The sequence below is a fragment of the Hippocampus bargibanti genome, linkage group LG13, assembly GCF_051943395.1.
Source record: "Hippocampus bargibanti isolate YZ-2025 linkage group LG13, ASM5194339v1, whole genome shotgun sequence".
Lineage (NCBI taxonomy): Eukaryota > Metazoa > Chordata > Actinopteri > Syngnathiformes > Syngnathidae > Hippocampus > Hippocampus bargibanti.
Genome location: NC_142746.1, coordinates 2,354,960 through 2,582,459, shown reverse-complemented (window position 1 = coordinate 2,582,459; position 227,500 = coordinate 2,354,960). Strand labels below are relative to the sequence as shown.

At 43.6% G+C, this 227,500-nt stretch overlaps 8 protein-coding genes and 1 pseudogene across 16 annotated transcripts in view; 3 read left to right on the top strand and 6 right to left on the bottom strand.

Annotated features, from left to right (window-relative positions):
- The window catches only part of LOC148888948 (ubiquitin carboxyl-terminal hydrolase 54-like), a 35,023-nt gene extending 10,266 nt beyond the window's left edge, over positions 1 to 24,757 (bottom strand). Inside the window, exon 1 of the mRNA XM_089012183.1 lies at positions 24,272 to 24,757. The gene's annotated coding sequence lies outside the window, so the exon portion shown is untranslated. The remainder of the gene's footprint in view (positions 1 to 24,271) is intronic.
- Positions 24,119 to 51,752, bottom strand: LOC148888947 (uncharacterized; annotated as a pseudogene).
- Positions 51,753 to 57,992: 6,240 nt separating this feature from the next.
- On the bottom strand, positions 57,993 to 63,638 carry prorsd1 (prolyl-tRNA synthetase domain containing 1). Its single transcript, XM_089012629.1, has 4 exons — positions 63,552 to 63,638; positions 61,431 to 61,553; positions 61,200 to 61,289; positions 57,993 to 60,098 (listed from the first exon to the last, which is right to left on the bottom strand). The coding sequence occupies exons 1-4, from the start codon at positions 63,630 to 63,632 to the stop codon at positions 59,886 to 59,888; spliced, it is 507 nt and encodes a 168-aa protein (XP_088868755.1). The 5' UTR covers positions 63,633 to 63,638; the 3' UTR covers positions 57,993 to 59,885.
- A 7,431-nt stretch (positions 63,639 to 71,069) lies between these two features.
- On the top strand, positions 71,070 to 92,395 carry LOC148888945 (melanopsin-A-like). The gene is made up of 11 exons (XM_089011542.1): positions 71,070 to 71,294; positions 78,847 to 78,989; positions 80,503 to 80,636; positions 80,729 to 80,932; positions 83,723 to 83,894; positions 83,966 to 84,145; positions 85,306 to 85,413; positions 88,794 to 88,983; positions 90,178 to 90,321; positions 90,405 to 90,464; positions 90,921 to 92,395. Exons 1-11 carry the CDS (start codon positions 71,136 to 71,138, stop codon positions 91,083 to 91,085), a joined length of 1,659 nt encoding a protein of 552 aa, XP_088867668.1. The 5' UTR covers positions 71,070 to 71,135; the 3' UTR covers positions 91,086 to 92,395.
- Positions 92,396 to 92,576: 181 nt separating this feature from the next.
- On the top strand, positions 92,577 to 149,663 carry LOC148888944 (LIM domain-binding protein 3-like). Of its 7 annotated transcripts, XM_089012181.1 has the most exons (14): positions 104,235 to 104,516; positions 113,580 to 113,731; positions 118,325 to 118,394; positions 124,214 to 124,236; positions 131,535 to 131,714; positions 133,142 to 133,308; positions 133,404 to 133,440; positions 134,991 to 135,041; positions 136,731 to 136,936; positions 138,751 to 139,105; positions 139,996 to 140,176; positions 142,224 to 142,344; positions 142,412 to 142,527; positions 147,407 to 149,662. In XM_089012181.1, exons 1-14 carry the CDS (start codon positions 104,421 to 104,423, stop codon positions 147,494 to 147,496), a joined length of 1,845 nt encoding a protein of 614 aa, XP_088868307.1. In that variant the 5' UTR covers positions 104,235 to 104,420; the 3' UTR covers positions 147,497 to 149,662. The 7 variants fall into 7 exon arrangements, with proteins under 7 accessions (XP_088868302.1, XP_088868307.1, XP_088868300.1 ...); XM_089012176.1 differs by lacking the exons at positions 104,235 to 104,516; positions 124,214 to 124,236; positions 131,535 to 131,714 and adding exons at positions 92,577 to 92,708; positions 119,993 to 120,150 and having other exon boundaries at positions 147,407 to 149,663; XM_089012174.1 differs by lacking the exons at positions 124,214 to 124,236; positions 131,535 to 131,714 and adding an exon at positions 119,993 to 120,150.
- Positions 149,664 to 151,670: 2,007 nt separating this feature from the next.
- On the bottom strand, positions 151,671 to 154,873 carry LOC148888943 (uncharacterized). The gene is made up of 5 exons (XM_089012185.1): positions 154,633 to 154,873; positions 153,466 to 153,507; positions 152,944 to 153,071; positions 152,149 to 152,205; positions 151,671 to 152,063 (listed from the first exon to the last, which is right to left on the bottom strand). The coding sequence occupies exons 1-4, from the start codon at positions 154,751 to 154,753 to the stop codon at positions 152,149 to 152,151; spliced, it is 348 nt and encodes a 115-aa protein (XP_088868311.1). The 5' UTR covers positions 154,754 to 154,873; the 3' UTR covers positions 151,671 to 152,063.
- A 5,350-nt stretch (positions 154,874 to 160,223) lies between these two features.
- Positions 160,224 to 163,642, bottom strand: LOC148888942 (cytochrome c). Its single transcript, XM_089012173.1, has 3 exons — positions 163,485 to 163,642; positions 162,477 to 162,652; positions 160,224 to 161,149 (listed from the first exon to the last, which is right to left on the bottom strand). The coding sequence occupies exons 2-3, from the start codon at positions 162,643 to 162,645 to the stop codon at positions 161,004 to 161,006; spliced, it is 315 nt and encodes a 104-aa protein (XP_088868299.1). The 5' UTR covers positions 162,646 to 162,652; positions 163,485 to 163,642; the 3' UTR covers positions 160,224 to 161,003.
- A 3,654-nt stretch (positions 163,643 to 167,296) lies between these two features.
- rbm45 (RNA binding motif protein 45) lies at positions 167,297 to 192,294 on the top strand. 3 transcript variants are annotated; one of them, XM_089012100.1, is made up of 10 exons: positions 167,297 to 167,606; positions 167,676 to 167,798; positions 170,768 to 170,894; positions 170,975 to 171,292; positions 172,098 to 172,227; positions 172,306 to 172,411; positions 173,863 to 174,017; positions 175,801 to 175,876; positions 175,967 to 176,106; positions 192,018 to 192,294. In XM_089012100.1, exons 1-9 carry the CDS (start codon positions 167,325 to 167,327, stop codon positions 176,081 to 176,083), a joined length of 1,434 nt encoding a protein of 477 aa, XP_088868226.1. In that variant the 5' UTR covers positions 167,297 to 167,324; the 3' UTR covers positions 176,084 to 176,106; positions 192,018 to 192,294. The 3 variants fall into 3 exon arrangements, with proteins under 3 accessions (XP_088868226.1, XP_088868225.1, XP_088868224.1); XM_089012099.1 differs by lacking the exon at positions 192,018 to 192,294 and adding an exon at positions 188,191 to 188,342; XM_089012098.1 differs by lacking the exon at positions 192,018 to 192,294 and adding an exon at positions 176,421 to 176,777 and having other exon boundaries at positions 167,298 to 167,606.
- zc3h15 (zinc finger CCCH-type containing 15) lies at positions 178,045 to 182,686 on the bottom strand. The gene is made up of 10 exons (XM_089012101.1): positions 182,460 to 182,686; positions 180,651 to 180,752; positions 180,459 to 180,570; positions 180,236 to 180,388; positions 180,073 to 180,164; positions 179,770 to 179,955; positions 179,628 to 179,708; positions 179,362 to 179,547; positions 178,631 to 178,757; positions 178,045 to 178,558 (listed from the first exon to the last, which is right to left on the bottom strand). The coding sequence occupies exons 1-10, from the start codon at positions 182,532 to 182,534 to the stop codon at positions 178,377 to 178,379; spliced, it is 1,296 nt and encodes a 431-aa protein (XP_088868227.1). The 5' UTR covers positions 182,535 to 182,686; the 3' UTR covers positions 178,045 to 178,376.
- Positions 192,295 to 227,500: the final 35,206 nt, after the last annotated feature.

Below are 227,500 nucleotides of genomic sequence, written 5' to 3'. Positions count from 1 at the left end.
CAAGCTACAACACAGGGTCCCCTTCACGCGTTTGTTGATACAAAACCTTTGCGTAGTTCACCTGATAATTAGTTATCATTTTCATTAGCATTGCTCTTAAGCATAGAATAATAAAACCAATGACTAAGAAAATAAGTACAATCACGATCGCGACAGGCATAAACAGTCTAAGCGGGTGATCAGGCCGTCGATCCTTGGCCATAGCATCTCTGAGATCCGGTTGGTGAACGACCTTGCAATGACTTTGGTGCACCCAGGTGGCTCTTTCGCCGATTTTGATGGCAGTTGGCGTGGTGATCAGCACGGTGAATGGCCCCTCCCACTTCGGCGCCGACCACGTCTTTCGCTTGATCGTCTTGATCAGGACCTCGTCTCCTGGTCTTAGCCTCTCCTGTGGGAGCAAAGAGGACTGTGGCAGTTCACATGTGGAATGTACTTCTCTTGTGAACATTTCGCACAGCCACTTTGATAATAGGGCAACTCGATCTGATTCATTTTCTGCCCAAAGTTCACCTTCCCATAATGGGAGGATGAATGGTCTGCCATGCAATATCTCGAATGGTGTTAAGCCATTATTAGTGGCTGTTATTCTCATGTATAATTTCACCTGAAACAGACATTCAGGCCATGGTTTGCCTGTTGTTTCCATCATTTTTCTGAGTTTATTTTAAATTGTCCCACTTGCTAAATGAATCAATTAGCATTAAACAGTGTTTATAAGGCCCACTTGTGCTTAGTTCAATGAAATCTATATGGATCACTTCAAAGGGTGTGACCCCTGTGGAAATTTTCCTCTTTTTAGACACATGTTATCTTGTGGGTTGTGTTTACAGCAAATGAAACAACTTCGACAAAAGTTTTTTGCATATAAGTTGAAACCTATGCCTAAATGGAATATCTTTCCTGCTATAAACCCCATCCCTCCTGTTGATACATGTGACCTACCATGGCTTAAACGAGCAACCATGGGGAACATGTATCTCGGTAAACATGGCTTGTCGTCGATTTCATACAGTCCGTCAACAAGTTTAGCACCATCGGCCAATCACAGATCTTTTTTTTTTTTAGATTTCGTGGCTAACGCTTGCATATCTTTTAATTCTGTCAAGGCTTTGTTGCCTTCTTCAGTCCACTGAATAGTCGTTCAGTGACATTTCGTCTTAATAAATGAGTGTCCATAATGGTTGGGTGACTTGTGCATAATGCGGAATTCAAGTTCTGCAGTAAAATGTCATCATCTGTTTTTTCGTCTTCGGTCTGGGCACCTGCAAACTTGCCTGTTTTTTTATGTCCTAGAGATACAACTTCCTTTTGGCAAAACTGTAACTTATTCAAAGTAGCTTTGTTACCTGTACTTTCTAGATTTCGGAACAAAGCGATTGATAGTCTTGTTTTCGTCTGGGCTTGTATCCTTCTTCTGTTGGTATCAAGGCTATTTGCAGTTTCTGTAAATGATCTCTTCCGAACAAATTAATAGGACAATCTCCACTCAAGACCATAGTGACTTTGTATGGTGTTAATCCCTCATCTAAAATTTTAATTGTCTTAGATATTGGTAATTTTATAACTCTCCCATCTGCTGAAATTTGTTGTCGGCTCGGAGTGACACCTGGGATGGTGTCTTTTCACCCTGATCTGCATGCACCACTATCACAAACTGATAACTGATGACTGTCGTCATCAGTTAAGTAGTGGGGGTCCTCGCGTCAATCTCGTTGAGCTTTTTCCTGCTGCTCACCTTCCGGGACGAGCGGACGCTGGCGCGCTTTGGCTGCCGCTGCTTTCCCGCGTAATGTTTTTTACCTGTTTTTTACCTTCTTTTAGCCTTTTAAACCTCTTTTTAGCTTTTTTATGGTTCACGAACCTCTGGAATTACCAGACAGTCACCAAACGAACGTTGGCTATCGATCCATCTCATGATTCCGGTCGCTTATCCGGATCACTGACGAAGCCGCGTTATCATCTCCACCCACCTGTTCCCGCTGTCGAGGGCTACCTGGCCGCTGCCTCCCTCTTCGTGTTGCTGGTGAATATCATGGCGCTTCTCCATCGACCTGTTGGGCGGCTACAGTACTCGGCGGCGGAGCTGCTGAAGTTCCGCTCCCGATGGACGAGCGTGCCACCGGCGATTCTCCGGTTTCCGGAAATCGCTCGTCGCCCTTCACGGAGGTATATCCACCGCGGATCACGTCGAGGCTTTCACCTCGATGGCTCCAAGGATATCACCTCCCTGTGGTCATCCGTCCGCCAGCCGCGCAGAGGGAGTAGCCGCACGATCGACCACCGTATGTTAGCCGGCCTGGCTAGGTCGGCTAATGCGCCTCGTCGTGGGGACGCCACCAGCGTCAACTTCGGCCTCCTCAACGTCCGCTCGCTTACGGGAAAGGGGTGTCTTATCCAAGACATTCTAATTGACCGTAAGCTTGACTTTTTTTGTATAACTGAGACTTGGCAAACGGCGGGAGACTTCTCCGAGCTCAATGGCGCAACTCCACCAGGCTTTGTTTACATTGCTAAGCCCCGCCTCTCAGGCCGCGGAGGTGGACTTGCAATACTTTACCGCAAGAACTGGAGAATCCTTCAAGTTTCTATCCAGGAAACCCAATCTTTTGAATGCCTTGCGTGTAAAATTTCTGGACCCTCACCCACCATCATAGCCACTGTATACCGTGCACCAAAACCACATTGTGACTTTCTAAAAGAATTCTCTGAGGTCCTCACACACCTCTCCACCCTGTCACCGAATGTAATTATTCTCGGAGACTTCAACATCCACATGGACAATTCCACTCTTCCCCTCACTAAAGACTTCACCTCCTCACTCGACAGCCTTGGTCTGCACCAATTTCCCACCCACATAAAAGGCCACACCCTGGACCTCATCTGCATGTCTGGCCTTACCCCTAAGAATTGCACAGCTGATGAAATCCCTATAACAGACCATTTCCTGGTTTCATTCAATGTTTCCATCACTCTCTCTCTCCCCAAACCACCCCGTGTCATCACATATCGCAACATCAAGGACATCAACGTTGCCACCCTTGCTGAGATGATTGCCACCCTGACTCTGGACCACAACTCTTCTCCTGATGAACTTGTCTCCCGGTACAACGCGGACCTCACGAACACCCTCAACGCCCTTGCTCCTGTAAAGTCCCGGTCTGTTCAATTTACCCGACCTGCACCCTGGTTCACCCCCCATCTCCGCTCCATCAAGACAAAGACTCGCCAACTTGAAAGACTTTACAGAAAGTCCGGGCTCACTATCCACAAGGACATGTATGCAACTCACCTTACCCTTTATAAGGACTCTATCTCACGCGCAAAATCGCTTTATTACTCTGGACTCATTGATTCAAATTCTGGTAACTCAGGGGCCCTCTTTTCCCTCTATCACAAAATCACACAATCTCCTATCTCTCTCCCCTCACACTTTTATTCCTCTGAGACATGCAACACTCTGCTGATGTTTTTTAGCGAAAAGATCAACAAAATCCATCAGCACCTCGGGTCCTCTGTCCGCCCCCCTTCTCCCAGCCTTTCTACTCCTTCCAAACTTTTTTCCGCTTTTGCACTCCCCCATCCCTCTATAATCTCAGACATTATCACTAAATCCAAGAACTCCTCCTGTCAACTCGACCCCCTCCCCACTATCCTTATCAAGTCCTGCCTACCCTCTCTTCTCCCATTTATTTCTACCATTATTCACTCCTCATTATCAACTGGAATTGTTCCTATCCCACTCAAAACCGCAGTTGTCACTCCAATCTTGAAAAAACCTGGCTCAGACCCAAACGATTTCAATAACTTACGTCCAATTTCCCACCTTCCATTCATCGCCAAAATTCTTGAAAAGACAGTTGTTTCCCAGCTTCACTCACACCTCACTCACAATAACCTCTATGAACAATTCCAGTCTGGTTTCCGCCCCCGCCACAGTACTGAATCGGCTCTCATAAAAATCACGAATGATCTTTTTATGGCAGCCGATGCCGGTTCACTCTCCATCCTCATTCTTCTCGACCTGACCTCAGCTTTTGACACCATTTCCCACCCTATCCTTCTCGACAGACTTTCCACCCTAGGCATCACCCACACCCCACTCCGCTGGTTTCATTCCTATCTCTCTGATCGCGCACAATTCATCCAAATCAACTCGTTCACCTCACGGTCCTCTCCAGTGTCCTCTGGTGTGCCTCAAGGGTCTGTCCTGGGGCCACTTCTCTTTATTATCTACCTACTTCCTCTTGGCAATATTTTCCGTAAGTTTGGCATTCACTTTCACTGCTTCGCGGATGACACCCAACTCTACCTCTCCAGCAAACCCGACGCTTCTCTTCCACCTTCATCCCTCTCATGTTGCCTCTCAGAAATTAAATCCTGGCTTTCCCATAACTTTCTCAAGCTCAACAGTGAAAAAACTGAACTTCTTCTTGTCGGTACCAAATCCACCCTCCACAAAACTAACAGTTTCTCCCTCACCATTGACAGTTCTGCCATGTCCCCCTCCCCTCAGGTCAAGAGTCTGGGTGTCATCCTCGATAGCTCACTTTCCTTTCACTCCCATATTAATAACATTACTCGGTCTGCTTATTTCCACCTCCGTAATATTAACCGTCTCCGTCCCTCGCTCACCCCTCACTCCGCTGCTATCCTTATCCACAGTCTTGTCACCTCCCGCATCGATTATTGCAACGCACTTCTCTTCGGTGTCAATCAGAAATTTCTCCATAAACTCCAACTCGTCCAAAATTCTTCAGCCCGGATTATCACTAAAACCCCCTCCTTTCACCACATCACCCCTGTACTCCAGCAACTCCACTGGCTACCGGTTAAACATCGTATCGAATTCAAAATACTTCTGTTTACTTTCAAAGCCATCCATAACCTTGCTCCTCCCTATCTTTCTGACCTGCTTCAAATCTCTGTTCCCTCTCGGTCCGTCAGATCCTCATCCTCCCTTCACCTCTATGTGCCCTCTGCCCGTCTCACCACGATGGGATGCAGAGCTTTCAGCCGCTCTGCTCCCAAACTCTGGAATTCACTCCCACCCAACATCCGTAATATTGACTCCCTCCCTATTTTCAAGGCTCATCTCAAAACCCATTTGTTTAAAATTGCTTTCAATGTCTAATTCTCTCTGCTATTGTATTATTTATCATTTTACTTATGGTTTTATTGTTATGTGCTGTGTTCTATTGTTTTTATTGTAAAGTGTCCTTGGGTGTTTTGAAAGGCGCTTGAAATAAAATGTATTATTATTATTATTACTATATTGTTTGTTGTACGCCGTAGGTCTATAATCTTTCTTTCGTTTCTTTCTCTGTGAATTTGATCTACAATTTCGAGCAAAATGTCCTACTTTGTTACATAGGTAGCATCGGTCGTTACGTTGCCAGCTCCTCTTTTTTCGACTTTGGTACAACACACCCTCCATGGCATAGGCCTTCACCTGTTTGGTCGGTGACCTCATATTTTCTCTCACCACTTCCTGGGCATGAATGGCCCATTCCATGAGATCAACCAGCCTCCCAGATCAGTGCTGTACATAATGCTTACGAATGAAATCTCCTATCTCTGGCGTCAAATTCTGTTGAAATATTTGTTTAAATTGATTAATGTACATTGAATCATCATCCGAAGATTCTTGTATACCGCTGTGATTTTTGTAAACATTCCAAACGTCCTCGGAATGATTCAATATCTTCATCCTGTCGTTGTCTACATTGTTGTAAAATGGTGAAATTGGGTGTCTTTTTCCATAATTTCCTGATATTGTCACACACTGCCCTACGCTGGGCAGTCGCTTCCTCGTAAGACATGTTGACACCGGTTGAGGTCTTCCCAGTGTAACAGCCTTTCACTCTATTCTAATTATGACCAAGACATCGTCTGAAAATCTTAAGTGTTTCCATTCCATTCAGTTGGTAAGAAGCACACAATTATTCAAAATTTTCAGTCCAGTTTTCAGCATTCTCAACAAAATCACCTAATCCTTTGCACGCTTCAGCCACATCACTATCACACCAGGGTCTGTCCATGAGAATTGTTCTGTCATTAATGTCAACTGGGTTAGGGTTAGCTACTTGGACCAAGGGATAAACTTGACAGTCGCTATCATCATTCACCTTAACATGATGCAATTGTTCAAATGGATACAATTGTTTAGAGCATCCTGTCTTGCTTCTGGTAAGGCTGCTAATATCGCCCTCATCATCACAAACAATGTGTTTTTCTAAGTCAGTTTGTAATGACTGAGATGCCCCAGTAGGAGTCGTGTGTGCTCCAGTCTGCTCCTTTTCTGAAAACACATCTGGTCTTCTGCCACAAGCAACCAAGGGTTGGAGGGAGGGTGGGGGGCAGAGAGAGTAGTCGTAGGAGGAAGTGAAGGACCCTGCGCACAGATCCTCCTCTGACCTCTGACCCCCAAGCTCAAAACCCCCACCCCACAGCCCGCCCCTCTTCTTGCTGTGGTTAGTCTTTGTCTCTTCTAGTAATGGTGATTGCAATGCCATGTGCATTTTGTCAAGGGAACCACCTGCATCAACTCTCACTGGGGCCTTACCCTCCCTGCCCCCTCTCACGACCAGCTTCCCGCAACCAACAACTGCCCTCCCAGCTGTTGCCACACCCTCAGCCGCCACTCTGCCTCCACGTTCCTGCCTGTCTGTCACAACTGCGCAGGTGAGGAACCAACTGAGGTGGATGGAAGTGAGGAAGGCAGCAGGTCCGGATGACATCAGTTCCCGACTCCTCAAGACCTGCTCCGACCAGCTGTGTGTCATTGTCCAGCACTTGTTCAACCTGAGCCTGAAGCTGGGCAGAGTTCCACAGCTGTGGAAAACGTCATGCCTGGTCCCAGTGCCCAAGATTGCCAACCCAAAGGAGCTCAACAGCTACAGACTGGTGGCGCTGACGTCTCACCTGATGAAGACGCTGGAGAGACTCGTCCTCGCCCACCTGCGACCGCTGGCAAGCTCATCGTTGGACCCGCTACAGTTTGCCTACCAGCCCAGCATCGGTGTAGAGGATGCCATCATCTCACCTCACAAACAGGCCACAGTATGTGAGGGTAAAGAACTGTGAGTCGGACAGGCTTCTCTGCAGCACCGGAGCGCGGCAGGGGACAGTCCTGGCTCCATTCCTGTTCACCCTCTACACCTCGGACTTCAACTACAACACCCCAACCTGCCACCTTCAGAGGTTCTCTGACGACTCAGCGATTGTCGGCCTCATTACAGATGGAGACGATAGGGAGTACAGGGGACTGACAAAGGATTTTGTGGACTGGTGCCAGCAGAATCACCTCCAGATCAACACCGGGAAAACCAAGGAGCTGGTGGTGGACTTCTGCAGGAAACAATCCTCACCTGCACCGTTGAACATCCAGGGTTCGGACATTGAGAGGGTGACCTCCTACAAGTACCTGGGTGTTACTCTCAACAATAAACTGGACTGGACTATAAACACGGATGCCCTAATCAAAAAGGGACAGAGTTGCCTCTTCCTACTTAGGAAACTGAGGTCTTTTGGAGTTCAGGGGTCACTCCTAAAGACTTTCTATGACTCTGCGGTGGCCTCAGCTATACACTATGGAATTGTCTGCTGGTGAGGCAGCATCACCACCCGGGACAGAAAAAGACTGGAACACCTTGTCAAGAGGGCCAGTTCTGTCCTGGGCTGCTCGCTGGACTCTCTGGAGGAGGTGGGCAACAGACGGACGCTATCTAAACTCCCACCCCCTCCTGCCCACCCTGACAGCACTGGGTAGCTCCTTTAGCCAGAGATTATTACACCCGCGCTGCAAGAAGGAGAATTACCGCCGCTTGATCCTACTGACTGCTGTCAGGCTTTGCAATTCTCAGTGATCACATGTGAAAAAAAATGCACACTTGTATATATGGGTTGATGCAATATTTCAATGTGCCTTTCTTGATACTTGCACTATGTACAGTTTTTCATGAAACTGTTTTGCACATTTACATTTGCACAGTATACAGTTGACAGTTTTATTTTGTTATGCTCAGAATATCTTTTTTATCTATCCTTTCAACCCCCACCCCATCCCTTTCAATTGCTGCTGTGGACTGCAAATTGCCTCATTGTGGGACGAATAAAGGTTTTCTGATTCTGATTCTGTAGTGTGTGCAAACCTCATAGCACAGTAAGAACACTACAACCCAATTTCTTAACTGTCTTTCAAATGTGAAAAATAGCCCCTATCAGTTAATAAATTTGTCTCAAGGAATATGCAAGACATGGCATTTACATACTATTTCCCAGGAACGAGGAGGAGGAAATGGAAATAGATTAAAATAACATACGCACTGTGATTTATGAATATTGCATGTGTTTTTAATAACTGTCAATCGAAGGTGCAAAGTTAAAGAAGTCAACATTTATTGAAAAATGGAATCCCTTTCAACATTCAAAACATATTATTACACAACGAAATACTCAAGCTCAATAATATCTACTTGTGTTAAACTCCGCAAAATCATGGATGGATTGTCCTGACCGCGCGCTCTACAAACTCGCCACGGACACCCTCTCCTTCACGCACAAACAGGACACGTTTATCGTTGTCAAGCACACAGACATGGGCTGTATTAAATATCCTACCTGCGTCTGAAAATTTAAATTTAAATTAAGAGTGATGTGAGGCGTGTTAATTAACCTACTGTACAGCTGCCGTGCGTGATTGTGCATAGCATTTAATTAAAAGACGCACTTCCAAACTTTCCATATGCATTTTTCTTCATAACACAGCAGAAAAACTCACCATTCAGTGGGAACAGTGTTGTTGGTCTCCCTTTTTGCCAGTGCATCAAAGTCTGGAGTTACTTTTGTTGTGGCAATTCTCATGACAGGTGTTGGTCAGTTAACTTGGATCTGTGATGGGCTTTGTTGATTTTCATGATGCTAAACGTATGCTCACGCACGTAGGTTGAGCCAAACAGCACCAGCATATTTTGCGCCGTCCTCCGGAGGTTTGGAACGCAGTCTCGTTAACTGAAGCGTAAAAGTCATTCAGTTGAAAAGACTTGAACTTCTCCTTGAGACGGAGTCAGACTGAAGATCAATCCGTTCCGATTGCAGATCCTGCAGTGCTGATTCAGGTTCTTGTGATAGGGAAAAGGACACCAGTTGAAGTGACTAGTCAATGTTTTCAAAATCACAGAACTGACTGCAAAATTCTCTGTGCAGATCGTCCAGTGATTTGCAGTGTCTTCACATTTCGGGCGGCCTCTTTCTGCACGGCTAGTGTGGGGAAATGTGCAAAACATTTGTTTGACATTTGCCTGGAGAATAAAACCAGTTTGGGGGCAGCACACTGGCTTCACAGTGCAGAGGTCGCCGGTTCGTGTCCCGGTCCGGCCTCCCTGTGTGGAGTTTGCATGTTCTCCCCGGACCCGCGTGGGTTTTCTCCGGGTCCTCCGGTTTCCTCCCACACTCAAAAAACATGCATGGCAGGCAGATTGACCACTCCAAATTGTCCCTAGGTGTGAGTGTGAGAGTGACTGTTGTATGTCTTTGTGTGCCCTGCGATTGGCTGGCAACCAATTCAGGGTGTACCCCGCCTCGTGCCCGAAGACAGCTGAGATAGGCTCCAGCGACCCCCGCGACCCTAATGAGGAATAAGCGGTACGGAAAATGAGATGAGATAAAACCAGTTTGGATTAGAAGGCTCTCATATTTGTGTACATGTCGTGCACAAACTGATCTTTCCCCTGTAGCTTCACGTTCAGCTCATTCATGTGTGAAAATAAGTCCACAGCAAAGGCAGTCTCTCATCTCGGGGAATTCTTCGCATGTCCCCATTAAATAAAAAAATGAGCGAATCTCGTCTTTGAGCTCCCAGACTCGTTGAAACACTTTCCCCAAACTTAACCAGCGGATGCGACAGTGGTAAAGTAGGTCCTGGTGAGCCGCATGAGTTTCTTCCAGGAACGTAATTAGCAGTAGCCGCCCGTTCTTGTGTTGACTGCTTGCTAGCATAGTTTGCATGCTTCGTGGCAAAGTGACGGCTGATACAGTGAGACCTCAACTTACGAACACTTTATCTTACGACCTTTTCGTCTTACGAACATCAAATTTATGAAAATTAAACCTTATAATAAGCACTAATTTAATAATACACACCCACCACTGCTGGTGGAGCAATCTTCGGTGGAAGAACACCAAAGCACACGACCTTCGGATCTGGGTGGAGTGATCTTCGGCGGAAGCACACGACCGAACAGCGCTCCAGCCGGCGCTACTTTCCACACCCCCTCTAATTGAATGCACACCTCGATCGCCTACTTGGAGCTTTTTGCTGATAATTTTACGATGATGGGACAGAAAAAAACACCACAGGCTCGTGTTCAGCCCAAGAAGACACAAAATAAAATCACAGTCGCTGAAAAGAAGGAGATAATTGAAAAACACGAACGATGTGTGCATTTGTGTGATTTAGTGGCCGATGCTAAGTCTCCGGAACAGAGAAGCCTTCAAAGGTACATCTGTTGCAAAAGGACTTTCTGTGCTCTCAAAGCGACAGTCTCGGGCAATCGAAGAAGTTGAAAAACTTCTGTTAATTTGGATTAACGAAAAGCAGCTATCCGGCGACAGCATGAGTAAAGCTATTTTATGCGAGAAAGCACGGCTAATTCACGGCGATATCGCCATGCGCCAACCTGGAAGTTCGGCGCTTATTGAGGATTTTAAAGCCAGCAACGGAGCATTCGAGAACATCTGAGGGCAAGGAGGAGATCGCTGCAGCATCGGGTGAGCTCAGTGGAAACGTCTGTGTAAACTCTCAGTCGTACAGGAGTGGTCCATCGATGAGAAGGTTTCTTCAGCTGTCATCTATCCTTTTTTTGAAGGTGTCGGATGTTTCGCCTCCTATCCAAGAGGCTTCGTCAGCGAACTAAAGTCTGACTGGTCGTATCGGCCCTATTTATATATCCCTAATGTCCAGACATGGCGGCGCCGGAAACAGCTATGATAGGTCCCTATTCTCAGGTTGGGGGGGAGCAGAGGACCACTCCCTGTGGCCCCACTGATTGTTCCTACATTCCTGACTAACGACTGGCCTGTTTGCCTCCCTCTCTCCGGTATCACCTCATCAGCATTATGAATGTTGTCTAGCCTGTTTTGCATAAGCAGGCTATTACATGGACGATCCAAATTGAATCTTACCCCACCAGACCGGTTTAATGAAGGATTTTGTTGTTTTATGAGAATTGCTTCTTTTACTCCCCTTTCAAACCATCTACAGTAAAGTCTCGTTATATCGATATTCTCGGGAGTTGGACAAAATGTCGATATAGCCGTACTGTTGATATATCCGTCCTGCGCCGAACCGCATTAACAAAAGCCGCCAAAAGAGGGCATCCAAGCGCCATATAAGAAACGGAGCTGGCCATATGAGCTCGCCATTTTGTGCCTCTTTTTTTGGGTGAGATGTTCCCCCAATGTTGCCTCAAAATGGCACATCTAATTCTTTAATCGATTGCAAACATGTATGCTTTCCTCTTCAGAACTACAGTGTATTTGAATCATATTCATAACTGGATGTGTAACAAGAAAGCATATTATCCGAATCTGAAGCCAATGTTTGGATTCACAAGCAATGCAAGACGTCCTGGCGTGAAGTCATTTTTATTGGTGTTTTGCATTTCAATAAAAAGTCATCAATTGTCCTTTAATACACAGTATGGAATGTACAGTAATTTTCAAAATCATCACGCTTCAGCATACAAAACAATAAACATTGTTGAAAAAAACGATTGCATTCATATACAGCAGGGGTCGGGAACCTTTTTGACTGAGAGCCATAAAAGTAAAATATTTAGAAATGTTTTTCAGCGAGAGCCACACGCACGCGCGCGCACATACAAACGCTCGCGTGCGCGCGCATGCGGACACTTTTCAACAAAATATCAGAATTCATTATTTAAAATAACTTTGTGATAGTACTCACCACTAACATGAATGGTTTTCCGTTCCTCGTGTTTGGTAAAATTCCAGGAAAACGATCGGAATGAAATTCAATTTGCCGGTCCAGAGGCGAAGTTACTGCTAGCTGGCCTGCACACGGCTCATAAGCTTCCACACTTGCTATCTGCAATATACTTCCCACAGAAGTATGTCGATGCTAACGTTAACATGGGGCTTGTTAAAATGTCACTGACATTCGACTGTTTCGTCGATGGTATTGTTTCATTGCAAATTAGAATCAGAACATTTTCTCTCCTCGCCGTCTTGCTGGAGCTCAAACACTTTGAAAATATTTCAAAAGGAACAGGCCAAGATTCCCCCGTGCACGCCCGCATTCGGTGATCGAAAGCCGGCTTGAAGACCTCCGCAGACGCCCGCTGTCCGATTAAAACTTCGTTTGTCTTTCCTGGTTCGCGCATTGTCTGGAGTTCACTTGATAAAAATATCAGCAAGTACAATAGATGGTGGACAAACATCTACTTTATTCTAATGAGACAGAGAAAGCACTTCTCGTCTCGGTGGGACGAAGACATGAGCACAAGAGCACAAAGAACAAAGAGAAAGCAAGAGAGAACGAGCTCCCGCTCCGACAAGTTTTTAAACATAAAGAGTGGCGATCTGTTGTCCAATCAGTTGCGAACAAGTCGACCTTTCCCGTCCAATCGGTTACGAGCAATTCAGTGTTGGGCGGGTCTCAGATTGAAGTTGGAGCTGTTGCTTTTTCTCCACGGCTATTGACTAATAAGACTGATAGTTTTATTTAACTAAATTAGACTGAAATTAAACGTGCACAATTCATAATATATACTAAGCTAAACATGAAAAAACATATGTTTACTTAATATAAACATGAAATAACGTAATATGTTTACTAATGTGCATAAACACTCTATCACCCGCTGTCACACTTCCAGGGAGGCTGCGTCACCCCCCCAGCTCACTCCCACCCGATGCGGTTCCCCGCACACACACCGGTGTATTCACGGTGAAGTGCACTCGATGGGCTCAGTTAAAGGGGTGTTTACCTGTTTCAACATGACGGCCACTATCATCCAATCAACATGGCGCTTTCGGCCATTCTAGGTCAGTGTCATCCAATCAAAATTGCGCTTTCCGCCAACTGCAGCCCCAACGGGAAATGAACGGCGAAAAAAAACGACGAAACGAAAAAGTAAATACATATTTTAGTTTTATCGGCGAGCCATATGCAATCATCAAAAGAGCCATATATGGCTCGCGAGCCATAGGTTCCCGACCCCTGATATACAGTACAGTGGGCATGTACATACCACAACAGGGAAACTGCAACGCTTACATCTTACCGTATTATGTATGCAATTTAAAAAAGTCATCAATCTTCTTCAGCTTCCCATTTTTACCTTTTAACACAAACACTTCAATCTCGTCTGCTACACACGAGTTGGCGTCTGAAAATCAAAATGGCGTCTGCTACACAGGAGCTGGTCACGTAACAAACTCACGTGCCCAAGTCACGTGATCAAGTCGACCAATGGCGCGACCGATACAGCGACCGATACAGATTTCGATAATGGTGGTATTGTATAGAAACCCCTAAGCAAATATCGATTCATCTTAAATATCTTTTGTATCGATATAAACATAGCAAAATGGCCGGCGGGAGATGAAAAAGAGCACTGTAGTAACCGGATTATAGTAAAAACCACAAATCGTACTAAACAGATTGTACTAAACTAATTATACTAAACTAATTATACATAAAAAGACAAGAAATGTGCACGGGAAATGAAAATACTGTCGTAATAAGCAGTATTAACAATATAAACGATATCGATATAACGAGACTTTACTGTATGTTCTTTTGCTAAGATTTTAACCTGATTGTCGTCAAATGAGTGGTTGCTAGCTTTTAGGTGCAAATGTACTGCCGATTGAGGCCCACTCGTATTATCCCTGCGATGTTGATAAAGTCTTTTTTTGAGAATTTGTTGAATCTCTCCAATGTACTGCTCCTTACAATTTTCATTCTTACAATGTATTGAATAAACTACGTTACTTTGTTTTTCATTTGGCAGCATATCTTTTGGATGCACTAATTTTTGCCTTAACGTGTTTATCGGTTTGAAATAAGTAGGAATTTTGTGTTGCCAAAGGACTCTTTGTAGTTTCAGAAACTCCTGCAATGTAAGAAACTGCTACTCCTCTCCTTTTTGTATCTTGAGAATCTTTGGTTTCATTCCCTATTCTTTCTTTCTGACATTTGTTGAATGACCACTGAGGGTACCCACAGTTAGTGAGTGCTCTCCTGATATGTTTTGACTCCTTTTCTCGACCTTCAACGCTTTTTGGTATTAATTTAGCCCTATGCTGGAGGGTTCTGATAACTCCATGTTTGTGTTGTAAAGGGTGGTTAGAATCGAAAAGTAAGTATTGGTCAGTGTGCGTAGCCTTCCTCTGTCCTCTTTTATAATTACTTTACAATCCAAGAAGGCTCGTTGGTTCTCTTTAATGTCCTCACGAGTAAATTTAATGTTGATGTCTACAGAGTTGAGGTGATCTGTGAAGGATTGAATTTCTTGTTTTGTAATTATGACAAAAGTATCGTCCACATAACTAAACCAGTGTCTAGGTCAGGGGTGGGCAAACTTTTTTACTCGCGGGCCGCATTGGGTTCTAAAATTTGACAGAGGGGCCGGCCGGGCCAGGAGCATTTGGAGGGAGAGTTTGGGACGGAAAATAATAAACCTAAAGCATTAAAGGACAACCGACGCCTCCGGACAAGTTATGTCCATAATTTATAAAATCACTTCAAATGACTTCGACTGAGCGTATTTTACAAAGATTCCACAGCATATAGCTATAGTTTACGTTTTAAGACTTGCGCTGAATACTCATGAAGTCTTGTTTTCGAGTTGATGACGATCCCCATGTGACGTCATGTTTGGACCGCCAGTGACTGAGAAAGCAACACACAATGCATTTTGGGTACTTTGTTTGGTCTGAAATCTTCGTGTTGATCCGTGTTGATGGCGATATTAGAAGGAAAACACATAAATAACGCCATGGTGAATCGTGTGTTGCACCAAGACAACTATTTGATATTCGCTGACACAAATTCCCAGCTGACAAATCAGCCCATTTCCAACGGAGCTTGGGCGCCATCTTCTGCATCTTCTGGTTGCTACATTGCTGTCATTGACGGCTCGAATTGATATGGGAGGACTCCTTGAATCAATTGCAAACATTTATGCTTTCCTCTTCAGAACTATTTGAATTATATTCATAACTGGATGAGTAACAAGAAAACATCTTCTCCGAATCTGAAGCCATTGTTTTGATGCTCGAGCAAGGCAAGACGTCTTGGCGTGACATCACGAACAAGGGGGTGGGACCTTCTAAAACTGGCCATTTCCGGATTCATTTTGAAGTCATTTTTATTGGTGTTTTTCATTTAACTAAAAATATCAGCCTGCCTGATTTGGGTATTTTAGATGCTATAAAACGTTTTTCTGATGTCAGTGGGGAAAAAAAAAAATGGTGCTGGTTGTCCTTTAAATGTAGTGTGTACAAACCTCATAGCACAGTAAGAACACTACAACCCAATTTATTAACTGTCTTTCAAATGTGAAAAATATCCCTGATCAGTTAATAAATTTGTCTCAAGGAATATGGCGTTTAAATACTATTTCGCAGATACGTACTTGGAGGAGGAAATGGAAATAGATTAAAATAACATATGCGCTGTGATTTATCAAGATTGCGTCTGTTTTTAATAAGTTTTCATTGAAGGGGCAAAGTTAAAGAAATCAACATTTATTGAAAAATGGAATCACTTTCAACATTCAAAACATATTATTACACAACGAAATATTCAAGCTCAATAATACCTACTTGTGTTAAATTCCGCCAAATCATAGATGGTTTGTCGTGACCGCGCGCTCAACAAACTCTGCACTGACGCCCTCGCCTTCACGCGCAAACAATACACGTGTACCGTCGCCGAGCACACAGACATAGGCTACCTGCAGTTGAAATTTGCATACTCGGCACGTTGTAAAGTCGTCCAATTGCATGTCATTTTCCAAAATAGATGCACAGAACCTCAGCCCAGAAGAAATATTCAAAAGATGCTAACAACATATGTGACGCTACAAAACGTAAATTTACATTAAACCGTGACTGTAAAGTGTACGTGAGACTTATGAAAGGGGCTTAGTGGCTCGTAGGAAGCAATGCAAACGATGCATTGTGCACCACAATGACAATCGACTGACTACTGCAGCAAAATCTACACAATGCACATTTACCGTAAATTAAGCAAGGCAGCATTTGTAGTACTCTTGATTTAAAAAAAAAATTATACTTTGTGACAATATTTTTTAATGTGGTTAGTTGTCTCATTGTGCTTCAAGTTGTGAAAAATGGGGCAGGCAACTTTTCAGTTATCTGCCCTGTTGTCCGCTAACTTTTTGTCATGAGTTTCAGACACTGTTTTTACTATAATTTGGGCAAGTTCGGCGGGCCGGATTAAAAAGCCGTATATGGCCCGCGGGCCGTAGTTTGCCCATATCTGGTCTCGGTGTTGTCCACGGGAAGGATGTGAGGGCCTGTTTCTCCATCTATTCCATGCACAGATTAGCCACTATGGGTGAAACTGGTGAGCCCATAGCACAACCATGAATTTGTTTGTAAGATTTCTCCCTAAATTGAAAATACGTAGTATTAAGGCAGATTTCCAATAATTGGCAGATGTGATCCGGTTCAAGTTTGGTTCTTTCATGCAGAGAAACTTTTATTATCAGCGATTACAAACTAAACTTACCCATTACAAACTAAACTTACCCACAAAATCTAGAAGGAAGTGTGTGAATTTACTAAATTCGGATACATGAGGCACCACAGCAAAACCAAAGTGAGACAAAAGGGTAAATTTCAAAAATTACTTTTACTGAAACAATCTCAGTTACTGGTAAACACGCGAAAAATTAGGAATGAGCAGATTTCAAGGGAGAATTGGATCAAAAATTTGTCAGACAGAGATCTCTCAGAGACAGAAGAGGCTGTACTAACCAAAGGTCTAAATTTCTCAGTAATTCCTAAAACAATATCTACAATAGATTACATCACAGCTACTGAATCGGCTATTAAAAATAACAAACTTTCGTCTGCAGAGGCAGATGATCTACGCATTAAAATATCAGCCCTTCTCAGTAGTGCCAAACTACCTCCGTCCAACACAACATTAGAAGAGAGAAAGGCGTTAACTACTCTACAAAAAGACAAAAATATTACTATTTTGCCAGCAGACAAGGGCAGATGCACAGTGCTTCTCAACACATTGGATTATGAAGACAAAATAAAGAGGTTAATCAGTGATTCTAACACTTATGAACAACAAAAAAGGGACCCTTCCAATAGATACAAGAAAGAAATGATAGACTGTCTCCAAAAGTTAGAGAAAAGAAAACATATAGACAAACAGTATGTATTTTAGATTATACCCGGGAGAGGCCACGCCATGTATCTATGGCCTGCCAAAAATACATAAAGAAGGGTTCCCCCTCAGACCCATTGTTTGTAGCATTGACTCCTCTACATACAATGTAGCCAAATATTTAAAAACTATCTTAGCTCCGTTGGTTGGTAACACAGAATATCACGTAGAGAACATCACAGGGTTTGTAGAGAGGATCAAAGACCTTATATTGGAACCCGAGGAAACTTTGGCATCTTATGATGTGACTTCTCTCTTTTCATCTGTCCCAACCCCAGCAGCAGTCTCAGTGGTGAGGACGAGACTGCTGTCGGACGTTTCTCTGCATGAAAGAACCAAACTTGAACCGGATCACATCTGCCAATTATTGGAAATCTGCCTTAATACTACGTATTTTCAATTTAGGGAGAAATTTTACAACCTAAATTTTGCACCTAAAAGCTAGCAACCACTCATTTGACGACAATGAGGTTAAAATCTTAGTGAAAGAACATAGATGGGTTGAAAGGGGAGTAAAAGGAGCGATTCTCATAAAACAACAAAATCCTTCATTAAACCGGTCTGGTGGGGTGAGGTTCAATTTGGATCGTTCATATAATAGCATGCTTAGGTAAAACAGGTAAGGCAACATTCGTAATGCTGATGAGGTGATACCGGAGGGAGGGGGCAAACAGGCCAGTCGTTAGTCAGGAATGTAGGAACAATCAGTGGGGCCACTGGGAGTGGTCCTCTGCTCCCCCCAACCTGAGAGTAGGGACCTATCATAGATGTGTCCGGCGCCGCCATGTCTGGACATTAGGGATATATAAATAGGGCCGATACGACCAGTAAGACTTTAGTTCGCTGATGAAGCGCGAAACGTCCGACACTTTCAAAAAAAGTACAGATGACGGCTGAAGAAACCTTCTCATCGATAGTGGAATGATGTGCAGGCTTTTACCGAACAGTTCCATCCAGAAAAGACTGTGGCTATGAGAATCATCAACATCATGAACGATAATGTGATGCCTCAGCTTCGCAACACCTTACAAGTCAGAAAGCAACAGGTTTCAATTAAGAGGTTTTTAATCACCAAAAATGATGAGGAGTCTCCAAAGAAAAAAGAAGAGAAGCCACACCATATGTTAAGTTACCAACAGTCCTTATGGAAGGTGACTCTCCTTCCATAAGCCATCAACGACCATCAAAAAGGTAAATACAACTTTATTTTACAGCACAGTTTATTTCTTTAATTACACTCCTCATGTAATGTGCCTCTCTTTCCAAACAGCAATTCCCTTTGACCTTCGACCTCCAACGCCATTCCATCAAGCCATCAATCTTCTTTTCCTTTCGGCTTTTCACTTCAAGGGGTCGCCACAGCAAATCAGTGTCCTCCATCTTTAGAGGTTTGATCCGCATGTTTGTTTTGGCCAAGCTTTTACGTCGGATGCCCTTCCTGACACAACCCTCTGTATTTATCCGGGCTTGGGACTGGCACAAGAAGACATATGTCCCTTTGTGGCTACAGGACAAGCAACTCGCTCAGTAAAAGCCTCCCAAACACAAAATGGTAATCGCTGCCCACTATCTCTCTGTACCACTGTTAAAGTCCAATTTCTGTTCACACAGGGTGCTTCTTATTTTGCACTCAGCCATTCCAAATGTTCTCAACATTATATCAATGTGTTTCTTTTGAGTTATTTTGATCTGTCCTTTACTTTCTTTAAAATCGATACCTAGGAAGTGTCTAAGTGGACCCATATCTTTCATTTTGAACCTTCTTTTTAGCATTTCTTTTACTTCACTGAGTAGGGTATTGTTACTCGCCGCTATGATTAAGTCATCCATGCACACTAACAAAATGACTTTCTCATTTTCGGATTATCTGCAGTAGACACAGTGATCAGCATCATTTTGTATAAAACCATTCTTCATAAGGTGATTATTTAGTAACATGTTCCAGTTACGCCCTGACTGCTTTAAGCTTACATACCAAACATTCTCCTATTTGTAACCTGGTCTCAAAACCTCCAGGTTGCTCCACATATAATTCACAGTCCATTGGGACATGGAGATATGCAGACTTCACGTCCATTTGGTGGAGGGTAAAATCTTCCTGCACAGCCACCTGCATCAGTGCTCGAATGGAAGTCATGTTAGCTGTCGGCGAAAATGTCTCTCTGTAGTCAATTCCTTCAACCTGACCAAATCCTTCTGCCACAAATCTGGCTTTATAAGTCTCAGATCCATCTGGGTTTTCTTTCACCGTATACAACCAGCGACCTCCCACTGCTTTTTTGCCCTTCGGTAGCGGAGTCAGAGTAAAAGTCTCATTTTCTGTCAGGAATTCCATCTCCTCTTCCATTGCAGTAGCCCACATTTTTGACTTTTCAGATTGCATAGCCTCTTTAAAAGTCCTAGGTACACCGTAAATTACCTTGGGATTCCATCTCCTCTTACATTGCAGTAGCCCACATTTTTGACTTTTCAGATTGCATAGCCTCTTTAAAAGTCCTAGGTACACCATAAGTTACCTTGGAGAAGTAGTTAATATTTTCGGTTTTGTCATCATCACACTTAGTTTTACATATGTACTCCTTTAAATATTTGTCATGATGCTAAAAGAAATGTTAAATAATTTTGTGTTCTGGATTTTGGATGGGAGAAAGGTGCGCATTTCTCCCCATCCAAAACAGTAGAGTTGGGCGACCACTAATTAACTCTGAGAAGGTGATTGCAACCACCTGGGAATGGCCAATTGCCGCTGGGACCCGATTGGCCAGAAGCTCAGGTGAAGCACCTTTAAAGCCAGACTGAGTCAGTCACTTCGAGGAGGAAGAAGAGGGACAAAGGACAACCTAGAGAGCAGTGTTACCTGGGGTCTGCCGAAAACTGATATCAACTTCAAATAAAGAAAACTCACAATACCCTTCCTGCATCTGGCTGAGTGAACTTTTACCAACTTTCCACCTGCTTGCTGTCTCGCCGCACGACAATTGGTGGCAGTGGTGGGATCGTTACGCCTTGCTGGAGTGGAAAGGATAAGAGGAAGCCGAGATGGAGAAGGTGGGACGAGGAAGAAGACGTGCAGCACGGGCCAACCAAACTGAACTGGAGAGTTCTGAAGAGGATCAAGGAAACCAGCAGCTTGAGTTGCACCAAGACGATGCCGTTCTTTATTTCCATGAGGCGTCTGGCCAAGCCAAGGCTGGAACTGGGCAGAGTGAGTCAGAACCAGTGGTGAAGCCTAAGACTCAGACAGTGAGTACCACCACAGCTCAACTTAATGAGGAATTGGTGAAAGAAATCAGAACTTTCATGCAACACTCTAAAGATAGAGAGGGGGTGTTGATTGAACAAATCAACCAATTAAGAAATCAGATGCTCCACAACAAGCAAGAATGGACATTTGATTATCAATTGAGTCAACATTATCCTCAAAAAGCACAGCCCCAAAACACTGACCCTCGAACATCCAGACCAACAAACCTTCCTCCGGCACAAGAAACCTCCAAGTCGGGTTACCTACCATATGCCCAACCCCCACATTTTCCTCATCCAAGACAAGCTGCAATTCCCATGGTTTCTGAACCCAGAATTCCAGAAAGAAAAGGAAGATGCAGAACGTCCGGAGCTGGAAGAGGATCTCCAGCGAGAATAACGGCAAGAATTTATCAGGGAGAGATTGGCACCCTGGACAGAAGGTGTTAATATTGTTGCATATGGGATCAAGTAAGCTACTGGCAAAGTGGCAGGGCCCATACGCTGTGACTAGGAGAATAGGACCTGTCACATGACATTCTCTGCCCTGACAACAAATGTTATTGCTGATTATTTGACAAGAATGTCTGAACTCTGAGGAGAGGGGGTGAATGATGTCATGATGCTAAAAGAAATGTTAAATAATTTTGTGTTCTGGATTTTGGATGGGAGAAAGGTGCGCATTTCTCCCCATCCAAAACAGTAGAGTTGGGCGACTACTAATTAACTCTGAGAAGGTGATTGCAACCACCTGGGAATGACCAATTGCCGCTGGGACCCGATTGGCCAGAAGCTCAGGTGAAGCACCTTTAAAGCCAGACTGAGCAGTCACTTCGAGGAGGAAGAAGTGGGACAAAGGACAACCTAGAGAGCAGTGTTACCTGGGGTCTGCCGAAAACTGATATCAACTTCAAATAAAGAAAACTCACAATACAAAATTTTGTCCCATCACTGTGGACTAACCAGTCATCATGAAGCAGACCTCTGCTCCACTCGCTGTTGCTGCTTTGACAGAGATGTTCTGCGGAAACGTTGGGATGTAGAGTGCCTGCTTGAGTCTCGTCTTCATGCGTCGTCCCTCGCTGTCCAGCAAGTAGACCTCAGCCTCTTCTCTCATCTTTGCCATTCCACTCACCTTGGTTCCCTCTGCGAGCTCAATGATGTGGTCCTCGGGTTTGAAGTTCTTGTCAACCATTTTGAACTTCGTGGCGTCATTGACCATATGTGCTGTGGCGCCACTGTTGACCATAAAGCCTTTCTTGTTTCCACTTGACGTATGGTCATTTAGATTGAAGAAGAAGGTGTGTGCTGTGACTCGATCTCGTCAGCAGCTCGCTTCATGACGTTGCGGCCTCGTCCTCGACCGCGTCGGCCTTGATGTGGCGTGTCCCACCTTCTTTCCTCTCTTTTTGGCTGGGAAGTGCGAGGACATGTCCTGGCCATGTGCCCTCTTTTACCGCAGGTGTATCAGTCAGGTCCATTTTCCTTCTTCTCCCTCTCCCATGTGGTTTTGTAGTACCTCTGGTTTTCATTACATTGTCTTCGTTGGCACTCTGGTCACCTTTTCCATACTTTTCGGTATTCTCAAAACCTCTTAGCTTAGTTTTGAATTCGCAGAAAGTCATTCTGTCATTAGTTTGGGTGACGTGCACAACGAATGGTTTGCCCGTCGGTAATGTGCTCTTCTGCTCTTCTTAATAAAAACAGCTGAATCCTTCTAAACCGATATGGTAGGGTGAGGTTCAATTTGGATAGTTCGTACAACAGCCAGGCAAATAGGATTAGGAATACTGATGAGGTGATACCGTGGAAGTGGCGCATTCAGGCCAGTCGTTAGTCAGAACAATAGGAACAATCAGTGGAGTGGCAGGGAGTAGTCCTCTGCTCCCCCCCAACCTGAGAGCAGGGACCTATCATAGAAGAGTCCGGCAGCGCCATGTCTGGACAGTAGGGATATATATATACAGTAAAGTCTCATTATATCGATATCGGATATATCGATAGTCCCGGTTATATCGATATTATTTATATGCACGCACGGAGAAAATTACATGCAAACAGGGTCGGATATATCGATAGTCCCGGTTATATCGATATTTTTTCGGACTCCTTTGAATATCGATATAACGAGACTTTACTGTGTATATATATATAGGGCCTAAACTACCAGTAAGACTTTAGTTTGCTGATGAAGTTTCTTGGATAAGAAGCAAAACGTCCGACACCTTCAAAGAAGTGCAGATGACGGCTGAAGAAACCTTTTCATCGATGGACCACTCCTATACGACTGAGAGCTTACACAGACGTCTTCTTAATAAAGTGAATACAGTCTCTGCTTGGCAATACAAACTCACCACCCGTGGTTTGTCCTTTCCAGCATAATGCTCACGGAGAATCTCCAGTACTCTTCTCCCGTCACGTTTTGCGTCCCTCATGACCAGCGATAGGCTCTTATTGTCCAGACATTGCACCAACTCTGCATATGCCTCTCCATTCTTAGCCTTGTCTTCGGCGAGACCTTCTTCACACACATTTACACTCGACAATTTTGTAGTCCACCATTTATTAAACACTCGGCATTCGCTGTCTTTCTTTCTCTTTGGTCCGCTCATTTTCACAGAAGGGATTATTGGTGACGTGAAAGGAAGTGAAAAAAAGGACGTGAAAAAAAGAGAAATATGCGCCACTCCAACAACGGTCAATTTATTTTGAATGCGCCATCTATTGGGGAAACGTGGGCATTGCGGGGAAAGGGTAAAAATGAGTTTTTTACTATAATTTGGACAAATTCGGCAGGCCGGATTAAAAAGCCGCTGGCCGTAGTTTGCCAAGTCTGCTCTAACAGGTGTTTATGTAGAAACACTGCCCTCTGGTGGCCAAGGCATGCACGACAGGAGCTGTACAATCACAGCCTGAAATACACAAATTGTTTCATTCTTTACTTGTTATTTCATTCAAATTGTTTGGTTCTTGTTTTACAGGGTCTGAAAAGACAAAAAAGTATTTAAATGATCATTTTAATCCCGGACGAGATGCTGATTCGCAAACGTGCCGAACCGCGCAACCATTCGTCTTTTTTCTGAATGCGTCACACTTTTTCAAAATCGATTCCACTACTCGCTCGCCTGCCTGCGCGCACACAACAATGGCCAGCCAAGACCAAAGCGGATAATGTCAACGGAAAACGGGGGACGATCAATGTATTTATGTGTGCGGCCAAAAAAAACGAAAGAAACGTTTTTTTGTCTTTCCTAGGCGGCGATTTCGTTCAAGCGAGACCGGCGCGGGGCCGCCTGCCTCACTAGCATGACATCACTTCGAGCAAACTTCACCGAGAAGCGAGCGGATGGCGCCGGCGGCAGTGTCTCGGCGCCGGCGGCCCGGCCATCAGATTCATCCGCCGGCTGCCGACGACGATCACCAGTAGTCGGGCTACGACACAGAATGAGGCTGAACGGTCGCCGCGTTCAAACGTCCGGTTGCGGTACGGAGGTTGGTGGTGGGGGGAGGGGTTATCGAGGGCTCTCCGTCCAGTCTCGACAGGCGGTTACGCCGGCGGCGGCTCCTCACCTGAAGCGGCGTTTTGCTGGAAGTGAAGAAGGAAGTCGGCTGGCCAGATGCCGGTGCGGACCTGACGTTGTCCGCCTGGATGGTCTGTGAAAGACTGGACGAGCGATAGTCAGGAAAGGGGGCGGGGCTACTACCTGCGGCGCGCCACCGACAACGAGCACGAGCAACACTCGTGGATTGAAAGCATTTTGAAGCATGTCATGTCACAAAGCATGTTCATGTCACAAAGAGGGTACAGAAAGTGCTGAAGAATGTGTCTTTGTGTTGTCATATTATTTGTTATTTAGATTTTATTATAGATTACAGTTTGTTTCTTTGATTACAACACAATAGCAGATGTATTATATATAAAATAAGGTACATTTTGTGTAGTTTTAAAGGACAACCGACACCTCCGGACAAGTTGTGTCCATAATTTGTCATTGTCATATCGTTTGTTTAGTTTTGTTTTTTTTTTTTACTTCAAGATGGCGCCGCGAGATTGTCTGCCTTATTTTCACGACCAAACGGCGCACCGTGTGAAAATGCGCAGTCTCATTTATGTGTGCCATTTCTGTATTTAACACACACATTGGGCGCACCGGATGAAAGGACGCAAGTTTTATATACCGGTACATATCCTCTACTGCTATACGTACGTCCGCCTCACAACAACACACTGGCATACGCATAAGTATGCGTATTTAAAAAAACAGATCAGGAGCAAAACTGAGTTTGGTAGTGCTTTATTTATTAATTACAAAGGAATAACATTTTGTAATCATCACTCAATATGCGTCGGCATGGTAAAAAGGAGCATATTACCGGTACCGACTTTTCCGAAAGCTCAAACCACCGTGCTAGCAGACACGTTAGCCCAAGCATCCACAATCCCAAACTGTGGCGTAACATCCAGCCCTTTTTGTTTGCCTTAAGAATGACGCCTGCTGGAAATGTCTCTTTAGGCAAAGTCTTTCTTTTAAAAAAAATCACAATCGCCGAGAGTTTCTCTCCGTTAGCATGGCAGCCTTTTTCCCAGCTTTTCAGAATAATTCGCCGGCCGTCGCTACAGTAGTCCCGGTCCGCATGGAAAAATCGCACAGTTTCATAAAACTCCAGCACTAAGACGGACAGACCTCCTTGGAAATGTTCAATTTTCATTTCCTCCGCTAGCGTTACTGCTGAGTGGGACGGTGACAGTCGAAACGCTCCTTCCGCTCGCCGATCGATTGCTTGAAGCTTTCCTCCAACTCCGGCCACCTTGCCTTATGTCCGCGTATTATGTCACGGCGGCTCCATTCCCATGTTCCTCGGCGTAGTTGATAGCCTTCAGTTTAAATAAACTGAGCTTCATAACCATGTCTCTTTGCCATTTTCAGGGTTGTTAAAACAGCAATGTTCTACATAAAGCACATACCTGTTCGTTTATACACAAACCACGCCCGCACACCCCCCTCGTTTTCTCTACACGTCCTCCTCATAGTGGTCTCTAACACGTCCGCACTACAGGGCGCACCGCACATTTTGATAAAAATCTGAGACGTTTATATGCGCCTTATTGTCGTGAAAATACGGTACTTCTTTCTTTCCTTTCCTCTTCCTTTCATAACTTTACTGCTGTGAAATGTCAATTTCTCCACTGCGAGACGGATAAAGGTACAGTGATACCTTGGCTTACGAAGTCAATTACCATTAAAATGACAATAATCCGTTCCCAGATCCCCATAAAACATAATTTTCTACTTTCGAATTTACTAAGCCTTAAAACTACACAAAATATACCTTATTTTATGTATAATACATGTGCTATGGTATTATAATTAAATAAATAAACTACTGTATAACAAAGTCGTTTTATTTTCCTTTGTGATGGTCATTGATGGCTTAATGGAATGGATAGCTTTTTGCATAAAGGGTCTCAAGGAGCTTTGTGTTGTACATCTTGGAAATTGTGATATAGCAACAGATGCAAGCAGACACACTACAACTAGAAAGTTGCCTGCCCGGTTTTTCACAACTTGAAACACAATAAGACGACTAATCGCAAAAAAAAACCCTTGTTGCAAAGTATTAAGGATTGATAATCAGAATATATAACAGAACAACACTTTAAAATTATGTTTATTATAAATCTATTAATTGCATCTATATGACATCATTGTTTTCCATCTGTACCATTATTTAGTCATCTTCATTCATTTCTTCTTGTTCCATGTCACTGTGGTCTGATGTATCCTGAGCCAGAGAGTCTCTAGAAAATCTGGAACACTTCTTAGCATTAATTTCCTCTTCTTTTTTTCCATAAATGCTGGCCTTCTGCGATGGTTCTGCATCCAGTGCTGAACTGCTGATGTCGGGTCATACTCCACAATGTCTGCAGTATGTAGCTGAACTGTCATCAGTAGTCATTGTGCTGCTTCTGAGCCTATTCCTATGTTGAGTTTTGATTTGCCTCATTTTAGAGAAACCTCACATTCCGATGTAGCAGCTCTAAGGCTCAGAAGCAAATCCATGACACTCAGTATGTTAGGCACTCTGCTCTTAAATTGCTCGTTTATGCTTACCCAGTCCATGGTGTGTATTTTCAGCCGAGAGTTATACAATATTTCTTTTAGCTCAATCCACTCTACTTCTGCCTCTGATATATCAATGCTCTGTTACAATAATATGTCCCTGTATTTATCAATGACTCTGGCCACTAAGTCATCGCCAAACTCTGATTGGTATTTGATTGGCCATGATTTAAGGTCTGCAAGAATTGTTACTTCAAAAGTCCCCTCATGCACATCACTCAAGCGATTTTTCAAGCAGTATTCAAATTCTCAATGTCTTTGGTATGCTGGTGTCCCGAGGATTAGCAGGTGATCTTGTGAGATGTATGCCAAATAATTTTCCATTACTCTCACTGAACTTTCTTTCTTCTGGTCCAGACTTCTCTTTTAGTTTATTGATGTGTGTTGTTGTGGTCACGAATTGCTGATGGACCAGATGCATCAAAGTTTTGCTTTCTTGCAATGCTTTTGAGAGCTTCACCAACGTTGTGGTCACGTCCAGAAGGAAGTGCGCAAAGTGTAACAGTGCAGCTGAAGTCATCTTTCCAATTAAATACTTTGCCTTGGATTGTACTGCTGACTGCGACGGGCTGGCAGCAAACTGAGAAAATAATTACAGCATTGAGAAAATCAATATGATGAGAAGAAGGCCTACATTATGTATGATAGTCACTGATAAAAGAATAAATATAAATTTAAAATATCTATATCAATTTTAAAACCTACCTCTGTGAGATGATGATGAGCAGCTTCATAGGATCTGAAGAAATTCCTCAGTGCTGTTTGCAGATGACCCACCCAACTCAAGTGAATGTGCCTGATGACAGACTCCCAGACTTTTCTTCTGATGTCTTCTTGAGTCCTGCAGTCTGCTTAGCACTCTTGTGGTAAAATTTATGTAACTGATCCAGCAGATTTATAACGTCTTCAACACTTTGATCTTTTGAGAGCAACCTTAAATGCAAGTTCAACATGGTGTGCCAAGAAGCTTACCATGACAAAACACGGCCATGAATCTTGCTGGAAGTGAGAAATTACTCCTTTTGTTTTGCCGGTATTCACAGTTACGCCATCACCTACATAGGCAACCTATCACGACACTCGAGGCTTGAGGGCAGGGCTCGAGTGACGAAAGGAAAGCGAGGAGGTTGGATCCAAAATACACGGCGAGACAGATACTCGTGAACAAAAAGTCTTTACTGAGGCACGCATGCAAAAATAACAGCAGGGAGAGGTAAGTGAGAGATCGGTGACGGCAGACCTGACGGCATGGAAGTAGTAATGGTGGCTTTCAGAATACTCCGACAAAGACGGTATTGCGCGATCGGTAAATATAGTCAGAAGGCACAATCAAGGGAATGACAACCAGCTGTGGGAACCCAGGTGCGTGATGATGGGAGGGGCCGTCTCCATGGAGCAGCGGAGGAGGCGACAGGAGGGGCGGGGCTCGCCCCGGGCGGCGACGAGATGTGACAGTGCCCCCCCCTCAACGGACGCCTCTTGGCGGCCCACCAGGTTTGGAAGGGTGAGCCGCATGGAACGTCCGGATGAGAGACGGGTCGAGGATCCAGGCACGTGGGACCCACTGTCGTTCCTCCGGTCCATAGCCCTCCCAGTCGACCAGGTACTGCACTCCTCTGCCCATGCGCCTGGAGTCCAGTATCTCCCGCATGGTGTAGACCGGTCCGTCGGCCAACATCCGGGGGGGACGTGGGGGGTGGGCGTGGGGGCTAAGGAGCTGGTTTCCTGGCTTGAGGAGGGAAACATGGAATACGGGGTGGATCCTCATGGTGGATGGCAGCCGGAGCCTCACCGAGACCGGGCTGAGGATGGCCTCGATGGGGAAGGGACCTGTGAAGCGTGGGCCCAGCTTGGCTGAAGACCCTGCCAGCCGAAGGTCCCTCGTGGACAGCCACACCTCCTGCCCGACCTGGTAACTGGGTGCCTGTCTCCGATGACGATCCGCCACCCGCTGGTTCCGGGATGCGGTGCGTGTCAGGGCGTCCCTGGTCTCCTTCCAGACTCGGTGGGCCCGTCTGAGGTGATGTTCAATAGACGGGACCTCCACCTGGCCCTCCTGGGTGGGAAACAAGGGAGGCTGATAGCCACAGGCGGACATGAATGGGGACCGACGTGTGGCTGCGGAGACCAGGGAGTTGTGGGCGTACTCCACCCAGGGTAGATGCAGGGCCCACGACGCCGGGTTGTGAAGGCACACGCACCGGAGGGTCGCCTCCAGGTCCTGGTTCTTCCTCTCCGTCTGTCCGTTGGTCTGGGGATGGTATCCAGACGACAGGCTCGCCGACGCCCCTAGGGACCGACAGAAACGTTTCCATACCTTGGACACGAACTGCGGTCCCCGGTCCGACACGATGTCCGTCGGAATCCCGTGGAGACGGACGACGTGGTTAACCAGGAGTTGAGCCGTCTCGATGGCGGACGGCAACCTGGTTAACGGGACGAAGTGGGCCGACTTAGAGAATCGGTCCACTACGGTGAGGACGACCGTCTTGCCACGGGAGGGGGGGAGGCCTGTCACGAAGTCGACGGAGATGCGGGCGCGTTCGTGAGTCCGAACGGCATCACCAGATACTCAAAATGTCCTAATGGTGTTTTAAATGCGGTTTTCCATTCATCCCCCTCCCGGATGCGGACCAAATGGTACGCACTGCGGAGGTCTAATTTGGAAAAAATGGTAGCTGATTGAAGGGGCGTGAAGGCTGAGTCCATGAGGGGGAGGGGGTATTTGTTCCGGATGGTGATGTTGTTCAGACTCCGGTAGTCGACACACGGACGCAGGGTTCCGTCCTTCTTGTCAATAAAGAAGAACCCTGCGCCCAGCGGAGACCGTGACGGCCGGATGAGTCCCGCCGCGAGGGAGGAGTCTATGTAAGTGCTCAGGGCTTCCCGTTCCGGTTGTGAGATGTGGAAAAGTCTGGAGTCCGGTAATGGAGCCCCCGGCTGCAAGTCTATAGCACAGTCATACGGTCGGTGAGGCGGCAGGGATTGGGCGTGGTCTTTGCTGAACACCTCCCGCAGGTCGTGGTAGCAATGTGGCACGCCCTTGAGGCAGATGGTCTCGGGTGGGCCACCGCGGGAGGGGTCTCGCCCTGCCGTAGCCGACCGCAGGCAGTTGGCGTAGCAGTAGGGGCTCCAGCCCTGAATGGTGGGCCCCTCCCAGGAGATGGACGGGTCGTGGGTATTGAGCCAGGGGAGACCCAATACCAACGGCGCATTCCGGGAGGGCATAACTAAAAATTGCCGGTGTTCGACGTGATTCCCCGCTACCCGGAGTTTTAGCGGGGCAGTGAGGTGGGTGACTCGGGCTCACAGTCTGCCGTCCAGGTCGACGATCTCCTTTGGGGGGTGGAGATCGATCAGCTGGCAGCCCAACGAGTCCGCCAGCTGGGGATCAATGATGCACCCGTCGGCCCCCGAGTCCACTAGGGCCCGCACGGTTTGGGAGCTGGACGGGCCGATTAATTCACTGTCCAGCTCCAACCGCGTAACGGGGGTCGTGGATTTGACCTCCAGAGGTCGCTGTGGTCGCCGTTTCGACGGGGACTTGCGTGGACCTGAGGTCTTCGGCTGGGGGCCTTGAGTGCGACGAGCCCCGGGGATAGTGCGGTCGTCCCCCCCCCCAATGATCATGGGTTCGGGGGATTCCTCCAGGCACCGCACACGCTCGCTGCCGGGTGTGGTAGACCTGGACCGGCTTCGGGGCTCGTTGAGCCGCCGGCCGCGCTGCTCCCTCTGTCGCTCCTGAAGACGGTGATCCAGGCCGATGACTATGGCGACCAGGTCGTCGAAGGTGGTGCCAGCGTCGTGGGTAGCCAACTCGTCCTTGAGATCGGCGTTCAATCCGTGACGAAACACCCCCCTCAGCGCTCGGTCGCCATAGCCGCTGCCAGCGGCCCGGATGCGGAAGTCGATGGAGTATTCCGCGGCTGAACGGGCCCCTTGGACGCAGTCCAGTAGTCTCCCCTCAGCTTCGGACTCCGTCACCGGATGATGGAAAACCCGGCGTAACTCGGCGACGAAGTCCGGGTACGAGGTGCGCAGCTCCGGTCGGGACTCTCGGATGGCCAGCACCCATTTCTCGGCTTCTCCCGTGAGCAGGCTGGTGATGAAGGCTACCTTCACCTCATCGGTAACGCAGGCGTATGGATGTTGATCAAACACGAGCGTGCACTGCATTAAAAACTGAGCGCAGCGCCCGGTTTCGCCTGCGTAGCGTGAGGGGAGCGGTAGTTGAAGAGCGTGCCTACTCACGGGCGGGGAAGATTTGTTTGTGAGGGCGGAAATGCGTGCCTCAGCCGCCTCGAAGCGTTGAGCCAGCATGGTGGTAATTTGGCTGACTTCCGCGATGGCACGGGCCAGCTGGCTCGAACGCTCCGCTTGCACGGTCAGGGCGGCGAGGAATCTGTCTTCGCCGGCGGGATCCATCAGTGGTCGGAGTATTATGTCACGACACTCGAGGCTTGAGGGCAGGGCTCGAGTGACGAAAGGAAAGCGGGGAGGTTGGATCCAAAATACACGGCGAGACAGATACTCGTGAACAAAAAGTCTTTACTGAGGCACACATGCAAAAATAACAGCAGGGAGAGGTAAGTGAGAGATCGGTGACGGCAGACCTGACGGCATGGAAGTAGTAATGGTGGCTTTCAGAATACTCCGACAAAGACGGTATTGCGCGATCGGTAAATATAGTCAGAAGGCACAATCAAGGGAATGACAACCAGCTGTGGGAACCCAGGTGCGTGATGATGGGAGGGGCCGTCTCCATGGAGCAGCGGAGGAGGTGACAGGAGGGGCGGGGCGCGCCCCGGGCGGCGACGAGATGTGACACAACCATTTTCTTTATGTCTCCTTGTGTTCTAAAATGTCATTCTTTGAAATGTTATTAAACAGTAGTGATTTCAATATTGCATCATATATTCCTTGCGCTGTTCCAGATTCACACTCCACCATGCCAAGAACAAAACAGTGGATGTTACCCTTGCTGGCGAAATGAATGTAGATAGTAATTTCATTTTCCAGACATGAAACATCCAGTGAACTGTCTGCTAAAATAGACCCAAATTGTACATCTTTCAGGTTGTCTTCAATGTCATTTCGCAACACCTCAGCCATCGCTACAATAAATTGTTTGCAACTATTTACATTCCTATATGTATGTGAACCTATTTCTATACCTTTCTTCTCATCCTGCTTGACAAAGCCACTCATAATCAGCTTTTTTTGCAACACAATGTGGATTGGTAAACAGTTTGTTTAATTTAGACACATTTTGTTCGTTGAGCAGTTGCAACATTTTGTGTCCTGGCAAGTTCTTTTTTTCCTCGAGAGTAGCGTTCCTTGCATCCAAAATGGAGGTTGCACGTTGATGGCCGTTGGATGATGCATGGTTTACTAGTCCATCATGCTTAAGATTTGATGTACCTACCACAAATCCCTTGCTTAATTTGTCGTAAATATCGCTTGCTGATGATTTTGCTCCAGTTGTGGTTTGTCCATACACTTCCCGGCAGGTTGCACAGTGCAATATTTGCGTTGCGTCGTCTGCTGCAAGCCATGTAAACTCCTCTTTCACGATGCTCTCAATGAACGTTTACGCCTCATAAATTTTGTCTGGGGCTGAGGTTTTGGCTTGATTGCTAACCACTTATCCATTTTTGTTTTGTTCTCTGTGCGTCTACTTTTGAAAATGCTTGACCTGATCACGCTCGGGAAAGTTCGGGCGCGAAGTTATTCGATGCAGGCTTCTGATTGGCTGCCGAGTATGTCAATTGCCAAACGAACCGAAATTAAAAATTGCCAAACGAACCAAATTCCAAAGTTTTAAAACGAATGAATATTTCGAAATCGGAATAAAGCAAACGTTTGATTTGAATTATAGGTCTTTTTTTCTGGAAAAAGCTGGGCAGAGAGGGCCTGGAAGCTGTAAGTCACACGCTGTAAGTCACACGCCTTGGGCATCCGGGCAGACCTTATTTTAAACACTATATATATATATATATATATATATATATATATATATATATATATATATATATATATATATATATATATATATATAATCACGGTACTATTTCTAGGAACTCAAGGAGAAAATTAGAAAATTTACATGCCGCAGGATCGGATATATCGATAGTCCGGTTATATCAATATATATATCAATACAATATTATATCAGACTCCCGAGAATATCGCTATAACGGGACTTTACTATATATATATACTTATGTACATATCTTCAGGGCTCGCCACAGCGAATCAATCTATCCCGGTTTTGTGCATCCTCTTCTCTCACACCAGTGACCTTCATGTCCTCTTTGACCACATCCATAAACCTCCTCTTCCGTTTTCCTCTCGGTCTCCTGCCTTGCAGTTCAAGGCTCAGCATCCTTCTCCCGATATAATCACTCTCTCTCCTCTGGACATGTCCAAACCATCTCAGTCTGGCCTCTCTGACTTTGTCTCCAAAGCCTCGAATATGAGTTGTCCCTCTAATGTACTCAATCCTGATCCTATCCAACCTGGTCACTCCCAAAGAAAACCTCAATATCTTCAGCTCTGCTACCTCCAGCTCTGCTTCCTGTCTTTTCTTCAGTGGCACTGTCTCCAGTCCAAACATCATGGATGGTCTCACCACGGTTTTATACACTTTTCCTTTCATCCTAGCTGAAACCCTTCTATTGCACATCACACCTGACATTTTTCTCCAGCCGCTCCAGCCTGCGTGGACACGCTTCTTCACCTCTTTTCCACACTCTCCATTGCTCTGGACAGTTGACCCCAAGTACTTAAAATCCTCCGCGTTCTTTATCTCTTCTCCCTGTAGCATCACTCTTGCACTTGGATCCCTCTCATTCACACACATATATTCCGACTTGCTGCGTCTGATCTTCATTCCTCTCCTTTTCAGGGCATATCTCCACAGCTCTAGTTTCTCCGCCACCTGTTCCCTGTTCTCGCTACAGATCACAATGTCATCTGCAAACATCATGGTCCAAGGAGATTCTTGTCTAATATCGTCTGTGAGCCTGTCCATCACCATAGCAAACAAGAAGGGGCTCAGAGCTCCCACCTCACACCTTGAATTCCTCAGTCATACCGACAGCACACCTCACAACTGTCTTACAGTCATGATACATGTCTTGTACCGCTCTAACATACTTTTCCGTCACTCCAGACTGCCTCATGCAATGCCACAGCTCTTCTCTGGGCACCCTGTCATACGCTTTCTCCAGATCTACAAAGACACAATGCAATTCCTTCTGACCTTCTCTGTACTTCTCTATCAGCATTCTTAAAGTACTCTTTTTTGGCATGAAGCCATACTGCTGCTCACAAATGTTCACTTCTGCTCTTAGTCTAGCTTCAACTACTCTTTCCCAGAGTTTCATTGTATGGCTCATGAACTTTATTCCTCTGTAATTAGTAGAACTCTACACATCTCCTTTTTTCTTAAAAATGGGCACGAGTACACTTCGTCTCCATTCTTCAGGCATCTGTTCACCATCTAAGATCTTGTTGAATAACCCACTCAGGAACACCACCGCCACCTCTCCAAGACACTTCCATACCTCGATTGGTAAATCATCAGGCCCGAGTGCCTTTCCCCCCTTCATCCTCTTCAGCGCCCTCCTCACTTCATCCTTGCTAATGCTTGCTACGTCATGGTCCACAACATTCACGTCTTCTACTCTTTGTTCCTTCTCATTTTCCTCATTCATCAATTCTTCAAAGTACTCTTTCCATCTTGCCATCACACTACTGGCACCTGTTAATACATTGCCATCTCTATCCTTAATCACCCGAACCTGCTGCAGGTCCTTAGCGTTTTTGTCTCTCTGTCTCGCCAGCCTGTAAAGATCAGTCTCACTTTCCTTGCTGTCTAGCCGAGCATACAAGTCATTATAGGCCTCTTGTTTGGCCTTTGCCACCTTTACTTTAACCGTGCGCTGCATCTCCTTGTACTGCTGTCTACTCTCGTCCGTCCTCTCAGTGTCCCACGTCTTCTTTGCTAACCTCTTTCTCTGTATACACTCCTGCACCTCCCCATCCACCACCAAGTCTCCTTATCTACCTTTCTTCCACTCGATACACCAAGTACTTTCCGACCTGTGTCTCTGATTATGTTTGCTGTAGTTTGCCAGTCATCTGGAAGGACCTCTTGCCCACCCAGTGCTTGTCTTACCTCCTTCCTAAATGTCATGCAACACTCTTCCTTTTTCAACTTCCACCATTTTGTCCTCACTTCAGCCTTTGGTTTCTTCATCTTCCTCACTGCCAGCGTCATCCTACACACCACCAACCTAAGCTGTCTGGCTACACTCTCACCAACCACTACTTTGCAGTCACTGATTTCCTTTAGATGGTGCCATTGACACAAAATGTAGTCTACCTGTGTACTTCTGCCTCCACTCTTATAGGTCACCCTATGTTCCTGTCTCTTCTGAAAGAAAGTATTCACAATAGCCTTTGCATTCTCTTCAGCGTTCCTCATCTGGAGTCCAAACCTGCCCATCACCTCCTCATCATCTTTGTTTCCTTCGCCAACATGTCCATTGAAGTCTCCACCAATTACAACCCTCTCACTTCTCGGGATGGTCTGTATGACTTCAAGTCACGACTTTCATTCCTTTCATCACTTTGCTGCTGTGAAATGTAAATTTCTCCACTGTGAGACTAATAAAGGCATATCCAATCCAATCCAATCCAATCCAATCCAAGTCCAACCAAAATTTCTCCTTCTCCGCCAGCTCGCATCCTACTTGTGCGGCATACCCTCAAACAACATTGAACATCACACGTTCAATTTCTAGCTTCAGACTCATCATTCTATCTGATACTCTTTTTACTTCTAAGACATTCCTAACAAACTCCTGTTTTAAGATAACCCCGACTCCATTTCTCTTTCTGTCTTCACCATGATAGAACAACTTAAACCCTGACCCTAAGCTTCTAGCCTTGCTCCCTTTCCACCTGGTCTCCTGGACACACAGTATGTCTACCTTCCTTCTCTGCATCATGTCAACCAGCTCTCGACCTTTACCTGTCATTGTTCCTACATTCAAAGTTCCTACTCTTAGTTCTATACTCTTGGCGTTTCATTTGTCTCTTTTCCTCCGGGCACACCTCCCTCCTCTCCTTCTTCGACCAACAGTAGTCCATTTTCCACTGGCACCCTGAAGGTCAACAGTACCAATGGCGGCCGTTGTTATCCCGGGCTTCGACCGATCCGGTATGGGATTCATAGGTTTGATTCGCATATTGGTTTTGGCAAAAATGTTTATGTCGGATGCCCTTCCTGACACAACCCTCTGTATTTATCCGGGCTTGGGACCGGCATAATAAGACACTGGCTTGTGCCCCCTTGTGGCTACATTATATATATATATATATTAAATTATGAAGAAAGTGACGCAACGGCGCACAGTGTGGCACCATGTCCCGCCCATAGTTTCCAGAACAATCTGGAGGAGATTTATGGTGAGTCGCAATTTTCTGTTGGTCTCGATTAACCCGCATTTTCATGACAATATCTTATTTTGTTTCCCCTTTTATACTGTCTAGTGTTATCTAATTAGTTCCCTTATTCATTTCGAGTCCAGATTACTTTTTGTGTCATTATTTACTTCACGTTTTGTGGAGCGGAACTTTGAAGCACATGTGCTTAGACTTCACCCATCCCTTCTGCCATACTGTGTTGCAGGTAATAATTGCTTCATTTCGTTTTTATTGTACAATATTTAGTTTCTTGTGTCGTGTTTCATTAGCCCGTGAATGTTCGTCGCGGGTTGAACTGTGCGCCCTTGCAAGCGCACCGCGTGTTCTTCAGTCTCCGCGTATGATGCGTTCAGGGACATCATGTAAATAACACTGAACTTGTGTTGTATTCTCTTTTTCTGTAAATAACCACTATACGATCACACGTTGTTCATTCTGTTTTGTTATCTACAATGTTTTGCATATTGAGAACAATCTGGAGGAGATTTATGTTAATCACAAGACGAAACCCATGAGACTTGACCCATCCCTTCTGCCATACTGTGTTGCAGAAATAAAAGAAATAAAAAGACACATCCACGCGTCTGGTCTTATTAATACGGCAGCATCGTGGAGATGAAGACAGTCACTGTTGTGACACCCGTCACACACACACATATATATATATATATATATATATATATATATATATATATATATATATATATATATATATATATATATATATATATATATATATATATATATTAGATAACACTGGACAGTACAAAAGGGGAAACAAAATAAGATATTGTCATGAAAATGCACGTTAATCGAGACCAACAGAAAATTGTGACTCACCCTGAATCTCCTCGAGATTGTTCTCGAAACTATGGGCGGGACATGGTGCCACACTGTGCGCCGTTGCGTCATTTTCTTCATAATTTAATAATCTAAGTGCACAACTCCGTTACATATATATAGTAAAGTCTCGTTATATCGATATTCTCGGGAGTTGGAAAAAATGTCGATATAACCGGACTATCGATATATCCGATCCTGCGCCGAACTGCATTAACAAAAGCCGCCAAAAGACGGCAGCCAAGCGCCATATAAGAAACGGAGCTGGCCATGAGCTCCCATTTTGTGCCTCTTTTTTTGGGGGGGTGAGAGATGTTCCCCCAATGTTGCCTGCAAATGGCACATATAATTCTTTAATGATTGCAAATGTATGCTTTCATCTTCAGAACTACAGTGTATTTGAATCATATTTATAACTGGATGTGTCACAAGAAAGCATATTATCCGAATCTGAAGCCATTGTAAATTTCTCCACTGTGAGACTAATAAAGGCATATCCAATCCAATCCAATCCAATCCAATCCAATCCAATTGTTTGGATTCACAAGCAATGCAAGACCTCTTGGCGTGAAGTCATTTTTATTGGTGTTTTGCATTTGAATAAAAAGTGACATCGGTTGTCCTTTAATACACAGTATAGAATGTTAATAATTTTCAAAATCATCACGCTTCAGCAGACAAAACAAGAAACATTGTTGCAAAAAACGATTGCATTCATATACGGTACAGTGGGCATGGACATAACACAACAGGGAAACTGCAACGCTTACATCTTACTGTATTATGTATACAATTTAAAAAAGTCATCAATCTTCTTCTGCTTCCCATTTTTACCTTTTAACACAGGGGTCGGGAACCTATGGCTCGCGAGCCATATATGGCTCTTTTGATGATTGCATATGGCTCGCCGATAAAACGAAATACATATTGTCGTTTTTTTCGCCGTTCATTTCCCGTTGGGGCTGCAGTTGGCGGAAAGCGCAATTTTGATTGGATGACACTGACCTTTTTGATTGGATGAAAGCGCCATTCATGATTGAAACAGGTAAACGTCATGTTGAAACAGGTAAACGCCCAACTAGTGCACTTCAGCGTGGATGCACCAGAGCATTAGAGGAGAGAAAATGTTCTGATTCTAATTTGCAATGAAACAATACCATCGATGAAACAGTCGGTCGAATGTCAGTGACATTTTAACAAGCCCCATGTTAACGTTAGCATCAACATACTTCTGCGAGAAGTAGATTGCAGAGAGCAAGTCTGGAAGCGTATGAGCCGTGTGCAGGCTAGCTAGCAGTAACTTCGCCTCTGGACCGGCAAATTGAGTTTCATTCCGATCGTTTGCCTGGATTTTGACCAATCACGAGGAACGGAAAACCATTCATGTTAACGGTGAGTACTATCACAAAGTTATTTTAAATAACACATTCTGATATTTTGTCGAAAAGTGGCCGCGCGCGCGCGAGCGTTTGTATGTGCGCGCGCATGCGTGTGGCTCTCACTGAAAAACATTTCTAAATATTTTACTTTTATGGCTCTCTTAGTCAAAAAGGTTCCCGACCCCTGTTTTAACACAAACACTTCAATCTCGTCTGCTACACACGAGCTAGCGTCTGAAAATGAAAATGGCTCTGCTCCACGGGTGCTGGTAACGTAACAAACTCACGTGACCAAGTCGACCAATGGCGCGACCGATGGCGTGTCACGTAACCAAGTCACGTGACCAAGTCGACCAATGGCGCGACCGATGGCGTGTCACGTGACCAAGACATGTGACCAAGTCGACCAATGGCGCGACCGATGTATCGATATAAACAGCAAAATGGCCGGCGGGGGATGAAAAGGAGCACAGTAATAACCGGATTATCGTAATAACCGGGTATCGTACTAAACGGTACTAATTATACATAAAAAGACTAGAAATGTGCAAGGGAGAGAGAGAGAGAGAGAGAGAGAGAGAGAGAGAGAGAGAGATAATTAGATTATTGTTAATTAGATACTCCATTTGAACCTATTTGATACTCTGTTTTGATTTTATTTTGACTTTTGAAAAATGATTTTAAATGGGTTATGGTTAATGATTATAATGATTATTCTTTGACGCTTTGGCTAACATGCAGATGTGGTTTCTTATGCAAAAATGATAGATGTACGTTTAACAGAAGAAAATTGCTGCAACGCCGAGAGGCAAAAGTTCAATCACATGTTACAATAGGTGCCATGACTATATAAGGCACAGGTGCCAAATCTGGCCCACCAAATCATTTTATACGGCTCGCCAAAGCAACTCAAACTTGTTGAAGTCCATGATGCTTCCTAAAGACTCAACCAGAATTTCAAAATGCCCCATGTAAACCACAATATTTTATTATTTTTTTTTTTTTTTGACTAGTCATTCGTGAATTGACTTCCCCAAAGTTCTAACGGCCCCCAAGAGGAAACTGGAACCACAATGTGCCCCACCCCTCGGCAAAAAATGGCTTTGACACCCCTGATTTAAAGGGATGTTTAAAAAGAAATCAACTTTGAGTACCATTGAGTACAATGTTTGCCCCCCACCCTATAGTAATCTAATCCCCATCACATCTATGACATGTTTGTGCATACATTTCCATAACGATTGTGCTCAATTGATCAGAAACATGCCGATGGACGCAGAACGGCAAGGTCATTCGCTAGCTAGCCAGGGGACATGCGCTTCCAATTGGATCCATTCCCGCTGCTAAGCAACAAGCAGAATGTCATAAAAGTGGCAAAGACAAGTAAAGATATCATAAAGCGTTGGAAAGGGGCGGCTCCCTTGTCCACTTTTAAAACAACGTACACAACAAACAACGTAGGTACTTTTGTTTTCAGAATTCATTTTTACCGTGATGACATTATTATCCAAAGCATGTTTCATTTTACAAAATGGAGTTCCACTTGGCGCCCTTCTAGGTACTTTTGTTTTCAGAACTCATTTCCCCTGTGATTACATTATTATCCACAGCATGTTTGATTTCACAAAATGGAGTTCCACTGACCGCCCTTCTAGGTACTTTTGTTTTCAGAACTAATGTTCAGTTTGATGACATTATTATCCATAGCATGTTTCGGTTTCACAAAGTGGAATTGCACTGGGCGCCATTTTAGGTATTTTTGTTTTCAGAACTCATTTCGTGTTTCATGTACAGTGATACCTCGGCTTACAAACGCTTTAGCTAATGAACTTTTCTTCTTACGAACATTAAATTCGCGAGAATATAATATTGGCATATGAATTAGTTTTCGGTGGACGAACCAAACTACACAGCGCCACGGTGGCTGGCGGAATAGTTTTCCACACCCCCTCTGTTTGAGTGCAGACGTGGTTTGTTATCGTGTGGAGTACTTTTGCTATTATGGGACCAAAAAAGACCCCACCACAGGCTTGTGTTAAGCCGAAGAGGACATTAAAGAAAATGACGTTCGAGCAGAAGAAGATAATCGAAAAACACCAACAAGGTGTGCGTTTGGGTGACTTAGCATCCCAGTACCATTGCTAAGTCGACCATTGCTACGTGTGGCAAAGGGTGTTTCTGTGTTGTCCAAGCAACGGTTTCAGGCAATAGAAGAGGTTGAAAAACTTCTGTTGATTTGGATTAACGAAAAGCAGCTAGCTGTCACGTCCTGCTCGAGGAGTGGTGACAGGACTCGAGGGACGAGAAAAAATAATAAGGGGTAGGATCCAAAATACACGGTTGAGACGGTAAGTTCAAGAAAAGGTCTTTACTGAGACATGTAGGGCAAAACAGGGAGTAAGACAACCGAATGGACAAACGGGACCAACCTGCGTACTGACGGAAGACAGCGGAACAACAGAGAATACACCGGCGCAACCGAGCGCGAACAGGTGGCTTGTATAGCCAGAAGGCACAATCAAGGAAATGAGCAACAGGTGAGTGAGTCCGGATATGTGGAAGACCGGGTTGATGGGAGACCTTCCTGCGGGCACAGGCGGGGCATGCCTTCACGAATTCCGTGACGTCCCTCCTGTACTCCGGCTACCAGAACCGCTGGGCGATGAGATGGATCGTCCTGTTGACCCCCGGGTGACAGGCGACCCTGGAGGCGTGTCCCCAGTGCAGCACCTCGGTGCATAGAGCGGGGGGGAGGAAGAGGCGATCCACCGGGCAACCCTTGGGGATAGGGTTACCCCCCTGGTTCTCCTGCACCTTCTTCTTTAGCTCCAACCTCAGGGCGCCCAAGGCACCACCTCCTTTTCTGCCGGCTCGTGAATGCGAGATAGGGCGTCAGGCTTGGTGTTTTGAGAACCTGAGCAGTAGGTGAGAGTAAAGTTGAAACGTGTGAGAAACAATGCCCATCGGGCCTGCCGCGAATTGAGTCTCTTGGCGGACCGAATGGCGGACAGGTTCTTATGATCAGTGAAGACGGTGAATGGGTGTTTGTCCCCTTCGAGCAAGTGTCTCCTCTCCTGCAGAGCCAGGATGACTGCCAGCAGTTCCCGGTTCCCCACGTCATAGTTGGCTTCTGCAGGTCTGAGCCGGCGGGAGAAGAAGGTGCATGGGTGGAGCTTCTGGTCGACCGGGGAGCGCTGGGATAATACCGCTGTTGTATTAACTGTTGTTCTTCCTGGTTCAGAACTCATTTTCAGTTTGATGACATTATTATCCATAGCATGTTTCGGTTTCACAAAGTGGAATTGCACTGGGCGCCATTTTAGGTATTTTTGTTTTCAGAACTCATTTCGTGTTTTATGTACAGTGATATTTGTATAGTCTAAATATTAAATCAGCAGGAAGCAAGGTGATATGCAGCTGAGCACTTCCGGGTCGAGTGTACCCTGGCGCGCTTTTGGCTGCCGCTATTCGCCCGCAAACATTTTGGCTTCCTTTTAGTTTTTACGATTCCTGTAACCACTGGAAATACTCGACAGTCACCAGAGGAACTTATGGTCGAATTCCAATCCGCTTTGGCTGTCGGATAGTCTCGTGATTCCGGTCGTTTATCCGGACCACGGACGAGAACACGTACCATCTCCACCCGCTGTTGAGGGCTAACCTGGATGCTGCCTGTCTCTGGACGTTGCTGGTAGCTATCATGTCGCTCCTCTAACGACTCGTTGGACGGCTGCAGTATTCGGCGTCAGAGCTGCTTGAACTCCGCTCCCGGTAGACGAGTGTGCCACAGGCGATTTTCCGATTCCCGGAAATCGCTCGCCGCCCTTCCCGGAGGTATATCCACCGAGGATCACGTCGAGACTTTCACCTCGACGAATCCAAGGATATCACATCCCTGTGGTCTGTGGTCATCTTTCCGCCGGCCACGCAGAGGTTACAGCCGCTCCGTGCAACACCGTGTGTTAGCCGGCCTGGCTAAGTCGGCCAATGCCCCTCAAAATGACACCAACAGCGTCACCTTCGGCCTCCTGAACATCCGCTCGCTTACGGGGAAGGGTTGTCTTATCCAAGACATCCTTCGTGACCGTAAGTTGGACTTCTTCTGCTTGAATGAGACCTGGCAAACGGCGGGGGACGACACGACGCCACCTGGGTTTGTTTACCTCTCAAAACCCCGCCTCTCGGGCCGTGGAGGCGGTCTTGCGATATTTTACCGCGAGATCTGGAAAGTCACTCAAGTGCCAGTCCCGGAAACTCTCTCATTTGAATGCCTTGCGTGTCAAATTTCTGGTCCATCTCCCACAGTTATAGCCACTGTATATCGTGCCCCTAAACCACATCGTGACTTTTTAAAAGACTTCTCAGCTGTCCTCACACACCTCTCTACTCTGTCACCAAATATTATTCTCCTGGGGGACTTCAACATACACATTGACAATTCCACCCATCCCCTCACCAAAGACTTTATTTCTTCACTGGAGAGTTTTGGCTTGCATCAATTCTCTGATTTCCCCACGCATATAAAAGGGCATACCCTGGACTTAATATGCTGCTGTGGTTTTACCCCCGCCAACTACACAGCAAACGAACTACCTGTAACGGACCATTTCCTTGACTCATTTAACGTTCCCATCACACTCTCTCTCCCCAAGCCACCGCGCATCACTGATCATCATTGAGACTGTCACCCTCACTGCAATGGCTGCGAACCTCAATCCGGACTACAACTCCCCCCCTGATGAACTTGTTTCCCGATACAATACGGACCTTGCAAACATGCTCAACACCCTTGCTCCTGTAAAATCCCGGCCAGTCCAATTCACTCGATCCGCCCCTTGGTTCACCGCTCAACTCCGCTCCACCAAGGCGAAAACTCGGCAGCTGGAAAGACTTTACAGAAAGACCGGCCTCACCACCCAACAGGACATGTACACAGCTCGCCTCACCCACTATAAGGACTCTATCACACGTGCAAAATCACAATACTATTCTGGACTGATTGACGCTAACACTGGAAATCCACGGACTCTGTTTTCCCTGTACACCAAAATCATTCAACCCACTATCTCTCTCCCCCCACACTTTCACTCCTCAGACACCTGCAACGCACTACTTCTGTTTTTCACTGAAAAGATCAACATGATTCACCAGCACCTCGGCTCCTCTGTATCCCCCCCTCCCCCAACCTTCCTACTCCCTATCAACTGCTGTCGTCTTTTGAACTCCCTCATCTCTCCTTACTTTCTGACCTCATCACCAAGTCCAAGAATTCCACCTGTCAACTTGACCCCCTCCCTACTGTCCTCGTCAAATCTTGTCTACCCGCCCTCCTCCCTTTTATTTCAGCTATTATTCACTCCTCATTGTCCACTGGAATTGTTCCTGTCCCTCTCAAAACCGCAGCTGTAACGCCAATCCTGAAAAAAACTTGGTTCAGATCCCAATGATTTCAATAACCTACGTCCAATTTTGCATCTTCCATTTATCGCTAAAATTCTCGAAAAAAACCGTCGCCTGTCAACTCCACTCTCACAATAACCTCTACGAACAATTCCAGTCTGGTTTCCGTCCCCGCCACAGCACTGAATCAGCCCTCATAAAAATCACGAATGACCTTCTCATAGCAGCAGATACCGGCTCCCTCTCTATTCTCATCCTTCTTGATCTATCTGCGGCCTTTGACACCATTTCTCACCCCATCCTGCTCAACCGACTCTCCACTCTAGGCGTGACACACACCCCACTTAGTTGGTTTCACTCCTACCTCACTGGCCGCTCACAGTTTATCCAAATTACCTCATTCACTTCACGGTCCTCCCCTATGTCTTCTGGTGTGCCCCAAGGGTCTGTTCTGGGGTCCCTTCTCTTTATTATATACCTTCTTCCCCTTGGTGATATCTTCCGCAAATTTGGCATTCATTTTCACTGCTTCGCGGATGACACCCAGCTCTACCTCTCCAGTAAACCCGACGCCTCTCTTCCACCTGCATCCCTTACACGTTGCCTCTCAGAAATCAAATCCTGGTTTTCTCATAACTTTCTCAAACTAAACAGCGAAAAAACTGAACTTCTTTGTCCTTGTCCTCCTCCTTGTCGGTACAAAATCCACCCTTCACAAAGCAAACAGTTTCTCTCTCACCATTGACAGTTCTACTATGTCCCCCGCCCTTCAGGTTAAGAGCCTGTGTGTCATCCTTGATAGCACACTATCTTTTCACTCCCATATAAATAACATAACCCGGTCTGCATATTTTCACCTCCGCAATATCAATCGTCTCCGTCCCTCTCTCACCCCTCACACCACTGCTATCCTCATCCACAGTCTCGTCACCTCTTGTATCGATTATTGTAATTCACTTCTTTTCGGGGTCAATCAAAAATGCCTCCATAAACTCCAACTAGTCCAAAATTCCTCAGCCCGGATCATCACAAAAAAAAACCCTCATTTCACCACATCACTCCTGTCCTCCAACAGCTCCACTGGCTCCCTGTTAAACTCCGTATTGAATTCAATATACTTCTGTTTACATTTAAAGCCATCCATAACCTTGCTCCCCCCTATCTGTCTGACCTAATTCAAATCTCCGTTCTTTCTCGGGCCCTCAGATCCTCTTCCTCCCTCCACCTCTACATGCCCTCTGCCCGTCTCACAACGATGGGGTGCAGAGCTTTCAGCCGCTCCGCTCCGCTCCTAAACTCTGGAACTCACTTCCACCCAACATCTGCAACATTGACTCCCTTCCTACTTTCAAATCGCACCTGAAAACCCACCTGTTCAAACTTCCTTTCATGGTCTAATTTATTCTGCTGTTTTATTATTTATTGTTTTATGCATGATTTTACTGTTTTGCGTGTTGTCTTTGTTGTAAAGTGTCCTTGAGTGTTCAGAAAGGCGCTTGTAAATTAAATGTATTATTATTATTATTATTTTTATATACAAAAAAAGGAATATTTATTATCAGGCAGCTAGAGGATGTTCTCCAGGGGAGAAGCTAGGCCAAGGGACAGAGAGGCAAGAGCGGGCTCAAGCGCGCGTCTCAAACATTTATTAACAACAGGAGTGATGTCACTTTGGAAAGGACCTATCATCTGCTAGATACAATCATGAATATTTATTACTAGACTGAAACATGATAGCGAGTACAAGCTGAGTAAATGTATACTAATTAACATATACAGAAAACTAAACTACATACATATATGGACTTACTAACTGATAAGAATATGTAGAAATGAAATAACATAGGATGTTTTTAGCATGTGTATCTAACTAATTCTAACATTCCCTCCTGTTTACACATTAAAAACATCAGTACATGCATCTCCAAAATGGCTTTCAGCATGAACGTCATAAGTAACGGCACAGGGAACCATTCTTTACCATGGAGAAGGCGAAAAACCTCTGTCGTAACTTTAATGCTGTGAGATTTAGAAGAGGACCTCTGCTAGATCCTCTTCAGTTTGCCTACCGGGCAAACAGGTCTGTAGAGGATGCAGTCAACATTGGACTGCATCACATCCTCGACCACCTTGACAACACAGGAACCTACGCAAGGATCCTGTTTGTGGACTACAGCTCTGAGTTCAATACCATCATCCATCCCAGAACTCATCATCCCCAAACTTCTCCAGCTTGGTGTGTCCCCCACGATCTGCCAATGCACCCTCAGCTTCCTGACAGGACGGACACAACAGGTCAGACTGGGAAATATATCATCCACAACACGAACCACGAGCACTGGAGCCCCGCAGGGATGCGTCCTCTCTCCATTGCTCTTCTCTCTCTACACAAACGACTGCACCTCAACGCACCCAGCTGTCAAATTCATAAAGTTCGCAGACGACACGACGGTCATCGGTCTCATCAAAGACGGCGACGAATCTGCGTACCGACAACAAGTGGAGCAGCTGGAGCTCTGGTGCAGCCGTCACAACCTGGAGCTGAACACGCTCAAGACAGTTGAGATGATGTCAACTGGTGTCAACCGTTGAGACCTTCAAGTTCCTGGGAATCACAGTCTCCCAGGACATGAAGTGGGAGGTCAACACCAACTCTATCCTGAAAAAGGCCCAACAGAGAATGTACTTCCTGAGGCTGCTAAAGAAGCATGGCCTACCACAGGAGGTGCTGCAACATTTCTACACGGCTGTCATCGAATCCATCCTGTGTTCTTCCATCACCGTTTGGTTCGGGGCCGCCACAAAAATTGACAAAATCCGACTTCAACGGACAGTTAGGACGGCGGAAAAAATCATTGGCACCGCCCTACCCACTCTCGAGGACTTGCACACTGCAAGAATCCAAACTAGGGCGCGGAAAATCCTACTGGACCCTCCGCACCCTGCCCACCACCTTTTCCAGCTACTCCCCTCAGGCAGGCGCTACCGATCCATGCGCACCAAATCCAGCAGATATTTAAACAGCTTCTTCCCCCAAGCCATTAACTCTTTGAACTCTTTCAACAGTAGCCAAAATGGAACTGTATAGTGCCACTTAGCAGTTTTTTTTTTTGACAACGATACTAGACGATACAGCGTGTTCTACCGGAAACAAATTCCTTGTGTGTTCTACATACTTGGCAATAAAGATGATTCTGATTCTGATTCTGATTCTGATTTAATTTCTCCATTGCGAGAGTAATAAAGGCAAATCCAATTCAATCAAAATATTGACGAGGAAAATTCCTTCTCGGCCCTCCGTTTTAGCGGGAGCAACCACACTCTGGCCATGGTGTACAATTCCAAATTACAACACAGGGTCCCCTTCACGCATTTGTTGGTACAAAATCTTTGCGTAATTAACCTGGGAATTGGTTATCATAGAAACCATCATTGTGCGTAAACAAGGAATAATACAACCAATGACTAGGAAAATAAGTACAATCACGATCGCGACAGGCATAAACAGTGTAAGCAAAGTCATATACCAAGGGCCCCCGAAAAGCAGGGCAAAGCCGTCAATCCATGGCCATAGTGTCATGCTCTGGTTGGCGACCAATGGATGGCGCTGTCGGCCCCGCCTGCACCTGCACAGGTGCCGGTCGTTTCCAATCAGTCACACGCAAAAGGACACCTAGCACGACCATTCGTTGTCGGGTAATTGTTATATGTCTGCTGTTGAACACATTGTATGCTGGTCGATGCAATTGTATGCATTGTGTGCAGTGCATGTGTTAGTTTAATCTTGGCGGACTTTTAATCTTGGTTTTCTTTTGATACTTTGTATTTTTTTCCATTCAGATGATTTTGATGTTTTACATTTTGTTCCTGCTGACTTTATTTTAATACAATTTGTCAAACACAACCTCCTGCTGCCTCCTGCCCGCTTTTTGGGATCCGCACCCGCCATCACCACCTCGCAAAACGTGACAGAATTACCCGACCAACCATCGGATCTCGCAGGTACAACGGACCCGTCTCATTTAAACCCTGTGCCTGACAGTGCAACGTCCACGTTAGCCCACGCCTCGTCGAGTTTGAATTGCATCACTCGACGAGCCGTAACGTCCACGTCACCGTCCGGCTGAGACCTCCTTCCAGGTGGCCGTTAAGGGTGACAATGGGTGTCTGGCAATGCACGCCCACGTCCAGCCACGCTGTCGTCGTGCATGTCGAATTGAGTCGCATCCACGACGAGCCGTGCAACGTCCGCGGCAACGTAAGTCTGAGACCCCACTCATCGCTGGATCCCGGAGCTATGGACTCGTCTCGTTTCCTCAGTGCCGGGCCGTTCGCGTCCACGTTAGCCCACGCCTTGTCGAGTTTGAATTGAGTCACTCGACGAGCCGTAACGTCCACGCCAACGTCCGGTCGAGACCCGTTCCCATACGGCCGTCCGGGGTGCCACTCTGCGCCTGGCAGTGTGACGTTCACGCCGCGCCATGCGTCGTCGCGTGAACGTGCGAGAGGGATCGCACTCACGCCCACGACGATCCGTGCCGCATCTTTGTCCACCCCAGGCTGAGTCCCGTTCCCATCAGGCCGCCGCCCATCATATGCTGGAGAGGCAACGGTTGCCGTCTCCACCATCGTTCCCAGGCGAGTTGGACCTTTTGGGAGACTGTTAGGACTTCTGGAAGCAGTCCCTTGAAGGGGGGGTACTGTCATGATCTGGTTGGCGACCAACGGGTGGCGCTGTCGGCCCCGCCTGCACCTGCACAGGTGCCGGTCGTTTCCAATCAGTCACACAGTTAACAATACATCTGCTGATGCACAAACTTGGACACATCATCAGTGTTGATTCCTAGAATCACTGGGGGTTTCGGGTCTTTCAACAGACGCCCTCCTCCAGGCGACCCGACCGGGGTTTGCAAGGCCCTGGCCTGTGTCCAAGTGGCATGCTACTGCCCACTGCCCCCACGGCTCTCCCCTCCTCAACCAGAGCCATCTGGTGACTCTTTCTGCTGCCTCCACGTTGTTGCCTATGGCTCTTCTTCGGTTTGCACCTGTTATGCCCAGGCTTTGGTCAGGGAGTGGCTGGCAAATCCCCGACTGCCCACCTCCAGCGGCATACACCTCGACCTCCACCCGTTCCTCCGACATACCTCCACCAGCTCCTAGTACTTCTCCCTCTTCCTTTCCTGAGCCTCCTCCATCCTCTCCTCCCAGGGAACCGTCAGCTCCAGCAAGAAGAGTTGCTTTGTGGCCTCAGAGACCAAGATGATGTCAGGTCTCAAACTGGTCTGGGTGATGTGTGCTGGAAACTTCAGTTGCCTTTCCAGGTCAACTGTCATCACCCAGTCTCGGGCCGTGAAGAGCAAACCAGTAGAGTGGTTGCTTGCTGTATTCAACCTTTGTCCTTCTTTGACAAAGTGAATGGTCTTCGCAGTGGCTCGGGTGTAACGGCTTGCCGCAATCCCCTTGCTGATTGCTTCAGCGATGGATTTGAGGACCTGGTCGTGCCTCCACCGATACCGACCCTCGCCCAGGGCCTTGGGGAAGCTGCTCAGGATGTGTTCCAGAGTCCCAATCTTGGAACACAGGGGGCATGCTGGTGTTTCTGTGGTGCTCCAAGTGCACAGATTAGATGGGCTTGGAAGGACATCGTACACCCCCTGAATCAAGAACTTGGTCCTCTGTGGGTTCCATGACCAGATGTCCTTCCAGGTGACGCGGCGCTCCATCGCCTGCTCCGACTTCATCCAGGCACCCTGCTGCCGCATGGCCACTGCTCTGCTGGTTCGCTCTTCCTCGACTGCAGCTCGGACCTCCTCCTGCACCAGCCTCTGCCTCTCCCTCGCGCTGGCAGAGTCATAGCGGGTCGCTGTTTGGCTCCCCAGTCCAGCTCTACCTTGCGCCACTGCTCCAACAATGGTCCTGTGTCTCAGTCGAGTTTCTGCATGCTCAACTGCCTCGGCTGCCCGCCATTTCCTCCCTGTCCTCACAACGATCCATGCCCCGGACACTTTGGCATCTCTGGATCCAGAGTACTGCAGATGTTCCCGTGCCCGTGCTACGATGAATTCCTCCCTGACTGAGCTGAAGGGGAGCCTGAGCTTGTTGGTTTTCTCATAAAGCCCAATGCTACTTAAGCTGCGGGGCAGTCCCATCCATCTGCGCAGATAGCTGCTCACTCTTTGCTCAAAACCTTCCACCACGGTCATGGGGACCTCGTAGATTAGCGGCCAGAGGATTCTTGGGAGGATCCCATGCCGGTAGACCCAGGCCTTAAATCTTCCCGGGAGCCCAGACTTGTCTACTGTTTATAACCAGCCCTCCAGTTCAGCGCTGGTTGCTTTGATGGACTCGCTGTCATTCAGGCTGCAGTTGAAGACCTTGCCAAGGCTCTTCACTTGCTTCTCAGACACTGAGGGGATCTGGTGTTGTCCCAGCCTGAAACGGAACTTGTCTGTGACTTTCCCCTTCTTTAGAACCAAGGACCTGGACTTTGAAGCTCATGCGTGCCCACGCCATGATACGCTACAACCCTTGGAGGATCCACCTGGCTCCTGGTACAGCTGTTGTTGTCACTGTGAGGTCGTCCATAAAGGCTCTGATGGGAGGTTGCCTTACTCCAGACTTGCTAAGAGGCCCCCTGTATTCTGGTTCAGCCGCCTTGACCAGCATGCCCATAGCCAGTGCGAATAGGATGACTGAAATGGTGCACCCAGTGATTATGCCTACTTCCAGCTGGTGCCAGTCAGATGTCAGCTGGCTAGTGGAGACTCTCAAACTGAATTTGCTGTAATAATCCAGGATGAGGTCTTTCATCTTCTGGGGTACATTATACTTCACCAGTGCAACCTCCACCAGTTTGTGGGGTATGGAGCCATAGGCATTGGTGAAGTCCAGCCATAATACTGCCATGTCACCTCTACTTTCTCTTGCCTCTCTGATGAGCTGGGTTACCACGCCTGTGTGCTCCAGGCAACCAAGAACGCCCGGTACTCCTCCCTTCTGCACTGAGGTGTCGATGTACTTGTTGCTCAAGAGGAAGTTGGAGAGTCTTCTGGCTACAATGCTGAAGATCTTGCTCTCCACACTCACCAGGGAGATGACACGAAAGTGGTCAATGTTCTCAGACCTCTCGTCTTTGGGTATGTATACTCCCTCCGCATACCTCCACGGCTAGGGGATCTTTCCTCTCCTCCAGATCACATTCAGGGCCCTCCAAAGCCGATGTAAGAGCTTTGGGCAGTTTTTATATACCTTGTACGGTACTCCGCTTGGGCCTGGTGCTGAGCTCGACCTTGCTCTCCATACCACTTCCACCACTTCACTTAGGTAAGGCTCCTTGAGGTTGAAGTCTGATGTAGGCTCTGGTGGTGTTGTCAGTGCATCGCATGGACCTAGCGGTTGTTCTCTGCTAGGGTCACTGTACGTGGCCTTGAGGTGGTTGTTGATGGCCTCCTTAGAGCAGGTAAGGTGACCAGCCCTCTTCTGACCAAGAACCTGCCTGGTCAACTTGAAGGGATTGGCCAGAAAAGCTGTTCTCTTTCTGGCTCTCTCTTTCCGCCTTCTCCTGTGGAACTCTGCCCTCCTCGAGGTCAAGAGTTGTTTCCTGAGGATTGTTCTCAGGTCCGCTAGGCCAGCTCTCTCAACTTTCCCTGCGATCTTATACTGCCTCTTCAACAGCTTCAACTCTTCCCTCAGGCTCTGGATTTTCCTTGCTCTGTGGCATGGAGCATAGGCCGTTGGCGTGGGCTTTGGCGCCTCAGTTCCAAATCGCTCAGCTGCGATGCTCACTATGAGGATGGTCATAGTTCTCAGCCGCTGGTCCACATCCCCCTTGGATGTCGGTTCCAGAACCTTGTCCACATCCTCATCAAACTGCTTCCAATCAGCTCTCTTCGAGGACTGAGGCCACTGGATCCTTGGTTGGGCCGAAGGCGGTGCAGGTGGTACTGTTTAAGCTTGCTGGCTTTGAAGGCTTTGTGGGTGGTTGGGAGGTGATGCGGTCTCTTGGGGGCTTGGGGTGGCATGCGAACTATTGGCAGCGGGTGTTGATGACACTTGGAGGCTTCGGGCACTGTGGGTTGCCTCCGGGCCTGGCTCCTCCTCCGTCTGACCAGAAGTAACTTCTGTGCGTTGTGTCATCACTGACGCGGACAAACATTTCATCCTGTCTTGATGGATTTTCAAACCCTTCTGATTCTTGCAGGTTTTTTGTCATAAAAGGACACCTGGCACGACCATTCGTTGTCGGGTAATTGTTTTATGTCATTGAATGCTGTTGAACACATTGTATGCTGTTGGATGCAATTGTATGCATTGTGTGTAGTGCATGTGTTTGTTTAATCTTGGCGGACTTTTAATCTTGGTTTTCTTTTGATACTTTGTATTTTTTCCATTCAGATGATTTTGATGTTTTACATTTTGTTCCTGCTGACTTTATTTTAATACAATTTGTCAAACACAACCTCCTGCTGCCTCCTACCTGCTTTTTGGGATCCGCACCCACCATCACCACCTCACAAAACGTGACACATAGCATCTCTAAGATCCCTGACAACAGGCAAAGCATTAGTCGTGTTTATGGAATTTGCTTCTTCAGGTATATACGTACAACAAGTGTCACCCACCATAGCACAGACGCACCCTTGTGGGGCTGTCAAAAGGTCCAAAAGCATTCTATTTTGCAGCACCATTTGTCTAATTGCTGCAATTTCGGTGTTCTGCATTTCATCCACTTTCAGGCTGGCATTTACAAACACTTGAAATCTGCAATAAATTGTCTCAATTCGTAGCATGTTTTTTGCCACTCCAATTTGCGGAAAAAGAGCTAACATTATCTTACTACCCGTGCTATGGTGTTTGAATTGTTCTGGAACATCAGTGCCCCAGATCGAATCATGGGGCTTACTCTTCTCTTCACATGATGGTGCACTGGATGACTGGTAACGATGAAAGTATTGTCAGTTACAGTAACAGGTGCACACAAACCATAGGCTCGCGGAGGAATAAAAGAATATACTTTCCCACCACATAACCACCAAAGATACGGACAAAACAGTGACATTAGTGTTTAACAGTAGCACATATAAACATCTATCCTCATCTATAAAACCCAAATTTTGACCTGTACTGTACATTGTAATGCATAATGGTAATCGCAACCCGCTATCGGTCATAACTTGGTTATCTGGTTCCAAAAGAGTGTCTAAACCTGGAACAATCTCTCCTTTTGAAGCATTACAAAGAACCGGAAAATGTTGATCGGGTCTATGCAAAGATATTAACAAATATGCAGCTCTAGCCATTCTCTCTTCGAATACCTTCGACTGCACGTGTTGTTGTGTAATACGTTTATGACACCTGGGCTCTGGGCCGTGTTGTCAGCTGCCTCCACCCAGACTGACAGTCTGATGTGTGGTTTGATCAGGACCTTGTCTCCTGGTCTTAGCCTCTCCTGTGGGAGCAAAGAGGACTGCAGCAGCACACATGTGGAATGTACTTCTCTTTGAGCCACTTTGCTAATAGGGCACCGCGATCTGATTCATTTTCTGCCCAAAGTTCACCTTCCCATAATGGGAGGATGAATGGTCTGCCATGCATTATCTCGAATGGTGTTAAGCCATTATTAGTGGGTGTTATTCTCATATATAATTTCACCAGAAACAGACATTCAGGCCATGGCTTGCCTGTTGTTTCCATCGTTTTTCTGAGTCTATTTTTAAATGTCCCATTTGCTAAACAAATCAATTAGCACTAAACATTATTTATAAGGACCAGTTGTGCTTAGTTTAATGAAATCCATATGGATCACTTCAAAGGGCTGTGACCCTTCAACAAAGGTTTTTTGCATATAAGTTGAAACCTTTGCCTAAATGGAATATCTTTCCTGCTATAAACACCATCCTCCCGTTGATATATGTGACCTACCATGACCTACCAAACGAGCAACCATGGGGAACATATATCTGGGTAAACACGGCTTGTCGTCCCATTTTATACAGTCCGTCAACAAGTTTTGCACCATCGGCCAACCACAGATCTTTTTCGAATTTCGTGGCTAACGCTTGCATATCTTTTAATTCTGTGAAGGCTTTGTTGCCTTCTTCAGTCGATCGATGATAAGGTTTCTTCAGCCGTCATCTGTACAAAAGTGAAGGTTTCGGACGTTTCGCCTCCTATCCAAGAGGCTTCGTCAGCGAACTGAAGTCTGACTGGTCGTATCGGCCCCATTTATATATCCCTAATGTCCAGACATGGTGGCGCCGGACACAGCTATGATAGGTCCCTACTCTCAGGTTGGGGGGGGCTTTGATCCTCTCCTCGTTCATCTAGAATTGCTTCATGTCACAAAGCAAGTGCTGAAGAATGTGTCTCTGTCTTTGTGTTGTCATATTCTCATCTCATCTCATTTTCCGTACCGCTTATTCCTCATTAGGGTCGCGGGAGTTGCTGGAGCCTATCTCAGCTGTCTTCGGGCACGAGGCGGGGGACACCCTGAATTGATTGCCAGCCAATCGCAGGGCACACAAAGACATACAACAGTCACTCTCACACTCACACCTAGGGACAATTTGGAGTATTCAATCTGCCTGCCATGCATGTTTTTGGAGTGTGGGAGGAAGCCGGAGGACCCGGAGAAAACCCACGCGGGTCCGGGGAGAACATGCAAACTCCACACAGGGAGGCCGGACCGGGACGCGAACCGGCGACCTCTGCACTGTGAAGCCGATGTGCTAACCACTCGACTACCGGGCCGCCCTGTTGTCATATTATTTGTGATTTTTTTTTTTTACTTCAAGATGGCGCCAGGAGAGTTGTGACTGCCTTTCCAGCAGCTCCTGTATTTTGGTTTTCTACTTCTATCTTTCCTTTCCTCTTCCTTTCATAACTTTGCTGCTGTGAAATATAAATTTCTCCACTGTGAGACGAATAAAGATAAATCCAATAATAGCCCCCGAGATGAAACTGTAAATACAATGTGGCCAGTGGCAAAAAAACGACTTGGACTAAAGCCGGGGTCGGGAAACAAAAAGCTCTTGAGCCATATCTGGCTCTTTTGGTGATTGCATCTGGCTCGCCGATAAAACTAAATACATATTCTCGCTTTTTTGCTGTTCATTTCATGTTTGGGCTGCAGTTGGCGGAAAGCGCAATTTTGATTGGATGATATAGGCCGTTCATTTGTAACAGGTAAACGCCCCTTTTAAATAACCCTGATGAGTAAAAAAATGACGAGTACCGTACATGGTTGGAATTGACCAAAAGATTCGCCTTTGTGGAGGGAAAAGGTTCTGATTCTAATTTGCAATGAAACAATACCATCGATGAAACAGTCCAATGTCAGTGGCACTTTGCTCACGTTAGCATCAATATACTACTTCTGCGAGAGACAGCAGAAAGCAAGTGTGGAAACTACTGAGCCCTGTGCAGGCGAGCTAGCAGTCACTTGGCGTATGGGCCCGGCAAGTTGACTTTTATTCCGATCGTTTGGCTGGATTTTTACCAATCATGAGGAACAAAAAACCATTCACGCTAATGGTGAGTTGATGGAGAATAATAATTTATCATGTTTAAAAGTGCCGTGCTTTGCTGACCAACTAAACAATGGGCCTACAGTCAAAAGCGCAGATGGCCACAGTAAATCTGAGTGAAACAGACACGGCAAGGTGAACCGTCGTCTCCATCTAGATTCTAGAAGGTCCGGCCCTGCACAGAATTTAGGGCTTTAGATACTCCTTTTTCACCAAAGTTATTTACGGCTTAAACATCCTGCACAAGCGCCAGATTACAAACTTATCAGTTTTTGGAAAAGACAACCAATTAAAATGTCTTATGTTTTACTGCTTGCAGCTGTTGGTGTTCAGAACGCCCAGAGGCGTGGCATTATAATCAAGAAAACTATGTTTACTAATATATCACTTTAATTTACATATACTCTCAATAAATAGCTTGGCAGAGGGGCGCAGAATTCAGACGTATGTCATCTGATGACTGCGTCTCCTGCCGGCAGTGGGGACAATCTTTCTGGTTCTGAGTCTCTGTCCACGGTGTCTGTCTGTCATATCTCTGACATGAGTACTATCACAAAGTTATTTGAAAGAATACATTCTGACATTTCGTTGAAAAGTGGCCGCACGTGCATGCGTGTTTATTTATGTGTGTGTGTGTGCGTGTGTGTGTGTGTGTGTGTGTGTGTGTGTGTGTGTGTGTGTGTGTGTGTGTGTGTGTGTGTGTGTGTGTGTGTGTGTGTGTGTGTGTGTGTGTGTGGCTCTCACTGAAAAACATTTAATTTCTTAGTCAAAAAGGTTCCCGACATCTGGACTAAAGGTGATGCATTTTTGGGGGGCAGGTGGGGTTCCCCAAGGGGTTCATAGCATCCACCCGCAAATAAAAAAAATGTGAATTTAGTTGAAAGAGGTCTCAAATTGTATCTTCCACTTGAGTAAAAAATACATTGAAGGAATCCATTTTAGTTCTCAGAAATGTGTGTTATGTTAAAAACACACAACAAATGTGAAAAATGGATTTTGTCCAAATTATAACGATCACTTTGATTTGTTACATTCAAAGAAAAACGGTCCAGTTGCAACATGACTATGAAATAGCAACTTTATCAGAGAGGGGAAGTTGTCATCACACAAAATGAATATTTTTTTAAATGGGTCTTTGCCTTACCTGTCGGGCAAAAGCATCACCCCTTCAATCTGCTCCGTTTACGTCGGCGTGCATCTCATGACTACGAGGGTAAACATGCCGGTCGTGACGATGATGTCATCCCGGAAGTCCACACACGCTGTTGAAGGATCGTGTTGCACATCAACACATGGGTGCGCATATGGTGAGATCGATATCCCCGCTCCCTCTCATTTCCCGACCCCGCCCCCCTCGCCCTTACATAGTTTATACACAAGTGCTCTGACACCGTCACTAAATGTGTGTGATTTTAACACTGTAATAAGTAGCGTTAGTATGTAATAAAAATGAGTAAAACTATATCAAAAGTTGACATGGAAGGAGTTTAGAATGAAGAAATCAATAATCTATTTGCTATCTATTAGCTATCTGGCTGCCTGGCTAGTTATCGAGTTAGGTAGCTATAAGCTATATAGCTATCTAGCTAGCTATTAGCTACGTCCTTGAGAGTTTTGAAAGGCGCTTATAAATACAATGTATTACATGTATTATTATTATTATCATTATTATTATAAAAAGTTAATTCCTAAGTTATATGGGTCTGGAGTTATCAGAGCTTGAAACGGGGGTGGTGATTTATATCGCGCTTTAACCATACCTGTCAACCTGTACGTTTTTGCCATACAAAGTACGTTTATTATGCATTTTAAGACGTGCGACGTACAAGAAAATCTGTACAGAAAAATGCAACTTTATCAATTATGGGTACCGTCCGGTATACACCGACTATCACGAAACAGCAAATCAATCAAGTCAAACGAGTTTGCGCGGTAGCCTCTATCTCTGTATGTTTTTTTTTTTCGTTGCAAACGAAGTGAGCGGTTTGATGCTACTATGCGCATGTGTCTGCCGCCTGGGGATTTCCCATTGCATCATTCCGATCACACGTGAATACAGCGAAAGTCAGGACGATACGAGGGATTGATACAAGCTTCGAAGAAAGGTGTGGAATGTTCTTATGTTGTTGCTTGCAAAAAAGACGTGAAAGTAGCTGCCTCCGGTTTCTATGATTTAAAGACACGTTTTGATACAAAGAGCCACGCCAAAAACGTAGTCTGGAACGAAAAGTCTTGAAAAATTATCGATCATACAATAGCATACCTGGTATGGGTATAGGTATAGCTATATGGTATATGGTATATGGGTATAGGTATGAGCAACACAATAGAGAACACTGTAGTAATTAAGCAACACTTGTAATTTCATCATTTATTAAGAATATGTACAGAATGATATAACGAAACATGTGTATAAAGAGTTTGATGGTTCTCTTTATTTGTAAGTAGGTTCGTTGTCAGATCTCCCAGGCAGGTGACGCGCAGGGCTTGATCGCGGCGTGGAGTTGAGCAAGTCGTGCCGTGATGTCCGTCCGACGCCCGGCCCCGCGACAGCTCCTTTTATACAATTTGCAAGCGTGTGCTATGCGTCAGGGTGAGACACACATCAAGATCAAGGAATTGAAAGACATGAAAGTGTTGAAAAGCGCACTTCAAAATCATACACGCGTGTGACGCAACAGGGCTCCCCTCCTGGATCCGAAGTCGGTGAAAGCGATGAAGGAAAAAGAAATAAAAACAAAAGTAATTCTGCGACATGGTGAGGCCAGGCAAGATGACGGTCACCGGGCGTGGCAGGCGTCGGTGGGGAGGTTGCCGAGGAGGTTTCGTGGTGCCTGAAGTCGTTGTACGGGAGCACGGCAAAGAGTGCTCTACGACTGCCAGTTTGAGTCGATCGATGGAAACTTTCCTCGCGGCCGTCGAGTCGATGCCGGAAGGTCTTCTCACCGTGAGTTGTCGGACAATCGATGAGGGATTGTGAGGACGAAGGTGCGTGGGGTTGGCCATGCTGCCGGGCCCGGACAGGCCGGTCATCGGCGACGGTGGCGATGATCGCGCTGCCATGGTGCTCTGCAGGACGCTGAGGAAGCACGCTGACATCGGCGGCCGTGTCGGCCATGAAGCGTCTTCCCGAAGTCCAATCGTGGACATAAGCGATGTCCGACGATGTCCGATCGTGGACATAAGCGATGTCCGACGATGTGCGATCGTGGACATATACGATGCAGCTAGTTGCAGTGTCGCCAGGCGAATTGGACGATGTTGGCCATCAGGGTGCGGCAGGTTTCACGGTGGGGTCGGGGCGCCCACGGGTGGTGGCGGCCCATCGGGAGCTCGGCTCGAGGGGTCTTGCTGTGAAGATGAAGGGTTCACGGGCGACTGGGAAATCTGGGTGTTTCCATTTGGAGAGTTGATTGGGCTGAGGAGGAGGGAAAAATGCTCCTGGCTGGCTCGCCAATAAAGAGTTTGATGGTTCTCTTTATTTTTAAGTAGGTTCGTTGTCGTTGAAAGGCGCACTTCAAAATCATACACACGTGTGACGCAACATGTACACTATAACATGTTAAACTACATAAAGAAACACGTTTGAAAAAAAAATATGGTGTACGATTACGTATTTTGTATTTTGTAAGGGAAAATACGACAGTTTGTAAGGGCATGGAGCCGTGGAGGTTAACAGGTATGCTTTAACAACAGCTGAAGCTGGAACAAAGCGCTAACATGGAAAAAAGACAAACGCTGCTCCCTCATGGAAAGGGAAAAACATCGCCAGAGGTCTTTATCAGCACCCCTGCATGAAAAACGCTTGAACAACCACGTCACTCTTAACAATTCCCAAATAAATTCAGGGATGGTAGCGAATGGGTTAACTATCAACAACCCGGAGGTCTTTTGCCTCGCAAGCTGCTGACGAGCACGCCGCAGCTCTCATCGCCATGGTGACCAGACAATCTTAAGTCACTCACAGAGATTCTAAGAATTAGACACAGACAGCTAGATAACTAACTAAATAGCCAACTAGAGACAGTGAGAGAGACAGCTAGACAGAGCTAGCTAGATAGATAGACGGTTAGATAGACAGCTAGCTAGCTAGACAGATAGATAGATAGATCAACAGCTTGATAGATAGACAGCTAGCTAGCTAGATAAATGTACTGACATCTAGCTAGACAGATAGCTAGCTAGACAGGCAGACAGACAGACCGAGAAACATATACAAGCACACATTTTGTTTGTAAGGTTGCACGTTGAGTGTGTTTTTAATTGTACAAATAAAGTGAATGTGAGAGAGGTGTCGATATTAGCTATGCTTCTTCATCTCGTGTCGCATTGATGACTTCTGCTCACTTCACTGCTTGATTTGCATGTTCCTTGTATGCTTCTCCCATCCCCAAAATCAGAATCTTCTTGCAGTTCTTGTCATTTACTGAAAGTCCTCCAGGACGGGTTCGTGTCCGGTGTGCTTGAGGAAGCGCATCAGGTCCTGGGGCCTAATCCCCATGGTGGCGCTGTTGGTCATGGGGTGAAAGTAAACCATGTCGTGGCCCCCTTCCAGCAGGTCTCGGTCCATGACCAAGGTGACGCTACAGTCCTTGTCGAAGAGCAGAGCCAGAGCCGTGGCGCATCCCTGACGCACCTGAACCACACGATTGCATCTTTAGCTTGAGTTGGACTTGGCCTGTCACTAGCCAATATTTTTTTCATGGATAATTCCAGCGATTAATTAGGTAAGAATACAGGGAACATCCGAATTACGACCAGCTCGACTTACAACCAACCGTACTTACGACCCGACATCCAGTTCTAAAATTTTTACTCTACGCCTGGCACTGCAACGCGCAAGCAGGCCGGCAATGGGTTCACCAGCCAGCATCTCACTCTCGCACAGCAATTGACCGTGTGATGGCACCAGAGGGGGGAGTTTCAAGTCATTTAGCCTGCGAGTCTCTATTCCAAATTTTGAATGGATTTCGACTTACGCCCATTTTGACTTACGACCGTTTGGTCGGAACGGAACTGGGTCGTAAGTCGGATGTTACCTGTATATTGATTTTTTTAATCTGATCTCTTTTTGTCAATGGATGCTACAGCTGCGTGTTTGCTTTCAACATTTAGCTTGTAGTCGACGTGCACATTCCACCATGATGTCCCTGATGCACTGGTGAAAAGATGCTTTGATCCTCTCCTCTTTCATCTAGAACTGCTTTATATAACAAAGATAGTACAGAAAGTGCTAAAGAATGAATGACTCTCTGTGTCTTTGTGTTGTAATATTGTCTTTGTTGTGTCATATTATTATTATTATTTTTTTTGTTATTTTGACTTCAAGACGGCACCGCGAGAATGGCTGCCTTTCCAGAGGCTCATGTATTTTGTTTTTCTACTTTCATTCCTTTTATCACTTTGCTGCTGTGAAATGTAAATTTCTCCACTGAAAGACTAATAAAGGCAAATCCAATTCGATCCAATCAAGCACGTTGTCTTTATGGTGAACATGCAACCGAGTATGGCGTCAGTGGGCGATCAAGGTCGCTACTTCCCAAAATATCCACGGCCTCAAGGCCCCACAATTCAGGTATTATGATTGATAACAATATTTTATGAATTTAGAATGGCACATGTAGGTCTACTGAGTATAAAAGTGAGTCGACTTAGTGACGAAAATTGAATTTTTCTTCGAGGAGAGGACCAAGCCAAATAATAAAACAGAAAAGTGCATATTAACCGCTTGTGTCACCTTAAGTTTATCCAGCATGGTGGCCTCGTCTGCAAATCGGAGGTTCCCGCTACAAACCGACAGCTTCTTGGCAAGCTCATTCAGGTTCACCTGGACATGAATAAAGAGGCTGGTCCTTCTTATTGTCAATAGTCAATAGTCCAGGCAATCTTTTCAAAAAGTGGTAATTGTGGAGTAGAGAACGAGGGAGAACGATGGAAAACGAATGCTGAACGATGCTCCAGGCCTCACCTGTCGGTCGTGACGCGTCGACACCAACCACGTTTTCTTCTTCTTGTCTTTGAGAAAAAGGTTTTTGGAAACAGGGCCCCTCACATCTTGGAGGTGAGGCATCATCTCTTCCACTGTGAAAACCTGACAATTTCAAATACAGTAAAGTCTCGTTATATCGATATTCAAGGGAGTCCGAAAAAATATCGATATAACCGGGACTATCGATATATCCGACCCTGTTTGCATGTAATTTTCTCGGTGCGTGCATAGAAATAGTATCGATATAACCGGGACTATCGATATATCCGATATCGATATAACGAGACTTTACTGTATCACATTTCCCTGAAAAGTATGTATAATATAGAAAAACTGAAAAAATACTTCACAAAAAACAAATGAAGATTTTTTTAAATCTAGAAGTGTAATAATAATAATAATAATACATTAAGAGAACGGTGAAAAAAGAATTGTTTTTCTCATCACCTTTTTTTTCATTATAGTCTTGTTATAATTTATTTTATTCTATTTATAATTGTATTTTATTTATTATTGTATCTATGCTTGTCTGTGACTGTAAAGTGTCCTTGAGAGCTTTGAAAGGCGCTTGAAATAAAATGTATTATTATTATTATTATTATTATTATTATTATTATTATAATAAAACTATTGTCTTGTAATTTATTAGCTATATGTTGGCTATCGAATAGCTAGCTAGCTTTCTATCCGAGTTACTTAGCTATCAATTAGCTGTCTATTAGCTAGCTAACTTTCTATCTGAGTTACTTCCGGGTTGAGTGAAGGCCTAGCTAGCTATCTCTTAGCTATATATTAGCTAGCTAGCTTTCTGTCCAAGTTCCTTCCGGGTTGAGTGAACGCTGGCACGTGTGGCTGCCGCTGCTCAACCACCGAAAAACTTATCCTGTTACTGTAAAGTGACCTTGAGATTTTTTAAGCCGCTTATAAATGAAATATATTATTATTATTATTATTATTATAAAAAAGGAGGACACATTAATACAAACTAATTATGTCAATGAAATTTATTATTATTATTATTATTAGTTTTAGGACACTCTGACGAAGGCGGAAGTAGACGCCGAAACATGTCAGGTATTTGAACACCGACAACACACTGTCTGTAAGATAAGAATCTGTTTTAAATTGGATATCAAGTAGACAAGATGAACTTAATACAACAATTAATACAACTAAAAAATAAATTATTATTATTATTGGCGAGAATCGTTGTTTAAAAAGCCTGACTCCACTCACATTCTAAAATGGTGTGCTCCCTGTACGACACGGCGATTCAGACGGCTCTAACGTGTACTATAGCTCAGTGTTACAAGTGATGAGCGTAAACCTCAAGAGGAATTTTGTTTTTATAAACTTGTCACAAAGTATTTAACCCCCCCCCGTTTATTTTAGATTATTTTTTTCTCTTCTCTTATTTTTTTTGTTTTCATTTTATTATATTTTAAAAATGGCTACATAGTTGTATTATTGAGTACATTAGTAGTCCTTACATGTTTTGTATTACTCACCTAGTTTTTGTTATTATAAGATTGAACTACACCAGAGTATTATTGGATGTAGAAGTGAATTGTATGTTTTTTTTTCTTTTCATTGACTGTATGGACCCGTGAAATTGTAAAAACGCTTGAGCAGTAATGCACTCGGCGTGACAAACGTTTGCGAAAAGTCAATCTACCGGAAAACGGACCATTTGTCACTTTGCATTGCTCGTGAACGTAAATTAAAGAACAATACAGCCGGAAAAAAAAATCGGAATTTGAACTTTTAATTACTATCACAATATAATCGGGATATGAGTTAGCCGAATAAAACTTTCGGTTTCCCTTTTAGAGTGCCAAGGTAAAAGATACAGTATTCGTAGAGTGAGGGCGGGAAAATAGTTTTACTAAAATAACACTACACATAAAGTAGATTTGAGAACGCCGAATTAACTGAGCAGTTCCCGTTGACACAACAGTGCTATCAAACCCGAGTAAGGGTTTAGTTTTATCCAAAAGTTGACAGGCGAACACAAAACGTCAATATTTTATTGGGAGCTCCATTGATTTGGGGACACGTAGAATAAGCTTGTGTGTTTGCGTGCGCGTGTTTTTGTGTTACCGGCGGGTGATTGACGCAGGTCGTCTGGATGTTTAAAGATTCCAAACGCTTCTCCAGTTCTTCCCGCAGCTCCTCGGACATCTTTAATAAATAAATATTTTTTTATTTCTAATAAATATGCTCGTAAAGGACGACAGTCTGAAAGTAGCTTTGTCGACTTCCGAGCTTTTTCTTCTTCGCTGTCCGTTTGCTTCTTGGGCGACTGGAGTGCTCTCAGCTATGTACTGCCGCCTACTGGAAACTTAATGTAAACACTTCTCGTTGAACCTCGCGTGATTTGACTTTTTTTTAATCACGTGACCGAAACGAGCGCCCCAATGCACTATGACGCATTTTCGTGCAGACAGCAAGGGGGGTCGAACGTCAATTGAGAAAGTCAATCGTAATATTTATGTTGTTGTTGTTGTTTTTTTTTTCATAAAAACAAGTAGCCCTTTTATGTTAAGTACAATCCATGATTTTTTTACAATGTCAAAAATATGTCTAATTTCAGTTTTAATAAAACCTTTATTTCTAAATGGCACAAAACAACAACAAAATGGACGAACTAACTGCAAATGCCTGGGAACTTCTAAGGAGCTGCTCCAAAATGATGTCATTCACAAGGCCACGCCCCTCGAAGCCAACACACAAAAATGACAGTTATTCAACATTAAAAATGTACATTAAATGTATGTTTTTTATATATTGTATATGCTGTTTTCATTGATTGAAGGCCTATCATACTCACAATAAATGTGTAAAATCACATTTAAGCGTGGTAAACCTTCAAGATCGTGTTTTCATTCTTGTTTGGCACACAGTTTGATAAGAACATGCGTCCCCGTTCCACTTTCACCTGAATGGAAACCAGACACACATAAGACCATCGACCCACTTTGGTGAGGTCGCCGGGACTGTTGACAAAGCTGGCAACCTTTTAGCAAAATGAACAGCAGATAAAGGTTGTGCGATTTGGGTCAATTAAGATGGAGGCGGCAAAATGGGAGGGGTTAAAAAGGTCATTTTGAATATCACTCAACATTGGGTACAAGAATAATAAATACATATATTTGATTGAGGTTTTTGTGGCTGTAGAATACAATTTCAATCAATCTTGTACTTAGGCTGATAGTCCTTTTAAAAATTTCAAGAAAGTATTTTTGTGTACTTTCAAATACAGTTATACCTTGGCTTACGAATGCTTTAGCTAACGAGCTTTTCGCCTTACAAACGTTAAATTCGCAAGAATATAATCTTGCCATACAAACTATTTTCCGGAAATACACGGAGTGCCACAATGAGTCTTCGGTTAGAGCCGCACGTGATTGGTCAAGATCCGTGGTCGAGGAGAGAGTGGACACACGCAGCAGGACACATGCAGCAGTGAGCGGGGGAGGGGTGACAGAAACAGAGCTGCATATGAACAGGAAAGGTAGACGACAGAGATTGAAACAAAAAACAAAAGTGAAAAAAGTGAAAGAGTGAGAACATGGATAGAAAACAGTGAAATTTGGACTCGTTTCAACTTTATTGATAGTTCAAAGGCAGAGTGTAGACTGCAAGGTTGAAATATCCCATCAATCAGGCTCCACAAATAACCCGCACAAGCCATCTGTACAATTTGAAGAGTAGACACGCAAGGGAACCAGCTATTAATGACGTTTTTAGTGTGTATGTCTGCATCTGTTGCAACATCTAATATATTGTCTTTGTGTTGTCATGTTATTTGTTATTTATTTTTTTGTAAGAGTATAGAACTAAGAGTAGGAATTTTGAAAGTATATAGGAACAATGACGGGTAAAGGTCGAGAGCTGGTTGACATGATGCAGAGAAGGAATGTAGACATACTGTGTGTGCAGGAGACAAGGTGGAAAGGGAGCAAGGCTAGAAGCTTAGGGTCAGGGTTTAAGTTGTTCTATCATGGTGAAGACAGAAAGAGAAATGGAGTTGGGGTTATCTTAAAAGAGGAGTTTTTTTATCTCTTAGAAGTAAAAAGAGTACCAGATAGAATGATGAGTCAAGCTAGAAATTGAAGGCGTGATGTTCAATGTTGTTTGTGGGTATGCCCCACAAGTAGGATGTGAGCTGGCGGAGAAGGAGAAATTTTGATTGGACTTTGATGGAGTCATACAGAACATCCTGAGAAGTGAGAGGGTTGTAATTGGTAGAGACTTTAATTGACATGTTGGCGCAGGAAACAAAGATGATGAGGAGGTGGTGGGCAGGTTTGGACTCCAGATGAGGAACGCTGAATACAGATGGTGGTTGACTTTGCTAAGAGAATGGAAATGGCTATTGTGAATACTTTCTTTCAGAAGAGACAGGAACATAGGGTGACCTGTAAGAGTGGAGGCAGAAGTACACAGGTAGACTACATTTTGTGTCAACGGCGCCATCTAAAGGAAACCAGTGACTGCAAAGTAGTGGTTGGTGAGAGTGTAGCCAGGCAGCATAGGTTGGTGGTGTGTAGGATGACGCTGGCAGTGAGGAAGATGAAAAAACCAAAGGCTGAAGTGAGGACAAAATTGCGGAAGTTGAAAAAAGAAGAGTGTTGAATGACATTTAGGAAGGAGGTAAGACAAGCACTGGGTGGGCAAGAGGCCCTTCCAGATGACTGGCAAACTGCAGCAAACATAATCAGAGACACAGGTCGGAAAGTACTTGGTGTATCGAGTGGACGAAAGGTAGATAAGGAGACTTGGTGGTGGAATGGGGAGGTGCAGGAGTGTATACAGAAAAAGAGGTTAGCAAAGAAGAAGTGGGACACTGAGACGACGGACGAGAGTAGACACCAGTACAAGGAGATGCAGCGCACGGTTAAAGTAAAGGTGGCAAAGGCCAAACAAGAGGCTTATGATGACTTGTATGCTCGGCTGGACAGCAAGGAAGGCGAGACTGATCTTTACAGGCTGGAGAGACAGAGAAACAAAGATGGTAAGGGTGATTAAGGATAGAGATGGCAATGGATTAACAGGTGCCAGTAGTGTGATGGCAAGATGGAAAGAGTACTTTGAAGATTTGATGAATGAGGAAAATGAGAAGGAACAAAGAGTAGAAGACGTGACTGTTGTGGACGAAGACTTAGGAAACATAAGCAAGAATGAAGTGAGGAGGGCGGTGAAGAGGATGAAAGGGGGAAAGGCACTCGGGCCAGATGATTTACCAATCGAGGTATGGAAGTGTCTTGGAGAGGTGGAAGTGGTGTTTCTGACTGGGTTATTCAACAAGATCTTAGATGGTGAACAGATGCCTGAAGAATGGAGATGAAGTGCACTCGTGCCCATTTTTAAGAACAAAGGAGATGTGTAGAGTTCTACTAATTGCAGAGGAATAAAATTGATGAGCCATACAATGAAACTCTGGGAAAGAGTAGTTGAAGCTAGACTAAGAGCAGAAGTGAACATTTGTGAGCAGCAGTATGGCTTCATGCCAAAAAAGAGAACGACAGATGCAGTGTTTGCTTTAAGAATGCTGATAGAGAAGTACAGAGAAGGTCAGAAGGAATTGCATTGTGACTTTGTAGATCTGGATAAAGCGTATGACAGGGTGCCTAGAGAAGAGCTGTGGCATTGCATGAGGAAGTCTGGAGTGACGGAAAAGTATGTCACAGCGGTGCAAGACATGTATCATGACTGTAAGTCAGTTGTGAGGTGTGCTATGTGAGGTGTGCTATTGGTGTGACTGAGGAATTCCAGGTGGAGGTGGGACTCCACCAGGGGTCGGCTCTGAGCCCCTTCTTGTTTGCTATGGTGATGGACACGCTGAGAAGACGATGTTAGACAACAATCTCCTTGGACCATGATGTTTGCAGATGACATTGTGATCTGTAGCGAGAACAGCGAACAGGTGGCGGAAAAACTAGAGATGTATAGATATGCCCTGGAAAGGAGAGGAATGAAGATCAGTCGCAGCAAGACGGAATATATGTGTGTGAATGAGAGGGATCCAAGTGCAAGAGTGATGCTACAGGGAGAAGAGATAAAAAAGGTGGAGAATTTTAAGTACTTGGGGTCAAATGTCCAGAGCAATGGAGAGTGTGGAAAAGAGGTGAAGAAGCGTGTCCAGGCAGGCTGGAGCGGCTGGAGAAAAATGTCAGGTGTGATGTGTGATAGAAGGGTTTCAGCTAGGACGAAAGGAAACGTGTCTAAAACAGTGGTGAGACCAGGCATGATGTTTGGACTGGAGACGGTGCCACTGAAGAAAAGACAGGAAACAGAGCTGGAGGTAGCTGAGCTGAAGATGTTGAGGTTCTCTATGGGAATGACCAGGTTGGATAGGATCAGGAATGAGTACATTAGAGGGACAACTCATATTAGAGGCTTTGCAGAGAAAGTCAGAGAGGCCAGACTGATATGGTTTGGACATGTCCAGAGGAAAGAGAGTGACTATATCGGGAGAAGGATGCTGAGCCTTGAACTGCCAGGCAGAAAACCGAGAAGAAGACCGAAGAGGAGGTTCATGGATGTGGTCAAAGCGGACATGAAGGTAGCTGGTGTGAGAGAAGAGGATGCACAAAACCGGGATAGATGGAGGACATTGATTCGCTGTGGCGACCCCTGAGGGGAAAAGCCGAAAGGAAAAGAAGAAGTTTTTTTTGTTCTTTTGACTTCAAGACTGCGCCGCGAGAGTGCCTGCCTTTCCAGCAACTCCTGTATTTTGTTTTTCTACTTTCATTCCTTTCATCACTTTGCTGCTGTGAAATGTAAATTTCTCCACTGCGAGACTAATAAAGGCAAATCCAATTCAATGCAACTTCCAAGATGTACAACCCAGAGCTCCTTGAGACACTTTATGCAAAATGATATCCATTCCATCAAGCCATCAACGACCATCACAAAAATTTCTTTAATTACAATACCATAGCACATTTATTATACATAAAATAATGTATATTTTGTGTAGTTCAAGGCTTATTTAGTGAAAATTATGTTTTATGGGCACCTGGGAACGGATTATTCCCATTTTAATGGTTTCCTATGAGAAATTAATATTTGGAATACACACTTTTGCCTTACACACACTTACTGGGAACAAATTAAGTTTGTAAGCCAAGGTATCACTGTATCTTCCATTTTGTTTTTTGAATGTCGAATTTGTATCTCCTGTTTTGTGGACCACACGAGTTAGTGTTCCTAATGAAGTGGCAACGGTCTGGCTTTGCTTTGGGTTGATTCCAGTTTTTTGTCCTAATCTCGTAATGTCCTATTCTGCTTTGACACGGTGAACCGCCGAGCCCTCCCCCTCCCTCTCCCCCTCACAGGCTCGTGCGTGTTTGCGTGCGTTTAGAGTCCCTTATATAAAGTGCACTCCGGTGGAGGTGAAGTTTTTTTTCTATCAAAGATTCCTGTCCTGTCGTATCAGTGAAGATGACCACCGAAGACTTGTCTTGTTTTTGTCTGTGAACTTGTTGGACACCAAATACAATTTTTTTTTTGTCCTGCAACGTTTGGAAGTTGAGCATTTTTGGAATCTCTTGGTCATCTTTGGGCGCCCCCCCCCTCCCTCAGGTAAAGTCAGACTTGGAGATGAAATAAAATGTCCTCCATTTACAACCACTGTAGACAAAAATGAAGAGATGCCATTTCTGGAAGAAAAGCCCAAGCAAAGGGCGTTAAATAATGTGAAATGATGAGAAATGTTGTAGAAAGCTCGGAACAATTTGAAGTTGGAAGGGTTGAATCAAGAAATGCAAAAAATACATTCCTGGATTTTATTTTGAAAAATGGGGACATTTCAGTAATGATAGTTTAAAGTGTGAAGGATTTGAATCACTCAAAAAAATAGTTGGAAACCGAAACTTCCCCGTGGCTCAAATTATGGACGATTTGGAACTAAAAAAACATCAGGTCTGGCTTTTATTTTGAACATTTTAAGCAGTGAATATTGTGCGCATTTGATTGGATTGGACTGGATGTATTCGTCTCACAGTGGAGAAATTTACATTTCACAGCAGCAAACTTATGAAAGGAAGAGGAAAGGAAAGAAAAAAGTAGATAAGAATATGACAACACAAAGATACATTCTTCAGCACTTGCTTTGCCCTCTGTGTGACATGAAGCAGTTCTAGATGAAAGATGCGAGGATCAATGCGTCTTTTTCAGCAGTGGATCAGGGACTTCATGGTGGATCGTGCACATCTACTACAAGCTAAATGTCGAAAGCAAACACGCAGCTGTAGCATCCATTGACGAAAAGAGATAAAGGCTTTAATGAGTAAAACTGCCCCTGTTCACCGACAGAAAAACTTATCACCCACAGAAAAACTTATCCTGTGACTGTAAAGTGACCTTTAGAGTTTTGAAATATTATAAATCAAATGTATTATTATTATTATTATTATTATTATTATTATTATTATTATTATTATTATGGCGGCCCGGTAGTCGAGTGGTTAGCACACCGGCTTCACAGTGCAGAGGTCGCCGGTTCGTGTCCCGGTCCGGCCTCCCTGTGTGGAGTTTGCATGTTCTCCCCGGACCCGCGTGGGTTTTCTCCGGGTACTCCGGTTTCCTCCCACACTCCAAAAACATGCATGGCAGGCAGATTGACCACTCCAAATTGTCCCTAGGTGTGAGTGTGAGAGTGACTGTTGTATGTCTTTGTGTGCCCTGCGATTGGCTGGCAACCAATTCAGGGTGTCCCCCGCCTCGTGCCCGAAGACAGCTGAGATAGGCTCCAGCAACCCCCGCGACCCTAATGAGGAATAAGCGGTACGGAAAATGAGATTATTATTATTATTATTATATAAAACAACTTGAAAATATCACATTCCAAGCTTTTATTTTGAAAGTCACACGAGGGCCAATAAATAGTCTACATGACAGGTATTATTTTTTTAAGGAATTCACTGCCAGACGTGCAAAAATGCGTCCACTCCAGTGCCAGGGTTTTTGTCATTGTCACTTGAATTCCTGGTCTCACAGAATATTAAGTTTTAAGACGACATAAACGTTTAATGCAGTGGAAGAAACCATAGACACTCTTCTTTCATCTGAAAAAAAGGAGTAAATTCCTAAATGATATTAGTCTGGAATTATATGAGCTTGAAATGGGGGCGGCAGTACAAAATACAATACAATACATCCATATTGGTTTATATCGCGCTTGAACAACAGCTGAAGATAAAACAAAGTACTAACATGGACAACAATCAAATACAGGAAATACATGAAAAATGGTTCATGGCTATCGTGTCACGTTAGCTGACCGTGGTGCTCTTACCTCTTCAGCTTTGACGAACGCAATATAAAAAAAAATACATAAAAATATTGAGATCCAGGATTGTTTTCAGAGCAAGAAAACACAAATAATTGGGATTGTTAAAACATCATAGCTAGCACATGTTTTGATTGTTTATGCATGCTTACATGTTTGTGTTTGAGCTAGCGCGTATCACTGCTAGTGCGCGTCCATGCGAGAGAGCGCGTCAACGCATGTAAATCGAAGGATGTCAATCATTATCTGCGCTGGCGTGTATAATCCAAGGTAAAAGATGTCCCTAGATGTAAGTGTTGCATGTGTTGACTGCGCAGTGGTCGCTAGGAAGAGGAGGAAGAGGACGAGGAGGAGGAAGAGGAGAGCAAGAGGAGAGCAAGAGGAGAATGAGCGCCACGCGCCACCACACATTCGTCTCTCGCAACATCACGGGCGGGACCCACGGTTGGACCGCCACCCTGGTAAGCTCCAGCTCCGGCGAGAGCTCTCCCGCCGACGCCTTCGGACCGTCCGAGCTCCAGAGTGTCGCCCAGGCGCCGCCGACGGTGAGTCTAACTTTGCGCTACCAAAGTCCGTCTTTCAAGGCCTTGTCTGTAATCATGTCGGCGGATAAATCACCCGAGTTTGACGAGGCGGATCTGGAATATGGACGTGAATGCTCCGGAAAGGTCATCCCGGTGACTGCTGATGTCCTATCTCCATATTGGCATCTATCTAAACACCGAATCGACACATTTAAAAGATTGATATCAAAGAGATGCAGGATGTTATCGACGCAATCAGTGGATGAGAGCGAGGTTTGCGCTACATATCGATCACTTGGAGGGAAACTTCAATGACCTACTTTTATTGTGGGAGCCGCACGCTCAACTGTCCGTCAACACCAAATTTGTCCCGTGCTTGACTTTACTTTAGTAGGACTTGAACACACCATCATTTGAAGAAAAGTTTAGAAACAAGGGGATTGACTAGTTTATGGTTAGGGTGTTAGGGGGCTAGGTTTAGGATTAGGGTTCAGGGTAGGGTGAGGGTTCAGAGTTAGGTTTAGAGTTAGGATTGTGTTTAGGGGTTAGGATTAGGTTGGGGTTTGGGGGTTAGTGTTAGGTTCAGGGGTTAGGGAGTTAAAGGGTTAGGGCAGGGATGGGCAAACGACGGCCCGCGGGCCACATAGGTTTAGGCCTATTAGGCTTTTTAATCCGGCCCGCCGAACTTGTCCAAATTATAGTAAAAACAGTGTCTGAAACTCGCGACAAAAAGGTAGCGGATAAAAAGGCAGACAACTCTGAAAAGTTATCTGCCTCGTTTTTCACAACTTGAAACACGATAAGACCAGCAATAGCAAAAAAAAAAACAAAAACAAAAAAAAACATCGGCACGATACTAGTGCAGCGTGTTCTACCGGAAACAAATTCCTTGTGTGTTCTACATACTTGGCAATAAAGATGATTCTGATTCTGACAAAGTATTACGTTCTTTATATTAATTAAGGCTGTACCTACCACAAATGTTTCTTGCTTAATTTACGGTAAATGTTCAAAGCTGCAGATTGCGCTGCAGTAGTCATTTGTCACCACAAAGCCCCTTTCATAACTCTCACGTACACTTTACAGTCACGGTTTGATATAAATTTACGTTTTTTTAGCGTCACACATGTTGTTAGCTTCTTTTGAATCTTTCTTCTGGGCTGAGGTTCTGTGCATCAATTTTGGAAAATCATATGCAAATAACCTTATAACGCTTGCGAAAGTCCGGAAGAAAGATGCAGACTTCTGATTGGCTGCCGTGCAGAGTATGCAAATTTCAACTGCAGGTAGCCTATGTCTGTGTGCTTGGCGACGGTACACGTGAAGTGTTTGCGCGTGAAGGCGTGAGGGCGCGGTCAGGACAATCCATTGTCGGTCAATCCATTGTCAGGACAATCCATCCATGGTTTAGCGGAGTTCAACACAAGTAGGTATTATTGAGCTTTAATATTTCGTTGTGTAATAATATGTTTTGAATGATGAAAGTGATTCCATTTTTCAATAAATGTTGATTTCTTAACTTCACACCGTCGAATGAAACAGACTCAATCTTGATAAATCACAGTGCATATGTTATTTTAATCTATTTCCACTTCCTCCTCCCAGTATCTGCGAAATAGTCTGTAAATCCCATATCTTGCATATTCCTTGAGACACATGTATTAATTGATCAGGGATATGTTTCACATTTGAAAGACAGTTAATAAATTGGGTTGTAGTGTTCTTACTGTGGTATGAGGTTTGTACACACTACGTTTAAAGGACAACCGGCACCATTTTTTTTGTTTCCTACTGACATCAGAAAAAAACGTTTGATAGCATCTAAAATACCAAAAACACGCAGGCTGATATTTTTAGTCAACTGAAAAACACCAATAAAAATGACTTCAAAATGAATCCGGAAATGCCCATTTTCAGAAGGTCCCACCCCCTTGTTCGTGACGTCACGCCAAGATGTCTTGCCTTGCTCGAGAATCAAAACAATGGCTTCAGATTCGGAGAAGATGCTTTCTTGTTACTCCTCCAGTTATGAATATGATTCAAATAGTTATGTAAAGGAAAGCATAAATGTTTGCAATTGATTAAAGAAGTCCTTCCGTCTCATTTTGAGGCATCTGGACTCCAATGTAGCGCCCAGAAAATGCACAAGATGGCACCCAAGCTCCGTTGGAAATGGGCTGATTTGCCTGCTGGGAATTTGTGTCAACTAGTATCAAATAGTAGTCTTGGTGCAACACACAACGATTCACCATCACATTATGTGTTTTCCTTCTAATTTTGCCATCAACACGGATCAACACGACGTTTTCAGACCAAACAAAGTACCGCAAAATGTATTGTGTGTCACTTTCTCGGTCAGGGGCGGTTCAAACCTGACGTCACATGGGGATCGTCATCAACTCGAAAACAAGACTTCATGATTATTCAGCGCAAGTCTTAAAACGTAAACTGTAGCTATATTCTGTGGAATCTCTGTCAAATTTTAGAACCCATTGCGGCCCGCGAGTCAAAAAGTTTGCCCACCCCAGGGTTAGGGTTTGGGTTATGTTTGGTGCATACAATCGCATACAGAGCATACAAAGCATACAACAAACAATGACCCGAGAACGAATGGTCGTGCCGGGAGTCCTTTTAACTGTCACTGATTGGGAACGACCAGCATCTGCGAGGCAGCAGGCAGGGCTGACAGCGCTACCCGTTGGTCGCCAATCCGAACGTGGCAGTCCGCCACTGATCGGGACGACCAGCACCCGTGCAGGTGCAGGCGGGGCCGACAGCTCCACCCGTAGGTCGCCAACCAGATCATGACAGTACCCCCCCTTCAAGGGACTGCTTCTTGAAGTCCCAACAGTCTCCCAAAAGGTCCAACTCGCCATGAAACGATGGTGGAGGTGGCAACAGTTGCCTCTCCAGCATATGATGGGCGGTGGCCTGATGGGAACGGAACTCAGCCTGGCGTGGACGAAGTTGCGGCACGGATCGTAATGGCCGTGTGTGCGATGTGACGCATGGCTCAACGCGGACGTTGCACTGCCAGGCGCAGAGTGGCACCCGGACGGCCGTATGGGAACGGGTCTCAACCGGATGGTGGCGTGGACGTTACGGCTTGTCGAGTGACTCAATTCAAACTCGACGTGGCGTGGACACAAACTGCCCGGCACCGGGGAAATGAGACCAGTCCATTGCAGCTCCGGGATCCAGCGGTGAGTGTGGTCTCGGACTGACGTGTACGCGGACGTTGCACGCCTCGTCATGGATGCGACTCAATTCAACATGCACGACGACAGCGTGGCTGGACGTGGGCGTGCACTTCCAGACACCCAGTGTCACCTTGGACGGCCACCTGGAAAGAGGTCTCGGCCGGACATTGACGTGGACGTTATGGCTCGTCGAGTGACGCAATTCAAACTCGACGAGACGTGGGCTAACGTGGATGTTGCACTGCCGTGCACAAGGTGGAAATGAGAGCGGTCTGTTGTACCTGCGGGATCCGATGGTTGGCCGGGTCATTCTGTCACGGATTGCAAGGTGGTGATGTCAGATGTCGATCCCAAAAAGCAGGCAGGAGGGAGCAGCAGGTTCTGTTTGATAACGTCAACAAGAACAAAATCTAAAACATCAAAGTCATTCATACAGAAAAAAATACAAAGTATCAAATATAGACCAAGAGTAAAAGTCTACCAAGATTAAACAAACACATGCACAGCATACAATGCAGCAGGCAGGGCTGACAGCGCTACCCGTTGGTCGCCAATCCGAATGTGGCAGTCCGCTACTGATTGGGACGACCAGCGCCCGTGCAGGTGCAGGCTGTCACATCTTAATTGGCGTCAGGTGCGCGCCCCTCCCCTCCCTGCTCTCCGGGCTCACTCACCTGATTCCAATCCCTTTGATTGTGCCTTCTGGCTATAAAAGCCACCCGTTCCCGCTCGGTCCTCGCCGGTATTCTTTCTTTCGTTACCCTGTCACCCAGCAGTATGCAGGTTGGTCCCGCTCGTCTGTTCAGTTGCCTTACCTCCTGTTTTTGCCAAGCGTGTCTCAGTAAACATTTATTGAACTATACTGTCTCCATCGTGTATTGCGGATCCAAACCCTTCCTTTTTTTCGTCCGCCGAGTTCTGTCGCCACTCCTCGAGCGGACGTGACATAATACACCGGCCAACTATGGATCTCACCGATGAAGACAAGTTTATATCCGCCTTAGCCCATCAGGTGGAGCGTTCGAGCCAGCATGCACAAGAAATGCGCCGTCCTCCGCTCGGCGCGGAGTTCTTTATTGAAAACAAAGATAAGTCCCTGAGTCTCTGTGTATATACCGGGGTCTGAACGACATCACCATCCGCAACAAATGCCCTCTCCCCCTCATGGATTCGGCCTTCGCGCCCCTCCAATCGGCCACCATATTCACCAAGCTGGATTTGCGTAGCGCATACCCTCTGGTTCGCATCAGAGAGTGGGACGAGTGGAAGAATGCATTCAAAACGCCCATTTGGGGAATTTTGAATACCTGGTGATGCTGTTCGGACTCACCAACGCTCCCGCCGTATTTCAAAGCCTCATCAATGATGTGCTCATGGACTTCCTCAACGTATTTGTCTTTGTGTATATGGAAAACATCCTATTGTTCTCTAAATCGGCAGAAGAACACAGGCAGCATGTCCGACGGGTCCTGCCGCGGCTCCTGCGAAACCGGCTCTATGTGAAGTCAGAGAAGTGGGAGTTCCACGTCCGCTCTCTGTCTTTTCTGGGGTTCGTTGAGGAGCAGGGGCAACCTCGGGCCAATCCTGCCAAGACCAAAGCGGTGGTAGAGTGGCCAACCCCCAAGATGCGCAAACAACTTGCGATTTTTGGGGTTTGCCAACTCTGCCGCCGCTTCATCCGCGGTTATAGTCAGACGGCACTTCCCCTAACCAATCTCACTTCCACCAAGGTTCCCTTTAGGTGGACACCCGACGCGGAAGGGGCATTTAATCGCCTCCGAGGCGCCTTCACTAACCCTCCTGTCTTACTCCACCCCGACCCGGACCACGCGTTCGCGGCAGAGGTCGATGCATCGGATTCCGGGGTGGGGCGGTATATTCCCAATGCTCCCCGGCTGACCAGAAGCTCCACCCATGCGCCTTCTTCTCCCGCCCCCTCAGCCCTGCGGAAGCCAACTATGATGTGGGGAACCGGAAACTGCTGGCGGTCATCCGGGCGTTGCAGGAGTGGAGACACTGGCTCGAAGGGGCCAAACACCCCTTCACCGTCTTCACCGATCTTAAGAACCTGGCCGCCATTCGGTCCGCCAAGAGACTTCATTCACGGCAGGCCCGGTGGGCACTGTTCCTGACCCGCTTCAACTTCAGTCTCACCGACTGCCCAGGTTCGCAGAACACCAAGCCGGACGCCCTATCTCGCATTCACGAACCGGCAGAGAAGGAGGTGTCGCCACTCCACGAGCGGACGTGACACAGGCGGGGCCGACAGCGCCATCCGTAGGTCGCCAAACAAATCATGTCAATGTTGGGTTAGGGGATTAGGGGTTTGGGGGTTAGGGTTAGGTTTAGGGGGTTTGGGTGTTAGTGGTTTAGGTTTAGGGGTTTGGTGTTTCTGGGGTCATGGGATTAGGGGGTTTAGTAGGTTAGTGTTAGGGTTGTAGTTAGGGTTAGGGTTGGGGTTAAGGTCAGGGCATTTGGAGTTAAGGAGTTCGGGGGTTAGGGTTATGGTTAGGTTTAGGAGATCAGCGTTTTAGGTACAGAAGCATTGCAAATTTTGCGCCCCTCAACACAGAACCGTTCTGATGGCCTTCCTGATCTAAAACCAACAAGTCCAACCAGGAAATGTGTTGAAGTAATTGACAACACTTGGATCAAATGACCTGGACTTTTCAGAGAATGCCACTGAGTGACCTGGAACTCTTTTCAGACTTGGCTTAAATGACCCGCAAGTTAGAAGTGGTCAATTAGCAATGGAGGACAGACTGGAAATACTGGAAAATGAGACAGCAAAGCCCCCCCTCCCAGCCCCAATAAAAAAAAAAAAATCTTGTGATGTCGTCACAGTTTCGGATGCAACCGGAAAATACATCTTCCACCCGGATTATTTCTGTAGTCAGAGATGAGAATGAGAATGAGAAGTCTTTGTCATGGAAGGGATGACCTTGGCCTTCAAAATCAATATCAAGGCTGCTGATGTCTTCAAGAATTCTCATGGAAAACTTTAAGACCACAGAAATGAGCCACGTTACACAATCGACCCAGCGCGCGACCCACTTTGCACCCACATCATCGATTGAAAGCAGACGTTGAATTGCGTCCTTGCATACAATGGCCGACAACTCACGCCCTCAACTTTGTTTGGAGAACTTTTCTTATCCCTAAACTTCATTTCGTCCCCTCAGCTCAGTTGTCATCCTTTAAAATTCCCCGCTTGGGAATTCTGGGAAACGGACCCTCTCGCAGAGAGCCGTTTTTTTTTTTTAATTAAGTGGTGGACGAATTAAGGAGTAACTTGGACCTCCATCTTTGTTCATTGTCACTAAAATGGAGACTGGCGGCTTCCATTTCAATGATTAGCTCGACTGGCTAACGGGAAGCTTCTCATCGCGCCGGGTGATTTTGGCGTGATGACATCAAGGAGTGCCTCATTTCCATTCGACTTTTATAAATGGCCGGCGGCTTGCGAGGAAGCGCCTCACTAATAACGTGTTTAGTACTCATCAACCGGCTCTAATACTCCCACTTCTTTTTAACGCTCCCACCTTGTTTGATACTCCAAGTCGATTGTTCGTAAATCTGGCAAGTAACAATCCCGATGACCCGATGTTAAACTGGTCTTACATTACAGGTGTCAAAGTCAAGACCCGAGGGCCAAATGTGCTCCGCTACATCATTTTATTGAAAGCAAATCAAGTTCCATGATGCTAGCTAAAGTCCAAACCAAAATTCCAAATTGTAAACAACAATAACAGGCATTATTCTTGACTTCAGATTTGAAAACTAGTTCGTCATTCACTCATTGACCTCAGACGATGTGCAAAAATGTGGCCACTCCAGTGCCAAGGTTTTTGTCATTGTCACTCCAATTGCAGGACCCATAGGATATTGAGTTTTAGGACGACATAAACATTCAATGCAGCGTAAGAAACCTTAGACTCTCTTTCATTCATCAGAAAGAAAGAGTTAATTCCTAAGTTTTATGGGTCTGGAGTTATCTGTGCTGGAAATGGCTGCTGATGTACAAAATACAATGCAATACATACATATTGGTTTCTATAGCGTTTTAACAACAGCTGAAGCTGGAACTAAGCGCTAACATGGAAAACGAGGAAATGCTGCCCCCTTGTGAAAGTGAAAAAGCATTGCCAGAGGTCTGGCCAGCGCTTTATCGGCACCCAAAGAAAATAAACCAAAACCCGAACAAATGAATGGTGTTGATGTCATATTTTCAAGTCTCGCATAAATTCGGGGAAGAAATTACAAACGGTTAAAATCTGGAGGTGTCGGCATCGCTTCATCAGACTTGTTTTGTGGGGCTACCAATGATATTAATACCTACCAAATTCAGGTGAATCGCCCCTCTCCTCCTCCAGGTGGCGATGGCACCTCGGGGCTTCGAACCATTCCCCACCGTGGATGTTCCCGACCACGCCCACTACATCATCGGCTCAACCATCCTCGCCATCGGCATCACCGGAATCGTCGGCAACTTACTGGTCATCTACGCTTTCAGCAGGTAGGAACAGTGTCGAAATGTGGTTCAACGGGAGTGGGAGGAATTCTGAACGGGAGGGAGGCAGGACAGGATTGGAGTTACTGGGTTGTTTTAGGTGAAAATCCAGTTCTGTGTCTCACCTTCCAGTTGAAAGGAAAAAAACAGACCAAAGCAATCTGGAAATGTAGTTTTACTTTACTTCGCCCAATGGTGGGCTTTATCACCCCCTGGCCTTCAGTAGTGCTGTCTGAATCAATCCACGCTGTGGCTGTAAATAAAAAGTCTGGTGTGATTTACTAGAGGGTCCAGTTAGCCAGGAAATAATACTCTCATTAACTCATTCACTGCAAAATGTGCCAAAAATGTGTCCACTCTAGTGCCAAGGTTTTTGTCATTGTCTCTTGAAATCAAAGACCCACAGAATTTTGAGTTTTAGGACTACATAAACATTCAATTTAGTAATAAACCTTATAATCTTTTCTTTCATCAGTAAAAAACAGTTAATTCCTAAATTATATGGGTTATCTGAGCTTGAAATGAGGGCGGCTAACCAAAATAAAATACAGGTAACATCCGACTTATGACCAGCTCGACTTAAGACCTCACATACTTACGACCATGACCCCCAGACCCTATTTTTAAAAACTTTTGTTCTACACCTGGCACCGCAACACGCTAGCAGGCCGGCAACTGGTTGGGCAATTTTGGCCAGGCAGCCAGCATTTCACTCTCGCACACCAATCGACCATGTGATGGCACCAGAGGCAGGGAGTTTGCGTGTCATTTAGCCTCCGAGTCTCTATTCAACATTTTGAGTGGATTTTTACTTACGACCATTTCGACTTACGACCGTTTGGTTGGAACAGAACTCGATCGTAAGTCGGATGTTAACTGTACATATATATTGGTTTACATAGCGATTTAACAATAGCTGAAGCTGTAACAAAGTGCTAACATGGACAAAAGGGAAATGATTCCCCTAATGCTAGAGGTTTGGCCAGTGCTTTATTGGCACCCAAGCAAGTAAAAAACATAACCCGAACTAATTAGGCAATGGCGCTGAACGTCATATGTTCAATTCCCGAATAAACTTGAAATCTGATTGGTTCAAGCAACAGCTTGATAAACACTTATTTGATGCTCCAAGGCTTGCAGAACTGATTGCGAAGGGTCGATTTCTGACCACAAATGATAGCTTAAATTTGATTGGTTCAATGCTTAAATGTGAAATCGCACATCTGGAAGCAGCACAACACGGGAAAAGGAAGCCGAAAGACAATTTGGAATTATTTACTAAGAATTCATGGACAAAGTAGAATTCACATCAGTCTATGATTCAGATATTTTTAGGCCAGCAGAGAAGGCCTTGCAGGCCCTGACAGCGCACCACTTGATTAGCCCACCTGTGATTGGCTGTGCTCAAGCATGTGACCCAATTATTCATGTGTGTGCATGTGTGTATGCGTGTGTGTGGGTGTGCGTGTGTGTGTGCGTGTGTCTGTGTGTGTGTGTATACGTGTGGGTGTGCGCTCAGGAGCCGCAGCCTGCGCACGCCGCCAAACATGTTCATCATCAACTTGGCTGTCACCGACCTGCTGATGTGTGTCACTCAGGCGCCCGTCTTCTTCACCAGCAGCATGCATAAGAGATGGATTTTTGGGGAGAAAGGTACGCACACCCTGGATTGGTCGCCGCATACACACCCACGATGGACCAAACTAACAGAAATGTCTGTGTGTGTGTGTGTTTGTGTGTGGCAGCGTGCGAGCTGTACGCCTTCTGCGGCGCCTTGTTCGGGATCTGCTCCATCATCACGCTGACGGTGATCGCCGTAGACCGTTACTTTGTCATCACGCGACCTTTGACCTCCATTGGGGTGTTGTCGCGGAAACGGGCCCTGGGCATCCTGGCGGCGGCGTGGGCGTATTCCCTGGGGTGGAGCCTGCCGCCCTTCTTCGGATGGAGTGAGCATACACACACACGCACGCGGATATTCTAATTGAATGAGAAATTACACATGTGAGCAAATTGACAAACAACATAAAATGTACAAATGGTGTCAAAATCATTTTTTGCCACGGGCGGGACACATTGTCATTACGGTTTCCTCGTGGGGGCTGTTATGAATTTGGGGAAGCCATTGGAATGCTTCATCAGCTCCACATTTTACATATAGAACGTTCATCAAATTAATCAATAACTAGTTTTCAAATTTGAACCAAAAAAATAATTACAATAACCCAAAACAAACCAGACCGTTGCCACTCCATTAGGAACACGAACTTGTGTGGTCCACAAAACAGGAGATACAAATTCGACATTCAAAAACAAAATGGAAGATACAGTGATACCTTGGCTTACGAACTTAATTGGTTCCCAGGAAGTGTGTGTAAGGCGAAAAGTGTGTATCCCAAAAAATAATTTCCCAGAGGAAACCATTAAAATGAGAATAATCTGTTCCCAGGTCCCCATAAAACATAATTTTCTACTAAATAAGCTTTAAAACCCCACAAAATATACCTCATTTTATGTATAATAAATGTGCTATGGTATTATAATTAAATAAATTAACTGTACTGTATAATAGTCGTTTTATTTACCTTTGTGATGGTCGTTGATGGCTTGTGTGGGTTATTTGTGAAGCCTGATTGATGGGAATTTTAACCAGACTACACTCTGCATCAAAGTTGAAACGAGTCCAAATTTCACTGTTTTCTATCCATTTTGTCACTCTCTCTCTGTCGTCTGCCTGTCTCTGTAATGTTTAAACCACCCTCCCTCACTGCTGCGTTCTTGACCAATCACGTGGCTTTAACCGCAGACTGGGGGCAGGGAATAGAGGAAAAAAAATGTCGGCAACCATTTTCTTTTTTGGAGAATGGCTTCACTCTCTCTCTGTCTGTAACCACACCCCACCCCCTCTCACTGTTGCGTTCTTGATCAATCACGTGGCTTTAACTGACGACTGGGAGCGGGGATTAGAGGACCAAAACAAGCCGGCTGCCATTGTCTTTTAGGAGAATGGGCTCGTTCGCGAACGGCACATCTCTCATTGTGGCAGCTCAGTGTGTATCCCGAAAAATATGTTCAGTTGCCAAGGTGCATTTTTTATAAATTTAACGTTCGTAAACAGAAGAGTTCGTTAGCCAAGATTTTCATAAACCGAGGCATCACTGGACTGTTATGATGGTTTATATATACGACAATTAGAAAATTTGGCTTGTACTTTAGCAAGCATTAAATTTCACATTCTTAATTCTCTTTCATGGGCCGAATAAAATAGCGTAGCGGGCCACATTTGGCCGCCGGGCCTCGACTTGGACACCTGTGATGTATAATAAGCCGTTTTTAGACAGAAAAAAAATGACAGTGTATCATACCGTATTTTTAGCCGTATACTAAGGCGTTTTTGACCTGAAAAAAACTAAGTCATCGGAACAAAAAATGTCGAACGTAGCAAACAACTTTCATTTCTTTCATAACTTTGCTGCTGTGAAATGTAAATTTCTCCACTGCGAGACTAATAAAGGCCAATCCAATCCAAACAAAACCATGACTAAAACATGAGAAGGCAAAACAAACCTGACACAAACAATGACACAACACTGAATTGTTGTGCCGGGAGTCCTTTTAACTGCCACTGATTAAAAGGACCAAAACCTGTGCAGTTGCAGGCGGGGGCCCTACAGTTCCACCTGTTGGTCAAAAACCCAAACGTGACACATTGCAGTTACGGGTTCCTCTCGGGGAGGGTGTTATCAATTTGGGGGAAACAATTAGAGTGTTTAATCCCCTCCACATATTCCATCTAGAACGCACAAAAAAAATAATAATAATGAATAATTAGTTTTCCAACTTGAAGTAAAAAATAATGACTGTTATTGTAGTTGACTTGGGACAATTTGGAATTTTGGTTGGGACTTTAACAAGCATCATGAAATCTCACAAATTCACAAAATGCTCTGTGGGCCAAATAAAATGATGTTGCGGCCCAGATTTAACCCCCGGGCCTTGACTTTGACACTCGTGATGTAAGGCATTAGCCAGCTCACTTGCTAGCCAGCTCCATCTCTAGATAACTGGATTGCTAGCTAGCTGGATTAGGAACTAGCTTGCTCGCTAACCCGTTTGATCGCTAGCTCGCTGGATCGCTAGGTAGCTGAATTGTGAGCTAGCTCGCTTGCTAAGCAGCTTGATCACTAGCGAGCTGGATCTCTAGTTAGCTTGCTAGCTGGATAGATGAGCATTGAATTTCACAAGTTTGATTTTGTGGGCCCTATAAAATGATGTGGCGGGCCAGATTTGGCCCCCTGGCCTTGACTTTGACACTTGTGATGTTAGGCATTACCCAGCTCGCTTGCTAGCCAGCTCCATCGCTAGCTACCTGGATCGCTAGCTAGATGGATCGGGAGCTAGCTCGCTTGCTAACCAGCTCGATCGCTAACGAGCTGGATCGCAAGGTAGCTGGATCGCGAGCTAGCTTGTTTGCTAACCAGCTCGATCGCTAGCGAGCTTGATCGCTAGCTATCTTGCTAGCTAGCTAGATAGATGAGCATTGAATTTCACAAGTTTGATTTGCTTTTGTGGGCCGGATAAAATGATGTGGCGGGCCAGATTTGGCCTGCGGGCCTTGACTTTGATACGTTTGATGTACAAGATGGTTGGGATAGGGGGTGAGGGGGTGACAATAGTGATGCATCTGTACAATATTGACAAAACTCATCAAGTGTGTCTTTGTATGACGAATTTGTCAGGCGCGTACGTGCCGGAAGGCCTGCTGACGTCATGCACGTGGGACTACATGACGTTCACGCCATCGGTGCGGGCTTACACCTTGCTGCTATTCATCTTCGTCTTCTTTTTGCCGCTGCTCGTCATCGTATACTGTTACATCTTCATCTTCAGGGCCATCCGCAACACCAACAAGTCAGTTGCTCGATCGACAAACTCGAATTTGCGATAGTTTTCCTCAAGCGCACTTGTGGTTGCGTTGGTAGGGCAGTGGGCAAGATGAGCGGCAGCGGCGTGCACGGCCACTTGGCCTCTCGCGACGTGGCCAAGTCCTTCCAACGGCTTCAGAACGAGTGGAAGATGGCCAAGATCGCACTCATCGTCATCTTGCTCTATGTGGTCTCCTGGTCGCCATACTCCACCGTGGCCCTCACCGCCTTCGCCGGGTAAAGCTGAGGATAGCTTGCCGTTTTCTTTGTTTGTAAATAAATAAATGAAAAAATAAATAAATAAATGTGCACATAAATAAATACATTTGCAAATAAATAAATACACAAATAAACGAATATGCAAATATATGAACAAACAAATACATAAACAATTATGCAAATCAATAAATGAATGAATGAATGAATGAATGAATAGACAACTAAATATGTAAATAAATAAATATGTAATTAATAAATAAATAAATAACCACGCAAAAACACTTACATAAATATGAAAATAAATAATTAAATAAACAAATATATAAATATACGAATAAACAATTCTACAAACCAATAAACAAAGATGTAAATACATAAATGAGTAAGGAAATTAATAAATAAGTAAATAAACAAAACTACATCTATACCTACTTAAATCTTCTTTTCATACCTACTTAAATAAATATATAAATAAATAATTAAATTAACAAATAAACAAATACATAAATACCTTCATAAATAAATAAGTAAACATGTAAATAAACATGTCAATAAATAAGTACATGAATAAATAAACAAATACTCAAATACATAAATACAGAAATACTTACATAAGTAAATAAATACATGGATTATTTAATGAATAAACAAATAAATACAGAAATAAAGAGGCAATAAATATGTAAATAACTATATAAATAAATAAGTAAATAAACAAATAAATAACTAAATAACCAACTAAATAAATACATAACTAAATAACTAACTAACTGACTAAATAAATGAAAAAATAAATACATAAATAACCAACAAAATAAATAAATAAATAAATAAATAAGGGTCTTGGTTACGCGCTAAGCGGGATGCCTGGTTGTGGTCGGCCCGTGTGCGATTCTTAATAATAATAATAATACATTTCATTTCTAAGCGCCTTTCAAAAGTCTCAAGGTCACTTTACAGTCACAGGATAACTATTTTTCTGTGGGTGAGCAGCGGCAGCCACACACACCGGAATAACTCAAATAGATAGAAAGTTAGCTAAATACCTAATAGATAACTCATAAGATAGTTAGCTCCATAGTTAAAAAACTCAAATAAGTAGAAAGTTAGCTAGCGCAGCGAATAGATGACTAATAGATAACTAGCTATATAACTAGTTCTTGTTGTCTTTTGTGCAGGTACGCTGAGATGTTGACTCCGTATATGAACTCGGTGCCCGCCGTCATCGCTAAGGCCTCGGCCATCCACAACCCCATCATCTACGCCATCACGCACCCCAAGTACAGGTAGGAGAACACCAATCAGGCATTTTTAGGCATTTTCCTGTCAATACTTTCCAAGCCCCACTCGGTTATCCCATGGCGAGCCGTGGATGTCATGGCTAGGCCTTCAGTAGTGCTATGTCTGAATCAATTCACAGCTGCGACTGTTAAAATGTGATGTGTTTTACTACAAGTCCACGAGAGGCTACCGTTAGCCAGGGGAAGAAAATGTCCGACTTCTCTTAATGATGTCCATCCTTTTACGTCTTGAAAATGGCTTTAACGGTAAATCTGCCACCAAATCCATTTTTTCTCCTCCTTCAGCCATTTTGGCTTGACAAAAAATGTTATTAAATCAACACAACAATATATTTGCTTATGCAGCTCGCTACCGATACAGCAGTGACGTGCAGTCAGGGGAGGCAGGTGAGGCTATGCCTCACCTGTCATCATGGAAATATCAAATGACAAAATAAATTAAACAGTTATATTTATTTAGTGATTTGTACTTTAACCTTCTTTTCCATTTAACTTCACCATTTTTGGATTTTTTTTTCAAAATCGGTGAATTTTCATATTTACCGTTCAAATACAAAGTAGAGACGAGCACTGAGGCACCAGCCGGCCGAGCCTCACCATGGATTGCGCAATCACTATGCTAACTGTGCTGGCTTGCTCTGCAGTGAGACCGCATTGCTGTCCCTCTGCATATCGCTATGAAAGTGTTCAAAAGCTCTAGTATATGAAATAAATTTCTACAGTTTTGCTGGTGTATATAATGTACAGTCACTGTACATTATATTCACTGTACTACAGTGTTTATTTTATTTTATTTTATTTTTATCAAAACTGTGTGCCTAGGTGAGGCACACAGTTGTCCTGCCTCATGACAGGGGGCGCTGGTGATTACAGATTCTTCTTGCGACTCCTCGGCTGCAGAATAATATAATTTGTGACATCAATCTACAGTAAACAGTTAGCAAATTAAGTGCAACCATCCAGTCATTTTTTCGTGTTGCTTGGCCTTATTTTCAGAATGGTGGATTACATATCTAAATTGAAAGAATTTTCTGGACTTTACTGGACTTTCAATCGAAGCAGGAGATAATAATTAAAGGAAGACCAACCGGACTGTATAGCTCATAAACGGTGAGGTATAATGTAAATCTCCTGGACAGCTTCTCAGCTTTTTGGCCAAGAAGGATCTCATTGAAACTATTCCTGAAGCGACAAAGTTGCTCCAGCTCGTGCTCACTGTTCCAGTGTGGCTAATTGCGTGTTTTATGATGTTTGGATATGTGTCGTTTGAGAGGGTGGCATAGATGTCAATGAGACTGTTGGGCTCGAATGTGTCTTTAAGACCATCACAGTTCTGTAACTCAGATCCAACTTCGCCATGGTTTGGTACACTTGGTCAAAAATATCCTCTCCCGTTGTAGTCCCTTTGAGACTTTGGAGGGCTGCCAGCTCCTCGCATATCTCAAAGTTTGCGCTAACTCCATGAATAAAAATGAGCAGTTGCGCTGTGTCTTGCACGTCCGTGCTCTCATCCAGTGCTAATGAAAAAAGTCAAATTCTTTCGACTTCTGCTGCAGCTGGGCATATACATCAATCCCGATTTCTTCACCCTGCCTGGTGAATGTACTCGCCGACAGACCTACGGCATTATATGCATCTTTCTTCTCGGGACACAACTCCTTCGCGACAGCATCCATACATTACTCTCCGTCCGTGAAAGGCTTACCGCTGCTTGCTATCAGCTTAGCAACCCGAAAGCTGGCCCGAACGGATTCCTTCTGCTGAGATAGTAGTCCACTTTTCGCTTTGAGAGTTTGTTTGCTCGTATTTGGCCTTGCATGCTATCGTACTTGTCTTTGTGACGGGATTCATAGTGTCGGTGAAGATTGTAATCTTTGAATACCGCCACCGCCTCTTGACAGATGAGACAAACAGCCTTTTCTTTGCATTGAACATAAAAATAATTGTTTGTCCACAGCAGGTTAAATACCCTGCATTCTGAATAAAAAAAAAATCTCTTACCTAACCTTTTCGCCGTTATTCCGTTCTCTCTTTGACAGGAAGGTTTACAAGAGAAAACGGGTCTGGGACCAAATAGAGCGCCACACTGAGTGCACCTGACTGTACCACCAGACTCCCCCCCCACTTACTCATACGTCACTTTCTTGTGTCGCGTCGCATTGTGACCGACTCCTTTAGCGTTCTATTGTGAGCAGGTGTGTTTGTATTGTTCAATCACGATTATAAACAACATACATTGATTACATTGATCAAAATAGGAACAGACAATGATGGAAAACCGACCTTTGACTTGCAAAAGGATTTTTTATTTTTCTGGAGGCCAAATGGGAAAAAAAATCTGATAGCATCTCTGGTATTGTTCAGGGGGCCGGGCCAAATGTGCTGATGGGCCGGATACGGCCCGCGGGCTGTAGTTTGGTGACCATTGTTTTAAACAAAACACGTTAACTGTTGCCAATCAAATGGTGAATAAGCTACTCTGTGGAGTTCATATGTTTGTAAATCTGACTGTGATGACGTCAGTGCCTCACCAGCCATGAACCTCATCGCACGTCACTGTAATACAGTATGCTAGCTCTGGCCAGTATGCTTTTGTCACTAGTGGCTAGTGATAAGTCAAGTTTTCACAAACTCTTACGTTGACCAGCGCCTTCAAGAAGGCCTTGGTACCCTTTTGGGTTGTCAACTGGAAATCTGATTGGTTAGAGCTACAGTTTGATCGACACATTTGATGCGACAGGGCCTGCAGAACTGATTTTGTAGGCTTCCAGGCAGATTTCTGACCGTGGTAACAAATAATGGCTGAAACATGATTGCTTAAACACTTCAATATGAAACCACATCTCTGGAAGTAGCACAACAGTGGAAAAGGAAGCTGAAAGACAATTTGGAATGATGTCATAAGAACTAATGTACAAAATATATTTAACGTGATTCAGATATTTTTTGGACCAGCAGAGAAGGCCTTGCAGGCCCTGAAGCTCCACCACTGAGTTTGACCTAAATGTTAACTAGGCTGGACGAATACACAAGCGCAAGTCACAGCGTGACGGGATAAAAAAGGCTTTAAAACGCCGTCATGGTCACTTTGCTGATTGCATTTTAGCACCGTGGAGGCAACCGAAACTCATTTTGAACAAAACCCATAGAATCCGTCCAGGCATCCATTTTGGAAATTGCTTATTTTGTACCTGTACTTGTCACAGTTTGCGAAAACTCATTTCATTTAATTTTGCTCAAAATGTGTGTTTATGTGTGTGTGTGTGTGTGTGTGTGTGTGTGTGTGTGTGTGTGTGTGTGTGTGTGTGTGTGTGTGTGTGTGTGTGTGTGTGTGTGTGTGTGTGTGTGTGTGTGTGTGTGTCCAGGGTGGCGTTGGCCAAATATATCCCATGTCTGGGCACTCTTCTATGCGTGCGTCCTCTGGACCTTCGTTCGGCCAGCAGCAGTTTCGTGTCGACGCGGCGTTCCACCGTCACCAGCCAGTCCTCTGACATAAGCTCAAATTTCAGACGACAAAGCAAGAGTCGCCTTTCCTCTGTCTCCGACAGCGAATCGGTGAGGCCGCTGCATTATGACAACTATTGGTCCTAAGTCAGTGGGCGGAGCCTTTGAAGTTAACTCATTGACTGACAGACTATGTGCAAAAATTTGTCCATTCCAGTGCCAGGGTTTTTGTCATTGTCACTCAAATTGCAGGCCCCAGAAAATATTGAATTTTAGGACGACATAATCATTCAATGCAGCGCAAGAACCTATACAATCTCTTCTTTCCTTTGAAAAAAAAGTTAATTCCTAAATTATATGGGTCTGGAGTTATCTGAGCTGAATATGGGGGCAGATGTACAAAATACAATACAATACATTGATTTATTTAGCGCTCGTGGAAAGGGGAAAAAAAACATTGCCAGAGGTCTGACCAGCACTTTATCGGCACCCCCGCTAGAAAAAACAGAACCCCAACAAATTCGGGAATGGCGCTCCACGTCTTCTTCTTTTCCTTTCGGCTTTTCCCTTCAGGGGTCGCCACAGTGAATCAATGTCCTCCATCTAACCCGGTTTTGTGTATCCTCTTCTTTCACACCAGCTACCTTCATGTCCTCTTTGACAACATCCATAAACATCCTCTTTGGTCTTCATCTCTGACTTTGTCTCCAAAGCCTCTAATATGAGTTATCCCTCTAATGTACTCATTCCTGATCCTATCCAATCTGGTCACTCCCAAAGAATGGCACTCCTCGTCATATTTTCAATTCACGAATTTGGGGATGGCAGTGAATGAGTTAACATCACCACAACTATCGCTTTGAATGTACTACGTTTGGCTTAGGTGGCATCCCCCAGGGATCCTTCCCAAATCCCCTTAACTTATTGTCACTTGATTTCAGGACCCACAGAATATTAAGTTTTAGGACAACATAAAGATTCAATTCAGTGTTAGAAACCTTAGACTCTCTTCTTTCATCAGAAAAATATTTAATTCCTAAGTTATATGGGTCTGGAGTTATCTGGGCTTGAAATGGAGGCGGTGGTACAAAATATTGATTTAAATCGCGCTTTAACAACAGCTGAAGCTGGAACAAAGCACTAACATGGACGTAAGGCAAATGCTGCCCGCTCGTGGAAGGGAAACCATTTTCAGAGGTCTGACCAGCGCTTTATCGGCAACCCCGCCAAACAACAAACAAACAAAACCCGAATAAATTCGGGAATGACATTGATTGAGTTAAGAGTGAGTTTTTCTTTGGACAGGGTTTAACAGATACTGAGGCGGACCTGTCCAGTCTGAGCTCGCGGCCTGCCAGCCGCCAGGTGTCCAGGGACACGGCCGAATTCAAACCGTCGTCCAGCTTCAAAGGAAAAATGAAGAGTCACGACTCTGGAATCTTTGAGAGGGTCAGTCGGCGATAAATATCACATCGTTGATGTCACTTTTTGTTTGGGAGAAACATTTGACCTTTTACATTTCTTTGGCATAGACGTCTTTCGACATGGACATTTCCACAATTGGCATCAGTGAACGCGGCAGCATACCTAACGTGAGTATCGAAACGTCATCACCACGGGAACAAACGGATCAGTTAGCCAAGGGTGTCAAAGTTATTTTATTCTGCAGCCCAAATAAAATGACGTGGTGGGCCAGATTTGGCCCCCGGGCCCTGACTTGGACACCAGTGCTATATATGATCGTTTTTTGTGTGCTAAAAACAGATTATTATCCACGCTCGTTTTTTAGTGTCAAAAACTGGAATTTCACAGGTTTGATTTGCTTTCTTGGGCCGAATAAAATGAGGTGGTGGGCCATATTAGGACCCCGGGCCTTGACTTGGACACCAGTGCTTATATGCTAGTTTTTTTCGTCGTATATGGCGGGGTTTTTTTTGGGGTCAAAAATAGGAATTTCACAAATTTGGGCCGAATAAAATTATATGGCGGGGCAGATTTGGCCCCTGACTTTGACACCTGTGACACCTAAACATTTTGTCCACCGGCAGAGTGGCGACGTGGGAGACGCTCATGCTAGCAGAAGCGTGCTAAGTCGTATCCCGAGCATCGTCATTACCGCGGAGTCCAGCCCCTTCCCACCCGTCGGACGGAGCGGCTCACGCTCCAACCGGGCCAAGGCAACCTACAGCGGCACGGGGGCCGGCTCTGGATAACGCACATTTTCCTTTGGATTCTTAGATACACACACACAAACACACGCACACAGACACACACACACACACACACACACACACACACACACACACACACATGCTCCCAAAATAGAAATTAGCTTTGTGTTCAATGACCCTTTTAAGCAGCGAGCACTTTCCATGTTGTTGACCGCTTTGCATTTAGATTGTCAAGAGCGTCAAAAAGAATTCCCGAACTGCACTTTTAATTTACTGACTGAATTTTTTACAGATGAAGTAGGATCGCTACATTCGTTTGTTTTGTGTTGAATGTTTTTTTCTTTTATTAAGCGTACACAAATTTAGAATTGACATGTTTACACTGTCATGCATGTTCTTTTTTGACATCTTTGAGTGTTCATACCGTTGTTACATACTGTATTTCTAAGTTTACCCAATTAGCCAGCTAGCTAGTTATCAAGCTAGATACACTAGCTAGCTAGCTGTTTTCTCCTTATTTGCTATCTATTAGCTATGCTCTATCTCGATGGCTTGCAAGCTTTCTATCTATTTGAGTTACTTCCGGGTTGAGTGAATGCTGGCAAATGTGGCTACCGCTGCTCCCCCACAGAAAAAAAAACTTATCCTGTGACTCTAAAGTGACCTTGAGATTATTGAAAGGCGCTTTTCAATGAAATGTTTTATTATTATTATTATTAGTATTAGTATTATTAGTATTATTAGTACAGTAAAGTCTCATTATATCGATATTCTCGGGAGTCGGAAAAAATATCGATATAACCGGACTATCGATATATCCGATCCTGCGGCATGTACATTTTTTCCTTGCGTTCATAGAAATAGTATCGTAATAAGCAGTACGATCGATATAACCGATATCAATATCACGAGACTTTACTGTATTATAATACATTGTAGTGAAAAAGGTTTTCAACAAACTACTGTTATCACAGCAGACATATTTGTTATGTCCCATGAGGTACGCAGTCACAAGGTTTCGACTTGATACGTATTTGCTCTTCGTCATCAATTTGAATGTTTCCATGGCAGCAACTGTGTGTTGATGGGCCTCTTCCACACTAAAAGAAATAATAATACTCAATTATTTTCTTTTACTTACTCGTGTTGTTAAATGGTCAGTATCTGCACTGTTTTATTCTTACTAGAGCCAAGGGTTTCATTTCACTTCCATAACCGTTCTTACAAAAAAATGTCAAAAAAAAAACATTGTGTATTCTACAGTTTCAATGCCTCATCTAAAATCACATTTAACGTGTTATTTCTTGCACCTGCTGTATTTCTACGTTCACTGTTGCTTTCATTTTTAGAAATTAAACCAAAAAAAGACAAAAAAAAAATGTTGAACGAGTAATTTATTCATACGGTAGGGGCGTGTCAGGAAGTGACCGACATCCTCACGTGTCGACCAGCTAGCTGTTACTGTCTCTTTAAATACAAAGCCCGGGCACCAGAAGAGGAAATGAGACTCCGGATAAAAAGAAAGTATCCCGCCTCACTCGCACACTGCCCGCCATTTCGCCCGCTCCTGTTCTGGTTGGACCCGCTCGGGAGTAACGAGCAACGTCACAAACTCCACAACAAAACCAGCCGCTAAATCCAAGTATGGCGGCACAACGTTCGCAGGTAGTTTGTCGCGTCTTCCTGGTTTTCGTGCCCCTAATCCCCTTTATCGTCATCACCGGCCGGCGGCATTCCCCCACCCCCTCCCTGCTAAGGTGATTCCGGCGCAGTTTCATGTGACGTCATGACGTTCGCTCATTTTTTTTTTTTTTGCCTGGCGCCTTTTTTTCCGAGTACTTTTCAATAATAATAATTAATAATGCATTTTATTTCCAAGTTTCAATTACAAAAAGACACAACATTCATTATGATTTTTATTTTTGTCAGAGATTGAGGCCGTAAATGTATACTGTTTCTATTCATATTCAAGAATGACGTCATTGATGCGTACTGGCCTTTGATGTGAAATCTCATTTCCGCCCTGATTTTCTTTCCCACGATGACTTTAAAATACAAAAGAATTTATCACATTGCAAAACGTTTCATTTAAATATGTACATTAAATTGAGGCAGCATCTGATCTTTTTGTCAATAATTCCAGTCAAGAAATGTGTGACAGCAATGACGGCACCGTCTAGTTGAGAAATAATGTAAACACTGTCATTTTGTGTGACGTCATCAACAAACACCATTTTGGGTTCCATCAGTAAGTACAATTATTTTCTGATTGTGGTTTTCCAAATTCGGATTGGATTGGATTTGCCTTTTTTAGTCTTGCAGTGGAGAAATTTACATTTCACAGCAGCAAAGCGATACAAGGAATGAAAGCAGAAAAACAAACTACATGAGCTGCTGGAAAGGCAGCCATTCTCGCGGCACCGTCTTGAAGTCAAAAGAACAAAAAAAAAACAAATATGACAAAACAAAGACAATATTACAACACAAAGACACAGAGAGGCATTCATTCTTTAGCACTTTCTGTACCCTCTTTGTTACATAAAGCAGTTCTAGATGAAAGAGGAGAGGATCAAAGCATCTTTTCGCCAGTGGATCAGGGACATCATGGTGGAATGTGCACGTCGACTACAATTCGATATTCCGATTAAATTTTAGGGCCCTAGTTAATATCTATAAATGCTATCAATTGCTAAAACTATTCAGATATTTATTAGCTTAGTTTCTTTGTATTGATTTTACTTGGTTCTACTCCCTGATGCTTTCTACTATCTTTGTCACTGCTTTATTTCCTGTACATGATGGCTTTGTTACAGCTTCAGCTGTTGTTAAAGCGCTATATAAAGCAATATGTACTGTATTGTGCGGTTTGTGTTCTTCTGATTTCCAAAATGTTTTTTGATTTGTTTTGGTTTTAGGGTTGTCACCAAAACATTTACTTTTTTCGATCGATTGATCGACCTACCTACCTACCTACCTATCTATCTATCTATCTATCTATCTATCTATCTATCTATCTATCTATCTATCTATCTATCTATCTATCTATCTATCTATCTATCTGTCTATCTATCTATCTATCTATCTATCTATCTATCTATCTATCTATCTATCTATCTATCTATCTATCTATCTATCTATCTATCTATCTATCTTTATTTTACTATTTATTCCATCTATCCATCCATATTTATTTTACTATTTATTTATTCCATCCATCATAATTATTTTATTTATTTCGTTATTTTACCATTTATTTAGTTATTTTACCATTTATTTAGTCATTTTACCATTTATTTATGTTACCATTTATTTATCTATTGTACCATGTATTTATTTATCTATTTTACCATTTATTTTATTGTTTTATTTATCACTTCAAGATGGCGCCGCGAGAGTGACTGACTTTCCAGCAGCTCCTGTATTTTGTTTTTCTACTTTTTTCTTTCCTTTCCTCTTCCTTTCATAACTTTGCTGCTGTGTTACTTCCGCGTAGAGTGAACCGCTGGCGCGAATGGCTGCCGCTGCTCACTCGCATAAAAAAACAAGTTCTTATCCCGTGACTGTAAAGTGTCCTTGAGAGTTTTGAAAAATGCTTTTCAATGTAATGTATTATTATTATTATTATTATTATTATTGTATTATATGTGTATGCACATACATGAGTGTAATATTTACTGGATTTGCCTTAAAACAAGAAGAAGCGTCAGGAAATTACAATTGAGCATGTTTGTGTACTTTGTGTACTTTGCATGCGTAAAGCGATCCCCAGCAAAAAGATCTTTTTGGCTACTCTCTCAGATGTTCCCTTCAACAGGCCCCCCTTGCATCCCAGGGCGAGATACAATATCACTCATCCAGGCGACATTGGTGACATTCCTGCCTGTGACAAAAGTGTCTAAACTTAGATGCTGATACCGATGGCCAAGCTAGCTGCTTTTCACGCACGCACACACACTCACTCACTCCCTCGGAGTATTATCGTAAATATTTGTGTTGAATATACGGCAGATGGGACATGTTCGTAGTTGAGGTTCCCAAATGAGTAATCGTGTACATTAGTACGCACTTTGAGTTCATTTGTTCCATGACACATTTTGTGACTCAAATCATTTGAAATGTGGTCCCCGAGAAACATGTTGTTTTGTTTATTGGAGATTAGCGAGTACCGATACCAGCTTTGTTTTTAGGTAGTGGGTCAGCGCGGAGGCTGCTGACACTAGCCAGTGATATTTAACACATCATTTGCCAAATCATCATTAGTTGAAGCTTTAAAGGACAACCGACATCACTTTTTTTGCTTCCTAACTGACATCAGAGAAACATTTTATAGCATCTAAAATACCCAAAACATGCAGTATGATTGATAGGACTATTTTATATATGCACATTCTAAAACATTCAATGTTTATTATAAACCACTCATTTATGTGTCTTATATATATATATATATATATATATATATATATATATATATATATATATATATATATATATATATATATATATATATATATAGTATATATATATATCAGTGACGTGCGGTGAGGTTCATGGCTGGTGAGGCACTGACGTCATCAATGACGTCACCGCTCGTCTCTACTTAGTATTTGAACGGTAAATGTGAAAATTCAGCGATTTTGAAAAAAATCCTAAAACGGTGAAGTTAAATGGACAAGAACTTTAAAGTACAAATCACTCAATACATCTAACTGTTTAATTTATTTTTCCATTTGATATTTCCATGACAGCTTTCCATGATGACAGGTGAGGCGCTGCCTCAACTGACCGCTGCCTGCCCGCACGACAGCTGATATATATATATATATATATATATATATATATATATATATATATATATAATATATATATATATATAATATATATATATATATATATATATATAGTATCTCGTTATATCGATATTCAAGGGAGTCCGAAAAAATATCGATATAACCGGGACTATCGATATATCCGACCCTATGTAATTTTCTCCGTGCGTGCATAGAAATAGTATCGATATAACCGGGACTATCGATATATCCGATATCGATATAACGAGACTTTACTGTATATATATATATATATATATATATATATATATATATATATATATATATATATATATATATATATATATATATATATATATATATATATATATATATATATATATATATATATATATCTTCTTCTTTTCCTTTCGGCTTTTCCCCTCAGGGGTCGCCACAGCGAATCAATGTCCGAACCCGGTTTTGTGTATCCTCTTCTCTCACACCAGCTACCTTCATGTCCTCTTTGACCACATCCATAAACCTCCTATTCGGTCTTCCTCTCAGTCTCCTGCCTGGCAGGTCAAGACTCAGCATCCTTCTCCCGATATAGTCACTCTCTCTCCTCTGGACATGACCAAACCATCGCAGTCTGGCCTCTCTGACTTTCTCTCCAAAGCCTCTAATATGAGTTGTCCCTCTAATGTACTCATTACTGATCCTATCCAACCTGGTCACTCACAAAGAAAACCTCAACATCTTCAGCTCTGCTACCTCCAGCTCTGCTTCCTGTCTTTTCTTCAGTGGCACTGTCTCCAGTCCAAACATCATGGCTGGTCTCACCACGGTTTTATCCACTTTTCCTTTCATCCTAGCTGAAACCCTTTTATCACACATCACACCTGACATTTTTCTCCAGCCGCTCCAGCCTGCCTGGACACGCTTCTTCACCTCTTTTCCCCACTCTCCATTGCTCTGGACAGTTGACCCCAAGTACTGAAAATCCTCCACCTTCTTTATCTCTTCTCCCTGTAGCATCACTCTTGCACTTGGATCCCTCTCATTCACACATATATTCCGTCTTGCTGCGACTGATTCATTCATTCATTCCTCTCCTTTCCAGGGCATATCTCCACAGCTCTAGTTTCTCCGCCACCTGTTCCCTGTTCTCGCTACAGATCACAATGTCATCTGCAAACATCATAGTCCAAGGAGATTATTGTCTAATATCGTCTGTCAGCCTGTCCATCACCATAGCAAACAAGAGGGGGCTCAGAGCTGACCCCTGGTGGAGTCCCACCTCCACCTTGAATTCCTCAGTCATACCGACAGCACACCTCACAACTGTCTTACAGTCATGATCCATGTCTTGCTCTTACATACTTTTCCGTCACTCCAGGCTTCCTCATACAATGCCACAGCTCTTCTCTGGGCACCCTGTCATACGCTTTCTCCAGATCTAGAAAGACAGAATGCAATTCCTTCTGACCTTCTCTGTACTTCTCTATCAGCATTCTTAAAGCAAACATTGCATCTGTCGTACTCTTTTTTTGGCATGCAGCCATACTGCTGCTCACAAATGTTCACTTCTGCTCTTAGTCTAGCTTCAACTACTCTTTCCCAGAGTTTCATTGTATGGCTCATCAACTTTATTCCTCTGTAATTAGTACAACTCTGCACATCTCCTTTGTTCTTAAAAATGGGCATGAGTACACTTCGTCTCCATTCTTCAGGCATCTGTTCACCATCTAAGATCTTGTTGAATAACCCAGTCAGGAACACCACCGCCACCTCTCCAAGAAACTTCCATACCTCGATTGGTAAATCATCAGGCCCGAGTGCCTTTCCCCCCTTCATCCTCTTCAGCGCCCTCCTCACTTCATTCTTGCTAATGCTTGCTACGTCTTGGTCCACAACAGTCACGTCTTCTACTCTTTCTTCCTTGTCATTTTCCTCATTCATCAATTCTTCAAAGTACTCTTTCCATCACACTACTGGCACCTTTTAATACATTGCCATCTCTATCCTTAATCACCCGAACCTGCTGCAGGTCCTTACCATCTTTGTCTCTCTGTCTCGCCAGCCTATAAAGACCAGTCTCACCTTCCTTGCTGTCCAGCCGAGCATGTAAGTTATCATAGGCCTCTTTTTTGGACTTTGCCACCTTTACTTTAACCGTGCGCTGCATCTCCTTGTACTGCTGTCTACTCTTGTCCGTCCTCTCAGTGTCCCACTTCTTCTTTGCTAACCTCTTTCTCTGTATACACTCCTGCACCTCCCCATTCCACCACCAAGTCTCCTTATCTACCTTCCTTCCACTCGATACACCAAGTACTTTCCGACCTGTGTCTCTGATTATGTTCGCTGTAGTTTGCCAGTCATGTGAAAGGACCTCTTGCCCACCCAGTGCTTGTCTTACCTCCTTCCTAAATGTCATGCAACACTCTTCCTTTTTCAACTTCCACCATTTTGTCCTCACTTCAGCCTTTGGTTTCTTCATCTTCCTCACTGCCAGCGTCATCCTACACACCACCAACCTATGCTGTCTGGCTACACTCTCACCAACCACTACTTTGCAGTCACTGATTTCCTTTAGATGGCGCAGTTGACACACAATGTAGTCTACCTGTGTACTTCTGCCTCCACTCTTATAGGTCACCCTATGTTCCTGTCTCTTCTGGAAGAAAGTATTCACAATAGCCATTTGCATTCTCTTAGCAAAGTCAACCACCATCTGTCCTTCGGCGTTCCTCATCTGGAGTCCAAACCTGCCCATCACCTCCTCATCATCTTTGTTTCCTGCGCCAACATGTCCATTGAAGTCTCCACCAATTACAACCCTCTCACTTCTCGGGATGTTCTGTATGACTTCATCAAAGTCCAACCAAAATTTCTCCTTCTCCGCCAGCTCACATCCTACTTGTGGGGCATACCCACAAACAACATTGAACATCACACCTTCAATTTCTAGCTTCAGACACATCATTCTATCTGATCCTCTTTTTACTTCTAAGACATTCCTAACAAACTCATCTTTTAAAATAACCCCAACTCCATTTCTCTTTCTGTCTTCACCATGATAGAACGACTTAAACCCTGACGCTACGCTTCTAGCCTTGCTCCCTTTCCACCTGGTCTCCTGGACACACAGTATGTCTACCTTCCTTCTCTGCATCATGTCAACCAGCTCTCTAACTTTACCTGTCATTGTTCCTACATTCAAAGTTCCTACTCTTCCATCTCTCTCTTTTCCTCCGGGCACACCTCCCTCCTCTCCTTCTTTGACCAACAGTAGTCCATTTTCCACTGGCACCCTGAAGGTCAACAGTACCAATGGCGGCCGTTGTTAACCCGGGCCTCGACCGATCCGGTATGGGATTCATAGGTTTGATTCGCATATTTGTTTTGGCAATTTTTTTTTACATCGGATGCCCTTCCTAACACAACCCTCTGTATTTATTCGGGCTTGGGACCGGCACAATAAGACACTGGCTTGTGCCCCCTTGTGGCTACATTATATATATATCGATATATATATATATATATATATATATATATAGAAATAGTATATATAACCGGGACTATCAATATATGTATGTATGTATGTATGTATGTATGTATGTATGTATGTATGTATGTATGTATGTATGTATGTGTGTGTGTGTGTGTGTGTGTGTGTGTGTGTGTGTGTGTGTGTGTGTGTGTGTGTGTGTGTGTGGTGTGCCTTATAACTTCGTGTATTTGTAGTGCATACACTCATCATGTTTCAGTCTAATGTTCCACGCCTTAAAGGACAACCGACGTCACTTTTGTTTTTTTAACTGACACCAGAAAAACGTTTTATAGCATCTAAAATACCCAAAACACCCAGTATGATATTTTTAGTCAAATGCAAAACACCAATAAAAATGACTTAAAGTGTCCAAAATTTGCAAAAAATTGAGCTGCGAATTGGGCATTTTCAGAAAGTCCAAGACGTCTTGCATTGTTGGAGAATAAAAACAATGGCTTCAGATTCGGATAATATGCTTTCTTGTTACACATCCAGTTATGAATATGATTCAAATAGTTCTGAAGAGGAAAGCATACATGTTTGCAATCGATTAAAGAATTTATTCTGTGTCATTTTGAGGCAAACGGGTGGGGGGAGAATGTCTCACCCAAAAAGAGGCAATAAAATGGCCACCGAGCTGTGAGGAATGAATCAGCCCGTTTCCACAGGCTGATACATTCCTTCTATGGAGCGTGACTCCCTCTGCTGGCGGCTTTTCGATGTAACACAAGGGTTTCAAAAAAAACAGTACAGCAAAATACATTGACGTGATGGAAAGACGCTACAATGCGTCTTTTTTACGGTCAGGAGGCGGTCCTTTTCTGATGTCACGTGAGGACTCATCACCAACTCAAAAATAAGACTTCTTGAATGTTCAGAGCGAGTCTTAAAATGTAAAATATAGCTATATGCGGTGGAATCTTATTAAAATACGCCCAGTAGAAGTCATTTGAAGCCATTTTAGAAATTATGGACACAACTTGTCCGGAGACGTCGGTTGTCCTTTAAGTCAATGCTGATTGGCTCCCTTTGAAATGAGGTCATTCCCGCTGAGGTATGAATAACATCTGTTGGGGGAACAGCCTCCCCCTTTTTTCTTCACTGGTCTCTTTGTCTCTCTCTCGCTCGGTGCTCTAGCTGAATAATAAATATTCTTTTTTGTATATCACCTTACTTCCTGCTGATTGAATATTTTGACGACACAAATGGAGAGCTGAACCAGGAAGAAGAACATTTAACGCAACAATGATATTTTGTGTCAAATGCAAAACACCAATAAAAATGACTTAAAGTCTCCAAAATCTGCAAAAAAAATGAACCCGGAAGTGGCCAGTTTCAGAAGGTCCCGCCCCCTTGTTCGTGGCGTCACCCCAAGACGTCTTGCCTTGCTGGAGAATCAAAACAATAGCTTCAGATTCGGAGAATATGCTTTCTTGTTACTCATCCAGTTATGAATATGATTCAAATAGTTCTGAAAAGGAAAGCATACATGTTTGCAATCGATTAAAGAATTTATTTCGTGCCATTTTGAGGCAACAGGGGGGTAATGTAGCACCAAAAAAGAGGCAGACAATGGCGACAAAGCTCAGTGTAAGGAATTAATCAGCCCGTTTCCTGATTAATTCCTCACAAGGAGCTCTTTGTCGCCCTCTTCTGCCTCTTTTTGGTGCAACACGAAGTTTTCAGACCAAAGAAGTACAGCAAAATGCATTGACGTGATGGAAGGACTGCTACAATGTCCTTTTTTCGGTCAGGGGCGTTCCTTCAGTGCGTAGGGTGAGGACTCGTCACCAACTCAAAAACAAGACTTCCGGAATATTCAGTGCGAGTCTTAAAACGTAAAATATAGCTATATGCGGTGGAATCTTTGTAAAATACACTCAGTAGAAGTCATTTGAAGCCATTTTACAAATTATGGACACAAGTTGTCCAGAGATGTCGGTTGTCCTTTTAACATAACACTGTGTTGAATTGAAAATAGATAAATAAAACATAAGTTCTGCAACAAATCATCAATACGTCCTGGCTCTTAAGTCATAAAATGAAAGACAAAATGTACTTAAAACTCCTGTTAACGAGAAATAATGCTTGCGATTTGCTTTATTTTGGATTTGCGTTTGACCGAAGACGTTCAAACGATGCATGCTAGCAGCTCTGCTTTGCGTGCCTGTTCATGCCCACCTGTTGTCGACGCCTGTCAAAATACAAAATACAAAAGTTGATGGGCATAATCGCTTGTTGTGGCTCACTGAATATAAATAAATAAATAAATAAATAAATAAATAAATAAATCATTTTTATTTAAAACAGATTCTTATCTTACAGACAGTGTATTGTCGATGTTCAAATACCTGACATGTTTCAGCGTCTACTTCCGCCTTCGTTCGTGGGAAGGCGGAAGTAGACGCCGAAACATGTCAGGTATTTGAACACCGACAATACACTGTCTGTAAGATATGAATCTGTTTTAAATTAGATATCAGGTAGACAGGATGAACTTAATAGAACTAATAAATAAATAAAACCAGCATTGCCAAATCACATAACAAGCACCCCGCCAATTTTAAGCTAGCCCGCTTTCTTGTGTAACAGCTGTCGCATGAAATCGGGGCCTTTTTAACCAGGTCGTTATAATCCTTTTATCCCACTTTATTTCCTGCTAATTATATATTACACCTCTGTTCTCTGGTAGAGGTATTGTGAAAAAATAATTTAGTTCTCACGTGTATATGTAAAATGTGTCCATTTTTTATTTCAGTGCTGGCAAATGGAAATTTCAAAATAAAAGAAACAGGACTGCACCTCACTTATTTTAATAATGGATGAATGTGTAATTTTTTGCAATAAATCACATTAGTTGTGTTTTGTTGATAGACAATTAACTAATTGACTGGCAGACGATGTGCAAAAATGTTTCCACTCTAGTGCCAGGGTTTTTGCAGTCAATTGCAGGAACCACAGAATAAAGTGATACCTCGGCTTACGAACGCTTTAGCTACCGAACTTTTCGCCTTATGAACGTTAAATTCGCGAGAATATAATCTTGGCATACAAACTATTTTTCGGGAAACACACGGAGCGCCACAATGGCTGGCGGACTAGTTTTCGGCGGAAGAACAGCAAAACCACACGGCCGAGCAGCGCCACTGCAGCTGCCGAAATCCTTTTCCACACCCCCTTTCTCTGAGTGCATACGTCTTTTCACTTCAAGGATTTGTTGTCATGGATACTTTTGCTGTTATGGGACCGAAAAAGACCCCACCACAGGCTAGTGTTCAGCCGAAGAGGACACAAAACAAAATTAAGGTTGAGAAGAAGAAGATCATCGTGAAAAGCGAACGAGGTGTGCGGCCCAGTACCAGTATGCCAAGTCAACCATTGCTACCATCCTTCGGAACAAAGGCGCTTTTAAAGGTGCGTATGTTGCGAAAGGTGTTCCTGTATTGTCTAAGCAACAGTCTCGGGCAATAGAAGAGGTTGAAAAACCTCTGTTAATTTGGATTAACGAAAAGCAGATAGCCGAGACAGCGTGCGGGAAGCAATTAACACCGAGATAGCACGGCAAATTCACTTAGATATCATCATGGGGCAACCTGGATGTTCGTCAGAACTTTAAGCGTCATACAGGGATTTACAGTGTCATTCGTCATGGTGAGGCAGCCAGTTCGGACGATAAGGCTGCCGAAGCTTACAAGGGTCATTCCTCAAGATGGTGGAAGATGGCTACGTTCCTCATCAAGTGTTTAATGCTGATGAGACCGGCCTTTCTTTGGAAAAATATGCCTTACACAGGAAGAGAAGTCCGTCCATGGGCATAAGCCTATGAAAGATAGGCTAACCCTCCTTCCTACCGTCCTTATGGAATGTGACTCTCCCTCCCACCTCCTCCTACTCCATTCCATCAAGCCATCAATGACCATCACAAAGGTAAATAAAACGACTTTATGATCCAGTAAAGATTATTTCTTTAATTACAATACCATATCACATTTATTATACATAATATAAGGTATATTTTGTTTAGTTTTAAGGCTTATTTAGTAGAAAATTATGTTTTATGGGGACCTGGGAACGGATTATTCTTATTTTAATGGTTTCTCCTTACACACACTTTCTGGAAACCAATTGAGTTCGTAAGCCAAGGTATCACGGTATTGAGTTTAAGGACTACATAACCATTCAATTCAGTATCAGAAGCCTTAGACTCTCTTCTTTCATCAGAAAAAAGAGTTAATTAAAAGTTTTATGGGTCTGGATTCATCTGAACTTGAGATGGGGGCATCTGTACAAAATACAATGCAATACATAAAGATTGGTTTATGTAGCACTTTAACAACAGCTGGAACAAAGCGCTAGCATGGACAAAAGGGAAATGTTGCCCCTTGTGGTAGGGAAAAACATTGCCAGACGTCAGTCCAGCGCTTTATCATGACATTTTAGTACCAATCCCTTGATTTTCCCAAGATATTGCTGTTCCATCTGGTGAAATCTTTTTTTAATTCCTCAGGAACGTGTTCTTGCGATATGAGCGGCGATCTCTTGCTAATAGGACAAATGACATTTCCGCAATGGCCACCCCTTCTCTTCATGCATGACCTTTTTCTCGTTTTATTGTCGCCGGCCTCAACCATTGTAGGGAGTCCCTAAAGGGGGTGGGGTGGTCCAATTTTGGGAGACTGGAGGGTTTGTGGAAGAATCAAGCAGCATCTATATTAGCGCTGGTGAATCACATTGAGCATGCCATAGCGGGTGTCCCCTTTCATGCCATATATGTCCAGTACCCCCCGCCCCCCTTTACACCTCCACACCCCCCCAATGCCACACCATGCCACCCGACTATCCGTTTCTATTCTTAGCCTGTCACTTCAGTTTGTCCGAGCAGGCGAGTCTCGCTCTTCCTCACCGTCATCTAGTTCTTTTTCTCTTCGAGGCCCCACCGGTCCTTCCTCACGTCCAGACGTTCTGTCCTTCGTAGACCCCTGAACCAAGACAACACCAGAAAAAAAGTATAACCTGGTTTTTCGGGAAAAAAGGAACTTTTCCTCGCTTTGGAACATGAGCTCGTACACTGTATCGCTACCTGGACCGGGACCTTGGGGTTTCCGGCTCCAAGGAGGCAAAGACTTCAACATGCCGCTCACCATTTCCAGGGTAGGACGATGCTCATGTTTTTTTTACTCCTGGTCATTCTAGACTTTCGCAACTACAAATGTCTTGATTGGCCTCATACACTTTGTATCCTTCAGATGCAAGTGACCAAACTTATTTCTGACGATTTTTTCACTTTTTGCGAACTTGAGATGGGAGTGCCGTGTGGTGTCTAAGTCGTTGTGTGTCTATTTTTTTGGTGCACACTGACCGCAAAGCATCCTGTCAATTTCACTTTTACAAATAAGTATTTCATATAAGTCTGTGTAAGCTCTCAGTCATACAAGGAGTGGTCCATCGATGAAAAGGTTTCTTCCGCCGTCACCTGTACTTTGCTTCTCATCCAAGACACTTCGTCATCGAACTAAAATTTTGCTGGTAGCTCTGGCCCTATATTTACTGTATCCCGACTGTCCAGAGGTGGCAGTGCCAAACCTCTGCTATGATATGTCCCTATCATAGCAGGTTTGAAAGGGGAGTAAAAGACGCTATTTTTATAAAACAGCAAAACCCTTCAATAAATCACCGTCGTGGTGTGACGTTTAATTTGGATCGTGCTTACAACAGACTTCTTAGATCGTTACCACATAGCCTTAGTCATGCTGATGAAGGGATACCAGAGCGATACTTAGAGCAGGGACCTATCATAACAGAGGTCTGGCACCGCCACCTCTGGAGAGTCGGGATACTCTGTATATAAGGCCAGAGCTACCATCAAAATTTTAGTTTGCTGACGAAGCCTCTTGGATGAGAAGTGAAACGTCCAACACCTTCAAAGAAGTACAGATGACGGCTGAAGAAACCTTTTCATCGATATTTCAAACAGGAAAAACAAATAAAAGCAGGTCCCCTTTGACCCACAATGGTGCGGAACTTCCTTCAGAATCAGAAACATCTTTATTGCCCAAGTATGTCGAACACACAAGGAATTTGTCTCCAGTAGAACACGCTGCGCTAGTCATCATCAATAAAGATATGACAATTAAGTATGGAAGACACTAATAAAGGCTAATCAAATCTAATCGAATCCTTTGGTGTAAGTGGTACAAAGTGTCAAACAGACAGTGAGTATAAAATAAGAGCTACCATGATTATAACGGGATGCTGTTCCACAGGGTGTGTGCAATATTGCAAAGAGGTACCAGAAGACAGTTTGATTTGGGTTGCTGAGCAGAGAGTTAATGGTGACAGGGGAAGAAGCTGTTTAAATGTGTGCTGGATTTGGTGCGCATGGATCGGTAGCGCCTGGTCTGCCTGAGGGGAGTCACTGGAAAAGGTGGTGGGCAGGGTGCAGAGGGTCCAGTGGGATTTTCTTGACTCTTGCAGTGTGCAAGTCCTCGAGAGTGGGTAGTTGTCGAGATTACAAACAAAACCAAACAAAAATGATTGGAGGTTGATCAAGAAGTAGCAGCCCTAGCACAAAGAGTCATTGGAAATCAATCGATCTGTTCAGTATTGACTAAATCCGAGTGGTTCGCCTCTATTCTTCACACCTGGTCTCAAAGCACTCAGGCTGGCACGTTTTCAGAACGAGACCCAAAACGTTTCCGCCACCTACGAGCGATTTCCTCAATCATCTTCAGTTTACGTCCTGAGGACAGAAGCCTTTTGGGGACACAAATGAGGTGTCCCGGTGGGGTGCCATTTGGAGGGGTGGGGGGGTTGGAGGGCGTGGCAGCTGTCAGCATTTGTCTCACGCCAGGATGGCCGAAAGCGGATCCGCGAGGGCCTAAAAGTGGAAGCGGTGTTGGGTTCATGTGCGCTCGGAATAGAAAACCCAAAGTCCAAATGCACCTTCAGGATGTTGATGTCAAACATGATTGTTTGATAGGAAGTCAATTTGGCAGGTGCACCATATTACTCAACTCGCGTGTATTTCCAGGGCACTTTAGAACAACTGCAGCTGTCTACGATGTGCTGCACGTAGGGAACAAGGACGTCATGAAAAAAAAAAAAACACAAATACAGTCCAACATGGCTTTTCCAACGACTCAGTTCTCAACCAATTTGGTTTTCAACCCAAAATTGAGGGGTTTTTTATGTCTCGGTTTACATTGCAAAATGGTTTCTGGACCAAACTGAGCGCACCTGAATGCACCACTAGTCTATGCACCGTTTCCTTATACGTCACTCCCTCGTGTTGCGTCTCATTGTGACAACACAGTTGTGCTGTTGAATAAAGTTTTTATTAAAAAGCAGACGTGTTAGGCTGAGATTATCCTCATGTAGCGTTCCATTGTGAGTTGACGTGTTTGTATTCTTCAATCACGATAAAAAAGTGTCTAGTTGAGATCTCTTAGAACAGATTAAAATATTTTACATTGATTATAATAGGAAATGTTATTTTTCGGTTTTCGAACAGGGTTCTGGAACGAAATACAGGTAACATCCGACTTACGACCGATTTCCGTCCCGACCAAACGGTTGTAAGTCAAAATGGTCGTAAGTCGAAATCCATTAAAAATGTTGACGAGAGACTCGGAGGCTAAATGACTTGCAAACTTCCCCCTCTGGTGCCATCACATGTTCGATTCCTGTGTGAGAGTGAGATGCTGGCTGGCTGGCCAAAATTGTCGTACACGTTGCCGGACTGCTAGCTGCTATTTTGGTATTCCCGATGACCTGTGAAAATTACAGACTATGGAAGAAATCACTCCATACGGTCAATATATATTCAAAGCACATTAGTAAGGTAGAACTTGGAAGTCTGGAAACACATTTTAAAATTTCGCAGTTCAATAATGTCACAAAATTGTATGACGACAAAGACCACAATCGCCCCCAAAAAATTGACAACGGCAGGATTGCAGTCGGAGGATCCACCCTGGGCCAATCGCCAGCCAATGTCAGGCCATACACAAAGGACTGGTCGCTGGTCAATGTCAGCTAGCAAGCATTCCATACTCACATTTACCAATCTGGGCCGGACAACTTTGAGTCTTATAATAAGTCGAAATGCTAAAATGTTACTCAGGGAAGCCCGTGATTCAAAACCAGAACCTTCTGAACTGTGACACGGACATTTCTGATACGTCACCGTCTCTCCAAAATAGACCTTGTCTTGCGCGTAAGCTATCTCAATGGAATTGATAACCACCCGTCTGACACATTGACGGAAAACAGGACCACTGTTTGAAAGGCCATCAAGAAACATTATTCAAATGTTGACGTATAAAACCTAATTATCAGGAAATGGAATGTGTATATGGTAGTACAAGTCCAGGACATGGAAAGGTCCGCTTGAAACAATCCGTCGGGCCGAGCAGCTTCCTCTGCGCAGTGCTGTTGATACGGTGCAACTGTTGACAGGCACATTGCCGTTTTTAGCGACTGAAGGTCAACCAACACATAAACACACACGTAACCACATCTTATCAGTTAGCTCCTTTGTTAGCATCTATTGTTACACGCAAGGAGAGTCACTGTAGTTACTTTAAGATGGCCAAGATAACCTCAGCGGTATTTTTAGTCTACTCAGAAGTCTACTCTCTCGACTAGGACCGTTGGGAGCTAACGCGTCATACTGTAGTTACACTTTGATTGACATTGTAATAGTTTATATGCAGTACTTCAATACTCTTTTTGTGGTCAATGAAGTGGCACTTTGTGGTCAAAACACAGAACCCTGTGGGATTCCATGACTTCGTTTAACTCACTGATTGTTTGCATTCATTATTTTCAGTGACGTGCGGTGGGGTGCATGGCTGGTGAGGCACTGACATCATCAGTCAGATTTACAAACATATGAACTCTACAGAGTAGCTTATTTGCCATTTGATTGGCAACATTTTATGTGTTTTGTTTAAAATGTCATGTCAGCATTCTTTATATAAACTGTAGCATAGAAAAAAAGAATTAAAAAAAGTTATATTGTGCTACATTCACTCATAAATTAAGTCCATGCACCACTCCTTCTGAAGAAAGGCATTGATACCTTCTTTGTAGAAGTCTTCCTGATCTTTCTTCAGTTTCAAAAGTCTCTCTATTTGCTTCAATTTAGATATGTAATCCTCCATTCTGAAAATAAGGCCAAGCAACACGAAAAAATTACTGGATGGTTGCACTTCACTTGCTAACTGTTTACTGTAGCTTGCTCTCACTAATTCTATTATTCTGCACCTGAGGAGGCGCAAGAAGAATCTCTGTAATCACCATCGCCCCCTGTCATGAGGCAGGAGAACTGTGTGCCTCACCTATGCATACAGTTAAAAAATATCTATATATATTGAAAAAAATATTTAATATTTATAAAAAATAAATAAAATAAACACTGTAGTACAGTGTTTATAATGTAAAGTGACCCTACATTATATACACCAGCTAAACTGTAGAAATTTAGTTCATATACTAAAAGTGTTTGAACACTTAGTGCATTCCACAATAGTGGAATGCACTAAGTGTTCTATTGTGGAATGCAGAGGGACCGCAATGCGGTCTCACTGCACAGCAAGCCAGCACAGTTAGCATAGTCATTGTGCAATCCATGGTGAGGCTCAGCCAGCTGCTGCCTCACCGCTCGTCTCTACTTAGTATTTGAACGGTAAATGTGAAAATTCAGCGATTTTGAAAAAAATCCAAAAATGCTGAAGTTAAATGGAAAAGAACTTTCAATTACAAATCACTAAATAAATAGAACGGTTTAATGTATTTTTTCATTTGATATTTCCATGATGAGCATGATGAGGTAGGTGAGGCAAAGCCTCACCTGCCTCCCCTGACTGCATGTCACTGATTATTTTTCAATCAGCTCGGCTCTCCGGGAACTAACCCTTCATAGCTGAGCTTTAGGAAGACATATTTCTTGGAAACATAGAAATATCACCGGGTTGTATGAAACTCTACAACATATTCTGTTTATAGACAATGAAAACAATACTAATGATCCAAGCATTGAACCCTGTGGGATGCCATGACTGACTTATGTTGCTATCTATTGTTTACATAATATTTTTCTGAGCTGGGCCCTCCTTCGTAGTTAGATCATGGAAAGACGGATTCTTATCTTTGGATGTCTTCTAGGGTGTGCTTTGTTGTTAGACAATTAACTCATTCACTGCCAGGGTTTTTTTCATTGTCACTTGAATTGCAGGACGCACAGAATATTGAGTTTTAGGAATACATAAACATTCAATGTTGCATAAAAAATCTTAGACTCTCTTCTTTCATCAGAAAAAAAATAATTAATTCCCAAGTTATATGGATCTGGAGTCATCTAAGCTTGAGCTGGGGGCAGATGTACAAAATACAATGCAATGCATATGGATTTATATAGCGCTTTAACAACAGCTGAAGCTGGAACCAAGCGCTAACATGGAAAAAAGGGAAATGCTGTCCCCTTGTGGAAAGGGAAAAAAAACCATTGCCTGAGGCCATGGCCAGCTCTTTATAGGCACCCAAACAAGATAAAAATGGCGCTCTACATCATATTTTCAATTCCCGAATAAACTTGGGAATGGCAGTCAATGAGTTCAGAACTTTGTGGGATGGCGTCACATCTGTTTTGTGGCATTTAATATACAGGCAACATCCGACTTACGACCAGGTCAACCTACGACCACCCATGCTTACGACCGCAACCACCAGACCCTATTTTGACCATTTTTATTCTATGCCTGGCACCGCAACGCGCTAGCAGGCTGGCAATGTGTATGACCATTTTGGCCAGCCAGCCAGCATCTCACTCTCGCACAGCAATCGACCGTGTGATGGCTCCAGAGGGGGGAGTTTGCGAGTCATTTAACCTCCGAGTCTCTATTCAACATTTTGAATGGATTTCGACTTACAACCATTTTGTCAAACAACCGTTTGGTCGGAACTTGGTCGTAAATCTGATGTTACCTGTATTGTGTTATACCTGTTGTTTTTTTTTACTTCGCCTTTCCATTAGCTCCGTTCTATTTTGTTTTTCTACTTCTTTCTTTCCTTTCCTCTTCCTTTCATAACTTTGCTGCTCTGAAATGTAAATTTCTCCATTGCGAAACGAATAAAGGTACATCCAATCCAATATTCTGATTATATTTGATTATGATACTTAAAGAATACTATATTGAATGTAAGCATAGCTAAAACTGATGACAGTGAAGTCATCCATATTTTCCTGTACCATCCCTTACCAGCTAATTGAAATGATGAACATTTTGTACTGGGTCGACAATAATAATTTTTTCTCATCCAATGAAACCGTCGCATCAGTTTGGGTGGTGGCGAAAGTAGGCCAGACGTTTCCGCGACCGATGATCAGGCGGCTGGACATTAGGGCACTGTAATCAGACCCTCTTTGTTCGACGTGCCGCAGAATACTTCATCAACGTAAGTAATGTAAACGTTGCAGTTATCGTTTTCCATACATGTATTTAATTGTGTTGTATTCAGATATCTTTATCGCTTGCAACAATCACCGTTTTTCATATGTTTGGACATGCTGGCGTTCGTGGTTTCGTGTGTATAGAACAACGTGAGGATTTTGCATTGGTTGTATTTTTGAAAGGAAATACAGTAAAGTCTTGTTATATCGATATTCTCGGGAGTCGGAAAAAATATCGATATAACCGGACTATCGATATATCCGATCCTGCGGCATGTAAATTTTCTCCTTGCGTTCAAAGAAATAGTATCGTAATAAGCAGTACTATCGATATAACCGATATCGATATAACGAGACTTTACTGTAGTCATTAAAAAAGTGTAGACGTTTTTATTTTATGCATACGTTTATTTTTCACTTCACTACTGTACAAAAAGCATGCTAGATACGCGATCCATGAACCCAATGATAAAATTACATGCCATATCAAAGATCCCCCATTTACATATTGCCCCCCCCCTTTTTTTTAATGCAGTTCGACGCAGGACGGATATATCGATAGTGCGGTTATATCGACATTTTTTCTGAATCCCAAGAATATCGATATAACGAGACTTTACTGTTGTTTAGCCCTATGCTGGAGGGTTCTGATAACTCCTAGTTTGTGTTGTAAAGGGTGGTTAGAATCGAAAAGTAAGTATTGGTCAGTGTGCGTAGCCTTCCTAAAGACTTCTGTTTTTAGCGCTCTCTCCTCTTTTATAATAATAATAATAATAATACATTTAATTTACAAGCGCCTTTCTGAACACTCAAGGACACTTTACAACAAAGACAACACACAAAACAGTAAAATCATGCATAAAGCAATAAATAATAAAACAGCATAATAAATTAGACCATGTAAGCAAGTTTAAAGAGGTGGGTTTTCAGGTGAGATTTGAAAGTAGGAAGGGAGTCAATGTTGCGGATGTTGGGTGGAAGTGAGTTCCAGAGTTTAGGAGCGGAGCGGCTGAAAGCTCTGCACCCCATCGTTGTGAGACGGGCAGAGGGCGTGTAGAGGTGGAGGGAGGAAGAGGATCTGAGGGCCCGAGTAGGAACGGAGATTTGAATTAGGTCAGACAGATAGGGGGGGCAAGGTTATGGATGGCTTTAAATGTAAACAGAAGTATCTTGAATTCAATACGGAGTTTAACAGGGAGCCAGTGGAGCTGTTGGAGGACAGGAGTGATGTGGTGAAATGAGGGGTTTTTTGTGATGATCCGGGCTGAGGAATTTTGGACTAGTTGGAGTTTATGGAGACATTTTTGATTGACCCCGAAAAGAAGTGAATTACAATAATCGATACGGGAGGTGACGAGACTGTGGACGAGGATAGCAGTGGTGTGAGGGGTGAGAGAGGGACGGAGACGATTGATATTGCGGAGGTGAAAATATGCAGACCGGGTTATGTTATTTATGTGGGAGTGAAAAGATAGTGTGCTATCAAGGATGACACCCAGGCTCTTAACCTGAAGGGCGGGGGACACGGTAGAATTGTCAATGGTGAGAGAGAAACTGTTTGCTTTGTGAAGGGTGGATTTTGTACCGACAAGGAGAAGTTCAGTTTTTTCGCTGTTTAGTTTGAGAAAGTTATGAGAAAACCAGGATTTGATTTTATAATTACTTTACAATCCAAAAAGGCTAGTTGGTTCTCTTTAATGTCCTCCCGAGTAAATTTAATGTTGATGTCTACCGAGTTGAGGTGATCTGTGAAGGATTGACTTTCGACTTTCTTGTTTTTTAATTATGACAAAAGTATCGTCCACATATCTAAACCAGTGTCTAGGTTTTGTCCCCGTGAAGGATATGAGGGCCTCTTTATCCATCTCTTCCATGTACAGATTAGCCACTATGGGTGAAACTGGTGAGCCCATAGCACAACCATGATTTTTTTTGTAAAATGTCTCCCTAAATTGAAAATACGTAGTATTAAGGCAGATTTCCAATAATTGACAGATGTGGTCCCCCCTGTAGAAGAAGTAGTGCCTCTACTGTAGCGCCTTATTATGTGGTGCGCCTTATATTTGGAAAACCTTTATATAGTAATATATTTGGAAAATGTTTTTTCATTCATTGAAAGCGCGCCTCCTATTTGGAAAAAGTTTGAAAATACACCATACATTGGTGGTGCGCTTTATACTCTGGTGCACCTTATACACCGGAAAATACAGTATTTTCATTTTTTTTTTCCCAACAAAAATTCACAATCTTAAAAACTTAAAGCCAATTGTTAACGCCCCCCCTGTAGAAGAAGTAGTGCCTCTATTGTAGCGCCTTATAATGTGGTGCGCCTTATATTTGGAAAACCTTTACATAGTAATATATTATATTTGGAAAACGTTTTTTTTCATTCATTGAAAGCGCGCCTTCTATATTGAAAAAGTTTGAAAATACACCATACATTGGTGGTGCGCCTTATACTCCGGTGCCTTATATACCCGGAAAATTCGCTAGTCTATTCCTGCTTGTGCTTGATGGAGTCCCCCAAGGTGTAAAGTTCAGAGGTGGTGACTCATGGGTCAGCGGCTGCAAATAGCATAGCCTAGCTAGCGCCCCCAAAGTGGGGTTTCGGGGGGCGGGGGGGGGGGGGGGGTAAAAAGCGTGTTGACAGCTGCGCGGGATTCACAGGGTGGTGCCACCGAGGCCGGCCGATGATCCGCCGTGCTTAGATGAACTTGTAAACCCGCTGGACTCTTCCATTTTTCTTCTTTGTTTTTATGCAGATCACGCCGGGCAGCAAGGCGGCGCACGCCAACCTGGTTCAGGGCGACGTGATCATGGCCATCGACGGCGTGAGCACGGAGGGCATGACCCACCTGGAGGCCCAGAACAAGATCAAAATGGCCAACTACAATCTGGCGCTCACAATGACCAAGTAAGTAACGCATTCCTGCCCATAAACCTTTTCACCTTGAACTGACTCGCCCACCGCCTTAGAAATGGAACCCAGTCAAGCAGGGTGGTGCGCTTCCGTGGGGGCACGCCATGCGATAGGTATTAAGGCCTGGAAATGGGGCGGGGGGAGGTCATTGACAGCCCTTGAAAAGGCATATGCAGTAGTTGTGGAATCAGTGGTGAAAACTGAATTTGTCTTTATCTTTTTTTCATTTTTTTTCTTGTTTTCACTGTTTATTTATTTCTTTCTTTCTTTATTTCTTTTTTATTGTTTTTTTTCTGCTTTTCTTTTTTTCTTTATTTCTTATTTTATTTTTCTTCCTTTATTTGGACATTTATTTGCTTATTTATTATTTATTTTATATATATATATATATATATATATATATATATATATATATATATATATATATATATATATATATATATATATATATATATATATATATTATGTTATATTTCTTCCGTTTTTGTTTATTTCTTTGTTTATTTTTCCAGAGATATTTATTTGCTCTCTCATTTCTCTCTTTTGTCTTTCTTTTTTCTTTTTTCTTTCTTTATTTTTTAATAATTTTCATATGTATTTTCTTATTTATTTATCTATTTTTTCTTATTTCCTTTGTTTCTTTCATCTATTTATTTATTTATTGAATTTGCTTATTTGTTCATGTATCTTATTTTCTTTTTTGTCTTTATGTATTTATTTATTTATTTATTCAGTTATTTATGTGCTATGTCTTCATTTATTTATCTATTTTTTATTTATTTGCTTATTTGTTCATTTATCTTTTTTCAAATTTTTTTTTTTTTTTGTTTAATCATTGACACTTAAAAGGACACCCGGCACGACCATCCGGTGCCGGTTCATTGTTTGTTTGCTGCTTGTTTGCGGCATGCATTGTATATGTGTTTGTTTAACCTTGGCGGACTTTTACTTTTGGTCTTCTTTTGCTACTTTGTATTTTTTCCGTTCAGATGATTTTGATGTTTTACATTTTGTTCCTGCTGACTTTATTTTAATACAATTTCTCAAACAACCTCCTGCTCCCTCCTGCCTGCTTTTTGGGAGCACACCGTGATACATGGCAGGTTCGCTTTCCTCACTGTCAGTTACTTTCTGTGCCGTGCGGCTCCTCGAAAATTATGCCGGCTTTTCCGAAAGCTCGAACCACCATGCCAGCAGACACGTTAGCCCAAGCATCCACAATCCAGTTGCAAACTGTGACGTAACTCGCCCGGCGCTGCCTACCACTCTTCGTGAAGCTGTGGTCTCATTCGGTCATCCATCGCTCCCACGCCGCTCTAGCCTCACTTTGAACGGCCGGTTCACACTGATGTCCAGCGGTTGGAGTTTCTTGGTCAACCCACCCGGAATCACAGCAAGCGTAGCGTTCATCCGCTTCACTTTCTGCTTCACATTGTCTGTGAGATGCACTTGAAATAGAGTCACAAATCAGAAGTGACGGTGATGTGTGGAAAAAACCTCCCGGTCTCCTTACATACACCTGCCTCAGCCACTCCTTCATCAGGATGCGCTTGTCGACGATGTGCTTCTCGCAGTAGGACCAGAAGTTCGCCAACTTTTCTGAATAATCCGCCGGCTGTTGCTGCGCAACCGTAGTTCTGGTCCGGATGGAAAAATGGCACCGTTTCATAAAACGCCAGCACCAAGACGGACCTCCTCGGAAATGTTCAATTTTCATTTCCTCCGCTAGCGTTACTGCTCTGAGTCGGATGGTGACAGTCGAAAAGCTCCTTCCGCTCGCTCTTTGCTCGACGATCCATTGCTCGAGTCTTTCCTCCAACTCCGGCCACCTTGCTTTATGTCCGCGAAAACTCAGCTGAGTCTTCTTCACCTGTCGGAGTTCGTTCTCCAGCTTCCTCCACTTGCGAACCATCGACTCGTTAACTTTATATTCTCTCGCGGCGGCTCGATTCCCATGCTCCTCGGCGTAGCTGATAGCCTTCAGTTTAAACTGAGCTTCATAACCATGTCTCTTTGCCATTTTCAGGGTTGTTCGAATAGCAATGTTCTGCATAGAGCACATACGTACCTGTTCTTTTATACACAACCCACACCCACGCACCCCCCTCATTCTCTACCACGTCCTCATGGTGGTCTCTAATACGTCCACACATTCGGCGCACTGCACTACAGGGCGCACTGCACATTTTGAAAAAAATCTGAGACGTTTATATGCGCTTTATGGTCATGAAAATACGGTATTGTTCCTAGCTGGAAAACAACATTAAATTCCACTTTTTTGATTGTTTTTCTTTTCCGCCTCTAAAAGACTCTGGCTTACAGCTCATAGAGCAGAAAGAGAAAAGTAATAACACAAACAATGTACATGCCAAAGATGTGAGCAGATATGAAGATATTGTTCACTCGCGCTTCCCTGTGCAGGCTTGGAACTGACCCGGGGCATTGTGACCGTTTTGCATGTTGGAAACTTTGAACTGGATATTTAACTTCACAAAGTACATGTACAATCCCCCAATATTTCATTTAGCGTGAAAAAGTAAAGAGGGAACCTGTCTTGCAGTGCACCTGAAGATTTTTCTTCTTCTTCTACTTTTGATAATAAATACAGTGAGACCTCAACTTACAAACACCTTATCTTACAAACTTTTCGTCTTAAGAACCTCTAATTTATGAAAATTAAACCTTATAATAAGCACTATTTTCATAATACACACTCACCATGGCTGGCGGAGTGATCTTCGGCGGAAGCACACGACCGAACAGCGTTCCAGCCGGCGCTACTTTGCACACCCCCTCTCATTGAATGTACACGTCGATCGCCTACTTGGAGCTTTTTGCTGATAATTTTACTATGATGGGACCGAAAAAAACCCACAATGCAGTGTATTTCTTTCAGTACAATACAATAGCACATTTATTATACATAGAATAAGGTATGTTGTGTGTAGTTTTAAGGCTTATTTAGTTAACAACTATATTTTATGAAAACCCGGGAACGGATTATTCCCATTTTAATGGTTTCCTATGGGAATTTTTTTTTTGAGATACACACTTTGCCTTACACACTCTGTCTGGGAACCAATTAAGTTCATTAGTTGAGGTCTCACTGTACAGGTAACATCCGAGTTACGAGTGCGAGTTACGGCCACCCGTTCTTACGACCACGACCGCCATACCACTTTTAATTTGTTATATCGATATTCAAGGGAGTCCGAAAAAATATCGATATAACCGGGACTATCGATATATCCGACCCTGTTTGCATATAATTTTCTCCGTGCGTGCATAGAAATAGTATCGATATAACCGGGACTATCGATATATCCGATATCGATATAACGAGACTTTACTATATTTATTTTTTTAATTCTACGCCTGGCACCGTAACGCGCAAGCAGCCGGCAACGCATATTAAAATGTTGGCCAGCCAGCATGTCACACACTCACACAGCAATCTACTGAGTCACTAGTCCAAGCGTGTGTGTCGGGCGACCTCTTCAGTCCGTTATCAGGGAGAGCAGAGTAAGTATAACATTTAGAAATGAACTGTACAGTAAACAGTTTTGTATACATTACAGGTACAGTTGTACAGTAATAAAAATTTATAATGTGAAATATAAAATGATAAAAGCGATACTAAAAGTTATCAAATTTATAAATGAACTGTATAGTAAACAGTTTTGTGGACATTACAGGTACAGTTATACAGTAATACAGTAATAAAAACCGATAATTTGAAATATAAAATGATAAAAACAACACTAAAAGGTCAGTATAAAATGTATAAATGATCTGTATAGTGAACAGTTTTGTATACATTACAGCTGCAGTTATACAGTAATAAAAATTGATAATACGAAAGATAAAATAATAAAAATGACACTAAAAGTTACCAAATTTATAAATGAACTGTAAACAGTTTGGTATCTAATAGTATTCAAAAGAAAATGTTGCTTAAAAACAACAGATTGACATCGTATACTATCCTGTCGTGTAAACGTCACGTCGGCCATTTTGAATGGCTTTCAACTTACGACCGTTTTGTCGGAACGGAACCCGGTGATAACTCAGATGTTACCCGTAACTGGTCCTCACAAAAGGAATCAGCCTGGACATTGCCCCCTTGGTTCCCCCCCAAACATTTTTTTCTTCCTTGACAGATTAGATCTGATAAGTTGAGTGAGGAAATGAATGTTGGTGTGCGCTGAGCGCCGAGCCGTATCTCATAACCGAGCGCCAACGCTGCGGGCGATGCACAGAAGACGCACTGCCCTTGGATGGGAGTCGAGATCAGGGTGGATTTTTTTTTGGAGCGTTGAAAGCGTGTTGAGTGTGTAGGGATGAAAAAGGTTTTTTGGGCACGTTCCCGCAAATCACAGCTGCGCCATTGTTGCCATCATTTTCTTGCTTTTGAAACGCTGTCACAATGTCAACAAACTAGGCAAAAAATCTGCTTCATTGAGAGCGAGTGACAAAATGTCAGAAATGTGTTTGCGTGGTCACGTTTTGGCACAAAATGTTTCATTTCCACCTTCACGCGTGACCTTTTACGGTCTGTCAAATGAATGTTTTCCTCTTTCTGTCGAGGTCGAAGCGTCCTGTTGCCATGCCAACGCCAAGAATCGACACAGGCATTTCCATCATCCCTCATCAGCAGGTGAGCTTAAACGTGGATATTTTGCCTGCTGATGTCGAGGAAAATGGCATTGACGTCAATTTGCATACTTGCGGTATTAGATTGGATTGGCATTTATTAGTCTCATAGTGGAGAAATTGACATTTCACAGCAGTGAAGTGATGAAAGGAGGAGGAAAGGAAAGGAAGAAGTAGAAAAACAAAATACAGGATCTGTTGCAAAGGCAGCCACTCTGGCGGCGCCATCTTGAAGTCAAAACAACAACAAAAAACTAAATACCAAATGATATGACAAAACGCAAAATACACAGTCATTCAATCTTAAGAACTTTCTGCACCCTCTTTGTCGCATGAAGCAGTTCTAGATGACAGAGGCGAGAAAAGAAAGGGTCCTTTTCACCAGTGGATCAGGGATGTCATCGTGAAATGTGCACGTCTCCTACAAGCTAAATGTTGAAAGCAAACATGAAGCTGTAGCATTGTAGCGGAAAAAAGCGGAATGTAGCGGAAAAAAAGCTGTAGCATTCATTGATGAAGAAAGATTCACATTTCCTGTCCCACGTACTGTAAATCCGCTTCAATTCCAAGCAGCACCTACTCGGGCGCCATCTTGGACTTCTTCAAGGTGTATTAGGGGTTCTTCAACTTTGGGGGTCCAGGACTCCCTTGCAGGTTTAATATTTTCCAAGGGAGCCTTTATCATCCTAATTAGTGACATCTGAATTGATTGGACGAGACAGGTATTATCCGAGTTACGACCGGTGTGAGTTACGACCACCAGTACTTACGACCGCCAGACCATTTTTTTTTTAATTCTATGCCTGGCACCGCAACGCGCCAGCAGCCAGCAACGTGTGCTACAATTTTGGCCCGCCAGCATGTTACACACTCGCACAGCAATCTACTGGCTGACTGCAATCAATGCAGTAGTTATACAGTGCAGATACAGTCTTGGCAACATCTCCTGTAGTACACTGCTTTTTTCCTTCGACGTCCACCCGAGTCCAAGTGTGTGTGTAGGTCGACCTCTTCTGGCCGTTAGGAGGGAGAGCAGGCTAAGTATAACATTTATAAATGAACTGTATAGTAATCAGTTTTGTATACATTGCAGGTACAATTATACAGTTATAAAAATCGCTCATATGAAATATAAAATGATAAAAACAACACTAGTTATAAAAAAATATATATGAACTGTAACCAGTTCGGTATATAATAGTAAGTGTCCTTGAGAGTTTTGAAAGGTGCTTAGAAATGAAATGTATTATTATTATTATTCAATATAAAAGGTTGCTTAAAAACAACAGCTTGCCATTGTATACTATCCTGTTGTGTAAACGTCACATCGGCCAATTTGAATGGATTTTGACTTAACGACCGTTTGACTTACGACCGTTTTGTTGGAACGGAACCCTCTCGTAACTCGTATGTTACCTGGATTTACGATCCAAGCAGTGGCTCGTCGGGGGTCCGAGGACCCCATTTTGAGAACCCCCTTAATCCCCTTGTGTTGATTTTAAAAAGTGGTTAGAATAGACACAGATTCATAACTTGATGCTAATATAAATGGTCTACGTTTTTTGATTGACGGACCCGTTTCCTCCCTGGCCGTGGTCGCAGGTGAATGGTCGCCTGTCGGTCCGTGAGGCCTCACCGGGGCCCGCGGAAGCGGCCAGCGGCAGCGCTCGCAAGAAGCAGTATAACTCACCCATCGGCCTCTATTCAGAGGAGACTCTGAGAGAAATGGCTGCCATTCAGGCGGGGGGCCTGCCCACAGGGTACGTAGAGAGGAAATAAAAAATGAAATGTAGCTGGGGCGTCATGAGCAAGGACATAAACAATGGTACCTTGACGCTGGAGGACTCAAATAATTAGCATCGGTTATAGTTTAATAAAGTCAATAAAATGCTAATACGTTCTCAGTTTTTTATGCCAGGACATTACCCATGGTATTCCCCATCTTGACATGTTGCCGACGGTCAGAAGCAGGTGAGCTTCTGCAAAATTATATTTATGTTGTAAATCACAGGTGTCCAAATCTGGCCCGCCACCTCATTTTATTCGGCCCGTGAAAGCAAATCAAACATGTCAAGCGCCATGTTCATCTATTGAGCGAGCAAGTGAGTTAGCTGGCTAGTTCTTTTTCTAGACAGCTATCTGGCTCACCCCTTTCATCACAGTTGTCAAAGTGAAGGCCCGTGGGCCAATTCTGGCCCACCACCTAATTTTATTCTGCCCGAGATAGCAAATCAAGCATGTCAAGTGCCATGATCATTTATTGAGCTAGCTCGTTACCAAGATGGCTAACGAGCGAGGTAGCTAGCTCTCTTTCTATTCAGCTAGCTGGCTAATCCTTTACACCACAGGTATCCAAGTTGAGGTCTGTGGGCCAAATCTGGCCCGCCACCTAATTTTATTCGGTCCGTGAAAGTCAATCACACATGTCAAGTGCCATGCTCATCTATTGAGGGAGCTAGTGAGCTAGCTATCTCTCTTTCTAATCAGGTAGCTGGCTTATTCCTTACATCACAGGTGTCCAAGTCAAGGCCGGGGGCCAAATCCGGCCCTCAACATCATTGTATTCGGCCCGCCAAAGGAAAACAAACTTGTGAAATTCCATGATGCTTGCTAAAGTCTGAACCAAAATTTCAAATTGTTGAAATATTAATGTTATTTTCACATTTAAAAACTAGTTTATCATTAATTCATTGACATAGTTGGATCATGGAAACACGGATTCTGACCTTTTGGATGTTTTTCTAGAATGTGTTTTGTTGATAGACAATTAACTCGATCACTGCCAGACGTGCAAAAATGTGTCCACTGCAGTGCCAGGGTATTTGTCATTGTCACTCCAATTCCAGGACCCACCGAATATTGCGTTTTAGGACTACATAAATATTAAATGCAGCCTAAGAAATCTTAGACACTCTTCTTTCATCAGGAAAAAAAAATTAATTCCTAAGTTATATGGGTCTGGAGTTATATCAGCTTGAAATGAGGGCTGCTGTTCAAAATACAATTCCATATTGGTTTGCATAGCGCTTTAAGCTGAAGCTGTAAAAAAGTGCAAACATGGAAAAAAGGCAAATGATGCCCCCCTGTGGAAGGGAAAAACATTGCCAGAGGTCTAACCAGCGTTTTATCGGCACCCAAGCAAGAAAAAACAAAACCCAAATTAATTTGGCAATGGCGCGCTACGTCATATTTTCAATTCCCAAATAAATTTGTGAATGGCAGTGAATGAGTTAATTTGTTGTGTGCTTTATATGTCATGTGTGGAGGGGATGAAACGTTCTAATGGCTTCCCAAACTTCATAACGGCCCCCCGAGAGGAAACTGTAACTATGGCAAAAAAGGACCTGACACCCCCTGTTGTAAATGAAAAAGTTACACCAAAACCGGAAGGTGACATCATCTCCCTCGAAGCATTTTACTGCACATTAAACGGCATCAGAGCTTCATCTCGCGGCCATTTTCGGCGACTCCACTGTCTCTTGTGGCATTTTGGTTCCAAAGAGCCGTGACGAATTGGACGTTTCTGCAATTCCATCCAAGTCAAGGTACCATTGTACTTGCTTTTCTTTTATTTTGGAGGGTCAACAAAGTTGCACTTGACGCCAGAGCCTCATGTCACGTGACGGAGAAAAGCAAGAGCTTCAGAACATTTGCTGTCAATGTCAAAGCACGATGGTCAGGCAAATTTTGTTCACAGAACACCATCACTGATTAAATTTGATGCACATGATTTGCATTATTATTATTTTTTTTGTTTTTTAACATTTACATGAAAATAATTCCAAAAATTTAAATCACAGGTGTCATAGTCAAGATCCGGGGATTCGGAAATGATAAATATGGCCAACGTCGTGGTCTGAAAGGCGTCCGGATAGGCCGTCAGGATAGAGTTGTCGTCAACAATGTCTGTGTATATTGATTTTGATACAGTTAACCAGGTGTCCAAGTCAAGGCCCGGGGTCCAAATCTGGTCCGCCACATGATTTTATTCGGCCCGCAAAAGCATATTAAGCGTGTGAAATTCCAGGATGCTTGCTAAAGTCCGAATTCAAATTTCAAATTATCGTATGTAAACCACAATAACATTTGTGATTTTTTATTTCAAATTTGAAAACTAGTTATTCATTATTTTTTGTGAGATACAAAATATTCGAGATATTCTTGCTTCGGCGTTCGAACATCAATCGGTGTTCGAACGCCAATACGACGCGTGAGTGTGTAGGCGAGGGTGGGGAGCTGAGCGGCGTACGGGTGTATCGCTCTCTCCGTGACCTGTTGTCGCTTGCGGACATGCTGCGTTTTGCTCTAGTGTTTAATATAGGTTTACGAAGAGTTTTAGCCCCTAATCATGCCTCCAAAGAAAGTAAGTGCTGCTAAAAGTGACAAAAGAAAAGTAGTGCGTACAACTATTGCATTTAAGAACTAAATAATCGCAAAATATGAAGGAAGTGTGCGAGTGTCTGATCTGGCTAGGGAATACAGCATGGCGAAATCTACGATCAGTACGATATTAAAGAATAAGGAGGCTGTGAAATCTAGTGATGTGGCTGTGGGTGTGAGAGCAAGTGTCATTGGATAGATATTTGAAGAGAAAAGAACATCCTGTAGCCGAGTCATCCGTAGCTGTCACGTTCCGAGCGAGAGTGACGGCAGCTGAGTCATCGGAACGTATTGTAATGTTTGGGATCCCAAAGCAGACACGTACTACCCAAGCAGGATGTTTATTCACAAATAAAAGAAAACACAGCGAGTAAGAAGGCAGGGGGTGATCCGACCCGCTTACTACGCCAAAAAGCAAATGGCACACGAGGGTGCAAAATTATGCAATCCCGGAAGATGACATAAATTTACGGGACGTGGGGAAAATACCTCGGACCGGATACACTCGTGCATCGAAGGAAGAGTCCAGGCACGGTGGCGAGTTGAGTCAATCATCCGGCATTGGCGAGGTGATCGCGAACCGTATAAATGCCCTGTGTCCGTGATTAGAGAATGACAGCGGGTGGAGAACGGCCGGGAGAGGCAGCCCCCCCCGCTGTCAAGAGGTGGTGTCAAATCGCTTTTCGAACAGGGTCCTGGAACGAATTATGGTCGAGATTTAGAGTCCCCGAGAATTATGTGTCCCCAAATTGATAACAGCTCCCCGAGAGGAAACCATGTGGCCCCTGGTTTAAAAAAATGACTTTGACACCCTTCTTCTACAGCAGATTGGTCCAAGTCAAGGCCCGGGGGGTAAATCTGGGCCGCCACATCATTTTATTCGGTCCGCGAAAACAAAACGCTTGCTAAAGTCCGAAATAAGTTTTAAATTTGTCGTATGTAAACCACAAAAACAGTCACTATTTTTTAGTTCAAATTGAAAAGCTAGTTATTCATTAAGTTGTTGATTCATCAATTTCTCAACAAAAAATACAACATTTTTGATAAAATCAATTCTAGCTTGATAAACGAATTTAAGATTCCAAGATGAGACAGAAATATTTTTTTTCTGTTTTTTTCCTGCGGTTGTAAAGCATTTGGAGTTTTTAGCACCCCCCACTCCAACCCCCCCCCTCCCCCACACACACACACAAAGCCGGGAATCCAAAATCAAATATCGGAAATGTCTCTCACTCCAAGTCGGGGTGACAAATGACATCACTCCTGATGATGTCACACTCACGTCTCTCCTCTTCAGTAAAGACATTCACTTCCTTGCTTCCTCTGGATCTCTCTTCCTCCTTCCTCCATCTTCCTCCCACCAACTGAAGTTGATGTCATATGACTAACATCCTTCTCTCTTCCTCATATCGCCCTCGTCCTCTGCTCGTGGCCCAAAACCAGGTTTTCATCCCCCCTGCTCCCAAGTTAGTATCGTCGCGCCGAGCGCATCAAGTGTGTTTGTGCTTGCTCATGTGTGGGTGCTCGTGCGTGGGTGTGCTGGCATTGTCGTGACCACGCTGACTTGAACGTTGCACGGCGCGTTGGGCCCGGAAGAAGCTGCTGATTTGAGGTGTGTTTGATTTTTCCTGAGTTGCAATGAGATGGTGCTACTAAAACTTAGCCGCTAGTTTGTTTTATCCCCGTCAAATGAATGAAATACATTTCATATGTGCCGTTGTTGAGTTTAGAATACACCGGCAAGGCGTAAGCCATTGACAACTAATCGGTTCGCAAATTAGTCAACAATACCCCCACACCCCCAATTTTTTTTTTAAATCATTTTCTTTTGTTTGTTTGTTTTTTTTGCAAAAAAAGGCAATATTAAAAACCCAACCCAATTGTAAACGGCATTTTTTGAATTCAGAAACAACAAAATGCCTAATTGGATGAAAAGAACCACCAAAAGGAAACATTGCGAAGATTACTGTATTTTCCGGTGTTTAAGGTGCACCCAAAAGCCTTGATTATGACAATAAGAATAAATGTAATAACAATAAATGTAATAATAATGATAATAATAGGTCTGTGTAAGCTCTCAGTCGTACAGGAGTGGTCCATCGATGAGAAGGTTTCTTCAGCCGTCATCTGTACAAATTTGAAGGTTTCGGACGTAAACCTTCAAATTTGTACAGATGGCAGCTGAAGAAACCTTCTCATCAATAATAATAATAATAAATAATAATAATAATAATAATAATAATAATAATAATAATAATTAAAATGATAATAACAATAATAATAATAATAAATGTAATAATATTAAGAATAAATGTAATAATGTTAAAAATAAATATAACAATAGTAATAATAAATGTAATAATAATAATAATAATAATAATTATTGTAATAATAACAATAATAAATGTAATAATAATAATAATTATTATTATTTATGTAATAATAATAATAATAATTGTTATCGGAATCACAATTATTATTATTGTAATAAAAATAATGATAATAATATTATTATTATTATTATTACGATAATAATAATTATGATCATAATAATTATAATATTATTATTATTAGAATAATAGTAATATAATAGTACTTATTGTTATAATAATAATAATAATAACAATACACTACAGTTGACACTGCGCCTTTATGCCGGTGCGCCTTACATGTGAAGTCATATTGAGCCGCAACAAGTCTCATAATGACTGTCAGCAGCCACCGACCCCCCCGCACCTCCCTGTAGAAGAAGTAGTGTGTAACCTCAGCCTCTACTGTAGCGTTTTATAATGTGGTGCGCCTTGTATTTGCAAAAATTATATATTTATATATTTGATTTGGAAACGTCTGTGTAATCTCTCAGTCGTACAGGAGTGGTCCATCGATAAAAAGGTTTCTTCAGCCGTCATCTGTACGTCTTTGAATGTGTCGGACGTTTCGCTTCTTATCCAAGAAACTTTGTCAGCAAACTACAGTCTTACTGGTAGTTTAGGCCCGATATATATCCCTACTGTCCAGACATGGCGGTGCCGGACTATCCTATGATAGATCCCTGCTCTGAGGTTGGAAGGAGCAGAGGACTACTCCCTGCAGATGCACTGATAGTTCCTATTGTTCTGACTAACGACTGGCCCGATTGCCCCACTTCGACCGGTATCACCTCATCAGTATTACTAATCCTATGTTACCTAAGCAGGCTATTGTTTGAACGATCCAAGTTGAACCTTACCCCAACAAACCGGTTTAATGAAGGATTTAGTTGTTTTATGAAAATCGCCTCTTTTACTCCCTTTTCAAACCATCTATGTTCTTTCGCTAAGATTTTAACCTCATTGTCATCAAATGGGTGGTTGCAAGCTTTTAGGTGCATATGTACTGCCGATTGAGGCCCACTAGTATTATCCCTGCGATGTAGATAGTCTTTTTTTGAGATTTTTTTAGTCTCCCCAATGTACTGCTCTTTACTATTTTCATTCTTACAATGTATTGAATAAACTACATTACTTTGTTTTTCATTTGGCAGCCTATCTTTTGGATGCACTAATTTTTGCCTTGAAGTGTTTAGCGGTTTGAAATAAGTAGGAATTTTGTGTTGCCAAAGGATTCTTTGTGGGTTTTCAGAAACTCCTGCAATGTAAGGTACTGCTACTCCTCTCCTTTTTGTCTTTTCAGAATTTTTGGTTTCATTCCCTATGGTTTCTTTCTGACATTTGTTGAATGACCACTGACGGTACCCACAGTTTGTGAGTGCTCTCCTGATATGTTTTGACTCCTTTTCTCGACCTTCAACACTTTTTGGTATTAATTTAGCCCTATGCTGGAGGTTTATGCTGGTTTGTGTTGTAAGGGTGTAAAGGGTGGTTAGAATCGAAAAGTAAGTATTGGTCAGTGTGCGTAGCCTTCCTAAAGACTTCTGTTTTTAGCGCTCTGTCCTCTTTTAAAATTACTTTACAATCCAAAAAGGCTAGTTGGTTCTCTTTAATGTCCTCACGAGTAAATTTAATGTTGATGTCTACCGAGTTGAGGTGGACTGTGAAGGATTGAATTTCTTGTGTTTTAATTATGACAAAAGTATCGTCCACATATCTAAACCAGTGTCTAGGTTTTGTCCCCGGGAAGGATGTGAGGGCCTGTTTCTCCATCTCTTCTATGTAGATTAGCCACTATGGGTGAAACTGGTGAGCCCAGAGCACAACCATGAAAGTGCTTGCAAAATTTCTCCCTAAATTGAAAATACGTAGTATTAAGGCAGATTTCCAACAATTGGCAGATGAGGTTTTAAGTTTGGTTCTTTCATGCAGAGAAACATCCGCCAGCAGTCTCGTCCTCACCACTGAGACTGCTGCTGGGGTTGGGACAGATGTAAAGAGAGAAGTCACATCGTAAGATGCCAATGTTTCCTCAGGTTTCAATATGAGGTCTTAAATCTTCTCTACAAACCCTGTGGTGTTTTCTATGTGATATTCTGTGTTACCAACCAACGGAGCTAAGATAATTTTTAAATATTTGGCTACATTGTATGTAGAGGAGTCAATGCTACAAACAATGGGTCTGAGGGGGAACCCTTCTTTATGTATTTTTGGCAGGCCATAGATACATGGTGTGGCCTCCCCCGGGTATAATCTAAAATACATCTGTTTGTCTATATCAGGGGTGCTCATTACGTCAATCGCGATCTACTGGTCGATCGCGGAGGTAGTACTGGTCGATCGCAGCGTGACAGTAAAAAAAACATTTGTCAGCCTATCAAACGTCCCGTCACTTGATTGACATACAGGGCAACCATTCAGATGACAACTGAATTTTTACTTTTAGGTCGTCGTGCATGCGTAAACAACGCATAAACGCAGCAAAATTTACAAGCTAGTCAGCGAATTACCTCAGATTTTAAGCACTTGCTAAAACATATGGTGATCAAAATGAGTGAGAAAGCGGAACCAAGTAAGAGGGCAAAACATATTACTTTCATACGGAATGGGAAAATGTGGAGCGCCATTTTCGGACTGTTCATGGAAAATACGACATTGACTTCCCGCCGAAAAGCCTCTGAGAAAGAGAACGGTGGATGAACTAAAATCCCAGTTGTCCGGACAGCAGTCATTTTTCACTCATACTTCAAAAGCGAAAGCATCGTTCCGGGTGAGTCACGCCATCGTTAAAAACAATAAGTCCTTCCAAGACGGAGATATGGTAAAAGAAGCATTCATCGAAGCAGCTGACTCCTTGTTCAGAGACTTTAAAAATAAGGCAGAGATATTATCTTCAATCAAAGCTCTGCAGCTGTCAAGACATACAGTTACACAGCGCTGTGAAGCCACGGCTTAGGATTTAACCCAGCAAATGTGGAAAGACATCGGAGATTGTGAGTGTTCTCACTGCTGAGGTCCAGGGCTAATGGACAGTTCTGTAACTTACTCACACAGGAAAAGTACCCTAAAATGAGGAAATGTGCTACCTCCTTGACTGCATTATTCGGCTCCACTTATTTATGTGAGTCAGCCTTTTCCTACATGAAGATCATTAAGTCCAAATACCGTTCCACCATGAATGATGAACATTTGGAAATGTGCTTGAGGTTGGCTGTCAGCAGCTACTGTCCGGACTATGCATCCCTGGCTGATTCAATTCAGTGCAAGTCATCAAAGTAAACTCAGGTAATTACAAAAAATTTTTAATATTTATTATGTTATGTATATGTAGTTATTATGTGTGTTGTGCAATATTGGCTTATTCAGTTATGCAAGGTACATCAACATGCATTGTACCTACAAAGAATCCTTAAAACATTTGAAAATGATTATGTTTTGCATTTTTGTCGTGGGTAGATCATTTTGACTTGGTAGTTTTTATAAGTAGCTCGTATGCTGAAAAAGTGTGAGCACCCCTGGTCTATATGTTTTTCTTTCTCTAACCTTCGGAGACAGTATCATTTCTTTCTTGTATCTATTGGAAGGGTCCCTTTTTAGTTGCTCATAAGTGGAAGAATCACTGATTAACCTATTTATTTTGTTTTATAATCCGATGTGTTGAGAAGCACTGTACACCTACACTTGTCTGCTGGCAAAATAGTAATATGTTTATCTTTCTGTAGAGTAGTTAACAACGCCTTTTTCTCTTCTAATGTTATGTTGGACGGAGGTGGTTTGGCCCTTCTAAGAAGGGCCGATATTTTGATGTGCAGATCAACTGCCTCTGCATAGGAAAGTTTGTTATTTTTAATAGCCGATCAGTTGCTGTGATGTAGTCTATTGCAGGTATAGTTTTAGGAGTTACTGAGAAATTTAAACCTTTGGTTAGTACCGCCTTTTCTGTCTCTGAAAGATCTCTGTCTGACAAATTTTTGATCCAATTCTCCCTTGAAATCTGCTCATACCTAATTTTTCTAAAATTTCCTCTTTTCATCGCTAGATTTGGAAACCTTTTTCATTCATTGAAGGTGCGCCTCAGCTATGGAAAAAGTTAGAAAATACACCATTCATTGGGGGTGCGCCGAATAATCTGGTGCACTTTATACACCGGAAAATACAGTATTTCTAGATTATATTTCGAAAACTTATATAGTCACCCAAGCCTCTACTGTAGCGCCTTGTAATGTGGTGTGCCTTATATTTGGAAAACTTCGATATATTTATACAGTGGGGCCTTGGCTTATGAACTTAATTGGTTCCCAGACAGAGTGTGTAAGGCGAAAAGTGTGTATCCCAAGAATTAATTTCCCATAGGAAACCATTAAAATGAGAATAATTTGTTCCCAGGTCTCCATAAAATATAATTTTCAACTAAATAAGCCTGAAAACTACACACAATATATCTTATTCTATGTATAATAAATGTGATATTGTAGTGTCATGAATGAAATACACTGCACTGTATAATAAAGTCACTTTATTTACATGTGTGATGGTCGTTGATGGCTCTTAATTGACACCTGTTGCTTTCTGACTTGTAAGGTCTTACGAAACTGAGGCATCACATTATCATTCATCATGTTGATGATTCTCATAGCCACAGTCTTTTCTGGATGGAAATGTTCAATAAAAGCCTGCACATCATTCCACTTAGCCAACATTGCCTTGATGCTCTCACTTGATGCTGCAGCCATCTCCACCTCCTCGCCCTCAGATGACAACTCCTGAATGGTTTGCTTCTGCTTGTCCTCTTGAAGGCAAATCAAATCCACTGTGTTGAGGAACTCATGATGGTCAGTAACAAGCTCCTCGATGTCATCTGCATCCACTTCGAGTCCCATGTTCTGTCCAATGGAAACAATGTCGTCCATAACAACAGTCATGAGGATCAAATCCCTCTCAAGGATGCATGCGGGCCACAAATTCTACCATGCTGCTTTCAAGTATCGAATGGTAACATCATGCCAAGCCTTTTCTATCAGCTAAACACAATGATACACATTGAAATGGTCCTTCCAATAATCCCAAAGGGATAGTTCGGTGTCATTAGTCACGTGAAAGCATCGAGTAAATAATGCCTTTGTGTAATGCTTTGTTGCGACGGATGGTAGCAATGGTGGACTTAGCATATCCCCTAAGCCGCTAAATCAAACAGACGCACACCTCGTTCGTGTTTCTCAATGATCTCCTTCTTCTCCTCGACTGTAATTTTGTTTTGTGTCTTCTTCGGCTGAACACGAGCCTGTGGTGGGGTCTTTTTCGGTCCCATAACAGCAAAAGTATCGTTGAAGACGATCGACGTGTGCATTCAGATAAAGGGGGTGTGGAAAGGTAGGCCGGCTGGGGCGTTGTTTGGTTGTGTGCTTTGGTGTTCGTCCGCCGAAGATTACTCCGCCAGCCGTGGTGGGGCAGCGCTCCATGTGTATCCCGAAAAGTAGTGCTTATGCCAAGGTTTAATTTTCAGAAATTTAATATTCGGAAACCAAAAATTTCATAAGGCAAGTTGTTCGTAAACCGAGGCCCCACTGTATACTATATTTGGAAAACCTTTTTCATTCATTGAAAGTCCGCCTTAGCTGTCGAAAAAGTTAGAAAATACACCATTCATTGGGGGTGCGCCTAATAATCTGGTGCACTTTATACACTGGAAAATACGGTATTTATACTATATTTTTGAATATATTTGAATATATTTGAAATATTTGTTTTTCATTCATTAAAGGTCCATTCATTAAAAGTCTACTGCGCCTTATATATGAAAAAAGTTTGAAAATACACATTTCATTGGGGGTATGCTGAATAATCTGGTGCACCTTATACACCAGAAAATACGGGGTATTTATATACTATATTTTAAAAACTTTTTTCATTCATTGAAGGTGCACCTTATACTCCCGTGCACCTTATACACTGTAAAATACGGTGTATTCATTTTTTTTTTCTCAACAAAAACTCACAATATTAAAAACTCAATTCTAAACGTCCTTTTTTTAATTGAGAAACAACAAAACACCTGATCGGATGAAAACAGCAACAATCAATTAGCATCTCATAAGTTGGCTTGTGATTGATTGATTGATTGATTGATTGATTGATTGATTGATTGATTGATTGATTGATTGATTGATTGATTGATTGATTGATCACTCGTGCTTGCCGTGTTGTGCGGAACGTCTGATGCGGACTTGCCATGACGGCAAAATTCATGCGTTGCTCGGCGTGGCTTAGCGGAAGCATGTTGATCTCCATGCAGTGGTTCTGCCGTGTCCCTAATGAAGCGTCCCGGTGAATGCTACCGTGGGCCAATCGGGGAAAAAAAGGTTACGTTGACCCATGCGCCCTCCTGGCCCTCTCAGCACCAGTGCGCTGGCGAAGGAAAACATCCCGGCTAGCCACAAGGCCATCGAGGTGACGGGCCCGGGAGGCAAGGCCACGATCATCCACGCCCAGTACAACACGCCCATCAGCATGTACTCGCAGGACGCCATCATGGACGCCATCGCTGGGCAGACCATGACCAAGGGACACGACGGCGGGTGAGACCACCTCGCTTGCTTTCTCCCGATATTGTAGGAAGACCGAACGTCCTTCCTTTGCCGTCTCCTGTCCGTCTCGTCCCTCTTCTTGCGAGGGAGTTGTTTTGTTGTCGTCGATGGTGACATCAGGATGGAGACCTGGTCAGGTCTGGTGATTTCTTGAGGGACTTTGGCTTTTTTTTCCGTTCGATGGAAGCCCGGAGTCACCAAAAACATTAATGTTTCCAAAGTAGAACGGAACCAAGTGAATGATGAATCGGTTGGGGCATGTGTGGCATGAAAACGTGGCCGTTTTGTCCGCTGCTTAAAATAATTTTCAGAAAATTTGCGGTTGTCCACTAACAGTCGTCTGCGTCTGTCTCTCAGATTTCAAGAAAGACAAATAATCAAAGCAAATGTTCTGAGCTCCCTTTTCTCTGAGCATGTTTTTTTTTTTTGTCGCTTCCTTGTGCGCTTAACTCGTTCACTGCCAAATGATGTGCAAAAATGTGTCCGCTCCAGTGCCAGGGTTTTTGTCATTGTCACTCCAATTACAGGACCCACAGAATATTGAGTTTTAGGACTACATAAACATTCAATTCAGCATTACAAACCTTAGATTCCTTAGAAACAAAGGAGTTAATTCCTAAATAATATGGGTGTGCAGTTATGGGGGCAGCTGTACAAAATACAATGCAATACAGTGATACCTTGGCTTACGAACTTAATTGATTCCAAGAAAGTGTGTGTAAGGTGAAGAGTGTGTCTTCCAAACATTAATTTCCCATAGGAAACCATTAAAATGAGAATAAGCCGTTCCCAGGTCCCCCCCAAAAAACATAATTTTCTACTAAATAAGCCTTAAAACTACACAAAATATACGTTGTTTTATGTAAAATAAATGTGATATTGTATTGTAATTTAAGAAATACTATTACTGTATAATAAAGTCATTTTATATGGCTCTGGAGTCATCTGAGCTTGAAATGGGGGCGGCTGGACAAAATACAATGCATATTAATTTATTAATCGCTTTAACAACAGCTGAATTATAACAAAGCGCTCACATGGACAAAAGGCAAATGCTGCCCCCCGGGGGAGGGAAAAAAAACAGCGCTTTATTGTCACCCAAGGTAAGAAAAACCAAAACCCGAACAAATTCGGGAATGGCGCTCCACTTTTTAATTCCCGAATACATTTGGGAATGGCAGCGAATGAGTTAATAGTGTTGTTGTGCATCCCCCGTTCCCCTCTACCATTGCATCTTTTCTTAATGACTTTTCATTCATTCCGAAGCTACTCTTTTATGTAAAGAAAAAGTCCCCCCCCCCTCGCCCAAAAAATGCTCCCTGTTCTCTGAGCTCACTTGTGGGGCTCTTATGTGGGTTGGTGGTTGGTGGCGGTGGTAATGGCGGTGGCGGCGGGGTCCCGCCCGGATCCGTTTCCAGTCCCCATTCACAGCGTCTGGTGGACAGCGCCTCACCAGTCTACCAGGCCGTCCAGAACGCGGAAGAAAATGAGGACGGGGACGAGCGAGGCCATCGCCGTCATGCCAACGCGCAGTCCAAAACCTTCCAGGCGCTCGCCCACATGATGGGAACGGAAACACCCGGCGGTAAGAACACGCCTGAATTCTACGTCCATTTAAATGCGGCGCGATTTGCATTGCTCACCCAACAAAATCGTTTTTTTTGTGTGTGTGTCTAACAGTTCTGGAAAATGAGGATGAGGATGCTGAGAAGAGCAGGTAGGCGGTGTTGTTCACACTTCAGAACCTGCACAGGAAGTCTCGCCCTGCCCTGCCCCGCCCGCCTCACCTCACCTCCACCCTCACCGCTTCCCACCAACCTGTGAAAGAATAAGTTCCTTTTATTTTAATTTTTCTTATATGTGTGTGTCAGTGTTGTTAAAAACCAAAATGGAACTTTGTTGCCCAAACGTGAAATTTTTATCTTTCACTCGACTCGTCAGACTCGACCCGTCTTTGAAAGGAAATTCACGCTCAGTGACTACGTACAATTTGTGAACAGTGCCCCCAACTGGAATAAAATAACAACTGCATCTCACATGCATGTACAGGTAACATCCGACTTACGACCGGCTCAATTTACGACCACCCGTACTGACGACCACAACCTCCAAAGCCTATTTTTAAAATTTCAATTCTACGCCTGGTACCTAAACGCGCTAGCAGGCAGGCAAGCCGTACAACAATTTTGGCCAACCAGCCAGTATCTCACTCTCGCACAGCAATCGACCGTGTGATGGCACCAGAGGGAGGAGTTTGCGAGTCATTTAGCCTCTGAGCCTCTATTCAAAATTTTGAATGGATTTCGACCGTTTGGTCGGAACGGAACTCGGTCGTAAGTCGGATGTACTGTATTGTACCTTTATGTCCCTAATTTGCATGAACTTGAAAATAAATGCATATGTATGAAGATTCCACGAAATACCGTATTTTCCGGTGTACAAGGTGCACCAGTGTATAAGGCGCACCCCCATTGAATGGTGTATTTTGAAACTTTTTCCATATACCGGACTATAAGATTCAATGAATGAAAATAAAAATTCTCAATATAATACAGAAATATTGTATTTTCCGGTGTATAAGGTGCACCGGTGTATAAGGTGTACCTTCAATGAATGAACAACGTTTTTTAAATGTAATATAGAAATCTATAAACGTTTTCCAAATATAAGGCACACCACATTAATATACGCTGCAGTAGAGGGTGGGTTACGTACTACTTTTACAGGGGTGAATATAGTTGTTGGCTGCAGACAGTAATTGCGAGACCTGTTGTACCTCTATATGACTTCACATATAAGGTGCACTGGCGTATAAGGCGCAAGGGTCATTTTTTGAAGAGAAATAAAGATTTTTTTGGGGTGTGCCTTATGCAATGGAAAATACGGTACAACTTTGTGGTTTTTGTCTGTTGCCATCATAGGTTGGAATATCCAACCTTTTAGTATTGGGTCTCCGTTGTTGTATTTTGTGGTTCATAGCCCCGCCACCTTTTCAACGGTAGATGGGTCTGGACTGCAGGCAGGTCAGTCAAGGATCCAGACTCTTTCGCTGAAACAACGCTGTTGTGTGGAATGTGGTTTGGCATTGTAGCTCTGTAATAATGGCCTCTTGTCGCAGTGTTGTTTTTTTTTGTAATTATCGTTAGCTCGCTTCCCTTTGCGAGTTTGACGGCCCGCCTTCCTCTTCTTTTTGTGGCCAAGTCTCGGGAAAACGTCACGAGTCAGCTCGTGATTTTTTTTCATATTTTTCATATCTTCAACTTGCAGTCGGAAGCATCAGTCGTTCGTCGGCATCCAACACAAGGCGGCCGTGTCCAGGTACCCGCTGCCCATCGCGGCAGCCGCCCCGACGCTATGCCCTCGTCTTCCATTTGAGCTTTCTGAGCGTTACGCCGCACAGCTTAAACATATTGTAACAGATGTGTCATGTGAGCCACGTCCACTCTACGCATGGGCGTCCTTTCTTTCTACAGAGTGATACGGTACCGTACTGCCTTGACTTAGAGTCCATTTTTTTTCAGTTTTTGAAGGGTCCAGCTGTTACCAAAATAAAAATTGAGTATTTCACTTTAAAATGCAACTATAAGTTCAACAAAATGCAATGTTTAGGGCTGCCGGAATGAATTAAGCGCACTTTATTTCATTTTATTGGGATAGATTGAGATAGTAGAGGATAAGTGTCCAAGTCAAGGCCGGCATCATTTTATTCGGCACGCGAAAGCGAATCAAATTTGGGAAGTTCCATGATGCCTGCTAAAATCCCAAACAAAATTTCAAATTGTCCCGCGTAAACCCCAATGATGGTCATTATTTTTTACTTTAAATTTGAAAACTTGTGATTCAGTAACACATTGACTGGCAGACAATGTGCAAAAATGTGTCCTCTCCAGTGCCAGGGTTTTTGTCATTTTCACTGAAATTGCAGGACCCACAGGTTTTAGGACGACATAAACATTCAGTGCAACCTTAGAAACCTTAGAATCTCTTCTTTCATCGGGGGAAAAAAGAGCTAATTCCTAAGTTCTATGGCTCTGGAGTTATCTGAGCTTGAAATGAGGGCAGCTGTATAAAAGGCAAATGTGTTCACTCCGGTGCCAGGGTTTTTGTCATTTTCACTCAAATTGCAAGACCCACAGAATATTGAGTTTTAGGACGACATAAACATTCAATGCAGCGTAAGAAACTTTAGACTCTCTTCTTTCATTGGGGAAAAAGTTGATTCCTAAGTTATATGGGTCTGGAGTTATCTTAGCTTGAAATGAGAGTGGCTGTCCAAAATACAATGCAATACAGTGATACATTGGCTTACGAACTTAATTGGTTCCCAGAAAGTGTGTAAGGCAAAAAGTGTGTCTTCCAAACATTAATTTGCCATAGGAAACCATTAAAATAAGAATAATCCGTTCCCAGGTCCCCATAAAAAAACATAATTTTCTACTAAATAAGCTTTAAAACCACACAAAATATACCTTATTTTACGTACAATAAATGTGCTATTGTATTGTAATTAAAGGTATATAGGTCTGGAGTTATCTGAGCTTGAAATGGGGTCAGCTAAACAAAATACACAATACATATTGATTTATATAGCGTTGAAGCTGTAACAAAGTGCTAACATGGAAAAACAGAAAATGCTGCCCCCGTGTGGAAAAGGAAAAAAACATTGACAGAGGCCATGGCCAGCACTTTATCTGCACCCAAACAAAAAAAACAAAACCCAAAATTTGGGAATGGCTATCTATGTCATATTTTCAATTCCCGAATAAATTTGTGAATAGCAGTGAAAGACTTTTAGTCAAGGCGCAGGTGTACTTTGTTATCACTCCTTGGTCTGAAATGGAAATAAATAATTGATGCAAATCGGTGAGTGATGGATTCTCCTGCTTCTTCTCCCCCGGCTTAGCTACTCACCTTCATCGTCAACTAAGCTGACCTCCTCGCCCTGGCAGTCATGTTGCCACTTGCCCGTATGCTCGTCCAATGCATTATCTCCCTCTTCTTCCCCAGTGAATTCGGTCAGCCCGCCGCCGCCTCTTCTCCTGCTCCTGCCCCGCACCCGATGCAATACCAGCAAGCCCCGCCCATGGCGCAAGCCCCGCCTCTGCAGCGCTACCAACAAGCCCCGCCCACGCAGCAGAGTTCCATTCAGATCCCCATGGGATCCGCCTCTCCCAAGGTGATCAGCACGGCCTGCATCTACCCGTCGCAACCAGGTGAGCCGGCTAATCGTCGCGGGACCACCGCACAGATGTCCAAGTCGAGGCCCGGGGTGCCAAATGTGGACCGCCACATCGTTTTATTCGGCACACCAAAGCAAATCAAACTGGTGAAATTCCATGTTCATCTATCAAGCTAGCTCGCTAGCTAGCTAACTCTTTCTATTCAGCTACCTGGCAACTGCTTGACATCACAGGTGTTAAAGTTGAGGCCCGGGGGCCAAATGTGGACCGCCACATCATTTTATTCAGCCCATGAAAGCAAATTAAACTTGTGTCAACCACAATAACAGACGTTATTTTTGACTTCATATTTGAAAATTTGTTATTCATTAATTTGTTGTATGTAATATGTGGAGGGCAGTGGCGGCCCGTGCATATACTACATCTGAATCAATCCACAGCTGCGACTGTAAATAAAAACTCTGGTTTGATTTACTAGTGTCCCGTTAGACAGGAAATAACTTGCGAAGAAAGAAATACCATGACACCTCAGCTTACAAACTTAAATGGTTCCCAGAAAGCGGGTGTAAGGCAAAAAGTTGTCTTACAAACATTCATTTCCCATAAGAAACCATTAAAAATGAGAATAATCCGTTCTCAGGTCCCCATAAAACATAATTTTCTACTAAATAAACCTTAAAACTACAGAAAATATACCTCATTTTATGTATAATAAATGTGCTCTTGGATTGTAATGAGATGAACTGGACTGTATAATCAAGTGGTTTTATTGACCTTTGTGATGGTCGTTGATGTAGTTGCCTCTTGATGATATCCGAGTGAAGTTGCCGTGCTTTCTCGGCGATAATACCCTCACTCACACTGTCCCCTGCTAGCTGCTTTTCGTTCATCTAAATCAACAGAAGTTTTTCAACCTCTTCTATTGCCTGAGATCATTACTTAGACAACACAGAAACACCCTTAGGCACACGAAGACTTAGCCTACTGGTACTGGGATGCTAAGTCACACAAACGCACACCCTGTTCGTGTTTTTCGATGATTTCCTTCTTCTGCTCGACCGTCATTTACTTTTGTGTCCTCTTTGACTTAACACTAGCCTGTGGTGGGGTCTTTTTCGCTCCTATAATAGCAAAAGTACTACACTCGATAACAAACCACATCTGCACTCAAACAAATGGGGTGTGAAAAACTACTGTGGTTTGGTTCGTCTGCCGAAAACGAGTTCGGATGCCAAGATTATATTCTCGTGAATTTAATGTTTGTGAGGGGAAAGGTTCCTGAGCTAAAGCGTTTGCAAGATGGGGTATCACTGTACTGTCATTAAATTATTCGAGTTTTTACCATCAATGTGTGGATTCATGATACGGGGTCAGAAGTCGGCCTTTCACACGGCAGAGAAGACACCTACTGGAAAATGTGGTGCGTAGGGTACGGAGGGTCCAGTAGGATTTTCCCTGCTTTTGTCATGATTCTTGCATATACAGTAAAGTCTCGTTATATCGATATCGGTTATATCGATAGTACTGCTTATTACGATACTATTTCTATGAACGCAAGTAGAAAATTTACATGCCGCAGGATCGGATATATTGATAGTCCGGTTATATCGATATTTTTTCCGACTCCCGAGAATATCGATATAACGAGACTTTACTGTAACTAATCAGTCTATGATTCAGATATTTTTAGGCTAGCAGAGAAGGCCTTGCAAGCTCTGACGGTCACTTGATTGATTGGTGATTGGCTGATGACTGTTTCTGGTGTTGCCTAATTTGTCCCTTGACGTGAACTGCCAGATTTGCCGTGTTAGTTTTGTTACCCGACTGACACTTCCTCGCTTTTTCAGCCGCTCCACAAAACATGCCCCAATCCCACCTCCAACCCGCCGCGCCCCCCCCACCACAAGCGGCAGGCAGCACGGGTGGCAACCGCCCCCCGTGGGTGACCGACACCTCCTTCGCCAACAAGTTTGACCCGAGCAAGACCACCACGGCGGTCATCAAGCCGCCTCCGTTGCCTCAGGCTGCGCCGCCGCCGCCGCAGTACATCCCCAAACCCTCGGCCGCTCCCTCCGGCCACGCCCCCGTCACTCCTAGTCCCGCCCCCTTCTCCCCCGTGGCCAGGGGTGTGGCGCAACGGGCCGAGAGGTTTGCTGCCAGCAGCCGCACGCCGTTGTGTGGAGCGTGCAACAGCATCATCAGGTAACGCTGCGCAGTTCTCGACCTCACTTTCACGCCTTCACTGCCAGACAATGTGCAAAAATGCGTCCACGCCAGTGCCATGGTTTTTGTCATTGTCAGTCGAATTCCGAGGCCCACAGAATATTTTTTTAGGACTACACAATTATTCAATTCAGCGTAAAAAACTTTAGACTCTCTTCTTTCAACAGAAAAAAAATGTTAATTCCCAAGTTATATGGGTCTCGAGTTATCTGAGCTCGAAATGGGGGCAGTTGTACAAAATACAATCCCATACAAAGCGCTAACATGGAAAAAAGCGAAATGCTTCCCACTGGTGCCAGAGTTCTGACCAGCGCTTTATCGGCACTCTCCGTAAGAAAAGGGTGCTTCACGTCATGCTTTCAAATTCCCAAATAAATTTTGGAATGGCAGTGAATGAGTTAAAAAAAGACATTCTACTTTGCCATTTGCGGGCGGTGCTGATAAAGTGCTGGCAGACCTCTGGCAATGTTTTTCCCTTCCACAAGGGGCTTCATTTGCCTTTTGTCGATGTTAGCGCTTTGTTACAGGTTCAGCTGTTGTTAAAAAATCTATGTATTTATTGTATTTTTTACAGTCACCCCCATTTCAATCTCAGATAATTTCAGACCCACATAATTTAGGAATTAACTCTTTTTCTGATGGAAGAAGCCAGTGTACGGTTTCTTACACCAAATTGAATATTACTGTAGTCCTAAAACCCAATATTCTGTGGGTCCTGGCATTCAAGTGACAATGACAAAAACTGTGCCACTGGAGTGGACACATTTTGGCACATCATCTGGCAGTGAATGAGTTAAAAAAACATATTTTGCTTGGGCACTCATTGTACCCGAATAATCTGATAACTTTTATGAATGTGGCGTGACCAGGGGTCCCTTCCTGGTGGCGCTGGGCCGCTCGTGGCACCCCGAGGAGTTCAACTGCCATTACTGCAACATGTCGCTGGCCGATGTCAGCTTTGTGGAGGAGCAGAACAGCGTTTACTGCGAGAACTGCTACGAGGAATTCTTTGCCCCCACTTGCGCGCGCTGCAGCACCAAGATCATGGGGGTAAGACATCAAAATACGTCAATGTTGAGTTCAACCTGGTTGAGACGCACAGATTTTGACATGTATGCCTTATAATGTATATTTCGAAAACTTTGATATACAGTGATACGTCTGTGTAAGCTCTCAGTCGTACAGGAGTGGTCCATCGATGAGAAGGTACTTTTGTACAGATGACGGCTGAAGAAACCTTCTCATCTATACAGTGATACCTCAGTTTACGAACGTTTTAGCTTCCGAACTTTTCACATCATCCATCCATTTTCCGTACCGCTTATTCCTCATTAGGGTCGTGGGGGGTGCCGGAGCCTATCCCAGCTGTCTTCGGGCACGAGGTGGGGGACACCCTGAATTGGTTGCCAGCTAAGCACAGGGCACACAAAGACAAACAACAGTCACTCTCACGCTCACACCTATGGACAATTTGGAGTGTTCAATCTGCCTGCCATGCATGTTTTTAGAACGTGGGAGGAATCTCATTTTAACGCCTAAAAACGCCTTTCTATACATTAAGGGTGTCAAACTAATTTTTTTGCCCCCGGTGGGCCGCATTGTAATGACGGGTTCCCTTTACAAACAGAACGCCCAACAAATTAATGAATAACTACTTTTCAAATTTGAAGTTAAAAATAACTGTTATTGTGGTTTAAATATGACAATTTAAACTTTTGGTTCGGACTTTAGCAAGCATCATGGAATTTCACAATTTTGATTTGCTGTCACGGGCTGAATGAAATGATGTGGCAGGCCAGATTTGGCCCCCGGGCCTTGACTTTGACATCTGTGATGTCAAGCATTAGCCCGCTGGTGAAACAGACAGAGAGCTATCTAGCTCAATCGTTAACTAGCTCAATAGATGAGCTTGGCACTTGACATGCTTCATTTGCTTTCGCGGGCCAAATAAAATGAAGTGGTGGGCCAGATTTGGCCCCCGGGCCTTGACTTTGACACCTGTGTTTTAGACACTTGAATTAACCAACACTGTCCTATGTACAGTGATACCTCAGCTTACGAACTTAATTGGTTCCCAGAAAGTGTGTATAAGGCAAAAAGCGTGTCTTCCAAAGATTAATTTCCCATAGGAAACCATTAAAAATGAGAATATCCGTTTCCAGGTCCCCATAAAACATAATTTTCTACTAAATAAGCCTTAAACTACACAAATATACCGTATTTTATGTATAATAAATGTGCTATTGTACTATAATTAAAGAAATAAACTGTACTGTATAATAAAGTTGTTTTATTGATGGTTGTTGATGTAGTTGCCTCTTGATGATATCCGAGTGAAGTTGCCGTGCTTTTTCTGCGATAATACCCTCACTCACACTGTCCCCTGCTAGCTCCTTTTCGTTCATCCAAATCAACAGAAGTTTTTCAACTTCTTCTATTGCCTGACACCGTTGCTTAGACCAGTGATTTTCAACCACTGTGCCGCGGCACACAAGTGTGCCATGAGAGATCGTCAGGTGTACTGTGAGAAACTATCCAATTTTTTCAAATTTAAAATTTTACAAACATTTATTAATCCTTTTCTGCCAATATTATGTCATTGTCCATGCTGAAAAGACTGAGTTCGTGTTTTTCGATGATCTCCTTCTTCTGCTAGACCCTCATTTTCTTTTGTGTCCTCTTTGTCTTAACACTCGCCTGTGGTGGGGTCTTTTTTGGCCCCATAATAGCAAAGGTACTCCACTCGATAGCAAACCACGTCTGCACTCAAAGAAAGGTGGTGACAAAAAATAGTCCGCCAGCCATTGTGGCGCTCCGCGTGATCCCGAAAACTAGTTGTTATGCCAAGATTATATTCTCGAGAATTTAAGGCGGAAGGCGAAAAGTTCGTTAGCTAAAGCGTTCGTAAGCCGAGGTATCACTGTAATTGTAAACACCTGCACTTGATGCCCCCTCAGGTTCCCCATTTTTTCTAATTTTTATTTTAACCACAAGTTAAAGTAGTAGTTGACCACTACTTGAAACACCCGTCAGTCGAGAGATAAACCATTTCAGGATGGGATTTCTCCACTTGTTGACATGTCATGTGACTCAACAGGAGGTGATGCACGCTCTAAGGCAGACGTGGCACACCACTTGCTTCGTGTGCGCCGCCTGCGGCAAACCCTTTGGCAACAGCCTCTTCCATATGGAGGATGGGGAGCCGTACTGCGAGAAAGGTGCGCATTGCCGCCGTCCCGCGCCGCCGCCAGTGAATCGCTAACGACGCCACTCGTCTGCTTTCAGATTATGTGGCGCTGTTCAGCACCAAATGTCACGGCTGTGACTTCCCCGTGGAAGCCGGAGATAAATTCATTGAGGCTCTCGGGCATACCTGGCACGACACCTGCTTCGTGTGCGCGGTAAGAAACTCCGACAGTCTAACGCTGTAGCCAAACCGGGGGAGATGAGAACGCATACACCCGCATGTGTGTATGCATTTGACAGGCAGGCCTTCAGTACTGCTATGTCTGAATCAATCCAATCCTTCATAACTAATTGATGACGCTGCAGCCTTTACCGCAGCTACAGCTGCGACTGCGATTCATCTAAAAAGTGTGATGTGATGATCTACACGTCCACTAGAGGGTAACGTTAGCCACCACAAGTCTGGCTAGCTCTGTAGCTGGCTATTTATTACTTATTTATTAGCTAGCTAATCTTGCTATCTAGCTGGATACCTAGGTGGCTATCTATTTGCTATCTATTAGCTAGCTGGCTAGCTTTCTAGCTGGCTATTTATTAGTTATTCATTAGCTAGCTCATCTCACTATCTAGCTGGCTATCTTGCTAGCTATCTAGCTGGCTACCTTGCTCCATATCTATTTGATATCTATTTGCTAACTAGCTATCTAGCTGGCTACCTAACTAGCTATCTATGTGCTATCTATTAGCTATCTATCTAGCTAGATATGTGTTATCTATTAGCTAGCTAATATCGCTATCTAGCTGGCTATCTAGCTATCTATCTAGCCGCCTCCCTTGCTACGTATCTATTTGATATCTATTTTCTCTCTAGCTATCTAGCTGGCTACCTAATTGGCTATCTATTGGTTATCTATTAGCGAGCTAATCTCGCTATCTAGCTATCTATCTAGCTGGCTACCTTGCTACATATCTATTTGATATCTATTTGCTAAGTAGTTATCTAGCTGGCGACCTAACTAGTTATCTATTTGCTATCTATATGCTATCTATTAGCCAGATAGCTAACTTTCTATCTATTTGAGTTATTCCGTGTTGAGTGATCGCTGGCGCGTGTGGCTGCCGCTGCTCACCCACATAAAAAACGATCCTGTGACTGTAAAGTGACCTTGAGAGTTTTGCAAGCGCTTAGAAATGAAATGTATTACAGTGGTACCTCGGTTCTCGAACGCCTCACAGTTCGAACAAATCGGAGTTCGAACAAAATATTCGAGATATCGGTGTTCGAACGCCAATATGACGCGAGTGCGTACGCGAGGTCGGGGTGCTGAGCGGCGTACGGGTATATCGCTCTCTCCGTGACCTGTTGTCGCTTGCGGACGTGCTGCGTTTTGCTCTAGCGTTTAATATAGGTGTACGAAGTGTTTTAGCCCCTAATCATGCCTCCAAAGAAAGTAAGTGCTGCTAAAAGTGACAAAAGAAAAGTAGTGCGTACAACTATTGCATTTAAGAAAGAAATAATCGCAAAATATGAAGGAAGTGTGCGAGTGTCTGATCTGGCTGGGGAATACAGCATGGCGAAATCTACGATCAGTACGATATTAAAGAATAAGGAGGCTGTGAAATCTAGTGATGTGGCTGTGGGAGTGAGAGCAAGTGTCATTGGATAGATATTTGAAGAGAAAAGAACATCCTGTCGCCGAGTCATCCGTAGCTGTCACGTTCCGAGCAAGAGTGACGGCAGCTGACTCGTCGGAATGTAGTGGAATGTTTGGGATCCCAAAGCAGACACGTACTAACCAAGCAGGATGTTTATTCACAAATAAAAGACAACACAGCGAGTAAGAAGGCAGGGGGTGATCCGACCCGCTTACTACGCCAAAAAGCAAATGGCACACGAGGGTGCAAAATTACGCAATCCCGGAAGATGACATAAATTTACGGGCCGCAGGGAAAATACCTTGGACCGGATACACTCGCGCATCGAAGGAAGAGTCCAGGTACGGTGGCGAGGTGAGTCAATCATCCTGCATTGGCGAGGTGATCGCGAACCGTATAAATGCCCCGTGTCCGTGATTACAGAATTGACAGCAGGTGGAGAACGGCCAGGAGAGGCAGCCCCCCCGCCCCCTCTGTCAACTCGCAAGTGACAGGACCAAAGAGATGGTTTCGGTGTTCGAACAAATCGCTTTTCGAACAGGGTCCTGGAACGAATTATGGTCGAGAACCGAGGTATCACTGTATTATTATTACTAGAGGGTAGCATTAGACAGGAAATAACTTGGCCTTGGTGTCAAAATTTGATTGGATGATGAGTCTCCTTCCATAAGCCATCAACGACCATCAAAAAACGATTGGCCTATTACCCCCACTCCCCCGGTATCACCTCATCAGCATAACGACCCTCATCAGCATTGCGAAAGTTGTATGAAAATATAATAGCCTGCTCAGGCAAAACAGGTTAGGCAACTTTCGCAATGCTGATGAGGGTCGTTATGCTGATGAGGTGATACCGGGGGAGGTAAATAAAACTTTATTTTACAGCACAGTTTATTTCTTTAATTACAGTCCTCATGTAATGTGCCTCTTTCCGAACAGCAATTCCCTTTGACCTTCGACCTCTAACGCCATTCCATCAAGCCATCAATGACCATCACAAATGTAAATAAAGTGACTTTATGATACAATGCAGTGTATTTCTTTCGTTACAATACAATAGCACATTTATTATACATAGAATAAGGTATGTTGTGCGTAGTTTTAAGGCTTATTTAGTTAAAAAGTATATTTTATGGAAACCCGGGAACGGATTCTTCCCATTTTAATGGTTTCCTACGGGAATTTTCTTTTGAGATACACAATTTTCGCCTTACACACTCTGTCTGGGAACCAATTAAGTTCGTAAGTTGAGGTCTCACTGTAATACATTTAATTTCTAAGCGCCTTTCAAAACTCTCAAGGACACTGTCACGTTTTGCAAGGTGGTTATGGCGGGTGCGGATCCCAAAAAGCAGGCAGGAGGGAGCAGGAGGTTGTGTTTGATAAATTGGATTAAAATAAAGTCAGCAGGAACAAAATCTAAAACATCCAAATCATCTGAACAGAAAAAATACAAAGAATCAAAAGAAAACCAAGATTAAAAGTCCGCCAAGGTTAAACAAATACATGCACCGCCGACAATGCATACAATTGCATACAACAGCATACAATGCGTTAAACAGTGCGTCAAACAACAATGACATTCAACAATTACCCGACACCGAATGGTCGTGCCGGGGTTCCTGTTGAGTGTCACTGATTGGAAACGACAGCGCCCCCCGTTGGTCGCCAACCAGATCATGACAGTATCCCCCCTTCAAGGGACTGCTTGCAGAAGTCCCAACAGTCTCCCGAAAGTTCCGACTCGCCCGGAAACGATGGTGGAGACGGCAACCGTTGCCTCTCCAGCATATGATGGGCGGCGGCTTGAGGGGAACGGGACTCAGCCTGGGGTGGACGAAAACGCGGCACGGCTCGTCGTGGGCGTGAATGCGATCCCTCTCGCACGTTCACGCGACGACGCATGCCGCGGCGTGGACGTTGCACTGCCAGGCACAGAGTGGCACCCCGGACGGCCGTATGGGAACAGGTCTCAGCCGGACGCCGACGTTGGCGTGAACTGCCCGGCACCGGGGAAACGAGACCAGTCCTGCGCCGCTCCGGGATCCAGCGGTGAATGGGGTCTCGGACTGACGTTGACGCGGACGTTGCACGGCTCGTCGTGGATGCGACTCAATTCAACATGCACAACGACAGTGTGGCTGGACGTGGGCGTGCACTGCCAGACACCCAGTGTCACCCTGGACGGCCACCTGGAAGGAGGTCTCGGCCAGACGTTACGGCTCGTTGAGTGACGCAATTCAAACTCGACGAGGCGTGGGCTAACGTGGACGTAGCATTGCTAGGCACAGGGTGGAAATGAGACGGGTCCGTTGTACCTGGGGGATCCGATGGTTGGTCGGGTAATTCTTTCACGGTTTTGCAAGGTGGTGATGGCGGGTGCGGATCCCAAAAAGCAGGCAGGAGGGAGCAGGATGTTATGTTTGATAAATTGTATTAAAATAAAGTCAGCAGGAACAAAATCTAAAACATCAAAATCTTCTGAACGGAAAAACAAAGAAACCCAAGATTAAAAGTCCGCCAAGATTAAACAAACACATGCATGCAATTGCATACAACAGCATACAATGTGTTCAACATCATACAACAGTGCATCAAACAACAATGACATTCAACAATTACCCGACACCGAATGGTCGAGCCGGGGGTCCTTTTGAGTGTCACTGATTGGAAACGACCAGCACCTGTGCAGGTGCAGGTGGGGCCGACAGCGCCCCCCGTTGGTCGCCAACCAGATCATGACAAACAGTTTACAGTAACAGGGTTTTTTTGTGCGGGTGAGCAGCGGCAGCCATTCGCACCAGCTTTCACTCTACCCGGAAGTAACACAGCAGTAGAGTTATGAGAGGAAGAGGAAAGGAAAGAAAGAAGTGGAAAAACAAAATACAGGACCTTCTGGAAAGGCAGCCACTCTCGCGACGCCATCTTGAAGTAAAACAAAAAAACAAAGAATACATAACAAATACAGTAATATGACAACAGAAAGACACAGAGTCATTCATTCATCAGCACTTGCTGACTACCCTCTTTGCAGTCCTAGGTGAAAGAGGAGAGGATCAAATCGATCTTTTCAGCAGTGGATCAGGGAAGTTATGGTGGAATGTGCACGTCTGCTACAAGCTAAATGTTGAAAGCAAACACGAAGCTGTAGAATCCATTGACGAAAAGCTATCTCCCATCTCACATCTCCTGTCGCACATAAATCCGCTTCAATTCCAAGCTGCGACCGTTCCACATACGCATCGGCACTCTGAGTCGACATTTTTGGTCAAAAACCGAATTGGTCGAGAACTGACACGTTCCTAAACCGAGGTTTGACTGTACTTCCTATTCTTTGTCAGGTCGTATCTAATTTCTAGAAAATGTGCTAGATAAAAAAAATTATAATAAAAAAATTATACAAATCATAATTGAACATTTGTACTTTGTTGTTTTCAGGTGTGTCACGTGAACCTGGAGGGCCAACCCTTCTACTCCAAGAAAGACAAACCTCTGTGCAAGAAGCACGCACACGCTATCAACGTGTAACTTGGTAACCATTTGCACACATCAGATGATCGTCACATATCAACACGCGTGTGCAAAAACAACCCCCCCCCCCAAAAAAATAAATATCTGCATTATTTTGCTTTCAGGACGTTTTGACAAGCTTCCATGCGACAACTTTACTTTTCCATGAGTGATTTACACACTCACACTCAACTTTATGAGGAAAAAAAAGAAAATTATATTTTTTTTGTTTGAGTTTAGTTAGTGGGGGGACATTTCTCAGCTCGGCAGTTTTCTTTTCTTTTTGCCACAAAACCCTGTAGCAACTAACCTCATACTCATCTGTTATTTTACTGACACTCAAACTACACTTCATGAGTACAAGCACCAGTCTGTCCTATGCTTTACAGGCACCTGAACTCAGCACACACCATTACACACACACACACTTCAATGTAAGATGGCCGCCGGTGTGTCTTTCGGAATTTGTGCTATTTATTTTTCCAGGGCCACTCTTCATTTGGTGCTTCACAAAAGTGATTTTATTTGATATTTTCTTTTCCAACGCTTCTAACAATGTTTCTTGGAATGATAATTTGTTTTTCTTTATTTTTGAGTGGAAATTATTTCTTTCTTTGTTGTGTTTTTCCGCTTGTGGAGAAAATGCAAGGACACCAGCAGCTGAATGAATTTGTGATAGGTGTAAATTGTGTCCGGTTTGTCTGTTGCTCCAAAGCCTGAATGAAGCTCCCCATAATAAGTGGGAAACGTAGTAGAATAGGGGAGGGGAGGGGGTGTATTACCAAATGCACAAATGTACCGTAGCATAATGGTGCCTTAAACTACGGAAGAGCATTAGGGCCAGGTTGAAATATTTTTTTAGAGATGGGGTATTATACTGAGAAAAAAAAGTCGCAAATTTGCGAGTTTCAAACTCGCAAATTTGCTAGATTCAAAGTCACAAATTTGCTAGATTTAAAGTCACAAAGTTGCTACATTTAAAGTCACAAATTGGCTAGATTCAAACTCGCAAATTTGCTCGATTTAAAGTCACAAATTTGCTAGATTTAAAGTCACAAATTTGCTAGATTTAAAGTCACAAATTGGCTAGATTCAAACTCGCAAATTTGCTAGATTTAAAGTCACAATTTTGCTAGATTTAAAGTCACAAATTTTCTAGATTTAAACGTTTTAAAAAAACAACTTTTGGAGTTTGAGATACATCATTCGGTCGTGCGGTGCATTTGCAGCCTAAAGCTCTTGCTTCACTGACGGATACGGTCTTGCTGAAATGGACGAACGAGTTCATCAGTTGTTACTGATTGAGATCGCGTTTAGTAACAAAGACACATTTTGTATGTAGTTAGGCCATGAAAACCTTATAAAATAAATGAATTACGATACCCTGTGCAGCCATAACTGCAACACCACAGTTAGTCAGGTACCCACTAACGCTAACGCTAACCCACCGCACGACCGAATGATGTATCTCAAACTCTGAAAGTTTTGTTTCACGTTTACATTTGTGACTTTCAATCTAGCAAATTTGCGAGTTTGAATCTAGCAATTTTTTATTTTTAATCTAGCAAATTTGCAAGTTTGAATCCAGCAAATTTGGACTTTCACAGAATCATAACCCATCTCTACAAAATATATATACAGTAAAGTCTCGTTATATCGATACGAAAAATATCGATATAACCGGGACTGTCGATATATCCGACCCTGCGCGCATGTAATTTTCTCCTTACGTTCATAGAAATAGTATTGTAATAAGCGGTACTATCGATATTACCGATATCGATATAACGAGACTTTACTGTATTTCAACTTGGCCCAAATGCTCTTCCGTATTCAACACACCGTGTGAGTGGCGTTTATTTTGGGAGCATTTTCTACTAGCGTGAATGCGTGTGCATGCCCCTTGTTTGTTGCTACACTATTTTTTTTTTCGGTGGGGGGGAGGTGTTTGTGTCGCCTAAAGGAAGGGGGAAACGAAGGAAGCAACAAAGTTAAGAGTTTATCTCACCTGGAATGATTTGTCACATGCCAAGAATGATTTCTGCTGCAAGTGGAATAAAGTCAAACAATTGCTGCAAGCATCACGTCTGATGACGTCGTCATTTACATTCTTTCAAATTTTACTCAAATTTTTGGTGTATTTTTTGGTTATACTTTTTATAACAAAAACGGCACACTCTCATATTTGACGGAACGTAAAGTGGGGGGACGTTTTTGGTATAAAAAAATTGTGGGTGAGCTTCAATTGATTACAGTGCGGCTCCAGCTGGCGTTCGTGCTTTGGCCACTTGGGAGCAGCATAGTAAAAAACGACAACCAGAAATGTTGCAACTTCTCTTTCTCAATAATGACATTTAGTCATTCGTCACAGCTGATAAATGTCATCTTTGTAACTAGAACTTTTTGTTTTTAGAAGTGTTTTAAAAGTATCTGTAACCCAAGCACATTGTTTGTTAGCATTTGGCTAAAGGGCTATTTAGCAGTCTAAGCTAGGTCGGTGATACACGGTGTGAGTCATCTCCGTTTGAGATATGATTCAAAACTTCAGCTGAGGACGTAATTACACAGCCTCAAGACTTGTTTTTGTTTGTCGAATAATTTTAATGTGGGTGACACACACAAATAAAAATGAACATATATTTAATTTACAAGCACCTTTCAAACCACCCAAGGGCACTTTACAATCAAAAAGAACTCATCTTTTCCTTTTGGCTTTTCCCTTCAGGGGTCGCCACAGCGTATCAATGTCCTCCATCTGTCCCGGTTTTGTGCATCCTCTTCTCTCACACCAGCTACCTTCATGTCCTCTTTGACCACATCCATAAACCTCCTCTTCGGTCTTCCTCTCGGTCTCCTGCCTGGCAGTTCAAGGCTCAGCATCGTTCTCCCGATATAGTCACTCTCTCTCCTCTGGACATGTCCAAACCATCTCAGTCTGGCCTCTCTGACTTTCTCTCCAAAGCCTCTAATATGAGTTGTCCCTCTAATGTACTCATTCCTGATCCTATCCAACCTGGTCACACCCAAATAAAACCTCAACATCTTCAGCTCTGCTACCTTCAGCTCTGCTTCCTGTCTTTTCTTCAGTGGCACTGTCTCCAGTCCAAACATCATGGCTGGTCTCACAATCAAAAAGAACTATGGGGCAATAAACACCAGAATAATAAGACCATTACTAATTAAATTATAAAATATGCTGACAATGGAGCAATAAAAACCAAAACAATAAAACCGTAAATAAAATTATCAATAATAAAATACAGTAAAGTCTCGTTATATCGATATTCAAGGGAGTCCGAAAAAATATCGATATAACCGGGACTATCGATATATCCAACCATGTTTGCATGTAATTTTCTCCGTGCGTGCATAGAAATAGTATCGATATAACCGGGACTATCGATATATCCGATATCGATATAACGAGACTTTACTGTAGCTGATTACACTTAACTCTGAATGCGAATACATGCAATGGCGTTGCGTGTAGCGGCCCCTGGCGGCCTAGCGACAAAACTACCCGGCCGAACTAAATTGGAGGGTTTGATTTACCAAAACAGCGAAATAGAATCACATCTAATTTTTTTTAATATGAAAAAATACGTATACTACAATGTTGCTTTTACCATTTCAGAGATAGTTCCGTTGTTTTGTCGCAGAAAAATAAATGACTTAGTTGTCCTTGACAAATGAATTAGTTGTCCTTGACACAAAACACAAACTCCTCACCTGTCTCCAGAATCCGATTATACAGCAACAACCAGTTATATTTTTCGTACACCTGCATTAATTCGTCTCGAAACTAAATCGATAACATCCTACTAGTAATGGTGTATTTATTATTTCCATGTGATTGTTTGGCAGTCTAATTGTCTGTTTTCTTCTGGGACACTAAAAGACGTCAATGTAAAAGGTGTTTTGGGAAGCAATCCTGAAGCCATCGACAAGCTTTTCAGAAATCTGATTTTGAAAATTTACAGAATAGCTGATCAATATTATTATAGAGGACTGGATGGCTTTGGATTTGACGTCAGCACAGTTTTTGAGTGGAAGATAAATTTGCCTGCAGTGTGGTTTCGGCTCGTGCTGAACTGTCACCCCGAATGTTATCACAAATGTAGTTTTTGGAGTTGTGCCTTTTGGGACGTTTGGAACCAGCGAAATTTGAGAATAAAATCAGTACAGACGGACGGATGTTAAAGGTACCTTTATTTCATTTGTATTTAGTTTTATAAAATAAAATAGCACTGAAGCTCCATTAATAACAGCGACACAGACTGGAGATAAGTGTGTAGTTATTTGGTGTGTGTGTATATATGCAGGCGCACTAGTTTCTTAGCAAAGCTACATGCACGGCAAAAGGCAACAGATGTGTTTCTGACTTCCCAGCCCCGTGATTGGACGCTCTGGGGCGCCACCTTGCGCCAGAATTGCGTCACTCTACACACCGACCAATCATCTGAGAGTTGTGTGGGAAGAGGGCGAAAAGCGGAGGAAAAGTGAGAGGAGCCAAGACAACACGTGAGGAAAGGCGGGAATTCTTTCTCCTCATTGGACGAGCACAAACTGGAAGTGAGTGTTGACACTGGGAAGAGTTGAAAGGTCAATTGATCAATCAATCAATCGATGAATAGGGGATGAGATGTGAAAGGCTTGATTTGTTGACTCACCTACTGAGCAACTTGCTGAGTCTGTTCTTCTCCGTCATCCGTTTTTGGAGCATCGGTCTGAAGGAGAAAGACATTATCACACGGGCTGCCATCTTGTCCCACATACGTTTTACTGTTTATTCATAACCGTGATTGAGGCTTAACAAAGCGACCCGTTGTTCACTGCATCGGGATTGTCGCGTAACTGATGTTATGAAGAGTTGTTTTACTGTAAGTCATGCATGCCTAAAAGCGAAAATGTTTAACAGTTTAGCGACTGTGTAGTTGACTGTTCGGTATTTGGTCGCAGTGTTACAACTGTAACATGATTAAAGTTCATTTATTGTTGCCGTTTATTGATAGATTTTTTAACACTTTCACTGCCATATGATGTGCAAAATAATGTCCACGCCAGTGCCAAGGTTTTGTTATTGTTACTCCAATTGCAGGACTCACAGAATATTGAGTTTTCTACATAAACATCCAATGCAGCGCAAGAAACTTTAGATTATCTTCTTTCATCAGAAAACAGTTAATTCCTAAATTATATGGCTCTGGAGTTAACTGAGCTTGAAATGGGGGCATATGTACAAAATACAATGCAATACATATTGATTTACTGTATATAGCGCTTTAACAACAGCTGAATCTGGAACAAAGTGCTAATATGGACAAAAGGTCTGACCAGCGCTTTATCGGCACCCAAGCATGAAAAAAACCTGAACAAATTATGGAATGGCGCTCCACGTCAAAACATATTTCAAGAGCATAGATGGGGGTAAAGTACAAACACTGTCGGAAGCTAACATGGCTCACCACAGTCACGAATCCGGTGGATAAGGCGGCGTTCTCCACACTGTCCACTGTGGCCTGGGCGACCTCGTTAGCCCCGGAAATGGCGGCGTCGGCCACAATGTTGGCCTGCTCGGTTGTCTTCTGAGACACTGGAAGGACACTGTGACGTCAGTTCTTCAGAAATCTGATGATGAAAACTTGCAGGATAGCCAATCAATATTATTATGGAGGGCTGGATGGCTTTGGATTTGAGGTCAGCACAGCTTTTGAGCGGAAGATAAATATAGGGAGGTGAGAAATGGCGACGCGTTGCAAGTCAGAGAAATTTAGGCACTTGATACTCAAGTTGGTTGGTTGGTAAAGCGTGATATTAATCAATATGTATTGTATTGTATTGTATTGTATTGTATTGTATTGTATTGTATTGTATTGTGTTGTATTTTATTGTTTGAAGTGTCACAAAAGTTCCAAATATTCTACCACGTATTCTACCGCTGATGACGACTGAATGGCGTCACGATGTGAGTGATTGCATTTCGGTACCTGTATTGACGCCGGTCACCACTCCCTCCATCGTCTTGTTTCCTGCAAATGGCAAACGAAGGTCATGACGAGCGTGCACGTGTGCAATTCGGGGCCCTTTTTAGTTGATAATCATAATAATAATAATAATAATAATAATAATAATAATAACAAGAATTTTGAAGGGATGGAAAACAAGGCTTTTATTTTATTAAGCCCTTCCAAATCCTCCATATTGGTAGTGGCGGCACAAGATGGCCCCCGTACGCTGGGCAAGGCCCTGGTATATTTTTTTAAATCCCTACCAAATCCTCTATATCGGTAGTGGAGGCACAAGATGGCCCCCGTACGCTGGGGGAAGGCCTTCATATATATATATATATATATATATATATATATATATATATATATATATATATATATATATATATATATATATTTTTTAATCCCTTCAAAATCCTCCATATTGGTAGTGGCGTCACAAGATGCACCCCATACGCTGGGGGAAGGCCTTGGTATATATCTATTTTTTAAATCCCTTCAAAATCCTCCTTATTGGTAGTGGCGGCACAAGATGGCCCCCGTACGCTGGGGGAAGGCCTTGATACATATATATTTTTTTTAATCCCTTCAAAATCCTCCATATTGGTAGTGGCGTCACAAGATGTACCCCGTACACTAGGGGAAGGCCTTGGTATATATCTATTTTTTAAATCCCTTCAAAATCCTCCATATTGGTAGTGGCGGCACAAGATGGCCCCCGTACGCTAGAGAACGCCCTGGTATTTTTTTTTTTCTCTCCAACGGAATCAATTCGGTTTTTGTGTTCCATTTCTACTTTGCAACAACTCCATGTGGGCCGAGCCACACCCAGAACGCCGTCTGGACTCAACCCCACCCTCTTTTCTGCCCAGTCCTCAACCTTCCACCGCGTATTCTGCATGACCCTGCATCACTTTATTTTGCATTTAAATTTTTAACGTTGCACTTCTTCCATCCTCGCTCCCTTCTGGGCTTAATCCCCCCCACTAACAAATAATTCATTCTATTTAGGGCAGCTTCATTTTCCTCTGATGACATGAGATGAAATATTTCCACCTAACCACCTCAACCCCTTTTTGAAACAAAATGGGCTCATTTACTATCATAGTCATGAATCAACGTGTGTTTGTCATTTTGCCGACTCACCCACATACATGACCCCCTCTTTGGTCTTGGCGGCGGCCTCCTCCACGCCGGCTTTGGTCTTTTCCGCGGCGGCTACCACCCCATCTTTAGCGATGGAGAATCCTTTCTTGAAAACATCCATGATGCTCCGCTGCTGCTGCTTGTTTTTCTTCTACCAGCGCCACCTCGACTGTCCCGTCCGTCCTTGTCTGCTCTGCTCTGTCCTGCTAATGGAAGAGAGGGAGGGAGAGAGGAGGGGGTGAGGCCGAGGGGGGGCGATGCCAACATTGAGTGGTGCAAAGGGGGGGCCCAAATGGGGGGAGGTGCGTTGGTGCCAAGTTGGAAAGAGAAAGGGAGCTTTATTTTATATTCATGCCTGGACTTTCACCGCCCCCCCCCCCCTCCCAATAGCGACAAAACTGCCAGAGGATGTGACCACACCCCCACGCCGAGTGGCAAACTGACAAAGCCTCTTGGATAGGAGGCGAAACGTCCGACACTTTCAAAAAGTACAGATGACGGCTGAAGAAACCTTCTCATCTCAAGGTCACTTTACAGTCACAGGATAAGTTTTTCTGTGGGTGAGCCACATGCGCCGGCGTTCACTCAACCCGGAAGTAACTCAAATAGAAAGAGAGCTAGCTCGCGAGCTTGATAGATGAGCGTGGAATTTCACAAGCTTGATTTGCTTTCCCGGGCCGAATAAAATGATACGGCGTGCCAGATTTGGCCCCCGGGTCTTAACTTTGACACCTGTGATGTAAGAGATTAGCCAGCTAGCTGAATAGAAAGAGAACTAGCTACCTAGCAAGCAAGCGAGCTCGCTTGATAGATGAGCATGGCACTTGACATGTTTGATTTGCTTTTGCGGACCGAATAAAATGACGCAGCGGGCCAGATTTGGCCCCCGGGCTTTAACTTGGACACCTATGCTCTCAAAGGAGGTTTGTTGGCAATAAACGAAAGTCACCGGGCTCATTGAGAACTACTAAAATGGCCGACAAGGTTGAATGTGTGTATGAGGATGGAAAAGAGGCGAGTCCCCCCCTAAACTGGAGTGTGACTCAGCAAATTTTGCCATCATCTGATTGGCTGCTCTATTTTTAGCTGCCACCCCTTCCTCCTCCCCCTGCTGCAACATCGTCATCATCATCAATGATGGCTTCAGCTGCGGTTACCATGGCGATGAGAGCCGCAGTGATCACGATGAGATGCGGCGGTTGGAAACCGATGTCACGGGTGGGTGTTTTATTTATTCTTTTGCCCCTTTTTTGCGACAAATCTTCGAATGATCCTATGACGGACGGAAGAAAGTGCCAATCAAAAGTGACCATGGCGTGTCCCTAATAATAATAATAATCATCATCATCATCATCATCAACAGTCACAGGATAAGTTTTTCCATGGGTGAGCAGCGGCAGCCACATGTGCCAGCGTTCACTCAACCCAGAATAACTCAAATAGATAGAAAGCTAGCTAGCTAGCTAATACATAGCTAATAGATAGTCAGCCAGATAGTTAGCTAGATAGATAGTAAGTTAATAGAAAAATAGCTAGATAGGCTACATAAGCAGCCAGCTAGCTAGACAGCTAATAGATAGCAAATAGATAGCAAGCTAGGTAGAAGCTAGCTAGATAGTTAATACATAGCTAATTGATAGTCAGCTAAATAGCTAGTCAGCTAATAGATAGATAGCTAGTTAGGCTAGATAGGCAGCCAGCTAGCTAGACAGCTAATAGAGAGCAAATAGATAGCTAGGTAGGTAGCCAGCTAGATATCCAGCTAGATAGCTAGCTATATAGCCAGCCAGTTAATTCCTAAATTATATAGGTCTGGAGTATGAAATGGCGGTTCGAGTTTTATTCTTGTCCCAAGCGTCGCCGAAAAAGGCGTCGCCATCGTCCCGCTGATAAATTTGACACATTTTCATGTCACGGAGGTCAACAAGTACTCAGACGGTCGCTACCGTTTGCGTGTTAGCGTACGTGTTGCTCTCGCTCATCTTTACGAGGAATGCGACTGCCCCCTGCTAATTGGTATCGAGCGTCTTTGTCACATTTTTCGGTTTCAATCGGCACCAGCGGGCTCACCGGTTGCAGTGGCAATTATATATTTCTATTTTTGTTCTTGTCTATTCGGCATCACGTGAAGTTTGTATTCACACGGCAAGGAGCGAAAATGACATTTGGATTTCGCCATAGAAGATCAATTTTCTTCAGACATCTGAATGATCTCAACTAAATTTGACCCAAAAAAAGAATTTTCTTTGAAAAAATGTTGCGTGGAGCCTCAGTTTCGATATTAATTAATCACAGTAAGGGAACATTTAATTATTATATCGTTATTATTATACAGTGAGACCTCAGCTTACAAACTTAATTGGTTCCCAGAAAATAGGTGTAAGGCAAAAAGTTCATCTTCCAAACATTCATTTCCCATAAGAAACCATTAAAAATAAGAATAATCCGTTCCCAGGTCCTCATAAAACATAATTTTTGACTAAATAAGCCTTAAAGCTATACAAAATATACCTTATTTTATGTATAATAAATGTGCTATTGGATTGTAATGAAAGAAATAAACTGTACTATATAATAAAGTCGTTTTATTTACCTTTGTGATGGTTGTTGTTGTCGTTGCCACTTGATGATATCCGAGTGAAGTTGCCGTGCTTTCTGGGCGATAATACCCTTACTCACACTGTCCCCTGCTAGCTGCTTTTTGTTAATCCAGATGTACAGAAGTTTTTCAACCTCTTCGATTGCCTGAGACAGTTGCTTAGACAACACAGAAACACCCCTAGCCAAACGTAGCAACTTAGTGTACTGGTACTGGGACAAGTCACACAAACGCACACCTCGTTGGTGTTTTTCGATGATCTTCTTCTGCTCAACTGTCATTTTCTTTTGCTTTCTCTTCGGCTTAACACTAGCTTGTGGTGAGGGCTTTTCCAGTCCCATCTTAGAAAAAGCACTCCACTCGATAACAAACCACATCTGCACTCAAAGAAAGGGGGCGTGGAAAACTAGTCCGCCAGCTACGGTGGCGCCGTGTGGTTAGGTTCGTCCGCCGAAAACTAGTTTGTATGCCAAGATTATACTCTTGCTAATTTAATGTTCGTAAAGCGAAAAGTTCGTGAGCTAAAGTGTTCGTAAACCGAGCTATCACTGTAATATAATGTATAGATAAAAGTTACTTGACAGATAAGGCGCATTGATGAAAATGATGAGTTTTTTTTTTCTGGTGCGCCTTATACACTGGAAAATACTGTAATTTAAAAAATATCAATACAACTAGAAAACAAACTACGTTGATTTTCTTGATTACTTTCAGATTTTTTGATTTTTTTTAATCCACCGACTTGCCTCCTCAAGTCCAAAGTGGGGTGAATGTCAGAAGAAGAAAAGGGACTAGCCCGACCGACCCTGTGAATGAATGTTTCCACATGCACGCTGGTCACCGTGGTGATAGGCCTCTCTGTTATGCCACAATAGTAAAATGGCGGTGAACAGCTGATTTGTTCTTTGCTCATCACCAGCCAGCCAGAAATAAGCACGCTAAGCGCATGAAAAAGTATTTGTTGCTGAGAAAATTTTCATTTCGACGGAAATACCGAGCACTTAAAAACTTATTTATTTATTTCACCATTTATGTGACCTAGAACCTTTGCAACTCCATCCATTCGCTTTATCACCTTCCAAAATATCAATTTAACCCATTCAGTGCCAGAGAATGTGCAAAAATGTGTCCACTCCGGTGCCAGGGTTTTTGTCATTGTCACTCCAATTCCAGGACCCAAGGAATATTGAGTTTTAGGATTGCATAACCATTCAATAAAGCATTAGAAACCGTACACTCTCTTCTTTCATCATAAAAAAAAGTTAATTCCTAAATTATATGGGTCTGGAGTTATGTGAGCTTGAAATGAGGGTGATTGTCCAAAATACAATGCAATCCATATTGGTTGGTATATATATATATATATAGCGCTTAAAGGACAACCGACGCCCTGGACAAGTTGTGTCCATAATTTGTAAAATCACTTCAAGTTACTTCTACTGAGCGTATTTTACAAACATTCCACGGCATATAGCTATATTTTACGTTTTAAGACTCGTGTTGATGGCGAAATTAGAAGGAAAACACAACGCGATGGTGAATCGTTGTGTGTTGCACCAAGACTACTATTTGATAATAGTTGACACAAATTCCCAGCAGACAAATCAGCCCATTTCCAATGGAGCTTGGGCGCCATCTTGTGCCATTTTCTGGGTGCTACATTGGAGTCCAGACGCCTCAAAATGAGACCGAAGGACTTCTTTAATCGATTGCAAACATTTATGCTTTCTTCTTCAGAACTGTATTTGAATCATATTCATAACTGGATGGGTAACAAGAAAGCATCTTCTCCGAATCTGAAGCCATTGTTTCGATTCTCGAGTAAGCCAAGACGTCCTGGTGTGACGTCACAAAAAAGGGGGCGGGACCTTCTGGAACTGAAACTTTCTGAGGTCATAGTAGAATAGTTTTGGGACACTAAGTCATTTTTATTGGTGTTTTGCATTTGTCTAAAAATATCAGCCTGCATGTTTTATTTATATTATATTATAGATGCTGTAAAACGTTTTATTGATGTCAGTTACGAAACAAAAAAATTGTGTCCATAATTTGTAAAATGGCTTCAAATGACTTCTACTGAGTGTATTTTAATAAGATTCCACCGCATATAGCTATATTTTACGTTTTAAGACTGGCGCTGAATATTCAGTAAGTCTTGTTTTTGAGTTGGTGACGAGTCCATACGTGACGTCACGAAAGGAATGCCCCTCACCGAAAAAAGACGCATTGTAGCTGTCCTTCCATCACGTCAATGTATTTTGCTTGTTTGGTCTGGGGACCTCGTGTTGCACCCAAAAGCCGCCTGAAGAGGGCGTCCAAGATCCATATAAGGAATTTATCAGCCTGTGGAAACGGAGGTGGGTACAGGAGGTCACCATTTTGTACCTCTTTTTCATTGAGACATCTCCCCTCAATGTTGCCTCACAATGGCACGGAATAAATTATTTAATCGATTGCAAACATGTATGCTTTCCTCTTCAGAACTATTTGAATCATATTCATAACTGGATTTGTAACAAGAAAGCATATTCTCCGAATCTGAAGCCATTGTTTTGATTCTGCAGCAATGCAAGACGTCTTGGCGTGACGTTACGAACTGGGGGCGGGACTTTCTGAAAGTGCCCAATTCGCAGCTCATTTTTTTGCAGATTTTGGACACTAAGTCATTTTTATTGGTGTTTTGCATTTGAATAAAAATATACTGCGTGTTTTGGGTATTTTAGTGCTAAAACGTTTTTCTGACGCTAACGCTGTAACAAAGCACTAACATGGAAAAAAAGGAAATACTGCCCCCTTGTGGAAGGCAAAAATATTGCCACAGGTCTGGCTGGCGCTTTATCAGCACCTAAGCAAGAAAAAAAACCTGAATAATTAGGCGAACTAATGGCGCCCTACGTCATATTTTCAGTTCCCACATTCAGAAATCACAGTGAAAGAGTTAATCAACAAGCATTCCTTAAAAATAAAAACACAAAAATAGACAAGAGGCATGTTTTTCATTGTTGGACGTTTTTTTATTTATTTTGCGTTTAATAGACAATCCTTCCGCCATCCGGTTGGCCGCCTCATCGCTATGACGACAATCCATGAACATACAGTATTTCGTTGCAGCCCCTTAAATCCACATTTTGACAGACGGTCACGTGAAGCGGCAGTAAAATAAGTTAAAAGACTCTTCCGGGCCTGTGAAACCAGGTAAATAACAAACTTCCTTCGGCCGGCGAGCAAGCGTGCGTGCGTATGAACGTTGTTTTTGTATTTTACTTCCCTCACTTTTGAATTCTTTGGGTGGCTACTTTCTGTACAATAACGGGACATCTGTTTGAAATCCAAATACAGGTAAGATCCGATTTACGACAGAGTTCCGTTCCGACCAAGCGGTCGTAAGTCGAAATGGTCGCAAGTCAAAATCCATTCAAAATGTTGAATAAAGACTGAGGCTAAATGACACGGCCTGCTAGCGTGTTGCGATACCAGACGGAGAATTAATTTTTTTTTTAAATAGGGTCCGGAGGTCATGGTCGCAAGTACTGGTGGTCATAAGTCGGATATTACCTGTAATCAGAAGAAGTTGAACAAAACTGATAATGTAGACAATATAGTTTCAGCAAATGGTGACATTAGCCACATGAATGAGAGCCAAAAAAAATCATCCCACTTGCATCTGTACCCAACTTTTTTTTTTTTTTGGGGGGGGGGGGTGGATTTTAGGGGCGGTGACTTAAAAGCTGCAGCAAACAAAACTAAAACGTGAAATAATCGCACGCAGCCTTCACGACGTCGCCGATTTGAGGTAAGCGATCAGGTCCTGCCGCTCGCCCTTCTTCTTGATGCCGGCGAAGATCATCTTGGTGCCTGGGATGTACTTCTTGGGGTTCTCCAAGTAGATCATCAACGTGTCCTCGCCCCAAACGATTCCTGACAAAACAAATTATTTATTATTAAATAAAAAAAATACAGTAAAGTCTCATTATATCGATATTCTCGGGAGTCGGAAAAAAATATCGATATAACCGGACTATCGATATATCCGATCCTGTGGCATGTAAATTTCCTCATTGCGTTCATAGAAATAGTATCGTAATAAGCAGTACTATCAATATAACCAATATAACGAGACTTTACTGTAATAAAATAATAATTTAAAAAAAATAATAATATGTAAAATCAGTATCCATCTTCCACTCAAAAGCTATGCTGACCTCATATCCAAAGCCATGCCACCCTTGATGATGAGAATAATTATAATGACAATTATAATAATAACAATAATAATAATACATTTGATTTGTAAGCACCTTTCAAAACTCTCAATGTCACTTTACAGTCACTGGATCAGTTTTTCTGTGGGTGAGCAGCGGAAGCCACATACGCCAGCGTTGACTCAACACGGAATAACGCAAATAAATAAAAAGCTATTAGATAGCAAGCTAGCTAATAGATAACCAGCAAGCTAGCCAATAGATAGCTAATAGACAGCCAAGCCAATAGATACCAACTGGATAGATAACCAACAGATAGCCAGCCCTAGTTATTTAGTTTTTTTTCTTTTGATTTCAAGATGGCGCCGCAAGAGTGGCTGCCTTTCCAGCAGCTCCTGTATTTTGTTTTTCTACTTCTTTCCTCTTCTCTCTTTCATCACTTTGCTGCTGTGAAATGTAAATGTCTCCACTGCGAGACGAATAAAGGTACATCCAATCCAATCACACACGGCAAACTCTAGTTAAGATCTACTTTACTGGACCCTTCTCACCACCTTTTCCAGCGACTCCCCTTAGACAGGCGCTACCGATCCACGCGCCTGCACAAGTGTCCTCCATAGTTATTTGTCATGTCTTATTTTGATAATAATAATATATTTAATTTCTATATCTATATTTTTCTAATTTTAATTTAATTTCTAAGCGCCTTTCAAAACTCTCAAGGACACTTTACAGTCGCTGGATAATACTCAGGCGGAGTGTTCTACTGGCCAATAAAAATGATTCTGATTTAAAATCAACAATGTTGGGCAGGAACTGTGAATCAAATTCTTCTTGACCCATCTTTTGAAAGTGTGCCGCTTTTTCTGTAATTTCGTAGCTTGTCTCAAGGAGCAGGTTCAACAAGGGGTGGACAGGGGGCCACGGACACGGGTCCTTTGTAACCTCCAACCACAGGGCGCTTTGACTTTCAAACGTTATGGTCAACACAATGTCACCTAGCTCGTCAATTCAAGGTCACCGACGACAAGTTTCACACCGACCTTTGCTCTTGTTGGCATCTGTGTACGAGTAGCCGTCCGCCTGGCCCGTCTTGCGGCCGAAAAGACCCCAAAGGTTGGGCCCCACCTTGTGCTTGCCCCCTTCCTCGACCGTGTGACACTGAGCACACTTCTGCACAAACGCCTTCTTGCCTTTCGCCACGTCACCCATCGTTCGGCTGGAAGGAAACAGACAAGGTGACCGTCAACAAATGAGCTCATACTGGTTAAAAAAATGCAACGTGAAGATAAAAAAAAAAAAAAAAAAACATCCACTCCCTCCACGCGTTACATAACCACTCGACACGTCGCCCGAGGCCAAGGTGTCAAACGTACACCAGGGGGTGCGTTCAAATACGCTACCTTGGCTTTCTCCTTTTTAGTCCTCTTGGAATCGGCTAACGTTAGCTTCTATGCTACTTAGCATTAGCCTCCCTAGTATTGAAGGGCTAATAGGTCAACAGTTTGTTGCACTCAAAAAGGGCGACAATTAATCGTCTCAATGTAATTCTTAATTTATGAACTAGTACCGGCGGTGACGTTTAATTCGCGTATAGCTTTTAATTCGGGACGGGGGGGGGGGGGCACCTAAAAAGCCGGCTCGCTACCCGGCATGGTGGTTCGTTCAAGGGTAACCGTTAACATGGCGGACCGGCGAATTGAATCATTTTCTGTTCACATTTTACATTTAATTCAAACGTCGATTATTTTTATTTCGTTTTTTTTCCTACGCGGCGTGGAATATTCCAGAAAAAAATGGGTTCGCGGTTGAGGGTCGTGTCTGCCGCAACACACTCAAGGATGCTTGAAGGAGTTTAAACCACCATCTACACGTTACTCAACACACCACAATAAAACGCTCTTTAGTGTGCTAAATCAAGCACAGAGTGCGCAAATGCCACTCAAAAAATATCCAAGAAATCCATCAAAATATGTCCACCGTTTGCATTGTGCCGCCAAAATTCAACACAGCTTTAGCGCCAAAAAACAAACGTGTTATGTTGTACTTACGTGTAATAGAATATGCGTTCAATCAAAATGTTCTTTCGTAGCTCCTTACCGCGAAGAGTCACAAACGTGCTGTGGCGGTCGCACAGAAGGTCACCCCACTTACGGGTGCCGTTTTATGACGTCATCTAGTCATGTGACGATGGTTTCATCTCACGTTTCCTTCGGGCTACGTCTTGTTTCCATCCTTGTATTTGCTTCTAATCGCTCGTATTTGACAAGCGTCACGCAGTCGTCTTTGGTTGAATCGACAATTGATGTGTTTGGGAGAATATACTGGTACTTTGACTTTATATGAAGGCTGCTGTCTTTATTTGGTTATAAGAGAGCAAGGAAAAATACAAAGAAGGGAAATAAATGACGTCACCTCTTTCGATATGTAATCGGGTGTACTCCCAAAATACGAACAAGCCAATGTTCCGTCAAGTGTAATGTTGAAAAAAACGACGAGTGAAATGAATATAGTGTGTTTTTTAAGTTTATTTCCCGTTTCACAACTGAATTTGAAAATGAAATGGGTTAGCAAATCTGTTGAAATCACAAGTGGGCGGGAGCTCCTTGAATACTGCTTTATTTGGTCACCATTATTGGTTCGAGGGAGGGAGAGAGAGTGTTGAGATCTTCAGCGCTTTCACGATGCATTTGGGAGAATAAAGAGTCGAGATGGTCCTCTTGTTTAGATCATACAAGTAGGACATTTATTTGCCGGAGCACAGAGAGCAACCGCTGCGCTCATCATCGTACGAGAAGTCACACACACACACACACACACACACACATCGACACTGGCTTTGATCGTTGTCAAATCACGTGATGTCGCGTATGGCTGGGTTGCCAGATCAGCGCAGTATTACAGCATTTCACAAAATGAGGATACAATCTAACTTTCTTAACACCCCCACTTCTACTCAGTTTGCTGTAATGTAAACCAAGATAAATAGAACAATGTGAACTCTGTCTTACACATTTCAACTTCCAAAAACATTGGGTATAAACAATTGTTTTTGCGTATTGGTAGTCATCAATAATAAAATCAATAATCAGCTGGGTTTCGCTTGTACTCATTATCAGTTAAATCATCATGGAAGAAGTTGTTCCCGTTTCGTCCAGATTGTTTGAGACCATAAAGTTATTTTTGTAGTTTGTAAATCATCATCATTTTCTTCATTTTCCAGAGTTGCTTTTTGAAGCACCACTCTTATGCCTGTTAGATTGGCTGTTGGTGAAAACGTCTCTCCATAGTCTATGTTTTCCACCTGCCTCTTGCACTTTGCTACAAATCGTGATTGGTATTTGTCTCTGACATCTACATCACGTTTGATAGCATATACCCATTTACCCCCCCACTGTTTTCTTGCCTGCTGGTAGCGTTGTCACAGTAAATGTGTTGTTGTCATTTAATGACTGAATTTCCTCATCCATGGCTTTTGCCCATTCTTGAGAATAATTTGATCTCATTGCCTCTGCATGTTTGCGGAACACCACACACAGCCCTGTAACAGTAGTCAACTGTGGTGTGTGCCTCATCGATATCGCTATACTCAATCACAAAGTCATCAAAGTGACTAGGTCTTTTTCTTTCCTTAGTAGGATACCTTCTATTTTCAGGTTCATTATTTGTGTCACTTTGTTGTGTGAGGTTATGTTCATGTGGCCTAATCTCTGTGACTGCACTTCGCGTGCATCCCTGTCTTGTATACGTAACTCTTGGGCTCTCTTATTAGGCTTCTGAAAGACCTCACTAGTCTTAGGCTGTCTCCTGCCATAATTTGTGTTTTCATCTGTTTCATTTGTCTGCGTCTCTTTCTCAATATGTAAATAGTACAACTCTCCATACACATGTAGGTCATATTTTGTCCCAACTTTTGTAATCAGTGCATTTTTGCCTTCTTTAAATAACACTGTTGCTCCGTTGGTGGTCGCCTTCCTTACAGACAAAATGTCCTGGGGGTATGAAGAAATGTATAAAGCGTCTCTCAGCGTTGCTTTATGTCTTTGTCCTTTGATGTCATTCAAAGTGATCTTAGCATCTCCCCTTTTATGTGCGACTCCGCTGCATTGTGTGCCGTCCGCCAGCTCCACGTGGTGTCTTTCCGGTCTGAACGTGCTGTTGAAATCCTTGAACATGGTAACGTCAGTGATGATATGCGAAGTGGCTCCCGTGTCCACCATCAATCCTCTCTCTCAGATGTCGCGACCCAACTGATCCCTGGATCTGGTCTTGCCATCCCTCATCTTGAGCACGTTGTCGGTGTCGCCATTTTCTGACGCTTTACTGGCATCTTATCGGCTGTACTTGTCCTCACGCCTGCACGTTGCATCTTTGTGTGTCTTGCTTTTGCAATGACTGCACCATGTCTTCAGTCGACATTATCTTGCTTTGTGGCCTTTGATCGCACACTTGAAACACACTAACTACGCTTGTGTCATCACTGTACTGGTCACGGGTGTTGGTTTTGTTGGTGTGTCATCCACTCCGACCCTGTGTCTTCATCACACTGTCCCCTGACTCAGTGTTCAATTTCTCAGTTTCTTCAAAACTCCCTAGGTTAGTCTTGAAATCTGCAAACTTGATTTCATCGTTTGAATGCGCCACATGTATTGCGAATGGCTTGAAACTTGCTGGTAGTCCTTTTAATACCATGGCAACAAGTAGTCCATCCCCCATAGTTTCACCTGCATTTCGAAGTTAACACTTTCATCGTTTCTTTTTTGAAGCGACGTGAGCGTGGTGACAGATTTATTATCCGTGGTTTTCCTTTCCTGGCATAATATTCTCTCAATATCTTCAAAGACTTTCTTCCATCATCAGGTGCATCTTTCATTATTAGCGAGAGGCTCTTATCATCAAGCATATTTATCAATTCGGCATTTTTCTCTGCATCCGTAGCCATATCGGAACTTGTCGCTGGCTTCCCGAGCACGGTCTTCTTTAGTCCCAATAAATGAAAATGTCTCAGCATTTTTGTGTGCCATATCTCGTACTTATCTTCATCTCCGTTGAATGCCAGTCGAACGTGCCTGCTTGCCCTTCCTTGATCCATTTTAGCCGGTTAGCGATAGCCTCATTTGCTCACCGCTCGTTCAAGTCTGGATACACTTTTGGCTTCACTTTATCTCCTAAACGTCTCCTAGGCCCATAACCTGTTGAGATCCTCAGCGCTTTCGCGATGCATTTGGGAGAATAAAGAGTCGAGATGGTCCTCTTGTTTAGATCATACAAGTTGGATATTTATTTGCCGGAGCACAGAGGGCAACCGCTGCTCTCATCGTCGTACGAGAAGTCACACACATAGACACTGGCTTTGATCGCGGTCAAATCACGTGACGTCGCGTCGTGGCTGGGTTGCCAGATCAACTCAGTATTACAGCAGTTCACAAAATGAGGATACAATCTAACTTTCTTAACTGATAGACTAAAATTAGCAAGGCCTCTTGGATGCTTCGAATTCAGTGTCTACCAAGCCAAGCGGATTCGTCCTACCTCGACATTCATGTTGTGTCTGTACTGTATGCGGGAAACATTTATAAGTTCACCACATTTAGGACAAATACATTTGTGGCCTGGCCATTTTAACTGAAACGTTAACTTAGAAATTGTGGGAAAACACTCAGAGCTGTCAATGTGAGTGTGGCACACGATCAGAAATTATAAAAGCATATTTTTTTCATCTCGTCTTGTCAGCATTCGAAATGTCTTATTTTACATAATTGCGAGTTGTATCTGTGATATTTTTCCTTCTTCGTTGTAGTTGAAGGATAGTATCGGAAGGGGACAGTATGGTGCTACTCAGCTAAACAGCAAATCAAGAGGACGCGAAGAAGAAGGCCGCTGAATCCAAGATGGACGAATCGCACACTAACGCGAAGTCAACCCCGGAGAACCTAGACGACCCTCCCAACAGCCGCCTGTTCTTGGTGGTCAGTCGATTTGTCACAGAAGAGGAACTCCGGGAAGGGTTCTCGACGTTCGGCGACATCCAGGACGTTTGGGTCGTCAAAGACAAGCAGACGAAAGAATCCAAAGGCATTTGCTATGTCAAATTCGCCAAATCGTCTCAGGCCTGCCTGGCAATGGAGGAAATGCACGGAAAAGTCCTTCAGGACGGAGGCAAACCCATTAAGGTCGGAATTGACGCCAGTACTTAATTTTAACATCACGTATAAGGTGCATAAATGTTTGTGTCGGTGCAGGCGTTTATCGCCCAGTCGCGCTCGTCGTGCAGCCACAGAGACGTGGAAGATGAAGACCTGACCAGGATCTTTGTCATGATCCCCAAAACCTTCTCAGAGGAAGACCTGAAGAACACTTTTAAGGTACGTTGGAGGGTCGTGGAGTTCATCGCTAGGCCTTTAGTAGTGCTACGTCTGAATCAATCCAGATGGTGGTGTGATTTACTACAAGACCACTAGAGGGTAGCATTAGCCAGGAAAAAACTGACCCACCTTAACTCATTCACTGCCATTCCCGTATTTATTCGGGAGTTGAAAATAGGACGTGGAGTGCCATTCCTGTATTTGTTCGGGTTTAGGTTTTTCTTACAGGGGTGCCGATGAATCTCTGGTCAGTTTGTTTGTTTGGGAAGCAATGTTTTTCACCTTGCACAGGTGGGTATCATTTGCCTTTTCCCCATATTAGCGCTTTGTTCCAGCTTCAGCTGTTGTTAAAACGCTACTTAAATGAATATGTATGTATTGTATTTGGGACAAGCTCAGATAACTCCAGATACATTTAACTTATGAATTAACTCTATTTTTCTGACTAAAGAAGAGAGTCTAAGCTTTCTTACGCTGCATGAATGCTTATGTAGTCCTAAAACGCAATATTCTGTGGGTCCTGGAATTGCAGTGACAATGACAAAAACCTTGGCACCGGAGTGGACACATTTTTGCACGTCTGCCAGTGAATGAGTTAATTGTCTATTAAACAAAACACATCAGAGAAAAACATCCAAATGGTCAGAATCCATCTTTCCATGATCCAACTATATCAATGAATTAATGACTAACTAGTTTTAAAATGTGAAGCCAAAAATAATATTTAATATTTCCACAGGTTCGGACTTTAGCAAGCATCATGGAATTTCACAAGTTTGTTTTGCTTTGGCGGGTCGAATACAATGATGTGGCGGACCAGATTTGGCCCCCGGGCCTTGATTTGGACATCTTGATGTAAGGGATTAGCCAGCCAGCTGAATAGAGAGCGAGCTACAATAAAGTCTTGTTATATCGATATCGATTATACTGATAGTACTGCATATTACAATACTATTTTCATTTCCTGGCAAATTTCTAGTCTTTTATGTATAATTAGTTCCATTTAGTACGATACCGGGTTATTACGATAATCCAGTTACCACGGTGCCCTTTTCATCTACCACCAGCCATTTTGCTCTGTTTATATCGATACAAAAGCAGCTTAAAGGACAACCAACGTCTCCGGACAAGTTGTGTCCATAATTTGTAAAATGGCTTCAAATGACTACTACTGAGCGTATTTTAATAAGATTCCACCACATATAGCTATATTTTACGTTTTAAAACTCGATCTGAATATTCAGAAAGTCTTGTTTTTGAGTTGGTGACGAGTCTGTACGTGAAGTCGCTAAAGGAACGCCCCTAACCGAAAAAGACACATTGTAGCAGTCCTTCCATCACGTCAATGTATTTTGCTGTACATGTTTGGTCTGCAAACCGTGTTGCACCCAAAAGCCGCCAGAGGAGAGCGTCCAAGCTCCATATATTGAATTTATCAGCCTGTGGAAACGGAGGTGGCCACATGAGGTCGCCATTTTGTGCCTCTTTTCTGCTGATCGATTTCCCCCCTAATGTTGCCTCAAAATGGCATGGAATAAATTCTTTAATCGATTGAAAACATGTATGCTTTCCTCTTCAGAACTTTTTGAATCATATTCATAACTGGATGTGTAACAAGAAAGCATATTCTCCGAATCTGGAGCCATTGTTTGGATTCTCCAGCAATGCAAGACGTCTTGGCGTGACATTACGAACTGGGGGCGGGACTTTCTGAAAGTGCCCAATTCGCAGCTCAGTTTTTTGCAGATTTTGGACACTTTGAATAAACAACAATATGTATTTAGTTTTATCGGCAAGCCATATGCAATCATCAAAAGAGCCATATATGGCTCGCAAGCCATAGGTTCCCGAACACTGGCTTTTGGGTTTCTATACAGTACCACCATTAGCGATTTCTGTATCGGTCACACCGTTGGTCACGTGACCAGCTTTCGTGTCTTGCACAGTGTAGCAGAGCTACAATAGCATCTGAAACATACTGTAGTCTTCTTATACAGTATACAATTGTTCAACACCAATTTCAACCATGGGGAAATGTAAGAATTGTGACCTCGGAACGAAGTACAAGGCAATAGTGGCTCGAGGAGAATCCAACAAGGAGCAAATCCTCCATCGCGAAAGAGTTCGACGTGCCGCAGAAAACTTTATCAACGTAAGTAATGTAAACGTTGCAGTTTTTGTTTTCCATACATGTATTTAATTGTGTTGTATTCAGATATCTTTATCGCTTGCAATAATCACTGTATCACAGTATGTACATGCTGGCGTTCGTGGTTTCTCTCATGTGTACAATGTCAACAATGTCGAGTGCTACTCAGTCACGATTGCAAGAGTGCGTTATGAAAATACAGTAAAGTCTCGTTATATCGATATTCAAGGGAGTCCGAAAAAAATATCGATATAACCGGGACTATCGATATATCCGACCCTGTTTGCATGTAATTTTCTCCGTGTGTGCATAGAAATAGTATCGATATAACCGGGACTATCGATATATCCGATATCGATATAACGAGACTTTACTGTAATAAATGACGTTTTTATTTAATGCATAAATTTATTTTTCACTTCACTCCAGTACAAAAGCATGCTAGATACACAATCCATGAACTCAAGGAGAAAATTACATGCCATATCAAAGATCCCCCTTTTATTTCCCCCGTTTTAATGCAGTTCGGCGCAGGATCGGATATATCGATAGTCCGGTTATATCGATATTTTTTCCGACTCCCGAGAATATCGATATGACGTGACTTTACTGTAGCTTGCTAGCTTGCTCGATAAATGAGCATTGTCCTTGACATCGTCTGCCAGTGAATGAGTTAACACCAGTTCGTGATTTAGATATTTTGAGGCCAGCACAGAAGGCTTTGCAGGCCTTGACGGTCCGCCACTGGATATGAGTGTGATTACCCTCCCGGCCACTTGTTCCAGAAATTGATTTTGAGCGTCTGGTTGTGCCTCCACAGGAATACGGCGACATTGAATATTGCGTCATTATCAGGAACAAAATGACGGGGGAGAGTAAAGGTTTGGGCTACGTCAGGTACTACAAACCCTCCCAAGCCGCCTTGGCTATCGAGAACTGCGACAAAGGTGATGACCGCTAGGTGGCGCCGTGGGCAGTCTCTGTGATGCTCTTTGTATTCGCTCACTCGCCATTTGATTGTCGTCAGCTTACCGGGCCATCCTGGCGGAGCCTCGCAACAAGCCATCGTCTTCGGAAGACTACAACAGCAGGAGCGACTACGCGAGCGGTGGCGACTCGCTGAGCATGTACCCCTCCAACATGGGGGCGCCGGCCGAGCCCATCAACTACTCGTTGATGGACTACCGTGGCGGCAGCGGGGGATGCGGGGGCGTGGACTTGACCCATTGCCTGATGGTGTCCACCCGCGCCGGGTTGACCCAGGAGCAGATCTTTGCGCTCTTTGACATCATTCCGGGGATGGAGTACTGCGAGCTGCAGCGGGACGCCTATGGCATGAGCAAAGGTGGCCTATTTGAATATCGTAAAATGTTTTGTTGTTGTTTCTTAGTGTTTTCAAACGCGCTTTTATAAAAAAAGTGTTTACTTAAATTTTCTATGCAAGTTTGCGAGAGAGGAAAATGTTTCCAAGTTAGTCATCAAATGTCCACATCCTGCATGTACAGTAAAGTCTCGTTATATCGATATTCAAGGGAGTCCGAAAAAATATCGATATAACCGGGACTATCGATATATCCGACCCTGTTTGCATGTAATTTTCTCCGTGCGTGCATAGAAATAGTATCGATATAACCGGGACTATCGATATATCCGATATCGATATAACGAGACTGAATATTGATATAACGAGACTTTACTGTATGTATATGTATGTATATATGTATATGTATATGCATGTATATATATATATGTGTATATATGTATATGTATGTATATATATATATGTATGTATGTATGTATATATATATGTATGTATATATATATATATATATATATATATATATATATATATATATATATATATGTATGTATATGTATGTATATATATATATATATATATATATATATATATATATATATATATATATATATATATATATATATATATATATATGTATATATATACACATATATTTTTTAATATACAGTAAAGTCTCGTTATATCGATAGTAGACGTAGACTATTTCTATGAACACAAGGAGAAAATGTACTTGCCGCAGGATCGGATATATCGATAGTCCGGTTATATCGATATTTTTTCCGACTCCCGAGAATATCGATATAACGAGACTTTACTGTATTTTTGGCAGGTCACGCCATGATCCGCTACACCAACCTCGGATCGGCAGTTTACGCCAAAGATAAATTGCACGGATTCGAGTACCCGCCAGGAAATAGACTGGTTGTCAACTTTATGGACGACGGAGAAGATCGCAGCAGGTAACGCCCACGAGCTCACTCGCAACGTTGAACCCAACCAAGATGGCCGACCACCGTCTTCTTCGTGTTTGTGCGCAGCTCAGTGGGTAGAATGGCCATGCAGTTTGTGGCCACCCAGATGATATCATCGGTGTGGAACGGACCGTCCAACAGTCAAGGCGTCAAACCAAGCGCTTCTCATTTGGTACCTTTCAAGATGTCTTCCTGCCGTTTGTTTACCTGTCTTCAAGTGTGTGCAAAATGATTGGATTGGATGAGTCTTTTATTCGTCTCGCAGTGGAGAAATTGACATTTCTCCGCAGCAAAGTGATGATAGGGAGAGGAAAGGAAAGGAAGAAGTAGAAAAACAAAATACAGGAGCTGCTGTGAAGGCAGCCACTCTCACGGCAGATATCTTGAAGTCAAAACAACAAAAACTAAACAAAATATGACAACACAAAAGACACAGACAGACATTCAATTTTAAGTACTTTTATGCACCCTCTTTGTTGCATGAAGCAGTTGTAGACGAAAGAGGAGAGCATCAAAGACTCCTTTTCACCAGTGGACCGGGGGGGTCTTGGTGAAATCGGCTACAAGCGAAGTTTTGAAAGCAAACATGAAGCTGTAGCATCCATTGACCAAAAGAGATTGTCTCACATCTCCTCTCCCACGTACTGTAAATCCGCTTCAATTCGAAGCCGCGACCGTTCCAAATGCGTATCAGCGCTCTCCTTTCTTCTCATGGCCAGCTCCTTAAAGGACAACCGACGTCTCCGGACAAGTTGTGTCCATAATTTGTAAAATGGCTTCAAATGACTTCTACTGAGCGTATTTTACAAAGATTCCACCGCATCTATATATATATATTTATATTTTACATTTTAAGACTCATGCTGAATATTCCGGAAGTCTTGTTTTTGAGTTGGTGACGAGTACTCACGTTACATCACTGAAGGAACACCCCTGACCGAAAAAAAGGACACATTGCAGCAGTCCTTCCATCACGTCAATGCATTTTGCTGTACTTGTTTGTTCTGAAAACTTCGTGTTGCACCAAAAAGAGGCAGAAGACGGCGACAAAGCTCCGTGTAAGGTATTGATCAGCCTGTGGAAACGGGCTGATTAATTCCTTCCACGGAGCTTTGTCGCCATTTTCTGGCTCTTTTTTTGGTGCTACATTTCCCCTCCCTATTGCCTCAAAATGGCACGGAATAAATTCTTTAATCGATTGCAAACATGTATGCTTTCCTCTTCAGAACTATTTGAATCATATTCATAATTGGATGAGTAACAAGAAAGCATATTCTCGAATCTGAAGCCATTGTTTTGATTCTCCAGCAAGGCAAGATGTCTTGGGGTGACACCACGAACAAGGGGGCGGGACCTTCTGAAACAGGCCACTTCCGGGTTCATTTTTTTGCAGATTTTGGACACTTTAAGTCATTTTTATTGGTGTTTTGCATTTGACTAAAAATATCATACTGTGTTTTTTGGGTATTGTAGATGCTATAAAGCCTTTTTCTGATGTTAGGAAACAAAAAAAGTGATGTCGTTGTCCTTCAAGTCATGCATCCATCCAGTCCAACAGCACCGACCTTTCCACTGAACAAAGTAGTGCTGTGAAAAAAAATATTTGACCCCTCCCCCCTGCAGGGTTTCTCCAGCCCTCCCATGTCCCGGATCCAGACGGACGTCAGCCTGCCGGCCCCCAAGAAGATGGCGCCCTCCGACAGCAAGTCCAAGGAGCGCTTGTTTGTGGTCTTCAGCCCCGCACCGCTTCCCGTAGACGTGCTGGAGGACGTTTTCTGGTAAGGAACCCTACCCCCTCACCCCAATCTGAACAGACGCTGATTCAATTTGGATACCGTTGGATTAAAAAGAGTGAGCACTGACAATCAAATTAGTGGTGGAATTTGGTGATTTGATATATCTGAACGATACTTTGGTGTACTGGATCATGATGAGAGATTATTATTACAGTAAAGTCTCGTTATATCGATATTCTCGGGAGTCGGAAAAAATATCGATATAACCGGACTATTGATATATCCGATCCCGCGGCATGTAAATTTTCTCCTTGCATTCATAGAAATAGTATCGTAATAAGCAGTACTATCGATATAACCGATATCGATATAATGAGACTTTATTGTATTAATATTATGATTAGTATGGTTAATGTTGTTAGTATTGTTATTGTTAGCAGTATTGTTATTGTTATAATAATATTATTATTATTATTATTATTATTATTATTACTATTAGTAGTAGTAATAGTAGTAGTAGTATTAGTATTACTATTATTACAGTATTATTATTATGATTATTATGGCGCATGTGGGTGCCGCTGCTCACCCACAGAATAAAACGGAACCTGTGACTGTAAAGTGACCTTGAGAGTTTTGAAAGGCGCTTATAAATGAAATGTATGATGATGATGATTGTTATTGTTCGTAGTATTGTTCTTGTTATCATTATTATTATTTATTATTAGTAGTAGTAGTATTCTTCTTCTTCTTCTTAATATTATTAGTATTATCAGTATTATTATTGTTAGTAGTAGTATTGTTCTTGTTATTATTATTAATAATAGTAGTAGTAGTATTGTTCTTGTTATTATTATTATTATTGTTATTATTACAGTATTAATATTATTAGTAGTAGTATTGTTAATGTTCTTGTAGTAATATTATTATTTATTATTATTAGTAGTAGTACTAGTATTTTTCTTGTTATTGTTTATTATTAGAAGTAGTAGTATTGTTCTTGTTATTGTGAGTAGTAGTTGTTTTCGTTCTCATTATTATTATTATTTATTATTAGTAGTAGTACAGTGAGACCTCAACTTACGAACTTAATTGGTTGCCATACAGAGTGTGTAAGGCGAAAAGTGTGTATCTAAAAAAAAAATTCCCATAGGAAACCATTAAAATGGGAATAATCCATTCCCGGGTTTCCATAAAATTTACTTTTCAACTAAATAAGCCTTAAAACTACACACAACATACCTTATTCTACGTATAGTAAATGTGCTATTGTATTGTAATGAAAGAAATACACTGCATTGTATCATAAAGTCACTTTATTTACATTTGTGATGGTCATTTATGGCTAGATGGAATGGCGTTGGAGGTCGAAGGTCAAAGGGAATTGCTGTTTGGAAAGAGAGGCGCATTACATGAGGAATGTAATTAAAGAAATAAACTGCTGTGAAATAAAGTTTTATTTACCTTTTTGATGGTCGTTGATGGCTTATGGAAGGAGAGTCACCTTCTATAAGGACTGTTGGTAACTTAACCTCTGGTGCTGTTCGGTCGTGTGCTTCCGCCGAAGATCACTCCGCCAGCCGTGGTGGGTGTGTATTATGAAAATAGTTCTTATTATAAGGTTTAATTTTCATAAATTTGACGTTTGTAAGACGAAAAGTTTGTACGATAAGGTGTTTGTAAGTTGAGGTCTCACTGTAGTAGTATTGTTCTTATTATTATTGTTTATTATTGATTATTAGTAATAATATTATTATTAGTAGTAGTAGTTGTTGTATTATTATTGTTATTATTATTATTATTATTATTATTATTTTTGCCCTAGCCGCTTCGGTTGCCTGATTGAGGTCCACTTGGTTCCAGGCAGGAAGGTTGGCTACATGAAGTACGCAGACAAGCAGGTAAAAATGGCGTCTGATGAACAGCAATAGGGGACTTGTTTTATACAAAAAAAATATATATATATATATATATTTTTTTTTTTAATTAAGTGTGCTATGGACGCTTTGGCGATGCTCCACGGTCATGTCGTCAACGGCGTGAAGATGAAGGTGATGCTTGCCGATCCTCCCCGAGAAGAATCCCACAAAAGGCTTCGCACGTACTAGCATGCCGCTCGCGAACTGCCAAGGTAAGTTTTGATTTTTTTCGACCACTTGCCCCAATTTATTTACTAAAACGTGGAGAGGAACATCAAGGGCGTAGCGTCTTGATGGGATCTTTTAGAGATCAGGGGGGGAAAAAACAAGTGAGGCAAAATACCTAAAAAGTGACTTAAAAAGGTCATACATAGCAGGAAAACAGGATGCAATACTTCCATCTAGTGGCGTCTAACAGCCACATGCAAAAACATCAACCTGACCACAATCGTACGGAAACGGACTTTTCATTTTTACGTGTTTGGGAGCGTGCGCGCAAGTAACTTTGCGGCTTTTCGTTCCGCAGGCGACTGTTGTCATGACAGACCTGACCTGACAGACCCGACGACCCGGGTGAAGTCTCTTTTTGACACGACCTTTTGACACCTACTTGTCTGACCTTAACAGTCTCCGTGACCTTATGCCACAACGATCCGTGTGAGCTTTTAAGAGCCTTCGTCCTTCTTATTTTTGTGTTTTTTTTGTTTTTTATATACTTTTCATACATAGTCAAGTCTCATTTCAAACTGGGTAAAGCTTCAACACGTTGCGATTTTTACGGCGCAAATGGACGTCTGTTGGTGTTAGAAAATGTTCCTTTTTTTTGTTGAAATGTGTTCTCAACTGTGAGAGTTTGCAAGTCAAAATAAAAACAGCAGATTTAGCCTTTGCTTCCCCGGTGTGGCTTCAGTGTTTCAAAATACTCTTTTGTCCTAAAACAAAAAAACTGTTCATATTTGAGCAGGTTGATGCAAGGTTATGCTCATGTTAAATGTCAAATGTTAGCACCTAAATTCCAAGTGGGAAGGGGTTAAATTTGAGTGCCACCAGATGTTCACATACTGCATCCTATCTTTTAACTCATTGACTGCCAGACGACAGAATATTGAGTTTTAGGACTATATAAATATTCATTTCAGTGTTAGAAACATGAGACTCTCTTCTTTCATCAGGAAAATAGTTAATTCCTAAATTTAATGTGTCTGGGGTGATCTAAGCTTGAAATTGGGGCAACTGTACAAAATACAATACATCCATGTTGATTCATATAGTGTTTTGAGTCACGGGTTCACGGAAATTTGTCTGTTAGCTCAGTCAGTCCCAGATAATGTGTAAAAAATGTGTCCACTCCATTGCAAGGGTTTTTGTCATTTTCCGTCAAATTGCAGGACCCACAGAATTGAGTTTTCGGATGACAAACATTTAATGCAGCGTTAGAAACTTTAGGGATTAACTCCTTTTTTATGAAAGAAGACAGTCTAAGTTATATGGGTCTGGAGTTATCTAAGCTTGAAATTGGAGCAACTGTACAAAATACAATACATCCATATTGATTTATAGTGTTTTGAGTCACAGGTTCACGGAAACGGATTACATTTGTTTCTTAACTCATTCACTGCCAGACGATGTGCAAAAAAAACCACTCCAGTGCCAGGGTCATTTTCACTCAAATTCCAGGAGCCACAGAATATTAAGTTTTAGGACAACATAAACATTCATTGCAGCGTTAGAAACCTTAGACTGTCTTCTTTCATCAGAAAAAAAGTTAATTCCTAAGTTATATAAATCTGGAGTTATTCGAGCTTGAAATGGGGGCAGCTGTACGAAATACAATACATTCATATTGATTTACATAGCGTTTTAACAACAACTGAAGCTGTAGCAAAGCTCTAACATGGACAAAAGGCAAATGCTGCCCCCTCGTGGAAGGGGAACAAAAACATTGCCAGAGGTCTGTCCAGTGCTTTATCGGCACCCAAGAAAAAACAAAACCAGAACAAATACATTCGGGAATGGCAGTGAATGAGTTAAAAGGGAAAGTCGTTGTTTCGAACAGCACATTGGCACTGATTTGAGCTCATCTGTAAAGAATGAAATATGAATTTCTATTTCTGTGAATGATGATAAAAATTAACTTTATTCTGATCATCATCAACGAAACGAGACCATTTGGATGCACAATGTCTTTATTTCTGCTCAATGATGTCAGCGGACATAATTTACAATCACATGACTTGTGGGGGGGTGCCCCTTCCCCGCATCATCGGGAACATGAATGAAAAACAAAATGGAGGTTGAAAAACATGTGTAGCCATCTTCTGTCGAGTTTTTGGGACAAGAACAGACTGAATTTCTTAGAACAGAATTACTGCTGTTCGCTTTGTCGATCACGACGTCCACCTATCATGTGATGACATGATCGGCTTTCATGCCAGAGTCTCCGCGACTGAAAAAAAAAGTCTTCCGTGCACCCATCTCGGTCTCAGTCGTCGTCCAGCGCCAGCGTGTTGAGCTCCTCGTCCAGCTCCTCCAGATCTTCGCCGGTGAACAAATTCTCGTCCACGGGGACATCCCCGTCGTCTTCCCCTCCTCCGTCTTCCCCGCCCCCCTCGGCCCCCGACGGCCCATTGGCCTCCGAGCCGCCGCAAGCTCCGTTTAGTTGTTCTGAAACAGCCGATTTTATTTTGTTAAGCTAATCCGTTTTGTTTCCGTTGTTAGCACTTGCGGTTTTCTTACTGTTATCCTTCGTTTGACTCTTACTGCCGGTGAAGCGGTCCGTGGTGGCCACGGTGATGCCCGTGTTGTCCACTTCTTGGGGGACGAAGCGGGACAGGTCGATGTCCTGAATCTGCAAGGCATCCTCCTAAAGCGAGATGAGGGAAAAAGTGACTGAAAACTTTGTAGTAAATATGCTTCTTTGAAAACGCAGACAAAACTTTTGACCCGCCGGTGATTTTGAAATTAGTAATTATAAAGTGTGTGGGCGTGTATCTCGATTTCAATTGTTAATTATTTGGGTGGGTGTCAAAATCGAGGCCCGGGGCGAAATCTGGCCTCCACCTCATTTTATTCGGTCAGCGAAAGAAAATCAAACTCGTGAAATTCCATGCTCATCTATCAAGCGAGCGAGCGAGCGAGGTAGATAGTGAGGTAGCTAGTTCCCTTTCTATTTAGCTCGCTGGCTAATCCCTTACATCACAGGTGTCCAAGTCAAGGCCATGGGGGCCAAATCCGGTCCGCCACATTGTTTTATTCGGCCCATGAAAGCAAATCAAGCATGTTAAGTGGCACGATGCTTGCTAAAGTCCCAACCCAAATTTCAAATGGTCCGATGTACACCACAAAAACAGTTATTTTTAACTTCAGATTCGAAAACTAGTTTTTGATGAATTTGTTATGCGCCCTCGATGTCATATGTGGAAGGGATAAAACATTGCGCTAAGCTATCTAACCAAAGTCACCCTGACCTGTTCTTGGTTGTCGTTGTCCTCGTCGTCTCCCTTGTTGGCGTATCGCGTGTCATCGGCTTCGTCGTCGTCGTCGTCCACCAGCTCTGGTCGGAACTCAAACACCTCGCGACCGCTCACCGCCAGCGACTTTCCAGCTTTGAAGTCGGCCTTCTTCTTCTCCATTTCCTCCCTGGCTTTGGCCACCTGTCACAGCCGTCAATCAAATTCATGAAGTGTTTAACTGTCAAAATAGACGAGCCGAAGCAAATGGCGGCGTTCCCCACCTTCTCCTGCCTTTTTCTCTTTTTCCACGCCAGAAAGGTCTCCAGGGTGATGCGGGTTACGCTGGGCCCGAGCGCCGCGCGCTGGGGAAACGTGAGCGCTGAAAAACTTATGTCATGGCGCCCGATTTCCACACGTGCTCACCTCGCTTTCGATCAGCTCCTCCATGGAGATCTCCTGGTCCTTCTCTTCCTCCTTCTTCTTATCCTTCTTCAGCACAAAACCGGGCGGCAGGGCGTGGCGGTACATGCATTCGCCGCCCCCCGCCGGGCACACCCAGAACCAGCCGTATTTGTTGTTCTCAATGGCGTCCAGGAAGAACTTGCATACCTGCCGCCGCGTGACAACTTCCTTAGCATCCTTTTCAAGAAAACGTCGCCCGGCGATGAGGTAGCGAGCGAAGTAGCGACCTAGCGAGTGAGGTAGCCAAAATATTTGAAATCTTACGATCTGCGTTTTGGATTTCTTCTTCTCTGCCTCTCCGTGCTTCTTGTTTACCACCTCCTCCAGTTTCTTCTCATCCCAGTTGTCCATGGTGTCTAGATAGGGCCCAGAAGCTCAGTTAGCTTTATGCTAAACCTCTTCATTCTCCTGTGGGAATGGTTCTGACCTTTCTCCAGCTCCTCATCCCTCTCGTCTACGTAGACGCTCCTCTTCTCGCACTTCCTCTCCATGGACAAATCATGGCTGAACTTGCATTTGTCTCCTTTGGTGCACTGGCCTTGCTTGTAGAAGGCGCACAGCACCGACTTGGGGTCCACGCCTGGAAGGAGATCACGTGAGTCACGTTTCACCCTAAAAAAAAAAAAAGGTTGACCCCGGTGTGAGTTTACCCTTGTTGACTTTCTGAGCGGCGACGACTGGTTTGAAGAGCTCGTTGAGCTCATCCAACTCTTTCTTCTTGTCGGTCTTCTTGTTGGCCTTGTCGGCATCCGCTTGAGCCGCCTGCGCACACCCGAGAGAGTTTGGACACCATGGATGCAAACAAAAAAAACAAAGAAAATGGCGGTTTGCTTGTGGCTAACCTGACGGGCATTTTGTTGTCCATATTTGACTTGCTGTGTGACGTTCTTGATGAACTTCTGTTGCTTGGCACCTTTCTTGTTCTTCAGGCCAAACGTTTTGTCCTGGAACATAGATGGTTAAATTCCATTTACTGAATCTCTTATTGCTTCATGTCACAAAGAGGGTACAGCAAGTGCTGAAGAATGAATGACTTTCTGTGCCTTTGTGTTGTCATATTTGTTATTGAGTTTGTTGTTTTTCTTTTGACTTCAAGATGGCGCAGCGAGAGTGGCTGCCTTTGCAGCACCTCCTGTATTTTGTTTTTCTACTTCTTTCTTTCCTTTCCTCTTCCTTTCATCACTTTGCTGCTGTGAAATGTCAATTGCTCCACTGCGAGACAAATAAAGGCACATGGGATCTAATCCAATTTGATATTTATTTGCTAACTAGCTATCTAGCTGCCTACCTAACTATCTATCTATTAGTCATCCATTAGACACCTATTAGCCAGCTAGCTAACGTTCTATCCACTGTATTCGAGTTATTCCAGGTTGAGTGAATGCTAGCGCAGGTGGCTGCCGCTGCTTACCCACAGAAAAACTTATTCTGTGACTGTAAAGTGACCTTGAGAGTTTTGAAAGGCGCTTATAAATCAAATGTATGATGATTAAAAATGCTAACAGAAGCAAAAATGCAGACAGTTTACCACACATGTTATGCTTTTATCAATCCTACCATATGCAGTGATAAAAAATATATATTTATATATGATTGAGGATGACTTGCCGCGATCTGCGGCAGCATTGTCGTTAGCTAACAGCAGACCAACTGAATTTCAGCCAAAATGCTCTTTGCAAGATTGGTTAACATGTTTTTTTCCTGTATAAAAGTTAGAGTAAGTCATACATTATTTGTACATGATTAAAAAAACACCCACTCATCTGGATTTGCACCTTTTTCCCCCTTTCAACTGCTTTGTTGGATATCAGATCAGGACTCGACATCGGCAGACATTCAAAAGTGAAGTACAACTTTTATCATACAGTATTAAATATTTCTTCAGTCGTCATCTGTACTTTTTGAAGGTGTCGGACGTTTCGCCTCCTATCCAAGAGGCTTCGTCAGCGAACTAAAGTCTGACTGGTCGTATCGGCCCTATTTATATATCCCTAATGTCCGGACATGGCGGTGCCGGACACTGCGATAGTCATCGATGGACCACTCCTGTACGACTGAGAGCTTACACAGAAGTGTGCCAGGTAGCGGCACGTCTCCCAAGAACCAATTTGGCAGTGTCTCTGCGTAAAAATAGCTTCATTTAAAGGAGGCCTGTTGTCTAGTATCGTCAGTATCTTGTTTACATGGGCACGGGAGGTGGCATCTTAGCATTTACGACCCCCTTCCACACAACAATTTACGTTTGCCGGCTATAACGTTATTATTAAGAGTACCCGAGTACGTGGCTCAAGTTAATTCGAGTACCATAGGGGCGTATGTCCGACATTTTGCTGAAATTATCGACACGTGTAGGGTACTTTGACACGCAGGTTACAAGTTGGCGATGGCGTCATGGACGGCAGGTAGTGGACGTTGGTCAGCTAACGTTCCACTGCCACCATTTCAATATCCAATGAGACAGTTACCCATCTTGGCTCGGTTGGAATTGCGCTAAACCATCGAGTAATTTCAACTGAAAACTATAACAACAGAAAGGTGATGTCCGTTCCGTAGTCTGCGTTGATGTTCGCTCGTCCGCTAGCAGGCGAACAAATGACAACTGGCCGCACGCCGACATGCTAACTCGTGATTTATTTTTTGACACTATATACCTCAATGATCTTTTCCTTCTTCTTCTCTTGAGTTTTTTTATTCCCCGCAGCCGGTGCCGGCTTCTTCGGAGGCATGTTGGCTCAATTCGGGGTCTGTTGTTTCGAAAGCCAAGCTTAAAACGATCGATTTTTTTAAAGCCTGCTAACTATCGTGTTAGCCACTTGATGCTAACTCGGCACAGCGACGACGTCGCTCCACCCACCCACGTGTTGGATGACGTTTAGCCACTATGCATGATGGGTAATGTAGTTTATGACGAATTGGCGACGTGTCGGTGTCGTCATCGGAATGTATTTTGTCCGTTTTAAATGTAGCAGTTGAGGAAGGAGAACACACGATTTCCTGGAGTACGTCTTTATTCCAACTGCTAACAAGCGGATCTGACTTGAACTTGAGGAAATGCAGTAAAATATCTTATCATAACCACACCCCTTGCTGTACACCTGCTGAGTGAGACACATGGTCTTAGTACCTGCCAATTTAATACATTTATTTTCTAAGTACCTTTCAAAACTCTCAAGGACACTTTACATTCACAGGATTTTTATGTGCGGGTGAGGAGCGGCAGCCATTTGCGCCAGCGTTCACTCTACCCGGAAGTAACACAGCAGCAAATTATTAAAGGAAGAGAAAAAGAAATAAAGGAGAAAAAGACACACTAAATAAACAAACAAAAACAAACTGGACCACTTAGATTTATATTATTATTTGACTAGCTATTTTGAGGGAAACGCTTTTTCAACCAATTCGACAACAAATAATGTTACTTAACCGTTAAAAGTGGATTTTCGGTCAAATATAAAGACATTTGATCGTGATTACCAAATTTTGGAAGGCTGCGTTTTCATGGACAACTTGTCGAGTGCGAAAATTGCGGACGTAATTAATTTACGTACATTGAAAAATAAAGGCCGATACACTATAACTATGCAGTGACATGGAGTGAGGTTCATGGCTGGTGAGGCACTGATGTCATCACAGTCAGATTTACAAACATGAACGCTACAGAGTAGCTTATTCACCATTTGATTGGCAACAGTTAACGTGTTTTGCTTAAAATGTCATGTCAGCATTCTTTATATAAACTAGCATTGAAAAAAAAAGAATTAAAAAAACGTGATTATCGTGTTACCTTTACTGATAAATGAAGTCCATGCGCCACTCCTTCTGAAGAAAGGCATAGATAACTTCTTTGTAGAAGCCTTCCTTATCTTTCTTCAGTTTTAAAAGTCCGTTTTAAAAGTCTCTATTTCTTTCAATTTAGATATGTATTTAGTTCATATAGTAAAAGTGTTTGAACACTTTAATCGCGATATGCAGAGGGACAGCAATGCGGTCTCACTGCAGAGCAAGCAGCCCAGTTAGCACAGTCATTGCACAATCCATGGTGAGGCTCAGCCATGGATGATGTGAAAATTCCACGATTTGGTGGAAAATGGTGCAGTTAAATGGAAAAGAACTTTAAAGTACAAATCACTAAATAAATATAGCCGTTTAATTTATTTTTTCATTTGATATTTCCATGATGACAGGTGAGGCACTGCCTCACCTGCCTCCCCTGACTGCACGTCACTGTAACTGTGGTATGAATATACAGTAAAGTCTCGTTATATCGATATTGGATATATCGATAGTCCCGGTTATATCGATACTATTTCTATGCACGCACGGAGAAAATTACATGCAAACAGGGTCGGATATATCGATAGTCCCGGTTATATCGATATTTTTTCGGCCTCCCTTGAATATCGATATAACGAGACTTTACTGTATATTGATTCTCATGTATATTTTCGTATATCTTAATATACGCCATCGGGGGAAAAGGGTAGTTTTGGTCCTTTTGAAATAACTTGAGGGAAGGAAGGAAGAATGAATGGAGTGTGTGACGGTAGCAAACAAGGACATAAACGAGGGAGCAAATGGATGAAAGGCCAAGCGAGATCAATCTCTCAAGCAGTTTCGTAACTGACCACTAGGTGTCAGTGTAGTACCACGGAGCCGCTTCCCCTTTGCCTTTCGGCGCCGACGAGTCCTCGAATAAGCTAATAAATATCGGTTTGATGACGCGGGAGGCAATCATTTCCATTGCTGTCTTTTAAAAATCAAATGAAGGGCCTTTAAGGACACAATAAAACTTTGTATGAATACAATATGAAGGATAAATGAGTTGAAGCCTCTGCATTAAATGTGTCCGGAAGCGCCTCAATAACACACACACACACTTTGTGCTTTATTGCGATTTGAGTTAAATGGTCGTTATACAGAGCTGCCATCTGTCCTGCGGACAAAAGTCTTTTATTAGCCCCTTCTAACACTTTTTTTACCCGATGCTTCATTAGGACACGGCTGCCATGTGCTTTATTGGCTTTTTGGATGAGATTCCGGGCTTGAGCGGCAGATGCGGTCTGAAACAGCTAATCGCCAAATAGCAAACGGGAAGAATAACTGAAGCGCATGACGATCTGTGCGGCCTCGTAGACGCCCAAAAGTTGACACAGTTGCATTTTCATGCCCAAATGTTGTGAAACAAAAAGTGCACTATTAATTTGTTGTGACTTGTTAGTTCTAGCAGGCTGCTCGTACATCACATGCCCATAAGCTTTATCTGCTAGCGTGAGCAGTGCAGTGCGGACATTTTCAAGTCAGATTCGAGTGCGTACTTTAGAAACATCTTCATCTTGAGACAATCTTTCCACAATAGCTTGCTCAAGTTGTTCGACAAGGACAAAGAGTGGACTAGCGTTAGCGGGGGAGCGAATTTGTCTTACGAGTTGGACCACAGCTTGGTTGTGGCCTGGTCGTGAAACTAATTTGACAAAATTTCATAAAACTGTGTTGCCAGGCGGATAGTTTAAATCAATATTTTTTTTTAAACGCAGGCCACATTGTAGTTTTGGTTTCCTCTCAGGGGCCATTTTGAATTTGGAGAAGTCGTTAGGATGTTTCATCCCCTTCACATGTTACATAAAAGTCAAGCTATCTAGCTAGCGATCTAGCTGGCTACCTAGCTAGCTATCTATTTGCTATCTGTTAGCTACCTAGCTGGCTATCTAGCTAGCTATATATTTGCTATATATAAGATACTTATAAGCTAGCTAGCTATTAGTTATGTATTAGCTAGCTAGCTATTATTTATCTGTTAGAGCTAGCTAAATTTCGATCTATTTTAGGTATTCCGGTTTGAGTGAACGCTGGCCCATGTGGTGCCGCTGCTCACCCACAGAAAAACGGATCCATCCATCCATCCATCCATTTTCCGTACCGCATATTCTTCATTAGGGTCGCGGGGGTGCTGGAGCCAATTCCAGCTGTCTTCGGGCACGAGGCGGGGGACACCCTGAATTGGTTGCCAGCCAATCGCAGGCCACACAAGGAACAAACAACAGATCCTGTGACTGTAAAGTGACCTGGAGAGTTTTGAAAGGTGCTTATAAATGAAATGTATTATTATTATTGTTTCTTATGTTTATTATTTGTTTTTTTCCCTACCACAAGGGGGCATCATTTGCCTTTTGTCCATGTTAGTGCTTTTTTTTACAGCTTCAGCTGTTGTTAAAAGAAATCAATATGTATGTATTGTATTTTGTACAGCCGCCCCATTTCAAGCTCATATAACTCCATACCCATATAAATTAGGAATTAACAATTTTTTTTCTGATGAAAGAAGGGAGTTTAAGGTTTCTAACGCTGAATTGAATGCTTACATCAGGGGTCCCCAAACCTTTTCCTGTGAGGGCCACATAACTTTTCCCATCGCTGATGGGGGCCGGTGTCAGTTTGTAACAGAAAAAGTGTGACGATCGTAGAGGAGCTTAAAACATTTATCGTTTTCCAGAAAGCCACACATAACCACTAACCCTTTCCAGGTTATTTACAGAAAAAAGTCAGTAAACAAATAATAATACTATTAATGAGATACATAATAACTAAATAACCATCTCTGAGTTCTTCACAGAAAGAAAACAGGAAATAAATAACACTATTTATGAAATATATAATAACTAAATACAGTAAAGTCTCGTTATATCGATATTCAAGGGAGTCCGAAAAAATATCGATATAACCGGGACTGTCGATATATCCGACCCTGTTTGCATGTAATTTTCTCCGTGCGTGCATAGAAATAGTATCGATATAACCGGGACTAGCGATATATCCGATATCGATATAACGAGACTTTACTGTAACTCTCTCTGGGTTCTTCATAGAAAAAAAGCCATGGAACATTAACTTTCTGTTGTGCCATGCACAATCTTAACAGACAAAGGTTCAGCTCAGTTGTCAGAGCAGAATCTCTCTGACACATATGAGCAGTCTCTTAAAGTTGTTGTGTTCCTTCCTTATAATCCTTTTGTAGGTTCCAGTAGGCTTGTAGACACCGCTGTTTGCAGCTCTCTCTCAACAACGTCCCTGTGAAAACCACAAAGGGAGCAGGATGAGAAAGTGAACTAAGTGATACAGCGCCTACACAGCACAATACATTTCACTACCAGTATGGCTGTAAAGATGGATTTTATCCCAGTAGATTTTATTACGATTATATTTGTTCATGCTCAGAATGACTCATTCAAGTTAGAAAAGTGAGCTTACCTCTGTATGTTCATCAGTGTGAACTGTGGGCCTGCATCTGGTTGGTGAGAAGTTGAATATCAGGTTCCATTCTAGTTGCAGCCAGTCTCAAGCACTGATGCAAATGTTCATCTGTTAATCTTGATCTCATCGGAGTTTTCAGCAGTTTCATGCCAGAAAAGGTTTTCTCGCAGATATACGTGCTGCCAAAAATTGTGGACATTTTCATTGCGTGTTTTTTTGATGTTTGGATCAGAATCAGAATCAGAATCATCTTTATTGCCAAGTATGTAGAACATACAACGAATTTGTTTCCGGTAGAACACGCTGCACTAGTATCGTCGTCAAAAAAAGATGTGTCATTTGGGGGCGGCTTAGAAGTCAATGAGACTGTTGGGCTTGAATGGGTCTTTCAGAACATCACAGTTCTGTAACTCAGGTCCAACTTCTCCATGGTTTGGTACCCTTGGTCAAAAATATCCTCTGCCATTGTAGTCCCTTTGAGACTTTGGAGGGCTGCCAGCTCCTCGCATATCTCAAAGTTTGAATAAAAATGAGCAGTTGCGGTGTGTGTTGCACGTCCGTGCTCTTGTCCAGTGCTAATGAAAAAAAGTCAAATGCTTTCGTCTTCTCCTGCAGCTGGGCATATACATTACTCCCAATTTCTTCACCGCGTCTGGTGATTGTACTCGCCGATAGACTTACGGCATTAAATGCATCTTTCTTCTCGGGAAACACCTCCTCCGCGGCAACATCCATACATTTCTTAACAAGCTCTCCGTCCGTGAAAGGCTTACCTATGCTTGCTATCAGTTTAGCAACCCGAAAGCTGGCCCGAACGGATGCCTTGTTCAGCTGAACTTGGCGTACAAATGTATTCTGCTGAAATAGTAGTCCACCTTTTAGCTTTGAGAGTTGTCTGCTCGTATTTGGCGTTGCAAGCTAACATACTTGTCTTTGTGACGGGATTCATAGTGTCTGCAAAGATTGTAATCTTTGAATACCGCCACCGCATCTTGACAGATGAGACAAACAGCCTTTTCTTTGCATTGAACATAAAAATAATCGTTTGTCCACAGCAGGTTAAATACCCTGCATTCTGAATCAATTTTTCTCTTACCTAACCTTTTCACCATTATTCCATTCTCTCTTTGACAGGAAGGTTTACAAGAGAAAATGGGTTCGGGACCAAACTGAGCGCCAAACTGAGCACACCTGAATGTACCATCGGACTCCCCTGCACTCATACGTCAACTATCTTGTGTCACGTCACATTGTGACCGACTCCTTTAGCGTTCTATTGTGAGCAGGCGTGTTTGTATTGTTCAATCACGATCATAAACAACATACATTGATTAAAATAGGAACAGGATCGAAAACCGACGTTTGACTGATTTTTATTCTGGAAGCCAAATAAGAAAAAAATCTGATAGCATCTCTGGGATTGTTCAGAGGGCCGGGCCAAATGCGCTGACGGGCCAGATACGGCCCACGGGCCAGATACGGCCCGCGGGCCGTAGTGTGGTGACCACTGGCTGACATACTCCTAAAACTCAATATTATGTGGGTCCTGCAATTTGAGTAAAACTGACAAAAACCCTAGCACTGGAGTGGACATATTGTCTGGCAGTGAATTAGTTAATGAATATGCAGTTTTCAAATCTGAAGTCAAGAATAAAGACTGTTATTGTGGTTTACATGGGACAATTTGAAATTTGGGTTCAGACTTTAGTGAGCATCATGGAAGTTTGATTTGCCTTCGCGGGCCGAATAAAATGAAGTGGCGGGCCAGATTTGGCCCCCGGGCCTTGACTTTGACACGTGTGTGGTTTATATACACGTTACGAGTGAGGCATTTTGGAGATGACTTGAGCCGTGGAGGAAAAAAAAAATGCCCCGGCGGCAAATCTGAGGTCTGTTTCCACGCCGTGGCGTTTTGCGGCTTGTCAGCGTTTGGGCTTGGAGGGCCGCAACAGGGGAACCAGCAGGACTTTTCCCGCTTGGGCTCTTGATTACACTTGATTTAATTACGTTTGCTTTCATCCTGCTTATGTGGGATTTCATCTGGCGCCTTGGACACGCGCGTTCCAGCGCCACGTTGCCATCTGACCGCCCGCCTGGCCCATCGGCGACTCGCGTGGAACCGACTGCTCTCTCCCTCCCTCCCTCCCTCCTCCCTCGGCATTTACATGAGAAATAGCAAAAACAGGTCAAGAGAGCCATCTCGTTTGATTTGCCGCCCCTTTTTTTGCATCCCTGTTGTCATGGTAATTGCCCCCCCCCAAAATCCTTCAATTCTGAAAAGTAATAAGTCTAATTACAAATGGAATCAAAGCAAAATGAACAGGTTTACATTTCGTTAGACTATTTTCATCCGTCTTAACTCATTGCCTGCCAGACAATGTGCAAAAATGTGTCCAGTCCAGTGCCAGGGTTTTTGTCACTGTCACCCCAATTGCAGGACCCACAATATATTCAGTTTTAGGACTATAAAAACATTTAACACAGAATTAGAAAACGTCATCTATCTTCTTTCATCAGAAAAAAAAGTGTTAATTCTCAAGTTATATGGGTCTGCAGTTATGTGAGCTTGAAATGGGTGCGGCTGTCCAAAATACAAAACACCCATGTTGGTTTGTATAGCTCTTTAACAATAGCTGAAAAAACACCTGGCTAGAGGTCTAACCAGCGCTTTAACAGCACAGTCGCAAGAAAAACCAATACCTGCACAAATTCGGGTATGGCGCTCCATTAGAAAAAAAAGAGTTAATTCCCAAATTATATGGGTCTGGAGTTATATGAGCTTGAAATGGGGGCGGCTGTCCAAAATACAAAACACTCATATTGGGTTGTATAGTGCTTTAACAACAGCTGAAGTTGTAACAAAGCGCTAACATGAACAAAAGGCAAATGCTGGCCCCTTGTGGAAAGGATAAACATTGCCAGAGGTCTGACCAGCACTTTATCGGCACCCCTGCAAGAAAATCGGGACTTGATACATTATCCTCATGTAGTGTTTCATTGTTAGCAGCCGTGTTTGTATTGTACAATTGCGATTAAAAAAAACACTAATTGATTCTAATGGGAAATTTGCATTGGTTTTCCAACAGCTTTCTGGAATGGACTATGGTTGAAAACCCAGCTTTGACTGTCATTGGCTCCATTTCAAAATCACAGGTGCCGCATTTTTCATGCCACTGAAACTCTTGAGGTGCCTGGCGGGCGGTGCGCCACGGCGGCGATGGCGCCGCCGCACTTTGTCAAGCTTATTACTGTCAGTCACGAGCTAGCCACTTTGTCTGCTGGCAGGCGGACTTTACTGCAGACGCTTGCTTCCCCGCAGCCTCGCTATCAAAAAGTCCGGCTTGCGTGGCGTTCTCTGTTTTATCACTTGATTATCTGCTCGCCATATTTCTCTCCGGGGAGGCACGAGAACGAGTGGGCGAGCACGTTCAAGCGCCGCATACGTCTTCATGTTGAAGGCCGGACACTTGTTTTGCGAAAAATAAATGTTTTGGTTTCGGGAGATGCGAGGTTGTCGCGTGACGCAAAGTCTTGAACGCAATGGACACAAACAATATGAGGATTGCGCAAGTTTTCTCTCATCACTCGATCAAAGTAAACTTTTGGGTTAAAAATTACTATAGCTTAATAGCCTTTTCTGCATAAGCAACCAAAAAGGCGCATGGCTTCGTCCGTGACGCATGGCACATACTTACTTATATCCTAGTTAGCTAGCTATATTGCTAGTTAACTAGCTATGCCGCGAGGTAGCTAGCTATATTGCTAGATAGATAGTTATATAAATAGATAGTTAGTGATATTGCAAGTTAGCTAGTTATATCGAGAGTTAGCTCGTGATATTGCTAGTTAGCTAACTAGTAATCTCACCATCTAGCAATGTAGCTAGCTATATCGGTAGTTCTATATCACTACTTAGGTAGCTAGCGATATCATTAGTTAGCTAGCTAACTCAGTAGCTCACTCTGCACAAGTAGCAAAAAAAATCGTCCGGCTTCTTCTGTGATGCATGTCACAAACTTACTAGCTATCTAGCTATATCACTATTTGGCTATATCGTTATGTAGCGATATCGCTATCTAGTGATATTGCTACTTAGCTAGTGATATCGTTAGTTAGCTAGTGATATCGCTAGTTAGCTAGCTAGCGAAATTGCTAGTTAGCTACTGATAGCTATATAGCTAGCAATATCGCTAGATAGATAGATAGATAGCGATATCGCTAGTTCGATAGCTAGCGATGAGAAGGTTTCTTCAGTCGTCATCTGTACAAAAGTGAAGGTTTCGGACGTTTCGCCTCCTATCCAAGAGGCTTCGTCAGCGAACTAAAGTCTGACTGGTCGTATCGGCCCCATTTATATATCCCTAATGTCCAGACATTAGACATGGACATTAGGGATATATAAATGGGGCCGATACGACCAGTCAGACTTTAGTTCGCTGACGAAGCCTCTTGGATAGGAGGCGAAACGTCCGAAACCTTCACTTTTGTACAGATGACGACTGAAGAAACCTTCTCATCGATGGACCACTCCTGTACGACTGAGAGCTTACACAGACTTAGATAGCTAGCGATATCGCTGGTTATCTAGCTAACTCTGTAGCTTTCCCTGCACAAGCAACAAAAAAGGCACATGTCTTCTTCCATGACGCATGTCACAAATTTACTATCTAGCTATATCGCTATCTAGCTAGGTCGCTAGTTATCTCACTATATTGCTAGTTAGCTAGCTAGCTAGCGATATCGCTAGTTAGCAAGCTAGCAATATCACTAGTTGGCTAGCCAGCAATATTGCTCGTATGTTGCTAGTTAGCTAGATAGCTATATCGCCAGTTAGCTAGATAGCAATATTGCTCGTTAGCTAGGTAGCTAGCTAGCTAGATCACTCATACATGTTAAGTCTCACGATTTGGTCGGGAGACTACCAATTTTGACCACAATACTCACTTTATTTGCACTTACAGAACGAAAGGTGGAAGAGTCCACCCAACCACAGAGACCTCCCAAGGAGGACAAGATCAAAGGGCACAGACCAAGTGTGACGTGGCCAAAAGCTATTGAAGAAAGAGAGTGGGAAACCGTCAATAACGATCTGACCAAAATCCTGGAGCAACAAGTGGGCACAGCTGGGAAAAAGCTGGAAAATATTGGTGACATCATCTATCACTATGGGGAGGAGCGCTTTGGAGTGTACCAAATCCAGGAGGCAGCAAAAAATAGACGGACTGGTCAGAGAAAGCAGGGACCTGCGGAAACAATGGAAGAAGGCCTCTGATACAGAGAAAGAAGGTCTCATGCTGCTCCAGGGGGATATCAAATGGCAACCTTACGAAGGGCAGAAAACTTGAGGAAACTTCGCAGGAACAAGGAACACACAAGAACACGGTTCTATAAAAAAAACTTCAAGTTTGTCAAAGACCTCTTCGCTAAGGACAAAAGCGGAATCCTGAAAACCTCAAAGCAGGAACTTGAAAAGCATCTGGAAAAGGTCCACCAGGGCACAAAAAAAAGCATGCAAAACTAGCTAGAATTCAACCTTGAGACTGGGCCTCCAAAATGGAAGGAAGTGGGCAATACAGTACGGCGTGCAAGATCAGCATCAGCCCCGGGGCCAAATGGAGTTACATACAAGCTCTACAAGAACACACCAGAGGTTCTGCGCTATCTTTGGTGGCTCATGAGGATTGTGTGGCAGAAAGGGATAATACCAAACGCATGGCGAAGGGCCGGAGGTGTACTAATTCCCAAGGAGAAGGATGCGGCAGACATCAGTCAATTCCGGCCAATTAGCCTTCTCAACGTTAAGGGGAATATCTTCTTTAATGTGTTAGCACAGAGACTTTCCACCTACCTCGAGAAGAACAAGTACGTTGATGCATCTGTACAGAAGGCTGGCATCCCTGGGTTATCTGGTTGCTTGGAGCACACCAGTATCATCTGGCACCAAATCCAAGCAGCAATGAAAGACAAGAGAGATCTTCATGTCATCTTCCTCGACCTGGCCAATGCTTTTGGCTCAGTTCCCCATCACCTTCTCTGGGAATCCTTCAACTTCTTCCATGTTCCATTACCCATTACTACCTTAGTAAAAGTCTACTTCGAAGACCTGCAACTATGCTTCACAACACTTGACTTCATACGTCTGTGTAAGCTCTCAGTCGTACAGGACCAGGACCAGTCTCACACAAGGCCGCTGCACCTGGAGACACAACCAGATCCTGAAGAGTTTTGCAGTTGTCCTTGAGAGCAAGAGGCATACCATCAACTCCTTGCCCATGAGAGCCACCACTTCCAGCACAGCACCATTGACTTTCATCCGAGAGGGACAGAAAAAGCCCAACCATCCTCCTGCCAAACTAGAGATTGGACAGCTATCCAGGGCCCGGGATTGGAAGATGCGGGTTGACATTGACCAGCAATTGGTGTTCCCGGCGGAGATTGCAGCCACCACCCTAAGGCCAGACTTGGTGCACTGGTCCCCTTGACTCAATGCTGTCTGCATAACAGAGCTCACAGTCCCGTGGGAAAACTCGGTTGAAGAGGCCTATGAGCGCGAGAAGCTGTGCTACACAGAACTCGCAGTGGATGTGCAACAGCGAGGATGGAAAGCCAAGGTCTATCCCATTGAAGTTGGATGCTGAGGGTTTGTGGCTTCCTCCACCATCAGACTGCTATAAGACCTGCGTATCCATCGACAGGCTCTGCGGCACACAGTTAGATCAGTCTCCGAAGCGACAGAATGATGCATCTGGATGAAGAGGAAGGACCCTTGTTGGGCTCATATATCAGCAACCTAAGACCCCCCCCACCAGCTTCTCAACATCTGATTGGGGATGGGACACAAGCACGGGCGTGATCAACCTGTCGCTGGCCATCATCGATGAGGGTGTCTAGTGATGAAAGGCCGAAACATCCAATGATTCTTTGGAGCACTACTGACGATGTGTCCCAAATTCACAACCTTCCCATCTCTGAGTCTCAACATCAAGGCTAATCACATGTGAGGGCCATCCATTGGCACAATTGCACAGAACAACATCATGTCCAGTGTTCCATGATTCTTCATAAAGCAACTATTCACAAACGACAGACAGTTCATATGTAAGGTGAAAGTCCTTTCGGCTTTTCCCTTCAGGGGTCGCCACGGCGAATCAGTGTCCTCCCTCTAACCCGGTTTTGTGCATCCTTTTCTCTCACACCAGCTACCTTCATGTCCTCTTTGACAACATCCATAAACCTCCTCTTCAGCCTTCCTCTCGGTCTCCTGCCTGGCAGCTCAGCATCCTTCCCCCGATATAGTCACTCTCTTTCCTCTGGACATGTCCAAACCATCTCAGTCTGGCCTCTCTGACTTTCTCTCCAAAGCCTCTAATATGAGTTGTCTCTCTAATGTACTCATTCCTGATCCTATCCAACCTGGTCACTCCCAAAGAAAAACTCAACATCTTCAGCTCAGCTACCCCCAGCTCTGCTTCCTCTCTTTTCTTCAGTGGCACTGTCTTCAGTACAAACATCATGGCTGGTGTCACCACCGTCTTATACACTTTTCCTTTCATCCCAGCTGAAACCCTTCTATCACACATCACACCTGACATTTTTCTCCAGCCGTTCCAGCCTGCCTGAAGACGCTTCTTCACCTCTTTTCCACACTCTCCATTGCCCTGGACGGTTCACCCCAAGTACTTAAAATCTTCCTCCTTCATTATCTATTCTCCCTGTAGCATCACTCTTGGGTCCCTCTCATTCACACATATATTCCATCTTGCTGCGACTGATCTTCATTCCTCTCCTTTCCAGGGCATACCTCCACATCTCTAGATTCTCCGCCACATGTTCCCTGTTCTCGCTACAGATCACAATGTCATCTGCAAACATCATGGTCCAAGGAAATTTGTGTCTAACATCGTCGACAGCACCCCTCACAACGGTCTTGCAGTCATGATACATGTCTTGCACCGCTCTGACATACTTTTCTGTCACTCCAGACTTCCACATGCAATACCACTCTCTTCTCTGGGCATCATGTCATACGCTTTCTTGAGACCTACAAAGACACAATGCAATTTCTTCTGACCTTCTCTGTACTTCTCTATCAGCATCCTTTAAGCAAACACTGCATCTGTCGTACTCTTTTTTTGGCATTAAGCCATACCGCTGCTCACACATGTTCACTTCTGCTCTTAGTCTAGCTTCAACTACTCTTTCCCATAGTTTCATTGTATGGCTCATCAACTTTTTTCCCCTGTAGCTAGTACAACTCTGCACTCTCCCTTGTTCTTAAAAATGGGCACCAGTACACTTCGTCTCCATTCTTCAGGCATCTGCTCACCATTGAAGATCTTGTTGAACAACCCAGTCAGGAACACCACTGCCAGCTTTCGATGAGAAGGTTTCTTCAGCCGTCATCTGTACACAAGTGAAGGTTTCGGACGTTTCGCCTCCTATCCAAGAGGCTTCGTCAGCGAACTGAAGTCTGACTGGTCGTATCGGCCCCATTTATATATCCCTAATGTCCAGACCTGGTGGCGCCGGACACAGCTATGATAGGTCCCTACTCTCAGGTTGGGGGGGGGCGCGGGACCCCCCCTTGTGGCCCCACTGATTGTTCCTACATTCCTGACTAACGATTGGCCTATTACCCCCACTCTCCCCGGTATCACCTCATCAGCATAACATTGCGAAAGTTGCCTAACCTGTTTTGCCTGAGCAGGCTATTGTATGAACGATCCAAATTGAACCTCACACCACCAGACCGGTTTAATGAAGGATTTTGTTGTTTTATAAGAATCGCCTCTTTTACCCCCCTTTCAAACCATCTATGTTCTTTCGCTAAGATTTTAACCTCATTGTCGTCAAATGAGTGGTTGCTAGCTTTTAGGTGCAAATGTACTGCCGATTGAGGCCCACTAGTATTATCCCTGCGATGTTGATAAAGTCTTTTTTTGAGAATTTGTTGAGTCTCCCCAATGTACTGCTCTTTACAATTTTCATTCTTACAATGTATGGAATAAACTACATTACTTTGTTTTTCATTTGGTAGCCTATCTTTTGGTAGCCTATCTTTTGGATGCACTAATTTCAAACCGATAAACACGTTAAGGCAAAAATTAGTGCATCCAAAAGATAGGCTACCAAATGAAAAACAAAGTAATGTAGTTTATTCCATACATTGTAAGAATGAAAATTGTAAAGAGCAGTACATTGGGGAGACTCAACAAATTCTCAAAAAAAGACTTTATCAACATCGCAGGGATAATACTAGTGGGCCTCAATCGGCAGTACATTTGCACCTAAAAGCTAGCAACCACTCATTTGACGACAATGAGGTTAAAATCTTAGCGAAAGAACATAGATGGTTTGAAAGGGGGGTAAAAGAGGCGATTCTTATAAAACAACAAAATCCTTCATTAAACCGGTCTGGTGGTGTGAGGTTCAATTTGGATCGTTCATACAATAGCTTGCTCAGGCAAAACAGGTTAGGCAACTTTCGCAATGCTGATGAGGGTCGTTATGCTGATGAGGTGATACCGGGGAGAGTGGGGGTAATAGGCCAATCGTTAGTCAGGAATGTAGGAACAATCAGTGGGGCCACAGGGGGGGGGTCCGCGCCCCCCCCCCAACCTGAGAGTAGGGACCTATCATAGCTGTGTCCGGCGCCACCAGGTCTGGACATTAGGGATATATAAATGGGGCCGATACGACCAGTCAGACTTTAGTTCGCTGACGAAGCCTCTTGGATAGGAGGCGAAACGTCCGAAACCTTCACTTGTGTACAGATGACGGCTGAAGAAACCTTCTCATCGATGGACCACTCCTGTACGACTGAGAGCTTACACAGACGCACTGCCAGCTTTGTAGACACTTCCATACCTCGATTGGTAAATCATCAGGCCTGAGTGCCTTTCCCCCCTTCATCCTCTTCAGTGCCCTCCTCACTTCATCCTTGCTAATGTTTGGTACGTCTTGGTCCACAACAGTCACATCTTCTACACTTTGTTCCTTCTCATTTTCCTCATTCATCAATTCTTCAAAGTACTCTTTCCATCTTGCCATCACACTTCTAGCACCTGTTAATACATTGCCATCTCTATCCTTAATCACCCGAACCTGCTGCAGGTCCTTACCATCTTTGTCTCTCCGTCTCGCCAGCCTGTAAAAATTAGTCTCGCCTTCCTTGCATAGCCTAGCATACAAGTCATTATAGGCCTATTGTTTGGCCTTTGCCATCTTTACTTTAACCATGCGCATCATCTCCTTGTACTGCTGTCTACTCTCATCCGTTCTCTCAGTGTCCCACTTCTTCTTTGCTAACCTTATTCTCTGTATACACTTCTGCACTTCGCTAAGGACAAAAGCGGAATCCTGAAAACCTCAAAGCAGGAACTTGAAAAGCATCTGGAAAAGGTCCACCAGGACACAAAAAGGCATGCAAAACTTGCAAAAAAAGATGGCAGCGCGTGCACACGCAGCGGATCCTCTCTCTCCCAGCAAATTGTTTTTTCGTGTTTATTATGTTTGTCTCACTCATGTAAATGTCCGTCTCCGTTTGCCTCGCTACACCCGAGGCGTACCTACTCCCGTGAGGTTCTGCTCGACATCTGCAGTTCATTTTTAAAACCAAAACCAGCTGAAGCAGAAGTGCTACGCAAGCATGGATTGCTCAGGGAGTCGGCTCGTCCATTGTCCCCCACTCTTCCACCGACCCCCACTCCTGCACCCAACCCAGAGTGGAGGTGCCACAAGCGCTGTATGAGGAAACAGAAGAGGGGAAAGCGTGGAGGTATCCGCATTAGGCTCGCGGCTAGCCCCCACCGGCCGTCCATTACTACCATCACGCTGGCTAACGTGCGCTCGCTGGACAATAAAATGGACTACATCAGACTTCTCCGCTCAACTTCCAAGACCGTGGGTGAGTGTTGTGCCCTTGTGTTTGTGGAAACATGGCTGACCGACAGCATACCGGACAGTGCCATCCAGCTACCCCAGCTAACTAGCTTCCGGGCGCTCGTCGAGGGGGGGGGGGGAGACTCGCGGCGGGGCCTGTGCCGCAACGCTGTTGTGGTATGCAAACACTGTTCACCACTGATGGAGCTTATGGGGATAAAATGTCGGCCATTCTACCTGCCGAGGGAATTTAGTGCCATACTGCTGGTAGCAGTTTACATCCCCCCGAGCTCAATTAACAACAGGAGCGCACCAGCACATCAGCGAGCAACAGACAGCCCACCCAGATGCTTTCCTTATCCTGGCTCGCGATTTCAACCATGCCAACCCGAAAAGCGTTTTTCCACAACTCCATGGACACATTAACTTTCCGACTAGAGGTAACAATATTCTGGACAATGTTTTCACCACACACAAAGGAGCCTACAAAGCCTACCCCCCTCATGTTATCATGTTAATGCCCGCATACAGGCCACTTGTCAAAGTCGTCAAACCAGTCAAGAAGCAGATAAGGGTGTGGCCTGATGGGTCGTCAGAGGCACTCAAAGACTGCTTCTCCAACACTGACTGGAACATGTTCAGACAAGCGGCCACCTACAACAACACCACTGACCTCCAAGAGTACACAGACTCTGTTACCTCCTACATGAGGAAGTGCATGGATGACGTGACTGTCACCAGATCTGTCACCATCCTGGCCAACCAGAAGCCATGGCTGACGGGTGAAGTCCACAGGCTCCTTAGGGCTCGGAACGCTGCCTACAAAGCTGGCGATGAGCTGGGCCTGAGGACAGCCAGGGCCAACCTGTCACGTGGCATCAGGATGGCCAAGAGACAGCTCTCCAGGAGGATCGCCAACCACTTCAGAGACACCAGGAACCTGTGGCATGGGATACAGACCATCACAGACTACAAGCCCTCTCTACAGACCTGCGAGAACTCCACCACACTGCTGAACCAGCTGAACAACTTCTTCGCCCGCTTCGAGGCAGACAACAGCACTCCAGCACAGAAGACCCCACCACCTCCCGGCGAACAGGTGCTGACACTGTCCCAGGACAGCGTGAGGCGATTCCTCAGAGGGACCAACGCACGAAAAGCCCCGGGTCCCGACGGCATTCCTGGCCGTGTTCTGAGAGACTGCGCTGTGGAGCTCACAGATGTCTTCACGGACATCTTCAACACCTCTCTGAGCCAGGCTGTTGTGCCCACGTGCTTCAAAGCCACCACCATTATCCCGGTCCCTAAGAAGTCGTCCCCCACCTGCCTACCGCCCGGTCGCACTCACTCCCATCCTCATGAAGTGCTTCGAGCGGCTAGTTACGAACCACATCAAGGCTGCCCTCCCCCCAACCATGACCCCTTCCAGTTTGCATATCGGCCCAACCGCTCGACCGATGATGCCATCTCCACTGCTCTCCACACAGCGCTCACCCACCAGGACACCAGAGACTCCTACGTCAGAATGCTGTTCATCGACTTCAGCTCAGCATTCAACACAATCATCCCCCAACAGCTCACGGATAAACTGAGCAAACTGGGGATCAGCACCTCCCTGTGCAACTGGCTGCTGGACTTCCTGACGGGGAGACCACAGGCAGTCAGAGTTGGCGACAACACTTCCAGCACCATCACGCATCCACTAACCATCGACGGTGCTGCAGTGGAGAGAATGAGCAGCACCAAGTTCCTGGGAGTGCACATATCCGAAGACCTATCCTGGAGCCACAACACGGCATCAATGGCCAAGAGATCCCACCAGCGCCTGTACTTCCTCCGCAAGCTCAAAAGAGTTGGGGCCCCGACCCCCATCACGACCTCCTTCTACCGCGGTACCATCGAGAGCATCCTGACCAGCTGTATCACTGTGTGGTACGGCGCCTGCACCGTGTCCTGCCGTAAGACTCTGCAGCGCATCGTGAGGACAGCTGAGAAGATCATCGGTGTCTCCCCCCACCCCCCCTTCAGGACATCTACAACACCCGCCTCACCCGCAGAGCCATCAGGATCGCTGGCGATCCCACACACCCCTCCCACAGCCTCTTCAGCCTGCTGCCATCGGGTAGGAGACTGCAGAGTCTCCGAGCCAAGACCAGCAGGCTCAAGGACAGTTTCTGCCACCAGGCAGTCCGGAGACTCAACTCCCTCCCAGCCCTGCCCAGCCTGCCCCTTCCCACTGCCACACTCACCGAACTCTGAGTACACGCTACATGCTGTACGATCATCTTGAACTCAATTTTTTTTTGTTCTTTCTCATTTTTTTCTGCAAGACCTCACTTCAACCCTTTCTTGTTGTTTGTTTTTGCATTACTACATTACGTCACTTTATATACGTCACTTCCTCACTTTACATATGTCACTACCTCACTTTACATACGTCACTGCCTCACTTTCCAGACGACACGACCTCACTTTACATACAGAAATTACATGTATTGTCTTTTTAGCCACGTTAAAAGTGCTTTGATTGTTTTGCACGCTGGGTCCGAGTGGACATTAATTTCATCTGTGCTGTATGTCATGCATATTAGCATATTTGACAATAAAGCTGACTTTGACTTTGAAACTAGCTAGAATTCAACCTTGAGACTGGGCCTCCAAAATGGAAGGAAGTGGACAATACAGTACGGCGTGCAAGATCAGCATCAGCCCTGGGGCTAAATGGAGTTACATACAAGCTCTCCAAGAACACACCAGATGTTCTGCGCTATCTTTGGAGGCTCATGAGGATTGTGTGGCAGAAAGGGATAATACCAAAGGCATGGCGAAGGGCCGGAGGTGTACTAATTCCCAAGGAGAAGGATGCGGCAGACATCAGTCAATTCCGGCCAATTAGCCTTCTCAACGTTAAGGGGAAAATCTTCTTTAATGTGTTAGCACGGAGACTTTCCACCTACCTCGAGAAGAACAAGTACGTTGATACATCTGTACAGAAGGCTGGCATCCCTGGGGTCTCTGGTTTCTTGGAGCACACCAGTATCATCGGGCACCAAATCCAAGCGGCAATGAATGACAAGAGAGATCTTCATGTCATCTTCCTCGACCTGGCCAATGCTTTTGGCTCAATTCCTCATCACCTTCTCTGGGAATCCTTCAACTTCTTCCATGTTCCATTACCCATTACTACCTTAGTAAAAGTCTACTTCGAAGACCTGCAACTATGATTCACAACACCTGACTTCATACGTCTGTGTAAGCTCTCAGTCGTACAGGAATGGTTCTTCGATAAAAAGGTTTCTTCAGCCATCATCTGTACAGATGACGGCTGAAGAAACCTTTTCAGCTGACTTCATGTGTTTGAGGAACCGGTCAAAAGTCTGGGTAGGTGGTACAATGCAAGCTTAAGAGACAAAAATCAAGTGCAGCAACTAAAGCAGGGCATCACCAATAGTCTAGAAAACATCAACAAGACTCCACTGCCAGGGAAGCTCAAGATCTGGTGTCTGCAGTTTGGACTTCTCCCTAGGGTAATGTGGCCACTCACAGTCGATGAGGTCCCACTCTCATCTGTGGTGAAGATGGAGCGAGCCATCACTAGATATGTGAAAAGATGGCTTGGTGTTCCACGCTGTCTCTCCAACATCAGCCTCTATGGCTAAGGGGTCCTTGAGCTTCCAATCACAAGCCTCACCAAAGAGTACAAGTGCTCCAAATTGAGACTTCAAATGAGCCATACAGACTCCAGAGACCGGAAGGTCAGTCAAGCTGCACCCACCCTATCAACTGGACGGAAATGAACGCCATCAATCGCAGTACAGCAGGCCACATCAGCCCTAAGGCACAGCGACATTGTGGGACACTCCAGCTAGGAAGAGGGCATTGGCCTTACAAACCATCTTGGTGCAAGGCCTCAACATCGGAAAGAAGGAAAATGGTGATGGAAGAGGTGCGCCCCCAAGAGGAAGCTGAAAGAACTGCTAAGGCTGTCTCTCTTGCCAAGCAGGGACAATGGATGAGGTGGGAATGCCTGGAGAAGAGAAAGCTCAGATGGAGGGATCTCTGGGAAATTGAGACAAGCAACATCAGCTTCATCATCAGAGCTATCAATGATGTGCTCCCATCTCCAAAAAAAAACCTCCACCAATGGTATGGCGAAGCTCCAACCTGTGACCTCTGTCCAACTCCAGGAACTCTCAAACACATCCCGACCGGTTGTAAGACCAGTCTCACACAAGGCCGCTGCACCTGGAGACACAACCAGGTCCTGAAGAGTTTGGCAGTTGTCCTTGAGAGCAAGAGGCATACCATCAACTCCTTGCCCATGAGAGCCACCACTTCCAGCACAGCACCATTGACTTTCATCCGAGAGGGACAGAAAAAGCCCAACCATCCTCCTGCCAAACTAGAGATTGGACAGCTATCCAGGGCCCGGGATTGGAAGATGCGGGTTGACATTGAACAGCAATTGGTGTTCCCGGCGGAGATTGCAGCCACCACCCTAAGGCCAGACTTGGTGCACTGGTCCCCTTGACTCAATGCTGTCTACATAACAGAGCTCACAGTCCCGTGGGAAAACTCGGTTGAAGAGGCCTATGAGTGCAAGAAGCTGTGCTACACAGAACTCGCAGTGGATGTGCAACAGTAAGGATGGAAAGCCAAGGTATATCCAATTGAAGTTGGATGCTGAGGGTTTGTGGCTTCCTCCACCATCAGACTGCTATAAGACCTGGGTATTCATCGACAGGCTCTGCGGCACACAGTTAGATCAGTCTCCGAAGCGGCAGAAAGATACATCTGGATGAAGAGGAAGGACCCTTGTTGGGCTCATATATCAGCAACCTAAGACCCCCCCACCAGCTTCTCAACATATGATTGGGGAAGGGACTCAAGCACGGGCGTGATCAACCTGTCGCTGACCATCATCGATGAGGGTGTCTAGTGATGAAATGCCGAAACATCCAATGATTCTTTGGAGCACTCACTACTGACGATGTGTCCCAAATTCACAACCTTCCCATCTCTGAGTCTCAACATCAAGGCTAATCACATGTGAGGGCCATCCATTGGCACAATCACACAGAACAACATCATGTCCAGTGTTTCATGATTCTTCATAAAGCAACTATTCACAAACGACAGACAGTTCATATGTAAGGTGAAAGTCCTTTCGGCTTTTCCCTTCAGGGGTCGCCATGGCGAATCAGTGTCCTCCCTCTAACCCGGTTTTGTGCATCCTTTTCTCTCACACCAGCTACCTTCATGTCCTCTGTGACAACATCCATAAACCTCCTCTTCAGCCTTCCTCTCGGTCTCCTGCCTGGCAGCTCAGCATCCTTCTCCTGATATAGTCACTCTTTCTCCTCTGGACATGTCCAAACTATCTCAGTCTGGCCTCTCTGACTTTCTCTCCAAAATCTCTAGTATGAGTTGTCTCTCTAATGTACTCATTCCTAATCCTATCCAACCTGGTCACTCCCAAAGAAAACCTCAACATCTTCAGCTCTGCTACCTCCAACTCTGCTTCCTCTCTTTTCTTCAGTGGCACTGTCTTCAGTCCAAACATGGCTGGTGTCACCACCGTCTTATACATTTTTCCTTTCATCCCAGCTGAAACCCTTCTATCACACATCACACCTGACATTTTTCTCCAGCCGTTCCAGCCTGCCTGAAGACGCTTCTTCACCTCTTTTCCACACTCTCCATTGCCCTGGACGGTTCACCCCAAGTACTTAAAATCTTCCTCCTTCATTATCTATTCTCCCTGTAGCATCACTCTTGGGTCCCTCTCATTCACACACATATATTCCGTCTTGCTGCGAATGATCTTCATTCCTCTCCTTTCCAGGGCATACCTCCACATCGCTAGATTCTCCGCCACCTGTTCCATGTTCTCGCTACAGATCACAATGTCATCTGCAAACATCATGGTCCAAGGAGATTTGTGTCTAACATCGTCGACAGCACCCCTCACAACTGTCTTACAGTCATGATACATGTCTTGCACCGCTCTGACATACTTTTCTGTCACTCCAGACTTCCGCATGCAATACCACAGCTCTTCTCTTGGTATCATGTCATACGCTTTCTTGAGACCTACAAAGACACAATGCAATTTCTTATGACCTTCTCTGTACTTCTCTATCAGCATCCTTTAAGCAAACACTGCATCTGTCGTACTCTTTTTTGGCATGAAGCCATACCGCTGCTCACACATGTTCACTTCTGCTCTTAGTCTAGCTTCGACTACTCTTTCCCATAGTTTCATTGTATGGCTCATCGACTTCTTTCCTCTGTAGCTAGTACAACTCTGCACATCTCCCTTGTTCTTAAAAATGGGCACCAGTACACTTCGTCTCCATTCTTCAGGCATCTGCTCACCATTGAAGATCTTGTTGAACAACCCAGTCAGGAACACCACTGCCAGCTTTGTAGACACTTCCATACCTCGATTGGTAAATCATCAGGCCTGAGTGCCTTTCCCCCCTTCATCCTCTTCAGTGCACTCCTCACTTCATCCTTGCTAATGTTTGGTACGTCTTGGTCCACAACAGTCACATCTTCTACACTTTGTTCCTTCTCATTTTCCTCATTCATCAATTCTTCAAAGTACTCTTTCCATCTTGCCATCACACTACTGGCACCTGTTAATACACTGCCATCTCTATCCTTAATCACCCTAACCTGCTGCAGGTCCTTACCATCTTTGTCTCTCCGTCTCGCCAGCCTGTAAAGATTAGTCTCGCCTTCCTTGCATAGCCTAGCATACAAGTCATTATAGGCCTATTGTTTGGCCTTTGCCACCTTTACTTTAACCATGCGCATCATCTCCTTGTACTGCTGTCTACTCTCATCCGTTCTCTCAGTGTCCCACTTCTTCTTTGCTAACCTCTTTCTCTGTATACACTTCTGCACTTCCCCATTCCTCCACCAAGTCTCCTTATCTAACTTTCTTCCACAACATACACCAAGTACTTTCCGACCTGTCTCTGGTTATGTTACCTGTAGTTTGCCAGTCATCTGGAAGGACCTCTTGCCCACCCAGTGCTTGTATTACCTCCTTCCTAAATGTCATGCAACACTCTTCCTTTTTTAACTTCCACCATTTTGTCTTCACTTCTGCCTTTGTTTTCTTCATCTTCCTCACTGCCAGCGTAATCCTACACGTATGTAAAAAACAAAATACAGTGGAACCTCGGTTTTCGAACGACTCACAGTTCGAACAAGTCTGAGTCCGAACAAAATATTCGAGAAATTCTTGCGTCGTACCGGCGTTCGAACTCCGATTGTTGTTCGAACGCCGGTACGACGCGTGGGTGCGTACGCGAGGGTGGGATGCTGAGCGTACGGGTGTATCGCTTTCTTCGTGACCAACTGTTGTCGCTTGCGGACGTGCTGCGTTTTGCTCTCGCGTTTAATATAGGTGTACGAAGAGTTTTAGCCTCTAATCAAGCCTCCAAAGAAAGTAAGTGCTGCTACAAGTGAAAAAAAGAAAAGTAGTGCGTACAACTATTGCATTTAAGAAAGAAATAATAGCAAAATATGAAGAAGGTGTGCGAGTGTCTGATCTGGCTAGGGCAGGGGTGCTCACACTTTTTTCAGCAAGGGAGCTACTTTTGAAATGACCAAGTCGAAATGATCTACTCATTATATTCATTGAGAAATATAGTGAAGATTATTGCAATTTATGTTGATTTATAACCGCATATGTTGCACAACACAACATAATTATGTCAATTGTATGCTATTACCTGAGTTCACTCTAACTGGCAGACACGACAACCGCACTTGAAAATGTCATCGTGAAAAAAAGGCATCCTCTCATTCCGTATGAAAGTGCTAAGTTTTTTCTTCTTACTTGGTCCAGCTCTTCCACTTTTTTATACTCGATCTTACGTTTAAGGGGAAAACCGAGCGAAAAATTAGGATGTAACTAACGACATCCTTGTTCACTTTGCAACGAAGGGGTGTTGTTTGAGCTTGCAGTGAGTCTCTCAATGAGATGTCATTTGATTGGTTCTCCGGTGTATCAATCAAATAAAGGGATGACTGATTGGCTGACGTCGAGCTTTTTTTCAAAAGAACTCCACTTCATTTGTTAAGCGTCAGTTCCTGACAATGTCACATCACCTTGTCTTGCGCTCTACCCATAGTACCATGGAGCTCGATTGGTCGATCACGATCGACGTATTGAGCACCCCTGGTAGGGAATACAGCATGGCGAAATCTACGATCAGTACGATATTAAAGAATAAGGAGGCTGTGAAATCTAGTGATGTGGCTATGGCAGTGAGAGCAAGTGTCATTGGATAGATATTTTAAGAGAATAGAACAGCCTGTAGCCGAGTCATCCGTAGCAAAGATATTTGAACGTGTGAACACCCCTCAGACAGAAGAGCTCCCCGAAGTTTTTATGGAAGGGGACTCTGCTTTCAAACAATAAATTTCCTTCCTCCGTCCACCTGCGCCTTCTGCTGACCACCACAAAGGTAAAAAATCCTATTCATAATTCCTTTCTATATGAACGTACAATTAGCCTGGGTTACATTTATGTTTATGTTATTTGTATCTTTGCCATTTTGCTGAATATTTTCTGTGATATACATTGCTTTTTATGTGTTGGTCAGCATTTTAATGTGCAATTTCATGCATAAAATAATGTATAAAATACTGTACTAAAAAGGTAAACATTCAGGGTGTTGGAACGGATTAAAACGATTTACATTATTTGTAATGGGAAAAATGGTTTCGGTGTTCGAACAAATCGCTGGAACGGATTATGGTCGAGAACCGAGGTATCACTGTACATTTTTATACTACTTCAGAATCAGAAAATCAGAATCAAAAAACCTTTATTCGCCCCACAATGGGGAAATTTGAATGTATAAACAACAAAAGTGGTTTTGTGTTTAATTTGCTTCCCATTTGCGCTTTTTATAACGCTCACATGATTTTAACACGCACCACAGAGTCGCGAGAACGAAAATCTCCCGATTTCTGTAACTTAACATGTATGATTGCTAGTTAGCTATCTAGCTAGTTAGCTCTATGGCCAGTTGGCTAGCTGGCTAGATGGCTATTGTACCTACCTATTTATTTATCTGTTTGTGTACATATTTAGCTAAGTATCTATTTATCTATGTATTTATTTCTTTATTTATCTGTTTATTTATTTTTTTCTGTATTTATTATTATTTATTTATTATTCATTCATTTTCGAAAGCGAGTGACACTGTTTTGAACACACTTGCAGGGCCCTTAAATTTAAATTTTCACTCATCTTCCAAAAACTTTGTCACTACTTTTTTTGGGCTGGTTTACTTGCCGATGTGCGCACACGCACACACACACGCTGCGCGCGGGCGCACACACGCTGGCAGGGAGAAGTTGCATGGCTGGCACTGTGGCTCATGAATTAAAGAGCAGCAGCGGTCCAGGGGGAAGATATTATTATTCAGGCAGATCTGCTCTCTGACAGAAGAGGCTGGAGAGGGTAAAGAGGAGTCTTGGGGTGGCGCACTTGTGAGCGGAAACCAATGAAAGAATCGAAAAGGTGAAATACTTGACGCTAACGAGGCGAAGCTGACTAGTGTACGCTAACTAGCAGACGCTAACTAGCAGACGCTAACCATCCGACGATCACTACCCAAAGCTAACTATCTGACGCTAACTAGCTGAGGCTAACTAGCCGAAGCTAACTAGCCGACGCTAACTTACTTAAGCCACTACTGTACTGGAGTAAATATGAGAATCTGAAAAACTTGACCTCATAACCGGTGTAAAACTGTGTGGATTATTCAAAGTCTGAATCCGGCCCACAGTGATACCTTGGTTTACGAACTTAATTGGCCCTCAGAAAGTGTGTGTAAGGCGAAAAGTGTGTATTCCAAACATTAATTTCCTTTAAGAAATTCAGCTGACTTCATGTGTTTGAGGAACCGGTCAAAAGTCTGGGTAGGTGGTACAATGCAAGCTTAAGAGACAAAAATCAAGTGCAGCAACTAAAGCAGGGCATCACCAATAGTCTAGAAAACATCAACAAGACTCCACTGCCAGGGAAGCTCAAGATCTGGTGTCTGCAGTTTGGACTTCTCCCTAGGGTAATGTGGCCACTCACAGTCGATGAGGTCCCACTCTCATCTGTGGTGAAGATGGAGCGAGCCATCACTAGATATGTGAAAAGATGGCTTGGTGTTCCACGCTGTCTCTCCAACATCAGCCTCTATGGCTAAGGGGTCCTTGAGCTTCCAATCACAAGCCTCACCAAAGAGTACAAGTGCTCCAAATTGAGACTTCAAATGAGCCATACAGACTCCAGAGACCGGAAGGTCAGTCAAGCTGCACCCACCCTATCAACTGGACGGAAATGAACGCCATCAATCGCAGTACAGCAGGCCACATCAGCCCTAAGGCACAGCGACATTGTGGGACACTCCAGCTAGGAAGAGGGCATTGGCCTTACAAACCATCTTGGTGCAAGGCCTCAACATCGGAAAGAAGGAAAATGGTGATGGAAGAGGTGCGCCCCCAAGAGGAAGCTGAAAGAACTGCTAAGGCTGTCTCTCTTGCCAAGCAGGGACAATGGATGAGGTGGGAATGCCTGGAGAAGAGAAAGCTCAGATGGAGGGATCTCTGGGAAATTGAGACAAGCAACATCAGCTTCATCATCAGAGCTATCAATGATGTGCTCCCATCTCCAAAAAAAAACCTCCACCAATGGTATGGCGAAGCTCCAACCTGTGACCTCTGTCCAACTCCAGGAACTCTCAAACACATCCCGACCGGTTGTAAGACCAGTCTCACACAAGGCCGCTGCACCTGGAGACACAACCAGGTCCTGAAGAGTTTGGCAGTTGTCCTTGAGAGCAAGAGGCATACCATCAACTCCTTGCCCATGAGAGCCACCACTTCCAGCACAGCACCATTGACTTTCATCCGAGAGGGACAGAAAAAGCCCAACCATCCTCCTGCCAAACTAGAGATTGGACAGCTATCCAGGGCCCGGGATTGGAAGATGCGGGTTGACATTGAACAGCAATTGGTGTTCCCGGCGGAGATTGCAGCCACCACCCTAAGGCCAGACTTGGTGCACTGGTCCCCTTGACTCAATGCTGTCTACATAACAGAGCTCACAGTCCCGTGGGAAAACTCGGTTGAAGAGGCCTATGAGTGCAAGAAGCTGTGCTACACAGAACTCGCAGTGGATGTGCAACAGTAAGGATGGAAAGCCAAGGTATATCCAATTGAAGTTGGATGCTGAGGGTTTGTGGCTTCCTCCACCATCAGACTGCTATAAGACCTGGGTATTCATCGACAGGCTCTGCGGCACACAGTTAGATCAGTCTCCGAAGCGGCAGAAAGATACATCTGGATGAAGAGGAAGGACCCTTGTTGGGCTCATATATCAGCAACCTAAGACCCCCCCACCAGCTTCTCAACATATGATTGGGGAAGGGACTCAAGCACGGGCGTGATCAACCTGTCGCTGACCATCATCGATGAGGGTGTCTAGTGATGAAATGCCGAAACATCCAATGATTCTTTGGAGCACTCACTACTGACGATGTGTCCCAAATTCACAACCTTCCCATCTCTGAGTCTCAACATCAAGGCTAATCACATGTGAGGGCCATCCATTGGCACAATCACACAGAACAACATCATGTCCAGTGTTTCATGATTCTTCATAAAGCAACTATTCACAAACGACAGACAGTTCATATGTAAGGTGAAAGTCCTTTCGGCTTTTCCCTTCAGGGGTCGCCATGGCGAATCAGTGTCCTCCCTCTAACCCGGTTTTGTGCATCCTTTTCTCTCACACCAGCTACCTTCATGTCCTCTGTGACAACATCCATAAACCTCCTCTTCAGCCTTCCTCTCGGTCTCCTGCCTGGCAGCTCAGCATCCTTCTCCTGATATAGTCACTCTTTCTCCTCTGGACATGTCCAAACTATCTCAGTCTGGCCTCTCTGACTTTCTCTCCAAAATCTCTAGTATGAGTTGTCTCTCTAATGTACTCATTCCTAATCCTATCCAACCTGGTCACTCCCAAAGAAAACCTCAACATCTTCAGCTCTGCTACCTCCAACTCTGCTTCCTCTCTTTTCTTCAGTGGCACTGTCTTCAGTCCAAACATGGCTGGTGTCACCACCGTCTTATACATTTTTCCTTTCATCCCAGCTGAAACCCTTCTATCACACATCACACCTGACATTTTTCTCCAGCCGTTCCAGCCTGCCTGAAGACGCTTCTTCACCTCTTTTCCACACTCTCCATTGCCCTGGACGGTTCACCCCAAGTACTTAAAATCTTCCTCCTTCATTATCTATTCTCCCTGTAGCATCACTCTTGGGTCCCTCTCATTCACACACATATATTCCGTCTTGCTGCGAATGATCTTCATTCCTCTCCTTTCCAGGGCATACCTCCACATCGCTAGATTCTCCGCCACCTGTTCCATGTTCTCGCTACAGATCACAATGTCATCTGCAAACATCATGGTCCAAGGAGATTTGTGTCTAACATCGTCGACAGCACCCCTCACAACTGTCTTACAGTCATGATACATGTCTTGCACCGCTCTGACATACTTTTCTGTCACTCCAGACTTCCGCATGCAATACCACAGCTCTTCTCTTGGTATCATGTCATACGCTTTCTTGAGACCTACAAAGACACAATGCAATTTCTTATGACCTTCTCTGTACTTCTCTATCAGCATCCTTTAAGCAAACACTGCATCTGTCGTACTCTTTTTTGGCATGAAGCCATACCGCTGCTCACACATGTTCACTTCTGCTCTTAGTCTAGCTTCGACTACTCTTTCCCATAGTTTCATTGTATGGCTCATCGACTTCTTTCCTCTGTAGCTAGTACAACTCTGCACATCTCCCTTGTTCTTAAAAATGGGCACCAGTACACTTCGTCTCCATTCTTCAGGCATCTGCTCACCATTGAAGATCTTGTTGAACAACCCAGTCAGGAACACCACTGCCAGCTTTGTAGACACTTCCATACCTCGATTGGTAAATCATCAGGCCTGAGTGCCTTTCCCCCCTTCATCCTCTTCAGTGCCCTCCTCACTTCATCCTTGCTAATGTTTGGTACGTCTTGGTCCACAACAGTCACATCTTCTACACTTTGTTCCTTCTCATTTTCCTCATTCATCAATTCTTCAAAGTACTCTTTCCATCTTGCCATCACACTTCTAGCACCTGTTAATACATTGCCATCTCTATCCTTAATCACCCGAACCTGCTGCAGGTCCTTACCATCTTTGTCTCTCCGTCTCGCCAGCCTGTAAAAATTAGTCTCGCCTTCCTTGCATAGCCTAGCATACAAGTCATTATAGGCCTATTGTTTGGCCTTTGCCATCTTTACTTTAACCATGCGCATCATCTCCTTGTACTGCTGTCTACTCTCATCCGTTCTCTCAGTGTCCCACTTCTTCTTTGCTAACCTTATTCTCTGTATACACTTCTGCACTTCCCCATTCCTCCACCAAGTCTCCTTATCTAACTTTCTTCCACTCGATACACCAAGTACTTTCCGACCTGTCTCTGGTTATGTTACCTGTAGTTTGCCAGTCATCTGGAAGGACCTCTTGCCCACCCACTGCTTGTATTACCTCCTTCCTAAATGTCATGCAACACTCTTCCTTTTTCAACTTCCACCATTTTGTCTTCACTTCTGCCTTTGCTTTCTTCATCTTCCTCACTGCCAGCGTAATCCTACACGTATGTAAAAAACAAAATACAGTGGAACCTCGGTTTTCGAACGACTCACAGTTCGAACAAGTCTGAGTCCGAACAAAATATTCGAGAAATTCTTGCGTCGTACCGGCGTTCGAACTCCGATTGTTGTTCGAACGCCGGTACGACGCGTGGGTGCGTACGCGAGGGTGGGATGCTGAGCGTACGGGTGTATCGCTTTCTTCGTGACCAACTGTTGTCGCTTGCGGACGTGCTGCGTTTTGCTCTCGCGTTTAATATAGGTGTACGAAGAGTTTTAGCCCCTAATCAAGCCTCCAAAGAAAGTAAGTGCTGCTACAAGTGAAAAAAGAAAAGTAATGCGTACAACTATTGCATTTAAGAAAGAAATAATAGCAAAATATGAAGAAGGTGTTCGAGTGTCTGATCTGGCTAGGGCAGGGGTGCTTACACTTTTTTCAGCAAGGGAGCTACTTTTGAAATGACCAAGTCAAAATGATCTACTCATTATATTTATTGAGAAATATAGTGAAGATTATTGCAATTTATGTTGATTTATATCCGCATATGTTGCACAACACAACATAATTATTTCAATTGTTTGCTATTAACTGAGTTCACTCTGATAACTGGCAGACACGACAACCGGACTTGAAAATGTCATCGTGAAAAAAAGGCATCCTCTCATTCCGTATGAAAGTGATACGTTTTTTTCTTCTTACTTGGTCCAGCTCTTCCACTTTTTTATACTCGATCTTACGTTTAAGGGGAAAACCGAGCGAAAAATTAGGATGTAACTAACGACATCCTTGTTCACTTTGCAACGAAGGGGTGTTGTTTGAGCTTGCAGTGAGTCTCTCAATGAGATGTCATTTGATTGGTTCTCCGGTGTATCAATCAAATAAAGGGATGACTGATTAGCTGACGTCGAGCTTTTTTTCAAAAGAACTCCACTTCATTTGTTAAGCGTCAGTTCCTGACAATGTCACATCACCTTGTCTTGCGCTCTACCCATAGTACCATGGAGCTCGATTGGTCGATCACGATCGACGTATTGAGCACCCCTGGTAGGGAATACAGCATGGCGAAATCTACGATCAGTACGATATTAAAGAATAAGGAGGCTGTGAAATCTAGTGATGTGGCTATGGCAGTGAGAGCAAGTGTCATTGGATAGATATTTTAAGAGAATAGAACATCCTGTAGCCGAGTCATCCGTAGCAAAGATATTTGAACGTGTGAACACCCCTCAGACAGAAGAGCTCCCCGAAGTTTTTATGGAAGGGGACTCTGCTTTCAAACAATAAATTTCCTTCCTCCGTCCACCTGCGCCTTCTGCTGACCACCACAAAGGTAAAAAATCCTATTCATAATTCCTTTCTATATGAACGTACAATTAGCCTGGGTTACATTTATGTTTATGTTATTTGTATCTTTGCCATTTTGCTGAATATTTTCTGTGATATACATTGCTTTTTATGTGTTGGTCAGCATTTTAATGTGCAATTTCATGCATGAAATAATGTATAAAATACTGTACTAAAAAGGTAAACATTCAGGGTGTTGGAACGGATTAAAACGATTTACATTATTTGTAATGGGAAAAATGGTTTCGGTGTTCGAACAAATCGCTGTAACGGATTATGGTCGAGAACCGAGGTATCACTGTACATTTTTATACTACTTCAGAATCAGAAAATCAGAATCAGAAAACCTTTATTCGCCCCACAATGGGGAAATTTGAATGTATAAACAACAAAAGTGGTTTTGTGTTTAATTTGCTTCCCATTTGCGCTTTTTATAACGCTCACATGATTTTAACACGGACCACAGAGTCGCGAGAACGAAAATCTCCCGATTTCTGTAACTTAACATGTATGATCGCTAGTTAGCTATCTAGCTAGTTAGCTCTATGGCCAGTTGGCTAGCTGGCTAGATGGCTATTGTACCTACCTATTTATTTATCTGTTTGTGTACATATTTAGCTAAGTATCTATTTATCTATGTATTTATTTCTTTATCTGTTTATTTATTTTTTTCTGTATTTATTTATTATTATTTATTTATTATTCATTCATTTTCGAAAGCGAGTGACACTGTTTTGAACACACTTGCAGGGCCCTTAAATTTAAATTTTCACTCATCTTCCAAAAACTTTGTCACTACTTTTTTTGGGCTGGTTTACTTGCCGATGTGCGCACACACACACACACACACACGCTGCGCGCGGGCGCACACACGCTGGCAGGGAGAAGTTGCATGGCTGGCACTGTGGCTCATGAATTAAAGAGCAGCAGCGGTCCAGGGGGAAGATATTATTATTCAGGCAGATCTGCTCTCTGACAGAAGAGGCTGGAGAGGGTAAAGAGGAGTCTTGGGGTGGCGCACTTGTGAGCGGAAACCAATGAAAGAATCGAAAAGGTGAAATACTTGACGCTAACGAGGCGAAGCTGACTAGTGTACGCTAACTAGCAGACGCTAACTAGCAGACGCTAACCATCCGACGATCACTACCCAAAGCTAACTATCTGACGCTAACTAGCTGAGGCTAACTAGCCGAAGCTAACTAGCCGACGCTAACTTACTTAAGCCACTACTGTACTGGAGTAAATATGAGAATCTGAAAAACTTGACCTCATAACCGGTGTAAAACTGTGTGGATTATTCAAAGTCTGAATCCGGCCCACAGTGATACCTTGGTTTACGAACTTAATTGGCCCTCAGAAAGTGTGTGTAAGGCGAAAAGTGTGTATTCCAAACATTAATTTCCTTTAAGAAACCATTAAATGAGAATAATCTCTTCCCAGGTCCCCATAAAACATAATTTTCAACTAAATAAGCCTTAAAACTACACACAATATACCTTATTTTACGTATAATAAATGTGCTACGGTATTGTAATTAAATAAATACAGTGATACCTTGGCTTACGAACTTAACTGGTTCCCAGACAGAGTATGTAAGTTAAAGTGTGTATCCCAAAAAATTATTTTCCATAGGAAACCATTAAACTGAGAGTAATCCGTTCCCAGGTCCCCATAAAACATAATTTTCTACTTTCTAATTGTCTAAGCCTTAAAACGACACAAAATATACCTTATTTTATGTATAATAAATGAGCTATGGTTTTATAATTAAAGAAAGAAACTGTACTGTATAATAAAGTCGTTTTGTTTACCTTTGTGATGAAATCAAACCTCTGAAACTAAGAACAGAAGTGAACATTTGTGAGCAGCAGTATGGCTTCATGCCAAAAAAGAGTACGACTGATGCAGTGTTTTCTTTAAGAATTCTGATAGAGAAGTACAAAGACGGTCAGAAGGATTTGCATTGTGTCTTTGTAGATCTGGAGAAAGCATATGACAGAGTGCCCAGAGAAGTGCTGTGGTAGTGTATGAGGAAGTCTGGAGTGACCGAAAAGTATGTCAGAGCGGTGCAAGACATGTATCATGACTGTAAGACAGTTGTGAGGTGTGCTGTCGGTATAACTGAGGAATTCAAGTTGAAGGTGGGACTCCACCAGGGGTCAGCTCTGAGCTCCTTATTTGCTATGGTGATGGACAGGCTGACAGACGATGTTCATCAAGAATCTCCTTGGATCATGATGTTTGCAGATGACATTGTCATCTGTAGCGAGAACGGGGAACAGGTGGCGGAGAAACTAGTGATGTGGAGATATGCCCTTGAAAGGAGAGGAATGAAGATCAGTCGCAGCAAGACGGAATATATGTGTGTGAATGAGAGGGATCCAAGTGCAAGAGTGATGCTACAGGGAGAAGAGATAAAGAAGGTGGAGAATGTTCATCACTTTGCTTCTGTGAAATGTAAATTTCTCCACTGTGAGACTAATAAAGGCAAATCCAATCCAATCCAATTTTAAGTACTTGGGGTCAACTGTCCAGAGCAATGGAGAGTGTGGAAAAGAGGTGAAGAAGCGTGTCCAGGCAGGCTGGAGCGGCTGGAGAAAAATGTCAGGTGTGATGTGTGATAGGAGGGTTTCCGCTAGGATGAAAGGAAAAGTGTATAAAACAGTGGTGAGACCAGCCATGATGTTTGGACTGGAGACAATGCCACTGAAGAAAAGACAGGAAGCAGAGCTGAAGATGTTGAGGTTTTCTTTGGGAGTGACCAGATTGGATAGGATCGGGAATGAGTACATTAGAGGGACAACTCATATTAGAGGCTTTCGAGAGAAACTCAAAGAGGCCAGACTGAGATGGTTTGGACATGTCCAGAGGAGAGAGAGTGACTATATCGGGAGAAGGATGCTGAGCCTTGAACTGCTAGGCAGGAGACCGAGAGGAAGACCGAAGAGGATGCTTTTGGATGTTGTCAAATAGGACATGAAGGCAGCTGGTGTGAGAGAAGAGGATACACAAAACCGGGTTAGATGGAGGACATTGATTCGCTATGGCGACCCCTGAAGGGAAAAGCAGAAAGGAAAAGAAGAAGAAGATGGTCGTTGATGGCTTGTTGGAATGGAGTGGCCGGTTTCATCAGCATTAAACACTTGATGAGGAACGTAACCTTCTTTCACCATCTTGATGAATTATCTCTTGTAGGTGTTTTCTTTGTGATAATTGTTTCTAGTTCCTCATCAGTTGTGTTCTGTTTAGCTGGGTTGATAGCTTTTTGCATCAAGTGTCCAGATGGTTTGTGCGGGTCGTTTGTGGAGCCTGATTGATGGGATATTTTAACCTTGTAGTCTACACTCTGCCTTTGAACTATCAAAGTTGAAACTGTCTCACTGTCGTTTGCCTGTCTCTTTAATGTTTAAACCACCCCCTCACTGCTGCGTTCTTGACCAGGCACGTAGTTTTAACCGAAGACTAGGGGCGGGGAATAGAGGACAAAAACAGTCGGCTGCCATTTTGTTGTTAGAAAAACAGGCTAGTTCGCGAATGACACATCACTCATTGAGGCAGCTCCGTGTATGAAAAAAGTTCGTATGCCAAGGTAAAATTTTCATAAATGTAACGTTTGTAAACCGAGGTATCACTGTAAACTCTACTGTATAACAAAGTCGTTTTATTTACCTTTGTGATGGTCGTTGATGGCTTGATGGAATGGAGAGCTTTTTGCATAAAGTGTCTCAAGGAGCTCTAGGTTGTACATCTTAGAAGTTGTTGTGATATTGCAACAGCAACAGATGCAGGCAGAAACACTAGAAAGTTCATTAATAGCTGGTTCACTTGCTTGTATGTTCTCTTCAAATTGTACAGATGGCTTGTGCGGGTTATTTGTGGAGCCTGATTGGTTTTAACTTTGCAGTCTACACCTTTGAGCTATCAATGAAGTTGAAACGAGTCCAAATTTCACTGTGTTTTCTATCCATTTTCTCACCATTTCACTTTAGTTTTTTTTCACACTTTTTTTTTGTTTCAAGCTCTGTCGTCTCCCTTTCGTGTGTCTATGTGTTTCTGTTTCTATAACCCCTCCCCCCACTCACTGCGTGTGTCCTGCTGCGTGTGTCCCCTCCCTCCTGTACCACAGATCTTGATCTTGACCAGATCTTGGAATACAGGGGAAAAAAGCCGGCTGCCATTTCAGGAGCTCCAAGGACCGGCTCATTCGCGAACACATCACTCATTGTGGCGCTCAGTGTGTTTCCCCAAAAATAGTTCATTTGCCAAGATTATATTCTCGCAAATTTAACATTCGTAAGGCGAAAAATTTGTTCGCTAAAGCGTTTGTAAGCCAAGTTATCACTGTACCCACGAACATGAACAGGACATGATGATCATTGACAGCAAAAATACAATTTCCCAATTGTGAGACAAATAAAGGTTTTTCATCTTCTTTATTTCTTTATGTTAAAACCCCTAAATTTGCATAGAAAATTCAAGTTGAATTTGTGTGTTTAGCTAAGAAGAATTACATTTATTTTGTACTTTTAACGCAGTCTCAAAATAAACGTTTGGAGCAACCCGTTTCCAGTAGCATAAATGTCCAGCTGGTACAGGTGTCAAAAATGTGTTTCTACTCTCTTATTATACTTTTCACATTTTCTGATATGTGATTATTTAAAAACTAATTATGAACTGCTAATGTTATTTTGATCTGGACTTTTAGAGCATGTTAAAATGTTCAGAGACGGCGCTCATTACTGTGGACAGTTTATCATATTGGTGACAAGGTTAAATGGAGAGCTATCTATTCGCTAGCTATTATCTATCTATTCGCTAGCTAGCTAGCTTACTATCTATTTGAGTTACTTCCGGGTTGAGTGAATGCTGGCGCATGTGGCTGCCGCTGCTCACCCACAGAAAAACTGATCCTGTAACTGTAAAGTGACCTTGAGAGTTTTGAAAGGCGCTTATAAATGAAATGGAATGTTAGTATTATTATTGTGGCCGGAAACCAATGAAAGAATCGAAAAGGTGAAATAGCTGACGCTAACTAGGCGTAGCAAACTAGCCGATGCTAACCATCCGACGCTAGCTCGCCGACGCTAACTAGCAGACGCTAACTAGCCGACGCTAACTAGATAACACAAACTAGACGACACTAACTAGACGACGCTAGCTATCTGACGCCAGCTATTTGATGCTAGCTAGCCGACGCTAACTAGACGACGCTAACTAGACAATGCTAACTAGACAATGCTAACTAGCTGACGCTAACTAGCCAACGCTACATGACTTAGCGATAAAGAATCAGTCACTACTGGCATTTCGTTGACCACTTGACAAGGCGCAATAAGCCCAATAGCCAAAATGGACCCTCTCCAAAGAAAATGTTGACCAGATGCCCGCCCCCCCCGAAAAAAAATGTCAATTTGGATTGTATAGTGAACTGAATTTTGGCTCACGTCTCACGCTTGGCAGCTCGCAATGGCACATAGACACCAAAATTTCGCGCTCAACTTGCTGAAGTACCTTTTTTTGTGACTTTTTGGGAGTGTTGGGGGTCAAAGTAAACAACTTGCAAACTCCTTTAGCTTCTGTTGCTGTCAGCAAACGTCTCATTAGCCTTGGAATTATTCATCAATAACTCCCCCACCCCATCCCCTCTGACCCCCGAGTGGTACACATATAACCCTATTGGGAAGAACAGTAGTGTGTATAGGAGGCGGGGGGCAAATGCTGACAGTCCAGATCTGGTACAAGGGCAGCATCTGTGGTGTGTGTGTGTGTGTGTGTGTGTGTGTGTGTGTGTGTGTGTGTGTGTGTGTGTGTGTGTGTGTGTGTGTGTGTGTGTGTGTGTGTGTGTGTGTGTGCGTACATATGAATATTTGAGGGGTTCGGACATTAGACAATATACCACCTGTGTTCCCCCCTCGACTTCATGCCTGCACCCAGGCAGCAGATGCTCTGAAAGTCAACCACGTGCAAGTTATCAAAGTCAGTGAGGTTAGCGGCGGTGGGGTGATAAATATGAAAAATGAAGATGATATGAGCCCCGATTTAAGGGTAGTGAGGCTGGGGAGGGGGGGTTAAATGCTCCAATGGGCTACAGCGGTTCACCCCCCTCCCCTTCCTGAATTTTACATAAACAGGTAACATCCGACTTTCGACCGAGTTCCGTTCCTACCAAACGGTCGTAAGTCGAAATGGTTGCAAGTCAAAACAGTTGTAAATTGAAATCCATTTAAAATGTTGAATAGAGACTCGGAGGCTAAATGACTTGCAAACCGCCCCCCTCTGGTGCCATTACACGGATGCTGGCCGGCTGGCCAAAATTGTCGTAGGCATTGCCGGCTTGCTAACGCGTTGCGGTGCCAGGCATAGAATTACATTTTTAAAAATATTGTCTGGAGGTCGTGGTCGTAAGTACAAGTGGTCGCAAGTTGAGCCGGTCGTAAATCGGAAATGACCTGGATATTTTTGTTAGATTTTGGGTGCATTGAGTTGCAGATTGCTAAAATTGCCCAGTAACCGGTTCAGACTGTCCCCGCCTACTGTCTGAAGATAGCCATGAAAGGCTCCCACACCTTGCGTGAATTCTGCGTAAATAAAGCGAATGGGGAAATGGATAGGCGCTTATAAATATTCTTTCTTCTTCTTTTCCTTTCTGCTTTTCCCTTCAGGGGTCGCCACAGCGAATCAATGTCATCCATCTATCCCGGTTTTGTGCATCCTTTTCCCTCACACCTGCTACCTTCATGTCCTCTTTGACCACATCCATGAACCTCCTCTTCGGTTCCTCTGGATATGTCCAAACCATCTCAGTCTGGCCTCTCTGACTTTGTCTCCAAAGCCTCTAATATGAGTTGTCTCTCTAATGTACTCATTCCTGATCCTATCCAACCTGGTCACTCCCAAAGAAAACCTCAACATATTCAGCTGTGCTACCTCCAGCTCTGCTTCCTGTCTTTTCTTCAGTGGCACTGTCTCCAGTCCAAACATCATGGCTGGTCTCACCACTGTTTTATACACTTTTCCTTTCATCCTAGCGGAAACCCTCCTATCATACATCACACCTGACATTTTTCTCCAGCCGCTCCAGCCTGCCTGGACAACTTCTTTCTCCAACTTCTTTATCTCTTCTCCCTGTAGCATCACTCTTTCACTTGAAAATGTATTATTATAAATGAAATATATTATTATAAATGAAATGTAATACAGTGATACCCCGACTTACGAATGCTTTAGCTAACGAACTTTCCATCTTGGCATACGAACTAGTTTTCGGCGGACGAACCGAACCACACAGCACCACGGTGGCTGGCAGACTAGTTTTCCACACCCACTTTCTTTGAGTGCAGACGTGGTTTGTTATTGAGTGGAGTACTTCTGCTATTATGGGAGCAAAAAGGACCCCACCACAGGCTAGTGTTAAGCCGACGAGCACACAAAAGGAAGTGATGGTCGAGCAGAAGAAGGAGATCATCGAAAAACACGAACGAGGTGTGCGTTTGTGTGACTTAGCGTCCCAGTACCAGTATGCTTAGTCGACCATTGCTACCATCCTTAAGAACAAGGAAGCTATTAAGGGTGTTTCTGTGTTGTCTAAGCAACGGTCTCAAGCAATAGAAGAAGTTGAAAAACTTCTGTTGATTTGGATTAATGAAAAGCAGCTAGCAGGGGACAGTGTGAATGTGGGTATTATCGCCGAGAAAGCGCAGCAACTTCACTCGGATATCATCAAGAGGCAATTACATCAATGACCATCACAAAGGTCAATAAAATGACTTTATTACATTGTACAGTTTATTTCTTTAATTACAATACAATAGCACATTTATTATACATAAAATAAGGTCTGTTTTGCGTAGTTTTAAGGCTTGTTTAGTATAAAATTATGTTTTATGGGGACCTGGGAACGGATTATTCTCATTTTTAATGGTTTCTTTTGGGAAATAAATGATTGGCAGATGAACTTTTCGCCTTACACACACTTTCTAGGAACCAATTAAGTTCGTAAGCTGAGGTAGCACTGTATTATTATTATTATTATTATTATTATTATTATTATTATTATTATTTATTATTATTATTATTATGGTGGTGATGGTTATTGTTATTGTTATTATAGATGGGAAGGTCACAGGCATCTCAGCTGTTGGCCCCCTGATGGCCATTTTGGGAGCTACAAGAATAAAGTTGTGATTTGAATATTCTCTTTCAAGTGGGGGCTCAGTCGTCAGCATCTTTGGATCGTCTCCCACGGATTTGACCCGCGATCAATAATTCATCTGAGCCAGAAAAAAAATAGAAGTGGAATAACGGTTCTGAACCCCCCATGCTGAACATGCGCGACTTGGTACGTACTTTCGCTAGCTTTCATCTTGCATCTTTTTTTCCCTCCAATCTTACATCATCGCACACTCATATGGTGTGTGTGTGTGTGTGTGTGTGTGTGTGTGTTACAAGTGATTGTGTAACGCGTCCCAGATCAACGGAGGCCTGCTAAATGAACGTCCGTCACGGGAGAGCCTTGTGATCTTTCTGTGCACTGCCATTTTGATTGACAGCAAGTTGCGCGGCAGCGTGCGCGAATCTGAGCGCTTCGGTCGCCGGCTCACTCGCTGCGTCACCATCGATTCCTCTCAACTTTTAGGGGCCGCAGACACGCTCGTCGGGGACCCCCTGAGCAGGCAGGATGCACCCGTGCTAGCATAATCGATGGGGCGCGCTGACATATTTGCGATATTGCAAATGAGCACTGCTAATTGGCCCGAAGGCCCAATTGTGGCTGTCAATGTTGATTAGTCGCAATCGGGTCAGGCGTTGGAGTTGGAAAAGTACTTGCCAACGGAGGTTAGCTCAGCACACCGCCAGCTCCATGGATGTACTCATGGTGAACAATGGGTGTCAAAGTTCAGGCCTGGGGGCTAAATCTGGCCTGCCACATTATTTTATAATAATAATACATTTAATTTCTAAGCGCCTTTCAAAACTGTCAAGGACACTTTGCAGTCACTGCATTTTTTTGTGCGGGTGAGCAGTGGCAGCCATTCTCGCCATACATAAATATCTAACCATTTTATAAATATAAATAAATATCTAAAAGCATTCCAAATATAATACGTCTGTGTAAATATAATATACAACTATATAAAAGTTTTCCAAATATAATACAGTAAAGTCTCGTTATATCGATATTCAAGGGAGTCCGAAAAAATATCGATATAACCAGGACTATCGATATAGCCGACCCTGTTTGCATGTAATTTTCTCCGTGCGTGCATAGAAATAGTATCGATATAACCGGGACTATCGATATATCCGATATCGATATAACGAGACTTTACTGTATATAAATATATGAAAGCTTTATAAATATAATATATAAATATATAAAAGTTCCAAATATTATTTAAAAATATCTAAACATTTTCCAAATATAATTTATGAATTTTTATACATTTTTTTTTTGTAAAATTATACATTTTAAAATATAGTATATACATCTATAAATGTTTTCCAAAGATAATACTGTCACGTTCCGAGCGAGAGTGACGGCAGCTGACTCGTCGGAACAAAGTGGACTGTTTGGGATCCCAAAGCAGGCGACAGAGACGTACTAACCAAGCAGGATGTTTATTCACAAATAAAAGAAAACACAGCGAGTAAGAAGGCATGGGGTGATCCGACCCGCTCACTACACCAAACAGCAAATGGCACACGACGGTGCAAAATTACACAATCCCGGAAGATGTCCATAGGGATCCCGTGGAGACGGACGACGTGGTTGCCGTCTCCATGGTGGACGGCATCGTGGCCAACGGCACAAAGTGGGCCAATTTAGAAAAACGGTCCACCACCGTGAGGATCACCGTCTTGCCACGGGAAGGGGGGAGGCCAGTGATAAAGTCCAAGGAGATGTGGGACCAAGGGCGTGGAGGAACTGGAAGCGGACGGAGCAGCCCCCCCGGGGGCTGGTGGGACACCTTGCCGCAGGCGCAAGACGGGCAGGCCTTGACGAAGTCCACCACGTTGCAGAGCCGTGGCCACCAGAACCGCTGGGCGATGAGGTGCGCGGTGCGGCTCACCTTGACAGGCCACCTTGGAAGCATGCCCCCATTGCAACACATTAGAGCGCAGCGCCGGGGGCACGAACAGTCTCCCTGCTGGACAGTCATTGGATGCCAGGGTACCTTGTAGCGTCTCCTGGACTTTCCTCTCCACCTCCCATCGGAGCGCCCCCAAAATCTGGCGGCCCGGCAGGGTGGAGTCTCTGGTCGACTGGGGAGCGCTGAGAGAGCAACGCTCCCACTCCGGAAATTGACGCGTCCACCTCCACGGCGAAGGCGGAGTTGGGGTCCGGGTGATGGATGACCAGAGGGTTGGTGAAGGCCCGTTTAAGTAGACTAGGTAAGGTTTTGGAGGAGCTTAATTGAGTCAGGGGTAGCGCCTTCTGCCTGTAATTACAGATAAAGCGCCGGTAGAAGTTAGCGAAACCCAAAAACCATTGCAGTTGCTTGCGCGTAGTGGGCGTCGGCCACTCTACCACCGCTTTGGCCGCTGCAGAACCAGCCAGACGTGCTGCCGATGTTCATCGAGGGACTCTGAAAAAATCAAAATGTCGTCAAGATAGACAAAACAAATTCCTAAATTGCCATATATAGTTATAGTAGTAATAGTTTATTCAATTCCTAAATGCTTGAAGCAAGCACCTCTGGAACCTCGATACTTAGCCGATAAAATGCAACAAAATTATACTAGGAAAATACTAAACTTGTGAATTAGGAGACTTAACATATAGATAAAAAAACAAACAGTCAGAAATAGAAAATTATTATCAACGATTACAAACTGAACTTACCCACAAAATTTATCAGGAAGTGTGCGAATTTACCAAATCCGGATACATGAGGCACCACAGCAAAACCAAAGAGAGACAAAAGGGTAAATTTCAAAAATTACTTTTACAGAAACAATCACAGCTACTTGTAAACATGTGAAAAATTAGGTATGAGCAGATTTCAAGAGGGAATTGGATCAAAAATTTGTCAGGGATCTCTCAGACAGAAAAGGCGGTACTAACCAAAGGTTTAAATTTCTCAGTAACTCCTAAAACAATACCTACATTAGACTACATCACAGCTACTGAATCGGCTATTAAAAATAACAAACTTTCCTATGCAGAGGCAGATGATCTGCGCATTAAAATATCAGCCCTTCTTAGAAGTGCCAAACCACCTCCGTCCAACATAACATTAGAAGAGAGAAAGGCGTTAACTACTCTACAAAAAGATAAAAATATTTCTATTTTGCCAGCAGACAATGGTAGGTGTACAGTGCTTCTCAACACATCGGATTATGAAGACATCACTGATTAACCCCAGGTTAATCAATGATTCTTCCACTTATGAGCAACTAAAACGGGACCCTTCCAATAGATACAAGAGACCCATTGTTTGTAGCATTGACTCCTCTACATACAATGTAGCCAAATATTTATAAGACTATCTTAGCTCCATTGGTTGGTAACACAGAATATCAAGTAGAGAACACCACAGGGTTTGTAGAGAGGATCAAAGACCTCATATTGGAACCCGAGGAAACATTGGCATCTTACAATGTGACTTCTCTCTTTACATCTGTCCCAACCCCAGCAGCAGTCTCAGTGGTGAGGACGAGACTGCTGGTGGACGTTTCTCTGCATGAAAGAACCAAACGTAAAACCGGACCACATCTGCCAATTATTGGAAATCTGCCTTAATACTAGGTATTTTCAATTTATGGAAAAATTCTACAAACAAATTCATGGTTGTGCTATGGGCTCACCAGTTTCACCCATGGTGGCTGATTTGTACATGGAAGAGATGGAGAAACAGGCCCCCACATCCTTCCCGGGGACAAAACCTAGACACTGGTTTAGATATGTGGACGATACTTTTGTCATAATTAAAAAACGAGAAATTCAATCCTTCACAGAGCACCTCAACTCGGTAGACATCAACATTAAATTTACTCATGAGGGCATTAACGAGAACCAACTAGCCTTTTTGGATTGTAATTATAAAAGAGGACAGAGCGCTAAAAACAGAAGTCTTTAGGAAGGCTACGCACACTGACCAATACTTACTTTTTGACTCTAACCACCCTTTACAACACAAACTCGGAGTTATCAGAACCCTACAGCATAGGGCTAAACTAATACCAACAAGCGTTGAAGGTAGAGAAAAGGAGTCAAAACATATCAGGAGAGCACTCACTAACTGTGGGTACCCTCAGTGGTCATTCAACAAATGTCAGAAAGAAAGAATAGTGAATGAAACCAATAATTATCAAGATACAAAAAGGAGAGGAGTAGCAGTACCGTACATTGCAGGAGTTTCTGAAAAATTACAAAGAGTCCTTTGGCAACATAAAATTCCCACTTATTTCAAACCGATAAACACGTTAAGGCAAAAATTAGTGCATCCAAAAGATAGGCTACCAAATGAAAAACAAAGTAATGTAGTTTATTCAATACATTGTAAGAATGAAAATTGTAAAGAGCAGTACATTGGGGAGACTAAACATATTCTCAAAAAAGTCTTTAGCAACATTGCAGGGATAATACTAGTGGGCCTCAATCGGCAGTACATATGCACTTAAAAGCTAGCAACCATCATTTGACGACAATGAGGTTAAAATCTTCGCGATAGAACATAGATGGTATGAAAGGGGAGTAAAAAAAGCAATTTTCATAAAACAACCAAAAACTAAATCCTTCATTAAACCGGTTTGGTGGGGTGAGGTTCAATTTGGATCGTTCGTACAAACCCTACTTAGACGAAATAGTATTAGGAATACTGATGAGGTGGGGCATTCACGCCAGTCGTTAGTCAGTACAATAGGAACAATCAGTGGAGTGGCAGGGAGTAGGCCTCTGCTCCTCCCAACCTGAGAGCAGGGACCTATCATAGCAGAGTCCGGCACCGCATGTCTGGACAGTAGGGATATATATATATATATATATATATATATATATACAGTAAAGTCTCGTTATATCGATATCGGATATATCGATAGTCCCGGTTATATCGATACTATTTCTATGCACGCACGGAGAAAATTACATGCAAACAGGGTCGGATATATCGATAGTCCCGGTTATATCGATATTTTTTCGGACTCCTTGAATATCGATATAACGAGACTTTACTGTATATATAAATATATATATACCTTACCATATATATATATATATATAGGGTCTAAACTACTAGTAAGACTTTAGTTTGCTAACAAAGTTTCTTGGATAAGAAGCGAAACGTCCGACACCTTCAAAGAAGTACAGATGACGGCTGAAGAAACCTTTTCATCGATGGACCACTCCTGTACGACTGAGAGCTTACACAGACACATTCCTGTTTTTCTGAGGTCCGAGTAACTCCAGATGAGTGAGGACCACCCTTTCGGAACTCGTTATATTTGACCACTAGATGTCCCGAGAACTGAATTTCCCACTTGAACTTCTTTATAAAACAAAAACAAAGTGATAAAATGTGGACTTAAAACTTGAAGGACAACCGACGTCACCTTTTTGTTTTTTAACTGACACCAGAAAAATGTTTTATAGCATCAAAAATACCCAAAACATGCAGTATGATATTTTTAGTCAAATGCAAAACACCAATAAAAATGACTTAAAGTGTCCAAAATCTGCAAAAAATTGAGCTGCGAATTGGGCATTTTCAGAAAGTCCCGCCCCCCTTTCGTGACGTCACGCCAAGACGTCTTGCATTGCTTGTGAATCAAAACAATGGCTTCATATTCGGAGAATATGCATCCATCCAGTTATGAATATTATTCAAATACTCCTGATGAGCAAAGCATACATGTTTGCAATCGATTAAAGAATTTATTTGGGCCATTTTGAGGCAAACGGGCGGGGGGGAATGTCTCACCCAAGAAGAGGCAGAAAAATGGCGACCAGCTCCAGTGAGGAATGAATAAGCTCGTTTCCACAGGCGGATACTATCTTTCCATGGAGTTTGCCTCCCTCTGCTGGCGGCGTTTGGGTGTAAGACATGGTTTAAAAAAAACAGTACAGCAAAATACATTGACGTGATGGAAAGACGCTACAATGCGTGTTTTTTACATGAGGAGGCCGTCCTTTTCTGACGTCACGTACGGACTCGTCACCAACTCAAAAACAAGACTTTCTGAATGTTCAGCGCGAGTCGTAAAACGTAAAATATAGCTATATGCGGTGGAATCTTATTAAAATACGCCCAGTAGAAGTCATTTGAAGCCATTTTACAAATTATGGACACAACTTGTCATTTAAAGGACAACCGACGTCTCCGGACAAGTTGTGTCCATAATTTGTAAAATGGCTTCAAATGACTTCTACTGAGCGTATTTTAATAACATTCCACCGCATTTAGCTATATTTTACGTTTTAAGACTGAATATTCCGGAAGTCTTGTTTTTGAGTTGGTGACAAGTCCGTACGTGATGTCACTAAAGGACCGC

Coding starts and splice junctions, on each gene's coding strand:
- prorsd1 (XM_089012629.1), bottom strand. CDS start 63,632: ATGTCCGAGGAGCTGCGGGAAGAACTGGAGAAGCGTTTGGAATCTTTA. Junction 61,290..61,430: donor CGACGCGTCACGACCGACAG/GTGAGGCCTGGA, acceptor ATTCATGTCCAG/GTGAACCTGAATGAGCTTGC. Junction 60,099..61,199: donor CCATGCTGGATAAACTTAAG/GTGACACAAGCG, acceptor CGTGTGGTTCAG/GTGCGTCAGGGATGCGCCAC.
- zc3h15 (XM_089012101.1), bottom strand. CDS start 182,534: ATGCCTCCGAAGAAGCCGGCACCGGCTGCGGGGAATAAAAAAACTCAA. Junction 180,753..182,459: donor AGAAGGAAAAGATCATTGAG/GTATATAGTGTC, acceptor TCTATGTTCCAG/GACAAAACGTTTGGCCTGAA. Junction 178,758..179,361: donor ACAACGACAACCAAGAACAG/GTCAGGGTGACT, acceptor ATCTCGCTTTAG/GAGGATGCCTTGCAGATTCA.
- LOC148888942 (XM_089012173.1), bottom strand. CDS start 162,645: ATGGGTGACGTGGCGAAAGGCAAGAAGGCGTTTGTGCAGAAGTGTGCT. Junction 161,150..162,476: donor AGATGCCAACAAGAGCAAAG/GTCGGTGTGAAA, acceptor TTGTTTTGTCAG/GAATCGTTTGGGGCGAGGAC.
- LOC148888944 (XM_089012181.1), top strand. CDS start 104,421: ATGAGCTCGTACACTGTATCGCTACCTGGACCGGGACCTTGGGGTTTC. Junction 104,517..113,579: donor TGCCGCTCACCATTTCCAGG/GTAGGACGATGC, acceptor GTTTTTATGCAG/ATCACGCCGGGCAGCAAGGC. Junction 139,106..139,995: donor GCGTGCAACAGCATCATCAG/GTAACGCTGCGC, acceptor TGGCGTGACCAG/GGGTCCCTTCCTGGTGGCGC.
- rbm45 (XM_089012100.1), top strand. CDS start 167,325: ATGGACGAATCGCACACTAACGCGAAGTCAACCCCGGAGAACCTAGAC. Junction 171,293..172,097: donor CGCCTATGGCATGAGCAAAG/GTGGCCTATTTG, acceptor TATTTTTGGCAG/GTCACGCCATGATCCGCTAC. Junction 174,018..175,800: donor GTGCTGGAGGACGTTTTCTG/GTAAGGAACCCT, acceptor TTTTTGCCCTAG/CCGCTTCGGTTGCCTGATTG.
- LOC148888945 (XM_089011542.1), top strand. CDS start 71,136: ATGAGCGCCACGCGCCACCACACATTCGTCTCTCGCAACATCACGGGC. Junction 71,295..78,846: donor TCGCCCAGGCGCCGCCGACG/GTGAGTCTAACT, acceptor CTCCTCCTCCAG/GTGGCGATGGCACCTCGGGG. Junction 80,637..80,728: donor ATGGATTTTTGGGGAGAAAG/GTACGCACACCC, acceptor TGTGTGTGGCAG/CGTGCGAGCTGTACGCCTTC.
- LOC148888943 (XM_089012185.1), bottom strand. CDS start 154,753: ATGGATGTTTTCAAGAAAGGATTCTCCATCGCTAAAGATGGGGTGGTA. Junction 153,508..154,632: donor AGAGGGGGTCATGTATGTGG/GTGAGTCGGCAA, acceptor TGCCATTTGCAG/GAAACAAGACGATGGAGGGA. Junction 152,206..152,943: donor CCACCGGATTCGTGACTGTG/GTGAGCCATGTT, acceptor TTTCTCCTTCAG/ACCGATGCTCCAAAAACGGA.